Source organism: Taurulus bubalis, assembly GCF_910589615.1.
Source record: "Taurulus bubalis genome assembly, chromosome: 11".
Classification (NCBI taxonomy): domain Eukaryota; kingdom Metazoa; phylum Chordata; class Actinopteri; order Perciformes; family Cottidae; genus Taurulus; species Taurulus bubalis.
Window position 1 is genome coordinate 16,620,031 of NC_136599.1, and position 288,358 is coordinate 16,908,388.

General features: G+C 40.6%; 9 protein-coding genes across 13 annotated transcripts; 7 read left to right on the top strand and 2 right to left on the bottom strand.

The window, feature by feature from the left end:
* The first annotated feature begins 4,863 nt into the window (after positions 1–4,863).
* Positions 4,864–15,161, top strand: ctnnbip1 (catenin, beta interacting protein 1). Its single transcript, XM_079225739.1, has 3 exons — positions 4,864–4,974; positions 6,691–6,781; positions 15,035–15,161. Exons 1-3 carry the CDS (start codon positions 4,879–4,881, stop codon positions 15,091–15,093), a joined length of 246 nt encoding a protein of 81 aa, XP_079081865.1. The 5' UTR covers positions 4,864–4,878; the 3' UTR covers positions 15,094–15,161.
* A 20,700-nt stretch (positions 15,162–35,861) lies between these two features.
* clstn1 (calsyntenin 1) lies at positions 35,862–70,452 on the top strand (the record flags this gene model as incomplete). Of its 2 annotated transcripts, XM_079226796.1 has the most annotated exons (19): positions 35,862–35,946; positions 52,739–52,861; positions 54,953–54,982; positions 56,502–56,697; positions 57,530–57,738; positions 58,429–58,578; positions 58,851–59,036; positions 59,158–59,406; positions 61,367–61,488; positions 61,650–61,812; positions 62,199–62,249; positions 63,229–63,386; positions 64,078–64,226; positions 65,680–65,924; positions 67,140–67,310; positions 67,614–67,759; positions 67,891–68,023; positions 68,732–68,916; positions 70,258–70,452. In XM_079226796.1, the coding sequence occupies 19 exons, from the start codon at positions 35,862–35,864 to the stop codon at positions 70,450–70,452; spliced, it is 2,946 nt and encodes a 981-aa protein (XP_079082922.1). The 2 variants fall into 2 exon arrangements, with proteins under 2 accessions (XP_079082922.1, XP_079082923.1); XM_079226797.1 differs by lacking the exons at positions 54,953–54,982; positions 62,199–62,249.
* A 3,417-nt stretch (positions 70,453–73,869) lies between these two features.
* lzic (leucine zipper and CTNNBIP1 domain containing) lies at positions 73,870–76,929 on the bottom strand. The gene is made up of 7 exons (XM_079226694.1): positions 76,843–76,929; positions 76,469–76,594; positions 76,227–76,362; positions 75,910–76,008; positions 75,690–75,785; positions 75,377–75,458; positions 73,870–74,912 (listed from the first exon to the last, which is right to left on the bottom strand). The coding sequence occupies exons 2-7, from the start codon at positions 76,567–76,569 to the stop codon at positions 74,857–74,859; spliced, it is 570 nt and encodes a 189-aa protein (XP_079082820.1). The 5' UTR covers positions 76,570–76,594; positions 76,843–76,929; the 3' UTR covers positions 73,870–74,856.
* A 636-nt stretch (positions 76,930–77,565) lies between these two features.
* LOC306743706 (nicotinamide/nicotinic acid mononucleotide adenylyltransferase 1-like) lies at positions 77,566–80,556 on the top strand (the record flags this gene model as incomplete). The annotated part of the gene is made up of 4 exons (XM_079226255.1): positions 77,566–77,680; positions 78,156–78,339; positions 79,249–79,376; positions 80,043–80,556. 4 exons carry the CDS (start codon positions 77,566–77,568, stop codon positions 80,441–80,443), a joined length of 828 nt encoding a protein of 275 aa, XP_079082381.1. The 3' UTR covers positions 80,444–80,556.
* Positions 80,557–83,037: 2,481 nt separating this feature from the next.
* Positions 83,038–84,458, top strand: rbp7a (retinol binding protein 7a, cellular). Its single transcript, XM_079226256.1, has 4 exons — positions 83,038–83,125; positions 83,395–83,573; positions 83,718–83,819; positions 83,955–84,458. The coding sequence occupies exons 1-4, from the start codon at positions 83,053–83,055 to the stop codon at positions 84,024–84,026; spliced, it is 426 nt and encodes a 141-aa protein (XP_079082382.1). The 5' UTR covers positions 83,038–83,052; the 3' UTR covers positions 84,027–84,458.
* A 2,223-nt stretch (positions 84,459–86,681) lies between these two features.
* ube4b (ubiquitination factor E4B, UFD2 homolog) lies at positions 86,682–103,959 on the top strand (the record flags this gene model as incomplete). Of its 2 annotated transcripts, none has more annotated exons than XM_079226366.1 (29): positions 86,682–86,705; positions 87,783–88,002; positions 89,305–89,440; positions 90,009–90,096; positions 90,480–90,624; positions 90,749–90,974; positions 91,195–91,674; positions 92,590–92,709; positions 93,742–93,883; positions 94,815–94,915; positions 95,088–95,202; positions 95,559–95,642; positions 96,202–96,258; positions 96,872–96,988; positions 97,169–97,267; positions 97,366–97,479; positions 97,675–97,873; positions 98,443–98,581; positions 98,697–98,796; positions 98,978–99,105; positions 99,292–99,390; positions 99,637–99,872; positions 99,994–100,120; positions 100,250–100,394; positions 100,681–100,815; positions 101,000–101,191; positions 101,886–102,060; positions 103,351–103,497; positions 103,676–103,959. In XM_079226366.1, the coding sequence occupies 29 exons, from the start codon at positions 86,682–86,684 to the stop codon at positions 103,738–103,740; spliced, it is 4,155 nt and encodes a 1,384-aa protein (XP_079082492.1). In that variant the 3' UTR covers positions 103,741–103,959. The 2 variants fall into 2 exon arrangements, with proteins under 2 accessions (XP_079082492.1, XP_079082491.1); XM_079226365.1 differs by having other exon boundaries at positions 92,590–92,694.
* A 2,112-nt stretch (positions 103,960–106,071) lies between these two features.
* kif1b (kinesin family member 1B) lies at positions 106,072–159,425 on the top strand. The gene is made up of 49 exons (XM_079226282.1): positions 106,072–106,153; positions 107,368–107,520; positions 124,206–124,282; positions 124,541–124,720; positions 125,315–125,383; positions 125,680–125,858; positions 126,373–126,484; positions 126,970–127,047; positions 127,140–127,205; positions 127,386–127,403; positions 127,771–127,846; positions 128,326–128,404; positions 128,522–128,664; positions 129,278–129,319; positions 130,917–131,128; positions 132,562–132,641; positions 133,160–133,235; positions 135,063–135,142; positions 135,617–135,723; positions 136,069–136,152; positions 136,473–136,653; positions 136,786–136,858; positions 144,111–144,216; positions 145,159–145,307; positions 145,909–146,081; positions 146,350–146,487; positions 147,533–147,784; positions 149,656–149,774; positions 150,163–150,248; positions 150,568–150,697; positions 150,960–151,113; positions 151,409–151,499; positions 151,584–151,702; positions 151,826–151,881; positions 153,176–153,284; positions 153,516–153,582; positions 153,769–153,853; positions 154,317–154,422; positions 155,713–155,827; positions 155,911–156,044; positions 156,131–156,192; positions 156,291–156,436; positions 156,594–156,854; positions 156,975–157,046; positions 157,281–157,402; positions 157,556–157,708; positions 157,922–158,114; positions 158,363–158,481; positions 159,297–159,425. The coding sequence occupies exons 2-49, from the start codon at positions 107,415–107,417 to the stop codon at positions 159,337–159,339; spliced, it is 5,478 nt and encodes a 1,825-aa protein (XP_079082408.1). The 5' UTR covers positions 106,072–106,153; positions 107,368–107,414; the 3' UTR covers positions 159,340–159,425.
* A 4,640-nt stretch (positions 159,426–164,065) lies between these two features.
* pgd (phosphogluconate dehydrogenase) lies at positions 164,066–170,748 on the top strand. The gene is made up of 13 exons (XM_079226687.1): positions 164,066–164,185; positions 164,475–164,550; positions 164,659–164,838; positions 164,938–165,003; positions 165,093–165,211; positions 165,427–165,496; positions 165,580–165,714; positions 165,821–166,010; positions 167,222–167,352; positions 167,623–167,756; positions 168,321–168,420; positions 169,389–169,511; positions 170,205–170,748. Exons 1-13 carry the CDS (start codon positions 164,178–164,180, stop codon positions 170,322–170,324), a joined length of 1,452 nt encoding a protein of 483 aa, XP_079082813.1. The 5' UTR covers positions 164,066–164,177; the 3' UTR covers positions 170,325–170,748.
* A 2,212-nt stretch (positions 170,749–172,960) lies between these two features.
* Positions 172,961–177,574, bottom strand: tardbpa (TAR DNA binding protein a). Of its 3 annotated transcripts, XR_013771092.1 has the most exons (7): positions 176,980–177,574; positions 176,433–176,596; positions 176,156–176,296; positions 175,548–175,718; positions 175,375–175,459; positions 174,437–174,583; positions 172,961–173,694 (listed from the first exon to the last, which is right to left on the bottom strand). XR_013771092.1 is itself a non-coding variant. In XM_079226580.1 (6 exons), the coding sequence occupies exons 1-6, from the start codon at positions 177,218–177,220 to the stop codon at positions 174,489–174,491; spliced, it is 897 nt and encodes a 298-aa protein (XP_079082706.1). In that variant the 5' UTR covers positions 177,221–177,574; the 3' UTR covers positions 173,723–174,488. The 3 variants fall into 3 exon arrangements, 2 of the variants coding, with proteins under 2 accessions (XP_079082706.1, XP_079082705.1); XM_079226580.1 differs by lacking the exon at positions 172,961–173,694 and having other exon boundaries at positions 173,723–174,583; XM_079226579.1 differs by lacking the exon at positions 172,961–173,694 and having other exon boundaries at positions 173,723–175,459.
* Between the last annotated feature and the right edge of the window lie 110,784 nt (positions 177,575–288,358).

Here is a 288,358-nt window from a genome sequence, read left to right on the forward strand (position 1 = left end):
GCCCTTCATGACCCTCTGCAAATGTGAGGGCCTATCACATTGCATACTGGGATCTCTTGCAGCAGATCCCCACTCCGCTTTGTTGAAGTGGTCTTCTCCATGTTTTTGCTTCTCAGAGACACTGATGGACACTGACACACAAGTGTACATAATAAATCTGGAATGCAGAGGCCATTCAATTGATAGGCATCTCCCTATTTTTTTTTTAAGCTGCATTACTTGGTGTGTAATTGGCAGTCATGTGCAGTAGCTGTATGGACATTTTGCAGTACTTGTAGTTAACACTGAAGTTAATAGTGATTTATAAGTCACAATCAGATTTGAACCATGGCTCTTTTTAAACAGGGCATATTTTGATGGTCACATGTTATTCATCAGTTCCCCAAAAGAGAAATATGTCTCTTTTATTTAAGTTAAACTTGATTTACTGGTAGAATTAGCACAGCAGCAACTCTTCAATGTTTTAAGTTTATTCATGTTATAGTTCTGGAACATCAATTTATAATTGTTTTTCTGATTTTTGCATACATTTATCTTAATATCTTCACGGTATCTTTATAAATTATGAGTACTAATATTGTAATTAATTCCAACCTATGACAGCAATAGCAGATATTTAGTCTCCTGCCGTGTGCTTAGAGGGAATCAGATGGTAACTTGTGATATCATAGTTTGTCAATGGTATTAGAATACCGGTCATTCACACACATCTGATTGCAAGGCAACCATCTATGATGCATAATGTTTTAGAAATCAATCATATGTTTTTTTAAGACTTAAATATATATTTATTTAAATATATCCTTATATATTATCAAAGTATATGTGTTGGTACACTTTTTAAAACGCTACAATGCCACTTATATACTTGGATGCCATTGTTTAAATGTTAAAACACCACGAACAAAGGTTGAACTGTTAGAAAGCATTAACTGTTAACATTGGGACAAAGATGAAGATATTCCTCAGCATCACACAACAATTTAATCATTTCCACACTACCATGTGTTCAGAGTTGCTTTTTTCTGTCAGATTTCTCAGTTCAATATCAGCGATGCTTTGGTAGCTGGGCTGCTCGAGGGCTCAATGTCTCCACCCAACATGACAACACTGACAAGAGCCCAACATGGGCAGAGACGGGGGGGATTAGGCCTAGATCAGCATTAAAGAAAGCCTTTGATTACGTCTGGAATATTAGCCGTATACGTCTGAGGCTGGCTGAGCATCCCTCGAGGGATTAGTGTTGCGCCAGCCCACCTCGAGAACCGAACATCAGACACACACAAAGGACTGAATCCCTATTGTGGTCCTTGAAATAATTTCAGACATGTTACACAGAAGAGTGTGTACATCAGAATAATGCTAGAATGACCTAAGTAGGCTAAACATAGGAAGGTTTATGTGTAGATGTTTCCCGACGGTTTCCACTTTGTCACTGCATCCTGATCAAATCTGTTTGTACGATTTTCTTTTTTTTTCTTTTTCTTTTCTTCTTTCTTCTTCTTCCTTTTTTATAAATATTTCAAAGCAGAAATAATTCAGTGGATGTGTCAGATCATACAGATTTCAAACAAAAAGCAGCTGAGGTCCAGCTGTCTGACAAGGAGGGTCAAGATACGTTACCCGGTTGTTCACACATTCAGACATTGTCTTCTGCAAACAGAAGAGTTTAATCAGAAGACAGCTTGAAAAAACATTGCAAAACAATCATGCCAGTCTCTTACAATCTTATTGGTCAGTCTGTATTTTGTGGCAAGCCATTTGAACCTCACCGTAGGCTCTGGGAAATCTTTGTCATTCTTCACTATTGTTTACTTATTGAAAAATGAAGCGAATAATAATTAACATTAATTATAACAGAAATAGTTATCAAAAAGCCTATTTCAAGATACAGGCCACTTCTAATACACCTGCCCAAGACAGCATACACCAAGTCATTTGTGGCTTTAGAATCATGTTGAACTGGACTTTATCTTGACCTAGTGTGTTTTAAAGAGCTGTAATACAGCAGTGATACCCAGGAAGCCATTATTTAGAGGTCACGTCTGTGGCAGAGTACCATCTGGCACATTGTTGGAATTATAAACATGGTTGGAAAGCTAGTTTGTTCAGCAGGATTGCACGGATGAAACTACCCGTTACGTAATTATGCACAATGTTAATCACTGTTGTATACATGTTGTCGTCCAGTTCACTGAGTATGTAATGATTATAGTTCTGGAGCTACTCTGCTGCCCAAAATAGTCATCTACAAATTAGTGTTTCTGCCCCTTCCAGCCTCAGAGAGAATAGGTTGAATCCACAATAGAATGACTCCTTTCCCTTTCCTCTTTTTTGACTCTCTCTAACACGTCACAACAATGGAAGATCACTGATCAACCTTGTTTCTATTTCCACGATGTTTCTACCTCCTAGAGAGATCCTTCCTATGGGATTTTGAACACTACCTTTGTGCTTCTTATAGCAGATATATTGCTGTGAAAGTGGGTTAAGATAAAATGTGTTTTTTAGACTGGTGAAGATACAAATTGCAACTCTCAAAACAGCAGCCTGGGCAGAGATGGTGCTAAATATGGCCAGTTTTTATACTTCAAACGCAAACATCAGAGGACCAGAAATGCCTGTCATGAAAGCCTTAGGCCTATTTATACAGATGATGAATGTGGAATATATATCAGCCTTTTGTGCGGGAGCGGATGTGAAAATGGTTAAATTGTCATGTCTCAAAATATGCCTGAATATCAATGGATGTTTGGTACATCATTGTTGTTTTTTTAAATATCTCAAGACAAGATGACACCTTTTGACAGATTGCAGAGAACAGTATTTCTCCATCACTTTCCACTCTCTATCCAGTCGTACGCAGTGACCGTTTTATTCCCAGAGAGCTTTTGATGCATGTCGAGTAGTGTTCCTGAGTTTATATCAAGCTGCATTCTGTGTGTCGTCTCGCTGGTAGGTCTCTCTCTGCCTTGAGTCTTAGCTCTTCCATTTGTCTGGTGAAAGGAGCTTTGAAACTTGATCAAACGTGTCACTGCTGCTGATATGAAGACACTGCCACCCTCTTCACCCTCACAACCAATATCCTCACTGACGGTGTCCTGAGCAACTGACACCATCAAGGTCTTTTCATGTTACTTTGAGACTTCAGCGGCTCTCCAATTAAACTCTGCCTGACACTCAGGTGGAAGTGAATAACGAATGTTCTCCTCTTCCCCGCATTCAGTGTCCTGTGGCTGGAAACAGACACGAAGACAAAGTCAAGTGTTATTTGCTCGCACTAAACAGCCACCAAAGGTTGCTAAAATTATAAGGACTATCGCCAGAAGCTTGGTGCTCCAGCAGCTCTGATCTGGATGAATCCACTCGCTCACAGTGGCACCCAAACGCCAGCCAATGGCCAAAGGTGCCCCATTCATCCTTCTCCCCCCTCTGGGTTCTGGGAAGTGGGCACGACGAGCCAGCTCCTCAATTAAATATAACCCCACATCAAACGGCCTGTCAACATGCATTAGTGGTCCTTTGTATAGATAAGAGGCCAAAATAAATTGCCAGAACTATCATAGTCAGTGTGGCTCCCTCTGGCTTTTTATGAAAGATTCTTAGGGGAGAACAAATCCTGACTTGCATACTGATATTCTCTCCATGCAATCGTGTTGTTGTTTTTGGATAAGATTTATCCTTTTAAAATATATTTTTCTTCTCTATAAGACTTTTTTTTTTTTTTTTAGCTATATCAATTAGTAAATTTAGGCCGGATGTCAAGCCGCACTGTATGCCTCATCTTGTTGGTGTGTTGTAACGGAGATCTAATGCGACAACAGCTGACCTTGATGTGTGTGCGCCATCGCAGCGGAACCTATCCCTTTTCTGTCATCCGCATTAGCTTTGGCAGCTCCTTTTATCGCCTTCTTCTCCCTCCCCCTTTTTCTCTTCCCCCTTGCATATATTTTGCATCTCTGCAGACTGACAGAGAAAATAGGTCATTAGTTAGACGGAGAATATGAGATGGAAGGAGCAGGCAGGGGCGAGATCTGTGTGAAAACTGCCATGCAATATTAATGACAGCCATTCCCGCTGTGAAGTGCCAAACCGACACTGTGACTGCACGGAGACGAGGCCTCAGACTTATAATATCACCGCTGTTTTTAGACTGTGTGATAAGCACTTCATTTATATAATATAACAGTCTTGCCCTCAAAGTGAATATTAAAATGCAGTCAGAATCAAAGACTGTATAACATGTGGACGTAGTCACAGTGACATCACCAATTGGTTCGTGGGCAGCCGCGATGAAGCCTCGAGTTTGCCATTTTGTCCGTCGCCATCTTGACGAGAGAGATGTCCTTGGTGGAGCAAAGTACTGAACCTCTGAACAAGACATCTTGGGGCGACTAAAGTGTGACAATTAACTTTCCTGAACTGAAAACACACTTTTAATTAACTCAAAATGAAAATTGTAATGAACATAATGGTGTATTGAAGAAGACTTAAACAAGTTCATGTTTACCGAGACAATAAATCAAGTGTCAGGTCATTTTCCAGAGGAGTTGTCCCCTGCTGGATCACAAAAAAATGCCAGTGGTCACTTCTGCATTAGCTTCACCTTTCAGAACCAGAGATTGCGAGCTGATAAGAACACACGCAGACACAAGCAACAGAAACAGTCACAGTTTAAATATCGCTTTTCAAGCCTGCAGAGGTGATTGTTCTCAATCAGAAAAATCAGTCTGTCGGTTTATGGCCTGTGGGATAGTCTGGCTAAAACAACCACAGTCTTTAAGTATATATGAGTGTTTGCGTAGCTTAGCTTTTTTGTGTGCAGTTTTTGTCTAACATGGATTTGTTTGTGTGTCCAGAGCCACAGGAGCAGGGGGTATGAACCGCGAGGAGGCCCCGGGGAAGTCTCCTGAAGACATGTACGTCCAACAGAAAGTGCGGGTCCTGCTCATGCTGAAGAAAATGGGATCAAATGTGAGTACCGTGTCTCGACGAACACAAACTCTGGCCATGTGACATTTTATATTTGAGTATTCACATTTAACAGATTTATATAGCAGCAAACATTTGGTTTGAGTGCAGATTTTTGTCCAGCTCATGCACCCCATCATTATGTCACAATGTTTGTGTCATTGGTCAGATGGAAGAAGAAGAACCTTTCAGACCTACTTTGAAAGGAAACGCCCAAAGATCGTCTCTTAGAGTAAACTATTTCATGTGAACGAAACAGATTCACAATATATAAGACCTCCATTCAAGTTGTCTCTGCTTTGGTGTAGACACATGTCTATTCTGGTGCAGAGGTGAGTACTGTATCCTTCATTTCATTGGTGGCCATCTCAATCAATCGAAGTCCCCTGTTGTTCACTGTATAGCAGCATGGAAACCAAACAAACTGAGCAAATAGCAGCTCCAAGTATGTGTTATCTGTTCACCTCAGGTAGTGACAGTAATTCAGGTATTGATTGACATTGTGGAGGAATTGAGCAGAGATGAACTCATTTGGAGCCTCTGAAGATCAAAGAAGCAGAGAAATCTAAAGCTTACAGAAACAAGTATGTTATGTAAACCTGTCATCCTTCAAACCTTTCTTTTGAAAAGATACCCAGATTTAAAAAAAAATGTATAGCGTCTTTAAACCTGTGTAGAAAAGAAACCAGAAAAACCAGAGAGACAACTCTTGTCTTTTTGAGCAGCAGAAAGACTCAGTCCGCAATCTGGCTCCAGCACGCCGACAACAGATGGTTTCATTTTGGGATTTGGGCAACTCATAAATAATGTTTAATTGCTTCGGCAGAATAAAGCCCTGAAACGAGGCATCGTTTCCGTACCTGTCTGATCAGCGATTCATGTTTCTTACCTTGATGCGTTAAATGCTCAGTCTGTGCGGACATAAGTTCAAGAGAGTGCAGTTCTTTGGCTACTGTTGCACAAGTGTTATGTGATTATACTCAAAAATCTGTAATTACCCAGTCACTATTGTCTGTCTAGGTCAAATATGAACCCATTTCTTACAGAAGTATTTACGTAGGTTTGTTACTATACAGTATTTTTTTTTTTCTACAAGTAGGCGTTGGTTCCCAAGCAACAAACAAGTGCTTCCGAAAGCTAAAACCACAGAGTTGAAACACTGACTTTGTGATTGTTGGCACTGCAGCAGAACAACATTTTCTGCGATCAATCTTAAAAACACAGCTTTCTCTTTCTAAATGAGGGGGAAATATATCAATTATTTCTATAATAATAATTATAATAATTTCATTTTTAAACGCACTTTTCTTTCAAAAGAAACTCACAGAGTACCACAGAGCCAATATAAAGTAAAACAAATAAAAACATAGTTAAAGCAACCCATAATACAAAATTACAAGCTGACAATGAATCAACACAAGGTAAAAAATGCCTTCCTGAATAAAACGTTTTTTAGGCCAGTCAGAGGTACGGCGCTGCCGAGCAAAAGGCCCGGTAGCCCATGGTGCGAAGCTTGTTGTTGGGCACCCGGAGGAGCGAGCGGGCTATAAACTAATTCTAACTCAAAACCAAATCCAAAAATACCATGCTCCTACCTCTGGGAGAATCATTTTCATTGATATTATTATGAGAAGAGCAAATGTGTGTTCTCCCTCAGATTTAAAAACTTGGTTTGTTCTTGTCTGAAAACTTGAATTGTCGCTTTTTTTCACTCTTCAGCTTACGCCTAGTGAAGAGGCTTTTCTCCGGAATTACGCAGGTGTGGTCCACAGTCAGATGAGCCAGCTACCACAGCACAACATAGACCAGGGTAAGGCTGTGACACGCACACCAACACAGAGACACGCACATTTAACGTGCTATTGAGGGTTCACACATATCCATATACATCAGCTCACAAACACCCCCTTCACATGTCACAGAAGAGCTACTTTGCCCAGACCGAAAACACGGGGAAATCCCTCCACACAGCGCTCCTCTTGAGTCCTTAACCCCAGCCGGCTTAACGGGTTGCCTGGCTGTGCACGGACGCTGACTCAGCGGCCCACCAGCACTGAAAGATTACTCACACAGCAAACAGTGTGGCTGACTGGAACCGAGTGACTCACCCTCTGCATGAGGGCATCGCTGCTTCCACCGCTGCCTCTCACAAATGGCTGCGAAATAATTCAGTTATTAATGTGTTTTATATGATGAAGCAAATCCCTGTTCATTGTGGCTGTTGTAAGATTGACGATGGTTATGCTTTTTCCGGGCGTCAGGGGGCGCTGTTGAGCTTTCTTAAGCGCCACAGTTTTTACATTTCCAAACCACAAGAGGGTGCTAGATGAGTGTGTGGAGAGTGACACTGCAGTTACCTGGAAAAGCTGCAGCAAATTGTTTTTAAAATAATTATATTTTCTCGAAGTCGACTTATCAGCTGCTTTCCAGGCTCGGTCCCAACACATCTGTCAGATAGCGGCCCTGCTGTCCTCCCGTGGTAAACCTGCTGGGGCCCAGGCCTTCGGTGTCCCTTCTGATATTAGTCCCTCAGGGGAGCTTTAAGTCAGGAACATTGCTTGCGACACTTTACCTACAATGAAGAGTTATGTCTCCTTGTCCGTGTCCTTTCTCTGCAACGCAACAATCAGCATGGTTTGAATTGATAAATATGTGGTTTTCTGTGGAGAGGGATTTGATTTTACAGGGCAGCAAAAGACACTGTGACTTTGTCATGTTGTCCTTCTCTATTGTTTATTTTAATATATTTGATTTAACGGACAATACAAATACAATTGTGAAGTTAAATTCAGGCTCATTCTGGACTATGTGTGCATCTTTATAATTTCAATGCGTATAATTGCGTTATGGGCATGCAGTGAGGATTGCATTATTACAGTGCGTTTCTTCATCGAGCAGCAGAACATGAAGCATTGCATCAGATGGGAAGGGTGGTATCAGGTCTTGAAAAGTGCAACACCTAAAGTGAGATCGGCACCGATTTTTAAGTTATACATTTTTGAAGGATGTTTTCTGTTTGTTTAAACTTCACACTAGCTGTCAGTTTGTGCTGCATACCATCTGCCTCTGTCTTCATGCCCTTTAATAGATACAGGACTCCACGTCTATGCTATCAATACTGCTAAGAGGAGCTTCATTAATTATGCACAAATAGGACTGGGGAAAGGTGCTCTCTGTATGCATTATGCATCACAAAAATAGACACATTTAGTGTAATTTGGCAGCCTGCCACCTCCTCAGTGTGCCAATAAATAATTTGTGGTGTGCATCTTATCGAAAGTACTGTGATTAGGCGTGTAGATAGGTGAGAGTTAATCACTTCTAAATATTCAGCGCTGAAGGACAGTAGTTTGTGGGTATCAGCAAATTTGGGATCCTTTGAGGTAGTTTGTAAAGGAAAGTCCACTATTTGATCTCATTTAGAGGAAATAGATGAAAGGACGCATTAAATTGCCGAGCAACTTGCACAGTCATTGTGCCTCTTAAAATTTAATTTTACAGATGCACAGCTTTAGTCTGAAGTGAGTTTTTATTTGATTCCTGTTCAAAATATAGGTAATTGTGCAAATTATATTCATACATTTTGGGGAAAAGACATTAACATTGAATTTCAATGTGTTAATTGTATATGGCATGAGTGTGGAGGTAAAGCAGGTTGTACTCTCTGGGGTTCACTCTGTTCACTCTTCATTCTAATGGCAACAGACCTTTCCCCTCACTTTTCTGTATGCAGTAGTAGTCTGTCTGTCCCAGTTGACCATCACAGTGCAGCCGATACAGCAGACACTGTCTGTGACTTGCCAGCAGATTTCCAGGCAAAGGTTGTTTTTCTTTGTCTGATCTTGCATCGTTGATGTTTCTGCTCGTAGCAGTTCCACCTTCAGACTGCCTACGGGTCTGGTAGAGTAGATTCAATTAATTTAATGTTCTCTTAACAGGTTAATATTTTCCTAATTGGGGAAGATGATTTCAAATAATAACATCATCCACTTCATTCTGAGTTAAGATATATTTGAAAAATGTCTACCAGTAGTTTGAATTGTAGACATAAAATCCACACTGCTTTTGAAGCCATTCGACAAAGCTGTTTTCAAAAGCTAATCACTTCTCATAATTAAAAAAAAAAGCACACTGTTTACTATGATTGCTTCTCAGCTTGCTGTTTGGAAAAATGATAATTTGGAGTGGATGACTCACCCCTTTCAGCTTGTCAAATAATACAGTTTAGTATGCTACTTTTAAAGGTTTATATAGGCTTCTCCTTATACAATACGAGTTGTTTGAATTTTGTCAAATTGGAAAAGCATTTAGGATATTATTATTATTATTATTATTGTTATTATTGGAGCCATCTGACCCATTTTTAGCCCCAAGCCCCCCAGTGCCTCTTTTTCGCAGAAAAAAAGAATCTTGTTTTTAAAAACGGAAACCTAATTATCTCCACAACCAAAAGGTTGTTCAACTTCATTAAAATTGCTACAATACCGTAACCCTTGTGAGAAGAGAGCTATGTTTTTTAAAAAAGTAACCGTTAAGTTTAATTAATTACGTAAACGCCGTAACTTGCTGCGCCGATCGTAACGTTTCACTAACACGTTAATAAGTACCCCTTACGAAGTCGGATTTCAATAAAACACACATCTCCGTAACCCTACGCGCTTGTGTGAGTCTAACAAAGCAATCAAAAATCCTTCCAAACCCGCTATTAGTACCTGAACCATACAGTTTGAAAAACTCGGGGACCGCTCGAGGAGGCATTTTTGGGGAATCTGGCTCATATCATGCTGGATGTTCATAGTTATGATCAAAATATGGTATCAAAGTGATTTTTTTTTTTTTTTTTTAAATATCCTTTTTTTTCTCAAAAAAAAGTATTAAAACTTATTTGTGGTTCTAGACTGTCGAGCTTAAAAGGTCAGAGACCAAAGGGATTTTTCAGCCACAATATCCAGCCGTGTGAGACAGAGGACAGCCTGGACATGCTGATGGAGGATGCTCCGATACCCGTGTCCTCGAGGGATCTCAGCATCCAGCCATCGTGTCACGTGTCAGACACCGCCTCATCGATCGAGTGGCGGCATGCATAGAGGGCACTGAGGGCACTATCCCATTGTTGAAAAGCACTCAAATATGAATCACTCCAAGTCAAGGCCGGGCTGTATTCGGGAAATGTTAGATAGAAGTGTAGGTGTGCGAGCGGACGAAAGCTAATATGACAGATGGATAACATTATTGCTGTTGTCAGCTTTGGCGTATTCTGATAACACATTTGTAGGTTTTGCCGCCTCATCTGTCAGTCACATGTGATCGGACTGATTGAAATGTTGCTCAATCCCTGAATTCCCTCAAACTCTGCGCAGCTGTCGAATGTAATTCTCCTTTTTAAGAAACAAGGGGGGGCTGCCGCTCATATTTCTTTTATGTCTATGGGTCATGGAATTTGCATTTTTGCATGTTTTAATTGGCTGATTACCATACATGCAAATACATAATTTTGTTTTGCAATTTTAAACAGGCCAAAATTGAAAGTCTCAGCCAAAAGGCTCTGGAGCTTCTTTCTCATTCAGCTTTTTTAGCTGAAGCACTTTGATGTGGCTGAGGAGCGGAGGGCGACCAGCGTGCTACGTTTCAACACTGAGATTGTGATTGAATATGAAGTGTGAACTCATTAAGTCAGGCCTGTTTTGTTGGGGCTCTGTTTTAGTGTAACTTGCTCCTTTTGGATTAATAATACTGGCTGTTGTGCAGAGTTTTTAGAGAACAATATGGGGAGAACAGAGGTTCTGTCTTTACAGTCGGGCTGCTCTCTGTGACCGACGACGCGTCACTTTGAACAATAGACTTTGTCAGAGCCGCACACATAGCCAGCAATTTCAGGACTTGTTATCTTGTCTAACTTGACAAGGAAAGTTTACTCCTCCCCAGAAGGACGTCTGAAGTCCTCGACAAAAGAGGATGGATGGGGTTGCCATAGCAACCTCAGTTGTCCCAGGAAAGCTACCATTTCCTGTGGGGTTTTGGTGTCGCTGCAACGTGCTGCATCGGTAGATTGGAGCAGGTGTCATTATGGGACCGGGAGGCAAGCTGGAGTGCTAATTACACAACCGTAGTGTGATATTACACTCTCTTGTTTCAACTGTTACTGCAGCCGTGTCCTGTCGACGCACAATCTTGTTTCTTTTTTACCCTATGTTACAATCCGGTACAGTGCAATATTTAAACTCACTTTTTCAAGCGAAAGCCATGTTACAGTAAGGACCCGCCTTTGTTTGGCGACTCGGGCCGGGCATGAGTGGTATCGGTTCTGACTTTATGTTGTTTGTCACTGCAGCATGAATCAGAGCCAACGACTCAGCTTTATGGAGTGACTCGTCTCCCAAATCACTGAAACACTGAGACGTCTCCTTAACTACGCTCTCGTCTCTTTGCCTTAAACTTCATTTCAAAGCTTGTTAAATCTCTGAAATGTGAAGGGAAGAAAATTATGTTTACCCTTTCTATTAAAATAACTGAATTTAATTATTTTTGGGACACTTCTTTAGGTTGTATTTTATTAAGATAAACATTCTACACGATAATAAAATTATATGAGTGGCAGAAAGTAATGGGAAAGCTTTATACTTCAATGATTAGCAAGTAGTGTGCAGTTATGTGATGCAGATCATCCCATAAATGTGTGTGAAAGTAGCCCCACTGTGTTTGTTGATGATAGCACGTTGAGCTGGACCACACACACGCCTGAAGTGGTTTTCGAGGAGAGGATTGCATGTCTGCGTCCTCTCAGCTGACCCCTTGCAGACCGTGACCTCAAGTGATGTTGCTGCTCAGACTAATAACTCGGTGCGTCCCACTGCAACACTGGAGTCATCATGTGGCGGCTTCTGTTCAGACAGAAGGGACTTGAGTGATGCAGCAAGCTGCTTTTTACTTAAAACACACTCCCTTTAGGTTAATTTCACCACGTTCTTTTCCACAGAGGTATCAGTGGAACTTTGTGTGTTTTTAGTTAAATTTGACCTTTTCTCAGCCACATATTGATTTATAGAAGCGAGAAGAAAGACTTTGTTTGCTTGTGAATTAGTTCTGGTGAATATATGGCATTCTGGCTGCTTTTGGACCAGGCTTCGGGATGCAACTCATGATTATTCATGACTGACTATATATCAAAAGTAGTTTTACTTTATCTTCTATGTTCTTTGCCTGTAAAGTCCGTTTGAGGGGTATTTTCTTCCTCTCAAAGTATTTATTGAGGACAAATCGGATGATATGCCCGTTGTTGCTGTTATTTGTGTAATCCGTCGCCCGGAGCCGCTCTGTTTTCCCCCACCAGGCGGGATGAGAAGGGGATCAGTGCACTGCGGAGGGAGGGGCCGGAGAACGGACCGACACGGAGCCGCATCCTCACCAACGAGCCGTCTGCTCACAGGCAGCATCCTCTGATGCAGGCTGATTTTTATCTGTTGCTAGGCAACAGCTTGTAGGGACCTGACGTCTCCATCTAGTTGGCTAAGGCTTGTTTATTTGTGTGTGTGTGTGTGTGTGTGTGTGTGTGTGTGTGTGTGTGTGTGTGTGTGTGTGTGTGTGTGTTGCAGGGCGAGGTCCGCACATGACTCCCCGTCAAAGTAAAACAGATATAGCCCGCTCCGCTCTGTGGATGTATTTTGAGAGCATTTCTGCTGGTCGTTGGGCTCAAGTTGCTCAGTGTCTGACGTGTCCTTCCTCTGACCCGCCTGTTACACAAAGGTGATCTTATTCACACCGACAGGCTTTACAGTGATAAATGAGTGTTATTGCAAGTCCTTGAGACAAAAACATCATCTTGAACAGAAGTGCTATTCAGCAGCTGTGCCATTGCGTAATTGTCTCTTGTTCAAGCATCATTATCCCGTTGTGCTGTCTCAAAGCAGATGAGATTCATGTTATGAACTGAAGTCGAGCAGCATGTCTGTGTCAATATCTTTTTTGTCACTTTCATATCTCCAGTTTCTTCTCCGGCTTCCTTTTTCCCATAACATTTGGATGGCCAATGAGCTTTCAAGAGGAACTTGAGAGTTCATATAAACAGGCTCCCTTCCCCAAAAGAAACATGGAAATCATCTTCCCCGTAGGGAGAACCAAGCGAAACTCACACTTCTGTGTTTGGAGGGTCTGTGCTGTCTGATGAGAAGGGTCCGCCCTTTGTGCCAAATACATGTGGAGGCTCACAGCCCCTGGCCTACTTTCATATCTCCACAATAATTAAATCCAACAAGCACCTAAGGGGCTGTTGTGTGGCGCGTTTCTTTTTTTTTTATAACAGACGTGCACGAGGTGCTGTTTGAAAACTGTCTGCAAAGGTGTGGAAACCGGTGTTAAAAATATTTATGTGCTCGTCACCTGTCAGGTGTTTTTATTGCGACGCATCATCGCGCTTACGGTACTGTCGGCACCAAGTTGTCCTTTGCCACTTCCGTCTTTAAGCGATGCGTTTTTAATTAAGGGTTTGAGGAGACTCGAGATGTTGCAGTAGGTGCTTTGTGGTCTCGATCAATTTCCTTCCATTACCAAGAAGCAAATGCATCTCACCAGGCTGCCGAGCATGACAGTGCAAGAGAGACTTAATGCTTTACTACTTCATCTGGCAAGAGCGTTTTTTACCTCTCTCTCTTTTTCAGAGTCTACACTCCAATTGAAACTTGCCACGTCCTTGCCAAAAATGCCAATATGAAAAAACAGTTGGATATATGAGGAGATGAAAGAGCATTGTGTAATATTTTTATCTTACGCAAGCATAATTGGAAAATGGTTATAATTTATCAGAGACAAACCTTCTCAGCAGGTGTGGACAGGCCCAAATGACTTAATGAATCACAGTTGGCCACACACTGAGTAATTCCTATTTAAACAAAAGCTTGCTGACAGTCTTATTGTGTAGCTGGGAACCCGTTAGTAGACTCCACCCATAGGAGACTGTAATTATCGGTTTGTCTTCATTAAATTGGTGAAAGTGAAAGATGCACAAAAGGAGAAAGAAGAAATCCAACCCTGTGTGCTGTTGATCATTTTAGTCTCTTTTCTGTGTGCTCATTGATTCTTATTTCCAGAGCCTAGCGAGGTTAACATCATCAGCTGGTATCTAGTATTGTTTACTCAGCCTGAGCTGCAGCTGGCATTGAAGCCTTAGATGTAGGTGTTATCATGACAGAGCAGGATGCTGCCGTCAGCAGGTCACTCTGTGTGTCACAGCATCTCCTGTCGGGGCGCTGCGATGGCGGGCGGTGGCTAAGTTTCCACAACATGTGACCTTGGCAATAGATGAAATAGATGAAATGCTTTTGGGTTTATAGTCACAACTGATACCGTCAGGATCCAATGACCTGTAGAAAACTCTCACTCACTTTGCACTAACAAAAATGTGTTTTTTGAATGATCCGATCACAAGTTAATAGTTCATAACGTGTTGAAGATTTAATGGGATTCAACCAACATTCAGATAGAAAGGCTGTGTAATATGACTGTTTCTAACTAAATAAAATAATAACCTGGTCCATACCAAAGGTTATGCCCTTTACTCAAACCGTACACCATTGTGTTTTCTGTGAAAACAAATGTGAGCAGAAAAGCTAAATCTGATCCCAGTAGATTACTTAATGTAAGCCCCTTATGAATGCAAGTCTCCTGTGTTTCTGTCAATCTAACTGCCTATAACAGGTCACTCCTAGTATGGATATAAAGAGATGGGACATTTCCTGTTAGACATGGAAGTAAATCTATTGTCAAAAGCTCAAACTAATACACTCCTCAGACACAATTAGTGTTAAAAACTCACACAATCAGCATTTTATATTATGAATCAGATTTTGGCCTCTACAATAACATTTCATTCTCTTTAAAGCCCTAATTCCTAACATCTACAACAGTTACAGTAAATTATATTGTCATTTGTTTTCATATTGAGGATGTTTTTGTGGCAATGTTTCCTGTTGCATAAGAACACGTTGGGTTAATATCTTCGTCTGTGTCGTTTAAATACAACCGCGACTTGTGTGGAGGACTAACCTGACAATCTGCTCTTGGTTCTCAGGTGCGGAGGACGTGGTGATGGCGTTCTCGCGGTCAGAGGCGGAGGACCGGCGACAGTGACCCTGGGCCCCCCTTTCCACCCCACTGCACCCCCCAACCCCTTCCCGCACGTGATCCACAGCAACTCCACAAACACGACACTGATGAGCTCAGGAGAGGAGGGGCACCCGGGGGGTGGGGGTGGGGGGGGGGGGCAGGAGAGGAGGGGAAGAGACACCCGGAACTGGCGGCCCCGCCCCAACCCCCCACCAGCTCTTTCATCCCTGACTCCTCCTCATACAAGCTGGCGCACCATTACCTGAGAGGCACTCAAGTACTTCGCTGTGGGTTGAGCCTCAGCAACAAGGCAGTCAGTGAAAACGCTCACAGATTGTGTGGATGAATATCAAATGTAGGTTGTTTTTTTTGTTTTCTTTGGGTGGGTTGGTTTTGTTTTGTATTATTTTGTCTGTGTTGAGACTTTAGGCAGTGTTACATGTTCTATCTGCTGTGGTCACCGGAGGAAGTGACCAGTCAGCAGCTGATTGAAGCAAAGAGAAATATAGTTTTGGTCAAGCAGCGAGTGTGACGATTGATCGTGTTAGGGGAGAGATTTTTAATTATTTCTGCTTACCCTGATGGGGCTGAAATTGTTTTTGATTTAGCTGTCGTGTTATAAAGGCTTTTTTATTCTGTCACACGAGGGGCCTCATTTATAAACATTCCGTGTGTATAAATAGAGGCGTGAAAGATGCTTAGCCATCTCCCACCCAGATGTTGGGATGCTTCTGAAGAGCGTCGACACGTCTACTTCAACCTACATGCTGAAGGCCAAGCAGTTAAATATAAAACTGATGTAATCATAACACTTCGCAGACAATTAACTTCACAGTATATCAATTTCCGGCCTGTTTATTTATCACCTGCTTGCAGCCGAAAAAGTCAGTCATAGCACCCAGATGCGCTTATTGTCTCCTAGTGGCCAAAAAGTCTTAACTGACTAAAGACCTAATTTTAATTTTGTATATTTGCAGTCTGATCTTTTCTACACGTGCAAATACTAGAATGATTTCCTGATTGATGTGTGCGTTAACACTCACAACAGGCCTGTCATTAATCATTCATGTTTAATTAAAAGTGTTAAAACGGAGCAGGATCACGAGCCTCGTGACAAACTGCGTTAAGGGAACGGTATGTTTGAGTGCACGCCGGTTTCTTCTCCACGAATCTCTGCACAGTTTTATAAATGAGGCCCCCATTGTTCTTCTGCTGCTTTATTTTGAACCATAGGCTGTTGCGAGTGCAGCAAGGCTTTTCTCTGAGGAAGGTGCAAAAAAAATGAAAGACACTAGCAGACATAATCACATAAAACACAGGTGTACACATTCTCCCCAAACAAACACTGGTTTTGGGTTATTGTGACATGTAAAACCTTTTTTATTGTACAGATAGTTGGAAAAATTGATTGTGCCAATTGTATTTTTTTTATTATTCTTTTTTTTTTATCTGTAAAATAACATTAACATAATGATTTAAGAAAATTGATAAGAGACGAGACGCTGTAGTTGTAATTTATTGTTTACTGAATTGACTTCCTCGAACACATCATTAAAGATGGAGAACCAGTAGATAGTTTAATGTCATCAGCAGTGGCTCTTTGTTCACACTAAAACACACAAACTCTAAATTTGTTACCGTCTGTGACTAAACACGGGAAGCCAAACATCGAGGCTGTGTGCTATTTCTGACTGTACTGTATCTCTTGCACTATTATCAATGGGATATTTGCAAAAACATGCATTTTGATATTTAGGGCAGAGATGTTTTTTTTGGTTCAATGGATAAAAGAAAACTTTGTAACCCTTCGGTGATTTAAAAAAAAAAAGTATCTTCAATGTGTTAATTGACTCAACTGGAAAAGCTCAAATGAATATGTGTTAACAACCAACAGGTTTTTCTAGTGACGTCATCTATATTTAATGTATTTTAAGTACAGTTTGTCAACTTGTATAACTTAAAATAATTGTAACGTAATGTTTTGAAGCCAAGCATGTCTGCCTCGTGGTTTATAATGTTCATCCAAGTGGCGCCGAGGGTCTGAATCCTCGGCACATTGACCATTGTTTCGTACGTTCTTGACGTTTGTGAAAGCTTCCTGCTCTTTTAAAATGTTTCAGAAAAAAAAATCATTTCTTTGTATGGGTAAAGTGTTATCCATTTTTTGTTGTTGGCAATAACTTCTGTTTGAATGTCTTCAGTAATCATTGCGATGTAATCAGCCAACAGATCTATCACGCTGTCCGCCTACGGCAAAGACATTCGTCTTTTTATGTTTACTCTTGTTTTAAATTGTTCTTTATTTGTCTATGCATTGTTTTTTTCTCTCTCTCTCTAAAAGGTGTCTTACTGTACATTTTACCTGTCGAGGTTGTTCTTCAGCCTTCATTCAAGTTGTGTGTGTGTGTGTGTGTGTGTGTGTGTGTGTGTGTGTGTGTGTGTGTGTGTGTGTGTGTGTGTGTGTGTGTGTGTGTGTGTGTGTGTGTGTGTGTGTGTGCGTGCGTGCGTGCGAGCGAGTGTGTCTGTCTGAGTGTGTTTGTGTGTGTGAGATCATCGTTAAACTTGCAACCGGTTTTGATTTTCAGCATGCTGTTGAGTTTGACTAGGATCGATGTATCTTTTTACTGTGATGACTTCATGTTGCCTAATTGTTCTTTTTCGCGTTGCTTTTGTATTTTATTTTCCTCTCAGTCGACATTGATTAGTTGGTTTTGTTTTGTATGGCTGCTGACCATGTCTTGACTTAATGCTTCCAAATCCTATACCAACTGAACCATTAAAGATATTTTAAACAGTGAAAGGTTACTTTTCCTTCTTTTCGCCGCTATTAAGTTGAACTTTGTCAAACATGCAAGAAATGAGAAACTGATGGAATGGCTGCTTGTCTTCAGATAATGCTGTGAGAAAGTATTCATCATAGTCCTGATGGGGAGGAAATCATGTATTCCTTGTTCCTGTTCATCTGTATGTGCAGAAGAAAATTATCCTTTTGTTCAGTGTGATAAGTGAACAATGCAGTTTGTATGAAAAGACATCTGCATATTTGATAATATCCACTTGTTCTGAGCTTACAAATATATAATTTGTTATAAATTTGTGTTATAGAATGTAATATAATTTCTGTAGATGACCCAAAAAGTGTTCAGGTTTATGGAAAGTGTGAAGACAGTGTGATCTGGTCAAAAGCTCCGGAACAAGCGAGAAAGAGGCCCTTGAGGGCGTTGGCAATGGAATTTGTTTAAAAAAGAGGTTTATGATTTCTTCGTCATGTAATTATCATTTACATGTTAGTTCTCATGCACATTACTTCCTTCAGAGACGAACATTCTCGGCCTTTCAGCGACACAAATCACACTAACAGCCATGCACTGTACGTCGAAGGACTACTAAATCCACTCGTCCCATAAAAACACAGTTTTTTTCTTGTAAACTGACAGTAACCCACAGCCTCCTACATTTTCCAGTCAGGTGTTCGGGCAGATGTTTAAATTGCTGACTGGTCATCAAGTTGGGACACGGTGCTCCATGTTTCTCCTGCGCTAATGATGAACATCTGTTCCCCGTTTCACATGCCTTTTGTCACAGATGCATGAAAACCTTGCAATTTCGGGGGAGGGAGCTCTGGGAATAACACGCCAGCTGTTGGCACATTTTTCAATATTCATGCACCACTTTACACAGTAACTGACGTGAAAACTTTCTCACTAGAACAAGTTGCTGCTTAGTATTCAAACGCTAACCCTCCGTGTCGGATCCTGGTATGATTACATGCACACCTCCTTCCTTCCACATAAGCTCCCTCTCTCACGGTACACGTGAGCTCTGACGTTGTGTTTATCCGATGGCAGACAGATCAGACCCAGAGCTCTGCAGACAGCACGAGCCAGCTGATAACTGCCACCACCACTATCACATCCCGTTATGCAACTGTGTGTGTGTGTGTGTGTGTGTGTGTGTGTGCAGTTTTAGAACAGGGAGACGCATGATCGCTTTTAGCGATAGTGTTTGAGAAGTCAGGTTTTCCATGTTCTAAGTGTGAATGAAATTTAAAGTGTCTCTCCATTCTTTTCTATTAGCATCAAACACTGTATGCTGGAGAGGCCGTGAAAAGCTCCTTTCCAGAGAACAGTGTCTATGGGCTGCTTCAATACTGCTATACCATCAATCATATCATCAAACAGTTGCAAAAATATCACATTTACCCGATGTCTACATATTGGGGGTATAAATATATGTGAGTATTGCACATATGGATGAATTGCAGAGAAGTGATTATTCAGATTGTTCTGAATAGGATATAGAATAGAATGTAATATGTCAGAATATATCAAATATATTCCTGTAACACCAAAATGTACTTCTACAATTTAAAATAAAGTATTTGTAAGGCAAATTTCGAATAAATTGTACATGAAATATCAACAGAAAGAAAAGAAAATTATACAAGCCTAAAGTTTATTCTGTTGAAGGGCTATTTTTCTTGTCTTTCAGGCTCAAATTTAAATGTTTTTTTTATGTGAACAGCCAACTCAGTCCTGCGTCATCCATATTTCCAAAATACTGTTATGTTTTTCCACTTCTATATTCAGCTTTTTCCTTCTGTTTGTAAAAGTGTACACAGGAACCAGGTAGCTGTCTCTGCTTAACATGTAAGGAAGGACATTATCCAATTATTGGAATTTTACTATCAATACCTGATCAGACCTTTTGGACAGCATAACAAAAATCCACTGATCACAATATTTGGCAATTCAGAAGAAAATAGCTCCTTCAGATAAGTTGAAATATAACTGGACTGCTGAGCTGAGTATTTCGAATATCTTGACAGTTTAAAATCAACATAATTGGAAGAAAGGCTTTTATTTTGAGACGAAAGTTCGAACTCTCCTGACCCGGCGCTAAAATAACTCCACCCCATACATTTGAGAGGAAGGATATAACTTTACAGCCCAAATGAATGTGATCAGCTCCACCTTTCATCTTCAAAGCAACAAAAAAAATGAGCGTGCGGCAACTCCAGGAGCGAGGGAGTAGACTCTCCCTCCCACCTTATGACTCAACATAATTAAGCAAAAGCCAGTCCAGAGGAGAGGAGGGAGAGGCAGGCAGAAAGGGCACATGCTGTGGAGTAATGCAGCACCTCACGATCACTCACAGCCGCACAAAGCTACAGATTCACACAGTCCACATGAAACCTGGAGGTTCTCAGTTCCTCCAACTCGCAGCATAAAGCTGTCTCTGTTTCCTTGTGATTCTGATCTGTAATCCCACTGACACAACCATGCTCTGTCTTTTGTTTGTTCCCAGCATGATAGCTACATCCAAAAATGTATATATTTATGAAGACAATACAGGAAAATACAGATAGACTGAAAAACGTCCCAATGGTGTGGGCCAGGGGGGAAGGGAATTACAAAGATCACATTTTCATCCTCTTTGATGTGATACTGCCCTAGACATAGTTTGACTTAGCATCATGGCAGCATAGCTCATTAGCAATGTACCACCCCCTAATTAAAAAAAAAGCGTGACAGTTACACCATGATGGTGTGTCTCAAAGGCAAACACACAGTATAAGAAACTATTTCTCAAGCCCTGGAGGAAATCGGGAGCATAAGTTCTTTGTTTTGTCTCGATGTCACCTTCCAGGCTTTTGTTTTGGGATTTTTGGCCACACCATCCCATCAAATGGAAATATTTGAGATGTCATTTTAAACACATTTCCTCAAACATTGGATGTTTGGTGTCCTTGGAGATGTTGAGACCTCCTCTAGAATTTGAATTAAATGTGTGTGAGTGTGAACAATGTTTGGCGCAGTAGGGGGGAGAGGGGTCATGGTTGACCCTGGCAGCTCAGTGGAGTTCAAGAGGTCAACAAGAAGAAAAAGCTTTCTTCATGTATTTTTAGGAGGGGTGGATGCAGGTGAACACTCAGCAACTGTGACAATAGACGGAGGAATTCTCACCACTAATATTTCTATCTGCCTCAAACACACTTTCCATATTTTGGCAATCCGGTGTGGTTTGAAACTGCTCTTGATACACACTTCTAAAAAGCATTTTATTTATTTATTTGCCACTAAAGTTTTGGTCTTGATTGACATGAAACGATCTTACTCATGAGAAGCACTTTTTCAATACAGCTGCACCTGGTCGCTCTGAATCTAAACCATATGTTGGTTTAGCTGCTGAGGGTCGTGAGTTAGCTCCTGTGGACCACCTGTGTTACGTCTCATCTTGTGATTAAAAAAACACATCCCATTTAAAATCCATCAACTACTGGCCATGAGAGACTTGTTGCAGCAAAGATTTGTGCAGCTTCCAGCCTGTTTCCTTTTTGAACGTTGTGGCCCGCTGCTCCCCTGAAGGCGTACTGACTGCAGCCATCTGCTCAAGCTCTTTCTAGCTGTGATATTGCTTTGACGGATGCTTATTTCCACAATATACTCTCAGGATCAACATACCTGTCCTCCTCCAGGATTCCCACTCCAATGCTTTCACTGAGGAAGATATATTTCCTGTACATGATACAGTGTGTAGGCAAAATGTATGGAGATGTCATCTCTGGATTTTGCATAAAGTGACACATGTGAAGAGCAGAACATTGTTAAAAAGTCAAAAATGTTCTCCTGGTGTTGAAGACATACCTTTTGAGTCCTATTACCTTAACTACAGTCAATCTAAAACGTACAGGGAGATTTGAAGAGATAGCATCATGCATATTAATACAGAAAATGAATGTAACATTATAATGTTAACGTTTTCCATCCTAAAGCTCCCATGTGTACAAATACTGATGGCATAAGGAGCTGAAAAGATAAATCCGGATGCTCTGGACGTAGCAAATCGACTCTGTGTGCAAAGCACACCAAATGTTATAAAATCTAATAACGATCTATGAATATATGCACATGGTTTAGCTCAGGCCTAAAAATAACAAGACATGCCTTCAACTAGCTGTCATAACAAACAGATTCTGGCTGTGCCATCAGGTCTGAAGTATGCATCACGTTGACTGAAATAAGCATGAGTGACTGCTGTTGCTGCAGGAGCAGCATATACTTAAACAGTGTTCAGAGAAGATCCAGCTACAACAATAACACAACTGCTGCAGCCAACTGTAATTGTGTCTGAAACATTAAAGCTCCATAGGAATCCACAAATGCAGTATCTCTGTCTCGTGACATTTTGGTAGAGTGTTTTTCAGTGAGTGAGTTGAGATTAAAGCCACCTGATACAATTCTCCAAACTTCCTTTCTCATTTTAATTCACTCAAAGCAAGTGGAATGTGACCAAATTCCTCCCAGAGGAGGTATGGGTGGAAAAAGAAAGCTGCACAGCCAGCATCTGCCTTGGCATTGATTCATTAAACAGACCACAAGCTCTTAATTTCAAAGCTGTATCTATGTCTCTGTTTTCTATTCAGCAGATGAGATGAGTTTGTTAACCTTTACATAAACTTTTCAACACGTTTTTAGAGGCAGATTAAGTGTATTTGCTTGACTATATTTCCAAAATTTTGGATTCTCTGTTGATTTTAGATCCTCACACACTATGAGTCACCAAACAGACCATTAAAAAGCAGGATAGAGCTGGCGGTTGAGTATTTGTGGACTTTGACCCCAGATAAATAATTGGAGCAGTGAAGCCGGTGCAGCATCCCGCTGAATGCTGGGAATGCGTAGAATGACTCAGCGTTCTCGGGAGGAGTTGGCAGAGAGGACATCCATCACACCACTACACCGGCCCGGTGGTAGCCTATAGGAACGTTACTGCTGCTCTGACTATTGGCTCACTGTGCAGGCAGAGCTGACTGCTGAGGAAAAATTGCTAACCTTGTACAACCCGGGAGTCAAACCCATCTGAAGGTCGGAAAGAGTTATTAGTGGAATTAGCAAAGATTTAAACCACGATAATGTCTGAAATGGCACAAACACTGCACAATATGATGGTGAATGCACCACCGACAAACCTATGAATACCTTAAGATGCCACATGACACTGAGATGTTTTTGTACTTAATCATAGGACCACAAGCACGCTCTTCTCTCCAAATGATGAATTAAACAGGGAGAAAGCCATTAATGAAGAGAAAGAAACAACAATCTCTCCACTCTCGCGTGAACTGAAAATCTAAGAGGGATGCATTTTGTTGTTATATCACCATCACTGCTGCTGTCTGTAGCTATGGCTACTGCATCCTCCCTGTCCTACTACTCATGCAGGGGACGGATAAAATACCAGGAAAACGTTGACAAATTAATGCAATCCAATCATGACAATACCGCAAACTACTTTATATTTTGTCGACCTCTCGGTCAAGGCATCAATAACATTTTCCAGGTGATGTGTCAACCTCCCGTAGGTGTGTTTTACATGATATCGCCCATTTTGAAAAAGCCGCCCACAGTTTCTTGTTGAAAGACGTATGACGCGTGGTTGCTGACGCAGGCACACAAAGACCTGCACACCCGCCTCTGGAGCTGCCCACTGTGACGCCCTGTATGACCTCCACGTTAGAACTTGCAAATGCATATGTCAATACTAATCCCTGAAAGCTTTATTGGCATGAAAGAATGAGATCCAGCACTGCCAAAGCATTTCAGTACATCAATAGGCTGATGGTGATGCACAATAATGAACCGACTGGATCTTATGCAAAATGTAATTGATGACGGACACAGCAGCCGCTCTAACCAGCATCTGATGATGCAGATAGTGACTGTCGACTATGTTCCCAGCTGATTATCTGCAGGATTGGCATATCCATAAACAAGCACACACACAAACGCAAAGTTTCATTTTATTGACATACTGTGTACTTGCTCATTTTCCCACCTCACCCTCACACAAACACACACTTCAATCATACTTCCGTGGCGGCGGTGGCTCTGAGGTGTCACCGAGCAGGCTTTCATCAGTCTGCAGGTGCCGTTGCCGTGGCAACAATGGACAAAATTTTCGCAGTGAATCACGAGTTCACTGTCGGTTCACTCTCTGCCCCGAGACCAGGGCCTGACCTCCTCGGGGGGAACCTTGAGAATAGTGTGTGAGCGAAGCCAGTGGAATGAGATTCTGCCCCACGCATCTTCACCGACTGGCTCTCAGCTTTCTGCGTGACACCCGTATCCTCGGGCCCTACACTTAAAATTAGTGAGCACCTGTCTCTAGATTATTTTATCCTGAGACAGATTCCTGAAATACCCTGGACAGAATTATCCTGAGGGCGATGCAGAAAAGAGGAATGGAGCTGGGAGCCATTTTGGGGAGGTGTTGGATGTAAATGTCTATTTTGAACTGTGTTAGTATCTTGGCTGTGGCCTTGCAGCCATACATGCTTGTTAGTTATGCATCTGCCAAAGTGAGGGCATTGTAGTCAACCTCTTCTCTCAATGCATAATTTTTAGGGTTACGGTTAGAATGCAGGTAGGGTTTAAATCAGGGATTAGAGACGTTGTGTGGTTGTGTGTTTCCTTTTGTGCGTTGATATGTCTAAACAGTATTAACAACTGCAGTTGCTCCCCTAAGAGTCGAAAACCAACTACAGATTTTGAGTTTATATAAACATTTCCATTTTCAGAATGAATTTAAAAATAATAGTCAGAGAGCCAAAATCTAGTTTATTTAATAATTTATTTTTCTTCGACCTTGAAGAGGTTTTTGAGTCACTTGTCACTGAGAGTGCAACTATTTTTCTGCGTGAGTGCTGCTAGGTTTCCTTACAGAGCCCCAATGAGAGCCATGAAAGCCTATTTACAGTCGCATCTCACAGGGCTGGGCTGGTGCTCTATGGAAAACATACCTAAACCTCTGGTGGGTGTAACAACGTCGGGGGCTTTTCATACACCGACAACCCTGAGCATCTCTCATCAACAGGGCTGTTGCTTTATCTCCAGAGTGAAATCTGCGGCCTTGACCAAATAAGATTATTCATTCACACCTATAAATGCGGGGGTTTGTGCTCAAAGGGAGATACACTTTGAGCCTCCCATTCATCTCAATCTGCGCTCCAACTGTACAAATATGGAAGCACGAGGAGTGTGCGGTGTTTAATGAGACTGTCGTTAGTGCAGGGAGAGATGCTGGATTATTGATGCCTCTGAGCTCCTCTTCTGGGCTCCTTTCTGGTTGACTCCTCAGGGAAGAGGTGCGCTCACTCACCTCTAGTCTGGGTGACAGCCGGGCATGAATTACCTTCGCTATCCCCCCTGCTGACGCTGCAGCAAGCGGCCAGCAGCTATGCATTTTAATATAGAGGCAAGTCAGGGAGAAGCAGAGGAGGAATAAGCGAGTGGTAGAAAAAAGACCAGAAGATGTGTGTGTGTGTGTGTGTGTGTGTGTGTGTGTGTGTGTGTGTGTGTGTGTGTGTGTGTGTGTGTGTGTGTGTGTGTGTGTGGCTGTTGTGAGTGATTTTCTGTTAGAAGAAGAAAAAACAGAAAGATAAAAGACAGGGAGTGGCAGTGAGATAGAGGGGAGAAGGAGAGAGATGAGAGGAGAGATGAAGCCTCGCAAGTTGGAAATCAATAATTAAAAGGTCATGTGGAAACAGAGGGAGCGAGAGAGAGAGAGAGAGAGAGAGAGAGATGGTCTTTTAACTAAATAATACCTTAATCTGCCATTAGCATGCAGCAGCTAAAATCTCCTGCTTCTTCATCACATGGTGCACCATGGGATTTATTCATGACATAGTTCTATTCTGCTATATGAGTGCACACATACTTTATACACTGAAATAGTTCTCTGAGTTGTGCCAGTTTTGTACTGTAATTACTGAATAATACATGCTTTAGTTGGCTTCTATCAGTTGAAACACATATTATATTAAACGCATACTTGTCTAGTCAGCTAGACTTAGACCTTATTTAAGGAGTCTTTAAAACAGGATTTGTCTAATTGTACATGTTTCATCCATATATACAAGTTAAATATGGTCATTTCTTCCAATGAATTTACGGACCTACCTAAGGCTGGTGGTATTCTATAGTTGTGTTATGTTCAACAAGTCCCATAAATGTCTTCCTTTGTGAACGCACACACAGCTTCTGAACAATGTGAGTGCAATGTAGATCTTTCTTAATCTTATGGTCACATGAAGGATCAATGAATCAGTATAAGGAAACCAGAAATAACCTCAGACACCACAATGTCAAAGGCAAGATAGACGACAACATTTGGTGAATAAAACATGGTTTACTGGAGAAGAGTTGGATGATGTGTTTTGATTTTAAAAGATCCCTTAATTTGAATAGTTGATATTTAAAAAATAATACTACAGGCTAATCAATTTCCTAAAATAGCGGGGCCTTTGGTAGTGGCATGTGCTTTAGCAAACACAACTCAAACATGAGTAAATAGAGTATTTACTGGGGACTATTTTCAGATGTGTATTGATACACATTTGGTGCACAGGTTTTTGCGGCCGCAGCAAAGTGTGTACTTGGATTTATTGTTGGGTTTAGTATTTTCAAGGGGTTTATTGAAAGTGAGAATAATATAAAACAACATCAGACTCATTCTTTATGGCCACTCATTTTAATTTTACAAGAACATTAATACTAATTACATTTTTTATGATATTAAGTTTTTTCTTGACCTTCAAAGCAGCAGCTTGACGCAGTGTTCATCAGCAGAAATGTAATGCTTTACTTTAAGCCAATATGGATGAGAAGTCCTAAAAGTGATATGGATACGGTTTGAAGCTTTGGAAAAGCTAGTAAGTGAACATTGCGTTAGAATTGTTTTTTGTTGAATGTTATACTGTTTTGTATTAAGAGTCTGATATGTTAAAACACATGTATTTATTCCGCTAAAGACATTTTTATAATCATCCTACAATTCTAGTTGATCCATCAGAGTGAATCTAAAATCTTTAATTGTGCTTTCCAGTAATATTGCTGAGAATATTAGTATTATAAATGGGTCTCAACATGAAAACCTAGCATCTGAATGTGCAGCTCCTAATGTGGTTTTACTCTTTGTGTTATTTGTTGTGCAGAGTAGATACATTATCAAATGATCAAATACGTTAAATTAGTCAATCAAATACCCCATCTAGACACCCGGTGTAATCAGTAAGTGCATCTCTTACTGTCTAACTCGGACAAGAGTCAGACTTTTGTAAGGAAAAGGCAGAGCTTAACAAAATCTATAATGAATTACCACAATTAATCTAATGGATGCATTAGGAGCAGCTTTCCACCGTCCTGAGCATCACACAGTCTTGATGAGTTAATTCTGATAAGCTTAACCAGAGTCAAGAGTAAGCTAAAAGACCTCTGAAAATGGCCACACATGACAAGCCTGAGGATCATGTGGTATGTTGTATCAAAGCTCAAAGTCATTTCCGGTTGCTCTAGCTTTTGTCAAACTCATGAACTGAGTTTGACATGGGGTATTTCAATTTGCTCCACGTCTGCGGTGCTGACCTGTTAATAATCACTAATCTCGGTTAATGGCAAGCCAACAACATAATTATGAGCAGCGAGGGAGCAGGATAGAATCTCCGTAATGGGACCGGAGTCACAATATAATCAAACCGACTGCAAAGACCCTGATACGTCTGTGTGGTTTACTCATTAAATGTCTCAACACCAGATTTAATTGTTTATGAGTGCACCTACAGGCCAGAGGTCATCTCACTAACCTCCAGCTTAATATCACAAAAGAGGATTAGACTCTGGTCTAAGGAGAAAGAGAACACCAGTTCATCATCAGACCCAACTGGACCCACAAAGAGGGGAACACTTCTGTTTTTAAGTCTTTCATTTGGGGAAAGCAGTGCTCGTACATAAAAACTTGAACGAAAATGAGGAAAGCTTGAGTCAATATTTCAAGTCTAATCACACCCTCTAGATGTTGCTTATAGTTAGGATTTGTTATTAGATTTTTGTTGTCAGGATATGTTTCAGCTCAGCATGCTCCCAACTTTGCTGCACACTTGGTCAGAGACATGGAGAACACACTGGCTCCAAGCCAATCTTAACCTCCTCCACTTTAATATCACCCACTCGCCATATGAGCTTCCTTTAAGGGTAATGAGGGAGAAACTGCTCTCTTCCGCTGTCTGGACAGCAGGTTTTCCCAAAGACAAAAACAGAGGGACATGGATTGTAATCACAGACTTGTCTCAACTTGAGGGTTGTTAAAATGGGAGGGCAATGCGTCTTGCTGTTAATATCTTCATCCGGTGTGTGGGTGTTCACATGCAAGCTTAGTGCATGTGAAGTGTCTGTTCCCAATCATTTTGGTCTGACTGGAGCAACTAAAGTTCTCCTTTGTTGACGCCACCCATCATGTACCATGTGTTCATATGCATTTTAAACTTTTAAGTTGGATGGTATATAGACTTATGATTATACTGCAGTGTTTTTCATACAGTTGGACTGTCACTGTTTAGATCGGTTTGATCAGGTCTACTTCCTGGAGTTGTAGAGACTAGTAATATGTTCAACCATCCATGACTTTTTAAAATATTTTAGCTCACACTAACATGTGTAATACTTGAAGCTATTTCAACCATGTTTCCAATACTTTTAGCTATTTAAAGTTTATGCATTCTATGTACTGTGTTTTTTTAGCCAACCAACCACTTATACAAGACTCTAAGCTAACTATTTCAAATATTTATCAGTTACTCTGAACCATTTTTCCACTCCTTCTAGTAGTTTAGACGTCTCTGCTTGCCTGCTCTAGCTAGTTTCCACACACTGTCACAACATTTGTGCTCAGATGTTACAGCTTAGTATGTGGCTATTGTTTTTTTTTGTAAAATTGGTTGAGCCACTCTCTATCTCAGCATCTCCCTAGAATACAAGTACCCCTTGTTGGAAATCCCTGGTCTACAGTACTGTATGAATACACACTTGTCTTGCTACTACTTCATTTACATTTGAACACAACAACTTTACAATGTCCACCATGTCTATATTCATCAGCTGCCATCCTCGGGGCTTTAATTTCCAGTGTTCAAATTGGGAGTCTCTGGGGAGCCAAAGTACCCTGCCTATCACAGATGAATGATTGGACTCGCTGTGACAGCCATGTCAGTACCCCCTCCCTAAACTCTCTGAGGCAATAAAGCCAAGGAGGTGAGAGTTTGACACCAGCGTGACCCACAGTAGGAACCCTCCCCATGGCATGTCAGAGGTGACCTTCTGTGGGGGTCAGGGGTCATTGTCTTTAAACACAAACTTCCAAATCATGGCATCCACCCTTTTGAGAAACCTGATGCCCATCTAGAGGAATCCACCACACATTTCCATTGGTTCATTCTGATTTAAATTGATTGACATCTGGCTTAAGTGATAAAACCTAAACATGTCTCTCGTGAATATGGATGTGGCTGAAAGTGCTGACTGAAAGCTTCAGGCTCCTTGTGCCCTGTAGATGTCTGAAGTATTCTGTGAGGTTATCAAGCCTCCATCTGTCCGATCCCACTCACTCCTCCCATGTTTTGAGTGTCCTGGCCTTATATCAGTAACAATGGCGCCTGAGAGAGACAGCTAAAACTGCTGGCTTCTGACAACCAAGAAGGCCAGAGAATAGTCATTTTTACAGGTTTTTCAGAAAACACATATAGGGGTGCACAAGCTGCCTCTAGACACTGCACAACAGGCATACTGTAATACCGGTCAAATTATGTTATGATTACTAATATTATGTTTGAGTGACATTTTCAGTGACAAAAATACTCGCAAAAATGCTAACTAAATTGCAAACTTAAATGCTAGCTTCAAAATGCCATCTGGAAAAGCTTGTAAAATTGCCTAAGTCCCATTGTCTTTTGACTTAGGCAAAATAAAATGGCCTAAGTCACACTCTTGACATTGTACTATAGGGGTAGAATCGCATGATCTGTTCAACTGAGGATGTAGGCGAATTTACCAGAGGAAGACATTATTTTAGGAAGGTGACGATATTCGAAAGCCAAACATTGCCATAACATATAGGGATATCAATAAAACGGCTTGATAAGGAAGTGCATGAAGTTATGGAATATAGATTACAGCCATCAGACTACAACAGAGAACATTTCTCCCAGCAGCTTCTTTGTTCACAAACCAAAATAGACCAGCAGGATTTTGCAATGCATCAATGTGGGAATGAAAGAACAAACAGGGAAATAAATAGATTTTGTTTGTCTCATGAGGTGAACTGCAAATACTTGTAGCCTGTAGTACTGACAGGAACCGCAACGTGGCTTCTGATGAATGAGGGTAGGATAAGATTTTCTTTTAAATAGACAAGACAACTGACAGGGCGTTTTCAGGACGTTCAAAGTGAAAGTGTGTGCACACTGAGTAAGAGCCGGTGGTTAATAAATGACTGAGCTCTAGCCTTGCTGTAAGATAAATGAGAGCAACTTGAGTGGAAGGGAATCAATCAAAGAGGGTAAGTTTTAAATGCCCCCTGTGGTTAAAGTATGAATTAGAGAGCAGATGCAGCTTAAAGGTGCATGGTTTCAGTTCCCTGTGTGATTTGTTGCCAGACTCCTACACATAAAGACCCACTGGCTTTAAAAAAAATCCTGTGAAGGAACTTGATAACATCCGGAACTTCTAAAGTGAGATTTAATTTCCCCCAGCCAAGGATTTAAAACATTTATTCATGAGCAAAGTCGAGCAGACATCCGTACTGAAGCAGAAAAAAGATTGAAGTCTCGCTGTATATGAAATTAATCTTGAAAATTGAGGCGTATACATTCATGAAGTGACACACATTCAGGTTTTCAAGGGATATATCTTTGATTATCAGATAAAGAAAGTGGGAGTGAATACAAAATTAGGGCAAATTGTCTGCAGAGCTACAATCCTCTAAAATAACTTTCCTGAGCTGTACCCTTTGGCCTGTTAAATACTGGGACACTTTCTCAGAAGTATGCTGCTCCTTTTGTGAAAAAGACACCAATACACATATACACATATAGTTGGCTGTGTAAACATCCACGTAAAATCACATGTAAGAAAGTCATTAGGAAAAGGGCTGGCCTCTCCAAACAATCGCCCTCTGAGCAATTATTTGCAGTAAAGATCTGCGCTTATTATCAGAAAAGTGGAACAGAGAGTGGAATTCCTGCTCTTCTTGTGAACTGGGAGGGGAAAGGAAACCTCTGCAGTAGTTAAAGACGCAAGCTGCAGTCTAGACACGAGACAGGAAGGAGAATATTGAGAAGCTGTGGCGTTTAATGGTCACTGCCACTTTGAGTACCACGATAACAAAGTCTTTTTCATGCTCCGTCTGCTGCCAATCATCCACCATGATTGCAGTGATGTCTGATAATGTAATTCTTACAGCCAGTGACTGAATATGTCCAAACCCCCAGTGGACCCACCCTCTGCCCACACTGGCAGAGTGTATAACTGAGGCAGAGGGATGGAAACTGACATGGAAGGGTTTTGAATAATGGGAGCAGCCATGAGGCAATCGTGACCTTCGACCACCCTAATAATGTGGTGAATCCAATCCCAAATCTGTTCTCGGGGGCTTGAAAAGTGAGCTCAGAGACAGAAGGCAAGTCAGGTTCTCCTTAATGGTGAGCAGCCGTGCAGACGAAGAAAACAGTGCTGCATAACAGTGCTGTTATGGGTAAACCAAAACAAAACTCATATCTATCTAGTAAGATAAATAAACTGAAGCTAAACTAATGTAGTAAGAATAAGCATATGTTTCTACAATATTATCTGCCACTGCAAGCATTTAACAGCCAGTTGTTGATGTTGGGTTTTGGTTGCTTATATAATTTTCTTTTCTGTTTGTGTATCAAATTGTCTTGTTGTATATTTGTTTTGGGAAAGGGAGGCGAGAGAGGGGGGCTGTAATGTGTATCCTCACCATTTGGCTGTCTGATATGTTATCCTTTCACTCCTTATTTGTGAGGTATATTGTACATTAAGTCTTGTTTTGTAATTTCTACAAATAAATCTTATATACAAAAATAAAATAAAAAAAAGCTGAACTAATGAATCCAAAAATAATGGAGAGATTATGAATAGATTAATTCGTTGGAGCACTGCGTCGTATTAAGCAACATATAGATTGGTATCAGGCCTATTTTAATTGATAATATTTAACAATCTTTGGATACAACAGATAGACACGCTTGGCTCCTAAAGCCTCTTCTGCTGCATTTCAGAGGGATCGTGGCCAGCTTAATGTTGATTATTTGTCAGAGGGAGTTAAGAGTTTCCCCTTGAATAATCTGGTTTTATGTGACTGCAGCACTGAAGTCTGCAGGTTGTTACTCAGCGTTTTATGTATCAATCCTTCTTTAACAATTTACTTCCCATTCTTTTGTCATCTTGCCTTATTTGCTTGACATTTACCCCCAAAACAGACTCATTAAATATTTTAAAAAGTGTGAGATTAATTTGTTTGTGAATGTATTTCAGTATGTATTGCTTAAAGGTGTATTTCACCCAAATGATTACAAAAATGACCTTTGTTCTCTTTTACCGGTGAGCACGCACATTCAATTTCACATTGGACTATTTGGTAGAATGTATCTCAGGCAAATATCAAAAACTAAAAGTAACTCTGTGGATAAATACTGCTGGGGTTAAGTGAAACAATATTATACTCATTGTAATTTGGAGCAAATAAACTCTTTAATATGCATCATTCAACGTGTAGTAGCAAAGCGTTGAGGATGATAGCTTCATAGAATGGCGAGAAAACAATCATTAACTTCTTTACAACCAATTTTCCAATTTGTAAGAAAAGTAAATTCTGCAAATACCACCCGCCACTGAGATCCCTGAAGAGAAGCAGTCACTCACAGCAGTAGGCGAGATAGTCGGGAGGAAGTGACACCTTTCTGATCATTCGTAGATGTCTCTCACCTATCCACCAAGCCCTCCTATTGCCTGCCATTGTCCGCCAGAGGAATGATAATGGCCCCTCTATCGCTTCCCCAGAGATCTGGACATCTGTAAGGGAGGAAGGGGGGGCCGCTTCCACTTTCTCTTGGCCACTTTATGTGTTGCCAAAGGGGAAACAAACAGGCATTGTGCTCCAGCTTTGCTGCTGCCCTGATGTCCATAGACTGTCTCTGTTTATAGACCCATCACCTAATTGTGGCCTCACACAACTATGTCCATTCTCTTCTGTTTCTCCATGATAATTGCAACTATTGAGATTGCTCTGCGGCCTAATGGCTGGCCTTTATTCTTGAAACATTTGTATATGTTTAAGTGGTTTGTTTGGCAGTTTTTCAAATTTTCTTTTTGGTATTTGGAATATTTGTTTGGGGGAGGAAAAGTAATTAGAGAATATCCAACTTTGTAGAGGCACACAAAATAAGGCTTGTGCAATATAATCAAGAGAACATGTTTACTTCCTATCAACAAATCCACCACAAAACTTTCCAACTTGGCCTGCTGACCGTTTCACAAGCCGATTTGTACGATTTTGCATGAGTAGCAGACATATGAAGGTTGCTCAATATTATGCACACAAAAAAGATGTAAATGAGCTAATTCTCTGATTGCACCGCATCCTCCTCTCCTCAGGGGTGCTGTCCACATCAGAGGGTGTTGATTAGGTAGCAGCCCCCACCCACAATTGCAATCCAATTCTCATATTATGATGCACTTGTTGTTGCGTGGTTGTACTGCAAGGTGGGGATAGTGGTTAACTCATACATAATCATTATGATGCATAAGCATTTTCATGCATTTGAGTTTGTCATATTCTGGTAGTGTTATGTTGTTATGATGTTGGCCTCAAGGCATCATGCTGTGTGTGGGTCTGCGCTCTGCCAGCAATACCCACCAATCACATCTGCCCAAGTCTTTAGGATAACTGAGGAGACTGATACCTAAAACGTCTCATTTCAGGACTACAAACTATGTAAGATAATGAAATGTGTCTTTGTCTGCAGGCCCCTGAGCTTCACCTGTAAGTGTTGCGTTTAATGTGGTCACGCACTTCACATTGTGATAACCACTGGGTGCCTCTTTCCTCACAGACCCCTTTGTAGCACCAGAAGGCATTTAACCCCCACCTTCGGTCTTAGTTTAGCCGTCTGTGCTAAACTAGCTACATGCGCTCCCACAATAACAGTATTGACGTAACTGGCCATCGTTGGACACTTGATGCTTTCAGGTTCTCATTTTAAGCTTCGATTTCTGAGGACTCATGCGCTGGATCGAAACCGGCCAAACAAAAGTAGATGTTTTGGGTTAGTAATTGTTTTTTAAATCAGTAGGGACATACCTAATACCAACAGAATGAGGGGGGGGAAGCTGAATAAAACAAAACGTATTTCAACACTTATTCAATATAATTGTATATTTCAGGCTCTTCATAAATAGGCTGTTTTTGGTTTAATGACAACATCCTCATATATTTAAATGATACATATCAGTCTTTGTCAGGGATGGAAGGATGTAGTCCTGGATTTATTTGTGTTTTCACTGTGCACCAATAGTACAAAGGGCTTTGATTTAAGAAGGATTTACCAAATGTCAATGTTTTTGTAATGTATGCACACACAAACACCCCCTTGTTGTGTGTGCATACATTACACATACGTCACTGTTCCTAAATATAAATGGAAAATAATGTATTTGAAAATTGTGTATACGGAATAATAAAGGGTGTTAAGTACCAAGAACGTTGGTGAGCATGTGTCATTGCTGCAAACGAATAAGGGACGGATGTTAACACACCTGCAGAAAGATGTCAAACATGCCATGCAACTAAGACACATAGCACCCGGAACATGTTAATGTTTTAAAATCATACAATCTCAAACAGTAATCATCTTACAATATTTTTACCAGCTTAATTTGATATCATACAGGGAATTAGAGTTTGAGAAAACAAAACTGACCTCCGACACACTGTTGGATTAACCTGCCAGGAAACCAAATGACCTCCTGAATAACCCACCACTCCGTGTCTTTGCGCAATAGTTACTCTAGTTTCGCTGTGCTAGAGTGGAACTTGATACATTTATGATACATGTATTATATATTATGAAAACCAAGCTTCACTATAGATTGGTCTTTAACCCTGTATGTTGACACAATTGGGTACCACAGCAGCCTTTATTATGGATATTGATTATTTGTGCTTTGGTTGTGCACCTCTTAAATATTCTAAATGAGATTGGCACCATACGGTCTATGATTGGCACAAACAAGTTGCCACTGTGGTTGGCACAACATAAACTGGGAGCTTTCAGGGTACCCAGACTTGTTGGGTTTTAGGACAGTTGCCTGCTTTTTTCACCTAGTAATTCAGCTTTGCTCCCATGCAGGAACTCTAACTCTTTTTGTTGGTTTAAAATAAGAAATCTCCAGTTCTGACTCTAAATCAAAGACGGGGTAAATATCTTCCTTGAGGGTTTAGCAGGTAAAAATCCTAATTTGACACATTATGTCAACTAGCTAAGTAAACCCACTGTGTGTGTATGCATGTGTATGTCCTGTATGTATTTGTAACATATTGTATGGACTTGGTGGTTAGATATCACACGAATAATTGTAATGGGGGGACGCAAGCACGCATAACAAGAAAGACTGCACGATTCAGTGCGTTGGGATCGTGCCATACAAATGTCCCACAGTCCCTGAACGCAGCAAACTGCAAAACTGCAAGAGGAGCGGTGATTGAAGCGGATAGCAGCAGCACAGCACAGCGGCGGCGGCGTCGACGGCCATCTTAGAGCTACCGCGGTAACCGACACTCATCTTCTGGATTTTATTTTTCTTGTTGGAGACACATTCCGCCCGACTGACGAGGGAAGAAGAAGGTTTTTTTTTTTTTTTTTTACTGAAGTCGAAGTCGGGATGCGGTTCCGAGGGAATACACGATCTGCATCCGCTGCTGTCGGACTGGTCCTCGGACTATTATGTGCGGTGGAGGCAGCGAAAGGTAACTAAGGATGGAACGTGTATCTCCCGTTGTGTCTTGTCTGCCTGTGCCGTTAACGGTTCTCACGAGCTGGCCGGTTGGTCCGGTTGAGGGTTAAACCGCCCGTGAGCCGGTCCGTGCGGGTCCTGAGGGACGTCCAGGGACCTGCTCAGGGATGGTCCGCTCCGGAGCCGCAGCGGAGGGATGGAGTGAAGCGCCCCGGCGGCAGCAAGTGCATCCCGCGATGTTGCGTCCATTTAACAACCGCAAAATCATGCGTGCGCTATTCTAACGAGCGCTATTATGCGTTTGTGTGACGTTTTATCTTGAAGCGTTATCAACCAAGTCGGCTACTTTGGAAATAATATCAAGGCCACGAAACGACCCCCTTCTGTCATCTGCCACAGTCTGGTTTATTCCACTCGCTCAAAACAGATTTTAGATTTGTATTATTGTATTTAACGTTTCACCACTTTGTAAGATGTTTTTCTTTTACTTGCTCGTGTCTAATTCTATATATATATTAAAATATATTTGAGTGCATCTGAATTCAGGCGAGTGACGATCTTTGCTCTTAGTTCTTTTAATGTATTGTATAAACCGCACAGGTTTTTTGTCTTTTTTTCCTCCGTTATTACGCCTCAAGCTCGGTCTGCCTACGTTGTGCACGGAGCTCGGGTTGGCTACGCATTGCAGATCCTCCTCACAAGCCACTGTTTTGTCGTCGGATTTCATAATTGATGTGCTGTGACCCAGGCTTAAGTTAAAATAAGCCCTCGGTAGGCCCAGACTGTGTGGAGACCTGGACGTGCAACTGCGCTCTTCGTCTGCAATGTCACTGATGGACACCGTCACACGCCGAGAGGAGAGGCACGCTTTCATTTGCTGCAGGGCGGTCCACCTCCCTCCTTCCCAGTTCAGACATGAACTGCGTGAATTTATAGACTTGTGTTTTCACGTTAAACCCAATCCGCTGGCTCCCCAGCGAGAGCTTCCTGTTTCAGGGTGTGTGGAGGCAGGTGCATGTTAGTCACTCTCAATATCAGCGTGCCTGGGCAGCCACGATGGCTGCAGGCCAGCGTGTGTTGTCATCTTTCAACGTTACACCCGTTTTTACAGGGATTTTAGGGGATATAGATGCCCGTAAAAGTTCGCACAAGGGGTGTTTCAAATCCTACATGTTTTATTGTTACCATGTCAAGAGGGCACAGCTCTGAGGGGGGGGGGGGGTACTTCCATTTGTAAGGCAGTAACTTCATTTTTCATCAAACAAAAGGAAAAGGCCTTCAGCATTTAGTCCTGGTTGTGTGTGTGTGTGTGTGTGTGTGTGTGTGTGTGTGTGTGTGTGTGTGTGTGTGTGTGTGTGTGTGTGTGTGTGTGTGTGAATTTAGCTTTGTATATCGTAGCCAAGTGTGCTTCTGTGAAGTGCACCTGCTTACTTCCCGTGTTCTTATCAGCACAGGAGACCTGTGAACTCAGCATGTTGGTGAGGCCTTATCTTTTATTAACCAAAGGTCGCTCGCTTAATTTGCGCACCACTTCTTGTCACCTGCAGTCCAGCTTTGCGTTTTCATGGTTTGTTGTTGTTCTTTTTATTATTATTAGCACCCTCCTTCTAGCTGATGAGGACACATAGCCCTCTGGGGTTTATCCCTAAGTCATTATTGTTCTTGAATACTCAAGTTTAGATTTCTAATTGATTTGATTTCATCACTAGAGAAAAGACTGAGTTTCGGCACATTCAGGTGAATTGACCAGCGTGGGCGGGAGATGTTGATGACGTGGCCACAACAAATCTTGAAGGATCTGTTCAAAATTCTTACAGAGACTATATGATTCATTACTCCACCAGCAAGCAAATGTCAGTGTGTGTGAAACTGGTGCAAACACATATTTTCTGTGGCAGGTTCTGCTGAAGCCTCACAGCATTTTAGTTTGAACTTTTTAAGCTTGTCCACCGCCGTTAATGTTTCTTCTTCTGGAGTTTCTCGTCTTGTCCATCATGGATTGGGACACTAGTTTTCTAGGCCTCGCCCATGTAATGATTTATTTTTCTTTGAGAGGGACCGATCAGGGATGAGAGGCTTCCAGAAACCAAAACGTAAGATGACGAGGGAAATAAATATGCTCACATTTTCTATGTTGTTGACCCCAAACCTTTTAGCTCCCAACAATCTGTGTGACGTAAGTCATCGTGCTATGTTATGAGAAACAGAAACTATGTGGATGCACGCTGCTGACAATGACTACATTGTTCGACTTTTCCATGCGGCTCTTGTAACACGGTTGTGGGCCATCATTCAGCGCCGGTTTACAAGCTTGTTTCTCCTCAGAACTAACATCGTTAGATACCAACAGGATGATGATGGCTAATGACAGAACATGTGTTCAGTTTCAGATGTTTAACTTTGACATGTCAGAGCCTTTGTCAACTGCTAAAACGAAAAAGAAAATGTCAGCTGTCATCACCGATGTGCCCCCCTACGTAGGTTTGATTGATAGGATTTAGTGATCTGCTCTACGTATATCACAGTGACTTGTCATTTCAAGATTCATGGCTTAATGGTCATCAGTCATTGGACGCAGGATCTAAAAAAATCCTAAAAGTCTTTCCAGGAATATCAGGGCTTTGTTTCAGGGTGAGTTTACTACCTGACTCGCAAATGCCATCAAAATGTGCAGGAATTCAGAGTGGTTGTTTGATTAACAATTTAACAATGTTATCAAGAGTTATGGCAGTCGGTGTCAAATATGCCACGCCCACAAGATATTAGCTAATTATCGGAAAACAAAATTATACATGAAACATTTTATGAATAAACGTTATAAGGCTCAGAAACATATGCATCAAATATGGGGGAGGTTTGATTACATATAATGACAGAATGGTTAAAAAGATATCAGAGAATGTTTTAAAATGGTGGAATTAGTTTAAGCAAAGAAGTGTCAGACCATCTCTGAGATTTATCACAATCGTAGGGAACAATATGCCTCTACACCTTTTGGTACAGGATCTATGTGCCCAATAGAGCCTTTTAGCAGACCCCATGAGGCACTACCTTCAGTCAAACCGTATCACTCGCTCTGTCGGTCATGGCCTACCTTTACACTAGTTTAATTGAATTCTGTTCCGTTTTTGTTGAGATATCGTGCTGAAAATCAGGACTGAGGTTCTGAAGGATCTTTGCATTGTTATTGAAGTGGGATTTAAAATTGAATTCTGCTTCTGTGGAGTAGTTTAAAAGCTATTGCCAAACATCTCACCCGGTTTTTCCCTAAATAACAGTTTACTTGCCCTACACATAGTCCTTTGCTCTGCAAGTTAACGCTTACTTTTTTCAGTATTTATTCAGAGATTTCTCAGAAGAACAAAGGGCTCTCAGGCCCAGACTTTAGGGGTCGGGATCTTAACTAAGCACGTCACAATGTGGTCACTGTTCGAAGGATCACGGCTACAGCCCCTCAAGAATGCGTATGAGATAATCTCCCGAAAGTGCTAACTTGTTGAAGCATTTCGATTTGGTAATTTGCCACTTCGTGTTGGAAAGATCGGCCATGAGAATACGGGACTCAATTTGGGTCGGTTGTGGCTTTCCTGTCATTGGTTCCTCCACCGGCTGAATGGAGTCAGTGAACTGTCAAGAATGGGTCATTCAGTTGTGAATATTAAGTTGTGCCAGATGACTGGGAAGTTCTGTGAGATGCTAAGAACGGGTTTTAGTCCTTGGTCCCGATGGTATACATTGTAACTTCAAGTGCAAAGCAAGAAGTAAGACTTAGACGAAAAAAACACCATTCTGGGAAAAAATATCCAGGATTTAAATTAATTTACCCACATATTGAGTAATGATATTTTAAAAAGCCTGCTAAAAGGATTTTACAGAAGCAGCATTTTGTGGAGATCATATTCCCATAAACCATCCAAATCAACAAACATTGCAATAGCAAATACATCCAAACCCTACTTGAAATGTTGAAATTGAATACCATAACTCAGTAAAGTAATAGCCACGTCATTGTGCTATTGGTATTGGTGTCAGTGTCACACAAACCAGAGCAAACAGGTTTTAATTCGCCCCACTTCTGCAGTTTATCCGGTTGCGTTACCTCCTCCCTTCAGTCCCGTTGCTTCCAGGAGGAAAACCCGGCGCTGCAGAGCTATTCACATTTGGGCGTGTCCACATTCAGATTCAGGCTCCATGGGAAACGAGTAACCAAAGAGCACATTACCTGCCGCAGGTCGGCTGCACCCAACTGCCTGAGCAGAGTCGGAGCTGCCTCACTCTCACTTCTCCACTCTCACTGGCTCTTTTGTGCCGTCCACACAGAGAGGCGATTGAGTTGCATTCAAGGCCCCGCGACTCCCCACCCCCTCTTCAGAGGAGCACTACGGCCGCCGAGAGTGTGCGTTCGTTCTGTTCGGGCGGTTGAAACGGCGTGGAGGACAAATAAATGTTGTTGGCTGGCAGGCAAACTGAGAGGCTCTCCTGTGTGAGCAGGGTGTTTGTGGAGTGAGGGCCCCTGAGGTCTGGTTTTCCTTTTAGGGTCTCTGGAACAGTCCCCTGTCTGTGATGGAGGTGGCTTGCGTCAACAAGCTGAGAAGCTTTTAAGGCAAGACAAACAGAGAAGTGTGCCCACTGTTTCAAACTGTGAGCAGATTGTCCATTGATTATTCCCGGTCCACGGCGTTCAGAGAGCCACTCAGTAGCATAATTGAAGCCATCGCTGGACTTGGATTTGCATGCACCTCCTACCTTTAAAATGCAATTTCTGTTTGCCTCCCTCTGCTCGATGTTTCTGTCGAACATCAATAAGTGCTGAAGGGGCCCAGTGACCGTTGTTGGACGCTCCTTCTGGCAAGCACAGATTGTGCATAGTTAGAAATCACTACTCACACACTATGAGGCAGTTGATGTAAGTGATGCATTTAGCATTTTTCTTCTGTATTTTTGTTGTCACAGTTTGAACTGTTCAAATGTTTCAACTTTTTTTCTTATGCTGTCTCCCTGGAAACACCTCAAGGTCTAACAGCTGAGCACAGCCGCTGCCTTCTTCTTTACTCTGTGTGTACTGCTGCAGCTAATGGGACAAATATGAAAAACATTCTGGCAACAGAGAGGCTTGATTTAGTCTCAAACTATATTCAGTCTTTCTAATCAAAGTGTAATGCATGCTGCAGCAGCTGCTCAGTATGCGATTTACGTAAACATGCAAACATTTTCACACTGTTTGCGGTCAGTATGGTAGTTTAGTAGTATGTAACGTAATCTGAAGTCTCTGAGGACATGACCATGTGAGTCACAAGATAACACAATGGTTGCAAATAGATACTTGAACTATTATTGCACTTAAGAGCCAAATGTTGCTCAGTCACTGAGGGGCTGCAGTAGAGCTTGAAATTTGCATGTAATCGAAGAGGATGAAGACATCAAAAGTCAAATAGAGCTAAATCAATGAAGCACAGCTCCACAACGCGTCACATGCCTGACACTTGGCTGCACCATCATCATTACACAACGTTCCCTCAGAGGCTCCCGGGCATTATCAGACTTCATCTGATAATTACAGCCTGATCATCTGCTGCAGGGATGCTGCTACAATCTACAGCGCTGTGGTGCTTTGCTCTGGCTCTCCCTGGGTGAGCAGTAGCCAGTAGCAGTGGTGAGGTTAATACAGATGCTTTTTGCATGAATTGGGGTGGCAGAGTGATTTTTGTATTCCCCCTCCATGTAGAAACATTGCAGCAGTGACGTGAACTGAAAGATAGTGTGTGCAGGCGTCCTGTTGAATCTCAGGATTAGCAGGACCTATTGTGGCCCGAGCGTTCCCGCAGGAAGTGTTTCATCACGGTTAATAGGTCAAACTGTAAAGGTTAGGCTTCAATAAAAGAGCTAGGCAGTCATAAAGGGGCTTTGTCTTTGTGTTCATGTCAATGTGTTACCCCGCTCTTTGTGGTCATGAAATAAGTCAGAGATGGCATCACATTGTTAAATATGTGCCTTCACAGAAAAAAATGTCACCTTGAAAGTTTTCTTTGGAGTTTTATATTTTTGATTGTTGGTGTTGTTGACAGATTTAGTTCCAATACAAGGGATAGATCATAATTGCTTGTATGCAAAGAGAGAGGAGTCTTTATAATTGAAGACCATTCGTTGAAAATCAATGGCTGTGTTAGATCACAATGGACACCAAATAATTATATGTAAAAGAAGTTTTCTTGCATTGTCTACAGCCTTAAAGTTCAGTGTCTGTGGTTGGTTGAAATGGGAATAGCTACTGGCTATTAGCACCATTAGCATTGCAATGTTATTTCTGCAGTAATCTGCCTGACAAGCATTTTTTTCATACTTTATTTAAACCTACCCATTAAGATACAATATCCAAATCTAAAGCTAAAAATAATGTTCATTGATCATTACATTTTAGCAACACCTTTCTAGATAATGTAATACATTTCAACAGCACCACAAACTAAATCACGCAGGTGAATAACGGTTTCAACAAAAACATTATGACCTCCATGAACGCAGGATGTATTGCAGGACTGTTGTATTGTTGTGTAGACTGTTAGCTTTAACTAGGTGTACCTAATAAACTTGCAACAAAGTGTGCTTACTTTTATCATATCAGTTCATCCCCTTTATTTTAAAGTAACCAATCTGTTTTATGACAAAGCATTGGTGGTGTAACGGACCATGTTGATCGCCCCGCACGGTGCTGCACGCATGTGAACTATGGATGGATTACATCGTTTAACGTTAACCATCTCAGTGTGAAATAAAGTTTTACTGACGATCGTTCATAAAATATGCAATCGAGACATTTGCATTTATGCTTTTCTGTCGTCCATCTCTGAGAATGTTACATTGTAAACAACCAATCTGTGTGTACATTGACAGGAGAAGACCTAGTAAGGTTATCAGCACCGCTAATGGCCATGATTTGTTTTGATCCATAAAAATACAATCTTACATTTCCTAATCATTTAAATTGTGTTTTTATGAAGAAGAAAAACACTCTAGATGACTAAACAAAGCAAAAGCATAACATTTAGAAGTTTTGATGGTTGACACTGACTTCAGAGCGGTTGAAACAGTTTTTGGGGTTGGATGGAGCCTTATAGACCAGCTACTATAATTAAACAACAAAGGGATCTGTATCTGCCAATATGGATCATCAATGATTGACAATAAGAATCGGCAGCAAAACAAAAAGTGATCTCTAAAGGTTAGATTTGCTCCCTTTTTTCTTTGATCCATTTGTGTTTTCTGATCCGTTGCACCACTACAAAGCATCATTTTAAGGAGCAATTTATTTGAAAGCCTTGATGGTCGGTTTAAATTTGCACTTTGGAGCAAAAGAGTGCACAGTTCAGGTGACGGAGACATAGAGCTGATCAGTAAATGGCTTGGCACGGCAAAGCTTGGCACACACACGCTCACCTCGTACTTTATCCTTGTCCATCTGTGTCATATGTCAGCCGGCTTTCAACCCTGCGCTCTCTCTCTCTCTCAAAAGGTTCTTGTTCCCCTGAGTTCTCCCTCTGTCCATCATTTGGACATCTTAAGAGTCGATTCTCCGGTGTTGGCAGGACACCTTTGCTCATATCATTGTGTCGAGCTCTCATTAGACATGTATTATATAAAATTGGCAGCCTCAGTCTCTATGTTTGCTCGTCGCTCGACCTTGTCTGTGAATGAAGTAGATGCATCCCATTATAGGATTAAGTGCCATTGGCTATATTTGCTGCGTAACAGGATTGCACACTAGGTACTTTGTTGTTGAATGTCGGGCTGTAAGTGTGCTCGTACCGTAGCAGCTTGATATGATATGCAGCTTCTGACAACTCATTCATTTCTCAAAGGCTTCTTCAATTATTTCACTTGAATTTGAATCTGTTTTTGTACTGCATACAGTATAAAGTAGAGTTCATTTTCTGTTGGATTTGTGAGATTAAAAAATGTTTTTGTTGTAGACGTGGTTCACTACAGGGTTAATATTTATAATTTAGCAAGAGGCCAACATCAGCCCATTATATCTGTGTATTTATATCCTAACTCATCTAATATTTATACTCAAGCCAATGGCTTCTCTGTGCTATAAATGCGATGGCGGGTCACTCCTTAACCCCACAAAGTGCATGCGGGTGCAATGATGTAATATCTTTGAGGCCAACCCTCTTTTTCTTTGTGTCTTACTTTTGTGGCTTGTACTGTTCTGCAGGCATTCAATGAACCTCATGATGTACCATCCTTACTGTGTGTTCCTGAAGGCATCTTGTAAAGTATTGTCTTTTTTTATTTTCCGCAGTTATATTCAATATACAGATATTATATATTTCGTGGCAGACTCTCACTGAATCGTTATGCTCTTCTTGTCTTGAGTTTTGAAGCATGCCTTCACCTAAACAGCCCTTTTTCTTGGCGTAACATTGACACGCAGTGTTGTGACCATTGTTGTGAGGATTGAGGAATATGATCTCTTTCTACATTAATATAACTGAAGCAATAAATTAGTTGATCAAAAGAAAATAAATCTGCAACAATTTTGATAATTCATTATTAACACCCATTCTCTGTTTCCAAAGTCTTACATTTTAGGATTTGCTTTGGGCTTTTGAACGAACAATAACAAGTAGTAAGTAGTTTAAAGACGTCACCGTGGGCTCCTGGAGCATATGATGAGTATTTGTACATTTTATACGTTAAGCATTTTATAAGCAAAAAAATTGATAGAATATGTGATACACATCTGTATCAGATAATTATGAAGACAAGGCATTTTGTCAGTTTACAGTGGATAAGACGCACATACACTTAACGTTCCTCAAAGATCCTCTGCAGCATGTCAAGGATCTTGATCAGTTTAAAGAGAGATTCCTCTTGAATTATCGGCTTTCATGTGAGTGAAGAGTGAAGAGTCTGCAAGTTATAATTGGGCCAGTCGTAAGTATACATTGCATGAGATGAATTGATCTAATTAAGAAAATGTCTTCCACGCTAAACATCCTCAGTGCTGCAGCAGCGGCCCCCTACTCAGACTGCCTCAAACATTTCAAAGCCTCTTTCCTAATCTCATTCCATCTTCATAAAGCCTCGGCTCTGGAAAAAAAACATCCCTAACAATACAGTCTCTCTTATATAATCATAGAAATCTTATCTTCTTGATCGTGTGTAATAAATCACCCAGTTTCCAAGAATAAGGATGTCTGTATTTGTGTTAATATCTTTGTTGCTCTGCGTCAAATTTTCACAGCAGAACAAATGTTCTTCCCATTCACTGCAGGTTTGCAGGAGGATGATGAAGCTATCCTGTCAAACGGGCCTTGTTGGCAATTTCACACAATGTATGTGAGAATTTCACGCTTTAAATAAAACCGTGCTTTAGATTTAATTTCGTGCGTGTGTGTGTGTGTGTGTGTGTGTGTGTGTGTGTGTGTGTGTGTGTGTGTGTGTTGAGCGAGTGCGTAAGGGGCTTTGATTTTAACGGTGATTTACGACGCCGGTGTAGTTTCCTTTTGAATTTGTCTCAGGCCTCCTTTGTCCTCACACCTACAGATATCTGTCACGTTTTCTGCCAATATCACAAAGCAAAATTTGCCTCAAATGGCTTTACAATCTGTGCAGCATACAACACTCCAATTAAAGTTGTTTAGCTGTGACAGAGTTGTTTTATTTCTAGGTCTTTGCTCATCAGTCAAGATGGAGATAAATGCTATACAAATGGACGCGGTGCTTTTCAAATGAAGGGAAATTGCATTTAACTACACCAGACGGGAAGGACAGAGGCAGACAGCCTTCTTGGTTAGTTCATTTGTGGTTACTGGTCAGGATTAGGCTGACATGTTTTGCATAAACCGGCTGCAGCTTTGAGAATGCAGCTTGATATTGAAGCATTCAGGGCCGGTCCTGGTTCAGTGCACCTCAGTGCTCAAGGCTGAGAGCTACTTAAATGTGGCAAATGTGAGGCCCACATGTAACCTGGCGAACAGTTACTGTGACTCTGTGGAAGCTGAAGCAGAGTATTGTCGTCGTCTGGCCCGGTAGGTCACAAGACGCTCGGCAATGACGATTTATTGGGCTTGTAACACAAGGCAATTATTTAAGGCTGCAGCACATTTATTGTTAATTAAGCTATACGAACATATTTACTTTTTGCATCGTGAAAAACTTTGAAGGCACGTTTTCTTTGGACAAAAAACGTGTTTGGTTGTGAGAATAATTAATTGTGGTGCACACATCCCAATAGTCCTGTGCAAGTAGCTTGTAATTAATTTCTGTTGATTGTGTAGGCTAATTACTGACTGAGAATTACACTAAATTATATGTAAAGAAACATAATTTGCTTTGCTGAAATTGGATTTGGTAGATTGACAAAACGTCCTCATCATTTATTTATGCTTTTGTAGGTTTTTCTTTTTGTCTGGTTACAGCTGGAAGCTCATCATATAATTGTAGCTCAGATTGTGTTATTGAACATAAGGCGTCTTCCTATTTATTAGTTAGATGATGAATGTTTGATGTTGAGGCTTTCTGAAACATGACACGGCTGCAAATTACATTTTACTATGCAAAACATATTTCAATTAGGATTTAACTCTTAAAACTTCTGCCATTAATTTTGGATGTACTTTGTATTTTCAGGACCTTTGGGTTTAGCTGATGAGTATCAACTTATACGAGTTTATGTTAAATGGGAAGTATATCACTTTCATTTTCAGACATTAAAATGTACTAAATTGCAGGCCATTATGGCAGTCCAAATTGGCCAAAAGTGACTAAAAAACACACGTGTAATTTGAATGACAAATATGTATTTACTGCAGGCCATATGTACAATTCTGGAAGGATTATGAGCACATAGGTGCCAACAACATTTTTGTTTGGCAGCATCAACAAATACTTGAATGGCACAAGCATTTTGCATCAGAGACACAGTAATGAATCCACTGTCTATGTAAGTGATGCTGCTTGTTGAGATGAATGTTGTACTCCGAGTGTATCATTGTGTGCTAGTAATTGGATAAATGTGGGGTGGAGGATGTGCTTCAGTTTGTAATGAGGCCGGTAATATTGAGCGTTTCCATTCACATTTCCTTCGACCAGTTTTTGGAGTTGTCATCAGTGTCAGCAAGAGCTAAAAATGTCAAAATAAGAAATTCATGACTTTGCCACATGTAATACGTACACGATGGTGGTGCAACAGATCATCAAACTCACGGTTTGGATCGTAACACGGATCAGCAGATCACAGATCGGTCAGCACAAAAGAAAAAAGGTAGCAAATATCCATCCATCCATCCATTATCAGCCGCTTATCCGGGGTCGGGTCGCGGTGGCAGCAGGTTCAGCAGGCCGACCCAGGCTTCCCTCTCACCCGCAACACTTTCCAGCTCATTCTGGGGGATCCCGAGGCGTTCCAAGGCCAGCCGGGAGATATAATCCCTCCAGCGTGTCCTCGGTCTTCCCCGGGGTCTCCTACCAGTTGGACGTGCCTGGAAAACCTCTAATGGGAGGCGTCCAGGAGGCATCCTGACTAGATGCCCGAACCACCTCAGCTGACTCCTTTCGACACGAAGGAGCAGCGACTCGACTCCAAGCTCCCTCCTGATGTCCGAGCTCCTTACCCTATCTCTAAGGGTGAGCCCGGCCACCCTGCGGAGGAAGCTCATTTCGGCCGCTTGTATTCGAGATCTCGTTCTTTCGGTCACGACCCAGAGTTCGTGACCATAGGTGAGGGTTGGAACATAGACCGACCAGTAAATAGAGAGCTTCGCCTTCCGGCTCAGCTCCCTCTTCACCAGGACGGACCGGTACAGCGCCTGTTTTATTGCTGCAGCCGCACCGATCCGTCTGTCGATCTCCCGCTCCACCTTACCCTCACTCGTGAACAAGACCCCGAGATACTTGAACTCCTTCGCTTGGGGTAGGCAGTTTGTCCCCACCTGGAGGGAGCAATCCACCGGTTTCCGGCAGAGCACCATGGCCTCAGATTTGGAGGCGCTAACTCTCATCCCTGCCGCTTCACACTCGGCTGCAAAACGCCCCAGTGAATGCTGGAGGTCACAATCCGAGGAGGCAAACAGGACCACATCATCCGCGAACAGCAGAGAGGCGATCCCGAGACTCCCGAACCGGATCCTCTCCGGCCCCTGGCTGCGCCTAGATATCCTGTCCATGAAAGTCACGAACAGGACCGGTGATAAAGGGCAGCCCTGGCGGAGGCCAACACCCACCGGGAACGCGTCTGACTTACTACCGAGGATACGAACACAGCTCCTACTGCAGGCGTACAAAGACCGGATAGCCCGTGCCAACGGGTCCGGCACCCCATACTCCCGCAGCACCCCCCACAAAACCCCCCGAGGGACCCGGTCGAAAGCCTTCTCCAAGTCCACAAAGCACATGTAGACTGGTTGGGCAAACTCCCAGGACCCCTCCAGTAGTCTTGCAAGGGTAAAGAGCTGGTCCACTGTTCCACGACCGGGACGGAATCCGCACTGCTCGTCTTGAATCTGAGGTTCGACAAGCGGTCGGAGCCTCCCTTCCAGCACCCTGGCATAAGCTTTTCCCGGGAGGCTGAGCAGTGTGATGCCACGATAGTTTGAGCACACTCTCCGGTCCCCCTTCTTGTAGATGGGAGCCACCACCCCGGTCTGCCAGTCCATGGGCACTGTTCCCGACCCCCATGCGACACTGAAAAGGCGTGTCAACCAAGACAGCCCAACAATGTCCAGCGCTTTCAGCATCTCAGGGCGGATCTCATCCACCCCTGGCGCCTTGCCACCAAGGAGCTTTTTGACTACCTTAGCGACCTCTGCCAGGGATATGGGAGAAACCACCCCAAAGTCTTCCGGCGCTGCCCCCTCTCCGGGGGACATGTTAGCCGGGTTTAGGAGTTCCTCAAAGTGCTCTTTCCACCGCCCGACGATGTCCCCAGTCCGGGTCAGCAGTTCCCCCCCCCTGCTGAGAACAGCCTGGGGTAGGCCCTGCTTTCCCTTCCTGAGCCGTCGGATGGTTTGCCAGAACTTCCTTGAGGCCAACCGAAAGTCCTTCTCCATGGCCTCCCCGAACTCCTCCCATGCCCGAGTTTTAGCATCCGCGACCATCGCAGCTGCAGCCCTTCTGGCCTGCCGGTACCCGTCAGCTGCTTCAGGAGACCCCTGGGCCAGCCAGGCCCGAAAGGCCTCCTTCTTCAGTTTGACGGCTTCCCTCACCCCCGGTGTCCACCACCGGGTTCTCGGGTTGCCGCCACGACAGGCACCGATGACCTTCTGGCCACAGCTCCGAGCAGCCGCGTCCACAATAGAGGCTTTGAACATGGTCCACTCGGGTTCCATGTCCCCAGCCTCCCTTGGGATTTGTGAGAAATTCTTCCGGAGGTGGGAGTTGAAGACCTCCCGGACAGGGTCCTCCGCCAGACGTTCCCAGTTCACCCTCACTACACGTTTGGGCTTGCCAGGTCTTTCTAGCCGACTCCCCCGCCATCTGATCCAACTCACCACCAGGTGGTGATCAGTTGACAGCTCTGCTCCTCTCTTCACCCGAGTGTCCAAGACATACGGCCGCAGATCAGATGATACGACTACAAAGTCGATCATTGATCTCCGGCCTAAGGTGTTCTGGTACCAGGTACACTTATGAGCCACCTTATGCTCGAACATGGTGTTCGTTATGGACAAACTGTGGCTAGCACAGAAGTCCAACAACAAAACACCATTCGGGTTCAGATCGGGCAAGCCGTTCCTCCCAATCACGCCCCGCCAGGTTTCTCTGTCATTGCCCACGTGAGCGTTGAAGTCTCCCAGGAGAACTATGGAGTCGGCAGGCGGCGCCCTTTCCAGGACCCCTCCCACCGACTCCAAGAAGGCCGGATACTCCGAACTGCTGTTCGGTGCATAAGCACAAACAACAGTCAGAGCTTTACTCCCTGCAACCCGTAGGCGCAGGGAGGCGACCCTCTCGTTCTCCGGGGAAAACTCCAACATAGCGGCGCTCAGCCGGGGGCTCGTAGCAAATATAACTTTTAGAAATCTCTGATCACTTTTTGATACTAATTGCCGATCATTGATGATCCATTTTGGCAGATACAGATCCTTTTGTTGTTTGGTTATAGCAGCTGGTCTACAAGGCTTCAGAGTATTTTTTATTTTTGCCAACGTCTTAAAAGTCTTAAAAGTCAGTAAACCATAAAACATTTGAAATGCTATACTTTTACTTTGCTATAGTAATTTGTAGTGTTTTTGTTCTTTATAAAAACATACAATTCAAATGATAAGGAAATAAAAGATTGTATTTTTATTGATTAAAACAAATCTTGTCATTTGTAGTTTTAATGATGTATTAACGCTGCTAAAAGCTTGTGTAAACAGGTCCTAATTCATCTCTAATATCTATTTATGTTGCTGTGAAAACATCTCCTTCAAACAACTGGATTTATTCAACTTTCTCATCAAAACTACATTTTATGAGATTACATTTGAACACATCATGATAACGTTGTTATTTACCTTAACTCATTACTCATTTTCACTGAACAGAGCCTGAACGCATCGTAATGTAACCGAACCTTCGTCCTCCTCCTGTCAGTTTAAACACTGATTGATTGTTTACAATATAACATTATCAGAGATCGGCAACTAGAAAAGCATAGATGGCGATATCAGGTTTGCATATTTGACTGAATATTGGTGGATAAAGATTGTCAGTAAAACTTTATTTCCCACTGTGATGGTTTACATTAAACTGTGTAATGAATCCGTGGTCCACATGCGGGCCAAACCGCGAGGGGGGATCCGTAGGGATCACGGATCGACAGCTCCGTTACGCCACTAGTACACAGTGATAATTAAAGCAACCACCAACCAAAAATGTTGTATCAATTAATCTATCAACTGTTTTACCAATCAGTCGATTTATCACAGCAATACATTTTTCTCCAATAAATCAAATTGACTATTTTTATTTCATAGGCAATTTTATTTTGACAAACTGTAGACTGTACCATTGTATAATGAAATATGCTACCACCGAATTGTAATGAAGTATCAAATTATGCTTCCCTTATACGGTACAATCAACATACCTGAAGCACGCACGAAGGGCCATAACACACCATAACACATCATAACACAGCAGCTACGTTTCACTGCAGCGTACAGCAGCCTATACCTGTAGATTAATAAATATGAAATAAATATGTCCAGCTAATGCTATACACTCACTGTGTTTACATACATGCAAACACATGCGTAGTAATCAGATAAGGACATTAGTTTGATTGAGCTACACTGAGGTATTTCCATCAGCATAATTGTGCTTTTAATTATTAATTACGAGACGATGTAATTGTGTGTCACAATATTTTGATGTATGATTTCATACTGATATGATTCCATTGAAAGACGATACATTGTCAGAATGAATTATTGCCCAGCTGAGGCATTAATAAATGTAAATGTAATTTGCTAGTGAGTGCTTTGGTTGAATAATAACAAAATGAGGGTTTTTTTTTATTTTAGAAGCAACCTTGCCCTGTGGGGGAATAATTAAGAGGAGAAAATGTTCACCAGGCGTGTAATTGATGTTTAACTGAAATGCTAAAAGTCATACTGTATTTGTCTCAGTCTTATTCACACAGAACATTCATCAGAACCGCAGCTTTTAAGCATATTATCTCAGAAACGTTCTAGAAAAATCCACTTTTAGTGCTTTATTTTCCACTGCTTGAGCTCTCATCATGTGTGCTTTCATACACCTGACAACTTAAATACATTTGGGGAAAAAAAGAAAGCTTGTGTTTAACCACTGGCAAATTATAATGCTTCATAGTTTATTAAATTGATCATTGTTACTCCCAGATTAATTATAATCAAAACCGGACAGTTTCCTATATTACCTTTGGGGTAAATACCCATTGTGTTCTGTGGTTGATGAATCCTTGTTGTTTATTACACTATCACCGCAGTTCATTGTTACGTAGATTAGCTTTAGTGCATGACGTGGCCACACTGAACTAAAAGGATCATTCCTGAATTCAGTCAAAGAGCCCGATCCAGTGTTTCTCTCACCCACAGTGAGCCATCAGCCAGAGTTAGCGTCACATTTGCAGAAGGCCATCCTCTCCCTCCTGGTCTAGAGTGGGGCCATATTGACTGGAAGAGAGCTGCTTCTCCCCTGCGTCAACGCTGTTTTCTAAAACAGCCCAACTATGTCACTCACAGCGACTTCTTTTGCAGCCGCTAGCTACGACAGAGTCCTGTCCGCAGCTGGGATTTTTCCCAGGGCAACTATCACACCCCACTGCTGCTCCACAAAGTGGCCTAAAATTCATGGCCAGGGCCTTTATCATTAATGTGATGCCCCTGTCAACGGTCAATAACTGATATAGATTGTGGTCTTGGAATTTGTGTACAGTTTTGATGAATCCAAAGATATGACATCGGATGGAGAATGATATGCAATGGAGGGTCAAGAACAGCAGATTTTCCCTCCACCAAATATTACACAGCTTGGCTCATGCTGGCCCATTCCTGTTGTGGGCGATGCCTTCATTGTGTGTGACGCTTCTAAAAATAATATTTAAAGCATCCAAAACCTCATTAATAATGTACTCAAGCTGCATTGGGAAGAAAGGTAAAAGTCAAAGTAGCAACTTGAGAAAACGCAGAAGAAATCTGATTATTGAAATAAATAAATGTAAATCACTTACTGAGAGAAAAACAATTTTCCGATCAGTACAGCTCAACTCGGGCCATATCATCTGTTTAGACTTATTTGAATAGACACTGACTTTTCCTCTCTCTGTTTCTCAGTCAATAAGCACAAACCATGGATCGAGACGACATACCACGGGATCGTAACGGAAAACGATGACAAAGTACTTCTGGACCCTCCTCTAATTGCACTGGACAAGGATGCTCCTCTTCGCTACGCAGGTGAGAGAGGAGGTTTAATGATAATGCTGCTGCTGCTATTCCTTTACTCCCTCAGCTTCACTTTGCCTGGAATAACTCATTATAAAATTTATAAAGAGGAAAAATTGCTTTGTACCATTAAAGCTTTGAGATTATGTTACACGTAAAAAAAAACTACGAAAGCTTCACTTTACATTTCTTAATTGTTTTATTTTACCAGCCTAGTTTCATATCATAGAAGTACAACCTCAAATCTAGCATGAGCATAATGCTTTTATTTAATTTTCTTTGATAGTTTATATTTGAGATTAAATGTTTGTACACATCAGATGTTAACTCGAGAGTGAATGAGAGAATAGCTTTGTTTATTGTTAGATCATCATAATACCTGAGTATTTAGAAAAGCGCTATATACAAATTAAAGTTTTATCATTATATGCACACATGGTAGTGTACTATGGCCTGTACTGACATGCAGCTCGTTACCATATCCTCTAGATTGGTCCTTTTGATATTCAGATCAAAAGAATCTTTTTGTTCAGCACAGTTTAGTGTGCTTATGTACCAAGGCAACATTTGCTCTGGGTTTTTAATCACACCAGGATTGATTCTGCCAAACATGATTTTCCACCATTTCACATCACATGAACTGTGTGATCTTTTGTCTGCAAGTCTCTTCACACTCTTGCGCTCTCACTCCACTTGATATGACCAATTAAAACAAAATCTCTGATTACTTCTCTGATTTGGCAAGTAAGTCTTCAACGAGGAGAATGTTCTTCACAAAATTACACACAATTTGATTGTTCTATCAATTTCTGAAGGGCAGAGATTTAAATAGTACGCCCATTCTCTGCATGATGCTGGTCTCCTTTCACAGTAAATTAGCGTTGAATACAGAGCTCGATGCTCCCATTTCTTTCAGCTGGGGCTGTTTTTTTGATAAGCGGGGCTTTGCAAATGGGCTGTGTGTCCCTGTGAACTAGCTCTCTTGAGACAGAGCAAGCAATCTGGCTTCACGTGTCAGCAGGGGTGACCAGCTTTGTCGTGCCAGCCTCCTTCTAGTGGGTCCAGCCGTGCCAACAAACAATTTTCACTTTAAAGCTGAACCACAGGCCAAAGAAGCCCAATCACATGTCCGATATGTCAGATATGTGTGTGAATATGTGAATATTTAGCATTAGTGAGGATCTCCTGTGGGACTACTACCAGGTATCATGAAAATGAGCGTGAGGCAACACAGTTCCTGGAAGTGGATGCCAGAGATACAACATATTAGCATTCTCATATTATAATTCTCTGTATGTATTTAGTGCGAGCGGTTAAATGACCACTGCAGGCCAAGCCTGTAAAGTCAATGCGTAACCATCACTGCAATGGCCGACCCAAGCCGAGCCGAGAGGCCCGTGTGACGGTGAGGAGCTGAGGAATTCCTGAAGCCATGGTGTGATCTGGTCATTAGAGCTGTGCTGAGCACGGAGGCCCACAACTCCCACTGCATGACTGGCCCTGAACAGCAGTCCCTAATGTGAAATCCATTTCTAATTGTTTACGAGGTGAAAACTAAACGACCAGGACCAACTCACTGGAGGCCCTGACGGGGCTTTAAAACAGACAGCCAAGCAAAAAAAAAGGACTTCATACACCTCATCATTTGGAAAATTGTACGATGTAAGCTTCTTATCTTGTAGAATGAATTAAAAAAGATTTCAGAGTGACTTCAGCAAACCATTCACTAGATTTCTAGGACATATGTGTCAGTATTTATGGCAGTGTTTTTAGAACTGAGATGAACTCTTTAGAATCCTCGAAAACATGCTGATATTAAAAACTGAGATTTCTGTTGCTTGTAATTGGATGTTCTGTCACTTCTCACTAGAATTGCTGCGCTAAATATTAATAAAACTGCAAACACTTCAACACAACCGGCTTTTCATAAATGTTTTAATCCTTTCTTTCTTTCAACTGGCAGAAGAAGTTTTACTTGTGAGAAACGTAGTACATATTCTGTTATTGCGTAGAGTATACTTCCTTCTTGTCCTCTGTGTTTTCTCTGAGATTCTAACTTTTCTTCTAACTGATCTGGGTTTATCTTCTCTCCCTTCCTTGTAGAGAGTTTTGAGGTGACCCTCACCGAAGAAGGTGATCTTGGGCTCTTTCTTCTGCCTTGTGCTTAGTTGTTACTATTAACCCACTAACGCAAAAACAGCATCCACACTTTTACACAGAAATTCCCGCCATGCTCTGTAATCTCCTCATTCGGTTTTCTCGATTTTATGTTTTCCTCACCCTCAATTTTTTTGGACTTCCAACAGCTGGATGAAAAGTGTGATGTGGGGCTGACTTTACTTAGAAATATCTGTGCATGAGACATCCATTGCAGTTTGCAGACCCTAACAGTTTTTCAGCTGTCACCAGGAAACAGAAAGCTACTTTAAAACAGGAGCTTTCAGTCACTTTGCTGCCATTTTGTCCAGTCCAATTCTTTCAATCAAACAGCCAATTTTTGACTCATTTAATAATAAAGTATAATCTGAAAGGACACAAATTTATTTCACAACTTATTAACACAGATTGGAGCAGAAATTGACACCATAATTGGTAATTAAAGAGGATAATAGCTCTGAAAATGTCTAAAAAGACATCATCCATGGTTGTGGTGCCTCTCTGTGACCTATCAAATCTATGCAGGTACAGTGACTCCTGTGGACTTTTCTGACATTAAAGTCTTCAACTGAAAGCTGCTGAGATTGTTAACTAATGCAAACTCTCTCTGCCACAAAGTTTCTGTTGTTGCATCTTTGCCTCAGTGGATCTCTTGAGTTAATTCTCCACCACTAATCCACCATTAGCATGGCTGCAGTTGTCATTTAATGTGGATGTCAAGCAAGTTGATATTTCTAACCCCAATTCTCATCCAGTATTTTTTGTTTGAATACTGTTAAAGTAGCCGTTCTTCTATGATTTCATTTTATTTGATTAATTTTGCAGTAGTTTTGGGTAGTTTTGGGTGGGAATACTTTCTTTGGTTAAGAAAACATATTTTCGGTGGTGTTGGCTGAGGTTTTTTATTCTTTCACAGACCTTTTCGGGTTTTGATGACTGAGTTGGTGCTTATTACAGTGCGATTTTTATAAATCTTGATTTTGTATTTTTATTATGTTAATTATTGTTTCTATCATACAATAGGCTGTATTTTGTTATTCGTTACGGAGATAAATAATCGTCACTTCAAATACTGTCTTCTATGTACTACATTTTGGGCTTGGTTTCATGAATTTGATTTCTAATATCCTAAGAACCCCTGTGAAATGCCTGTCCATATCTTTTCAGTTTCTGCCTGCATGACTGAATGCAATGTTTTCAAGAGGCTTGGAAAAGACTTCCAAAGTCTTCTATGATACTAAATGTCCCACACCCTCTTCCAACTCCCCCCCAAGTACTCACCCATATGACAGTGCTTTTGGGCTTCCTCCACAGACACCACCCATCCCAATCTACAACTCCCTGGCACCCAAAATCTGTGGCTGATCTTTTTTCTTTTCTTTTTGCGTGAATTTATGGTTTCTTTGTTAACATTATTTTTCATTTGAGCAATACTATTCTACACCTGACTTCAGTTATTGTGAGCAAAATCTCTTTTGGCTCTTGACGTGTTCAGGTGAGATTTGCGGCTTCAGGATCCACGGGCAGAATGTCCCATTCGAGGCAGTGGTCCTCGACAAGTCCACTGGCGAGGGGGTCATCCGAGCCAAGGACAAGCTGGACTGCGAGCTGCAGAAGGAGCACACCTTCACCATCCAAGCCTACGACTGTGGAGAGGGCCCTGATGGCGCCAACATGAAGAAATCACACAAGTGAGTCAACCTTTTAGCCTCAAGTTGTCCTCTGTTTCCTTGACCAGATTCGGTTTAGTTCGACTGAACAATCAGAGTGCAGTCAGTCTGTACATTTTTTAATTTTTTTTATAAACCTGCTCTCTCATATCTATGGGGATTCATTAAGGGTGCTTTTGCACCTAACCTATTAGGTGTAGTTCATATGAGCTCTGCTTTCACATCGGAAAAAACAAATGAGCGAATGCAGCAGAGACCAACCACTGGACTGTGTGGTCAGTAGGATAGCAACGATGTGATTTTACCATGAATTCAAAAGCTAAACTATAATGAAATCCTTCAGCTGAATGTGGGATTTTTTCAAGAGGGTAATGTCCAAAGTGGTCCATATAATTATCCAAGATCATTTGGTAAATATGCTCTGACATGAATGCACATCAGGACATGAGTGCAGAAATGTACCCTGTTGAGCGTGTGTTCCACTCAGATCTGGTTGTAGTCTGTACTAAGAAAGTTTATAGTCAATTATTTATTTGTGAGAAGTGTATAACCACTGGAGAAGATAAATAAACACACTGCAAAGCAACGCTTAACTTGCTTTCAGTCACCAACATTTAATTTCACCCAGTGTGTCCATGAGGCACCGATGATGCAGGATAACAGTCGCCAACATTGAGTAAATGAATAAGTCCCCTGTCAGTCCATGACAAGTTCATTCCTCTGTTGCTACTGATATTAATAAGTCGGTGTAAACATCAGTGGACCAGAACACATCATCATGAAGTGTCACAATAGAATAGTATGTCTTGAACATTCCCAGCTGACAGTCCTAACTCAAGCATGTCCATTTCAGGGCCACCGTTCACATCCAGGTGAACGACATCAATGAGTATTCACCAGTGTTCAAGGAGAAGTCCTACAAAGCCACCGTGATCGAGGGAAAGAAGTACGACAGCATCCTGAAGGTAGAGGCAGTGGATGCTGACTGCTCGTTCCAGTTCAGCCAAATCTGCAACTACGAGATCGTCACTCCTGATGTGCCCTTCACTGTTGACAAAGATGGTGGGAACCTGCAACTAGCAGCCTTGTGTTAGTGCATGTCGGGAAAAGCCTTAGAGCCACCATTTTATTGACGCACACATATTGTTCTGTGTAAAAGCAAGCCTGTCATTTAACATTCAAGGCAGCTTGTTGCCTCGTGAAGCGATGAGGGTCTCCTTGAAATGTCACCCGAGTTTCATCAGATACCAAGGCTCAGCGGAGGAGACGCCCGGCTTTACTAAGGAAATACAGAATATAGACATCTGATAATAGGAGGAGAACAATCAGTGTGAAGATGCATAACGTTGGTGAAGGTGCTCAACTGTGACAGCTAATTATTGTTTGAGGTGGGGGGGATAACCCGAGATGAGATCTGATCTTAGTTAAACTAATTCCTTCACTTTATTTTAGTCTCTTGCATGCTGATCAGGCTACACATTAGCTTGGTCATGAACTCTCAATATAGCAATTTAAGGTAAAAGATGCAAGTCAAAATAATACAATGTGGCCCGAAAGAGATGTCAATTCATATATTGTGCTTTTAGTTCAGCTTGACAGTGAATACCTTTCGGACCTTTTAGCAAAGATTTCAATTTGGCAGATTTTTTAAATATTTGAAAATAGTTTGATAATTTTCCTAGCACAGCTGCAGCTTTGAAATTAAACAAAAAGCTTACCTGACACTCTCTCCTTTTACCGTGCTTCCCTCAGGCTTCATCAAGAACACAGAGAAACTGAGCTACGGCAAAGAGCGCATGTACAAGCTGACTGTGACGGCCTACGACTGTGGAAAGAACCGTGCATCCGAGGACGTTCTGGTCAAGATAAGCGTCAAGCCCACCTGCAAACCCAGCTGGCAAGGTATCAAAGCTCTCCTCTACTCGCTGTAGCTCGCCTACCATCACGGTTTAGGTGTGTCTCTGTGTTGAACAAAAGCGATCCACCAATGCAGAGTCCACACAGGCTGCCATTGTTAGAAAATGTTATTTAAGCTTCAAGTGCTTTTATTGTGTTTATGAAAGAACTTCCCGAAGAGTAATTACTATTGCCTCAGTATTGACTGCTCACACGTTATCGGTGTTGTGTTTAAGGACATCTTTTCATTCTACCCTACCTCTGGCTTTGTCTTTCAGGCTTCAATAAGAGGATTGAATACGAGCCTGGCACAGGGAGCCTAGCTCTTTTCCCCAGCATGCACTTGGAGACCTGCGATGAGCCAATCACGTCCATCCGTGCCAACATTGACCTGGAAACCAACCACATTGGCAAGGGCTGCGACCGTGATACCTACTCTGAGAAGTCTCTGCACAAGCTATGTGGTAAGTCACTGCTCCACTGGAAATGATTATTGTCGATATTAAATCATTGGAATCACAATCACTTTTTAGGAAATCCAAGTGCTCTAAGTATTTGCCTTCGCACTCTGTGATTGTTTTCTAGGAGCCAGCTCCGGCACCGTGGAGCTTCTGCCTGCACCCAGCAGCTCCACAAACTGGACGGTAGGTCTGCCCACCGATAACGGGCACGACAGCGACCAGGTGTTTGAGTTCAATGGCACCCAGGCTATCAAGGTCCCTGATGGCCTGGTGAGCACCAGCCTGAAGGAGCCCTTCACGCTCTCTGTGTGGATGAGACATGGCCCCGGGGCCCATGAGAAGGAGACCATTCTCTGCAACTCTGACAAGACAGGTAATGTCCCTTCAGAGGCTCCAGTTTAAATATTAGTTTATTTGTTTTATGAGCTGATATTGGTTGGCCGGTTGTCAACTGTAAAATGACAAAATAACATACATAATTAAAAGCATAAGTTGTTATTAAAATATAAATAACCCACCATAATACAGATATGAACGTGACTCTCTCCGGTATTGATTGTCAGGTCCTCTAATGCAAAGACTATCGCTGCACGACAAGCACATTAATTCAAAGCTATTTTAGTTCATTTTCATGTTTCTGGTGTTGCTAAAGGGTTGTTCACCTGAATAATATTTGTGAAATTCTTTCACATTAATGGCAGAACCACATTAAAGCAGCACTAAACAATACATAAAACTAGTACCAAACAAGTATCAACCCTTGTTAGGATCTAAGAAATGCACATTCAAATAGTTGGTGTCTACTGTTAAAACCTGCGTGTCTTACAGAGTCTGCGATGCCCTTTTCATTTCTGTCATTAGCTGTACATTTTGCATGTGGTCTTCCTGATCTTATTGACTGTAAAGTCTGTGTCGTGGTCAGTGAGAGGCGGTTCATCAGCTTCTGTTCGACTGCTTATATAAGAAGGATTACATCAGAACGGCTGGGCCCTGAACAGGAAGCTCCCATACCCGTGATCTCACCACCATTCATGACCTCCATTCAGCGCAGCATCTGTTACACAGAAACATTAATGTCTCACATTCACTTCTTAATACTAAAACTGCATTTTAAACACTAAAACTGTGAAACATGGACATTAGATATTGGACCACCAATGTTCCCAGAAATGCATTAAAACAGTGATGTTAACTATCAAATTAATCTGTTTTTTGGATGAATTGATTGTTCAGTTAAATGCACATCATAAGTCACTTAGTCTGACCAGTCACTTAAATAACCCACAGTAGCAAACAGACACATCTTTATTTGAACTGTTGGGACCATTAAATCGTTGTTGTTTTTTCTACATAAAAGAATGTATTAATTTTTTCAAAGTAGAAATTGAATTGACTTGCTGTAAATTGAGCAATTGATTAAATGTATCATAATGGACACAAAATCTGCTTTAGCAATGTGTTAGGTTTCACCCGAGGCAGGGATGTGAGTAGACTCACGACTGTCCCTTAGTATGGACATTAATACACGGCCAATTTAAAATTACAATCAGGCCTGAGTCCACAATCCTATTCTGAAACATGATATGTGACTGTGTTACGTCTTAAGAGGGGAGCCTGTTGATGATGAGATTATCTTAATCAAATGAGAGGAAGACGCAGTTTTTTAGGACTGTTAATGGATAAGACCTGCAGTGTAACATGATGCTCTCTAATTATACCGTTTGACATCATATGACAGATGTTGATGAAATATTGTAATAGACTAAGCCTAAATATGTTGAGAACAGTATTGTACATTTTTTAATCTGTTCAAAGCTCAACAGCCACACAAATGCAGGTACAAATTTAGTACAAATAGTACAAACAGGTGAATCTTGACTTTTTGACTTGTTTTTGAAAACTTCTTCCAAAATAAAGATCTATGGTTGCACTTCCAGTTGAGAACATAGTACATGTGTCAATAGGAATTAGTTGTGGAACTTTTCTGGCCCTGGGAAAATTTGAAGGGCATGTTTGTATGTTACAAAATTGTCATGGGCTGACAATGACAAATCCAAATTAGGCACATATATAAAGGATTGTGCTTGCCACTTTCATTGTTTAGTAGTAATTTATTTCCCTTTGTAATTGCTTTTTTGCTTACCATGGCTTCTATAAGAGAGTCAGCTGCTGAGTTGAACAAATACTAATATTAGTAAATGTCTTCTTTTCACTCTTAAATTTGGCAGTTGGAGCATCCATTCTCTAAATATTTACATAGTTAAACATTTGCATATAAATTCTAGAGCTACCGTTTCATATCTTGACCTTCCCTCTCATATTTTCCACTGCAGGGATGAACAGACACCACTACTCGCTGTACGTCCACAACTGCAGGCTGATCCTCCTCATGCGCCAGGACCCCTCAGAGGCTGAGAACTACAAACCAGCCGAGTTTCACTGGAAGCTCGACCAGGTCAGCTGCTTCTAATACCAAACTTTGTTTGTGGGGTTTGGAGGATGATGGCCTGTACATCACATGATAATTAACCAAGAATAAAGTTGGGTACAACACATTATGTAAGACTCACATGCACAATTTCAGCTTTTACATTCCCTCTGTTGTGTTCTTCACAGGCGTGTGACAAAGAGTGGCACCACTATGTGCTGAATGTGGAGTTCCCCACTGTGTCTCTGTTTGTGGATGGCACTACATTTGAGCCCTTCCTGGTTACAGAGGACTACCCACTGCACTCCACCAAGATCGAATCCCAGCTCACCATTGGTGCCTGCTGGCAAGGTAAATTCTTAAATACATTTCTAAAGTAATGCTGTGACGGACTACATTAATATACACTTATATTAATATAAATCTGAAGCACAAATGCATTGGAAAGAAAGACGTGAATCTCTTTTACTCTCTTTTAATCTCTTGTTTCTGTAGCATTCAGCTAATTCTGGTGGCTAAAAGATGCTTTAATGCAACCTGATAATCTCATATTATAATTATTATATATTTGTTGATTAGAGCTTCTGTCAAAATGTAGCATGCATGCTATTATATTAACTTTTTGTTAGATTCTTAAATGCTGCACCCTGCGTACCTATTTAGCATCTGAATCTCAACTACAGATCCTCAACCTTCCTCCCTGTCTCTCCTTGCTCTCTTGTTTCTGTCCTTTACAGACAACTCAGGACATGACAATGACACTGAGTCAGTCTCTGAGCCCACCTCAGGTTGCTCAAATCTTTCCCTTACTTCTCAAATATGTTCATGTGTCCACAATGTCCCACCAAGCTAACTGCATCGTCATACCATTCCGACTCAAATGATTCTTACACATTGTAGATGCAGAAAGATTTGGTTTTCATAAGCGTTTGGCACATGATGCAGTCTGGATGTGTGTGATTTGTATTGCTGCCTGCATCATTTTTTGGTTTGGTTTTCTCCATTCTCTATTTATACGCTCTTCTCACTGCATCAGACAGTTTTTCACCACAACCTGATACACCTGAGCAGAAATAGACATATAATGAGCTCAAAAATCTGACCTGGCTGCAGCATTCTGGTCCTGCAGGCTCTTCTTTCTGAACATAACCTTTGGGCCAGAAAAATATACTCCTCCATATCAGATAACAGGGCTTCAGCAGCACACACGTCACTGGATGACAGTGTGACCTTGAGACGTGGAGGTCCAGGTTTGTCTTTGACTCTGCAGTGGCGCGAGACTTATGCTCATTATGGTTTCGGGGGGAAGACACAGCAGTTGTTTTCTCCTCTCATTTGGCAGGATTGATGCACCTCACAGATATACTCAGTAATATACAAATTTCAAGGCATTTATTTTTGTGTAGTCTTTCCATTTGGTAGTCTTTCCATTATTAAGTGAAAATAAAGTGAAAAAAGGACTCATTTCAAATTTTTTTTATTTTCTCTTTCCGATTGATTTTTTTCCACAGTAAGCCAGTGGTTCACCCTCTTAATGCCGATGTTGCATGCATAAGGTGTATATGCTCATCCATCATTCTCCCTCCCCCTCCCTGGGCCGCAGGCCTTGTAAGGGCACACATACTAACTTGCATGAATGCCATTCACGCCAGCTTTGCACATTGAGGCAGCATGCTTGAATGAAGTCTGTGGAACGTACACTTGAGTAAATACTACTGTGTGTCTGCTACTGTTTTCTTCTCCTCTTCACTATCCTGATATACCCAGGTGGAAATGCTAGAATGGCTCAGTTTTTCCGGGGGAACCTAGCGGGGCTGATGATCCGCTCTGGCAAGCTGGAGAACAAGAAGGTGATTGACTGTTTGTACACCTGCAAAGAAGGACTGGACGTGCAGCTGCCTGAGGAGGTTGCTTTAGCTGTCAAGGTGAGGAGAACACTGTTTTAGAGACACAAAACACACTTAACCCCAGTCAGGCTACACAGAGTATATGTGTGCATCAAGAAAATGGTTCAACTCAGTGGTTTCAAACGTTAGGCTTGTGATTCTAGTAGGGGAGGCAAAATGGTGTACTCTGAACTCCCTCCACAGGTTGCATCTATGTGTGGATTGTGATTAGTTAGTAATCAAAGAGTGATCTGAACAGTTTGTCGAGGCCTGCAGAGGTTGGAATATCCAGCATTTTACAATAAAAAAGCAGAGACGAGAGAAAAATCTCAAACAATGAATTATGTTTATGTCTTGTCCGTCATCCTGCAACCCCTCAGATTAATCTTGAAACCCCTACTCCCCTACTACAAGGTTGAAAAGGTTGAAACCACTACTCTGAAAGAAAGAAATGTGCGAATGAAATGTGTATCAGTCAGAAATGTGTATCAGCCAGAAATGTACCATTTCAGCTATACGTTAATATTTACAGGACCCCTGGACTCTGAGGTACCTGGACAGTGCTCTGTGTGTGACGCATGTTAGAAGAATTAAACTTGTTTTCAGGTGTTGTAATTATTTGCTTAGTGTCAGCTTGACTGCACGCACTAGCACAGTTGTGTGTGTAAGCATGGCATTAGACAATCTTGCCTCAAATCATACAGTCTGTCACCTTGACTTCTTCTCTCAGGTTGAGTTCAACCCCAACCAATCCTCTCTAACCGTGGAGGGCGACGACATTGATGCCTTCGACAAGGTCATGCAGCACATCTCCTACTTGAACTCACGCCAGTTCCCGACCCCTGGCATCAGGCACCTCCGCATCTCCACCACCGTCAAGTAAGCAGCAGAAACAAAAAATACTTCACCAGTTATTATCTTGTGTCACCTCGTCTGTCAGCAGCAGCAGCAGCCAGACGTTAAAGGGAACAGATTCTTTCTACTTAGTAGAGACTCAGAGAGGGTTGGTCTGTCTGCTTGGAATGAAAGGATGGATTATTGAGGTCAAATAGAGGTAAAAAGTTGTTCCTAATCTCCATAACAAAGAGAGTAGACAAAAAAATACAGAATCGTACAGCTCCTCAAACATGGTCTTTGATGTAGATTTTTTGATAGCAATTATGTATTCAGAGACTGAAATTTAAATAACAAAACATGTACAGATGATGTATGAAAAGAATGTATTAAGATTTATGGTTTCTGCTGTTTGTACTTCTACTTGTAAGTTAGTGTTGCAGTTTAACATGGCTTCTTATTAGCATATGCACACTTTTGCATCAAAACCAAAGATTTTATTTGGTGGACTGAGTTACATTCACAGTGAAATAAAACATTTATAATTGTTACCTTATAAGATTTTCTCCACACCATTACATATACAAATATAAAAAAGGAATATGATCCTGTTTTTAGTTTTTTTTCCATCCTGGAAAACATCATAGTATTTCTTACTACACATCCGACCAGTTGGAACACATACTACTGCACACATTACTCCTGAATAGAGTTAAAACAATTGCTACTTTGCATCATCTTACAAATGATTGTTTAATTTGATCCTGAATTGTGAAGCAGTTTGTGAAGTCTGTTTTACTTATGAGCACTATGAATAAGTCATTGATCACCCTTCTGACCTTTAATAATGCAGATTATTGAGTTACCGCAATGATAGTTCGCAGAAACGTGATGAAGTCGTGGTATGGACACTACAAATAGCCGCCGCCGTGAATAATGACAGCTGCACTGTTCCTGCTAGAGAAGCTCGACAATGACACAGACAGCGAACTTTCTTTGCCGAAATTCTCATCGACAGCTCCAATTTGTGGTGGTGCTGGCTCAAATATCAATATGCAAACGGGTGTTAAAGGGCGTTTCTACAACCACTGATGGCTAACTGTGGGTGTGTAAATGAGGCTTGTGCACGTGCACCCGGTTCCACAATGATTCAAATGTATAAAGCAGAATCGGGTGTCAGTGTGGAATTATAATGACAAAAATATGTGTATGCATACAGTATTTCTGTCTTTGTGCATATAAGCAGTAGTGAATCAACACAGTTTTATGCATTTGGCCCCGGGTAGCTTTAATTTGTCACGTTTGTTCTGAAACTGTATGAGTCGATTTCAGTATTTTCACTTTCCCCATCACCTCGCCTGAACTGGACATATTTAATTAGACTAGCACATTCAAAATGCCTCTTTTGTCTTTTAGAGCAGAGGGCGAACCAGCAACTTAATCAAACTATGATAACACATCCAGGTTCCCAGGTATTCAAACTCAAATCTTCCCCTAGATGCTTCAACGAGGAGTCCTGCGTAACAGTGCCAGATGCCGAAGGTTATGTGATGGTGCTGCAGCCTGAAGAGCCCAAGATCAGCCTGAGTGGCATCGACCACTTTGCCCGCAGCGCTGCCGAATTCGAGAGCCAGGAAGGTGTGACGCTGTTCCCCGAACTTCGCATTGTGAGCACCATCACCCGCGAAGTGGAGGCCGACACTGAGCCTGAAGCGGCAGAGGGAGCTGATGATGACCCTACGGGTGAGAGAAATGCAAATATGTCCCCTCCGATAACCCCAAATAATGTTATTGGGAATTTGAAGATATAGGGAACCCATTTTCAGGGGATGGATTGCGTTGTTCATTTAACAATCTGTTCATCTTCTGAGTTTTATACACTGAATTTCTACTGTGAAACTGCCACCTATGTAATCTTAGTTTTGTGCCCTCTAATATAATATTAATTTATATATATATATATATATATATATATAATATAAACTTTATAATAAATCCCCTCTGGCCAAATTATTCACTCACGTTACATTTTTGCATTAATGTTTTGTTAGTTCATTTTATATAATTATATTCTATTTTTGTATAGTTTCTGCAGTTATGTTTAATTTTGCTTTACTTGTATGTATAAATGTTGCTGTAGCAAAAACATTTCCCATTGCGAGATTAATAAAGTATCTAACAATCTATCTATCTATCTAAGGCAGTGATAAGGCAGTGATACCATATCCGTTGCCTTGGTTTGAATTACCTTAGACACTGAATGTGGATGCACAGTTGATGGCAGTGTAGATGTACAGTAGCAGGTGATTTGAGATATTATGCCTGTAGGCCAAAGGGATTGGACGGAGACAGAGCGAGAGGGAGGGAGAAAAGAGATAAGTTGTTTACTACTTTCTGGGCGGGGCCGTGGCCAGCCAACCATCTGTTGTGTGAGCTGTCTTATGTATAAGCTAAGACGAGGAGAGACAATAGACCTGACACAGATACCGGGAGCTGCAGTGTCCTGTGGTGAACAGCAGGCCATATGGGACAAAGGGTCTTACAGAGATCTGTAGCATTTACCTGCACTACAACCAACAAGCGAGAAGTCACAGCAGATGATTAAAAAACACCTAATAGCAGCTTCAAGTGTCAAAAAGTGCAAATTGTTTTTGCATGGAATATTAATTGGTTTTACAAGCCGTCTCAGCTGGGCTATTAAAATACAGTTACATTAAAAGTATTGATTAAAGTACTGCTTATGTGGATATAAACATGCTTTACACCTCTTTTCTGGAACAAATAATAATAAAGGTGGCAGTTTTTGCTAAAGAAGAAGAATACATGGAATAAATAAGACGATATCTCTATTTCTGCTGCATTGATTTTGATCCAGGTGTTTTTTAAATGGGTACTCTTTTAACACTAATAACTAACTTGCATTACAATCCTAAAACCCTTTCTTTTCTTCTCTTTCAGTCCAAGAGACAGTGGTGTCAGAAGAGATCATGCACAACCTGGACACATGTGAAGTGAGTGTGGTGGGAGACGAGCTGGACGGGGAGCACGAGGGCCTGGAGGTGGACATGTCCCAGCTGCAGCAGCACGGCCTGGAGATGAGTTCCTCTAACCTGGGCCTCGTCGTCACCGGTACAGACACAGAGCTTTCCAAACATATCTGTGATATGATGATAGCTTTGCAGGAGCTGATGATAGCTTTGCAGGAGCTGACTTCTCACATATTAACAAATAAACATATCTATCTATATTTAAAAAAGGGTAATCGCAGTTACTAAATCTACTGTCTCACGGGGTAGAATCTTGAAGGATACATTTCTAAATCATCCTAAAACCACCATTATTTTTTCCAAACAAACTATTCCACAGCAATACTCTTATTTAACAGCTTTTCTGTTGATTGCTGATCAAATGTATCTTCTCTGTATGTTCCAGGTGTGAACACCATGGCCAACTACGAGCAGGTCCTGCATCTTATCCGCTACAAGAACTGGCACACCGAGGCGCTCTTCGACAGGAAATTCAAACTGGTCTGCTCCGAGCTCAACGGCCGCTACATCAGCAATGATTTCAAAGTCGAGGTATGACTGAGCAATTGTTATGTGACGCGTTCAAAAGCAGAGGAGTGCAAGCAGTGCCCTAAATACTTGAGCGACATCTAAAGTTTTCTGACAGTATACATGTGTGTTTCTGTTTTTTTTCTTCTTTCTAGGTGAATGTCATCCACACAGCCAATCCCGTGGAGCATGCCAATGCCATGGTGCAGCCCAACTTCATCAACCCTGTGCATCACGCCTCTGTGGATTTGTCCGGTCACAACCTGATCAACGCTCACCAGGCCTCAGGTACTGCAGCATGTGAAACCCAGTGTGTAAAAATGATACACAATGTTTCTTTCTTTGTCCTTGGCATCATACAAGACAAGACTGTGTTTGTTTTTACTCCATTTAGAGATTGTTTACATCTTGCCTTAACACAGACTTTAAAGCATCATGATATATATTTTATATTAAACTAGTAATATGCGTAATTGTTGTTGCTGCGGAGAATGTTTAGCCTCTGGTGTGACGAGCATTGCCTGGGATGGATTACAACCTATTAACCAGAAGTAGGGCACGTATGAAACACTGGTGCTTTGCCTGTGTTTTTTTTTTATATGGCACAAGTTTAGGGATTACACTTGAGTGCTGTCTGTGACATCTGTACACATGGCGGTCTGAACTCAACCTTTTATTTCCTGGCTTCAGTAATCCTCTGGGCTGTCAGGCTCACTAAGCCTGCCCCGTAAAAGAGAGGCCCTTTCCTGCTAATATGGGGCAAAGTGGAGCATGTTGGAGGGAGACAGGCACAGCTATTTAAAGAAAGACACACACCTAGAGCATTCATCTGCAGTTTACTGAGGATCCGTTAACATCAGCCCTTGAAATGCCCTCAGACAGACAAGGACGCCGTGTCTCCCCACAAAAAGCTCCAACAGGGTTTCCATTTGCAAATTAATCATTGTTTACCGCTAAGCTCTCATTTTGTGTTTGTTTGCACTTGCTTCATCACAGTTGTCCCCAGTGCTGCCACCATTGTCATTGTGGTGTGCGTCAGCTTCCTGGTGTTCATGATCATTCTGGGCGTGTTCCGCATCCGCGCCGCACACCAGCGTACCGTGGGAGACCAGGAGAACGGCAAGGAGAACGAGATGGACTGGGACGACTCAGCCCTCACCATCACCGTCAACCCCATGGAGGTAACAACACACCGTGTGTCTGCAGGGAGACAACATGAGTGAATATTTTCTCTTGTGATGAGTCGGTGAAACGCTGAACTGAATTTCACTTCTCAACACAATGTGGGCATGTTGCTAGTGTTCTCTGGGCGATGTTGTGACTGTGGCCTACTTTAGTCTGAGCTTGCATGATTGACAGCCCTGTGGGGATAGGGGAAGAGACTTTGGTGGGTGTTACCTCGCTAATTAAAATAAAAGATTTATGTATCAATATTTAAATTATTTTTGTGCACCAATCTTGTGGAGATTTAGAGCTTTTTTGTTTCCCCCAGCCAATAAAGCAGCACCGATATGTTTGTCCTTCAAAAGTCCAAATGTCTAATGAGTCAGTTTGTATGCAGGATATAGATATTTGTACAGTGGACTAACACCTTTTTGAGTCATTTGTGGGCTGGCATTCATTTATATATATGTTCTTTGCTAATTGCTAGTAGCGCTGGGCGATATGGAGCAAATCAGGTGTCACAATATTTTTTTTGCAAATACTTTAGAGAGAGAATGTTGCCAGGTTGACTGTCTCACATAAAGAGAGCTTTGATAAATAATCCTCAGTGGACATAATAACTAATAAGTAGGTAAAGGCAAATAATAAAAAACTGTCTGGTAATGCAGCCTTTACAACCAGGGATAGACGACTCTTAGGCCATACTACCATATCCGAAACCCAAGACGTTTGCTTGTCTCACAATACCCATATATACTGTATTATTGATATATCGCCGAGCCCCAAACATGAGTCACAATGATTCAGCGACTAACATCTTAACTTCATGAGTAACCAGGTTGATAGACAGCGTTTTTCTTCCCTCTCTAGTGAAAGGTCTGACTGGGTCAGAGAGGAAACAGTGGTGTCACAGTGTGAGACAGAAGATTTCACTACTAGAAGTAACTAAAAGAAGATTTTCAGTGGGTGTCATACTCTGAATCAAACTCCAATACAAACATGTTTTTAAGTACCGTTTTTTAAGCAATTAATTGTAGAATAATGAACATAAATCACATCATCGCGATCATGGCTGCACTGAGAGAAATGACATCTAGACCTATAAAATGGTTTTCATCAAACATCAAACATGTCCCAATACAGCTTTAAAAAAGAGATATTCCTTTATTAGTGCTCAACTATTTGGAATTAAAGAAATGTCTTTTTTACCTATCTTAAAAACATTTGAAGCAGGATGTTAAGATGTGTGTTACTTAATACAAAGTTATTTAGAATTGATATAAAAAAAAACATGTGAAGCTATCCGCACGAAGGAGTTTAGATCTCACAAACAACCCCACCCTCTGTCTCTAATGCAGACGTACGAGGACCAGCACAGCAGCGAGGAGGAGGAGGAAGAGGAGGAGGAGAGCGAGGATGGAGAGGAGGAAGATGACATCACAAGCGCTGAGTCAGAGAGCAGCGAAGACGAGGAGGGCGCAGAGCCAGAAGACCAGCAGGCGGCCAGCAGACAGCAGCAGCTGGAGTGGGACGACTCCACCCTCACTTACTAAACATCACACACAAACACACACATAACACTAAACACAAGCTCTCACACACACAGACACACAAACACATCACCAACTCACACTCACTCAGATCCTCATACTCACTGCTCCATACACACTCCTGCCCCCTACAAAACAAAAAATACAAAAAAGCAAAACTAAATTTCCTTCAGCGTATATATATGGTCAAGGCTTTCCTGTTGTTATCTTAGTGGTGGTACTCAGTGTAGTGTAGTCATCACCGGATTGCTGATTTTTACTGTTAATTTTTTTATTTATTATATTTTAATTTCCAGGAAAACTTGGCCTACATTTGTTCTGAACTGAGTGAAGAAGCCAATCCTGCACTTTTTTGTTTTCTCTCAGACGTAAAGCTTTTCAAATGGAGACTTTTTTCCCCTAATTTCTTTGTGTGAAGCTTTTAGAATTGTTTGCCGCTAATCTCACGTCGAGCTTTGACTTGAGTTTTCTCGACTTGTAGTCCACAGTGAAACAAAACGATGCTTTTAACAAATAGATCGCATTTTCTTTTTTTTAATTCTTTTAGTGCATGAGGATATTTGAGAAGTCATATGTGTAGAGAAATAAATTGCTTTTTAAAGATTTTGTAAATATAAAGAAACCATGTAATTAGTCAATGTGTTAGTGAAGGCCTACTCAACGGGGTCCAATATCTAAAATGACGCAGTTCGTAATGTAGAATATTTGTGTCACACAGGCTGAAGCATGTCGCTAAATTTCTGCAAAAGCTTTTCATCATGCTTGTACAAAAAATGTCTGCTTCATGATGAGAAACCCAGGACTGTTGAGCGGAGGTTTTCATGACAAAGTGGTGTCCATTTTGTCTTCTTTTCTCTCTTTTTTTTTGCAAAGAGAAAAATCAATTATTTTGCTTTCTCGTAGGCAGGACTGGTGGATGGTTTCAGCTTCATACTTTGCTTTGCTTTGCTTGCACAATGCTCTACTCCAGGCGTCGGTGTATTTCATTCCCATTAGATCTCACTGTTGTACAGAAGGGATTTTCTTTTTGTTCAGATACTCAGAAATGCTAATGTAAATCTACATTTTGCGTGGAACAGTACAAACACTAGGCCGTCGAGGTGCTGCAGTGCTGTTGATCTTGAAATATGGGTACTAACGTTTCTGCCAGGGAACTTGGACCAGCAGAGAGATTTCCTCAGCAGCTTTAAAAGCCCTCCGTGCGTATCCGTGCTGCTGCGTGGACAGAAGTAGGGAGGAAGAAACCCTACACACTCACTACTGAGAGCAGAGGAGTGACAGGCGGCTTTAGTGGAGCCTGGTGGAATAGTGCAGTTGCTGGCATTGTCTTGAGGGATAGAAATCAAAGTACTTTTCAGGATTGTTTTATTGCAAGTTCCTTTTCCATGGCACGGCTATTTAACCTGAAATAATAATAATAAAGATGTACATTAGATGCATTTTTAAACTGGTTCCAATTGCAGAATATGCAATGTCTTTATCGCAGCACAAGGAATTACAACTGAGGTTATGACTGCATAGGTTACAAAAAGAAAACAGTTTGAAAATGAATCTTCTTATTCTTAAAATGAAATATTTTTTTGCCGTAGACCACTAGATTTTATTGTACATGTAACTGTACTGTAGAGTTGTTCTAAGATATTTGTTTACATTTGGTAAACTTATTTTCCTTCTGGTGTCAGTATAAAGCTTATTATACAATTGATTGGGAAAATGTGTCCGACCTTGATCTCCTCTCAGACACTGTTGTCCATCACTGTTGTATATATCTTTCACAAAGCCAGATACAGATGTACCTCCACGCTAAACTATTTGGTGTTTGTCTCATGTTTTTGGGTACCAAGTTAAAATGTTAACATTTCCCAAACCTGGATTAATTAAAAGCAAATCAGATTTGAGGCATCAAGTGAACAGAATGTGGCATTATATCGGGATTAGAAACGTTGGTGTTTTGAGTCTCATATTTAGCGTTCAAGTCTATTTTTAGAAGCCAAAATTGAATTCAAATACACGTTCAAGGCTTCTTTTGAGGGTTTGAGTTGCACAGTTGTGTTTCTGAGGTTCAATTAATGTATACTTTATAAAAGAGGTCTGTGGTGGAAATGTAGTGAACAGTCTCCCCTCCATGATGACTTGGACTTTTAAAAAAAAGGGGGCCAGGTCTGAGCCGGCTGAGATGGGAGTGCCTTTTTCCGATCATAGCGCAATTAGCAGGTCTAACAAAAACACTCATCTGTGCTCTTTTATTGAGGCAATTTTTTTTGTTTGTTTGTTTTTTATTTGTATTTGTTTAATGGTATATTTCTTACAGAGCTGGGGATTACATCTTGTTTCAGTTTGTTGTAACAGTAGTCCACTGCTAGTTTTATTAAAAGTGAAAAAACGTTTTACATAGATGTCATGTGTCCATGTTGATGTGTAGAGGAAGTAGATCCATATTGTATGTTCAATAGATATTGTACTAAATCATTGACGGATACACCTTTAAGAAGATGTACAGTACATTATGAAATTGCTTTGGCAGCATACTTGGGTATACTGTTAACTGACCTATTTGTGTATAGTGGAAGGTAATTTTGAACAGCGTCCTATTGCCTGAGTTGTTGAGAAATGATTTTGAGGGCAGCATGAAATTCACAAGAACCAGAGTATAAGCCTGTCGAAATTCTCCGTTTCATGACGTCAAACACTTAATGTCCACATTTCATCTGCAATTTTAAAGTACAATACCATGGGTCACTGATACGTGCACACAGAACCATGAGTCAAGTCTCCACTGTGACTCTACAACCTCCAGTTTTCTGGGCTTAATGCTTTCTGATCAGCCCCCAAGCTCAGTGCAAGTTGGTTGAATTAAATGTCACTGCCTAACAAACTGAAATGCAGCCATACTGTAATAACACTAAGATTTAAGGGGAATTTAATTTGCATGAACCACAAGTTTGTGTACGTTCCATGTGGTGTTGTGAGACAGGAGACGTGACACACTACTGATTCTCAGAATGTCTGTTTCACACGTCCACGACACTCCAGATATATATATTTTTTCTTTTCTTTTAAAAATGTGCTCAAAACCGAAGGTGACGATGTTTTCAGAACGGTTGAATGCTTCCTTTGTGCTTGTTGGAGCTGCTCTCACTTTTCTACCAATTCAAAGGCAAATTGTAGTGAAGTTGATGCTTGCTCATAAACAAAATAAAGGATGATGAGATGGGGTATAACTTGTGTCTGCTCTTGTTTTTCTTCAATCGCCACACTAAGTGCATCACTAGAGGAGACTTGCACACCTTGGGCAGTGCTACTGAAAGTATTTCCAATGTGGAGCATTGGCGCCCTCTGGTGATGAAAATGATGAGTTAAAGCCCAAAAATAAAAGGTGAAACAGGTTAAAATGAATACATCTAAAAAACGCCATTGATCTATAAATGTTTTATTCACATTCAAATAAACAAGACTTGAAAGCTGAATATCATAATATCTTCATCATATTCAGACCTCTGGTATTTTCTTTAAAACAGCTCAATCACTCATTCTAGTGGTTGAAGAGGTGTTTTTATCCTTTTGTCTGTGACCCTGAAGCTTTTATCATGTTGCAGAGTGAGTGCACCATAAAATCTAGTCCTGTAAAGTGACCTTCTTATCACATTGCAAGTAAACTGGAGAAAAACACATCGGATCAAATTTCAGTCAAAGATTGTTTCTCATTGTTTCAGTCCTAATACTGTGTTTGCACCAGACAAATTCAGTTTCCATGCAGACTTCCAAAGATTGTATTTTGTTTCAATCTGAATAGGCCATAGTTGCGTTTATTACATTATTTTGCCACAATTCCATCTGTTCCTGGCATAGAGCTGTGACTTGTTACTGCCACGCGATGTCAATATCATATCTGGCATGTGTTGTCAAAGCAAAGACCTTTACATAATAGAGTTGCTGCCTTTGTAGTGTGCCATGGTGACTTCAAAGTTCTCGTAATGTACAAATCCCTGTAAACAGCAGAGTTTAGTTGAAAAAAATAAAAGACATCTGGAATATTTGACATCTTAAAACAACAATGTTGAATTTTCAGGTTTTACACCCGATAGACACAGCAACCCAATCAGAAATACAGCACGAATCACAACAGTATTTCTCTTGGACTATCTTTTACATTCATGTCCATGTCTTCATATTCCAAAAAAAAAAAAAAAAAATCACATGCTCGTACCTATGATACAATGTCACAAGCCACTGGATAAATACATGACATTTGCAAAAGCTGGGAGCTATATAAAAAAAAAAAATACAGGTAAACAGTGTTAGTATCAGCAACATCTAGAAGTGCACTGATTATTTACAAAAGCAATGATCAATTGGCACATTTCTTTCTTGGTAGTATTAAAGACAAAATTAACATTAATAGAATTGCTATGCCTTAGTTTTCACACCAGAGCTAGCTAAAGCCAGAATTTTGTCTTCGGAGCCTGAAAGAGAGGGCAAGACATGGTTAAATATGAAAAACCATCAATAACTTGATTGGCAGGATTAAACACGTTCAAGGATTCAAAGATTAAATACAGGATCGCACAGTGAAATGTGGTTGCAGCTTTCGTCACGCTACACACACAGAACACTTAGAAACAGCTATTACAAATATTTGAATTAGAATTTAATACAAACAATAAATGGGAAATTAAATAAAACACATTGTATAAAAAGTAGCACTTAAAGGGGAAATAAAACAGAAAACGAAATTATATTTACAAAGAATATATACAAATACTGTTCTATATATATACTGTTTTTTTTGTTATATATATATATATATATATATATATATATATACACACACACACACACACACATACATTTCTGTATACTATGAGTGTTTTAAATTATAATGCGAACATAAAACTTTGTATCAGTGAAATCACATGTTTATTCTCACCTAAGTTTGCAGTCACTTTTTCAAACTGGCTCAGAGTAGCTGTGGCATTTTCAGTGAGAAAAGTCTCGTCCTCTGATGGGAGCTGTCCACGAAGAGAAACAAAAACAATGCATTAATTCAAGCTTTGATTAGACAATTATGTTTAAAAGGTAACAGCTTCTTCTGAAGTGGGCTTCAGGCCTGTTGCAGCAACTCGTCCTTCAGCCTCATGCCAGCGGACTAAAATAAGTCATGTGGACTCATGAGCACAAGACTCTGAGTCACCCACGAACCAGTGGAAGAACAGGACATGTCTGCCGTGAGCGTCCCTCACCTTCTCTCCCAGTTTCCTCAGGGCTGTGAGGATTTCCATTTTCTGCTGCGTGTACACGTCCCGCGACAGTTTCCCCACGATAACATCTCTGTCCATCTGCACAGAATATCACACACTAGTTGGATTTCCAGTTTCAGGCAAGCAACACACAGATGAATGCAAAGGAGAACGACTGTGCATGAAACAAATACGATCACGTCTTTGACATTGCGGCGCAAACCTCTGCTAGTCTGGTTCTCAGCTGTCCCGGCTGCTTCTTGGCAAAAAGTCGGATCACCTCCGGCGTTTTGAAAGCTTGACTGATGGCTGCCTGGGTTGCCTGATGAATCAGAGTGAGAATCAGAACTGTTTATTGCCAAGTACGTTACACATACAAGGGATTTGACTTGGTGAAAGGTGCATAACAATGAACAAAAACAAAAAAACTGTGCAATAGCATGAGACATCATTTAAAATTAGAAAAATATGAACATTTCTAGCATCTTTCAGTCACCCTAAATACTCAGAAGCTGCACATCATCTAGTATGTGTCCCTACCAGCTGCATTCCACTGAGCTCATCCACAAGTGTCATGTCTCCCGTCATGATCTTCTTCAGGGAGTCGTTGAATTCACTCAACTGTTCCAGGGTTTCTTTCTTTGTCTCCTCATACTCTTCCTCGTCCAGCTCCTCTCTAGGAAAACCAAAGAGAGGATGATAAATCAACAACAGGACAAATGTGTAAAAGTATTATCACTTAGCAGTCTAATTTGGTAATTCATTAGAGAGCCTGTGTGCACCTGCATTCCTCCAGATCCTGAAGCTGCTGCATCAGTCTGTCAAGTTGCTCTTCCATATTTTGCCTCAATTTCCCAGTTTCTGATTTCCCTCGAGAGGCCATGGTTAGTTCCAATCTAGTGTACAACCTTTGGAGAAAGCAAAAACAGAAAAAAACAGTCAACAAACAGGAATCTCAAGATACATTATCCTGGCATACTTCATCAGAATGGCGCCGTCAAACAACACCGTTGTAAGTTTCATGCGACATCAATGATATTATCTAACTGTGGACGAATCTTCTATCTGTAAGAGTCTGTGAGCTTCTATCCAGCCGACAATAAAGTTATTTAGTGAGCAGGATAGCTAGCTCGCGTGCTAAAAGAAAACGTCTCACCGGGACTCTCTTTGTTTACAGCTGTAAACCAGTTGTTTGATCAGTTAAATATTTGCAACAGCTTGACGAACATAAAGTAAAACTAGCCGTATCATAAAATGCCTTTCAAAAACCACTACTTCTAAGACAGGTTCCACTATGTATGATGTTTGTCGAAGCGTTCGTGGACGTGTGTTTGTGATTGTGAACGTAGAGCAGGCGTGTGGGTGCGGCTCTGGCTCTCTGCTTCCGGGTTGGTTCCGTCCAATCAAATGTCTTCCTGGCTGCTTATGCCAAATCATGTTTTTTCCCGGTTGGCTCGTCCAATCAGATGTCTTGATGTCACGTCCATACAGGAAGTACCCCATTTCAGAGCAGACAGCAGAAGTTTCTCCAGGTAGTGTAATTCATATTTACATTATTTATCTTTCTCTACGATAGAAAACTTCTTCTTTGTTTCCTCACCTCGGGTTTGTTTCGTTTGCTTGAGCATCCTGTACCAACCGCGTTGCCTGTATGAGGCTAACGTTACCTGCGGTTTCTAATTAAGTGGCATATGAAGCTCGCTAACTCACCATAACGTTATAGTTTTTTATTTTCTTAACTCGTGTAACTCCTATCACATAGTCATCCACTCTCTGGAGCGAATACAGAGCTTCCCTTTAAAGGTCAGAGAGCCTGAGGGATATCTGACACCTGACTTCAGTCTTTGTTTTCTTCTGCATATGTTGTGTTGTAGGAGGCATGGACGGTCAGAGTACAACCAAAGTGGTCCTGCTGGCCTGCGGGTCCTTCAACCCCATCACCAACATGCACCTGAGGATGTTTGAACTGGCTCGAGATCATCTGGAGGACACAGGTTGAGTGAAATGAGAAATAAACCTTTGAGAAATATTATAGGCTGATGCGCTCTATCTAATACCACTCTTCCTCCACTCCAGTCTTCCTCCACCACTGCATGAACTTAAAAGTATCTTATCTTACTCATTATACAGCAGAATGTATATTATCAGATTATTATTATTACTGATGCATACATGTGTGGATTTAGAATTGTAACTTCTTCACATACTTGTGGGCAGTTTAATAGAAGTAAAAAGTACCAGAAAATGCATCTCAAAATTACAGCACTCATATTCATATATTTCACAGCTGCCAGATTACATTAGGCAAACATAACAGCAAACATTGCTGTTAAATCATAATTTGAGTGAAGAAACTCTTTTTTTAAAATTCATCATATACATTTTGAATCATGTGTGAATTTAAACAGTTTACCATATCTGCTGTGCCATTAATATAAACCATCTGTTCACACTACTTTGTTGTCTAAGGTCAGTACAGGGTGGTGAAGGGCATCATCTCTCCAGTGGGTGATGGCTATAAGAAGAAGGGTTTGATTGAGGCCTGCCATCGTCTGGAGATGGCCAGATTGTCCACAGAGAACTCAGACTGGATCACAGTCGACTCCTGGGAAAGCTTGCAGCCGGAGTGGGTGGAGACATCCAAAGTCTTTCGGTAAGTTTACAATTATTATGTCTAGTGAGTGGTAGTGCCTAGTATTGCTACAAGTGCCCTTAAAACGGTGTAAGGAAATCTGCTTTGGAATCTAAGACACTACCTGTCAGACATTTACATTTCCTCAATCAGAGTTTCCTTGCTTGCTGTTTTCTGTTTTCCTTTAAATCTTTTTCGTCAGTGACTACACCACATTAATCTTGCTCTAAATCCAGTCTTGCATATCTATGTAAAAGTTAAGTTAAGTTAAATTAATCAAACATTAACTTCATATGCAACATTATTGCTCATAATGGTAATAAGTAAGAATATCATTATGTCTTGAAGAAATGTCTTTTTTAGCTATTTTCCTGTCACTTTAAAAATTGACACATTTTCTAAATTGCTTTAAAGAAAAATTGCCCTTAAAGTGTCTTTATATGTGTGATTTGGGGATTTGGATTGTCTTTACTGTAATTTAATTATGTTGGTCATCCTTTACGCATAACATTTTTGCACGTCTATCCGTCCTGGAAGAGGGATCTCTTCTCAGATGCTCTTCCAGATGTTTCTTCCATCGGGTTTTTTTGGGAGAGTTTTTCCTTATCCGAAGCGTGGGTCTGAGGACAGAGGGCGTAGTATGCTGTATAAATAAAATGGATTGAACTCAACTTAAAAACAAATGCCTGAGCTGAGGAAATGTTGACACTGTTGACTATTTCTTTGAGATGAAAATGTTTGGCCAAACATAAAGTTGAATTTTTATTAAAAATTACTTTAATGTGGTAAATAAGAGACACGTTTATCGCAAAGCATAATCACAAAATAATACACTTTACTTTTGAGATAAAGGACATCTATTTTCTGTTTGATTTCCCAGAGGCCTACAGTGTTTTGGCTGCATACTAAATGTTGAGTGTATTATCCTAGGCATCACTATGACCAACTGCTTGCAGCAGAGAAGAGCAACGATGATGATGTGGACACGGTCAACTATGTAAAAAAGAGACGTGTCGAGGAAAATTATTTGGAGGAATTATCTCATCACACAAAGAGAGGTAGGCCATGTTTGATCATGTATTGCCCTTTTAACTCCTCCCTTTTCCAATCCCTGATTGCAGACAAGTCTGAGCCTGCTTTCACTGTATTCATATTTCATTGTATTCAATTGTATAACAAGAGGCGACGGTGTCAGGGAGCGGTGGTGTGTGGTGGGTGACACCCAATCACACCCCGATAGTAAGACTCGAAGTGTAACTTGATTTTGCAACGTTCTTCACACTACTGACACATTTAAATCGTGTGAATCTCTCGCATGTGGCTGCACTGCACAGGTTTGTACACATGAGCAGGAGAAGTGCATTCTGTTTTAAGCCAAAACTACTATCGATACTTAATTAATTTAGATATGATTTTAAAGGAGTTTGCAGAGCACTGATTGGTTAAAAAACTGTAAATCACATAACTAAACTAAAGTTAACAACGATGTGAGAGAGACTCCATCTGTAATGTCTCTTTGTAAATAATTATTTTGTAAAACAGCCTTTATAAATACTTAATATGTATGTATATATTTCTTGGCTTTAATTTTGAATATCCTGTTTGAATCACTAGTTTTATGATCTCACTCTCGCTTTCGTGCATTTTCCTTTGCTTTCCTTTAAATCACTTAGTACCTTTTGTTAAGATACACAAATACAATAAGATTCTTTCTTCATGCTCAGATGGGCCTCAGCTAATGTTGCTGTGTGGGGCGGATGTCCTTGAGTCTTTTGGAGTACCCAACCTGTGGAAACAGGAGGACATTGCTGAGATTGTGGGCGACTATGGTTTGGTTTGCATCACCCGCAGTGGCAGTGACCCCAACAAGTTCATCCACAAATCCGACATGCTATGGAAGTATCGCAAGAACATTCACGTGGTCCACGAATGGGTGACCAACGAGATCTCAGCCACTCATGTGCGGCAGTCACTGCGTCGAGGTCGGAGCGTCAGGTACCTGCTGCCGGATGGCGTGGTTAATTACACACAAGAGCACGGGCTCTACAGCGCGGAGAGCGAGCAGAAAAATGCAGATGTGGTTCTAGAACCTCTTCTAAGATACTCGGGTGCCTCCTCCAGCTGAGGGCGTTCACTGCTGCAAAAACAGAGATGTCAGTTTTTTTACACCAGTGTGCCCACTGCAGAACGGATGCTTCTAGTAAAGGGTGTGTTTTTTTAAGAAGTGTGTGTGTGTGTGTGTGTGTGTGTGTGTGTGTGTGTGTGTGTGTGTGTGTGTGTGTGTGTGTGTGTGTGTGTGTGTGTGTGTGTGGAATATGCAAAAACTGAATAATTGAGCAACTGGCTGGGTGGTCATCTAAAAGTCATTGCTACTGTTGAAATACATCTGCTGTGTGGTTATTGAATTATAGATTCACAATTTTGTTTGAAATAGTCAGTCTATATATAATGGTCAGTCTGATATTTCATGAAATATGAGGAGGAACAAATCATTTTAATCTTTTGTTTTGTTAATCTTTTTCTCTCAAATCTTCACGTGTTTGTACCAAGAGCATGCTTTGTACATGCACTTCCTCATGTTAAAGCAGACCATGTGCTTTCAACATGTTTATAATTATATTTGTAATTGTTTTACGTTTGCTGAAGCACATTTTTGAATACACGGCTCATTGTGTCAAAATACTACACACAGGCCACACAACCGCACAGACGAGCAGCGGCACGCCTCCAGTTTTTTTGCACAGTTAAAGACTTCATTTAAAAATTTACTACAGTTTTCAGAGATGTTGTTTGAGTAAAGTACATGAACTTATTGATCAAACATAACACAAAAGACGAGAAGTACTTTGCACTGATGAAAATATTTATTTATTTCCACATTGTATAATCAGTCAATACATCAATAACATTTCCAAAGGTAGCATTTTACACTGAGATTCAGAGTCTAAAAAGAATATAGTCAATAAAGGCAGCATTGTGGAGACAAAACAGAAAACATGAATTACAGGGTGTTTTTCAATTGCTAATGCACATTTTTGAAAGCCAGCTTCTCACTGCTCTGTTGGCTTCCATTGTTGTTAGAAACGGGCACTCAGCTGTGGTGTTTTTTATCGTGCTGATTGATGAAACAACATTCAAGCAATCAGTCGATTGGCCAAGCGACACGTATAATGGCTAACTGGTCCGAGGTTTAGGCATTATGAATGACAGTGTTTTGAAATGGGCAAACAAGTGTCTTTATGTCAGATTCCTATGTCTAGAGAACTGGGGAAAAGTGTGTTGCAAAAAGAGCCATGTTGAATTGCATATTGGGTGCTGAGCAGAAAATGTGTTTAAAGTTTTGGAGACAAGTGCTTGTGTCATTAATTGTGCTTTATGTGTCATATCAGTGCGTTAGCAATTTAAAAATAATGGTAGTGCGACAGACTAGAAAATGAAGGTGTGATTTGTATTGCCTGGAAGTGAAATAAACAACTCTTTGTTTCCCACCTCAGGAGCTTTTCATTGCTGTTCCGATGCTTTTGTCCCACAAATGAGAAACTCCTCAGATCCTAAGTTAAGGAAGTGCCAAATCGACCCCTTTTCTGCCTGATTAAAATGCTGCTTATACGTGGGGGGTTAACTTATATTTCAGGTAATCATCACTGACAGAAAATCGCTGAAATAACCAAATCCTGTTCACTAAAGACTGATAGTAGTGTGTCCAATTGAAAATTTAAAGTTGTGGTATTAGATTGCATTACATGAATCTAGTATTCAAACTTAAAAGCAAAGTTACTGTTAACTGGGTGAGGAGGTTGGTTCTGATTAAATCACTGAGTCATGCTTATCTTATCAAACAGTTAATTTCCACATCAGTTACCCATGACATAATTTATGCACGTCTCGGTTTTTGGAAACCACCTTGTTTTTCCACATTGCAGAGCCGTTGTTTTGCTTCTTAGTTGAAGTAACAAAAGGAGGAAAAACGACCTTAACGTTTAGACAAGCGTCATGTGTTTTATTTTCTTTAAATCTGGAGGTGTGTCAATTCCTGTCACTCTGTAGTCATCCTTCTCCATTGCACAGATAGGTGTGTCGTTTTGATTGATCCAGGGAGGTTTTAGTCAGACTGCATCAACTGAAAAATAGGTCCTGTCTTAAACAGATATTGCACAACAAAAAAATATTGAGGAAACCATTTTCATTTGAAAAGGAATATTAATTATTTCAGAGTTATGCTTACCCATAACTGTGAGAGAGAGTTATTAATTTGTTTTATAGATAACGTTTTATCACAGAAAGCTTTTGAGTTTCAATAACAACAACACTTGCAATGTGATGGGATAGAGGATGAAAATACCAAAGAAGGATAAGAATTAAGCAAATAATTAGACCTTCCTCCAAATATGAAGGTCAACATGTTTGTGTGTATGTTAACGTGCACAACAGTTAACGTGCACAACAACTATTGTGCAACGCCAGGCCAATTCTGAAGTGTATTAGGCAGTGGTGAGACCAGTCTGACATGTCTGGCCTTCCTCTTACACCCTGAGACTGACTGGAGCTCCTCCCTCTTTCTCACGAGGTCCTCAGGTAGCAGCAAATGAGATGTAGGGACACGTACCTTTATACACCTGTTCTTTCACAAAACAGCGTCTTTTCAGAACTCCTCATCAGCCCAGCAGTGTGAGGATCACATTTTATTCACACGCACACACAGCTCAGAAGGAGGATCAAAGAAAGGTCATCAAAATGCCAGACAGCCTCTGTGGGAAATGGAGCATCATCAGCAATGTCAACATGGAGGGCTACATGATTGCAATGGGTAAGTCCTTGAAGCATGTTTTAATCCAGCAACGTTCTCAGATGTTAAATCTCTGTTGAGTGACTTGAAGATTCTACAATTAAGCTTATACTGGAAAATACATGCAGATATAACTTTGTACAACATACAATAGAGCACTAGGAGTGTGATACATTGCCACATTGGGGGGGAAAACATGAGGATGTGCTTTTGTTGCAGCCTGTGGGTGAGTTTGTCCACCAGATGTGTACTCTGCACACTAACGGAGAACACGTCCTCTACCGTTGCAGGTATCAGCCCTTGCTTACGAAAGATTGCTCTGAAGCTAAAGCTGAAGAAGGTGATTGAGCAGCGGGGGGACAAGTACATCATCAAAACTAGCAGCACCGTCCGAAACTACACCATTTCCTTTAAAGCAGGTCAGGAGTTTGAGGAGTTCACCCAGGGACTGGACAACAGGCATGTCAAGGTGAAGATAAATGCCTTGGGAATTGTGTGCTCAAAGTGATTATAAGCATAATGACTGCAATTAGTTTGCAGATCATGTGATTTGGGCTGCTAAACCTGTTCTTTGTTGTGATTTTCACTCTTTTTTTTCTTCTCAACTGCGCAGTCACTGGTGAAATGGGAGGGGAATAAACTGGTGTGTGAACAGACTGGGGAGAAGAAGGGCCGGGGCTGGGCTCACTGGATTGAAGAGGACAAGCTGCATCTGGTGAGAATATTAATTTATATTATAGATAATAATTGTTCCACATAATGCACGACTTTTAATTAATTCAATTTCCCTTTTTATTGCATTTATTGTACGTCATATTAAATACATATTTCTGTGATATATTTCCTTTAGGAGCTGTACTGTGAGGGAGAAGTCTGCACCCAGGTTTTTAAGAGGAAGAATGTGAACAGTGAAGAGAATTGAAAGATGTTTTTCCATCAGGGTGTGGATTTACACCACTAGATGGCAGCACTGCATTATTCTTTGTCAGATACTGTCTGGTCTACACTGGTTTGTAGCTCAATGGTAATTGGCCTCTGTTAAGTGGACACTTTTTAATTTCTTCTATGTCTCTATTGTCTGATGGGACACATTTGAAGTACATTTTGTTTACACTGGCTTGTGCTGTCCATCTGCCATTTGGTTGAGCTATTTGTAAAAAATACAATATCTCATTCATGTAGATACATGTATAGCCATGTACAAGAGAACGTGAGGTGTAGGTTATCAGGAATAGTATAGTGTGAATTTTGTATCGCCTAAAAATGGGTTTAGAAAGAAATCTGAAGTCGCATATTTTGTTATTCAATCGTTCTTTTTTTTAATGATGTCCTTTTTCAAATAAATAAATGTATTTTTCTGATTGTATGCTGTCAGTTCTCTCACTCATAAATCTGCCCTGTGTCATCATGCATCCCACAGGGGATGATGGAGGCAGCAATCTGTGATATAATGAATATCTGATATAATGAATCTGTGATAGAATAGGCCTACAATGGAGCGCTATGCTGTCACTAAGCTGCCATCTATAGCTGGTACTTAGTCCCAACAACCACAGAGTTCAGGAGTTTCACTAAGGACTGCTTGTCCCTTGCTGCAAAGCCAAATGTGACACGAGGTGAAGGAGCTCCGTTCTTTTAAAGTCAAGTAGACAGGCAGCAATAATACAATAACAGTTGTTGTGACCAACAGTAAAGGACTTGCATTAGACCCAACTTAAAACCATCTAGATATATATATATTTTGTTAAGATATTTTCTTCTACTCCTGTCTTGTTCTGAACACTTCACCAAAGTACCCTTCAAAATAAAACGTAATAACTTTAAGGCCGATTTGGCACATTGGACTAATATAAAGGCTGATTCTCAGCAATAGTGTCACACAAAACGGTTCGTAGCCTTTATTAAGTCCTTTATTTTATTGACAAAACACCTCAGTCATAATATTGTAACAGGTATATCTAATTTAGCATAATTGCATGCTTGACAGAATATTAATATTTAAAAGGCTTTAACATTTAGCAGTGTGATTAGTCATAGTGTAGTGTGATGTCATAGTATAATGTGATGTGTGACATAAAAATGTTTTGAGTGAATTAACTTTATCTGTTGAAGTAACAGATAAATTACCTTAACTGGCTCAGTCCTACCTGAGTGGGACTCCTGACATGTGACAGCTGCATTAACAGGACAGGTGATGGTTTGTGCACGTAGAGATGGCAGCTGTGTCATGGACTGAACCTGTAGCTCTGTACTTGGATCTGAAGGCGAGCGAGGAGAGCTGCTGCTTCTCTCCGTCTCTGTCTCCAAGCCCTCCTTACAACAGCCGTGACACAGGTTGAAGACAAAGGCTTCTATTTATAAGCTCACTTCTGGAAGGTCAGTCACGTTGAAAACATGTCATCATGGAACATAAACCTTGCTCAACAACTTTTCCTTTAGAGTTGGGACTGGTGACATTGTCTGTGACGTCCCAGTCCTCCAATCAGATAAGCATCAGTAGACTATCTGTCAAATATTGCAGGTGGAGTTAACGGAGGCGTCACAGCAGCTCCTCTCATAAACAGCAGAACAAAGAGTTCAGGAGTTTCACCGAGAACTGAGCTTTTAACAGTGATCTCATGCTTCTGTTACAGTTAGAGCGTAGTGGTTAGAGGTAGTGTAGTGAGCATGTGCAGCATCTCTAATTTAGAAGTGTAGTGAGACGTCATAGTAGAGTGCAATGAGTCATAGTGGTGTGATGTATCATAATGTCTGCGTTAACATTTGGTCCTTTCTCTATTTGCTCTAGTCTCTAGAATTATTTCATATTGGACATCAACATGTTTATGTATATTAACTTGTCTGATCATCTAAGATCCTTCCTGCCGTCCTCCTTACTCTGTGTGGAGGGTGAAACCAAGCACACCAGACTATTCAGAGGAGGCTCATGGTCAAGTATTGGATTTATCAGACGCTCCTATGATTCCAATCACAATGGCTTGTCTCATAATCAGCTGACAGCGTAAACACCACTGGAGAGGCCAATAATATCTCTTTGTAATGACCTTGTGCCCCACTGAGTTGAATGAATAACTACATGGTCTGTTTATATTTTAGGAGGAGAAGGAAAACACAAGGCTGATTTGGATTCATTTTGAACAGCTAGCAGTGAATTCACGAGTGCTGCAAGCCATTTGGCCAAAACAAGAACATACACATACATAACAGGCGAACATATCACATTTATCTTTGCGACACAATGAAGCCTCACACCTCCCCCAGTCGTTAAGTCACGTGACACTTGTGTAGAACCAAAATGGCCGCCCTTGTATTTTGACGTATAATAGCTAGCTATTTTTCTTTTTGTTTCATTCGTGGTAGAAAACTAGCAAACGATAGACTTGTTGGAGGTACTGCATGTCGCCAGGCTTCGTACACCGGCGTCGCCGTTTTTTTCTGGAAGACAATCAAGAGTGACACGTATTTGTTGATCGGGTCGGACGATGCATATTCGGTTCTAATAAAGGCTAGCTAGCTGGCACTGGCTGGCACTCATCAAAGCGGTTCAAAGTGAAAACAGCCAGCTAACAGAGCTGCGATGGAGGAGTTGAGCGCAGACGAGGTGAGACGACGCCGCGAAACGATGCACATGAGTGCTGATACCCGCTGTAGCTTTGTTTTGCTCCGTGTTACAATATGTATTTAAATTAATTCCTTTCCTTCGGACCTCACGTCAAAGGGTTTCCCACTAGCCGGCGTGCTACTACAGCTAGCTCAGCGGCTAGCCTCGTTAAACAAACGTATCCTCGATATAATCCCACATTATAATGCTCGTTCAACATCGGCATGACGTTACATGCGCGCACGTTACCCAAACGCGACCCCTCCGACGTGTATTGGGGTGAGTCACTTGATGTAACGGGATTTACCCGGTGTGTTCGTGTGTCTCGGTCTCCAGCAGCGGACGTTCATTTAAATTAGCCGGAGCCAAGCGCTAACTAGCTACCGTCACGCTAGAGAACCCACGGATTACATACTAAACCACTGGATTAAAATCAATACACTGACTGGTTCTCACCTGCTATGTGTTTTTATTTCTACACCTTTTTTATATTATGACTGATGGTGGATTTGGCATATTTTCCTGCTAGCTGTCAGTGGCTACCGTTGTTTTGCTAACGGACAAAAATTAGCCTGCGAGACGACTCAGCATAAAAAACACACCGGGCCACCATTGTGCAATCAACTGTGTGGTCACTGAACCACTTGGGCAACGCACATCATTTTAGAAAGGGGTCCTTCTTTGTACCCTTACTGTACCCTTAGTGTACACGTAGCTACTCTGTCAACAGTGTGCAGTTGATTTTCTATAGTAACGTTCATGCTCTTCTGCCGAGTGGCACGATTAGTAGCCTTCTCACATCTGACTTTGTTCTCAAGGTTCGTAATATTGTGTGTTTTGAAAAGCTGCTAAATGAAAAATAACTGTTTAAATTATGTGTCTTTCGTCTGTGAGTAATTATCAAAGATGGCTCATGAAAAGACTGTACGTTCAGCCAAAGATGTATAAAAAATATGTGCCTAATTATATTCATTTCAACAGTTCTGGTCCAACATAAGTTCATATTATGCAGGTCTGTGGAGTGAGCATGCATAGTACTTTTAGTGAATATTTAAATGTGCTCTTTTTTTATTCAAGATCCGCAGAAGACGACTGGTACGATTGGCAGTGGGACAGACGTCACAGCCCGGCACCCCTCTCAGCACACCCTTGACATCTCCACAGAGAGAGACGCCCCCTGGACCCCTCCCTGGACCCTCAGGTGTCGCACCCCAGCCTCTGCCACCCGCTTCCTCTCAATCATTGGGGCTCAATGTCCACAGTGGTACCCCTGCCACGTCCCCTATGGGCACCTCCGGTAAGAAAATCAGAGTACAGAGTAATTCTTCTGATTTTGGAACAATATTAACAACAGGTCAAGATCCAGTTGGCTTTCTCCTCTCCTCTTGTCAACCTCTTTTGTAATCCTTAGTCTAACTATCATCCTACTCATCCAGGGTTGATCATTTTCTCCTGGGAGATAAATCAACCTTGGTGGTTGAGTCTGAGCTCAACATTGAAAGGGACCTTTGTATTTGTGACCTTGATATTTGAACAGCAAGAACCAGTCATGCTCCCACAAACGGCAGCAGTTTGCTGTGGTCCCCAGTGTCCCTGTGCGACACAAAGTGTAGGCTTGCTGTGTGGAGTGAGAAATTATGCTTTCATGCATTGCTCTAGAAAAAACACCAGTGACTCATGCATGGATAGACTGACAATCTCCTGGCATTGTTTGTAGGAATGCATATATGTGGTGCTGTTGCTATACAGGGCTGCCTTTTATAGCTTGTATGGCACGTTGTACTTTTCATAATTGGTGAAATTTGGGATTTTCTTAATGGCAGTTATGCAAGCCTTCATTGCATGTTAATGTATTTGTTATTAATATTGTACTTGACACAACCATTGTACACAGTATTTATTTATTTGACTCAACTGTTGGTAATTATGATTGTGCAACCAGGAGTGAGTTGCTAATTCCGGCCCTTCACCCACAGTAAAATCCTGGGTGTTAATCAGCTTTCTCTCTACCTGTTTGCTTTAATCATGGTTTATAAAGGTATGGCACACCATGTTGATCTTAAAAACGACAATCTTAGCCTTTGCCAACCTAGTGGGGCCAAACAATTTTGACACACATTTGGCCAAACAAAAAGACATGATAGTGTAACCTGTGGCTATTTTTCAAATCAAGTGGACTAGCACAATTTACTGCTAGGTTCGGCTGCGGAGCCCAATTCGAGTGCGGAACATCAGTCGTTAGTCAGTGTAGATCAACCAGTTTCTTTTTACTGTGATATCTTCCAATAATAATAATAATAACAACAACAACAATCAAAATGTCCACACAAATACACATGCAACAAATATTCACTGATAACCAATATCACACGCTGTGGATGTTGGTGTAAAAAGTTCATCACATAATCCTACGTGTAGCAAGGATGGGGGGGACTCGGTTCTCCTGATTAATAGCTCGCCATCCAATATCTGGTCTGTGCTGGGGTTCTAGGCGCTATACAAAAACTTGCAGAGATTCAATCAGTCTTTACAGAAAACAGAAACGCAAACAAATGTAAAACCTTCAAAGGTGCTCAGTTGTGGTGTTTTGCTTTTGCAGGGGTGGCATATGGTAGTCAGAGCAGCGAGGGTGTGAGCTCCCTCTCCAGCTCCCCCTCTAACAGCCTTGAGACTCAGTCCCAGAGTCTGTCCCGATCGCAGAGCATGGACATTGACACGGCCTCCTGTGAAAAGAGGTAAGGGGTTTTCTAATGGGATATTGTACTATCCATGACAAATAGATTTAGAACAATACTCCATCAGAAATCTATTTTTTTTATGATTAAATACTCCTCTCCTTTAGACTTAAGAGGTGTCTGTACAAATATTTAGTTTTCTCTGTCACGGAGAATAGAGTTTGTGTTCATCTTAAATTATTGCAGATACAATAGATTCCAGTTTTCATGATTCACAGCCCAACACAAATATCGCAACACTTATTCTCAAAATGACCACATGTATTCGATGAATATCACAGATTGTTTCTCTATAAAGATGTAATGATATTAAAGATTGACTTGATCCTTCATCTAATTCAGAAAGTTATATTGTTCTTTTAATTATTTATAGTAGTATAAACAATAAAATAATATTGTTTTATTGCATGGCCACGTTTGCTCTTACAAGAATTGGTTATGAAGTTTGTTATAAGAGATGAAAGACACCATTGAGATAAATGTGCTGCTTAGCCACTTGACCACTGAGGTTTGAGTGTTGACATTGTCTGTTTTGGGATAAAGAGACTTAATAATCCTCTTTTTCCAGCATGTCCCAGGTGGATGTGGACTCAGGGATAGAGAACATGGAGGTGGAGGACAGCGATCGCAGGGAGAAGAGGAACTTGCCTGAAAAGGTAAATGGCAGCACTGAACATTACTGTAAAGAGAGGCTCTTTTATCCTTAATTACTTGGCCTACTTGACTTTGATCATGCCTATCTTGAGATCAAGTGAGTCTTTAAATGAGTTAACATAAAAGGAGTGTTTGGGTATTAACAGAATGTAACTAGGGACTTTCCATATACACTAGTCTTGGTTTCATTTTCAGCTATTGCACTTTACCCTGTTTGCTGCTGTAATCCTGACATTTCTCCACTGCGGGACTAATAAAGGAATATCTAACTGTCCAGTAACCAGTCTCTTGATAGACCAGAGTGATATTGAGAATCGGTGTAACGCTAGTCCATTTGGCATTTATTCTCTAAATGGCACAGTTGTCTCTGATTTCTGCACCTCAGGAACCCTCTGCAAACTCAGATGTCACAGAAGAACAGGCTCTGCAGCTCATTTGTAAGGTCCTCCGCGTATCGTGGAAGGAGCAGGACAGAGATGTCATCTTTCTCCCGTCAATGGCTGCAGAGTTCCACCAGAACCCTAAAGATGGTATGTCATTGAATAACGTCTTTATCTCACTATAATAAACTGACTGAGAAAAGGCAAAGTTCAGTCTACAACTGACTTCTTTTAAATTTGATAACTTGACTATTATCCCCCCCACTCTCTGTAGTATACTCCGACTTCAAAGACCTGATCGGCCAGATCCTGATGGAAGTCTTAATGATGTCCACCCAGTCACGTGTCCACAACCCCTTCGCCAGCTTGACCGCCACCTCTCAGCCAATTGCAGCAGCCAAATCCCCGGACCACCGTCTGACGCTGGTGCAGCCCTCCAGCCAAGGTGGCAGCCCCATGGGCCCCAGTGCAGGGTCCTTTGGAGCCAGCTCTCTATCCAGGCAAGTACCTTGATTCTGTTTAATGAGCTTTGAGTGTAACTCCCAGAGACCTATCAAGGCTCCTCAAAGGTGTGCTTTATTGATATTTAATCAGTATCATTTGATTGGAAACTGTTGTTTGTTCTTCTCGATGTTCTGAGTTTGCTTTGATCATTTCTATATTTCTCAGACATCGTTGTTAGATGAGTTTTGCCAATCACCATTTCAATGTTGTCCACAGTCTGTATGGGTGTGGTAGTCCTCACTCGACGGCTTTGGATGCAGCCAAGAGGACCTCCCCATCTCTCCCCACCCCTACTACACCCACTGTACCCTCCACACCCTCTACCCCACAATTCATTGTGCCCCCGAGCCCACCCGCTACTGCTACTCCACGACACACTCTCAACCCTCCATCTGCCCCCATGCCCATCTCGCAACGCTATCGGCCTTATTCTGTCACCTCTCCTTGGGGGGCTCCTTCCCCATCTAGTCCTGGTCAAAGAGGATTTAGTTTCTTAGGACCCTCTCCTAGCCCTGCAGGGCCCTCTGTTCCTCCTAACACCCCAGTTCCTGTGCCACCTCCCAGCCCCCAATCCCTCGCCTTGAGCTCACCCAGGGTTCGCAACCAACCCTCCTCCACACCCCTTTCCGTGGTGCCCCCTTCTCCCAGATCGAATACCCGACAGGCCGCCTTTGCTTCCAGGATCCCACCATCTAGGTATCTCATCTTCCATTTGCATGTCAGTGTGTAGAGCGAACAAACATACTAAAACCATAACTTTCTTGTGAACCACCAGATTTGAGGTTGCGTGTGAGATGGCTTTTGTTGTATAATTTGCTTCTTAGGCTACGTTTCATGCAGTCAGTTCTCATCTACACAAACAAACTAATCTCAACTGGCTAATATTTAGACTTTCTAGTCTAAAAGTCACTAAACAACCTGATCTTTTAGCATTTCCTACGTTTATAAAAAGGAGAGTTCCAACAGCAATAATATAAGAAATATACGATATATTCTGTAACAAATGGCAAATAAGATTGAGGGTATTAATACAATTAATAATTAAACATTTCAATCTACATATAATTTCAATGCATTACTTCAGCTTGAACATAACATTTTAATACACAGGGTGTTCAGACAATTAACAGACGTTTTGTTAGTTTTAAGTTAGTATTGCTTGTTGCTAACGTGTATTAATTTATACAGTCTGACTCGTTTGCAAATGACTAATATTGGATATAGTGTAACAAACATGTTTTATAGGTCCTACCTTGCTATGAAATTCTGGAGCAAATGAGATGTGGCTTCTGCCTCATTGCATTGGCTTGAGTTGTGCGAGTGATCGTGACAGTCAGTTCAGTTATCGGTGGAAAAAATGTTCTGACAGTGTCTAAAAGCCTCAGACAAAATGGCATTAATGAATATTTAAAAAGCAGCACAAGAAATAGTCTGCAACCCTCCAGCAGCCTTTTCGTAGTCCTCCCCTCGTCCTTGTCCACTTTTCTTGGGTCTTGTTACCATTCTACATTTGTCTTCATGTTTTTTCACTTCCCCTCTGTCTCTTCATGCTTGCACAACATCCTCTGTTCTTCCAACCTTTCTCCTTGTGTCTTTTCCTCGTCACGTTAGCCCCTTGTCGGTCCTGTTCTTTGCCCTCTCTGACTTGTCTCAGGACAACAGTGATGAAGATTCTGATGAGGAGGAGGATTTTGCACGGGTTCAGTTTGGGTCCAGGTACACCGCTGCACGGTGTGTGGGTGTTTATCTGTGTGCGCTTGCTCGGTTATGAGTCCACTGCATGTTCCAGTGGGCCCACGAAGCTTTCCACTAACGACGCACAAACACACCAGGGTAGAGTGTGAAAAACAAATGGATGTAGGCGTAGCCGTCTTTTTAAATACTTTTTTAACTGTTTTGGTCATACTATCTATCTTTTTTTTTTTTTTTTTTAAATAATAATAATTTATAAAGTAGTGGTATGTATTACACTCTGTTTCTACAGAGTTGCAGAAACTCCATATAATATACACGTTCATTGGGGTTTAGGTCTGCCAGAGTAACTGAACCCTGTTTTTGTAACCCTGAGCCTTCAAAATCCTGTTTCTTAAGACATTTCCTGGAAAAGTGATCTTTTTTGGGGTGGTTAAGTTGGTTGACTTCCATTTTTATGTTAAGGAATATGATTACATTACAGTGTACTTTTATTTGCACAATAGTTGTTCAGTATAGGTTTTCGTTCATCTTGGTAACTTCTTTATTCAGGAGAAACTGTCATGAACAAATGTTACTTTGCTATTTGACAATATAATGTGTTATATTTTACTTTTAGCTTTGAGAACAACTTGTGGCAGAGGTGATACCCCTGCTTTGCCTTTGTCCAATAGACAAATAAAGTTAATTTGTATTTACTCCTCAGGTTTGTTGTGCTTTGAAGCAGCTTGTGTACAGGATTTGCAGTTACAGTTGACCACTAACAGCAATTTGAACTCTGTTCATTACTTGTGTCGGTTAAATGCAGCAGGCTGAATGCTAATACCAGCTTCAAAGACTTTCTGCAAACAGCATTTTATGGTTCAATATCATCACTTTCTCTTTCAAGAGCCCATTACTGAGATTCTGCAATGCTGTCACTAATGCTTTATTGTTTTTTTCAGGACCCCTTGAACGGGCTTGAGTTTGTTAACCATACATACATGATGATGTTTGATGCTAATGCTGTAGCGCTCTGTGCTGTGATGTTTCCTGTTATTTAATGTTCTTTTTTTTTTTTTTTTTTTTTAGTCTTGGTGCATCTGGAGGGGCAGTGTCCTGCAATTCAGCCAGCGACCGCTTCACCATTGAGACATGCAAAGAGACAGAGATGCTGAACTACCTCATTGAGCGTTTTGACAGTGTTGGCATGGAGGAGAGAAAAGCTCCCAAGGTAAAAACTAAATAAATGTTCAGATTTACTCTAAAAGTACTGTGTTCTTTTCTATTCCTTTTATTGTATCGTGTTTAAGTTCATCATTTAAGTTATAGAAAGGGTTAAGATCATATGGGTGTTTACTTCTGCCTACTCCTTTTCAGACCTGTTTATATTTATTTATTTTATTAACACATTTCATTTTTGCTGTTTATTTGAATGATTATTCTTGTTTTGTATTATTTGTATTTAATTCTTAAGAGAAATCCTATTCGGAGATTAATACAAGGCTTTGTGATTGTATTGCTCCATTTTAGCGTAACAACATTCTTTTCAGTTTATTCACAGGACCAAAATATTCTATCTTTATTTAGGTAATTTCATGTCTCGCTAACGATTTAAATCACAAAATAGCATGTTTTCTGGTAATTCAATGAATATATTGTCTTTATGAAATAAGAACATGATAAAGCCTATTTTTGAAAAAGTAAGTAAATTAATTTAAAATTTTACTTTTTTCTCTCATTTTTATTAAGAACTTTGCAACATGAAAAGGGAGATCTTTTAGAAAAAGAATACATATTTTCAGCTTTACACTGACTACGTTTAATTACATGCACAGAAATATTGAGTAATCCGATGAAAACAGTACTTTGATTTAACTACACTAGGGTTTTCTTAAAAGCAGAATTCCGATTTTAAGATGGATTCTGTTAAATTTTTTGCTAGTCTGTGCATCACCATATCTCGACACGTCTAAATTGGTGACAAAATGTCCCGAGGACAGAAGAACAGTCTGTACCTCAGACTAGCTGCAGGCCAGATGGTCTGGAAAAAAACGTCCGTTTTGCTCGTGAGAGAAAACTGATTCAACTCTCTCCAGAGCGCCTGTGAAATCGGCAGCATATATTGTTATCACACCTCTAACCGTTTTCTGTTTCTCCCTCAGGTGTGTAGCCAACCAAATGTCAGCCAGCTTCTCAGCAACATTCGCTCTCAGTGTATTTCTCATATTGCCCTGGTCCTGCAAGGCACCCTGACCCAGCCACGGTAAGCAATCCAAGCCACACACTGTGAAAATCTTTGGCTTATTACATATATGTGTATCTTCTGTTCCTCTGCGTTTTAGCCCGAGTCTCCATAGCAACTACTCTTTCACCTTCACACAAGAAATGTTATTTATTTAATTTCAGCACAATGTTTCTCTGTTTTCTACATGCAGGAGCCCTCTGCATCAGTCTTTGCTAGTACCTTATCTGCTGTGTCGAAACCTTCCGTATGGCTTTATTCAGGAGCTGGTGCGCATCACCCACCAGGAGGAAGGGGCGTTCAGTCAGGTGGGAAGCACATCCGGCCATCTTTTTATACATGTTAATACTTATGTAGCGTCTGTCAGAGCATACAGTGGTGCAGGAAGACTAACGCATACACTTCTATGGGCAGATGAAACTACATTGTACTGTTTTTATTTAAAAAAAAAAAAAAAAAAAAAAAACTGTCCTCGTAGGTAGGAATGAACCTTTGAGGAGTTCACAGAGACATAATGGTAACATGTTTCGGTTAATGCTACAGCGCCTTCTCAGTAATGAAGAAATTGCAATTATTCAGGCAACTTGATATCGTGAAATGGAACCGCAGTTCTAAATGTTGACATGACACCGATGCATGACATGTTTGCTCTCTTGTTCTTCAGATTTTCACTCCCATCCTTCATGGGCTGGCGCTTGCAGTGAAAGAATGTTCTTTTGACAGTGACAACTTTAAATTCCCTCTTATGGTAAGGAGACGTTGTCCTGGCCTGACCGATACTGTAGCAGGAGTTGAGACTCAATGCAGTTCAAGTTGCAGGGAATTTGCTGTATAAAAGGGATTAATGAGGTCATAGGAGCCTGTTGGGACAACCTGTCTGCTCAGTAGATGGACAGCTCTCGATGTACAGCATATGTATCAGTGTGCAGACATGCTTGGATGTTCAGTATGCGTTGTGCTGCTTCTCCTCTTGGATGATGATTTTCGTCATACTTTGACAATCTAATTTACTTTAATCTCTTCAACCATACACAAAGCAATATAGTCTGTTTTGGGCCCTCTGTGCATTTGTTGTTTTCAAGTAGTTCATTTTCAACAACTTTGTCACTGGAGTGTGTCAACTTTTGTTTGCAGGATGCGTGATGTTGGTTCTAATGCGCTTCTTAAAAGTAGATTATATATTGAATAATCAACTAATCTCACACTTGCTAATTTGACTGAAATCTGGTAGTTACACCATGTCACCCAGTTTACCTGTAAACCAAATGTGAGTCGAGTGTTTTTTTTTGTTTTTTTTTTTAATACAGGCATTAGCTGAGCTTTGTGAAATCAAGTTTGGAAAAACTCACCCAGTGTGCAATTTGGTAAGTATACCTTAAGCTACATTATGGCACTGAAGTGTTCATCATTAATGTCCTCATGGCTCAGATTATTTAGGCTGTTTATTTTAGGCTGTGTATAAATCACATCGCCAAACAATGTAGTTGTATTAAGTACGTGCCGGTCTGGCTATTGTCTCCATTGTCTGTCTGTTTATACCTTCATCAAACCAGCATGGCCAGTTGACATCAGCACAAAAGAATGTGCTCTGCTTATTTTATTCATGACACCAAGTCTTCTTTATGCTTCACAGAAAAAAGGAAAAACAAAATTCCCCTGTGCTTAGAAAACACCCTCTCAAAGCGGCATCCTTTGAGTTTACATTAAGCTCACTTGTTTGCTTATTAACTGTTAAGTTTTAAAAAATATCATAACTACTGCGTGTCATTTTAAGTGACATTAAGAAATGAATTATTTCTTTGTGACTTGAACTGAATAAGCAGGTAGGATTACATTTATTTCAGTTCATTGTCTTCCACGGACACAGTCTGGCTTTCCCTGGAATTAAACCTTGAGAGATGGGATGGTTGCTAGCACCAAAAGATAATTAATTATGTTGATACTTCTATGTAATGTCTGTCATGGCGGTCTGTGCAGGTAACGTCGCTGCCTTTGTGGTGTCCCAAACCGCTGAGCCCTGGTTGTGGCAGAGAAATCCAGAGACTTTCCTACGTGGGAGCCTTCTTCAGCCTCTCTGTGTTTGCTGAGGATGATGTGAGTCGTCTAATCAGTCAAATAGTCGATGAGTAGCATTAGATTGTAGCCAATGCTGAAAAGTGTCTGTGAATGCAAAGTTGACCTCATGCAATAATACTGCATAAACGAAGCACGGCAAGCCGTTTAATGGACAGCAAATCTTTTATGAGTAAACGTAATGATTTTCTTTCTCTGAAGACAAAAGTGGGAGACAAGTATTTCTCTGGCCCGGCCATCACCATAGAGAACACGCGAGTCGTCAGCCAATCATTGCAGCATTACCTGGAGTCAGCTAGGGTGAGTCTCTGCGTCATAACATATTTACTAAACAGCTGTCCTTTGTATTTTGAATAATGTATTGAAGTTATTTATCTTTTTTTTTTTTTTTTTTTAAGGGTGACCTGTTCAAAGTTCTCCATAACATCCTATTAAATGGAGAAACACGTGAGCCAGCTCTTAGTTACATGGCAGCTCTGGTAAACTACAATGTGAAGAAAGCTCAGATGCAGGTATGTTACAAAAAAATTCATTCATTCATCAGAATTATTTAAATTAACGTAATTTTGAAGTACCAAACTGGCACACCCACTGGAAAGATCTGAATTCAGTTATTAATGTTTACATACTCCCCCACAAAATGCATTTTTCATACTCTGGTTGTAGCTTTTGAACATTCTTAATCCACCCTCTTTTCTCTCTGCTAGACTGATGACAAGCTAGTGTCGACAGACGGCTTCATGCTCAACTTCTTATGGGTGCTGCAACAGCTGAGCATGAAGATCAAGCTGGAGACGGTGGACCCTTACTACATTTTCCACCCACGATGTCGCCTTTTCGTCAGCCTAGAGGAGACTCGTCTGAAAGCCACCATGGAGGAGCTCAAGAGCTGGCTGACTGACCTGCGTAAGTTGACATGAATAAAATAATAGAGATTTATGTTAGTGAGGACTGTTATTTTGGGTGGGGAGGGGGGGTTTACAAAAATGTTTTGTAAATGAAGTTTGAAATGGATTATTTATATTTAATGTTGCTTTGAACAACTGCAAGAGGACTCCATCGTTCATATACTGCTGCCATTTTGAGAAATCCGTCAATTGCATGTAGCGGAGCCATTTTGCATGCTATCCGTTTTCGGAGTGATCATCAACATGCCAGATCTTTGATTACTTCAATCAAATTAATTTCAGATGAGTCATTCTTGTCTCGATATTCCTTCTACCTTCTTTATTTGGAGTAATTTACAAAATAATAGTGGCTACCCTTGCTGTACTGAATACAATTTTTGTCATATATTACAGTTTACATAATGCATAAAAAATCTTGGACAATGTGGCAAGATAGAGGTTAACCTCTGTTTTTTTTGGGCAGTAAAGCTGCAGTAAAGTATTTAATAGTAATGATACTGGCAGACTGGTTCTGGCCGATGGTGGTATGTGTTTCTTTATTTGAATTTCCTTTGTTCACATGGACAGATGAAGACCACACCAAGTTCTCAGAACCCAAGTTCCCGACTGAATGTTTCTTCTTGACGCTGCACGCCCACCATTTATCCATTCTGCCTGGCTGCAGACGTTACATCCGCAGATTGCGAGCAATCCGCGAACTGAACAGGTATTTATTTATTTTCAGGGATAATGCATGTATTGATCAACGTCCCTGTAAAAACACACATGCACGCATGTATTCATAGCATGTGTGTTTTAAGGGTGTTGCTTCCCCTTGTTAGGACTGTAGAGGAGCTGAAGAACAGTGAAAGCCAATGGAAAGATTCTCCCCTGGCTAGTCGGCACAGAGAGATGCTCAAGCGTTGCAAAACCCAGCTCAAGGTTAGTTTAAATTCACTGATTTTTTTTATTTTTATTTTTTTTATAAAGGTACAGACTTACAAATGCACTCTGTTTACTATATTCAAAAAGACTTTCCTTAAATGCTGAAACAAGCAAGATTTTACGACCGTGCATATTTAGGGTGACGTGAACCTTATTGTGTGTGACTTTGCCGTGTCAGAAACTGGTGCGAGCCAAAGCTTGTGCTGACGTGGGCCTTCTGGATGAGAACCTGCTCCGCAGATGTCTGCAATTTTACAGCACCGTCATCCAGCTCATTCTTCGCATGGTGGACCCCGCCTACCCCAAGTGAGTCTCCCTGCCACTGACAGACTGCTACTGTTGGTTGTGATATTGATGTAAAAGGAACCGATGCTGCATCAAACAAAGCATTTCGTCTTTCTTTTTTTGTGGTATCTGTCATGCCGTTTACTTTGTGGATTGACTTTAAATCCAGATGTAAGTACCATGTTTGTTTCTTCATTCCCTACACAGCATTAACCTGCCACTGCACCCTGAGATTCCCAAAAGCTTTGCTGCTCTGCCGGAGTTCTACATTGAAGATGTAGCAGAGTTTCTGCTTTTTGTCGTGCAGTAAGTTTATAGTTTAGTCTTTCGCACTTGTCTAATTGGTCAACCCTGTTTTAAAAAAAACATCTTGTGGATTGGAGTATTCAAATGTTCACACTGTACCGTGTCATTTTGAATGAAAAGACAATATGAGAAAGATATAGATTCTAAACATCAAAGAAAAGACACAAAGTAATAAATGTATCAATACAACACATGAAGCTAAAGCCAACAGTTGAGTAAAAGCTGTTTTTGTTTCATCCCTTCAAGGTATTCTCCCCAGGTTTTATATGAGCCGTGTGTCCAGGACATTGTCACCTTCTTGGTGGTGTTCATCTGCAGCCAGAACTACATCAGGAACCCTTACCTTATCGCCAAGTTGGTGGAGGTGCTGTTTGTCACCAACCCCGCTGTCCAGCCTCGTACTCAGCGATTCTCTGAAATGATGGAGAACCACCCGTTGTCTGTGAAGCAACTGGTCCCCGCCCTCATGAAGTTCTACACTGGTGAGTTACGTGTATACTGTATTTCAAAGCTGCTGTTGTAGAGAATGAGATGTGGAGATTCTCAGCTGCAAAGTATAGATCCTTTCCTTTTTAACAAAAGAAAACTGTCTCCTCTGACCAGATGTGGAGCATACCGGCGCCACCAGCGAGTTCTATGATAAATTCACTATACGGTACCATATCAGCACTATCTTCAAGAGTCTCTGGCAGAACCTTGCCCACCATGGTACCTTCATGGAGGAGTTCAAGTGAGATAATTTGACACTGTGTGTCTATAAACAATGACACAATTAAGGTTTGAATCAGTGGCTGTCTGACTTGGATCAATTCTAATCTGACCTACTTTTCTATCTTCTTTCATGCTTACTCCCCTCTAGCTCTGGCAAACAGTTTGTGCGCTACATCAACATGCTGATTAATGACACCACCTTCTTGTTAGATGAGAGCCTTGAGTCTCTGAAGCGTATCCACGAAGTTCAAGAAGAGATGAAGAATAAGGAGCAGTGGGAACAGCTGCCTCGGGTCAGTGCTCAGCTTGATAGGGTCTTTTGTTTATGTACCGTGTATTACGTGCATTCGGACAGCAGTTATCATTGAGCTTAATTTCTTTCAGCAATGAAACACAATTTAAGTAGTAAAAAGTTAATAATAGCAAAGTTGTTGGTGTGAGCTGTGACATACAGGGGGGTCCCACTCACTCTGAGCGGCCCAGAAGCATCCCCTCACTCATATTTCTGCAGAGCTTTGAAAGTAACTGTTGCAGAATAGTTTAGATTAATATTGTTTGTGTTTACTTGCAAACTTTCAGGAGCAGCAGCAGAGTCGCCAGTCCCAGCTGACTCAGGATGAGCGGGTGTCTCGCTCCTATCTGGCCCTGGCCACAGAGACTGTTGAAATGTTCCACATCCTCACCAAGCAGGTCCAGAAGCCTTTCCTCAGGCCTGTGAGTGTCGCTGCCCCCTCTGGACATTTTGGTCTCACTTGAACCAGATATGTTCTCGTCTCTAATGAATGGAAATGTATTCTCAATAATACAATAAAAATGTATATACGGGCAACATTATCAGCCTAAACTGGGCACTTTGAACAAACAAGCTATTCTAAATGGTGCCTCCTTTTTTATACAGGAGCTGGGGCCTCGTTTAGCTGCCATGCTAAACTTTAACCTCCAGCAGCTTTGTGGACCTAAGTGTCGGGACTTGAAGGTGGAGAACCCCGAGAAGTATGGCTTTGAGCCCAAGAAGCTCTTAGACCAGCTGACTGACATCTACTTGCAGCTCGACTGTGCCCGCTTTGCTAAAGCAATTGCAGATGACCAGGTTGGTACTGTATTTTATTTAAGATTACACTATACAGTGTAAGAAATATTTACCAAACAATTGGCAGTTTGTTATGATGAATAATGGCCATCCAATAAGGCGACAAGGATTTATGGTAGATCTTCACAAGCATTTTTCGTATTGACTCGACGACATCAGCATGAATTACTCTATTGTACTTGTTGGATGTAATACCGTGTTTCACCCAGTTTTCATGAATACCCACTTCTTCCTGGATAATGGAAGCAATTTTGGACCAAATGCTGTAGATTAGTTCATTTTAATGTGTAACGTTTGAAGCCGCCACTGTTACATGCGTATGTGTTGCTGTGCGTGCTTTATAGTGCAGCATTGTCGGACAATGCTTAATTGAATGACTTTTTAGCGCTACTTCAAATCGGCTTTTCCATTTTGACTGCCGGCAATTGATGATGTATGATTTTGTTTACGGAGAATAAGAAAGTTCCAGTTATGTGCCAGTTTATCTTCTAATTTGCCAGTAAGTGTAACGGAAGGAATATGTCAGGGAACCCGGCTGCCGCTTGTTGCATGCAGTGTCACAACCTATGAAAAAGTATTGTGTATATAAAAAGAGACGACACGCAGTGAAGGTACTAAATGTTCGCATCGCCTCATAGATGCTCTTCCCTTGCAGCTCCCTAATGCATGTTCCCTCATTTTGGTCTTTGTGCAGCGATCGTACAGTCACGAGCTCTTTGAAGAGGTGATCTCAAAGATGAGGAAGGCTGGCATTAAGTCCTCTATTGCCATTGAAAAATTCAAGCTCCTATCGGACAAGGTGGAGGAAATAGTCGCCAAGAACTCCCAATCTGAAATGGACTACAGTGACGCACCTGACGAGTTCAAAGGTGTGTGTATTTGTGTGTTGGTTTGTCCAAAGTGTTGAAGCAGCATACGTGTAACTTTTAGCTTTGCATCCTCAGTAGAGGTAACTTGTCTCGGGAAGCACGTTATCTTCCCCCCTAGAATATGGACTTGCATGCTACTTTTCTATGTGTTTTGCTATCTATTCCATGTCATTAAAAGATGCATTTCACATTTTCTGAGTATTCGCCAATATTACAGAGAACCAAGCCAACATCTATTTAGATAGTTAGTTAAAATCTCCAAACCCTAAAATGTGCTCATTGCTTTGAGCAGCATGTTACTGAACATCAATCAAGGTAATTCTTACATTTTGTATGTAAATGTAGTTTTTTATGGTTAACTCAACGACATGTAGTAAGTCTCTGACTCTTTGGCCCAAAGAAGAAAAAGTCACTGGTGTAGAAATCTGTGACCTCGGGCCAGTCAGTGCAGACATACAGGATCTTCAACGGCCTCTATTGCTGTTGAATTCTACACATTTTGCTGGGGCTTTTGCAGCTCATATAGGTCATATTGACAGCTTAGAGCAAGGCTATCCTATAACCACAGACTTAATATAATCTAGAAGGAGAACGTGGCCCACATGCCTCCTTTGATTCCCAGATATGCCAGCCAACCCACCACGGTTGACTGGAGTGTGCCGTACAGGAGGCTTGAGTATCGTGTTTCTCTGTGGTTAAAATCTCCCACGCCAGGTTTTATTTTTGAAACGCATGAGTCCTTCTGTAACAACCTTGTGACATTTCAGTATAGGGCACACTTTATCAAAAGCTCTCGCTGAGTATTTATTGGATATTTTCTTTAGTGGTTGACTATTTTGATGTCATAAAAAACACTAACTTTTTCAGCAGCTGGGTTTTGACATGTAGCATAAGTTTGAAGTCATGCCTTATTATTATTATTATTATTATTATTATTATTATTATAATAATAATAATAATAATGGATAATCTAGACTTTATTTTTGTTTTGCTTATTCATTCTTAATTTAAAGACCACTGGAAAAGTATTAGTAACATGCCTGTATTCAGACGTAAGTGCAACAATTGAATAATAACCCTTGTCCAAACACAAGGAGCAGCCTAAGATATTTGTTTCAGCTCTAATGGAAGAAAAAATAAAACCAGGATATGCTGACACTGGCTTTCACTGTAATGAAAGAAAGGCGTCAGTACTGATGCTGGTAAAACTCACTTTCTTAGGGTTGTCATTTGAAGCTTTTTGTTTCTCCTACTGTCTCCTAAAATGTACATATGGCTTTATTATAACAGACCCTCTGATGGACACACTGATGACGGACCCTGTGATTCTGCCTTCGGGCAACATCATGGATCGATCCATCATCCTGCGCCACCTGCTTAACTCCCCCACTGATCCCTTCAACAGACAGCCACTCACAGAGAGCATGCTGGAGTCAGGTAACCCAACCACGATGCCATTTCACTCGTAATTACATTACATTTCCTAATACGAACGGCAAAGCAACTCTCTAGATTTAGATTGAAAGCATGTGATTACAGCAATTCAATTACTGCCTGTTGGATTTCAAATGTCAGTTTGTTTGACGCTCCTCCCAATCTGTTGTTACTTCTACAGTCCCTGAGCTGAAGGAGAGGATCCACACCTGGATGAGGGAGAAACAGGGCGGACGGCCTGTCTGAGGTCCACATGTCACCAACGTCTGGCCTGCTAACCATTATTAAGAGAGAGCTGTCCAAATCGCCTGAATTCAGTGTCCCTACTACCAATGACAAGAAAAAGCATTTGAATTGGGGAGGGGGGCGAAGACCTGATTTGATTTTTATTTGCATTTACCCTTTTTGTCTCAAACCATTATGGTTCTAAAAACAAATATAATAAAGTTAAGACTTTTTAAGGTTTTTTTTTCTCATGAGTTTGTGTATATATCTAACAAAATATATATACATATATTTAACAAAAGTTCATGCAATATAGTGCTGCAAAAATACGTTTCCACCACCAACGGGTTTACCAGCGAGGTGCATAGTCACTTCATCAATCATTTTCCTTTACGGTTCTCATTATGTTTTGTAATACTCTGTATGTTGGCTTCATTAAAAATGTATGATTTTTAGGGAGAGGGGAGGGCAATACATTTGGGAGAGTGTGGGAGGGTTCGGATAAATTTGTTAGCCCCGAGTTTTCATTATCAAGACTGTGACAATGATGAACTTGAGTCCACATAATGTATGCTGAGTTCCCAGAGCTAACAGACACAGTTTGTGCTTGTAGACAAAGTTCAGAACGGAATATCCATTAAGGATGTAGCGTAACGTTAACTAATCCTAAATGTCAGCTTACTTTTGAGTACAGTAGGAAGATAAGCAGTGGATTACCAAAATACAGTATATTCAGTTGGTCCTTTCTAGTCTCATTTTCCCTGCTGACTTCAATAGATGGCATTTACTTCTTGCGTGTGCATGGCCTCAAGTCCAGAACCTCCTAAGCGCCTGATGGACAAATAACCCTCTTTTAGGCGAATTGGAAGGAACATGAGAGAATGTAGCATGACCACCAGAAACACCATTTTAGGAGCGCACCATTAAAAGTCTGCTCTTCAGAAACACTGACATCTCACGACAAGGCGGTCTCTTTCAAATGGCACTGTACTTAACGTTACCTTGCTGACCTTAACTGTACAGGAAATGATTTCCTTAAACCACATACCTGTTTTGAAAGCTAGGATTTTGAACTGAAATAAATGATGATGCACATTATTTCATAACTCGTCACTGTTTTTTTCCAAAGATTGATGCCATAGTGGTTTTGTTTGGTATTTTTTTGGCCAACGTTTTGTTGTTTATTGACCTTATGAAAAGATGGACGTTACACCATGCGTAACTACAACATTTATTATACAAAGGATACAATGATTATCTCTAATACTTCATGTAAAAAGAGTAAACATGCAGCAATCATGACATTAACGAATACAATTAATATAATTATCAATAAAATCAAATGGCAATTTTTTTATTTATATACATATTTGAATTGCATGCAAGTTCTAACTTTGATGGTATGCTTACACCTCTGTCGTTGATTAAGTGCAAAGAATATTTATTCCAATTCTTTTTTTGTAATGTGGTTTCCCAAATGCATAAGCTTAGTCAGTCTTTAACTGTAATTGTTATAAACTAATTGATTAAACTTGGCAACTGTCCCAATTCTATCGGCAAGATGTTAACATTGTGTATAATTTAGGGTTAACTGCAGTTTATTCGGGAAAACGATTAACCCTTCGTCAGTCTGGAAGCTCTTCAGATTTGTTGCACACCGTGGAAAAAAAACTAATTGCAAAAGACTATATTACTTTTAATTAACTGCCTAAATTAAAGTGAATTGCGCCCAAGCAGAAAATATATTTGGGGATGTGATTTTCTTATTTTTCCGTACTGTCAAATAGGCCTACATTTATGGTGGGTAGATGCATTTTAAAATGTAGAATAGGATTGTATACATTGCGAAGTTCAGAAGATGTTTTTTGAGGCACTGAGCTGTGACTTGCTCCATTCCTCGCTAGAAGGCGCTCTTTGCGGTGACCCTGGGTGCTGCGGTGACCGCGCTGTGGGGAGCGGTGGGCAGAAATCCTGCAGTGTGGCGTCACGGCAGAAAGAAAATAGACCACGCCCACTCCCTCTCCCCTTCCGATTCCGAGCCTCGCCATTGGCGCTACGGCACATTAGTCATCGCTGTCTCTTCTGTATTGGACCAGCCGGCTGTCAGTCAGCGCTGCCGAGAGGGAGTTGACGTAATCTGTTCGGTAAATCAAGGCGATCCATCAATTCTTTTCGCTTGTGTGCAGATAGGCGTCCGCCTCGTACCTCGACTGGAAAATAAACTCGTCAAGGAGCCGCTGGTTGCAATTACAGGTCCATCCGGTGGAGGATACCGCTATAATGGGTGTTTTTCACCAAACTGGACTTTATAACAGTTTTCGTGCTCGCGGATTTTAAAATAAAAAAAATAAAAAAACATCTTGCTTGACGCTCGCTAGCTCACGATAGTTCTCGCCACTGCCCTGTGGTGTTGTCTCGTTGACAGTCTTCAAACGTGAGTAAAAACATTATGAATTCATTTATATTGTCAATGTTTGTGGTGCACGAGGCTGTAATACCATATGCATTGTGGCTCGTGAGCAGTTTCAGCTCACGTTAATCACAGACTGTCCGTTTCTTTGGACCGCGAACGGAACATATCCAGGGTTATACTCTAACATTACACCATTTATATTGCTCATTATGTGATAATCTAGCGTTATATATCTACATATATCGTTTATATCTAGTACGTCTGGACACTTGTATAGTCCAGACAGACACCGGCGGTTGGTTTAGTTCCGTGACCGTCTCGTGCCGGAGAGGGAAGTTAAACCCGTTGACGTTTCAGGGCGCGAGCGTGCAATACAATATAACACTTCTGCGACCGTTTGAAACCGTCAACCCGTTTGGATGAAATGTTTAAATCCTGACCCCCCCACCTCCAGGGTAAACCGGGGACATCGGGTGTCGAGTCAGTGCTGCTGAAATAATGAGGCAGCTCCTCCCTGCGCTGCTCCACAACACAGCGAAGGCAGCGAGGGGATTAGCCGACTTCCTCACATCGGACAATCTCGTTTTTTTAATAATTGAAAATGAAGCCCTCGGCCTGCACATAATGCCCCGTGTTGGTGAGCAGGCCCGGCCCGCTGCCCCACTGTGACCCGCACACATCGGGAAGATATGATTTCATGGGCGTGTATTCGTTAGCAAGTATGGCTGACTGCAAGGACGTGGAAAAACACGAGTTATTTGGCCGATGTATAGTCGCGGCGCGCGGGATGTATAGCTTCACTTACATAAGACACATTGCAAAGTTGTGTTTTTATGATTAAAACACTACAATGTGTATGCAGCCTAGTTGTTGCGGGCAATATTCATATTTTGCATCCGTCAAAAGCGTATTTTTTTGTATATATTTACAAAACAAATGCATTGCCCTGCATCCTTTTTATTTGAGTGTTATATGTCTCGTTGGCTGCTGTTTACAAAATATGAAAGGGCTTTAATAGTTTTGGTCGGCCATATTTGTTGTAAGCTGTTATGACTGGAAATTGGGAGGGGGTGGACTTTCATTGTGGCTGAACGTTATGTGATAATGGGTTCTGTATTATTGCATTCTGGCAGTATTAAAAAAAACAGGGAAACAAACTCAGCTCTGCTTAATTTATTGCATTCCAGATATTCTTTTTACCAATGCAAACATCACCTTTTCTGTATTTCATCTAGGAGGGATAACGAGGAATTTCACTGGGAGGCCTTCCTAAACCACAAACATGTCTGGGGCGTCTGTAAAAGTCGCTGTTCGAGTCCGGCCCTTCAACTCCAGGGAGACGGGCAAGGACTCAAAATGTATCATTCAGATGCAAGGCAAAACTACAAGTAAGTAACCCACTGGCATGCACTCAAGGATACACACACACACACACACACACACACACACACACACACACACACACACACACACACAGAACCAAACACAGTGTCTTGGGTCTGCAGGCCTGTCTGCTTTAGGGGAAGTTTGGTACACCACACATGCACTCCCGTGGTCTTCCTTCAGGGCTCTGAGCAGAGAACAGGAGAATGAGCAAACTGAATAGTGGACGGTTGGGGACAAACGGCCTGAAAGAGAATAAAAGGCTTACAGAGGGAAATTCCTCCTCCTCCTCTGAAGGGGCCTGCATGCCTTCAGAGTCTCTGTGTGAGAAAAGCTGAGTTGGTTCATACTGGGAGACCCAGGGGTCGCCACGCAGCCCGGCCCGCTAATGCCTTCAATTCATCAAGGCTCTATCACACAGTGTTTTAGAAAGGATGTGTCTTTAACTTTGTAGTTTATGATTACGTTATCTCTTGGTGTACACAAATGGTTGTAAAGCACTTTTAGGGTATGTATAAAGAAGTTTATCATTTCTAATATGTAACTACTTTTTATTGATGAATGCTGTATCGATGCATTGAATATGCTTTCATTTTTATATTGAGGATCAGTCATTCTTGGCTTTTAGACGAGCTGTATGTACGAAAATGGGGCTGCAAAGTAAAAAAAAATGTATTGCCAATGGAAACGATTGAAATATACACTAAAATCAAATACATTATTCTGAATATGTGTACTTGCAAAAAGTGTTACACGTAATAATTCAATTATTATGCACATTGATTTAATAATTGCATAGCTTTCCATGAATCTATCGGACATCTAAGTGAACTTGTTATGATGCCTTGCATCACTGCTATTGATTCTCTGATGATATATTGAAGGTTCGACAACAGCAGAGCATGAGACTTGAATGTGGTTTGTAGATAGATAGATAGATGTATATTTTATTCATCCCCAAGGGGAAATTTGTTTGTCACAGTAGCACGCATGGTTACATAGAACAAATATCGGAATGAAAATACTCAATATATACAACAAAAGTCAATTTATACAACAAATTAGCAGAGCAAGTCTTGTGATTCAACTTGCCTACTTGTGACTGAGTCATCAGATGCTGTGTAGTGCTAGCTGCGTCCTTACTCATGTTTGTGCTGCATGTCCCCTTTTAGCGGACAGATGAACACAATCCCTTTGTCACTAGTATGGAAACATTTAATGAACTAATAACAACACAGCATGTGATGCCAGAAACCTGTTTTTCCAGTAGGCTCTCTCTTATTTGCCTCGAGCTTTGTCTGTCAGTCTTACCGGGCCCATTAGTCTAAGCCTTTATGAATCTTCCATAAGATCAAGTGTCCCTGCTACTTGCCCGTTATCTCTCACACTCTACCAAAGAGAAGCTTTGTGTCAAATCCCCACTACTTTTACTACATATCCTTGGGTTTTCATTATGCCAATGTCACTCGGAGGTGCTGGAGGGTGACTCGTGGTTTGTAGCAGAACTGCGGTGGAAAATGCAGAGTTTCGGGGTTAGTGAGTGTGTGTGTGAGCGAGGGAGAGGAGAGGAGGAGGCTGCAGTACTGCCTACTCTACCTTTTATCACATGGGCAGGTTGCAGAGCAGAAAGGGAGGCTGGCAGGCGGCCATACTCTCCCTTCATCATTGCAGATGGTATGCTGAGAATGCTGTCTTATTAGGGCTGTGTGAGGTTGAATGCTACCTGGTGGCTCAAAAGCACGCACAGTCATCCAACTTTCTTTAGATCTAAACTACACTATTCAACTGTTTGTTTTGGAGGTGGTCATGGTTTTCACAATGTTTTAATGGGAGGTCAACTACCGTATTATGATTACGGAATGTAATTATGTTTATTTGATTTTTTTTGAGAAGTGAGTCATTAGTTTACTGATTTGGGGGTTTTATGACCAGGTGAGTGTAATGTTCTAATTCATTATCTTTAAAAGTCCATTGTCCAAAAATAAATGCACTTGATTATTTTGCCCCCATCAATAGCAGTGCATCTATGAGTCATCACAACTTCATGTTGTACTCCACAAAACATCCGTCTATCAAATACTCCCCAATAGGCTTAAAAGGTGGCTATACAATATTGCTAGATTGGTTCCTTTTTACTCGGCTCCAAGTCATATTTGTAATAACAATGGGTTTCTGCTTTGACAACTTTTCCCAGATGAATTTTTTTTACAGTATCCATGGAAACCTCTCAAACCACCTCTGCACATTAATCCTCTTCAATTTTTTTTCTCTTCAGATTTGAGTGTTTAGTATTTCACACAATTTTTGTCAGAATCAAGTGTGATAGTGCGCGCCGACCACAGTGTAGGTGATGCCTTTGCATGTCTATTATTTGATGGTGTCTTTGGGGATGGCAGACATTTTCATGAGACTGAAGCGCTGCCTCACAGAAATGGGATTTTTATGAAGTTGTTTGTTTGGTCAGCTTGTAGGTGTTCGGCAGATGTGTGGACGAGGCTGTGACACTCCCCTTATTGTTGTGAGTCGCTCAAGGGCGTTTGTGTCGGTGCGTGTGTGTCAACAACACAGAGAAAGAGAGCGCCTGGGGCCAAGGGCAGGATTCTCTCTCTCTCTCTCTCTCTCTCTCTCTCTCTCTCTCTCTCTCTCTCTCTCTCTCTCTCTCTCTCTCGTTCACCATGCATGGACGGTTGTCAAGGATAGGATGCCGGCAGAGAGGCAGCAAATTGATTATCCAGTGTGCAGAAAATGTGTCCAAGGCCTCTGCAGGCAGGCTGGAAACAAGTAAAGGCCTCTTTCAGTCGAAGCTTTTAAACATACCAGAGCTAATGTAATTATAAAGGGGTGACGCGATTGGGTGTTGCATTAGTTTGTGTTGGTGCTCCAAATGTTGAATAACGTCGGGTCACCCATAGCCTGCCTTCAATGGGGCTCTGATGTGTTCTCCACATCAGTCTCTGTCTTGTTACGTAACCCATGTGTTATGTTCCCCCCTCAGCCAGTGTCCAGCCACTTATGAATCCACTGCCAAAGATGGTTGATAGATCTTGCACGGTGCACAAGAGAAAGGGATCAGATATGTTAGACCATTACATTGCCTTTAGTGGAACAAACCTGCGATCAGATCAGATTATTTCCCACACTATAATTTGTTTTATGTTATGGCAGATGATGGCCTTTTCAAAGGATACCAGTCTGGCCTCTCCACGTTTTCAAGAACTGGGTGGATGTTGCACAATGACTACATCATCCCCCAAGTAAACTAATTGACAAATTGAAAGAACAAACAGAAGGTCAACATGTCAATTAAACCTTCACCTTTCAGGTACAATTTTGCTGAGTGTCCTCTCAGTATGAGCTAAGTGGGTGGCGACCTTACAAAAACCCTACAGGGAGGAATCCGCTCATCTCTAGTGTCAGTTACACATAAGAGGATAGGAGACCATCACCACAGCAGAAATGGCAATGAGCCCGTATCATATGAATGAATTGTGGTCATTGAGGAGAGAGCTGGCAGAACAAGAGAAGAGTGATTGGGAGTATGGGTTTGGTTGAAAGCTGGTCATCCTGCTGCTGAACCCTTTGCAGACAGGGCCGATTGACCTGATTAGGACACGTATAATCCACAGGCTTGCCTCAGGTCGCCACGCCCTGCTGCCGTAATCCCGGTGACCCTTGTAGGTGTACACACGCCCACTCAGGGTGTTACATTCCTCATCGCCTCATGCTGAGATTGTTTTGGAGCGACACGCATTTGGCAACATGCGCTACTTACACCCTCCAGACTGACCTCCTAATGAGGAGGGAGGACAGGAAGATGTCTGCGTCTGTGATCCGCTCATTCTGTGTCTCAGGATGTTCGGGCCAGAGGTGCAAATGCATGTTGTGCAACTCATCCAGTTTTCAGTGCACCTCTCTGTAACAGCTGCGTGTATACATACATACATATATATGTATGTATGTATGCGTACGTATACATACATATATGCGTGCGCACGCACGCACGCACCTACCAGCAACGGAAAAGTGACTTGAGGCCCAGACCACACTGCCTGTGTGAGCAGGACGTGACGGCGGCCTCGCTAGACTGCTGCGTCTCACCCGCGAGTAATGTCCACGCAGACAGTGGTGATGTTGCTACTGCTACTGGCAGCACTTTCCTTCATTGATATTGCATGTGGAAGTTCTGTGACACTTTTTCACAATAATAATCAGAAAGAGTATATAATCTTACAAGTCAGAGCGCGAGGAACTGTATCTCATGCACGTATTGCTGTCATTTCCTCTGTGGTCATCTTCTATGCCCACAGACAGTCAAAGCAGCAGCACTTTTTTTTAATCTTCTGCTGCAAAAACATCTTTAATGAAAATGAATTGAGACAGTTTGGTTTGGTTGAAGGTTCACGTTGACCGACTTGATTGTGTCTGGATGGAATATCAGGTTTTCTATGATGAACCAGATCCTGTTATGAAAGTTGTTTTCTAAAAATGAGAAGGGCTTTAAGATTTTTTTTTTTTTTTTTTTTTTAGTGAAATTTGGTTCATGGCATCAACCGTCAGCCTCAGTATTATATTTATGGAGCTGGAAAATCAAATTGCATAATTTGTGGCATGGAGCCATATCGGCTTTTTCCATCAATACTGAATCGTTGTTCATTAATAAGTGTTTTGAAACATGAAAAAGAAACCACAATTGCATATGAAGGGATGGGCTGAATGTTGGAATGTCTTTGGGTCAAAAGGGGAAAGTGATAAATACCTTCTCTCTCTAATTTGTGGTTTCAGCTTTGTAGCTGACCAAGCCAGTTGTGGTTTTCATTCCACAACATGTGTTGACTATCCACAACCTGCTCAATGTTTTTGTTCTAATCTTGTGCCCATATTCAAACATAAGTCTTGATGTCGCTTTGAAATGTGTATAGTTCAACTTCAATCAGTTATGATGTTGATCATAGCCTCAGGCTATATATCTGGTGAATTTGTTGGAAAGTCTCCCCTGTTAACATCATAGGGCCTGAGGATCAGCTAGATATCTTTCAAAGAAAGATATTTATAGTTACGAGAAGCTGGAAAAGCCCTGAATCTTGTGATCTCACGAGTTTTGGTTTGTCACATTATTTGCTTATGCACAATGAAGTGCTTTTCTGTCAGATCTGTGGCCCAATGGACCCCTCCTAAATCCTACCTCTTTTCTTTCTAATAACAGTGGAGCAAGCTTGGAACCTGACAGAACCTTCGTCAACATTCCTGCTTCTTGTGATTTAGTAATGCGACCTCTGTTCACACATTGCATTGTGTATAGTCTCACCTTAAAGTAACCATCAATATAACAGCGGTTGTGTTTTAGAGCACCAGAGTCCTTTTTAGAAAACCTCTCATTTTACTGCAGCAGGGTCTGACCGTCTGACTTGTGCAGTCCTGGTTTTGGTTCTCCTGTTCCTCCCGTCCCTCGCTTACCTCCAGCAGGCCCAGCCATACGACCTGGGCTTCCAGCAGCGTGGTGTCAATGTTGGCTCTTAGCGGCGACCGGCAGAGCAGCGAGGCGACACTCTGTCTCTGGCAGGAGGATATGGAGGGCTGTTGCCAGGCATGCAGCTTTACACTTCCTGGGTCTGTCTGTGATGGGCTGGTCGCTGTCTGAGGCCCAGCTGGAGTCTGAGCTGATGGACCTACATGATTTTGTCAGATTTTTGCCAGAATCTGACCCTTTTGGTGTTATTTATTTCGGTATACACAATGTCTAGCATCCCAACGGGAAAACATGTGATATTCTTTCTTTTTGTTCAGCTTGTCCGATCTTGCAACAGTGACTAATGGGGGCAAGACTTCGGTTCGGTCAGTTGGTTTGGCACTGTTCGGCTCCAAATGGTTTATTTCTTATTACAGCAGCAGTGTGTATAATTTAGTAGCATCTAGTGGTGAGGTTGCAGATTGCATCCAACTGAACACTCCTCCGCTCACTCCCAGCTAGGTAACAATAAAATCAAAAAAAAAGCCCTTCTAGAGCTAGTGTTTGGTTTGTCCATTCTAGGCTACTGTACATGGTGGTGCAACTCTGTAAAGAGGACAGACTCTGTATGTAAATATAACGGGATTATTCTAAGATAGCAAAAACACATTGATTCTTTCAGGTGATTATACACGAATGAAAACAGAGTAATGTATTAAATTCAATTTCTGTGAATATAATACAATACTCTGTTTTCATTCGTGCAGATCATCTTCTGTGCAGATCATCTTCCTCAGGCCAAGGGAAGATTTTAACTGATTGAAACATTGCCTTAAAAGAGAACGAAACCATTTGGAGCCGAACTGTGCAGACCTCCTTTCACCTCGTCCTTTTTAGCCCACTTTCCATTCCTGCCTGTGATGAGGTTGAGTGGAAACTGTGGCAGCCTTTTGCAGAAAATGTGAAATCGGAGGGGAGGATGGGGATTGGAGCTACTCGAGGGGGGGATGGGTGATGTAAACGCAGCCACAGCAGCAAAGTTGTGCACGAGCACTATTCACGTGTAGGACAGCGTGAGCCAGCATCACAGAGTCGCCTAGATGGAGGTGATGATGATGCTGATTTCAGTCAATATGACTGGAGGTTAAGAAATTGTATTAATGCACTTGAGCTAAAACTAAAGAATAGGCCCAAGCTATTATATTTGTGTTGTCGATGTGTTGTTGTAATTATTATAGTTGTACATAGCTGTTACACTTGTTTTAGGAATTTCTAATAGTTAACTGCCACCAGAAATGATGTCTGAATAGCAGAGCACCAGATATGCACATAATAACTTGTGATTTCTTGTTTTTAGTAAAAGAGATCTGTTGATGGGTGAATTTTGTATTTATTTAAAAAACTGACTTCAATATTGATGCTCATAGGGTGCAAGGGGGCTTTGATTGACTGTTGGCATCCAGACCACACAAATGCTTTAATGTTAGTAATATTACTAAATAATAATAATAAGATTAAAGGCTAACCACTCGCCTTCCCTCACAGGACAAAGTGGAACAGCACAATGCTGAATTAGTCTGGTGAAATGCAGTTCAGCCAAATCCTGAAATGTGTCCCAGTTTTACAGCAGCACCCAATCATTTGAAGGGTTTCATAGACTGTCTGTATAACAAAAGGGTCACCAGCTGTTTTTTGTGCATGGAGGAGGGGGATTTAGGGGTGTGCGTGCATGGGTGTGCCTTTGCATCCGCATGTACTAGGCACATGGTAGGTATGGTCACTGCCTGATTTTGTTTTCGAAGAGGATCCTATCCAACCACTTTAATCTGACTTCCTGATTGAGGTCTCACTTATTAAGCTATGAAGATCAGTGCTCAGAGCGCCCCACATCCATCATCATTTGACAAATGTTCTGGTGATTCAATCAGGGGGTGGTGTCTTTATTTTAAAGTTATGGTTCTCCTGGCTTGCTTCTCTTGCCTACTCTGCTTTCAAGAGAGTGAATGTGTGTTTAGTGTTCGTGCCCTGATCGACACAGCTCTTTTCCCAGACTATATTGTTTGCTTTCCTCCCACAGTCTGAGGGCTGAATTCAGAGACAAACTGAAGAGCTTTGCAATCCAGGCACGGGTAGCTTGGTGGTGTGCATGATGTTAACTTTGTATTATTCATGAGTAAGAAGTCGGGGGGTTGGCAGTATATTCATTTTGAAACCTTAATTAATAGGACAGGAGTCTATCAATCTGGTTAGCTACTGGAATCCTCTGCTGCTCCAAAATGGAGCCATTTCATGTCACTGTTTGAATACAATGAAGCGTATTGAGATCAATACGCGCAGATACAATTTTGCGATCTTTCTGTCCTCCACAGTGAAAATGCCGGATAAAAGGGGTTAGTCATCTGACATTATTTGAGGCATCACTCAGTGCTCATCCATCATGTGTTCTAGCTTTACAGAACATGTTAAACAAGATGCAGCTTCTTTCTTTCTTTTTTTATTATATATTTTTAATTTAAAGATGGACTTTGAACAAAAAGATGTGAGGTCCATGTGCCAGAGTTGTTTTCATGATGTCATGGTGCTTACATAAAGCCAGAGAGCATTTAAAGCAAGACTTCGGTCTCTGAGTTGAGTTGAGTTGAAGAAATCCAGGTCACTGCTCTGTAAAATGGTTCCTGTTGTGAGCAGTGAATGTAAGGCGCTCTGTATTCCTCTTGTCTGCACACTGCCTGGATCATATGATTGATCTGTACGCTGTTTTGAGACACTGTTTAATCATGAGTTAAAATTGTAAACAAATATTCAACTGTTTTGAATGAATAGATTAACTATAATGCAAAGCCAGTGTTCTACTGTATAGTGCATTTCTTGTCATGGCTTTCGCCTCTCTATGAATTTAATAATTCTAGTTTAACCATGGTCTAATATTTATTAATTTAAAGTCATAGATTGTTGGTATCAGCCCCTCTCTTGTGGCATAGAAATGTCACTACTGCTCTATTGTAGGCTTTATTGTGTGGCATCGTTATAGTGTGAGTGCTATTAATTAGTTATTACTTGTAATGTTGATGAGCTGAGCAGAGAAATTAGTTCTGCATTCATACAATAGATATCAAAGCTGTGGAAGTAATGCTTCATCTTAAATTTGTTTCAGTTGGTCTCTTAAAGGGATTGTTCCGGTGTTTTGAAGTGGGGTTGTATTAGGGCTGTGCGGTATACAGGTTCAAACCGTATACCGGTTTCAGATTTCCATACGGTATGAATTTTTTTTTTTTTTATGAATACCGTCATACCAGTAGTTACACGTAACAACTGTTGTTGCACTACGGCGGTCAACTAGACAGCGGTGCCATCAGCGACCAGCGCCGTCAACAAGCCGTCCATATCCACAAGAACAGCAGGCGGCAACATTTATTTTTTACAGTTTAATACCGGGAGCGCAGTCGAGCTACATAGCTGTCAGGGTAACTTGGTTCACTTATGGTTCAAAATTACACGGCCAAATTGAATGCTGGGAAGTTGGGCGGCAAACAGCTGTTTGTGTCTTCCGGTTTGTCTCTTCCTGTATTTTTTGTGCGCGAACTCTACCCAGCATGCAATTCGGCGTTGTAATTTTATAAAAGTGTGAACCATGACTGAGCCCAGTTACACTGACAGGTAAGTAGCTCCACTGCGCTCCCAGTATTAAACTGTAAAAAGTCAATGTTGCTGCCTGCTGTTGTTGTGGCTATGGACGGCTCGCTGACAACACTGCTGTCTAGTTGACTGGTGCTGTTAATGGAATCAATTAATGGAGAAAAAAAAACGTGATATACTGTGAAACCGCCAGGATCTTACAAAATACCGTGATATGAATTTTTGCCCATATCGCAGAGCCCTAGGTTGTATGAGGTATTTATCCATAGTTGGTTGAGTGGCGACCGTCATACTGTAGTAATACACTGACTATGGATAAGCAGGCAACCTTATACAACCCCACTTAAAAACACCCCATTAACTTACTATCCCTGTTATCCAGCACATCCACACACTTCCCGAACGTTCATTATCAAAAGATTGACACGGGCAAGTTTGAGCTGTCAATATATTAAGTGCTATTTTTAAACTGGGAAATAGCAGACACTTCTAAAGCTGTGGAGGTATTACTATATAGCTTTCCATGACACAGGATGTGTTTGGAAAGCCCCTGATCTTTTGTCAGCACCTGCAGAAAGGAGAATATCCTTCTTGGCCCTGATCCATGAGAACCCTCTCTTTGAGCTGTGAAAACAGCTGAAACGCCTGACTAAGGATCCTGTATAATTTTGTTAATGTTAACATTGAGGTGACAACAGTAAATATCTTCATGACACACGTTGGTGGATGTGTCCTCCCAGACTTTGCTTAGACACATTAGGCATTACTTGAAAGCCATTGGCATAATAAGTCATTTGAATATTTACTGTTATTTCAGCTCTGAGTTCAAACCAGTTCTGGGTGTGTTGTGGGTTTAACCCCCCATGTCATCACCTGAGAGGTTGCCTGATATCTCTCTCTATCTCTCTCTGTCTCTCTGTCTCTCTCTCTGTCTCTCTCTCTCTCTGTTGTAGTCCTGTGTTTGTTCAGCTTCTGAATGGAGTCCTGCTGGCTTGGCATGTTTTCTCTGTCTGGTGGCTTCTAGAAGCGTCTCTTTAGTCTCTGTCATCCTGAACTCCGAGTCTGTGTGAGCTGCTAATATCAAAAGGCACTAGCAGCCCCAGCTAGCTATCTGAGTCGCTGGGCTTGGAGCAATGTATGATTTGGCGACGAGTTCGATGGAAAGGTTGGGCGGCTGAAATCTGTCCATTCCTTCCTGTCACTGACAGTCTGTCGGCATGCAAAGCACTAGCAGCCATCTGCTGCTGTATAAATAGACAGTAGTCAGATCTGGAACAGCTGGCACATAGGCCAGGACAGCGCCCTTTCCCTCTGCTTTCTAGCTAGAAAGGCAACCCCACCTAAAGCCATCTAATGTATTTCCTTTTACTTTCTGGCAGAGAGTCGTTAAAAGCAAACACCACTTCAAAAGAACCACCATATTCTTAATTTGGGAAAGAGATGAGGAGAAATCCCCAAACTACCCATATGTGCATAATTGTATGCTCTTCCACAAAATATTGTTGTCTCTTCACTGCACTGTCACTCTGGGTATGTTCTGGGGGGAAAAAGGAAAGTTGCTGACCAGCTGCATGTTTCCTGCCCACGTCGGATATAATTAAATGACCAATATTTTTGGTTGCATAGAAACAGTTACTGTATAATTTTCAAGTAACATTTTTTAAAATTGTAAATTGAAATTCTTTTTTTCACAATTGCTTTTAATTTACAGCTTACATTTAACTGACTTCAGTTACTTTCCAACGACAATATTGAGTTTCTTTTTACTAAATGTGGGGGTCACATGGAGAGGAGGGGGTAAGGCGTGTGAAAAGGGTCATTGTGAAAGAGGGGACTGGGAACATAAAGCCTTGTCATAATAGATTACCTAACGTGTTTTGCGGGCTCTGTCGACAATCGCAGTACCCTGCATTCAGTGCATTGTTCTCGTGTCTTCCTGTGCTCCCTCCCTCCCCCGTCTCTCCCCCAGTAGAAAGAGAAAAAGGACGTGATCAGCCTTTGAGTAGGAACAAGATTTGTTAGTAGGAACTCGGTGCCTTTCTTTTGCTGTTACACTCAGATTTAGTGGCTCATCTAATGGAATGACGATGCAAGAGCCTATCATTTAAAGAAAGGGAAAGAAAAGCTTGTTTGTCTGAGTTGAAGACGGTAATATGGATTTTGGTGTGACGGGTCACGTCTTCTGGCTCAATAAACTCACCTGCCTCCAGGTTTCTTTTGGCAGGAGTACTTTGCAGAGGAGTATTTCATTGCTATATATACATACACACACACACACACACACACACACACACACACACACACACACACACACACACACACACACACACACACACACACACACACACACACACACACACATACTTTTTAATGAAAGATCACAAGGCCTGTGCCCGACCAGACGTGAAAGTGCAGTAAATCCAGAGTGGTGATCAAGATACCGCATGTTTATCTCTGTTTTGGAGATGTTGTATGTCCTGTGTTGTGGCTGCGACAAGCTCAGCTGTTTGTCAAATGAGCAGAGCAGTGCTCAGACGCTACTTTTAGCCCTCGGCTTTGAGCTGCATCCAGTGACAACTCTGTCACCTGTGCTGCAGCCCTGGCAACCGAGCCATCACACACTCTCTTCCAAGGACACTGGATACAACACGCAGAGCATTGCTGTGGCCACGTCAGAATGCGCCCCATCTAGTCTTAATGCTCTTTATTTAAGACTGAACGACCATGTTAGCGTTACTGTGGCTCTGATCATGTCAACAGCTGCTTTGCTTTCACCACTCATGCAGACTGGGACCCAGGTGTGCATTTGTAATGTATGGAGATGCAGAACATTAGAGCAGTGATGGTACTGATTTATCTTGACGTGGGGATGGGACAGGGCACACCAAAGGTGGAGCTTTATTTTGGTTTTCCTTTAGTGTCACCCCAAATGTAATGAACGCAAAACAACACCCTGACTTCCCGTACACTGATTTAAGTGCTCATGGTTAGGGCTGCTTTGGTGCTGCAAACTACACTTTTGGTGGAATATGGCAGTCTGCAATCCTGTGAGTGAATACAAATGTATTAAATAATGTTCTTCAGAAGTGAACCACATTGCTGACCATATGCACACAGACCCCGGGGACGCTATTACAATTTCTCATCTTGCTAAAAGAAGCACACATTGCAATTACAATTCTGCTTAGATATTATTTCTCCGAATGCCTGTGTCCTCTTAGAAACTCCACCATTGGTTTTCCTTTTATATGTAAGTGTTTATTGAATGCCCTCATCTCCTTCCTGTGATCGCAGAGAGACATCGACCAGCTCAAACTTAGAGCTAGCAGGTCCTTAGAGGGTTACTGGAAGGGAGAGGCAGTTAGTTCAGCCATTTTAGACCCTGTTTGTCTTCTAGTCTCAGGTGGATGGGTCGAGCTTTTAGTCCCCATCTGGTGTGCAGAGACCTCCTAACAACCTAATTACTGCGGGGTATCTTTGCTTTCCTGGCCAGATTATAGGCCCCATGTTGAACACTGGAACACACAATGTCTGCTGGCTGCAACCAGCGGAGGGATGTTCTTCAGATGGCAGGATGTGGTTAGTTAACTCCACCCTGCCTTGAGGGGGAAAGCTCCTGTGGAGTGCCAGCATCACATCGGCCTTCTATTTTGTGGAAGAGGAACTGAAATGCAGAACATTGTCATTTTGGACAAATAAACATCTGAACTGCCCTCATGTGACGCCTGCATTTGGGCATCTCGAGAGAACCGTGTCTCCTAAATAGTCTCTCACAGAGATTTGCATGACACCCCTTTCTGCAATTGAAGTTTGGTGTTGTTTAAAGGTGTGTTGTTTGGTCTTGTTTGAAGGCCTGAAGGTGACACCGTAACAGTGACAGTCATTTATGTGTCTCGCTCTAATAATGTTGACTTTCTGCCTGAGGACCTTCAGTTTAGGGTTACATGGTATATTGGCTGCAGCCAATCGATGCGCTCCCTTTGTTCCGCCAATAGTAGTGCCGTGGGATTTGTAAATGATAAAATGTTTGCCTTTTGTACTTCACTATGATATTCATGTTATTAAATGCTCCATTTACAAAGTATTTAAAAGTTTAGTGTGTAGTAAAAGTTGATTCTGTAATTGCTTATAGAGTCTGACATAAGTAGCTTAATGTCTTAGTTACAAATCCTAAAGCTTTTCACACTTTGCCTTTTGCAGGATCTGATAAATAAGTATATTTAACCATAAACCTGCATTTTACTAGTCCTGTATAGTTTCTCCAGAGCAGTAATAGGGACGGCTGAAGGCGAGAGAAAACAGAACGTAATGTGCCGCATCCTCCCCTTCTGTGCCAAGTTGAGGTTGTTATGGCAACCATAATTTGGTCCTGTACCTGTTGCCATGGTTGAGAAAGACGGAGTAGTGATGACGTTAACTCGGCAGCAGAAGGCGTCTGCCTTTTTAAGTCGAGGAAGTGACTCTGATGGGAATATTTACTATAAATGGAACACGGACGGTATTAGAAAAAGTAACATGTCAATGAGAAATTCCTCCATGTGTCAGTGCTGCTTATAGATTATGCTTGCAAGTGAGATAGAGATATATATATATATATATACATACATACATACATACATACATACATACATACATACATACATACATACATACATACATACATACAGAACAGCAGAGCGTATTAAATTTAAGAAAATGAAACGATAAAGAAAGTGCAAAAATACAAAGTATATGAAGTGTGTGTGTATATACAGTGACTAACTCAACAACAAAAGCGGTACAAGGTCTATTGATGTTGATTAATTTATGGAGGATCTGGCCAGAAGTGACTTATTATAAAGTCTTAGCAAACACACCATAGCAGTGGGCACTGCAGGAATGTTTTCTTGTAAGTGTGATGAACAGAGTGACTGATATTCAGTCGAGTCAAAGTAAGGGCGCCATGCTAGAAGATATGAGGTACACCTTTCTGATTTACTCAATCCCGGGAAGCAGGGATACAATTCACTTCATTCTGTTTGTCTTCAAAATTTAGTTTGACAGAACTGATGACGCAATAGTTGCATCGACCTTGAGAGGCAATGTGTCATCATTTAATACAAGTAATTAGGAATTAGCATGCACACACATGCCCCGTCCCTGACTGCATTCTTGCCTTCAATACCCTCGTATAGACTCTTACATGAGACCCACTTGTGTGACGCACTGGCAGGTCCACATGGGTGAAGCAGCTATCTGTTCTGAAAGCAATGGAGTGGGCAATCGAATGAGACATTCACATGCCACGTCGTGAGCATGATTCACCTTTTAGGATTTGAGCAGTCTCCGCCTAGCTGCTCCCATGCAGCTTTGCTGTGCTTGGGTACACGTTTACACCACGACATCCACCGGGTTCACCGATGAGAGCCAATGAACAAACGGGGAAAGGGATAGAATTGGGGATTAGAAAGCTCACATCATTTCTTTTCTTGCTAGAACCCAGCTGTAATTCCCAGTAAGGCCAGTTTGTGTCACTCAGTTTTGTCACTGGGCATCCCACTGCCTAAATCCCCCACATGTGGCACTGTCGTCATCTTTCCATTTTTGCTGCTTAGTTATTAAACTTACTCGTTAGCACTGAATTTGGCTGCCCCTGAATGACTCTAAATTGGACTGTCTCTCCCTATAGATTGTTCCAGGAAAGGCCAATAGGGATACTGGTAACTTAAATCCCTCTTCATTTCTTCTTCCCTAGCTCCCATTTCCCATTGGCGACAGGTCAAAGGTGAAATTGGGCTTTATTTAGCCACCTGTTTTGCTGTATCCTCTTGCAGTGCCCAATATGGAAGCTATTCCGCCGTGCAGCGTAACCTTTTTGAAGGCTGTTGGGGTTTCGAACAATGCCTTGTTTGTACCTGTGCTAGATTGTTTCAGTGCAATGGAAGCTACTTTAATCATCACATATTTAGCATTAAGCAGTTAGTGTTCTGGTTTCTGAGGACACGCTGTGCTTTTCTGTCAGCATGTGACCTGTGGAGGGTGAAATACAATCCCTGTCTCTCCACATCTCCTGCATTATTGATAAGTGTGCTAAAATCCTCTGAACACATGAGGCACTTTGCCTGGGACATCTTGATGCTGAAGCCTCTCGAGCACCCTCGTGTTGAGGAGCCAGACCTGGCTCTAATTTGCCCATTAGCAAAGCACAGAATTTACATTAAACAGAGCTAATTGCTACTTTGTGGTCCACACTTGAGATTTGCTTGGAAATAGCGGGGAAAAAACAACTTAATTTTTTTTCTTAAAAAGAAGCAGATTCACAGGTTTTCCTTTCACCCTACCTTTTGGTTTCTATGGATGCTCTGTTTGGATTGTTACTCGGCCCTTGAGCACACCCATTAGTCCCTCAAACTCCTGTTTTCGCTCCTCTTTGCTCCCTCCTCTTCACCTTCCCCCTCTTTATTGACGTTGGAGGTATGCGTTGGTCTGAGTGAACGCTCTGCACTGGCCCCTGATGCTAGGCGGCTTTCGTCAATAAAAGTGCACTTTGTTTAAGACGGGGGTGTGAGGCACCCCCGATATAGAGATCTACAAATATCCTGCTGTAATTTCTTAATCTCCTTTTCTCTCTGTCACATAGCCAGTGCAGAGTGTGGAAAGCTTGAACACAAGTCCCCGGGGGTACTAGCGAGCATGGTTGAGAGGGATGACATGCCAGGCATGGCTGCAGATTCTTCCTCATTAAGAAATGTCTGTGTGGCCATAGGGAATGGTGGGGTAGAGCAGAAATACTGTGTCAGGTGCAGGTGGTATAATGAGAATAGGCTGCATGTGTTATTTAAAGTCTGTATTGTTTGTCTTAGTTTATCATATGCATTGATAACACAAAGATTCTGATTACAGATGGTGTGTTTGGAAAAAGATGATATTTTATAATCCGTCACTAGTTCATGTGCATTTCAGTTTCCAATATATCACGGTTGAGGCTCTGATTGAAGAACGTAATCGTGTAAAGATTTACCCATTATTTGATACAATAAATATGTAAACGGAGTCCATTTTGAAAACTAAGATGGAACATTTTGTGTTTTGTTGATAAAGGCTCAGAAGAATTATATAAATAATCTCTTTAAATGAAGGATAGTAGTTTGGTAAGATGTTGATGTTAAAGCAGCATTTTCTTAAAACAACCACCCTATCTAGTCAAAGAGTGAGATAAAGTGAATGTTCCAGAACAACAACACAAAAAAAACTAAACTGAAACGTATATCTGATTTGATGCTCTCAACTAGAACTAGAAAAAACAAAACATGAATTAGACGCAAAGGCAACAGGCTTGCAAATATACATATATAAGGCCAGGATACAAACTTGTATTTCATTGACTAGTTGGTTAAAGATTCCCTGTCTTAATTCAAATTACTGCAAAGAAACAACTTTTGAAACTAAATTGTGGTTTAAAGGATTGAATCAAAATCTCAGTCCAGTGATTCAACAGAAAATGCATCATAAATGAGTTAACTTCAGGTAGACCTTCAGATGAAACTGCAAGACCTTGGGAGTAGTACTTGTCTCGTATTCAAACCAGATGTTATCAACCACATTACTAATTTTGTTCTTTCCCTGCAGCTATTGTTAACCCCAAATTCCCAAAGGAACCGGCAAAGACCTTCAGTTTTGATTACTCCTACTGGTCACACACTACGGTGAGTTAGAGCATTTTCTCTGCTCCATAGTTCAGTCTAAGGACCTACACACAAAATATATATATATATATATATATATATATATATATATATATATATATATATATATATATATATATATATATATATATATATATATATATATATATATATATATATATATATATATATATATATAAAAATCATTATGTCATGTTGAAATACCATAAGTGTATTGAAATTCTACACATTTAAATCCTCGCTCTGTCTTTCCCACAGCCGGAAGACTCCAGCTTTGCATCACAGAACCTTGTGTACAATGACATTGGCAAGGAAATGCTGGCACATGCGTTCGAGGGCTACAATGTCTGCATCTTTGCTTATGGCCAGACGGGATCTGGCAAATCCTACACCATGATGGGGAGGCAGGAGGAGGGGCAGGAAGGCATCATTCCCATGGTTTGTTCTATAATGCGTCTTTCTGATTTTACTGAATTGCATCGCAGAGATTCATAGTTTTGAGTAATGTCTAATATGCAACATGACTTTAGATCGCTCAATGTTTAACATAACCGTTAGTCACAGTCTTGGTCACTTTCTGTAATACAAAAACAGTTTTGACCAGTTCTTCTTCAGTCATACTCTCCTGTCATAGTTTCAAACTAAATCGATCCACCACAGAAATGTTCACAGTGCAACTTTACGCTACCATGTATTATTTTTTTGTTTCGGAATATTTTTGCCTGCTTAATGTCCTTATCCTCCTGTATCTCACTTCACCTTAATTACATCAGATATTTCTTAAATTGTCTTTTCCAACTTTTGATTAATTCTGGCATTAATAATATATATTTACTGAATAATAATAATTCAGTCTCATATGCTGATGCTCTCTACATCTTATTGTCTGATGTTTTGTTGCTATTCGTTTCCTGTACAATAAGTTGTTAGTATCGTGCCTGTTGGTCCACAGATCTCCCTTTCTCTTCATCCTCCCTTTCACCTCCCCACATGATGTGAATTTGCACTAAACATCTTCTTTCTCTGCCTCAGCTCTGTGAAGATCTATTTGAGAAATTCAATGAGGACAACAACAAAGGGGAGGTTTCCTATTCAGTAGAGGTGAGTCTCTGAATGCTTGAGCAACTGTGATCCCTGTTCTCAGCCCCGGCCTCCGACTCTTGTGTTGGCTTGACTCTAATGAACCGTTCCTAGCCTTCTCCTAACAGTATATCTGGTAATGCTCAGAAATCTATCACACACTGGCTGAACTTTTAAATATCCTGGGAGGATGCAAAATATACTATAATCTACCTACGTTATTTAGATTTTCAGTTTAAAAGTGTACATTCTGCTTCATTTTACTGCTTTATGATGTTGCACTGCAGCACTTGAGCTGATAAAACTTTTTTTTCTAGGTCAGTTACATGGAGATCTACTGTGAGCGGGTGCGAGATTTGCTGAACCCGAAAAACAAAGGGAATTTACGAGTGCGAGAGCATCCGCTCCTGGGTCCCTATGTGGAAGACCTGTCCAAGCTGGCTGTCACCTCCTACACAGACATTGCTGACCTGATGGATGCTGGCAACAAAGCCAGGTGAGCCAAACCCCAGGATCCTGCTGAGATCATGGAAAAGAGGGGGAGATACGTTGGTGGTAATAGCTCTGATGATGTGTTAACCCACGCCTTCGGAAGAATGATTTAATTAAGGCTGCAAATTGTTGGCAAGATAACAATAATTTATAATCAGGAAATGTTCTTCTGAGCGTGTGCGCACGCCTTAATCTTCCTGTGCTGACTCAGAGGGCTTATTTCTGAAACATGGCGTGAAAAGCTTGTATCTCCCCTGTGACTGCCCCTCTGTCTGCGTAGTTGTGTTTGGTGTCCTCATAGTATTATCCCCGTCCGCCTTACCTCTGTAATCCTTGAGACTCAATTCACTGTAATAGGGGTAAAACCCAGTGATGATAGCTCCTGTAATAGCCAAAACCATGAATTTAGCATTAATAATCCTAAAGTGATTCAATTGCTCAGGAAAATGTGTTGCGTCCATATTGTTTTTTATTTCCCAACAACAACAACAACAACAACCATATGTGTTTCCCGACAGAACTGTGGCCGCCACCAACATGAATGAGACCAGCAGTAGGTCCCATGCTGTCTTCACCATCGTCTTCACACAGAAGAAACATGACAGCGTAACTGATCAATCCACAGAAAAGGTCAGACAATACGAGAAAGACAGCATCAACTATTCACACCTAACATGTTTATAACGAACTCTGAGTCCTGGGATCTGTTGGGAGTTTATTTATTCGTACTGTTTTTTATATACAACCCATTTATTTAGTTTTATCATTTGATTTCAGTGAAGAGGTCTCTTACGGTCCTCTTCGTCGGTGGTGACCGCCATTTTAGAATGTGACTTATCATTTCCTCTGACCAAGACAACGGCCATTGTGTTATTCTAAACACAATACCCATTGTGTTTAGCCACTCTTATCAGATTTTACTGCCTCGCTGCATCCACATGTTTAGAATGATTTACACTTAAAAATATGTTTTTAGAATATTTGAAAACACAATGAACTGTGTTCGGTAGTCAGTGCTGTCATTTTTTTCAGCAATATTTTCATCCTCTCTGTTTGTTATAATGTCAATTATTCATAAGCTTGATGCATCTCAAATGTATTTACTCCCTCTTCAGGTCAGTAAAATTAGTCTGGTGGACTTGGCAGGGAGTGAACGGGCAGATTCCACTGGAGCTACAGGTACAAGGCTAAAGGTGAGCCTCCCACTGTCACAGACTGCATTAGCAAACCTAAAAGACCAGCATTACATTGATGGCTCTTTAATAATAAACATCTATGATTGCAGGAGGGAGCAAACATCAACAAATCGCTCACCACGTTGGGAAAGGTTATCTCTGCCTTGGCTGAAGTGGTGAGTGCTTTAAGTCTCTGTCTTTTTGCTGCTTCTCCTCTTTTCCAGCCTTTTCTCTTACCCTCAAAAAACCTGACCCTGTCCTCTCAAGGAATTCATGTTAGTAGTCTGGCATGCTGTAATGTCTGCCCTTCTCTTTTCTCTTCTCTTCTCTTGTCCTTGTAATGCTTGCAGACACAGGATAACTGTACCAGCAAGGTAAACCTTTTGACAGCTCAACCACTAACCTCTTGATTCTCCCCATGAGGCAGATTTAACAGCCTTTTCCCATGTGCCATGCTGGAGCTGTTGCATAGGCTTCTGTCACCACCATTTTATTATGCGTTTCATCATGTGCTGTGCTTTTAGGCATCACTCGCAGTAAAATCCACAATCCTTGCAGCAGAGCAAAAGCTGATCAAATCAGACCGCTACTCATTTGACCCAATCTCTTGTCCGTAATATGAGGTGTTTATCACGGTGCAACATAATACTGTCTTAATGGCCATCCCTATTTTTAGTTTTATAACAGAAATCTTGCATCTGTTTTATTTCTCCCTGCCCACCTAATGTTTGTTTCCTGCAGAGCAAGAAGAAGAAGAAGACTGACTTCATCCCGTACAGAGACTCGGTTCTGACATGGCTGCTGAGGGAGAACCTCGGTATGAACATTAATATCACCTGCTCGATATCTTTTACTGGTGGAATTTAGGTCTGTAAACTGTGTGGCACAATTATTATTCTTGGACAGCAAACAAACTGAACCATCTGTATCCTGTGAGATGAGGTGGGGGTAAAAAAAAAGACGAGCACTAGTGTACATTACTCTCTGCCAATTTAAGAAGAACACTGTCAGCAGACTGTAAATTAACCTAGCTAGACAAGCACTTCCATCTCCTTAGTTCAGTGTATCTTCAATCATAGCACACATGACACACATAGTACTTTGCAGTTTAGTCTAATGAGACTGATGTTGTGTAATTGTGGAATTTGTATTCGGCACTAATTTGTCCTATAGTAGTGTTTTCTTCCGTGCTGCACATTAGTGCTGCTCACTGCAGTGGAAATCATTTTGGATTTCAAAAAATGCCTTTTACCCAAATTGTTGTATATTTAGCCTTTTTACTGCTTTTGATATCAGGTGGAAACTCGAGAACAGCCATGGTAGCTGCGCTCAGTCCTGCGGATATCAACTATGATGAAACTCTCAGCACGCTCCGGTAAGGTTTTTATCCAGGACCTCCATAATAATAACTTCCAAAATAAACGTTACATTTTTTTGTGTGTGCATTTAATCCTTAATTATAAATAAAATGTATCACTATTACAATTTTTAGCTATGCTGACCGAGCAAAGAACATCAAATGCAATGCTGTCATCAATGAGGATCCCAACAATAAGCTGGTGCGTGACCTGAAGGATGAAGTGACTCGACTGAAGGAACTTCTCCGTGCTCAGGGTCTGGGAGACATCCTGGACAGTGAGTTTAATGCCATCACAACAGGCACACAGCTTCTACCGTCTCTCTCAGGGTCGACCACACACTGGCAACATGCTCTTTCTACTTCACCCTCTCATTTCTTTCAATCATCCAACTTTGTTTTCATCACTGTGCCTGTATTCATGCCTAGTACATAACTAAAAGGACTTTACCCTGCTTGAATTAATTTTTTTACCATCTATACTGGTTTATTATGCCTCCTTGCTAAATGTAGATATTATATTAATGTATATAATGCACTATAGAACACTACATTACACTACAAAGTGATTTAATGAAAATATGAATATTCATATTTAGCTGATTGTGATTGGCAACACAAATGACAGTTAAACGCTATCACACAAGTGTAATAGCTCATAGCGAAGTGAATTAGAGAGACAATGCACCCGTCAATAACTTCTAATATCTGAACTTGCCTGCTTGGATCATTCCTAATGACATGGCACTTAACGAGTAATTCCATGGCATTTCTTCTCATCCTCGTTATTGTTCTTCTCATCCAGCTCAATAAGAAATGTCTGTAACCTTTTCCTCCCATTCTACTGGTGCTGACCTCTGACCCTTCTCATCTTTTCCTGCTCCCTCTCAGTTGATCCTATGGGAGATGATTGCCCAGGAAGTGGAATCAAATGTGTGTATATGTGTGGTAGTCATGACTTGTCCATCACATTTTTCCCTATTAATAAGAGCTAACATTGCTTGTACCCCCAATTAATTGCATATTTAATCTGCTTCCAGCTTTGCATGTAAATGCTAAAAAAAAGCAAAAGCTTGATAAAAGCAGACTCAGAAATGCCAGGCTTCTGTAGATGTGCTGATCTGGCGAGGGCTAGCATGCCCCTAGCTTAGCATGCTTTGTGCTTCAATGATGGGGGTGAGGCAGCTATTCACAGGCTCCAATCCAACTGTATCACAAGTTACTTTTGGAATATCCCTTTTAGAAGCATTACTTTTAGAATAGCTCGTCTCCCCCACCCCCAAGGCACCCACATCATTGTATTACCAGATCTGTCTTTGATTCACTTCCTCGTGCTTATTTTCTTGACGGTGGTCTTTCTGCTTTCTTGCTTTCTGCTCACTAACCATCCGCTGCAGGTGACAGTGCTCAAATCTTTAGAATGGCACTTCTCAGTTCTCAGACTGAGGTTCAGAGCTACAGATGGAAAGGTGCACTATTTTAAAAATGTCTATGTAGCCGCACCAGAGTGGTACTGTATGTGTACTAGCTTGATGTGCTATGATAGTTTGTATTTAATAGTTAGTGTGCCGTATTCTTCGAAATCCCTATTAACTCCTACTTTCCCTTTTGCACTGATAATCTGCCCAAAATCATGTGTTCACTTATCTTGCAGGATAAAAACATACATTTTGTTAGTTATCCCACTACATGTTAGTTGAGTAGCTCAGTACTCCTTCCCTATTTTTCGTAAATATGAAAAGCCCATATTGCCACAAATGTCAACACCTCCCAAATAGTTTAACCTCTACTTTTAGTGGCCATCCTTTTTTTATTTAGTTCGTAGAAGGTCCTTGAGGCCAGCATATTGACATGCGCTGCGTGACCTTTAGTGGGGCTGCTGTGACTCCGCTATGGTGGGTGTGTGTGCGTGCACGCTGAAGCTACTCGACTGCAGGCTGAACTTCGTGGCATGTGTCAATGACTCTCATCTGTCCTTTCTCTAGATCCTCTTACAGTCTCCCATCCGGTAGTTAATACGCTGATAGCAGTTTTCATTAAGTGTGTTCTCATTTGAAACAAAGGCAACGAAGTGACATCCTATTTTTCAAAATTGCACACACTAGAAATTAAGTGCTCAGAGTTAATTGCCGTGCACTGTAATTCTGGCCCACATAAAAACAGCCTTCTGGAAACTCGAATAGAAAACAAGCTGAATTTATACATATTTGCTCTGGGAGTTGAAGAGTTGGTGCAAGCAGACTGTTGCAAACTACCTGGATGAAAACTGCTTCTCTCTGTAGCTGACTGTCATGCCTGGTGTTTGTCTTAACCCTTTGACGTAAAACGTGTCTTACATTGGTCTTCCCTCCCCCTTGTCTTCTCTTTCCCCATCTTTTTCTCTCCTCAATCTCTTATTTGCTTCCTCCATTTTTTTTGTTTTTATTTTCCCTATCCCATTATTCCCCTGTCCCGGGCATATCCTACCTCTCTTGTGTCGTTCTCTTCTTTCTCTCTCTTACTCCCTCTTTCTCTCCTGCTGATGGCTCAGACCTCAAAGACATTCAGAACAATAAGAATAGATACTTGATAGCCTCAGAGAACCAACGACCTGGCCATTTCTCCACAGCCCCTATTGGTTCCCTGACAGCCTCACCATCCTCTGGCTCACTGTGTAACGAGGGGCTTCTTCAGTCGGTCACCAGCATCCAGGAGCGCATCATGTCCACCCCTGGAGGCGAGGAGGCTATCGAAAGACTGAAGGTAAAGCAGGCCTGTGCAGACCGCAGCCGTCGAATCACACTTATGTTCGGTGTTAAGAAAGAAGAGGAGTCCACAGCTTTCTCCCACCCGGCTACGGCAACTTAGAACTCTTAGTTTTTTCTTTTTGCCAGTTTAACATCAGTTAGAGCTAAAAGCTGCCCCATGTTGTGCTGTGTGGGGCAACAGGCTGGCTTGTAAGTGTTTTTGCAAGGCAATGGGCTCAAATGATAATTTACATAATACCCACATATATCAATATCTTAATTATTGAAACAGAAAAGCTTCACAACACTATTGAAACACGGTTAAAACACATTCTTAATTATTAATGATTATAAAACAATGTTTATTGTTAAAAAAAAAAAAACTTTTGTATCTGTCAACAACATTTTCTGCCAAGTCTGTGGCACAGGAGAGGCTTCCCTTCTTGTCAGATTATTGTCATTATTGCAATAATACATTACATTGATGACCAATTTTTATACCAATTATTGCCACTTATCACACTTTTAGTAAATGTTTCAAAAGATGCCTAGAGTGATAGTTGTAGTATTTAGAGTTATACTATAGCAAATATCTGTGAATAGATTGGTGAATTCACACCAACACACAATGAAGACTTCACTCTGTAATATTTGTTCAGTAAATTAAAAGATTGTTGTGGTTTAATTTGATCCCACACAGCCTTTACTCAAAACATGTTCTGCCTACAGGCCTCATGAGGCCGCTGAGCTTGACTTCTCTCACGCTCGCAGTCGACTTCTCGCTCTGTTGATACGGGAGCACAAGCCTTGCAACAACCAACCGTGAGGAACTGCAGTTTCCATGGCAACCACGGTGCCCAATCTGGTCTGTCATCCAATGACGTCAAGCGCCAACGCAGACATGGATGAAATTCGACCAAAATAGATCCAGCCTTATTAGCTTTTAGCTTTAGTGAGGAACATACTATTCCCATTCTTTGATCCTTACAGGTGTTGCAGAAACAAAGACGACAGTAAAGGTTTCCCTAAATCCCAATAAACGTTATCATCATTGCCAGTATTGCCCAACATAACAATTAATTATGAACTTAAACTAAGATATACTGCATTATTAAACATTTACAATAACACATCATAAAGATGATCAATACCCAGAACAGTACCCCGCAGTTTTTACAAGACGAAATACAAAGGGGAGCAGCTGGATAGGATTTTTACTTGAGCCTGAAGCAACACTATCAGAGGGAAACTCATAAAGTCATGGTATAATTGCCATAATTTCACAGCAGCCTCTCATTTACCTCTCATTTTTATGCCTGACTCAAAACTTTCTTTCATGAAAGAAAGGATATGAACTTGATCAGGATTGCACATTTGTCACTTGTATAACAGATGAAATCAGACTCTGTGTTTTATTCTCATACTTGTTTTTTTGCCTCTTGTGTTCAGGAATCAGAAAAGATAATTGCCGAGCTCAATGAAACCTGGGAAGAGAAGCTGCGAAAGACGGAGGCAATCCGCATGGAGAGGTCGGTACTGGCTTTCCCCCCTTTATCTCTGAAGGAGCAGATGTCCTGTCTCCTGTCAGGACTAGACCCCCCCCCCCCCCCCCCCCCCCCCCCCCCCCGCCCCCACAGCCCTGGGTCTGTCTTTTCACGCCACTGTGCTGTCTGTCTCACTTCTTTCACCTATCTGTTTAATTTTCTCTGCACCCATTCCCCACCCCTCCCCTTCTCTGTTGTCACACTCTGCTGCACAAACACCCCTCTCATACCCGTTTCCACTCATCTGTGGCTGCAGACATCAACCATGTCTCACTGGTGCCATTCTCTGCCTGTTGCCATTCCACAGATCACTTACTGTAATGTTGCACACCATCACTTCCCGTCCTTTCTCTCTTATTATTGTGCTAAGACTCTTTGCTGAAAATAAATGTCAAGAGTATGTGCTTCTCTGTTGCAGAAAGTTTTTGTGAGAGATTACTATGCATCATGTGGTATTTTTGAGTATCATTCCTGAGCCTCCAAATGTTTTTCCTTCACTACAGGGAGGCCTTGCTTGCAGAGATGGGTGTGGCAATCCGTGAAGATGGAGGCACTTTGGGGGTCTTCTCTCCTAAAAAGGTAGAAAAGACATGAGAGGCCAGCACAGACGTTGATGGAGAAGGGCTGTGTCAGTACTGATGCCTTCCACATCACGTCTTCTGTTTCCTATGTTGTGTTTTTCTTTGAGCAACCTCCCCGTCTGAGTCACTGGTTTCTCTCATCTACTCCTTTCATCAATCTGTCTGTCTTTCCACTCTGTTATTTGCTTCTTTCACACACTCAGCTTAGCAACGCAAGCCTATTTGATGACCAGCTTGATTCTTTTCCAACCAAGAAGGTTTGTTAAATTTAATTAGAAAACAAAGCGCCTTTCCTGCACTAGATTGCTTAGTGATTTTTAACATCATAAATGTTAGTGCTTATTTCATATCCTAGTCAGAGTTGCCCCCATGATTACCGCACCAGTTGCACAGATCTGAATGTAGTTTAACGACTGTGCGGAGCCACTACAGTTCCTTTTCCCCCTGCCATGTTTAACTAGAATCCGAGAGAATCCGAGAAATTGAGCATTATTTTCCGATTACGATCCAAAGCACAGATAAACACACCCATACCTCTGCACAACCCTGCGGGAAAATGACGCATTGCCAAATTTGGATTAAATGCCACGGAAGGGCATGCTTCCTCGTGTGTGTGTGTGTGTGTGTGTGTGTGTGTGTGTGTGTGTGTGTGTGTGTGTGTGTGTGTGTGTGTGTGTGTGTGTGTGTGTGTGTGATTTGTTAAAAGGTCTGAGAACAGGCTGATCAGCTGTGTGTGTATATTAACTCGTTAAAAAGGTCTGAGAACAGGCTGATCAGCCTAATGTGAGCGTTAGTGTGTGTGTATTTAACGACTTGAACGGGCTACACACCGTGTACGCTGTTATCGGCAGGGGGCCACAGCCCCACATGGGGCCCTCAGGGTCTTTGTTTATGCCCAGAAATGTCCCGAACACAGCAAAACAATAAGAAAAGAGAAAATACAGGCAGAGGTCAAGTTCTCTGTATATGCAGACACCACCACACATATCTTGTGGTCATAAGTGATGATTTAGAGGGAATATTTTGTGTACGAGTCTCGCATATTATGGGCACCTTTATTTTAAAAAGGTAGAATATGCGAACTAAAGGGTTCATATTTAGATTCTTTCAATTTTACACAGACTACTTAAATCAAGGCTCATCTTTGAATATTACACTAGGCACTGAGTAGATTCCTTCACCAGTCGGTACATTCCCCTCACTCTCTTTGTGTGGCAGCAACATAGAGGCCAGTAGATGTGTTGGTACAGGCTTCTGAGAAGAAATAAGAAATCTCTGTCACAGACTGTTCAGAACTAGCTGTCACTAGGATCAGCTGTGGTTTCAAAACATTCCCCTCTTTGAAATGAATCTCTTTTTAGGCACGTTTAGATCTCCCTCCTCTGCTGCTACTTGATGTGTTGTAGGGTTTTCTCCTTCATATCCATTTGTCCTCCATTCATTGTTTATTTTTTTTTCTCTTTTCACTCACTGCCGCTCAATGGGTTAGCATTTCGCTGAGAAGCCTTGTGATCTATTTGCTGACTTTAATGGGGTGTTTTCCCCCAAAAAGGTTGGTGGTTTGAGTAGCTGCTAGCATTAGTTGTAGTGATGCTGTGATGTATCAGACTCTAGAGACGTCAGCACTGTGTCAATGAAACCATTTCTGTCCACGTTCGTGAACTGTGTATAATGCATCACTGACCGGTCCTCAGCAGTGTTTGATATGAAACTATGCCCACTGATTAACATTTCTAGTATTGGTATGTACTTTTGGCACTGCTGAATATTGATGAAAGTAGAACCCTGGAAATGTTTTTGCATTAAACTTATGTTTCATCTGTAGACTCCCCACCTGGTGAACCTGAATGAGGATCCTCTCATGTCAGAGTGTCTGCTCTACTACATCAAAGACGGCATTACAAGGTAAACGAAACCTGAACGATGACACTGAAATGCTGCGGAGGACATGGAAAGGTTTTGAATTTCTTCCAGACAGTATCTTAGTAGCATCTAAACTACTCTGAAAGCTCTTCTTGCTTTACATCAAAAGAGGGAAAATTAAATTCAGTCGGGGGGGGAAACTCGCTTAAAATCACCAAAGGTTTTGCCATCTAAAGTTACTTTCTCTCTCCCCCCCCCCCCCCCGTTTCCTTTTGGCCCTTCTGTAGAATATTCGTGTTAAGTATTTTGTTACCATTGCGCCCCCGGGGAGCAATGATGGATGACAGAATCACAGGCGAAGGAACGTACAGTGTTTTTAGAAGTGGTGTCTTCTGAAAGTATGGTTTAAACTAAGTTCCATTGAACTTCTGCCTCCTGACTTCTTGACAAAATGTCTGCCAATAAAATGAGAGGGCAGTGTTCACTCTCTCAAAATGGCCTCTGTGATTATTTCAGGGTGGGTCAGGCCGATACTGAGAGACGACAGGACATCGTTTTAAGTGGTGCTCATATCAAGGAAGAGCACTGCATCTTCCGCAGCGAGAGGAATGCCAACGGACATGGTGAGGCACCATATTATGAGTTTTCTTAGCTTATGTGTATCAAGTATTTTAAATTGTTTTGAATGAGGCAAAGTTGATAGCATCATGTAGAACTTGTCCTGCTCTGACTTAAAGAAAGATGCAAGTAACTCCTAATTACTTGCAAAGAAAAAAATATAAGCAACCCTGGCTCTGTGACTGTCAATAGATGACATTGGTGCAGAAATATAGCCTCAAGATTCATCTTCTGTTTCTAATTGTAATCACTTCAAACTCTGCATTAGATATTTATCCTTTACCGTTTGAAAATGAATGTTGATGAGCTTTATGAGTCTCTGATGATTGGTTGATGTGTTTTCGGTGAAGTTATCGTCATGCTGGTGCCGTGCGAGGGATCAGAAACCTACGTCAACGGCAAGCGTGTTGTGGATTCAATCCAGCTTCGTTCAGGTATGTATCTCACGTTTGCAAATGAAGTTGTTGATAATCTGTAAAAGGAATACTTGTATTATCTCTGTCGGCCTAACTGTGTCTGTAATTACAGATAATTGAAGATGTGTAATGGTATTTTTCTGGGGCTTCATAAATCATAGAAAGAAACAATGTGGCTCAGAACGCAGCTTGTGGTGCTCTAGTTTAAATACCAAAAAACATTATGAAAAAAACAAACAGTTGGATCTCTTACATTTACACTGTTCTATCAGCACTGAAGAGAACACGCCTTTGGTCATTTCATGCTCCTCCCGCTTATTTCTGCCATGTTCCTTCAGGTAACCGCATCATTATGGGAAAGAACCATGTGTTCCGGTTCAACCATCCAGAACAGGCCCGAGCTGAAAGAGAGAAAACTCCAACTGCTGAAACCCCCGTAGAGCCGGTGGACTGGACCTTTGCTCAGAGGGAGCTCCTGGAGAAGCAGGGCATCGACATGAAGCAGGAGATGGAGAAAAGGTACGCGACCCATCTCATTTGCTATCTCTAAACGAACTTCTAATACTGGCAGTAGTCTGATTTGTAATGGATTGCACAGTAAATCATGAATTGTGTCACGTATTTCACAATATACTTTGCTCATTTATGTAGGCTCACTGAGATGGAGATCTTGTACAAAAAGGAAAAGGAGGAAGCAGACCAACTTCTGGAGCAACAGCGACTGGTGAGTCCAAATAAGCTCGATATTAATCAAACCCACTTTATGAATTTTATGGATTTCAGTTTGTTTTGTGTAATTATTTTGTTAGAAGTTGTAGACAAGTTTGTAGTAGACTGCAGAGTGGGTTTAATAGATATTAAGCCGTACTTCATTTCAGGGCTTTTTGCAAGTTAAGTTATAATTAGAGAGATTCAGCTAATATGTGATATTCTGTGTTTGACTTTGATTGAAATATCATAAGTTGAATTTAAAGTTAAAGCATGGTTTTTCTCTGGTCGAGTACAATTGAAAAGCTCGTTTTTGTTTTGGATGATCGTTTCAATCGGTCCATTTGAGTCTGACTTGTACTAATTCTCACTCTGAGCTCTCACACTTTTGAGGTGTGTGTGTGTGTGTGTGTGTGTGTGTGTGTGTGTGTGTGTGTGTGTGAGAGAATCACACTTTCCCTCGCGCATGTCTGTTCTTCTTGCATGGAAGGTTTTCTGGTTTGAGACAGATGAGCTTTTACTTGCCTTCCTCTTGAGTTTAACTGATTTTTCTGTAGCAATTTGATCAAGTGAGAATTATTCCCCTTTCCAAATCCCTGTTTTCTTGTGTCTTCTATAGTGTATCTGAATCTTGCAAAACAGCAATTTACAGCTAAAGTTGATTTGATATTAAGATCGAAATTAATTTAAAATGTATTGAATTTTGGTCAGTAACACATAGAAACACATGGCTTTATTTTGTATAAAGTCATGCTGCTTTTGCATGGTTCATGTTAATAGCATGTTTTCTTAACTCCTTCAGTACTGGTTGTGGACTAAGTTGCAGTGTTTGCTGTTGGGCTGGTCAGCTTTGAAGTGGCTGTTGATTTGCTTGGATTAGATTTCTACTCTAGTTTTCTTGCTCTGTTTTATCCTGAGTTTCATCTTTTCAATGCAGTTGCTGACATGTACAATGCATTGTGATAACAACAATTCCTGCTGTAGTTCTTTGACGGATAGTGACAATGTGGTTTCTCATTGACTTCTTTGGCTACCTATTTTGCTAGGCTTACCTGGTACCTGTGTAGAGCACTGAGAGCACAACTCAACAACAGAGGTATCACTGCTTAAAGTCGAATCATTGAATCTCAGACCTTTTCCATACTCTGGTGGCTTTACGTGCAGAGCCACAGGCCAAGGGGTTCAGACTCCCAGCAACATAATACGTCCAATTCTAGACATAGATACAGTATATTACACAAGACCTGATTATCTGTACCACATGGTTGTGATCTGTAATGTACTTTGTCTACAAAAATGAGAAACTGCATTCTTTTTCCAACTAACATCTTTCTTATGTGGATTAACACTTACCTCACTCCTGCCTCTCCTCTCTACTGGCTTTCTGATCAACTGCAAGAACAATCTGTCTTCTAACTCACTGCTAATACTAAAGCCACTGAAACCTTCTGGACTCGAGGGAGAAAGCGCCAAATTGCATCTACATGCATGCCACTGTAGCATGTTTGGGATCCAGCTTTCAAATTAAGAATCAATTGAGAAGAAGAATAGGACAAAACAATACAGACATTCTCCAATCAGCAACTATCCTCTATTCATATTTCTTTTCTAATCATGATATACATGCTTTACCTTTTACTTATCTATATCAATGTGCAACATTGGGAACAATATTGTTAAAATTGACACATCTATTTCTGAGATTTAGAAAGTCTACTTTTTACAACAATGAATGTTTTAATGTATTTATTCATATCCATATCACAATTTCATGAGAGAAAACATGACGATGACAAACTGACAAGCAAGAAAGTCAATGGAAGCCACTAATTGTTGGATTTGTATTTATTTTTTGTAATCTTTATTTTGAGTATAATTCTGGCTGGATGGACTCTGCATGTTGACATACATCTTGTACACGTAGGATGTATGCACATTATTTAGATAACATTATTACAGTGCGATAGTCCTTTTTAGTAAATATCCTAAAATCTCTAAATTCTCAACTGCAAGATTCTGTCCAAACTGATGTATTATGTTCTGATATAACTTCAACTTTACTCATAGTTGAAGTTCCCATGTTGCATATTCATACCTTTTTTTTCATTCTTTTAAAACGAAGAAAAAAAACATTCTTTCATCCTCTCTTTGATTTCCCATTTTAATTTCTCCTTTTTTTGGGAACCCTTTGGTTTGTTTCCTGTTTTGTTTTCTCAAGGATGGAGACTCTGATAGTGGGGATGACTCAGATAAGAGGTCTTGTGAAGAGAGCTGGAGACTGATCACTTCCTTGAGAGAAAAGCTGCCCCCCAGCAAGCTGCAGTCCATAGTGAGAAAGTGTGGATTACCCAGCAGTGGGAAGATAAGAGAGCCAGTTAAAATGTACCAGATCCCTCAGCGGCGTCGCATCACCAAGGACTCCAAATGGGTGACCATCTCTGACCTGAAAATCCAGGCAGTCAAAGAAATATGTTATGAAGTAGCGCTCAATGACTTCCGCCAAACTCGGCAGGAAATTGAGGCCTTGGCCATCGTGAAGATGAAGGAGCTTTGCGCCAGCTATAGCAAGAAGGACCCCAACGAGCGGGACTCGTGGAGGGCAGTGGCTCGGGATGTTTGGGACACTGTGGGCGTTGGTGACGAGCGCATCGAGGATGTCATTACCAATGGGGCTCGACCAGGAGTGGTTGTTATGGATGACCTAAAGGTGCACATTGATAAACTTGAGGACATCTTGCACGAGGTGAAGAAACAAAACAATATGAAAGATGAGGAGATCCGTGCTCTCAGGCACAAGATGGTCAAAATGGAAAAGGTCCTTCCGCTCATCACCTCAGAGAGCCAAGAAAAGCCTCAAGTAGACACTCCCACTGGCACTGCCACCTCTCCAAGCCCTCGAGAAGGAAAACCTCCTTTGCCTGAAAAGCTCGATGGAGATGATGTCGATTCACAAATCGGCCAAAGTACAGGAGATGACTCGACCCTAAAGCGAGGCCACATGCGCTGGATGCGCCAAGAGCAGCTACGCCTCAAGAACCTTCAGCAACAAGAGATCTCCAAACAGCTCCGCCGGCAATCTGGACCACACCGCTTTATACCCCCAGAAGACCGCAAACTACGCTTCCCCTTCAAAAGCAACCCTACGCACCGCAATTCATGGAGCCCTGGTACTCATATCATTATAACTGATCAGCAGGTCATTGAGCTAAAGGTGCCCAAAGAAGCTGTAGAGGAAGAAGATGGAGAAAGCCAAGCTGGAGATGGAATGCTGTCGAGAGAAACGATGGCTGCTTCACTGATCCAAGTCACTCCCCCGTTGCCAAGCCCATCAGTCCAGCGCAGGAGCAAAGACTTGGAGCAAGGTTTAAGCCAGGGTCACAGGCACAACTATAAGAACAACCAGAACCAGCAGCCCCATGAGCGAGGCCGCAGCAACTCTTTCAATCACCGCCAGCGGCCCTCTGGCTCCATGGAGTCGTTGCAGCAGTCCGAAAGCAACAGGAGGCACACGCAAGCTTTCTACCAGCCCCGCTACCATCAGAGCCAGCCTGCACATCCCCAGCATCACCATCCCCATCAGCCTCCTTGCCATCCTGACAGCATGGTGTATACAGATGGCAGATTCAATGGCTACCAGCAGTACCATCACACTGACCACGCTAACTATCCAATCAGCTTTCAGGCACCTCCACGAATGCGCAGGCAAATGTCTGCTCCCAATTTAAAAGCCAGCAGAGAGACGGCAGTCTGAGTGGAACTTTTGGAATCAGGAACTAGTTTGATAAACTTTTAGTAGGCAAACGCATTACAGATCACAACAGCTCAGAATCATGTGACTCAAACAGCTCAACCCGATTGTGACGAGTGGGTTATTGGTTGATCCAAACGTATTGTATGTATTATAAGAAGACATTTTATCATCATTATAATATATGCCATTTTATCAGTTTTTTTTTTTTTTTTTGCTTCATTGTGTGCGCTGTCATCATTAGCATTGGGAGAGCTGTCATAAGGAATTGAAGCCAACAGATAATGAAGGGACTTTTTGGGAGGGGGATGGGGGGGGTTGGGGAAGACGCGTGAAGAGACACGTCATGCCTACTCTGCTCATCTTTCAGCATGTGACAATTCATCAATCATGCTTTTATTTGCCAAAATTATCTTCATGGTTACATTTCTGAGTTTACATCTTTGCCATTTTAGTATTGATTTATCATGAATGTTTTTCACCACTACAGCACAAACACACTAAAGTGTCTCATTTTCATCAAGTTTTTGTTGATATTGTAGCCCAAATTAGGAACCTAGTCCCTATTTCTTTCTTTTTAATATGTAACTGAAACTTAGCATGAAAAAATCTTTTTTTTTTTTTTTTTGCAGTTATACATTTTGTGTAGTACCTCCCATAAAACATTTCCTTTCATAAACCACTATTGGCCTAGATCTGGAATCAAAACACCACTATGTTTTACATTTTCAAATTGATTATGGAATAACTTGATGCACTAGAATTGCGTGACTGCCTTTTCAATGGACTGAAATAGTGGTCAAAGAAAGTGGTATTGCCTTGTTATGCACTAACTACATTAATCCTGCTGTGCATTTAAAATTCAAAAGTTCCTTTCCTCTCTTTCTAATTCAACACTTATTCAAAACTGGCAACCTTCATAACTTACCTAACCAAACTAACTTTTTTTGTCATAACATTTATTCAAATTGTTAGACAACTTTTTATTTTTTTTATTTCAAATATTTAACTGTCACATTGTTTTTCAGTACTTTGCACTTCTTCAAGTCATGGATAATTAGTTAGTGAAGACACTAATTTTAATGTTAAAAGTTTTTATGTTCATTAATGATGCTATGTTCTACTAAAGACCCTCTCAAATGTAAGAACCACTATGCGGAAATGGTGGGAGAACGACCTAACTGTAAAAGACGAGACCCACAAAGTTTGAACTATTTTAAAGTTTCACTGTACCCAGTCCACAAAGTTCAATATTATTTTCGGTCTCTTCCTGTATAAGTCACACATCACTAACTGAGCTCTGATTTCCATGTCATGCGGTCTGAGAATATCATTCTTGGTTTGTGGCTCACTGAGTAAGCACAGAGATCTCCGTGTTACGATTGGATGTCCGACAGAGTGTTGTCATGGCATCAGATTCGCCTTAAAAAATGTTGGAGGGAGGACAGACTTGAAGCGTTTGCAGAATGTTGTTCAAGAGAACTATCCAAGTTAGATTTTTAAGACTGCCTTGTTTTAGCTGCATCAAATGCCACATACTCATGAAACCCAGATAGAGCTGTCAGAATGATGGTCTCTGGAATCAGTTGTTTGCCTCTGTGCTCTAGTGGATGCTTATTTGAATCAGCAGCAAGTCTGCCTGTCAATCTATCTTTTCCTTTATGCATTTCATAGCTTTAAAAGAACCCATTAATTATAGCATTTATGTTCCAGATGGCCTTTAAATCCTTTTAGAGGAACAGTGACATTCAGCAGCATGGTAGAGGCCATTGAGCACTATAAAAAATGTTCAACTTTTTCTGTGTTTCCGTGTTTTATACTAATAGTTTTGCCAGTATATATTCTGCCGTACTATGCTGTAACAAAAACCAAATGATATAATGACATATGCAAGTCCAGTCTCTCCACCGTACGCCTCATGTCTATGACTATCTTTGCATGCGATAGCCTCCATGTCTTCATCCCTCATAAATGCTCTATTAAAGAATGTTATTTAACGTATGCACTGGTGCTGATGGCGACCAGGTAAGCTGGAAAGTATATATCATTAAATGGATATTTCTCATGAAATATACATATACTGTATGTCTGTGTTAGGGCTCAACCTCAAAATGTCTGTTAAGTGTTGTACATCTGCTTTTTGAATCTGCAATATCAAGTGCCTCATTGTGGCTGTGTACCAAGTTGTTACTCCTTAATCGAGCAATTTGTGCAACCATACAGTGCACATGTGAACAAGACGAGGATATACTGAATCCCTATGTTGCTGGAGGATTTTCAAAATATGACTGAAATAAAATGACATGCTCCAAGTACACTTATTTGTTCCATATGCTTAGTATTTGTTTTTCACTGCCAAATAACCAGTTTAGGGACAGAATCAGAGCTCTGTATGTGAGCACTACACAGGAATGTCATTATGAGACACTTTAGGAAACCGGTGAGGTTAAAGACTTTGTAAATGATTAAAATTAATTTCTAAAACGTTTAAATTTAACCTAGTACCTCTTATCTACAGACTTGTACCCCTATACGATGCATAAAAAAGAGTCTTATTAGCCATTTCTTATTACTGTTATAGTTTACTGCATCATGACAATGTCACATGTATACTTGCAACATGGGATTGTGATGAAAGTTGGTTTAGTTGGCATTTACCTCATTATCATGATTTTAGGCATTGCATTCCACCTTTACCAACCTCCAACTTGTGAATTTGAATATTTATGTTTTGAAACGGCTTCAAATGCTTCATTCACATGGTACATTATGGCACACATTGGATTATTATAGCAGCTTCATGCAGATGACTACATTCAGTAAAACCTGCTTTTGGGATTTCCAATTGTTTTTGCATGGAGGGAATTCAGCTTTTAGCTTGTAGGCAGGATTTCAGGCAGGGAGGAGGTTAATGACCGATGAAAAGGCTGCATTGTCATCCCAGAAGACACTGAACAAACAGGATGAGGTCACCGGGCCCACGGCCTGCCCTGCTCTGATGATGATGGCGCCCCTCATTGGATCACAGTTGACTCGGCTTCTACCAGCAGCACCTATCCGCTTCCATCCATTCCATCCATTTATCTCTGAATATAACATATTTCATTGTTTCATCAAGTTATATTTCCAGAACATTGTATACTAATTTAAGAAGAAAGTGTTTTCAAAAGGTGAATGTTTTCCATTCATTGCATTGGCTCAAGAATTGAGCTAGAAATTACAATAATTTCTGAAAATGTTTTGATGTTGTGGATTATGTCTTATGTATATTATTACACATTTTAGGACTTTTTAAACCCACGTTCATGTCTTATTGCTTGGTTTATACATCCAGCTGCATGTGTATCCATGCGTCATTTGGACCAGTAACCAAAGCTTTCAGTACTTCTCTTTAACGTATAAATAAAACTGGTTCAAGGGAAGACTATTCAGTATTTTGGCGAGCTAAATTCACCAGTTGTTGCGGCTGATGGAGAATTATCCATGTTCTCTCTCCTCGTCCCTGTGTGTTGGTGTCCAGGTGTACGAGAGCAAATTGCAGGAACTTCAGAAACAGGTGGAGACTATTTCTCTGGTCGCTGAAACACCTGATGAAGAAGAGTTGGAGGAGGAGGAGGAAGAGGAAGGTGTGTACTTCCTGTGTTTATGCCCAAATTATATAGTTTATACATATCTATATATAATATTCTAATATACTGTATGTTTTCTTCCACACTTCTGTCCAGAGCCTAAACTTCTGGGATGTGCGTATAGTATTTCCTGTTTTATAGATTAACGTAACATCAACTTCATTCAAATTAAAATGTGTTAATGTTGCCATACTAATTACTAATTTAAGGTATTAAGTGAAACTAGTCCATATGAATCCTTTGAAATAAAACGTACTACTAATGATAAATCATTTTACATTCACTCAAAAGGACCATACTTATAGTTTTTCATGTTTTTGACAAGTTTTTTCTGACTTGGTTGATGATGAAGTCATAATTTTCTCTTTCTCTTTAAACATTATTGATTTCACGCAACCTTTTAAAATTATCAAAATGATTAACTTAGAGTCATCTCATCTATCAAGGTGATATGATGTTTAGTCAAAATAAAACTGTTCACTGGACTATAGTTGTTAATCCAGTTGAGAGCAATAGCAGGTTCTAATCCTGTGTTTTGACCTTTTGATTATGAGGTCACTTTTTCTTTGCATTTGTTTGACGGACTGTGGTTTATGCAAGAAACATCACAATGTCCCCTCCCTGTTGGTCTGCTCGGTTAGATTTTCCTCAAACAGTTCTTGTGAATTTAATGCTTTCGTGCAGCAGACTCTAAATTCTGATCGTGTAGGTGCCTGAACGCATCATAAAAGAGAGGTTTTTAGCACAGGCACTGCTTGCAGGAAATATTGACTCAAAATACTCCACATTCCACATGATGGTTTACCTATAATTGCAGGCAGTAATGTAAAGTACTCTGTGTTTGTAGTTGGACTAAAATAAGTAAAACCACTGGTATGGTCCCTTTTTGGTTGTGTGTGCGCGTGCATGTTAACGTCATCCGTGTCTCTTTCCCTGCAGTGCCGTGGACTCAGCATGAGTTTGAGTTGGCTCAGTGGTCTTTCAGGAAGTGGAGGTACCATCAGTTCACCTCCCTTCGTGACCAGCTGTGGGGGAACGCCGTCTACCTGAAGGAGGCCAATGCCATTAGTGTAGAGCTAAAGAAGAAAGTAAGCACACATTATATTTCAGAATAAAGAAAAAAGTATACATTTTTTAAGCACAAAAGTTTACTGAAAGGCCTTAAAACAAAATATAAAAATGTGAAAAAAAATATCCATGGAAAGGGGAAATGTTAAAAGCTGAATAAAACTTGTGTGTACAGGATGATGTAAATTAGTGATCCTAAATTGAGTTGCCCTCACATCCTGTACTCTCTCGCCTGGGAGCCACATTCACAGACGTGAATCACCCTCAAGGTTCTGGGATGTTCAACTGTGAAGCTACATGACGGCAAGATGATGTCATGCTAGTGATTTATTTATCTGGACACTCAATTTACAACACAATGTGTGTGCAGAAGGCAATCCTTCATCTCTCCCAAAGTGGGGTGTTGACCCATTGTCACAGAGAGAGATTGGATTTGTTCTGAATCAAATCCATGCCAGAAAAGACAGTGAGCCCTGTATGATTACTGAGTCTTGTAAGTGACAAACAATCTTGAATAAAGGTTCAGAGCTTTAGATCAGAATGGCCATTTTTGATATTTGTTATACTCTCCGTTTATTATTCCGTATATTATTTTTTTTATCCACCTCTCCCGTTCTTAAGGTCCAGTTCCAGTTTGTCTTGCTGACGGACACTCTGTACTCTCCACTGCCCTTTGAGCTCTCAGAGCCAGAGAAAGATCGCGACTCCAGGCCTTTCCCCCGCACCGTGGTGGCCGTAGAAGTTCAGGACCTGAAGAATGGAGCCACGCACTACTGGTCCCTTGATAAACTCAAGTAATGCCAACTTCATACCAAAATCTAGTCCTGGTTTTAGTTGGATGCATTTTAATATTCAAATACTCAGCCAGTGCAAGTGCAACATGTCTGTATTGTGCACACTTTGTTTAGGAAATCCTCAGTCACTACAGTCTGCCGTTTTCTCAATCATAAAAAAAGTACAAATGAATTGAGTGAAGGAGACTGACATCCATTAGGTGTGCCGTATATTCTCTTTCTGCTTCTCATTAATGTTAAGTGCACTGTACTCTGTCGTCATTTGCAGGCAGAGGCTGGAACAGATGAGAGAGATGTATGACCGTGCTGGAGAAATGGCCTCCGCTAACCAGGAGGACGGCGATGGCACTATGACGGGAAATGACCCCTTCTATGATCGCTTTCATTGGTTTAAACTCGTGGGGAGGTACGTAATGCGACTACAGAAACGATACAGGCAATGCTGCAGATGTTCCAGTAGTTTACCACCAAACATCCTGTTTTTTGTGCTCATTTCCTGTGTGATTTCTAGAAAGTTTTGTTTTTGTTGCTTTATTTGAAATGGGTTCATGTGTCTTCTTCCATTCCGTTTTTCATTTTCATGGTCAGATTATTTTTGACTGATTATTTTTTTTCTGTCATTAGTCATGTGTATCACATGTTTAGTTAGACATTAGTCATGTGTATCACATCATTTCTGTTTGGTTTTATTTTGTTGCTCATCATAAATCTTTCATTGTATATTTTGTTATGTTTATAATTTAATGTTACAGTTGTGACTGTATTTGGTGTTCTTAATTTCATGTCATGTATACTCAGTATTTCTTTGTGTATTTGTTCATTTTATTTGACATCACATTTGGAATTGTTTTTATGTTGTTTTTTTATCATAAATTGTGTCATTTTCATGTATCCGTTGTAACATTTTGCTGTGTCTGTTACCGTTTTCATGTTAATATTCCTTCCAGTCCAAAAGCCTGTTAATAGCATTTTGTGTTTTATCTTCTTGTGCCAGCATACATTAGAAGATTTATGTTAATCCTTTTTAAAGTGACATTTCATTTTAGTTTCTATAAATTGCTGCGACACCTTGCAGCTTATTGTAATACCAGCTATTTATTAAATTAATCCTTCTGTTGCATTTGCAATAGCTTTAATAGTATTAGAAATAAAATTCTAAATTTAATTTGGTTTAGCTGGACATCAAATAACCACTAGGTAGAAGAAAGTAACTGAGTGCCATCTTTACTAATGTATGGCTACTGTTACATTTTTTTTTTTAATACTGTTATATTAGTACATCATACGTTATATTTTGTGTGTTTATGTGTACCAAACCACATACCATTTGTGAGAAAACAATGTCAAAGTTCACATCTTCTACTTGATGTAGTCTCTTTTAACTCTTCTATTACTCCATTGTTACCTTTCCTTGGTTCTTGCCACTGTTCCCAAACTACCAACCCGCTCAGCTCGCCCATCTTCCACGGTTGTGTTAACGAGCACCTGGCTGACCGCACGCCCTCGCCCACCTTCTCCACCACTGACTCGGAGATCACAGAGCTGGCGGACGAGCGACAGAGCGAGATGTCCGACTTGATTGACGATGAGGCTTTTGTGGATGACACCAGCTCGGATGCCGGCACCGAAGAGGGCTCCGACATCTTCAGCGACGGCCAGGATCCCTTCTATGACCGCTCCCCCTGGTTTATCCTGGTGGGAAGGTTGGTGACTGTGCAGTGGCATTACCACGTCCTCCACACACAGACTGGAAGGAGTTTGGGCGGATGATGGCTCGGCTTAGGGCTTATTTTTAAATACACACATGTAGAGTGAAATTAAGCGTGGGGGAGGAGACAAATATTAGTTTGTTAGAAAACCTTTGAATGAAAATGGATGAATTCATTCAGTGCAGTGAATGTCTTTGGATATGTTGAGATAGATGACGGGCAGACTGACAGTTTTCAGTAGATGTTTAAGTATGGAGGATATACAATATCATTTTACATATCATCTTGGTAGCTGGTCAATCCGTCTTAAAAAATGTGAGAAAATACTAGAAGCACATCCCTTATTAATTATCAGTAAAGCCCTCCTTAGTAAAAGAATATTTTCAGAATCAGATATTCTATTCATAGCAGCTTTGCAGAGATAAATTGGACCATTTTTGAATTTTAATATGATTAGTCATACTTCTGTGCCCACAGACTTGCTTTGTGCGAGTTGCTTTTAATTTAGACTTGGTTCCCAAAAATTGAAAAGCCGCCATCCTTTTTTTCCTCCACCTCCTTCCTCACAGCTTGATGCCTCATCCCCCGCCACCATCACAGTGCTGACTGTATTAACTCCCATCTGTGTGTGAACTCCATGTATTTGCTGTGTCTAAGTTGATTAGCTGTCATTTTATTGTATTGTTAAATCTTTTAAACCTTTTTTTTTGGTGTTTCTTTTTTTATTTCTTACATTACATAAACCTTTGTTTGTATAACCTTGTTTATTAATATTAACTCACTGGTAGTTGACAGTCACATAATAATGCTTATTAGTGTTTGTTTTAATGCATTGTCGGGTCAAAATAGTGTGCTGCAGCTCCATTTGAAATCACAGCACACGTTGTACCAATGCTGTTGCATCAGCGCCGTAAATGTCATAGCTGAGTAATAGACGGCGTGTGCCGATCTTAGATGAATGCAAGCCGCAAGCCCACCGCACAACAGCCGTAGCTCAGCCACTCCGTCACTGTACCTTCAGAAATTTTACAGATTGATATCTTTCCTCCGCCCCAGCCTTGAGGGGCAGGGAGGGGCGACAGAGAAAGAGCAGGTCACCTGGGGTGCAGCAAAACAAATCAAGCTCTTCAGAACAAAATGTCAGTGAGTGTGTGAGTTAGAGACCAACATGGCCAAAATACGACACAATAAACCACTCTTTTATGGCCTTTAACCACAGCCTCCCAGGTGATCTGTCATCACGCCGTCGGGCAGTTTATAAATAAAGTGGATGGTTGAAACTGCCTCTGATTTCAGTGCTCTGGAGCAATTATGATTTATGTTCTTTTTTTCTTTGTTTTGGCTCGCCCTTAACATAATTGTCACTAATATTTTACTGCATGGTAGTCATTAATATATGCCAAACACTGGAAATGTTGTGCTCATTATGATGTTTTAAATCCATTTGAAGGCATATTTGTCGATCTATGGATAATGTAGAGCTATCAGACAATAGTGTTTTTTAACAAGTAGATATCTAATTTGCTTTTAATAGGCTCAACTAAATGCAAAAAACTAAATGTGTGTGTGTGTGTGTATATATATATATATATGTGTGTGTGTATGTATATGTGTACAATATATATATAATATATGTATATGTGTACAATATATATGTATACTATATATATATATATATAGATATAGATATATATATATATATCTATATATATATATATATATATATATATATAGATATATATATATATAATTTTTTTATTTTTTTTTTTCTCTGGATCCAAAGACATCTGTTTTTTCACACTGCACCAGAATCAGGTTTTCAAGTCTCTCCTCTCTTTTTTTCTTTTTTTTTTTTTTACTCTCAGAGCTTTCGTGTACCTGAGCAACCTGCTGTACCCTGTGCCACTGGTGCACCGTGTTGCCATAGTAACAGAGAAGGGCGAGGTGCGTGGTTTCCTGCGCGTGGGGGTCCAGGCGATAGCTGGTGAGTAATTAATGAGATTAATGAGCACGGCTGTTAGGATCTTCATGCACAGGCTACATTCTGCTAATCAGTCATTGGTGTGATTATTGTCTTGAGACGCAGGCCGTTTCTTTTATTCATTTGACAAGCCTAGGATAGCCGTTAATAAAAACATACTTATTGGTACTTGCTTTGCATCCATTCAATATATTTAATGCAAATCAAATGGCTACATAAATAGTTCCAACTTTTATTTTGATTTCAGTGTAAGAACATTTTGAAAAGACAGTTCTGGTGGCAGAGAGAAGACTCCCTTAGATTCTACGTGTCTTCATTCTGATGTGCTTTGACAGCTTAAGTTAACTGTCTACGACAGATCCTGATAAAAGTATGGCTTGTCTCTTTGTAGCTGATGAGGAGGCCCCAGACTATGGGTCAGGAGTTAGACAGTCGGGAACCGCCAAGATTTCCTTTGATGATGAGTATTTCAAAAAGGTAAGTCCAGAGTCACATCGAAGTAGTTTTAAACTTTAAAACAAATTTGCTCTGTGTGAGAGAGCTGGTGTATAATATTGGATTAAAACGTGAAGTCGGAAGGGGAAGTTCATTTTTCGTTGGAGTTTTATACTGTTTATTCTATTTCTTAAAAACAAATATACATAAATATACATTAATCCTTAATTCCTCCAATGTGGCACAATAATATATCGATGCATTTACAGGTGTAGATTAGTTTATCCCTTTTTCTAGCTACGAGCTCTATACGTACTAATGTCTTCCTACTCTTGCATCTATCTCCTTTTAAACCAATCAGAATGACTTTCCTTCCACGGTTATGACCCACTCCGGATTGTCCATGGAAGAGCTGCGCATTGTGGAGGGTCAGGGCCAGAGTTCAGAGGCCATCACACCCCCAGAGGAGCTCAACAGAATCAATGACATGGGTATGGCTGCCAGACCTTCACCTCTCCGCTCGTAAATTTCAAAGGGACACACTCGGCAGATGGTCCTGTTGAACGCAAAGGAGGGCTTCAATTGTATAGTCATGGAAATAAGACTGGTGCTGTTTTTTATTACTTTGTAAAGGAATGTTCCTACACATCACAAGCTTAATAAGATGCAGAAACCAGTCTGATTGTAAACCGCAGGTGCAGCTCAATTAATCTCAGCTCAAGTCCTCCTAACCTTCCCCTGTGTTTTCTTCAGACCTCAAGCTTGATAACATCGGAGACAACAAGCTGAGTTGTGGTAATGGTCTGGCAGGCCAGCTGGAGGTGGGCAGCATCTTTACCTTCCGTGTTACGGTGCTCCAGGCCAATGGCGTCCCGCCAGAGTACGCAGATATCTTCTGCCAATTCAAGTAAGTCCATAATCCTCAAAAATAGTTGGTGGAAACTAAATCTTAATATCAAAGCTATGCAGTTAAAAACAGCTTTACTGGGGGACGATTTGTTAAATAGCAATAGTATTACTAAAGTACTGAAGTAAAATTAATTTACAAGTAATTATTTGACTCCAAGTTAGAAAGTAACTCCAAGTTCTAGCTCAAGCTTAAAGGTTGATATTTAAATATATTTTGGACCATAAGCAAACGCCCTATTTAATTTTACTAATAAAAATGATACACTGACACTCATTCATGTTTCTTTCCATAGTTTCATGCATCGTCATGATGAGGCTTTTTCCACTGAGCCTCTGAAGAACACTGGCAAAGGAGCTCCTCTGGGCTTTTACCACGTCCAGAACGTGAGGACACACATACACACAAATGATAGTTTAAAACTCTATTTTAATTCATTTTGACACCCCCTTTTTTGACTGTTGGAGCAGATTTCCGTTGAGGTCACGGAGTCCTTCATTGAGTACATCAAGAGCAAGCCCATTGTGTTTGAAGTGTTCGGCCACTACCAGCAGCACCCGCTGCATTTTCATGGCCAGGACCTGATGAGGTTGGTGTGGTTACTAAAGACATGTTTCTGTAAAAATGTTTTTCTTACTGTAATTATTTACCAGATAGATTTAGTAATAATTGATTTCTGTATTGGAAGTTAATTGTACATTTATTTTAACAGTCCTCCAACACCGTCGAGGAAATACTACCCTATTCCCATGCCATTGTCTAGACCAGGTACGGATTTTAATATCATCACACCACATACTGTAACTGCAATATGTTCTGCACCTGTCACCTTCATTTCAGCCTATTTCTTCTGTGTGTTATGGTTATATCAGCATGCCTCATATTTCCTTCCACTTTTTCATTTCTCTCTTCCTTTGGATTTTTTGTCTCTTATTTAATCACTCTCCCACCATCCATAATCCTCTTACCCAACTCCATCCTCCCTCTTCCACATCTCCCTTTTCACACGTCCCCTCCAATCTTTCTCACCATTCGTACAATATTATACATTGAAACCCTAGACCATACCCGTAAAATAGAGTTGGTCCGCTACCTGATGAGTGGCTATGTGAACGGCAAAGTGCTGGACACGCTGTCTGAGCACGCCAACGCCCTGGCGTCCTCTGCCGTGGCCAGTCTGGAGGATGAGGCTGACCAACTCTCTCACTACATCTTCCTCCCAGTGCCCAATGACCCTGTGCTAATTGTGCCCAGGCACCATGGTTGGTACAGCGGACTGTAGTAGCTCAGGCATTAGATGCACTTGTGTTGTAGTGATTAGACTAGTGCTGTGCTCATGTGGTACTCCGTGACTGCAGGCAGTAGTATCACAAAGCTCTGCAGTGGTTATGTGTGCTGCAACTCGCTGCAGGTCTATTTAGGTCCAGTCAGCTCAGTCCAACCCTCCCTTGTCGCTTACTAACTGGCCTCAGCTGTCACCTTCAGGTAAATCTGCTGCATATGCTGAATCTTAAGCCAAATAATAAAAAATGTATTCATCATAATCATAGAGGATTACTGACATACAGTACCATTCACAGCATAAATTAGAATGCAGAGGCTTAAGCCTTTACAGGTTCAGCTGCAGTCCAATTACGATAGTTCTCATGTTCATTTAAACTATATTGAACACAAATGAATGTAGCGGTGTGCCTCAGAGATTAGCCGGTTTCAACGGTAACATAATCCTGACGTGTCAGGCAGCAGGGTGTGGTGTAATCTGTGATTTAGCTCTTTATAGTATCTCAGTGTGTGCAACTGTTGGGTTTGAATGTAATATGTTTTATTGCCTGTTTTCTGTGTCCCGCTTATTTCAGTAATAATGGTCTTTAAGATGAACACGTCTTTTAAGTATTGGTGTTACAGAATATGTGTGGGCTGATTGCTCAGTCGTCCAGGTTCAGCAGTGTGATAACATCCATCTTCCATTCAGCAATACAATTAATATAGTTAATATCTATCACTTATTTCATTCATCCCCTCTGAAAATCATATAGAGCCTATGTGTGTGTGTGTATTTCAGTTCCAGCTACCAAGTTGAACACCATCACCAAATCCAATCTGGGTCAATGCGTCAGCAAGTACGACCTGCTGGTCTGGTTTGAGATCAGCGAACTGGAGCCCACCGGAGAGTGAGTGGCGACACTTTTTCATCTTATATTCACACACATATTTACACATTAATAACAACATTTCTGTTAATTGTGCCAGAGTTTACCAAGAGGCTATTTTCTATCTGTAGTCTCATGATGTGATATCTTGTAGTTTCAATTTAAAACGGTTGTATCTGCTTCAGAAAAAGTAAACAAGACATTATAATTGGTAAGTATGGCATCAGAACTATGACCTCCCTCCTTCCACAGGTACATCCCAGCTGTAGTGGATCACAGTGGAGGGCTGGCCTGCAATGGCACCTACCTACTGCACCAGGTACTGGACATCTACTCACTTCCTACTAATCGCAGACACTGATCACATATTTTAGTCAATTGCAATGCTCACACGCACAAAAGCAAATCCAGTAAATTATATTTCTTCCTCAAAAAACATTTAGAAGCTTAATTTAGTTCTAGCTCTGTCTCCTCTAATCCTAAACTCCTGTCATGTGTGCTGCAGGGCATCCAGCGGAGGATCACTGTGACTCTCATCCATGAGAAGGGAAGCGAGCTCCACTGGAAGGACGTTCGCGAGCTTGTAGTGGGTGAGCATCGGGTATCGCTCGCTCAGCAAACATGCACCAGAGACGCAGAACACTGCGGTTTCACAGTAGAGGAGAAGAGCTGTTGATGCACGATCGTTTCCTCATTCACACAGCAGAATCAGTTGATACCCTGACCATATGGTCCAACATCTTCTATTGTCTCTCAGGAAGTTTAGTTTGTGAGGCAGCAGTGGGAATATTTCCTCAGTCATAATTCCAGTCTGGGTAGTTGTGTCTGTGTCGCCTCAGGCTGCCGCTCCCTTTAAGTAGTTTATACTGTAGCTGATGGACGAAATAATTACATTTTACACTTTGTGCAGCTGACATTTCTATCCAGAGAGGCTTGTGAGTAAACAGGCATGTGTGTCTTGACACTGTGATAACATGGCTATTAAACTACTCTGTGGCTGAGTTCATATACAAGGTGTTTTGATGTTGACGTTGTGCTGCTGTGTCCCACCAGGTCGGATCAGGAGCAAGACTGAAGTGGACGAAAGCGCCGCTGATGCTGTCCTGTCCCTCAACATCATTTCTGCCAAGAACATCAAGTCGTCCCACAACTCCAACAGGTAGCGACTGTACCTAATAAACCGCATATATTCATTGGACACAACGTCAAGGTTCATATTGATTTATTGGTGCTAAGAGAAGGTTTGGTGTTGACATTCTGCTTGTTAGTCCAAGGCTAACTTCAAACACTTTTTTTTGGAACACAGCAAATATCAACTTTGTTATTTTGTCAATTTTTACGTTATTGCCACATGTTGTGGTCAGTTACAGTTACAGGCAACATTGATGTATGTGTCAGTTGAATCATTGCATGACCATTTCCATTTTCACTGCTGTTGATTTTCCTGTTAATTTGCTCCCTTGTCTCTGTTGCCTGACTCTCTGTGCTTCTCTCTTTTTGTCTGTGCACTCTCTCTCCTCTTGCTGCGGCTGGACTCTTGATTGTGCTCAGGCTTTCTATTGATAAGGATATTGATAGGTATCTGTAACCAGAGAACATAAGGCTCCTTCTATGAAAGATCGTTATGCTTCTCTTTAGCCCTATAGATTCATAGAAATAAGTTCTCCACTGTTTGTGTTGGCATGTTGCATTAGGGCTGCCTTTTTTATTTCCGTCAATATTTAGCATCTGAAAGAATGAATCTCATTCCAACTTATTTATGGACAAGTAAAGGCAATCTTACATGCAAATGCAAAACCCTTTTTTGTAATAGTTTGTGTCACAGTATGTTGCTGTTGTGTGGCACCCAGATTCCAAATGAATGCTTTCTTCTCAGCTGTTATTCACTGAGTGAGTCATAGCTCAATTACAACCAAGGCCATTGAGGCACGAACAGCTCTGTCTGTAGGCAGGAGCGCCCCCTGCTGCCAAAGACAGGAACAGTGCAACCCTCTGAAAGAGCCTCACAAACAGCCATTTCTGTTCAACAATGTGCTGTTAAATAGCAGTAAAAAAATAAGGTTTACACGCACAGGTCGCTGCACTCTCCACTTTCCTGACACTGTTAGCTGCTGTGATTTCTGATCAAGTTGTGTCTATTGTCGAGCTCTCACCTCAATGTGCTTCCTCACATCGTGTCGTGACTAAGGATAAGTGTGAGGGCCACTTCAGCCACTGCACAATGTACACTGTCATAGTCGTTTTCATCACATCAACGACAATGATATCTGACACACTAAGTGGTTATTCACAAAATGTGTCTAGTTTGTTGCTTTGTAGTTAACGACTAGATCCTATACACACTGTAGTTAAAGCACTGTCTTGCACTGTACAGAAGATAACACTAAGCACGTTAATTTCTCTGTAATTTTGTTTATAACTGAAGATGCTTTTGTTTTTACCCCTTCAGGACTTTTTACCGCTTCGAGGCAGTGTGGGACAGCTCCCTGCACAACTCCCTCCTGCTCAACAGAGTCACTCCTTATGGAGAGAAGATCTACATGACCCTGTCTGCATATTTGGAGGTCAGTCATTGCTCTTCGGAGTTTTACCGTTACCTCTCTGTAGTCAACATATCTCACATCTTCACTTTGTCTCCTCTTCACAGTTGGACCATTGCATCCAGCCTGCTATTATTACCAAAGACATCTGCATGGTCTTCTACTCCCGAGATGCGAAGATCTCCCCTCCACGTTCCCTCAGGAACCTCTTTGGGAGTGGATACTCTAAAACCCCTGACTGGTAAGACTTAAGACTGCCATACTGTGACAAATGGATCATGTAATATCCAATACTCTTAAAATGGAATTTCCTCTGTTTCATTACAGCAATCGAGTCACTGGCATCTACGAGCTGAGCTTGTGCAAGATGTCTGACTCTGGAAGCCCAGGTGAGCAGAGTAAATCAAGAGATGTTTTAAGACCGACTGTCAGTTTATCAAGATTCCTCTGAGAGCTTTGGCCTGATGTGTAATTTTGTCCTGAACAGGGATGCAGCGGAGGAGGAGAAAGATTCTGGACACATCGGTGGCTTATGTGCGTGGAGAAGAAAATCTGGCCGGCTGGAGGCCCAGAGGAGACAGTCTCATCCTGGAGCACCAATGGGAGCTGGAGAAAATGGAGCAGCTGCATGAGGTGGGTCACTCACCTCCAATCTCCAATCCTGCCAAAGCTTTCCCTTAATCTCCCTTCTGTGTCCCTGTCTAATACTTTCTTACCTTTTTAATACGAAGTGTCATCTTAACATGGAAACTTAACTTGTACCTAACCCCGAACCCTGTCGTTCATCCAGGTGGAAAAGACCCGTCACCTGCTACTGTTGAAGGAGAAGCTGGGAGACGATGCTCCCCTGGGATCAGCTCCCACCACCAAGTCCCTGAGCGAGTTGCTTTCCCCCAGCATGAGCACCGGCAGCCTGTCCACCTCCACCTCCATCTCCTCGCAGATCTCCAGCACCACCTTCGAAAGCGCCATCACGCCCAGCGAGAGCAGCGGTTATGACTCGGCCGACATCGAGAGCCTGGTGGATCGTGAGAAGGAGCTGGCCACTAAGGTGAGAGTAACTTCAGTATTATGGGATACTTTATTCTCTGCTGGATAGTTATGAACAGTTATTAAGATGCCTCTTCTCCTCTGCTATGAACAGATCAGTCTAATCTTTGTTTTCTTGTAGTGCCTGCGCCTTCTGACCCATACCTTCAACAGTGAATATAACCAACTTGTCAACAGTATTAGTGACTGCAAGGTGAGTAGTGATGGAAAGAAACTCTAAACTTTAGTAAGTAGTTCATTCGTGTACACTGTCTGGTATCGATTGATCTCAGTGCTCGTCATCTGTAGAGATGTAGAAATATATATACTTTTTGTCCTTTTAATAGTTACTTTAGTATCAGCAGTGCACTCTCCAATAATCTATGTTCCTGGCAGTGTTTTCTGTGAAAAATAAACCAGTGTGTTTTTCATGTACTTTTCCCCGCAGCTGTCTGACATCTCACCAATGGGTCGTGACCCATCAGTAACCAGCTTCAGCAGTGCCACGCTCACCCCCTCCTCCACCTGCCCTTCTCTATCTGACTCCCGCTGTGGTTCCATAGACCAGAAGTACAACTTTTATTTAATATGTCTAAATATCTATCAGTGTCTATATAGAATATTGCGAGCTTACTTCCATATTTAAAACACTATTCATTATTGTAGATTGAGTGAATTGCAGGCAGTCACCATGATGTAACCTGGTCTACTTTCTTTCCTCAGGACCCCAGAGAACAGCTCCCGTGCCTCCAGTCCCTCCTGCTCAGACTATGAAAACTTCCCCATGGTTCCGACTCTGGAGACCTCCTACCTTGCACGGGCTGGAAAGAACGAGTTCCTCAACTTGGTGCCTGATATTGAAGAAATGAGGCCAGGGTGAGTGCTGACATGTTGGCTATTGTGCTCTTGCAGCAATGCAAGTTTAAGAAGTCAATATGAGATGCAGCCCAAACAAAAGTAGATAATCTTGTTTTCCAGTCCAAACAGAAATTATGTGGATTGATTGATTTCTGAATCTGGGTGTTTTCAACTGGAATCTGTCCTGAAAAACAAGCACTCCCTCAAAACAAATGTTTTGCTCTTTTTTAGATCGGTAGTTTCTAAGAAAGGTGTCCTGAGCTTCATGGAGCCGCGCTCCAACTCATGGGTGAAGCACTTTGTGGTTGTGCGCCGGCCCTACGTCTTCATCTACAACAGCGACAAGGACCCGGTGGAGCGGGGTGTCCTCAATCTCTCCACAGCACAGGTGGAATACAGTGAAGACCAGCAGGCCATGCTCAAGGTAGAGTTTCAATTCATCAAGTGTATTCCCGCTAATTCATCCTCAAATTGTTACTTTCAACAGATGACTGACTGAACACTCAGAGTAAATTCCTGTGTATCCCTGGATAGGAGAAAACACTAGACTTTCACAAAAATGTGAAAAAATAAGATGAACAACTTTCAAAAACTGTAACCTAAATGCGATATAGATAGAAAATCCCAAAGATATATATGCAGCATGACAAATATATATTTTTTTCTTTTCAGACTCCCAACACATTTGCTGTGTGCACAAAACATCGAGGAATCCTGCTGCAGGCCAACAACGAGAAAGACATGAACGACTGGCTGTATGCTTTTAACCCTCTGCTAGCAGGAACGATAAGGTACGCACACACACTTCTCTAGGCGCTTTCACAAGCCAACATTTAGTCATTTTTAATAGACCTCTGGTGTGGAACATTTCAATTGGGCAGATGTGAATGGGATCCCACTCTGGACAACTGGTCCGAGACCACTGGAAAGAGGTGGTCAAGGACCTTTTTTCCCAGTGCGGTTCGATTACAGTGAGAACATTATCTTACTCAATTGTAAGAAGTGAACCAAAACGCGGAGGATTGTAGGCTACCTGCGCAGACATTTGTTGAGATGCACACAGGTAAACGGCAGGTTAACATGTGGGAGGGGACCCAAATAAAACTCCAGAACCCTCACCTAATAGATGTCTCCACAATGTTGAAACGAAAGCTTTGCCTTCGTGTCCCCCTTAGATATCTGTTGTAGCTCTGACACTGGCAGAGAACTGACTGGGACTTATGCAGAAGTGCGATATTGATTTATTATATTCTATAAATTCTCTTTGGCCAAAATTTCAATCAAGTCCACAGTAATGGTGACATTTCTTAAGTAATTTCAAGTGAACTGGAGGAGAAAGAATAGTCAAACTAAGAATACCATGGCCCTGCTTCTTGTGTACAAGCCCTTCAGCAAATTGTGTTTTTATTTGCTCCGCTTTTTAATTGTGCATGGGGAAACAGAACCAGGCTCGATAGAAAACCAGACAAAAGAGTCAATTTGACTCTGATTCGGAATAGTGGAATGGACTATGGCTTGTGAAAATACCCTCACACTACACTTAACAGAAGGCAAGTCTTCAGACGGCATTGTCGTATGGTCACAACATAAACTCCTGTTCCCACAGATCTAAGCTGGCGAGGAGGCGCGGTGGCCTAATGAAGAACTGAGTGGCTTGACTGGCACACAGGAAACCACGGCTTCCATTCTCTCTGGCAAGCCTTTTGAACATACCAAGTGTTAACACTTATTAATCATTGTGATTCTTGACAGTTTTCTCTTGTAAGTAGACTTGTGGCTTGAGTCTCCTTTCATGCGACTAAAAGTTTCAGTTCCAGAGAGATTTGCCTCCCCCTCGCCCTCCAACAATCCTCTGTCAACTTAGCTTTCCTCCTCTCTATTTCTCTTCCCCTCCTCTTCCTCCTCCTCGGCTTTTTGTTTTTATGACACTGTTTCGATCTATTTTTGTTCTGCTTCGTCGTCATTCCCCAACTCCCTAACTAGTAGCATGTTGTAATAGTCTACTTGTGTGTGCACGATTCTTCAGAAACTGCTCTTTCTGGCCACTGATTTTCAGTTTGCCAATCATCTGTAAAGAAATTGTCTCTATCAGTGTTATTTGTTCCCTGAGACGTGTTTGATTTCAATATTTGGTCTTTGTTTTGTTTTTTAATTAAGATGTCTGCATGCTAGCTGCAGCAGTCCTCAGGAGATGACCAGGTTTGCTTCCTCAAAAAAACTAAAACAAATCAGATAACTTACAGTTGAAACGATAAAGGGAAAATATACTAAAGCAAGGCTACTTTAAGATATTTTGCTGCTAATGAATTTATAGTTTTCTCTTTTCTTCACAAGATCAGGCCGCGCCTCTCGCTCCCCTCTTCCGTCTCCTTAACGGCGTTAAGAAACAAAATGTTAAGTCTGAAAAACGTGTCCCAACTCCGCAAGGCCTGAGGGCCGGGCTGGATTCCCACTGTCATCGATGTGATATTTAGATCCCGCTGCTCAGTCCGTGCACATTCACCAACGCCAACCCCGATAGTGCCGTCAGTCAAGCGATTACTTACAATCATGCATTTATGTCAACGTCCAAAATACATCAGATCTCATCAGTGAAAATGTGACGCAGGATTGTTGCTGCAGGAGTAGATATTTATCCCTGTCCTTTTACTATTTCATCTAGAGAACAAACAAGGTTTCGAGGGGGAGGAGGAAGAAGGACAGAATATGCTTTGTACATAGAGTCTGTTCTGAGATCAGTGTGGTAGTTGACTCTCATTTAAGACATTCCTCTCAGCTTTAGCAGTTTTTCTTACACTAACATGTTGAGCCTGATATTTAGTTCAGCCATCACATGTGTGTGATACCGAAGACAAAAACACAACTTTGTGAAATGGAAGGAAGCGGTGAGAAAGAGTTTAATGTTGCAACGCTCCAGCCTTGACGCCAGTAGATAATTGATGAAGCTGCTAGCACACAGCCTGCAGGGCAGTTGATGAATAGTCGACCACATGAGTCCCTTCACTGTCATGACAGAGCTGGGTGAAATCTCTAAAAAGAAGTACTTACTGTTCAGCAGCACCACCAGTTACCATTTGTTATTTTCTATTTGTGTTCTTGAATTGAAACTCATCTAAGTCTCAATAGGTTGACGTTTCTTTTTTAATTATTAACATTTTTTTTTTTCTATTATGCTTTTAATCACTCCGCATTGAAGTTTTGTAAGAAATGCAACAAGGCATTTATTTCTTAAGTTGTAAACAGCTGTGTTGGTGTTTAACCTTATTTTGCACATTAACACATATCTATAGCAAGACGAGGGCAGATCACACATGTTTGGGTCATGATTATTTATGATTATCAGGAACACTGATAAGAGCACATATCAAGGCGACACTGGATAGCTGTTTATTAGAAAGAAAGAAGTCATATAAAAGGGACGACATACACGCAAAGGTTTTATTTCTGATATTGTTTATGAAAATATTTGCGCTGTGCATCGTGCTACAGATGTTACATTGGGCTTCTACTAAATTATACCTCTGTTTCTTAAAATGGTAGACATGTGACGAGCACAGAACACAGGCATTCAGAAAACGCTGGCCAACCAACCAGTCGTATGCCCACTCTATCATATGAAAGGAACTTTAGGGCTGAAGGTTTTGAAACAGAGGTAGCCAAAGCCTGTTACAGATATTAGTGCAATTATTGAGCACATGTAAAGACAAGAAAAATATGCCTCAGAAGTCCGAATGAGTGAATATTGTGGTGCGTCACTGCCCTTGGGTCAGCCAACCTGCTGGTCAGAGAAACTGAAACCTGCTGAAATGTTTCTGAGAAAATATTTTGTCTGTCACGGGAAAAATAATAATAATAATAATAATAATGAAAAGCTATCTATGCACTGATCAAGGCTCTCAGTGCAACGTACCTCACATCCACCTCAGCGTATCGTGTGAGACGCGTATCGATATGAAGACCTGTCGGAGCAAACATTTTCACGTCACTGACTAATTTGCAGAGGTATATTATTTGGGATTGTGTATTTATTGTTTGCAATGTAAATATTAGTTTGCAGCTCTTTGCACATATTAATAAAAGGTTCAACTAACTGATCAAATAAAGTCTGTGCGGTTTAGTTGTTCTACTCAGAGTGAACCAAATGATGGTGTGGCAGCCTCTCCCAGTCTGAACTGGGAGAGCGTTGAATGTACTATGAAGATGTGTGTTTTTCCATCGTTTAATAAAAAAAGGAAAAAGGAGAACTGAAATGTAACCCACTGCAACTTTTTCAGGGGAGGTGAGTTACATTAGTTCCTCTTTATTAGAAAGTGGTTTGAGTGAAAGTCTGCTTTTGATTTGAAGAATATTTACTCACTACTCATGCTAGCCAGCCACTAACAAAATTAGGGTGGTTTTTAACTCATTTATTTTTTTCTAATATCAGGGAATATAATATGAAGTAGCTAGTGACATCTGAAATGACAGTATACTATTGTTGTAATGGTGTCTTTCTTCACCTCAACACTTTGATTTTCTTTCCGTTGATGCCTTTAAAAACAAAACTAGCCATGATATTTTCCATCTTCCCCTCTGACAATTAATATCAGTTAACTGCTTTCCCTTTGGATTTGTCCCCAAAAAGAAAAAAAGACAAACCACAACATTAACACTGTACATTATTTGTCAGACTGGTTTCATTTTCATACTTATTTTGTAAATATCTGTGTTGTATGGAGCTTGAATTAAAATGTAAATATGTTTACTGTATTTGTAATAATTATAATCCATTCGCTGTATAGCATAGATGTGTCATGCAGATATCCTAATTCTGTGTATGGTAATCTTGCACCATTGAACTGTTTAGTGAATGAGGCAAAAATAAAAGTGCAAACTGTGCATTAGCAAAACAAGGTCAGCCTGTCTGTCGACTCCTTTGTGCAGTTTGACTCCCATCATCTTGTGTGTTTTACGTGTTACAACTTCCTGATGCCTGTGTGCTGCCCAAGCACGTCTCTACCATGAAAACAAGAAACCGATTAGATGTTAGGAATGAGGGAAAAAATACTCCTGGTTAGTCAAATGTAAATATAACACAGAAAGTGAAAATTATGAAATGTCAAGTAATCATTTTGACTAGTATCTCATGTATTTAGTGTTTGTCAGCCCCAACTATTATTTTCCTCGTCCCTGCCTCTCATGCATGTAAAGATGTTCTGACATTAATGTGCTTTAGTACAGTAATTTTCCTGTGATCTGCCACAGATTTCCAGAAGTAGAGGAAGAAATGAGGCATGGTGGATGGTTTAGCTGTGTGAAATCACATTCAGCATGGAAAGCAGACTAGCACTCCCGTATAAATTAAAGATTATAACTGGGAAAGACAAATGACAAGCCATTGTGCCTTTTTACATTTCATAATGCATATTAAGGCCGATCTCATAATCCATCCAACATAGTGCACTTATTTTTGTGTTATATACCGTGTGACTTAATATTCCTCTTTATATGGAGATGGAAGCAGTTTAAAAATAAACTCATACATTTGTAATATTTCATTTACAAAATTCTGTTAAATATTTACTTTAGTACTGCAAATTTCAGTGATGGAAGAATCCTTAACTTGGCTGAAAGTACCAATACAACATTCATATTACACAAGTTAAGTATTAAAAGCAAAATATATTTAAATTGTTAGTTCTGCTGAAATCTGTCTGTAAGTGATTACGTTTACCATTATTAGATTGTGATTAATCTGTGTATAAGTAGCATTCTACCATGAGGGGTTGTGAAACAATTCATGGGAGAGGAAAGAAGTACAAACAGAGTTCTTCTGCACATTTTCTGATAATTTTCTTTTTATGAAATATTAGTAAAATGTACCTCTTATGCCACGGACATATGGGCCTTTTTTAATTAAGTCACACCTTTGTGGTATTGCTAACAACCAACTAATAGACATCTTAAATGTGACAAGGTGCCCCAAGTTAACACTGGTTTAAACTTGAGCAATATGGTATTTTACGCACTATTGTTCATGTAAAATGTAAAATATAAACAGTGAGTAGGCTTTTTTTTCACTTAAATAAAGTACAACTACTTAAAATTGTTACTTTAGTAGACGTCCAGTAATTCAGAGAATACTGTCGACTCTTCTGTTATATTTACTGAGTACGTAACATTTGTCATGAAATTAAACGGGGGGGGAAGGGTACTATGACGTATTGTAATAGACGGCTGAAAGGGCCAATAGGAGAACGGATGCAACTGCTCACGCTTCTGGACCAATGAGAACGAGGGAACGACATCGCTTCAGTTTACCGGCCGTCGTCTGATTGGTCGCTCCATGGGCCACTCTGTGGGCGTACGTGAGCCTCTCCTCGCTCTGGTCACGTTGAGGAAAGAACAAGGAAGTAAAAAACGAGCGAGGAGGAAATCTCCAGTGAAGTGAAGCCCGTCAGTCATTTGAACACTGTCACTTTTCCAAATACCTTATCCGCTGCGCACCATGGCTGAGTAAGTTCTCCAGTTAGTTTACACTTATTCAGAGAGTCATATACGTGTAATTAAATCATTGTTGTAACGTCAGACTTTGTAACCTTTAGTCGTTTAATTTGTGCAGAGCAATGTTTTAGTTAGTGTACATTAAACTCGTTTGCTAACCAGCTTTAGTGTTTAGTAGAAGCATGTGTAAAATGTCAAATAAGATGTAAAAAAAAATGTGTTGTGTGATTGTGGACAGTTTGAATATGACCTTGTTGATACTAAGTCCCAGTAACTGTGAAGTGTCCTCTTCTCCTCACAGGGCAGACATTGCACTGATTGGTTTGGCTGTCATGGGCCAAAACCTCATCATGAACATGAATGACCACGGCTTCGTGGTAAGATGATCACTTCATTTCCAAAACTTCTAGCAGTAAAACTTGTTCCACTCTTTGTATTGTCCCCTTGTTTTATTTCACCCAGTAATCACCAAACCTCTCCAACAGGTCTGTGCTTACAACCGAACCGTGTCCAAGGTGCACGACTTCCTGAAGAATGAGGCGAAGGGCTCCAAGGTGATTGGAGCCGAGTCCCTGGAGGACATGGTGTCCAAGCTGAAGAAGCCCAGGAGGATCGTCCTGCTGGTCAAGGCAGGACAGGCGGTGGATGACTTCGTCGACAAACTGGTTGGTAGTTCTTTCTGAACCGTGCTCCAATCACTTGTGGGAAATTGAGTCCTTCCTAGTTACATTAGTTGGCTTTGTGTTGCATTTGTTCTTCTTCAGGTCCCTCTACTTGATGCCGGGGATATCATCATCGACGGGGGCAACTCTGAATACAGAGACACAACAGTAAGTCGTGGAGAGAATAAATGTTTTGCCAGTAAATCTTTATTTCTGTTTGTCGAAATTCTCACGGTAGTTGTGTTTCTGACGTACAGCGGCGGTGCAAGAGTCTGAAAGAGAAGGGCTTGCTGTTTGTCGGCAGTGGAGTCAGTGGTGGAGAGGAAGGGGCTCGTTATGGACCCTCACTCATGCCGGGAGGACATAAAGAGGCCTGGTGAGTCATCACACACTGATCACTCTTTCAGATGCATGCTAGATGTTGGATGTAGGACACATGGATGTTAAAATACACATAGTGACACCTGAGAAAGTTGGAGACATGTGGGACTTGGGGCGTGTTGTTGAAACAGTGAATATCTCTGAAAAGATTTATTCATCCATTTTGGTAAATTAATCAATTAAAATGCTTACTGTTGCTTTATTTTGAAGGCCACACATCAAAGAAATCTTCCAGAGCATCGCTGCCAAGGTCGGAACAGGAGAACCGTGTTGTGACTGGGTGAGTGCTGTTCAATGTGAACGTTTACTACCTACTGTCGTGTCAAGTCGTCTCGCACTATTCTGATTGGCTTGCTTGTGTAGGTCGGAGATGAGGGTGCAGGTCATTTTGTGAAAATGGTCCATAATGGCATTGAGTATGGCGACATGCAGCTGATTTGTGAGGCCTACCACCTCATGAAGGATGTTCTGGGTATGGACCATGATGAGATGGCAAAGGTGAGCTTTAAGATGTTCTCTTCATTCAGTTCTGTATCACAAAATGAAGAAACAAAAAAAAAGTGTGGCTGACTATATTTTATCACACTGTGGTTGAATCACTCAGGCTTTCGAAAGCTGGAACAAGACAGAGTTGGACTCCTTCCTGATCGAGATCACGGCGAACATCTTTAAATACAAGGACTCTGATGGTAAACATCTGTTGCCCAAGATTCGCGACAGTGCTGGACAGAAAGGCACAGGGAAGTGGACGGCCATCTCAGCCCTGGAATACGGCACACCCGTAACTCTGATCGGTAAGAGAAAGAAAGGAGGTCGTAGACGAGGAAGTATCTGGTTTCCTTCTTTCAATGCTGGCTGCTTTCCCTAAACTCTGTTTGCCACGATGACTTGGCAAACTACATTACGTCCCACGTGTTAGGATTTCAACACCAATTCAACAAATTGAAGGGCAGTGGGCCAAATGATCAGAGTTGTTTTAGCTCACGTTTAGCATTACTGACACACCCCGTGGCCAGTGAGCTTCTTCCAGAGAACTTGATCGATATGTATATAGCTGCCACTAAGAAGATTGACGGCTTTTCTAGTGGCCTGCTCATCTCTGGTGACATAAGGAGGATTTGTGATACTCTCTGCAGCTTTGGTCTTTGCTCTGACTGCATGGCAGTCGTAAACAGCCGTGGACAAAATAAAGGTCAGGGAGTTTAATAATCCGGTACAAAAGATGTCTTCATATCAGCTCATGCCCTTCCAAACAGACACCGTTTGTGAATGAGACATACATCAGAAGCCTTTAGTAAAAGTTCAATCATGCAGATATTATTAACCCTCACCAAACCCCTGCAACCATAGGAGAGATTAGATTTTATAAAACACATTTGTTTCCTCAATGCCGGTCAGTACCGTAGATCCTGTTGTGATGGAGAGAGATAGACGGGCTCAGCTCTCGCACAATGAAACCTTTTGTAAAGCCTCTGTGTGGAGCGGTCTGACAGGCCGCTCCACACAGTGTGGATGGCTCTCTGACCCCGACAGGGAAAACATTCCTCACCCGGATAGTTTCCTCACTCAACACATTTTCTCTCCATCTGTCTCTGCCTGTCGTTTGCATCATTGCTGTTTTTTGGCAAGTCATGCTTACTCAACAGTTGTTTGCTGCCATCTTGAAACAGTGGTAATCTAATATTGACATTCTACTATGGCAACTGGCTCTACTTTTTTTCTTTTTTTTCATGAATCTTTTGTAACTACTACTGAGTCATGCTGGTCCTTGGGCATTGTTTGTATGTTAGCATGGTGTTCCTGCAGCACAGCTGTGGCGATGGCATCGGCTGGCACAACCTACGTAATCATGTGTTGTAAAGGGTTTCAGAAAATCTAAATGACTGTTTACAGACCTCTGTTTTCGAGTGAGACTCCAATAACATTACGTGTGCAGAGAGCTTACCTTGTTGTTCCTTTCTATGCCTCTGTCGCCTTCACTCTCCCTCCCCCCCGTCTCTTTCAGGAGAGGCTGTCTTTGCCAGATGCCTGTCCTCTCTAAAGGATGAGAGAGTGGAGGCCAGCCGCAGCCTTTCAGGGCCACAGGGGGTCAAATTCAGCGGTGACAAGGCTGCCTTCCTGGAGGACATCAGAAAGGTAGAGCACACAGTAGTGTATTTGCCAGTTTTTTAGGTACACCTTGCTAAAACTGATGAAGGCTAATACAACAGCTCTGCAATATATCCTGCCTGCCCGTCATGCAGGTTATGACATTGAGTTTTTGTTGATACTGTTTTCGAGAGAATTTAAGTTTTTTATTTATGAACGTAAAATCTACTTATTACATTTACACATGTTTTACGGTGCCCAATATTCACTGCAAAGTGTCACAATGTCAGATTGATATTCTCTCTCTCTTTTCTCAAGGCTCTCTACGCCTCCAAGATCATTTCCTATGCGCAGGGCTTCATGCTGCTGCGGCAGGCAGCCAAAGAGTTCGGCTGGTCCCTCAACTACGGCGCCATCGCTCTGATGTGGAGAGGAGGCTGCATCATCCGAAGGTACATTTAGGCTCATTTGTGTCCCCATACCACAAGTTTTGCCTCACTGCAGCCTTGTGCAACTTGTATGTCAACAGGTGTCTTTCACACTGATGGTGAAAACTGTGGTTTGGTCGTGTAAGAGAGAAAAACTAAAATGGAGAAGTTTAATTTTTTCTCGATTTAATTCCCTTTGTAAGATTTTAAAGTACTTTTGATTATATACTTATTCTAAGGTAAGAGGGATAAGTCTTCCCGAAGTCTTAATGTCGGAAGTAGTGGAATGCTGGACTGAGAAATCTAAATTAAAGGAATATATGACCCTTTCTGTAAAATCAAAAAGTGAACGAATGAGGAAATGATGGTTGTGACATTGGTTTGTTTTGTGTAATCTGGCCAAGAAGTTGTGTAAACCCAAATCAAATATAACAGTCAGTGTGACTTGCAGTTTTAGCCACCATTTAACCTGGCGATTTAAATGCATTGTATAGTTATTATAATGGCATGTTCCTTTACTGTGGGCAAAGTCTTTTCCGCTTTTTGTTACTATTGTTGGCTAACGCTGCTCCTCACATTCCTCACCAGTGTCTTCTTGGGTGAAATCAAAGAGGCCTTCGACAGAGACGCTGAGCTGCAGAACTTGTTGCTGGACACGTTCTTCAGTAATGCTGTGCAGGACTGTCAGGTATGAGGAGGAAGGAGGAAGTGGCCAAAGATCGATCTGTCAATACCCACATTGACAAAGACACAAAACAAAGTTATTTCCTCTTTTACAAAGAAAAGAGTGAACAGCACCACTTGTTAGCTTAATTGTCAGCTGTCTGAAATGCCGTTTTATTTTTGGAAGGTAGTTTTCAAACTAGGGAGTCTGGGGATTTCATTTATACATTGTATTGTTATGGAGATGACACAGTGGATGTATTCATGGTTTATACATCATTCAAACTGTCTAGACAACAACAGTTTGCATCCGACCTGAGGGAACACAAACGGACCCAAATGGAGAAACGCACAGGAAGCAGCATGATTATTAACAAGCAGCAATATGTTTTTTTTTTCTACACTTCATAAATCACACTTTCCATCTTCTCCTCCAAAAGTAAAAGCTCATAGCGAGTCTGCACGAATCCACCTGCACATATTGTCACACAGACCTAAGACCTACGGCAATAGACTGATTGGACTGAAGATAATTTACACCGAGCTCAAATCGGGTCTCTGTTACAAGGAACTGAGTGTCCTCGTAAAGGCCTCGTTCATGGCCTCGTATGAACATAACTGTATTAAAGGGCCACTGTGAGGCTGCAGATTGCAGCCAACTGAAATGTCTCCTGGGGGCCGAGTGAGTAGAAGAACTAAGAACTACGGTTGCCAGCACAAAAATGCGGCTGGCCCAATCTTGAGTCATTGGTTTGTCTGTTCTTGGCTATTTTAGGAACTTGGCAGATATATAAGCGGCTCATTCTACAGTAATTAAAACACAATAGTTTTTATTTCCAGGTGATCATCCTAAAAACATGCATATTAATATTATTTTCCATTTCTGCCAATAGATCCCCCCCCCCCCCCCCCCAAAACATGGCCCTTGAACACTAAATTGCATTACCTTCATGAAAAACAACTGTTGTTAACCTGGTTAATTTCTCTGTTTAGGAGTCATGGCGCAGAACAGTCAGCACTGGAGTCCAGCACGGCATCCCGATGCCCTGTTTCACCACAGCGCTGTCCTTCTATGACGGTTACAGACATGAAAAGCTGCCAGCCAACCTCCTCCAGGTAAGACACCGGCTGATGCTGCAGAGCCCACTGAGCAGATGGCGAGGAGGCACATCCGATTAAAGAGATCACGTGAAGCTGTTGGGATCTTAGAGCTTTAAGACCCCGGCGGTTGTTTAGAGAGACTTTTACTCTTCTGTCTTTGGACTCGATTCTTTTAATCTTTTGAAACTTCATCACCATATAAATATAGTCAGTTTGTCAATTTGAATCTTATATTACACAAAAAGGTAAAATATTACTGGCTATAAATGTGAGATTTGATGTCTGTCCACGGCTAATATTGTTTACTACAGGGACCAACTGTCTAATATGTTTTGTGCTCATTTATGACCTTATGCCCAATTAAACAAAATATATATATTTTATTGACTGTTTTATACCGTCTTTGGCACTAGGAGGTGCGGGTGATCAACAACTATCTCGGTAGCGAAAGGCGTTGCTGCAAATCAGCAAGGCTAAAAACAATATGGATATGTTATGATCCATTAAAGTCACGAGATGAATACGTTTTCTTATCTCCGCCTACATCTTGGCTGTAAGAAAGCTTGGAGGTGGAGTGAGATTCAACTCTTCTAGTTGTAGATTTGATCTGTTGGTTCAACGAAACAAGCAATTTGAAGGCCGACAGATTTAGCAATTGTCAAATGAATCATTGTGGGTGTAAAACATTGTTTATGTTCTTTCTTTTAGGCCCAGAGGGACTACTTTGGAGCCCACACATATGAACTGCTGTCAAACCCTGGTCAGTTCATCCACACCAACTGGACCGGCCATGGTGGAAATGTCTCCTCTTCATCCTACAATGCCTGAGGATCAGCTTCACGTCACTCAAAAACACAAACGGGATGGAAGGACGAGAGGGAGTTATTATCTGTGAGAGAAGAAGACATGTTGCACATTCCATCTTTACAACCATGATAACCACAGCTGAATAGTCAAGAACCCTCCCCAGCAATTACCGTAATACGACTTTTTACTCCTCTCAAAAATGTGTTGTTGCAGTTTTAATTAGCAAGAAGTCTAATCCTAAGTGATTTGTCATAAACTCTACACTGGGGGTGTTTTTGTGTAGCAACTTTTCAGGGTTGACTCCAATGGATCCTTTGGCTAATGTGCTGGCTATCATGCTAACGTTCACCAGTCATGTCGGGCTCAGGGTTCACGGTATTAACACTGGATTAAGGTGAACCATTGCACTGTGCTGTATTGGGCTAAATAAAGATCTCAATCCCTTTATAAATAGCTTGTATCGTCCTTACTCTGGGTGCCGTAACCAGGATTGAGATTTGTTTGTGTGCAGCACTAAATCAGGCAACAAGTGACATAAGTTGCCTGATTTATAAACGGGATATTAAATTTTAAACGGCTGTCTGACTGTGTGTGTGTGTGTGTGTGTGTGTGTGTGCGTGTGTGTGCGTGTGTGTTTACTTACTTACTTACTGAATGTGTGTTGTCCTTTCAGTGATTGTCCAGTAGATGGCCCTAAGAACAAGACCCATGTTTCTTTATACACAGTGACAGTAATTCAAAAGTAATTCACTGAAAACTAAAGTTGATTCGAAAAATCAAACTGTTCACAGTTTTGGTCATGAAGGGATAAGAGTGAGGGGGCATAATAACTTGATACAATGGTTCTTCCATTAATACTACTTAAGTGAATTTCTTAACTTGGTGGCAGAGGCCTTCTGATTCAACTAGATAGTAAGTTTTGAGGCTGTAGTATTAGATTGCAGAAAAAAAACTCAACAGCACTACAGTCTTAACAAAAACTGAATGTTATAAACATCCCAAAGGTAATTATTATTGCAGGACTCTTGGCTAAGATTAATTGTACAGGTTGATGTGTACTCTCGCTTGTATAAAACAGTCCAACTATACAGAACATGTATGGTCAATGGTAAAGATGAACTGTCTGCTGCATAGACGGACCAATATCTGAGTCAGTCTAGATCAGTGCTTTACAACCCTTAGAAAGGGTTGTAAGATGATTCATGCAACACGGGAAAAATGAAAATATGGTTCTGTGTCATTTCTCTGAGCTCTTTTTAAGTTAAAATAGCCGAAAGTTTTACCTCCTCAGGCCTCGAATATATATTCAGGTTTTGAGCATCAAATCAGTTTGGTTAAAATGTCCGTTGACACGTTCAACCTGCTTCTAAGCAAGTACTGCTTCACATGTGGCCGGGGACCCTTGTTACACGTCATCTTTCTGTCCCCTTATTTTATTTCATCTCTTTACATTTGCCCGTCTAATAGAGGCATAATCTGCCCCCCAAAAAACTTAAACAAACTATGTTACCAGAAGACAAAACAAATAAATAAGCATACTACTGTAAGCGCTCTGCTCCCTGCTGTGCTCTCTGAAGAGGATCCTTCTCAGCTGTCGGTTGCTGAAACAAAACGCTTTCACATCACAGCAGTGAGGAACATTGTGCCTAACAAGAATGTGTCACAGCTGCTGTTAAACCAGCTGTTAAACAGATAATAAAGCCCCACCTCAGTGCACCTGAGCTGCAATAGCTTCTATTTCCTATAAAACCGCTTAAAAGACCTTCTTGTTTGACTCTTCTTGTCAGAGCTTTGATCCTGAAGGGGAACACAGCAGAACAAACAAAACAAACACAGTACACGTTACTACATACAGTACATACACTTCAAATACCAGAAACAGGCAGTGGGAGGCTGCCGACCAAATTATTGCTCCTCTGTTATTTGGATTATTCTCACTGGTTAAAGAAAACTAAATGTCTGTGAACCTTTTCCGCTTCTCTAATGTTTAATTAAACCAAAGAACAGAGCATTCTCCAATTATTCTGCAACTATTCTTCAAGAGGCCTGATGTCAAACAGAAGCCACGAGAGCTCAGTGAAGGCCGTGCAGGTGCAGGATGAAGCTGCTGAGTCATCTGCAGACAAAGCAGCAGCAAGGCGACACCAGACGGTGTCACGATGCATGATGACGCAGGAGGAGGACTGGACAGCAGATGGAGATCAAACATTCTCTACTAATGGTGTTCGAATACAAAGTCAACCACATAAACAGATAGGGAATATCAACAATATTTCTATTGCTGCTTAAACTATTGTGTTGGTAGAATGGAAATAAAGATCTTGAAAACTGGTTTCAATATTTAGTTTTTCCTCTATAACATGAATTATGATATATAGAATATTAAATAAGCAAACATTTTACTACATACTTTCTATTCTACACATTTTTTTTAAATAACTGAAACTTTTCTGACTTATGCAAAAATGTAATGATTCACACACCTGCTCTGTACATATTTATTTCATCACTTATTTTGCCATATAATACAATTATTGTTTTTAATGTCAGACTATACTATGACATTGTATTAAAATTGTATGACTTAATTTAATGACTTTTTTTCAACATACTAAAGTACAAATTTCAGTATTTGTTATGCCAAAGCAAAACTTCCACATAACGCATGAAGCCATGGACAACTGTAAAAATAAGAGTTTGAGGTGGAGCCCTGTAAAAAAATACTTATATATCAATCTACATTGAGAGACGACAGGTGATTAAAAACTCAAAAACCTGTTTATTTTACACCGCAATACTAAAATATCTCAATACAGAAAGTGAAAATTCCTGCTGGCATGTTCAGTTGTTTAAGTCCCTTTTTTAAATCGTAGTGATACATTCCATCCACTTTACAATCAGGATAAACAAAACAAAAACATCTTGCCATGTTGAAATGTTTTGATCACATCGAAAAGAAACCTACCATTTAATACTTCCATAAGTTAACAGTGAGTGTTACGAGGACAAAGAATAAAAGCATTCACTGACAGAAATGCATGTTTCAGATTGAAAAAAGGCAGACTTTGTGTTTCACAAGTTTGAAGAAAAAAAAAATAAGTATGACTGCTGCAAAACTGTAGGTGACTTTGGTCCTATTTGTGACATTTGTAGGTACGAACAAATACCTCAGCCCAATTGAGAATGGTCCGCTCTAAATTTGATTACGGGAAAGTCCGAGGTTTCTTGCTAGTGAAGTGAAGAAGATCTTTTTCAGGATTAAGGCAGACGTGCAGCAATTCCATTGTTGGTTTTGGTTTGTGCCGGCCCACCCAACAATGTCTTCAGCTTCTCCATAACTGACTCCAACCTGGATTCTGACGAAAACCTGGGCTGTCCATGTCCGAGGTCCCTATACATGTGAATTAAAGTGTTGGCATTTCAATTAATGTGAAGTCAAAAATAAGTCACTGTCAAGAGTGTATTATACCTAGTCAAATTCAGTTTTATTTCAGACTTCCCTTTGATTCACAAAACATAGAAAAAGCATTCGTGACCACTTCAAACACAAACTTTCAAATGGGAACTTGTCAAACATTCACCACACCAACCTCAAACTTAAACACACTTTCAGTGTTTTCCCACACAGACTTCACCAGCACAAAGTCTCATTTTCACACAGAGGGTGGTAACAAGGAGAAAATAAAGCAAACAACCAGACACAGCATTCACATTAAATCAGACAGCAAGAGAAAGCTACGAAAAGGTACAAATACTTATTACGCACTTGACAGTTCACTGTTTTTTTTTAAGAATTAAGGTTGATAGAAAATGATGACAAAAGCAGAGACCCTAGGGATCTCAAGAGGCAATTAATGTCCTTGTGATGGCCATTTGGGACACACTCGTACTTGCTTCTTCCTCTCACACTCGCACAAAGCCACAGGTTCTTCTCAACTCTCGCAGGCATTTGTCTTTTTAAAAAAAAAACATTTTGCACAAACAGTCCTTCTCACACTTCTTTCAATTTGCTCTCCCGTTCGCTCACTCACTCGGTCCAACATCAATCCCACTCATTGATCTTGAAAAGCGACAAGAGCAGACAAGAATTCTATATCCTTAAAAAGGTGAGAGGAAAAAAAGACAACACCCACCGTCTAACACAGTATATGCAGAGTGAAGCTGTGTTCTTTGATGGCAAAGCATTTACACATGGGAAGAGGGGAATTGATACTGAGATCTGTCGAACATTGCAGCCAATGAGGCGCTTCCTCCCGGGAAATTGGGAAAGAGTTGGTGAACTGCAGAAGAGATTTTCATGAAGGCGTTTCCAAATGATGTCAAAACAAAAAAAATGCAATGAACTGCATACAGATATACAATTATATCAAGCTCATTTTACAAGGGGACAAAGGGGCTCTCAAGATACTCGTGCATGTTTATAAATATTTATCTTGCATGCAGTCATCTGTTTTAACATTTAAAAACAAAACGGTGTGGCAGTTTCCACTAACAAACTAAACTTTTCACCCATTCAATGCATGACATAATCAGTCACACACAAGTATAAAGTTTCTCTTTAACAAAATAAAAAGGCAGTATATTTTTAATAATAGGGAACATAAGATATAAGCAGTTCCCAAGTGTATGTATACTTACCAGATTAGCCTAATAGCAACAGAAAAGCGCAACTCTAAAGCTATCTACACTCCCCAACTAGAAGACTTGGACTCCATAGAGGTGCCAAAGCCAGAGCTGAAGCCACCGCTGGAGGCGGTGTTAGCGCCTGCAGCCCAGCCAAGACTAGCTGAGCTGGGGCTGCTGTAACTGGTGCTGGAAGAGCTATAGGTCTGATCTCGGGTTGTAGGGGCTGTGCCTGCCGTTGTGGTCAGACCCTGCTGGTTAGCCAGCATGCCCATCATTCCCCAACTGCTCTGCAGCGCTGCTTGGGCAGCCGCCACCATTGCTGGGTTTAGACCGAGAGCCCCAAAGTTCACCCCACCACTACCGCTGCTCATCCCCCCACGATTACTGCCATAGCCCTGACTGAACCCACCAGCCCCAAACCGCCCTCGATCCATCATTTGCCTACTATTATTGTGTTTGGGCTCAGCATTGGAGATGTGCACGCTGATGCCCTTGATGATCAAGTCCTCTCCACACAGGGCTTGGGCAACCTGAGAAAGAGGTGAGGAGAAACTAATCAGTAGTCATTATTATACCAGCAATTTATAATCCAACGCTGCCATTTATGGCGAATCTCACCTGGTCATCGGCAAACGTGACGAATGCAAATGCCCGGAAAGGTTTGGGGATGAAGACATCAGTGACTTCGCCATACTGCATGAAGTACTGCCTTAGTTCATCGGTGGTCATGTCCTCTGTGCAGCGGCCAACAAAGATTTTACGGCTCCGCATGGGCTCATCAGGACCCGCCTGAGAGGACAAACAGGCACAGCAATAAATTAAGAAATATATCGTTGTAGTCTTTTTAAAGTCATACTTCTGACCAATTAAGAATTATTTTCCAAACATTAAATTTGTGACAAATTTAAATTGCAGGGTCATGATCCAAGATTGGGAGGATATCGATCAACATGTCGACGGCTCACAGCCAACGGTGCTGACAGAGTTTACCTGAGGTGGAACTGGCGGGTGGGTTCCTACACTTCTGGGACATTATCAGATGTAACCGCCGTATGCGAGCAGGTCACATGCTCATTAATGCTCTGAATGTTAAATACAGCTCTTTTAACAGTTTAATAAAATGTATCTAACAGCAGAAATCCAGATGATGATCGCCAATAACGTATCAACTGACCCAAAGACAATTTAAATGTATTTATACCACGACTATACTCTCACTAAAATACCTTTGAGTTGGGAAGTTTGCAGTCACACCATCGGCCATCAATCATGTGTCTCTGGGCAATCACTTTGGTTTGTGTTTCATACTCAGTGAACCGGACAAACCCAAACCCTTTGGAGTTGCCAGTCTTCAAATCCCTCTTGACCTGGAGTGAACAGTGGACATGCAAGCTTCATTACAAATTGTAAATCAATCAGAATAGTAAGATATTCCTATTACAATCTAAGCCTAACAAATATATGTTGACAAAAGTACTGCAGAACAAGATGAGATGTCGCTACCTGCACCATGATGACCTCTCCAAAAGTAGTGAAATAATCTTTCAGGTCTTGTTCGGATGTTTTCCACGGCAGCCCGAGGACAATGAGATCTGATGTCTTCTGAAAGCCCCTTTTCACTTTCACTGCAGAGGCAGCATCTATTTCATCCATCTTTCTTTTGTTATCTGTGGCGAACAAATAGATACAAGTCATGTCATGGAAATTAGTTGCGTTTTGTTTCAAGGCCACAATTCGCAGACAAATTGATGTAATAATCAGATGAAACTACAAACCCCCTGAGCTCTTTGCCATCTGGTTGTGACAGCAACACACAACAAGATACAACACATGGCCAAAAGTGAGAACATCTGGCTGTAGAGCATCTTACTCCATGCACATCAACAGGCTGCTTTATCAGACCAGGCTCCTCTGTAGAACCTGGCTGCAGGGATTTACGCCCATTCATTCACAAGAGCACTAAAGAAGAGATGTTGGGTCATCGCTCCTTCCAGTGTGAAGTATATGTGTGAAGGGTTGAGGTGCAGTCCTATACAACAAACAATCTCACCTTTAGGGTAATTGACGACATAGACCAAGTTCCCCCAGTCGTTCTCAGGAGCATGCAGGACCCCCTCCACGAGCCGGACTCCCCTCATACACTGGGACTCTGGGTTCCTGTACCGCAGCCCGCAAGCCCCTGGAAACTGAGCCGCTACCGACGATAGCAAAATAGTACCATCATCCTCCGACGGGATCTCCATGGGCTCCTCGTTTTCATCTTCAGCCACACGAATGTACAGCTCAGACATGGTCTCTAAATGGTCGGCCGCTGGCCCGAGTGGAAGCAGCTGCTGGAGCTAAAGTCAAAGACCGCGTTGATGCACACGAGTTTGTAGCGTCGATCGCTGCTAAAGTTTAAAGTCACTTCAGTTAACTGGGTGACGCGACTAAAATGCAAGGCTGGTCAAAAAGACAGACAAGTCTGTGTGGAAAAGCAAACACTCAATCAACTCACTGTAGCATTCGCTAGCTTTCTTCTCGGCTCGCAGCACGCGTAAACACGTTAGTCAGCTAGCTAACAAGCTAGCGTTAGCAAACTCGAGACGGCTAGGAAAATGAATGACCATTCAGTTTCACGCACTGTTCGTCGTCAACAAACACACGAGTCCTGCTCTTGCCTGGGAGTTGTGTGGCTGGAAGTCGTACGCTTACATTAACATCGACTAATGTATCTTGTTCGTTCAGATGTACGTGCAAAATCGAAAAGACCACATATAATGCAGCAGAACGCGGCTAACCTCTATAACCTCAAGCTAGCTAACAAAATGGCTGCGCACTTTGTAGAGATGACATCACCCAGTTGGGAGGGCACATTGTTACGTTTTTGTGGGGGTGCCACAAATTAAGTTTTGAAACATTAAGTAAATGATTTGGCTCCAGGTCACCAGTCGCCCCTTAACTTTTTTCAGACCACATTTAGATGTTTTGTGGTTAACATTAATAATCTTTTCGTGTTCCATAACTTCCAATGGAAAAGATTTAAAGATCATGGTTTACCTTTTGAAGTTGTATATATAGATTAGCCAAGAGTCTAAACAAAAGGTACGCACCATGCGCACTGAGACATTTTATTGAAGAAAAAAAGCATTTAATACCATACCAGGCACCATGAGAATTGGGAAATTGTATTTCAACCGAAGTATATGACTTTAATCCATATTTGGGGATTTTCGGTTTACATAATTTACATTTACATTATTCTGTGCAGCCAAACATCGTTCAAACCCCCAGAATCCCAGATTTTGTAAAATACCAAACATGTCAGGATGAAGTGTACTGAGATGTGTCTAAAATGGTATAAGACATTATAGAATATTTGTATTTGATGGAATGGTACATTTATAAAAAAACAACAACATTGGAAATAGTTTGGTTTTAAACATCATATAATTTCAATAAAAAGCTGGAAGGTATAAAAGACATTAGATTAAATGAAACGGCAAAACCGGATTTTACAGGCTTTATTCAGAATAGATCATGACAAAAAAAGATCTTCAATGATCAAAGCCTTGATAAAAAAAGACAGGTTTCAACTGCCATAAACCCCCATTTTTCACACATGCTGCAGACAATGATCATTCTTTGGGACTTTTTTGTCCTTTTCCTTTAAAGTGTCAAAGCAAACACACCTGTGTTTATTCCCACTTCCCTGTATGGAGTCGCATACCCCAGTGATGTCAGTCCACTTACCTACAAATAGGCTAGGTTCAGACTTCCCACATACGTTTTCTTCAGTGGAAGTGACATGGATCAGATTAGATTGGGCATCCTTAGAACTATGTGAGTAACATATTGTTGGACAAAAATGTACGCGAACTATTCACAATTTTCTAAATCTAAGTTGAATTTTACCTTCTTTTTTCTAGTGTTTTACAATGTTTTATTATGAGGAGCGTGCTTTCCATTCAGACAACAGAATGGATTCATACCCCAGCAACAAGATTAACAGGTAAATATGTTTGGCTGTGATGAAGGGTGCTTTTTAATGGGTTTTCCACATCTCTGAAAATGTTTTCATCTTCAGAAGGAGATATGGAATGTTTTTCTGAATACATGGAGATGTGGATACACAGTGTGAGGATTGAAGGGTTGAGACTCTGGCTGTCTGGGGCCTTACAGATCCAAGGTAATTATTTCAGACACAATCAATGAAAACAATATTGACATATACATGAGATATAATGCCTTTGACTCAAGTTTTTCTTTCTGTAAGTCAACATTGCTTCTCTGGATCAGCAAAAACCCCAGCTGTCTGCCTGTGGATTCTCACTGCACAAAGACCCTGACAATAACTTTATTTTTAGAGTCAGTTACAGTGGATGTTTTGTCCAGCAACGGGTATGTCCGACGCATTCAGAAATATCTAATGCATGTACACAAACTCAGACATTTGACCTTTGCCGATGATAATCTCTGGATGCATATTGCTTTTTCAGAATGGCTATCATGTCCTTACACTAAATTTGGTAAAGAGGATAAACCGATTTGGGGGAAGACCTCATAGTGTCATGATGAAGTGTCCCGTGGTTTCTGTGCCAAGCAGAGAACAAATCCAGTGTGACCCAGAGTCTATTCAGGTACCTGATGATTGGAGTTCTTCATATGGTACTTTTCACTGTTAATCTTGTAACCAATTTTGCTTTGTTATTCTGATAAGCTTTGTATGTCTCTATAGGTGACCAGACAAGTTCCCTATGACAACTGGAACAATGAGGTCATTAAACCCAATCTGAGTGATATCAGCCCTTAACAATAGGATTGCATTACATATGTGAACACATATTTGTAAATGTGGCAGAGGGGATCTGTCTGATGTATTTTTGTGTTTGCATTTCTGGTTATGCATTACAGTTGCATTGGTTGCTGTCTCTGAGCGATCAGCTCATTGTAGCTCTGGAGGATGCTAGCCTGATCCAGATGAACATTGACATGAGCGGACCAGACATTACAGTTCAAGGCAGGAGAAGGGAGGTTTTGAGCCCTGTCAAAGTAAGAGTATGGACACAGCATACTGCCACCCAGTGGCCAATGGCAGCATTACAACCACAATTCACTCCATTACTGTAATTTCTTAAAAACACAGGTACTGCAAAATGAAGGGGAATTCCTGGCCTTGAAGCTGGTCAGCGGTCAGTATGCCTACAGTATGGAAGCTACTTGTCCAAAAGGTGGGTAGCAAGCAGTGAATCAGACCTGGAAGTTAGTCTTCTTTGCCACACCACACATTTTAACATGTTTATAGTATTCAGATCATTTACTTAGGTAAATATTGCACTACAATGTAATTTATTTTTCTCCATACCTGCAAACTCCCAATAGTTCAAAGTACAGAGGTATTCACAGGAAAATATACTTAAAGTATACAAAGTAAAGTCTTTCTGTAGAAGATGGCCCCCATCAGTGATTGTGATGTGTTTATATCATTATACATTATATACATTTCCAAGAAGCATTGTGTTACTTCTAACTATAAAGTTGCAGTGTTTCCCAAAAAGATGAGTGATGGAAAGAAGAAAAAACAAAGTTCTGTCCACAAATTTGTATTCACTTTTTGGGCTTTTAAAAAGGTGCGGCCTGACCAAGTACTTAAATGTATTTTCAATGTAGCCATCTGAGAAGTTCTGAGTGGCCCCAACACACTGCTCTTTAATAAGGGGTCACAAGCCAGAAAGGCTACTTGTGCTTATCATATAAACTGTATATAAACAGGAACACACAGTCAAAAATATTTACATCTGCCATGTATTGAAGTATAAAGCAGCATATCATGGAAATTATCATGTATAAAAACCTAAAAACTGTACTTGAGTAAATTCACTTTGACCACTAATCGCACATTTTATCACCGATGTACATTTCAGTGACTGCGTCCACACCAGAGGAGACCGTGCTGCACATTTTCAAACGACATATGGGTTTGACGAAGCGAGGCAGCCGTGACAATGAAGCACTAACAGTCCGTGATGTGTCGGTGAACCAGACAGATCATTTCACTGTGCATGAGACAAGGGAATTTGTGACACTGATCATTACTACAGCCCACATACTCCAGACCAAGGTTAGTGCTGAAACAACAGTGAGAATGGTTATAACCAGAGTTAATCATTGTGGTTTCATTACAGTGTAAAACATCTAAACCAGATTTTCTTTTAAAGACCTGCGCAGACAGGAAGCAATTCCTGCAGCCATTTTACAGGGTGGATGTTGTGCTCACCTTCAAAGAGACAAATCACAAAATGCACTGGACCATGGAGAACACACTGCCATGCACAGGTGAGTGTGCGGCTGATGATCACAGTAAAACTAAAGTGGTGATTAATTATCCGATGATATTTTGACCACTAGCCATTGAAATGCTTTTACTGTGGGCTCACCAGGCATTTACTTGTGTTTGTTGCTCAGTCAATTAGTCATTTAACTCCAAGTCACACGTTTCATACACTTTAAAGCGAGATAGAAGTTAAAGCAGAAGTGATTGATGGAAAACAAATCCAGAGTTAAAGATCACCCCAAAAACATGTTTTAAGACATCTAAAAAATACTCTGATTTGAGTAATAATTTGTGTCAGGGTTTGCCCACATAGAAAAATTCTCCTAACTTGCTACAAATTTACATCTACCCCCTTACCTCATTAAATCAAAAATCAATGCACATGGAAATATTGTCCGTTTCAAAAATTTAACTGCAGGACACAATATGTCTCCTACTTAACTAAAATGTAAATGTTCAGTATGTGCACTGAAGGCTTCAGAACTTCCATATCACGCTTGTGTAAGTTAATAATTGGATCTTGATTGGCTTCCAAACCAGTGGGGATGGCTCGTAAATCCACATGTTAAATAAGATGAGAGGTGAACACGTAAACTTTCCCCCTGAACAAATTAATGTGAAAACAGCCCTCTTGTGTCAAACTCTGAACATACATCATTATGCAGCTCACACATCCAGGAAAAAGTGACAGTAAGCGAAGCAATTATTTGAGTGGCGGGAGGGATAGCAACAAGTCAAGTTAGAGGAATAATAACAATAATACAGGGATGTCTTAGTTTATGGAGTTACTGCAGAGAGATATAATCTAAACGTGTTGTTGTCGAGAACGTTTGTAAAATTGTGCAAATAATCCTTAATCTTCAGATTCAAATCCTCATTTTATTATTGTTGAATAATTTTTTAAAAAGGTTAGATAATAAATATTGCTTCTGGATATAATTTCACCGTTACTAAAATGACGCAATCCTTCCTCCACAGCCGGGCCGGCTGGTTCACACATCACATCCTCTCCCGTTCCAAACACCCCGTCAACGTTCAACTTTAAACACGAGAGATTAACGACAGAACAGCCGCTGGACCACCTGAATGAGAAAGCTCCATCCGAAGAGATGCCTGCAGAGTTTGCCTCAACTAATTCACCTCATACACGGATGGACTTTAATTTCCACACTGATGAGAGTCAAAGTGGAAATGTGTCCTCTGGATTAGACAGAAACAACGTTGCTTCCATTATTAATGCCACTGAAATTAGCATTTTTGATTCTCTAAATGCCACCATACATGCTTCAGCCACAGCTGAAGCATCAGAAACATCTGTTCTCACAACGGTTCAACTGGAGCACAAGTACCAACAACTCAACACAACCAGTGGGAATAGAAACCTGACAGACACCTGACTAGAAACCTGACAGAAACAGCATTATCCAGGGTACCGGTTCTGGAAGCAAACAACTTTTTCCAGCATGTATCTTTTTAGGCGTCAGCTTAGCAAACTTCTGCATAATTCATGTCACAACAGAGATAGACTCACATTGTCAAATTCAAATACCATGTTACCCATCACTAAAAACTTTATATGGTTTATTAAGTTATATTTCCTTAATTTTGCGTTTTCTAATTCACTCTAGATTTCAAATACAGTTCCACTGTAGTGACAACACATGCCTGAAGGCCTTTTGATTCACTTGTTTTTTTAAATTATCATCGGTGCCACGTGCTGCACGTCTGTTTGCAGTCTTGAAAGGTGATGCTGTGGTCAGTCAGCGCGGGGAAGGTTGATTATACAAGCAAAAAAAAGGCCCGACCTCTGCCAGCCGCTGCCTGAGGGTGGACATTATCCAGACGCAGACAAGGCAGGCGTTAAATAAACACGTCTCTATCCGAGCAGCACAACAAGCTGACGAAGAGAAGACGCTGCCATTGTAACGGCTGATGCCACCTTTTAGAGTAGCTCGTGTTAGAGAAGCTCATAAAAAAGATTTTCAACAGAATATCTAGTTGTCAGTGATGACTCAAATACTTTCAGATGGATTGTTTTTCTTCGGGCGAAATTGACTCTTTTTCAAAATAAATAGATGAATAACACTCTAAACAATCAGCATCCGTGGTGTTGATTTATCTGTTTTCTGCTGCAGTATACTTAACCAACAGAAGATGGCACTATTGCATATGTTTTTAGAAAAGTCTTTGAATGGGCCAGCAGCCTGCTCATTTTTAAATCAACCAGTTTTCCATATATACTTAAAATGTTCCTTTTGGAGTTGCTTTGTGTCCGCATTGACAGTTGAGCTGTATGTGAGACATAAATTACCACCAAGCCATTCAAAATGTAGTAGAACGGGAAGTTTACTTTCATTTGAGCCTCATCTTTTGCTAATTATGTTTATTATTTGCTTTAAATATGACAACCTTAAATGCATTCCAGACACAATCACAGGAATAAACCAGATTATTTTGATTTAAAGGATGTGAAGATGTTTCTCTTTTGCATCCACCCTTTTGTTTTTATCTTTATTACTGTGACCTCCTGGTATGCACCAAAGCGTCTGTAAATGATAACAGTGCAGTGTTACGCAGTTACATGCATCATATACAATGGTCTGTGGGGCAGAAAATCTAAACTTCCTTGTGCCTTTGGTCCCCATCTGCTCAGTGAACTTATGAGCAGGAAATGGAATGAGTGGTGCAAAAAGCCCGCCAACATCCCCGGTTCTTTCATGTGGCCTCTCTCGGTCATTACCCTATCTGTACCGACTGTTAACTGTCTTTACAAAGTTAAAAATCCCTTTCATGTTTCACTGTTTCTTTTTTGTTTTAATTTCAGTCAGAGCATATGGTTTGCACATCTGGGAGATGCTAAGCATGGTGGCACCCAACCTCCACACACACTGCTTCTGTGAAGTGATCCATATATGGTCTTCATTGTTATTGCTCATAATAACTCATCATTATTATAAACAAGCCTGGCCTTGATTGGCTGCTTTGAGTTCGCTGTCTAAATAATGTGAGCTTCCAGCATTTCAAACAAACACCAGACATTTGGGGAAAGTGAACACTTTTGGTGATTTTATTTAGAGCTCTGAAACATCATGAAGGCATCTTTCTTCACTCTATCCTGCAACTGAATTTGCTGTCTCTGATTAATCCCAGTCTCCTAACATGACCATTTGTGGGTGTCATCTGTTTTTGAAACTAAACCAGGAACACCGTGGAGACATTTATAGTACATTCTCATGTGACCTACGTGTTTCTCCTGATTAGATCTTTTTGAACGTTCTGCAGAAACCCTCCATGAGGGTGCAAAAACAAAATATTTCTAGTAAAACCTCAGTGTTGTCAGACCAAAGTCGTCCAACAACAAGACTGGGTGACAAACTGTGCAGCTTGTACCATGTGACCACAAACAAGCAATCAGATCAGATCAGGAAATCTGATAAGTGCATCTCATCCCAGCTCATTTGAGAATAACCACATTTGATCCTACATAATAGAAAGAGAGTGTCATTAACTGACTGGTAATTTAATGACACCAAAATGAAGTTAAAATTACTATTGTTGACAACTTTGGGTCATTAAATGCCACTTCAGCATCCTCTGCTCTCAAACTACCAGCTCTCAGTGCCACGTTTTGGCAAGGCAGACGGGGTTTCATGCCACTGGAGAGATGCGGGGAGGATGAGGGGGAGGAAGGCTATGTGTGGCTGTGAGTGGTTTGCTGGGCCTCTTCATCTCGATCGGTGGGTAATTACAGAATCATGGGTGAACCACGCATGTAACCACGGTTACGTTGCACAGTAGCAGATGTGCTCATGACATTATCCAGTGCCAGAGCAAAAGGTAAATAAAAACAGATGCAGCTGGTTGCTACGGACCTTCGCCAAACTTGCGTATACCCCTAATTGTTCCCATGTGGGCCTGCTGCGCTGGAGTAATAAAAGGGGCGGGTATGCCCTGTTTAAGATATGCCCGTGTTTCTCAACGGGAGAAATTTATGAATGGGACAACGGGCCTCTGATGGTGGTTGTGGCGGTATGTGTTTATATGTGTGTTTATGTGTGTGACTGGCATTAAATGGAGGGGCAATATCATCAGTAGCAGTTTCCTTCATTCTCTCCTTCATCGTTTTATTTTTTCTTCTGAGGACAAAACAGGCCTCCTGTTATCGAGGCCTTCTACAAGCACCCCCACGTGCTTAAAGACTGACTGGTCTTGATGCTGTATTTGTCAAACCATGCCTGGAAGTGTGTGCGTGACAAGGCACAATGTCTGCTGCAGGCCAGATGAAATATTGAGGAAGAGGCTCGATTTCAGTGATATCCTGTCTTTGCTCGACATCTGATTAGTGTATGCAGCCTACAGTGCCCTGCACAGGGGCTAAGAACTGCTGCGGTGTGTGTGTGTGTGTGTGTGTGTTTAGGTTTACATGTTTATTGTTGCAGTGTGCAGTAATGACACACAGGTTACATGAAGAGGAGGACTCAGGTTGGACCTGAAATTCCCTATTTGCCTGTTTTGAGAGTTCAATAAACAATTTCTTGCATCTTTTGTGTTGCTTCCGTTTAGGTTGTCCTCTTTTTGACGACATGCACACACAAACACACACACACACAACACACCCATTTTACACTATGAAGCTCGCTGGCAGCAGTGCGTGCCTCCTCTCTCTCTCTCTCTTTCTCTCTCTCTCTCTCTCATTAACCGCAACTGTCAGATCCTCCAGATGAGGAGCAATTAAACCAGATAATAAACACTCGCCATCAATTCCTGTTTGTTGATGTTGTTGTTGTTGTTGATGTCGACGAGCTGGGGGCTCCTCTCCTGCCACCTTAGTGCTAACTAGTACTTGAGTAACGCACGAGAGCAGCGAGGGTTGAGTCCTTCATAACACTGAAAAGGCCTCTCTACCTGCTGCATGTACGGCAGCGCCAGGCTGATAATAAAAAAGTCACTGTGAATGTTAACAATTGGATCCTAATCAGACACAGCTCACAGAGGCTGCTCTTTTATCCCCGGGCTTCACAGAAAAGGCAAACAAAGCGCTGCAAACTGTCAAGATAAAACACTACTTGGGATTGGTCGTGTGTTAGGGCTTCTTAAAGGGCAGTAATCTCGGCGCGCGCTGCTTCCTGAGACGACGTGCCGTAAAGACCCCTGTGTTTGCTCTTCTGTTGGAGTGATAAGGCCGCCCCTCATCACGCCTCGCTTCTGACGAGGCTCGTCTCCCCTGACGATGAGGCGAAGGGGCCGTGTTGGGGCGACGGAGCGGGCAGCCATTGAGGGTTCGTTCGAACCAGAGATATCTTCTTTTTTGGTCTTGTCTAGATGGTAACCCTTGTTTTGTGAAACTGTTACAAGATGGTTGAGGTTAGGCATTGACCTCAAATGGTTCAGGTTAAGAAAGGTCGTCAGGCAGCCAGTCTCTCTCGTTTTCTCCAATATGGGTGACCGTCTTCTTTAAATTCAATGCATTCTTCTTCCTTGTCAAAACCTGGCACCGACAATACCCAGAATTCAACACGATTACCAGCAGAGATAAAGGTGCGTTATGCAAATCGCGTCTAAAGTAGCTTCTAGCTGCTCACCTAAAGCAAAGAGCCGGCTTCAGAGGCCTAGCCTGGAAAGTATAACTTTGGTTTTACTCCACACCTCCAGATCTTTTTCATTTAAAAACTCTTAATCTTCAGCTCCGACTGACACTGACTCCACCGACACAACTTCAGGACATTTATTACATGTTATTCAGCTCCCTCTGGACCCACAAACAGCTTTATTCAACTTTTTCACATATGCAGTAGTACCTTCCAAAACTTGTAAACAGTGTTTTGTGTAAAATTCCCTATAACCTGGATTTGTTCAAATGAGATGAACTGTATTTGACCTCAAGAGTAAGGCAATTGTGCATGTTTACTCTTGATTGTTCAACTTGTAAAAAAAAAAGGCCCAGGATGGTTTTCCACTTAAATTTGAAGGCCGGACAAAGCATTCTTAGGAATTTAAAGACAATACCCTTTCTTTCAAAGGCTATAAAAACATGTATACAGCTGTACAAGGAGTTTCCTGATCCAAAGGCAAAATATGGTGTCAGATATTCCTTTTTCCAATCAGGATGGCGTGGCCTGGAAAGTAATGTACAAGATGAATCTGTTGCCTGTTAAAAAAAACTGAAAAAAATGATCCGATTTCCCTTTCTCCATGGAAAAGTTGATGTGGCCTCTTGTTTTGAAACTATATTTCCCTCAAAAACACTCTGAAAACTAAACAAAATTGACAGTGTTGGATTTATTGTCTTCTGCTCTTTTGTCTTCGGCGGCCACTGTTTGTGCCTTTGCCATGGAAACGGTAAGGTTATTTATCTTTACATCCCTTTTACAATAACGTCCCTTTCCTGACCAAACAACAGAGGAAATATCAGGTCAAGCCTCTTCCCCCTTCTAATGATCAGGTCCATTCAGCCTCAGTATTTCAGACGGCTCGTGCACGCTCACACGTGCGCCCATACAGCCACGCTATTGATGACAAACGTACAGTTTGTGATTAAGATTTCCGTCTTGTTAGTGTGTTTTTTTTTAGACCGCTTGTTGTTAAATGGTAAAGGAAAAGGGAGGAGAGGGTTTTCTATTTATACGCTGCCTGTTGGGAAGCTCACAAAGACCTTAAGGCAGAAACACTAGATGGAGACAGAGAAAACTGACTCCCAGGTTACATTTCAGACATCAGGTCGGTGAATACAGTTCACAGTGTTTGAAACGTTGGAGAAGCACACGGACAAAGAAAGCATATTGTCTTTATTTATTTGCAAATCCTCTTTTGGGTACATGAACAACAATATTATTCAGAAGAAGCTTCTTTTATGCAGAAATCTGGAAAATGTACTAAATTTGACTTGCTCTGAGAGATGTGCTCTCCCTCTTCACAGGATGAATCTAATAATATACTTTTCTCAGATAAAATATGCTCTGTGCAGTCATCTGCAAACATCTTGCAAATCCTTGTGACTTGTGTATACTCCAGTATACTCTAGCTGTCCGGAGCTGTCCCCTGTCTTAGCATGGGGGGAGACGAGCAATTACTCCTTTTAAGGAGCTGTTCTCATGAAAGTTGCCGGGAGTATATGCAGACTACTTTCCTCAATCCACATAAACAGTGCTGATAATAGAGGAAACTGACAATCTAGATGAGGAGGAATAGGCATAAAAGCATGAGGTGCGTAGAAAGTGCATGTCACAATTAAATTACTTAATGGGTGGAAGTCCCACGACAGATCACATGAAATTTACATCAAGAGTCACTGTAATAAAGACTTTTTAAAACTTACATTGAAATTCAATTAGAGTGTTGAATGCATAACCAAAGCCGTGAAAAATGAACTCATTGGGGGTCCCTTTTCATTACTGCCCTGAGGCAAAAGAGACCATTAATTTAATACATTCCATGTTTTTTCACATGAGCATTTTTAAGTTAGTGCACATTTCCGTCCTAATGTATCTAATACAAAGAGAGAGCCTGCCAGAGACTGCATTATACAAGCAGCAAAGCACCACACCCACCCCCACCCCTATCCCCCCTCTTCAGTTGTTACCTTGAGTAGTCAGACCACTTTCAATCAGTCAAGCTTGAAAAACGACCTGGCCCTAAAAAAACAAAACAACAAAAGAAGAAATTATGGTATTGTTTTATTGATTCATAGTGCGGTGAATATTCCTGTACTGCAGGTGCCACCCCTGGCACAGAGGTACACACAATGGCGCTGACTTTGACTGTTAACTGTTAAACGGCACGTCTTAATTAAGATATTACTGTTTTATCTCAGAACAGTGGATCTGCACCCTTCAGTCAACCACAAAGCCAAAACAAAACAGGGACGTCTTCAGATGTCCCACCCTTAAGGGGAGTGCTAATTAAAAGACTATTTCATTAACTGTTCCGGCTTGGTAAATATAAGTTTACAAGGGGTCAATAGACTTTACAACGCATAATGATTTGGAATATAATTACTGCGTAAAGGGAGCTGTGATAATACCGTCAAAATAAAGCAAAGTTGTTTGTCGGGCCAACAATGACCCACCATGTCAGTCTTGGTTAACAGAGCTCAGAGGGCAGGTCATGTTAGCTGCTATCAACTTGATGCACCAACAGTTTATCAACCTCCTTTGCACCTTTATACGGCACACATGGCTGCCGTTTGGTGAGCGGCTGGGGAGCCACAATAAACCACAGGCTCTAATACTTTAGTTCAGTCTTGTTGCAGACAGGTGAGGTAATTACAAGCTAGTTGATATTATCTATAACATTGCTCTTCTGCAAAAAATAATTAGCTGAAAATGCTCAAACACCCTTTAAATATCATTTAATTATCACATTGCGGGGTGAAAAAAGCTTAACTTTCCAGCACTCGTAATTGCTTGTTTTCATGCTGAGAGAGAAAACCTATACACAGATTTTCACATGTAGAAATTAGTTGGAATTGTACATGCTATAGTCTTGCTCAATTCATGTCTCTTTTTATTTTTTACTCCTGTTGTTTTTCCAGTTCTGCACACACAGGCTGATAATTAAATAAGCCCAGAGAACAATGCCTTATATAGTTAAGAATTCCTTTCATTAGTGGATGCAAACAGCAATGCTACATGTGAAAAGTCATAAACACATTTTTTATTTTAAGATAAAGATGAGAGTGACACTGAAGCCAGTCTGGCCGTGTGCAAGTGAACAGGGGGGGAAAAACATGTATTATTCATTGAAAAACTGTGAATGTTAGTGCTTCTTTTCCTTGTTTCAGCACGCATTTTTCCACTTGTCTTGTGATGCTAAATTTTTAACGTTTTCCCCACATCACATTGATGTTGCATATAATTAGTGACTTTGCTGCAAAATCACTTCTGACACCACTGTGTTCGTAAATTAGAATACTTCGGATAGGAGAAATTCAGCTGGGAGAATGGGGCCGGGAAAAGTATGAGAGTAGTCTAAATATTATATGCACTGTCCCGGAAAAGTGACAAAATCATTTGAATTAACAGAAAAGATGAGAAAGCTAATTGAAAACTCTTGGTTTATTTATATACGTTTAGAAAGCTCATCATGTTTGCAAGAGCAGGATGTGCCCTCCGCAAACACGACACTGTATACTGCGCAGAAAAAGAGCAGGAAACGCTGAAGTGCATATTTGATTTATTTATTTTCACCCAGACGGATACTCAGAGCTTTATACAGATTTTGCCATTTGGAGGTTGAAATAATGGATGGGGCGCTCATCCATTTTTAATTCCTCCATGTTGTGTGAGGGGTAAACATGCTGTTTGAGATGTCTTTTCTCTGCTGAACTGTGTTTTCTCATTATGAGACTGTGGACAAGGAGCAAAAACTAGTCACGAAAGTGCTTAAAGTGTATCCCAACAAGTCATTGAGGGTGCCTTTCCAATGTTGCATGTTTTCCAAAAGCCACTAATTTCTGAGGAGCAAAAAAAAAAAAGTTTCCATTAGGTTCTCTTTGTCTGATTATGCTGTATATGTATGCGTACAGATTCAATGATGGTTGTGATTTTCCTTTAATTAATTTGTAGTGATCTAAGGACAGGGATCGCTGTTGACACACCAGCCACCCATGGGAAGTTATTCTGCGAGTAATACAGTACAACAGCTCTCAGTTTGGACCCAGACACCAGCCCACAGATCCGCTGATAATTTGGAATCATTTTTAATAAGTCGTAATTACACAGAGGGTCTGATTGTGCTCTGCAGCCCTTGAAAATGAAATATGTTACATTGGGGCTTGATGGTAAAGGATATTGCTTGCCGTTCATACATAATTGAGCGATCTTGAATGTCAAACCAGTGGGAGAAAATGCAACAGAAGCAACAGTACACCTCACCACAAAACTACACAGCATCTTCTCCACTCTGAGCCAGCCAGCAGAGGGGAACATGTGTTATGTGGTGTACCAAAGTGCCCGGAGGAGGTGTACATTGACAGGTTTTATATTCAAGAGTGCTTTCCCAAACTGCTGCTCTTTAAGTAACTACTGCTTTTTTTTCACCATGGAGCTTCCTTTTCGGGACCAAATCACGTGTTTCGCCGTTAATCGACGATTAAATTAACAGAAAAAGAGCATTTTTTCCCATTTAAATGAAAAGGGAAACTTAGATGATAAGAGATGTAAATGTCTGTGGCCTTTTTCTCCTGGTGTCTTTCTCTCTGATGGAGGGCGGAGGTCTGGCAGGAGGAAGAGAGTAACTTGTCTGCAAGCAGATAACCTGACTTTGTTCGTAAATGAAATACCCAAGAGCTTTAGGATGGAAGCTTTTTATTTCCTCCTCCTCTTTATAGATAAATGACTTGCTGTCTCCTGAGCAAAGAGCCATCTTTATATTTTTGACGTTTTCGTGTCTAATGTGTTGTATATTGCATACATGCCCGTCTTTATGCTCTGCCTTTTTGCATTTTCTTTTAAAGCTCAAATGCGGTTATTGATGCCCTGTCTCTTGTACATTATGCATTATTTGTTAGTAAGTACCATTTTTGCATATTGACGGTAATAAGAAAATGCATGTATGGAAATTCTAATATAAATTGACTTATATGTATAGGCTTAGACTGTGCTCAGTAAGCTATTCTGAAAATAATATATAGTTCTCTGTGTTACTAATCCTGAGGAGCAGTCTTAAAGACTGCCAGCTCCAAGGAGACAAAAAACAACCGGGGTCTTTAGCTTTTAAAGACTTTTATCTTATATTACAGGAATGACAAACTGTGCCTCTTTCTAAGGCTTTTATGCTTTGTTTCAAGCGGGGGAAGAGAGATGCATGAGGAGACGAGGGGTGATATTGATAAGGATGGAAGGTGCAGAGGAGTGTACTCCAGTGTAATGCAGCTTTATGATGCCCTTTTTCATTTAGCATGAATGGTTTTTATGATTCCATTTCTTGGGCGAACAGGGATGAAAGAGGACTGAGGGGTTGAAACAGACAGAGGACACATCGAAGCCATTGAAAAACACTTTGCCGTCTTCATCGCCAACACAATGAAACCCTTTCACTCAAAATGCCTCAACTAACCTCAACCATTGAATGTCTGAAATAGATATTCAGGCAAAAGTGTGAATGAACTTGGTTGTGAACTGAATGTGTTTCCCTTTAAACAGCTATATAAAGTATTCTCGCCTCATTAACAATTTTCACATTTTGGTTACATAGTTATTAACTTATTATCAGATTTAATTTGTCTCGAACCTCTGGAATGTAACAAAATCTATGTTTGTCTCAGCATCGGATTTAACACACTGAGCTCTTATTATTCACACTCGTTAACACCATTTTTCCCTCTGAAGAGTAATTCTTCCTTTCAGCTGATTCAGTACATTGTAATGGCTCCTAGCATTTGAAGGTATAATGTGGACTTGCGATATACGTTTACAATCCCATCTAATGTAAAATAATCATTATCTGACAACTCAGTAAATGCCAAAAAACTACAGTTGCAATCTCTGGAAGTCAACTTTTTGTCAAGGAAGTCTTGTGGATCGGAAGAGTGCAGGCTTTGAAGGGTTGTCTGATGGCAAGGTACAGTGGTGAGAATACTCTAAATATACCGTACACTTAAGTGTTATTAAGTTATTTAGGTGAGCCTTTCTTTGAAGTGTCTAAAATACATTTAGCTCATACAACTCCACTTCAAAAAATCCAAACTAATCATTTAAGTACAGCAGTTGAGTAAATGTACTGAGCTACTTTCCACCATAGTTTATTCCTGAGAAAAAGTCTTCGAAATATGTATTTGTCATATACGTCCAGAAGCATGGGTACATTTCCTCCATCTGTCTGTCTCATGCTCACTCAGATCACTTGCAGTCCAAAGTTTTTGGTTCCTCAGATCTGCAGTCTGTTGGAGTTTCCTTTTCCTCTACACATGTTTGCTTTGTAGTTAAAATACGCTAAAAAAACAGGACATGCAGTTTTTACGGTCCGCCCTATTGGAGCAGGTCATGTTTCTGATGCTTTAGTTTTTTTTCATGTATTTCAATAGGGGATTGTCTCTTATATTCAACACTGATGCATATATGTTGTTTCTCTCAGTAAAGGTTGGTGAAACTTGAAACAAGCTTGTAATCTTTTATCACAGGGATACATGAGCTGTGACTGTACGTGGATACTTACATCCTTATCCACCTCATCCGCTGACATTGAGGTTAAACATGAAACAGCCGACATGTTTCTAAATAGGGAAATGGGAATATTGTAGATGTACTTAGCATCTGATAAACTCAGACAAATCTTTTAACTCTGGATGTGAGCGGACCTGGACGTTGAAACAGAGACCTGAAAAGGTTTGTAAAACATATTAGAGGAATGCTTTGGATGGACGACTTCCTTGATCCTTACTTACTCATCTCCGCTCTGCGATCCCGATACCGATACTAACGTTTAAAGCATCCACTTCCCAGGAACAGGGCATCATTTTTCCGTCTCTCAATAAGTTTTGTGGTTTTATCCTCTGTGTCTACGGCACATAAAGGCTTTATAAGGGTGCTTACAGACAGACTCGAGCAGAATCAGGCTTTTTGAATCTGTTTAAATGATTTTAAAGGCGGGGCAGAAGGCTATGATTCTCTGATTTATTGCTTCCCCCCTCTTAGTTCAGATTGATGTTTTGCTTTTCCATGCCTTCCTGCTTTTATGGCATCATCTTGTGTCCAGAGATGTGGCTCCTCCAATAAATAGCCTTTTAACTTTGCTCACATTTCTATAAAAAGCAAAAGAATGAGAATCTGTTTTAAAAAACATATGGAAATTAATTATAGTTTAACAGTATTTCCACACGTGTGCACAAGGCATTTGTGATACAAATGAAAAACTTTGCAGTTCGTGCTCTCAGTGACACAATACAATATAAAAACAAAAGATATTGATAATTTATTACTGGCGGTATATTTATAATTCTCCTTGAGGCTTTCAGCAAGGGACAACCAATCACATGTTATTTTATGCCGCTGTATTAAGACTCATGCAACAAGAAAATCCTCTGAACCACACTGTCCTCATGTCATAAGTGTCACATTGGGCTGTTGTCTAAACAAAGACATGGCCTGGAAACCAGAGGGAGTTAGGGGGACAGGTTAGGCACAACGAGAGACATCCATTTTAATTAAATGTTACACAGTCCAACTCCCAGCCCTTAATACAAGTAGGCTTACAGCAAAGATCTCATTTAGGACAAACAAGATGACTGCATCTTTCTCTAACTATCACCCACAGCGGAGGAGCGCCCTGTGATACGGGGCTGTAAAATGACTGATGTTTGTAAAAAGCGACATTTCTGCCTAGTAAGCACTTCTACAGGGATGCTCCTGAGTTTTTATGTGCGGGTTCATAAACTCCCAGACTAATGCACCCTGACACACTGTTTTGATATCATTACAGCATTATACTCATCCTTTTTTGAGTGAAAAAACGCAAGTACTTAGAATGTCGAAATTCATAAATAAATTTATGTCAAACTGCACTTAATATTGATTTTGTTAGTGTACAGATTCAATAATAAGGTACCGAGTGCATGAATATTTAAATATAATCTTCATTTCTGCATCTCCTAATGGCCTTTTCTCCTCTACACTCAATTTAAACACAATTTGGAAACTATAATGTATTGAAAATGACTGGAATTCAGCAATAAATCATAGCCGAGATACTGTGGGCTTTTTATAAGATAGTCCAATATTGGTCTCCAGGGGGATCCGCCCAATTAGATTTCAGTTTTTTAAACTTAGCGATTATCATTCCAACTATCGTTTCACCAGAAAGTGTTGTCTCCGCTTTTCCCATTTCAATGCAGAAGCGGAGGAAAGCCTAAATGGACTGCAGGCTAACCAAAGACGTCAAAGGTCAAATTACAGGCAGTGGAGTACATCCTCAGCACACCACAGAGCATGCAAATGTGTTCCCACAATGTTACTTTGTTTTCACCGTTTGCTGGAAACTCAGCAACCTGCATAAAGTCAGTTATTGTTAACAGCTAATGGATAAAAGTAAAGGAAGAAGAGTGATGCGTCGTTCAAGGCAGCAGTCCAAGCTAGCGTAAATGAATGAACAAAACCCTCTAATAGGCATGTGGAGCCACAGCGTGCGATCCATATGATGGCTATCAATAATTCATTCTTGGCTTTGGCCTTTTGGGAGACATTAAGGTAATATGAAGAGCAGTCAGGCCAAATGGTTTGCAAATCCTTTTTAAGCAGCATACATGGTATCATTTACCTGATTTCTGCACAAGTAGCAACATTAGAGTGAGTCTGTTTTAGATAAGCGCAATCAAAGACACTTATGTTTCATTTTTATTTGACAGCTTAGCAGCAGGACAGCAATATCAAAACAATTCCATTCTGCTCATATTGTTTACTTCTTTTTTTCCTGGTATAATGCGATGAAACTTAAGTGTCATTGAAAATAAGAGAAAAAAAAGAAAAACATAAAAAGTATTTGCAGCAGCACACAGAATAAAAAAAAAAAAAAAAAAATCACATGGAGGATTTTTGTGGAAAATTAATTTATAACCCGACTAGCCTGGGACAAAACGTCGCTCATATGGACTTCACACTCTGCCATATTGATAGCTGTTAATAGTTTGTTGTTGGAACTTCTTCACTGAGCATCATCCCCCCTCATGTCGGTTCCTAAATCACACTGTGTTGTCTTTGCTTGCCCCCCAAAAAAGCAGCGCTTCAGCATTAATGATCAGCTTTTCAGAGACATTTTTATTTGTCCCACCTTATTTGTATTTGGGAGGCCATATGGATGTGATTTGTTTTGGAGAAACAGGCTGCCATTCACACACAAACACAAACAAACGGTCAATTGAACTCAAAGCTAACTGAGGATTAACAGACTTTAAACATCAGTTGGGAGGAAGGATTTTCCTGAATATGGGTTTCAACACAGAACGTCTCTGCGACACAGGAGGAGGACTCCACCTTGTTTTTCCTGCATGCGGACAGACACATTCTCGACTTACAGCAGTCCGACTGCTCAGATCAGTGATTAGTCCACACACACCATATTATGTAAAGGTGGCCCGGCAGTGGCGGCTAATGGCCTCCCTGTCTCTATAAGTTATGGATGTAGCCTTTTGTGCTGCAGGGTCGCCCATAAAGGCCCCTCTTTTTAATTCACAGTCACCCATGGTCAGGCTAAATGGCTGACAGTGGAATTGGAGGCCCACTTTTATTCCAGTACACACACACACTTTGTTTAAAAAATGGCTATTGACATTGACAAAAGAGCTGGAGCTGCTTCTTCTGCAGTGTTTCTACAAGGTGAAATATCTGACTCTTTGTAGCTTTTGCTTGTGTATGAAAAATGTCTCCCTCTGAGAGAATAAAAGAGAGCATTTCTTAAAAAATTATTTCTGAATACCTAACACATAGCATATTTAAAGTTACAACTGATGATGCACTACACGCTCGTAATAAAACTGTCAATTAAAATACTTTTCTCAACAGTCACTACCAGTATTTGAGTTTGTTTTGGTTTGTGTTAACCCGTTGAAATTAAAGACTATGTTACACTTTATGAGTGCTTGTGTAAATTAAAGGCAGACTGAAAAGATATTTTCAGGAAATACTTGAAGAGTTTGTGGTGGTTTTAGAGAACTGAGACATTTTTATAGTTTTCCACACAAAAACATGCTAATAAAGTAACAGAATCTAGGCAACATAAATGTGCCAGGCAGTGTGGTACTACATGTACACCTGGCAACCGTGGCTAGTAATATCTCTAATTCAGGTTTCACAACATAAAAGCCATAAAAGCTTGGCTTGGCAGCCTTTCATGTTAATTGTGTCGGTGCCTGAAACAAAGCTTGTTTTTTTGCAGCCATACACTGATTACCAAATGTTGCAGAATCCTGATCTGTGCATTTCTGAGCAGCACTTAATTTTTTTTCCTTGAGTAGATTATTAAAAATTGATCATTCTTTGTAATGGCTTCGTTTCTGTCGGTTTTCATATTTTAATCCTGTTTTAAGGAAAACACAATGCATTAATCAAATATGACAGAACATACTCTTAATGTAATCATGCAGGGGAATATGAATTGCAAATGCTCCACCACCAACCCTCCTTCTCCACCCCAAATGTACTTCCATTAATGTTACAAAATAAAATAATCATGACCATTTTAAATAGAAATCAACTACACGGAAGGCGACGGAATATTTTTTCAAATTGGGCTTGTGTGAAATGGTGAAATGCAGCGGCTTTACATCAAAAGCCAGCAGCGTAATGCTGTGAACAAGCACTGGTGCCTTGGGACGGCGACTCAAGACAAATGCGAGACGACGCACGCTTCGCCAGGCCCCATTTCCTCACTGATCGAGATGGAACACAAGTTTTCTGTGTCGAGAACAAAGATTCTTCTCAGCTGATATGATTTGTGATTAATGGTTCATCATCACTTCCTTCTTCGTCCTCGTGGACTAGATTGCCAGGTTGAGCCCTGGAGTGCACTGCAGAGATTACATGACTCTCCACTCATTGTGGAAGTTTTAGAAATGTAAGATTAAGACATAAAAAAAAGAAAGAATGAAAAGCCTTCAGCAACTGCAAAAACAACTGGTGCCTTTGAGACCCTGAGAGCTGGAAATTAGTTCACTGATGACATCCTGCAATTAATGTACTACATTATGAACGAGCAGGCGCCACTATAGATCGCATTTATGGACAAAAATATCTCATCAGCGTTTAGAAGTTTTCCTTAAAGAGAGTGGGACAGAGCATTCCAGAGACATTCGCTTGAAATGGAGAGGCACCTTTCAAAACAAGTCAATATTCAGCACAGAAGAAAGAGGTCCTAATTAGATTCATTTGCCTCTTGGATCAATGTTTTCCTAGGGATGTGAGTTATAAAGTCAGAGTGGAGCATAAATAATCAAAAACAAATAAAGATGTGTGTTTGGAGAAATATGGCCGATAGTGCTCATAAAATCTAACCCTGCATGCAAAAGCAAAATGAATATTTAAAGATGGGAAGGAAAGAAAATAGCTCAGGAGGAGAAAAAAAAAAGTCAGTTTCTAAAAAGGTCTGCCCTTGGCCAGCAGAGTGGAGGAATCCTTTAGAGGGTACCTTGGCCATACTTAGTGAAAAGTAGATAATTTGTTAATGTCACGCACTTGTTGGAAATGGCAGATAAATGGATTTCAGCCATTATTTTCCAGCCTAAGTGAAGTGAAGGAGGAAACGTTGCGGAGAGGACAAACCCAGTTATGACTGATAAGTGTCTAAAAGCTAATGAAGGCTGGCTAGGCCAAGGTCAATGGCTGCTAGTGAGATGCCATGTGCTGCTCCGTTGTCCTGCCGCTTAAATATAGAGGAAATATACATTGAGCTTTTAACACCTTGAAACATAGGAGAGACTGGTATATGAAATATGGGCATGTAATGGCTTTTTAATGACGGCCTCCCAGCCCACTATTCTGGCCTGAGATTGGAAATCGGAGGTGAACCTTGATATCACTACGCTAAGTGCTTGTAATGCACCGCAACTTCTGGCCATCCTGTTGAGTGAGACAGTTCAGGCCAGGAGATGAATGCCCCTGTACTGGACAGGGCCTCTGCTGGCAGGAGGACACTGCACTCCCCGTGATCCCAGCCAGAGTTACTCTGTAGTTCATAATGACGGCCCAGTAAGCACTGATGTGTTGATTTTCAGGTCAAAGGATGTCCGGACTTCCTGATAAAACTGGGCTGAATTTGATTAAAATGTTATCTTTTTATGCGTCTTGGGTTTCAAACGCGTTGTCAGGTGCTGCTTCACATTGGAAATATATTGAATGTCGTTCACACAATGGTGATATGGAACCTAGAAAAAAAGTTTGTGCACTATTAAATATAATTAGACTAGATTTTACCCTTGATGTCTTGATGACTTTTGAGCAGCAAATCATCAAATCCATTCTTACTGGGTCAAGTAACACATTAGGGGGAAAACTGACATTTGACAATGTTTGGCTCTGATTTAGAGATCCACTCCAACATCTGGTCAAATAATTTATTCCTTCTCCGTCATTACAAAAACATTGATGATCCATAAATCTGAAAATATGTTCTGTTACAAAGGTTTATGTACTGGCGTTCTATTGCACTTGTAATTTATTTCCTCAGTTAGTTAGTGAGGGACTTTAATTAGCAGAAAGTGCAAAATTGTCTTTGGATTCACCACACTGTATTAAAAACAACACAATAAACGAAGACAGATGTTGAAAGGTATTATCAATAAATAACAGGATTTAAAAGACATAAATGCTGTTTAAAAACAACTGAATGATAAATCAATAATGATCCACAATTTGGATCACGTTTGCCGCCTACACTACTTGTGATGTTACAAAATTATACATGCATGTCTCATAACTTCAGCACAGGATCGTGAATGCAGAGATACATCCATCTGTATAGTGAACGGCCATGCAACAGTAAAACGGTAAAACGGTAAAACGGTTGAGCAGTACTTTCACAGAAACGCCAGGAGACGGAGCAAGAGTGGAGGTTGCTTTAAATGCTACAGTTTGGGTATAAGCTGACCCTTGGCTGGACTCTCAGTTTTGACTCCCATAATCCAATCAGCTGGGTGAATAATTACAAAATAATAACACCGGTGCAACATCCTCTTGGCTCCATCCAGTAGAGTGGCTTCCCTTCCGCCACTTGTGTGCTTAATGTCCTCTAAAGACCCATATTACACCCCAATTAGATGGCACTCTTGTTTCCTTACATCAAGGGCTTGACTCTACTGGCTTGTCACCCTCCCTTGGCCTAATCAATTTCATTACTCCAGTTACAGCCCCAGCCCCGGGAAAGCGGTGCCCTTAAACTTCAGCTCCTGCTTCAATCGATCAATAGCCCGCGTCCCTGCCAAGGTTCCATTTAAAGTTCATTTATTTCAAGCCATCATATAAAACAAGACAGAGCATCGATGCGGCTCCACTTTGTTTTATTCGACTGAGGATTTCCACCATGACACTCAAATCTACTCCGGTTCACTCCCAAAGCGGTTCTGGGAACAGGAACCAGGTAGGATCACAATACGACCAAGCTTATGTACTTCCTGTTCTCCAACCATGTGCTAGGTTTTTCACACCTTCACTTCTGGTCCACGTACTAGTAAACAGACAAAAGATTATTTACTTCCCTTATTATCATATTCCAAGTCTGCAGCCTAAATACGCATTAATGGTTTTCTTCTGTTTATGCTAAAACACGCCATGTCATGCATGCTCAAAAGCATGTTTCTCTCCTGTTGGAACAATTTAATTTAAAGCGACTTTTTGCCTCAGGATACAAACGCTGAGCAACATGAACAAACTCTTAAAGTGTAAGTGCGTTTCTGTGAATAATCACACGTGTACAATTTCACCTTCCGCACAGTTCCTTCTTCACAGTTTTCCGTGGATCCCGCAAGTGTAACATCCTATACTATCACCAGTTAATTAATTTCAATGATTAATGAAATATAGCCAGGTCTGTCTCCTCCATTACATATTTTATTTGTGAAGTCTATAGAGATGCCAAGCTTTGGTGCGCAATTATATACAGAATTAAGAACCTTAAATATTCATAGGGGTTATATAGAAGATGATCATGATTGTGAAAGCCTGCATCTTCAGCCCTTCATTAACCACACAACTTCATTATCATTCACAGCTTGACAAATCAGTGGCATGGTTTTGGAAATCTAATGAAGATAATTTGCTTTGGATATTGTGAATGAGGTCCCAATTTACATGAAAGTGGCCCCCAACATTGATTGAAGTGGTGTGTTTTACTTATTTTGCTGCTTGGATTGTGTGCAACTGTATTTCACAGTTTACTTAGAACACAAAGATTAGTATTACTGAACGAGTATTTGTTTGGTCCAGAAATGTACTTCGAACTTCAAATGAACCATTTCAAACAAACAAATTAGGATCTGGAGTTGCATGACAGGTGTCAGGATAAAACTGGAGTGACTCCTCAGAGTTTGTTGATTTGTGCTGCTGGTGAGTCAAAGCTGACGGGTCAAAACGGCAACAGAGCCAGACTCCTCAGACGTCCAGTCACCGCTGCATGAGAGTGACTTCACAACCTGTCAGAGGACATTATCAGCCAGCGTTTTTTTCTTCTTAACCTTATAGTCACAGCTGCCAGAAACATCTATTCTCATGACATTTATGAATTCATAATTGCACATTATATGTTGATATAAGTGGACAAAGCATGGCCACAAGTGGAGAATCAAAACTTTTAAGGACAATTCAATCACAACTATTATTTCTCTTTTTTTAAATAAAAATCACATCTGCTTTACTGTGTCATATTTTGTTTTATACATATTTTGATAATTGCTTTACAAAAAATGTAAATGGATAAAAACGGCCGAAACTCAATGAATGAAAACTATAAATACTCTCACCAGGCATAGATAGGAGACAAAACCGTAAAAAATACTTCAATTGTCAAATATGTATAGACACAGCCCTAATATAAACTTGTGCTCCCTTGGATCTCTGAATTGAATGCTTAAACCTTTACTTTCTTTGCAATATTAGGGAGGGGGGGGGAAGAAACATATAACCTTCTTAAAACATTTAATCATTCATGTCTAAGCAGCATCTGCAACATCAAGGGCTTTCTTTTGGTTTCTTGAAGATCAAACTCAGTTTTTCCCTTTGCTTGAAAGTGCTTATTTCATGCACATTTTACCTCCATCTTCATATAAAAAGTTATTAAATAAGTATCAAATTAAAGGGCACTCTGTGAAAAATTGCAGAGATGACCTCAGACTCCATGGGATTTTAATAACAACTCACTCAGTTTTAAGAGCGATGTTTCATGTTGACCTGCGTAGCACTGACTGAGTTACATTGTGGTCTTCCAGAGCGCCACTTTGATGGAGCAGGCTTGATTCAGTAGCACATTTGGGTTAACACCCCCCCCAAAAAAAGCCTCTTTTGGTACAATGAGCATGTCAGCTTTGCCACACATAGCCAGCCCCTCTGCAGTAGGGCTTGGCAGGGAGAGGCCCGTCCCTGGGAGTGATTTCTTCCAAAGCTGGCCCAAATGAAAGCATCTTGTTTTAATCAGGGATTCTGGCTGCGATAGCTGCAGTGGGAGCTGTGAGGACTTGGCAGTCGGTTGCAATGCAGACTGTGGCACTCGTACAAAATACACAAATATTTCCACAGTAATTATGTGTCAAGTTAAACAAGCAATTGAGGGCACGGGCTGAATGTGTTGGGAGGGAGTACTAAGCAAAAGAGCTCGGTGTGTTACTTGGATGCAGGGGATTGAGTGAGACCCCCAACAAAACAAATTAGGCCATCAGACTTTGATAGGCTTAAGGATTTTTTTTTTTGCTCAACAGACCGCATTGTAATTTTGAATACTCAGTGGATTGAGCAATATCATGTGGTTTTGCCATATCTCGTTCCAGTGGAAGAAGGCGCTCTCAGTTCACAAGATAGAGTTCAAAGACTGGGTTGATGGCCAAAGGGACTAAGTAATTGTGAGATCAGTGACTTGTAGCTTTTTTGTGGTTCCTGGTTTATATAGGCACATTTGTAAATCCACATTGGCACCAGTACTTGGAAATGAAACATGATCCCTGTCTGACTTTATGGTTCAACTAAAGCTGCTGAAAAGGGTGGAATGATTTTACAACTGATGTGTTTTTTTCTCAGTAGAACACAAGTAGAAAGCCAACATGTGCAAACTGATATTTCAAGTAAAGAGTTTCACATTTTGGATGTTTAACCAAAAGTCTACGGGCTTATACTTCTGCTGAGAAGAAAATTAAATACATGAATAAATACATACACAAGGTTTTTAACAAATTCCTTGGTCTGCATAAAACAACTGCTCATTATTTCCTCTAACCAGGGTCATGTTTACCAAATTAAAGACATCTTTGAGAAGCCCTGCAAACCAACAAACTAACAGGACCGTTGGGGGATGCATCTATCAGTACAGTCATCTAGTCTACACTGTAGATGCAGTTGTCTTTGTCGACTTTCAACAGACCAGATTTGAGCCCATGAAGGGGAAAATAAATCTGAAAGTCAGCTAAAAAGTCGTCTCACCTGACTGAGAAAGTCTTTCGCAGTCACTCTGTCGCACTAATGTCCCTGTGACCTTCCGACATGAAGAAACTCTCCACACATTGAGTATCACAGCACCTGATTTAAAGCTGGCTGATCTCAACAGGAAACCAAACACTTGCCATTCAGCAAAAATAAAATCCCCCTCTTTACTGACTCGTCCCAGTGCCATTCAAAAGAGGCTTGCCAGGTATCAGGAGGTTGGAAATGTTGTCTTACGAGAGGTCATGGATGATGCATTCACATTAGGGCAGCAACTAATCAGTATTATGCATCCTATCATTGTTGTCCGTATTAATTAATCTGTAAAAATAATAGTGATCAAATCTCTCAGAGGCTGAAATGATGATTTGAAAGTCTTCAAATTGCGAAAAGTATAATAATAACAAAAATATCTTCACTTTAACAGAAAAAAACTGCAAATTCTCACGTTTAGGAAGCTAGATGTATATTTGGAATTCATATTAATACATTATTGATTGATTGATTATAAACAATAACTGTTAAATAACACATTTTATATTTAAGAAAAATAGTCACATCCCAAACAGAGAAAATACTTTTGGGATGTCATCATCCATTAACTTAACTACTACTTACCTCAAAGATGCCTTTCATAAGATAATAGAGTAAGTCAAAAAATAGAGTTTTTGTTGACGTACTTGTAAGTAAGTCAACAAAAGTAAACATACTTATTGTGATGAAGGGTCCCAAGTGTTAAATTATAGTCATACCACATGCACTAAATTGAGGTATGTGTTACTGTAGCTAATCAATGAGGGGAATCTGAATCAGAGATAATGAAAACTGGAGATTGTATCTCTAAGTTAGGGAAAATACTCAAGTGGAGTGCCAGCGACTCAAAAACGTACTTCATTACAGCACCCACCTCTGCTCAAGTAGCCGGTATGCAGTTCTTTTTGTTGAACACAAATCAACCAGATATTCCCTATAATAAGTATTTGTAAAGATCGTCTGCAAACAACAAAAACTCAGCATCTCAAGCCTCGCTGCACTGCAGGTCTCCACTGAGCTTCTCACAGCAGTATAGCTATGACACTCTCATTACACCCAATCCAATATAAGCCCCCTCATTTCTCTCCTTACTGTATGGAACCAGCATGCAGAAGTGACACCACCTCTCTGAAAGAATATGCTCATTAGCAAAACCAGCTAACAGTAGATCTCCCCATGTCTATTAGTGTTACATTTACCTCTGGTGTGACAGTGATTCATCACAAATATTAGCTTTGACTGGAATCCTGTCTCTGCACACTTCTGCTGCTGCTGTGACAACCATTAAATCACCTGCCACGGTGCAGCCACTTTACTGATGCCTGGCTGACCCGTCTAGCCCCGACAGTACATACATGTTTGCTTTATTTCACATGCGGTTGAGGGCCAGGCGAGCCTTCTTTGTGAGTGTTGTGAAATTAAACTCTTTACCATTTCCCCTGAAATTCCACGCAAGCAAACGGAAAGTGAAAATGACAAGTGAGCACGGAGATGGATAGGGAGACGGGGGAGAGCCCACTAGAGAATGCTTACAATCATCACATATCATACAGCGACGTGTGCCACTGTTCTCTGGTTTGAAACTTGCCAATTCCTTGGGTGTTTTATTTTCTTTACACCTAAAAAAAAATGTGACTGTTTCAGTTTTAGTCTCTTTTTTGTGTTGCTTTCATGACCCGGAGTGGGAATTGAGGAATAAAGTAAACAGTCGGGCTCAGATTCCATTTCTTATTTAAATGCTCACATTGTCTGCGCCAAAAACCATGATTTCCCTCCTCTCTTGTCTCCACACAAAGCCCACCTTCCCAGGTGCCTGCTACAGATGGCGATAAAAGGTATTTGCTTTTTGAAGGCGTTGTCCTGGGTTTTTGTGTAAATCCATTATTTAGGATATCCTCGGTCAGATGTGTATTGTTATGAATTTTGAGAAAACTTCCTGGTTCCTGGAGGTGTGAACATGAGGGAAAGGCTCCTGGATATTTCACCTGAGCAACTGTGCAAATTCAAAAGTTTTAATGAAAAGTGAGACAAGAATGACAACACTTTATTTGCAGTAGACTTGTCGTTCTCATCCGTGCATCACCGAGGCTCGTATCACCCGCACCAAACGCTGCAGCGTCTTATTGAGCTGATTAATCACTTTCAACCAAAAAAGAGGAAATATCTGGTAAAAGCATCTGGGGTTTAGTTGGGGAATTTACAGATTTGATTGGACATAGTGACACGTTGCTGACACACATCAATTTGTCCTAGTGGCTTATTTGGCAAAGGTAATAACCATGCAGTTTGAATTCAGAGTAGGACCTTTGTCACATCATCTGTCTTCCATATTTCCTCTTTATCTTCCCTGTAAAGTTGCCAATAAAACAGGAATGCACCCTAAATGTCTTTAAAAACGATTTTTTGTTAAGAGACAGACACAGACAGAGTAGCCAAGTGGGGCCAATAAGAGCTTATTTAGTGGGTGAGGCCCCAAACCAAAGTCTGAATTTAACACCCATTAAGCAGTCACTGTTAGAAAAATGCTTCGTTTAACCAGAGTACACTGGCTGATACCTTTTTGAGAGATGACACCTGGTTTTTCACATGCAATGTAATTAAGTATTTCCAGAATACTTCATGTAAAATCTGGCAAATTCTAGTTTACCAAACCAGAATGATTTGAGTGTCTCAGAGTTAACTTCTGTGACAATTCAAAGGATTTGCACAAACATGACTGGTAGCCTCCTCATTCTGTCCGCACCTTATTCATCCCATTGCACCGCTTTGTGCCCCGCCTTGCTTTCAAACTAGCATTATTAATGCTTTTGCCTCACACTATTCTTTTCGTTTTTAAATGAGACCGATAACAAGGGAAGAAGTTGGTGAGGTGTCGGGTGAACATGCAGAGGGCTCTGGTACTGAGATGCGCCAGTGGGAGGCGCTTTAGCCGTGTTGTATTCAAAGTGCCGGTGTGCAGGATGGCGAGACTTTCTCCTCAAAGTGGGGAAAAACTTTTGTGACATGCACTTCTTTTATTTTGCAGCTTACATCTTAACAAAAATACAACACATTAAAAGCTACGATGAAAAAGTAGCCTCTTCGTCTAGGACGTATCATACATAGAGGGAAATCAAAAGGACAAGGCATTTTCATCCAACACTTTGCGATACATGTATTATTGTTTGCGTGGCGAAGAAGGACATACTATGAATACACAAACTATAAATACGTTTGTTTCCCTTCTTTTTAATAGAGCAATTGCCTCCATGTGCATGCACGTTTTTACTCTTCAACGTGACAGAGAAAAGCCGCTGCGGGTCTATTGTTCAAAAGGTAAATAGTTTGAACAAAAACACATGGTCGAGACAAAACGATTTAAGATCCACACGCCCAAATATTGTTGACCCAATTAATAAAGTCCGTTAGGCTGCTGACGGATGGGCTGAGGGTCAAGGTGCTGTTTCTCAGATTTCACTTAATTTGCACAAAGACAATCAGGCGCCGAGACCCACCGAGTCAATATCGTTAATAACAAAGGACAGGATCCTCGTGTGACAACGCCTTGGAGTTAAGATATTTCTCCGGATGGACTCTGGAGCAGCAAAGAGCACACAGGCAGAAACGCAAAGTGCAGCCCGGTACTGGAAAGAAAAGGGAGAATTAGCACCAAAAAGAGGCTCTTGACAGGACTCTTGTCATTTAGCTGTTTAGCTTTTATCACAGGGGACCTGCTGCAAATAGCAGGAAGGAGAGAAAATAGCTGAATGCAAACGATCTGCTATCCTCTTGTTGGATATTTAAACACTTTATATAAAATTAAACCTTTCAGAGGTAGCAGTAAAAGACTTGGGTGCATCTGTCTTTTATCGGATATAATAAGGCATTGGTATCCAAACAATGCAAGGATAATGCATTTAAATACAAGTCCTATTATTTTTTATTGTTATTTTGCATTTTCTCATTCCGTGCTTCGCATCTTTGGCTACCAGATGTGTCTCCACATTGAAGAATTATTTCTCCTCCCCAGAGTCAAATAAATGCAATCAATATGAGTATTGCTCTCAGGCCTTGAAATATTACATTAATGTTCCATGTGGTGACATTTTAGCCGGAATTTTCAAATACATCATGAAGGCTCAAATTAATATTTATCAGCAAGAGGCTTTTATGCTTTGCAAAACAGTATTAGCGTGAACTCCAATAATCTTGTCCTCTAAGCAGGGAAATGGTGCCTGTATATGGAACAGATTTGATGAGCTTACCAGATATCTTATTTTAGATCACTTCACAAAAATGAAAACTATAGAATAGCAAATATCTACATTTGTGTTTGTTTAACAGCAGCACATATTCTGAGTCTCATTATTAAATATTTACATTTCACAGAAATGTATGGTTTTTCTTTTATTCCCTGGAGGTGGTCAAAGTCAAACTCATTTGGCTTAAGTAAGAAGGGTGGGGGTTCAGCATTGACATTATTATTTATTCAGGTATGTTAAACAATTTGTCCTTCCTATCTTTGCTGATCAGAGCAGAATAGCCCAAGAAATTCAGAAAAGATCAATATCTCAATATGTTCTTGAACTCACCAGATAAAGGCGCACCAAACAGGTATGTTTATGCACACACACACACACACACACACACACACACACACACACACACACACACACACACACACACACACACACACACACACACACACACACACACACACATGTGTATTCTGTCTCTTTTTTTTAACACTCACATGTGTCCGAATCCTTGGCAACGCTTTAGGAGCTTCATCCTGTCAATCTAGAAAATTGTTATGCATCTGTGACCACAGGGAATAGCATTCTATCGTTTATAGATCTGTTTTAAATTATTCTTGTCATTGAGCCCTAAATTTATGCTACCATTGATCCAGCAAGGAAAATATGAAACGAATTGGGGTTGCTATTTGATGACCTGCAGGTCAAGGAGATTTTAACATTGGTATTATTGAGCGTGGCATCTGTCGTTTTTCACCTGGGCCGCTACCCTCTTCACTTTCCCTGCTCTCCCACTGCCATAATGAAAACAAACGGCTTTTTCTTCAGCGTGAAAGCTCCCAATCGGACGCCTGCGAGTTGGCAGTTGGAGTTGAAAATCTGCAAAATACACTCAAGAAATAATCTCAGTTTATTCAGAACATATTTGAGGTGTAGTATACAATGCTTTTACACTCTAGGACAGAGACAGGATACGTTGCATTCTCCTGATTTTGTGCTTTAAAGCGTTCACATTATACATTTATTTAGCCATTAAGTCGTTCATTCATGGTATGCAGGGTATTAACTTTAGATATTCATTCAAGACATATATTGCATTCATCATAAATCAGTGAGGAAAAGGTGGATGGTTGATTTTGCTTTATTAAGAACGTAATGGAAAAACTAGAATAGTTATAAATGCAGACATAGAAGAGGCTTTGTATGACTTTGGACCTGTTTATGTGCATTATGCATTGTGCATCCAATATTCAGGATTAATACAACATGATTGTTGTTCAAGTTTCCGGAGGAGTTTACATGACACAGTCCATGTGAACAGTGGATCCCGTACTACCCTTGAGCCGTCTATTTTCAGTCAGATAGCCACACTGTGGCAGAGCATCACCGCTCTGCCTTCGAGCTCAGAGCAGAATGAGCCAGGTGTTGTGGTAACAGACTTCCCCTGTGGCCCACTGATGAAGAACATCTGGAGTGCTTCTGTTCCGCCACTTCTTTCCTGTCCCCAATATGACCAGGCGATGTAGCTAACAGTGCGATGCATGTCGACACATGGCTCCAAGGTCCCTAGATAGGGTATGAGATGCTCCCATATTCATACCTGACAGGGCTGCCCCATTGACACGCTGTGCACTCTTTCCATATGTGTGGGTGCCGCTGGGTGAAAGGGTGCTGAGCCCAGTCATATAGTTTACTACTTTACAGGTAACTGCTCCTGTAACTCTTTCAGGCCGGAAGGGCAGCAACGCTCAGACATGTCTGACAACGTAAACGGTGGCATTTTGTCACTAAAGTGAATGAAGTAACGGTGGAAACTCAATCCACTTTTAAAATGATCAACTTAAAATGTGTGAAGATATAGATTATTGTGTGTTTTGTGCAGTAGGATTTGGTGTATTTAAAAAACAAGTTGCCAATTTTGTTCAATCCAGTCTTTTTCGCAATGTTTTAAATACTGAATACACAAGTTGTCTTGAAAGGTCGTCTGCTTACATTCTTCGAGTATAATTAGATTACACTAAACAAACACTGTGGTAGCTAAACTTACTGTGCTTTTAAAGGATTGTAACTTTATCCATTTTGACAACCTGCATTTACAACATGATTAATAGCTGGGAATAAAAGTCTAAAGCAAAGTAATGCAATAATACAACTTTTCTTTTACAATGCTGCAGTCCGGTCTGAGTACATGGATCTTAAATCATCATGAGGGTTCACTGGAGCTCACTGCCAGGTGAGTTTGTCCATTTGAAATGCAGAAATCACAAATCAGCTTAACACCTGCAGGACAAGAGAAAATCTCACTTTTGATTTTTGACACTTTTAAGTAATTTTGAATTAGAAAATCTAAATAATGATTTTGAAATACAGATAAAAAGCATATTTAAGTCACAAGCATGGCCGGAGGTTATTTATATCTGTGGCAGCTATTAGTCACTGACGTTTATATATGCATATGTTAGAGACACACTTTTATTTATGGGCAATGCAATTGTTTTTGTCCTTGTCCCCTCTTGACAGCTGTAGCTATAAAAGAGTTAAATCTGCTGGAACCTTGCCCTGCTGGCCAATTCAATGGCAAGCACAGTGATCCAAAACACCCTCCGCAGAAATAATACAATATATAGAAATGTGCAATACTCGGATTTAATTTTCCCACCACCATCCATTTATATAATACATGAAATGAACCTCAAATTAATTTGCACCGAGGCTCTAAAGTAACAATGTAATCTCAGTGTTATAGCACAGTTGCAAATGGATTTCTGTCTCTTGTAATTTTATAAGAAGCACTCCAGGGGTCACCTTAAAGATGTCGCTATTTTTTAAAAGCCAAAACTATCCCGTGGCCTGTCAGCAAAGGGAATCTCTGCAATGCAATCTGTTTTGTGCCATCGATTTGTCTGGTATTGCGCCTTGTCACATGTTTTGCCTGTTAGGTTTGCTGGTATTGGCAGAGATGACTAATATTATACCCAGATGTCTAAAATAAAGTGTGCAGTATCTGCTTACTTGTGCGCAATCGGGTCCTTAAAATCTCCTGACCAGTGCAAAATGACTTGAACCCTGCTAAATGTTAAAGGAACAACATTACATTACACGGCACAGCAAGAGTGACGGAGAGAGGGGCTCAGCAGAATATGATGATCCTTCTAATAGTGCCCTCCCGCTGAAGAACATGAAGCAGATTTCTGCAAATTATACTGCATTGAGACCCCCTCAGATACTGCATTCATTTCCTATCTGTCTGTTTCGCTAGATGTAAACATTTCACTAAAGACATGAGGGAAAATGTCCATTTAGATTTTAAAGGCCAGATTTCTGGTTATAAACTTCTCATCCACACTCTGACTGATATTCTGTGCTACACCGTGGGCCGCCAGTCATTAGTGATAAACACAAAAATGGTTCCCAAGCATTAAAAAATCATGAAAATTTCACATTTCAAAAAGGCACATCTGACACTTGTCAAGCAGCACCTGTCTTGCAATCGGTTGCTCCGGGGCTCTGCCCCACAGCCATAATGTATTCCCTCTTCGACTTCAAATCCACTCAGCATTTTCAGAACTTTTCATCCGTCACATGAGCCCACCCAGAGATCTTCTGGACCGTAAATCAGTACCTAAATTTAGGCAATATATTAAGACGCCCGCCCCCTGGACCCGATCCTGACTTTTGCCTTTTTTTGGGAGCAAAGCACAGCGTTTAACAGAGGCTGTCCTCGTGTCGTGTTTAGTTTTCAAATGACCACAAAGACTCAGTGAAGGTCGCTCAGAATACACAATGTGACGTGATTTAAAGAGTGTTTTCACGATGGTAGCAGTTGAGAGCGCAACGCTGCCAGAAAACACAGACGAGCCACACAGTCCTGAACCTTCAAAAAGACAAAACACAGAGCTTTGACAAACAGATCTTTTAAGTTCATTGATAGCAGTATATTTTCTCAATAATGTAGTGAAAATGACACTTTAAATCACACATCTAGATTTGTTTCTGTTCGGAGAGAATTTTGATTTACTCCGAAAGCTCTTGTCCTTCGACCTAAACTCTGCAAGTCTCCAGATCAGATGGCTTATTAATTTCCTCATTTCAGAGTTGTATGGACTGCAGTTGTTGCTGTGTTCATAAACAAGCATTTCAGCTGACCCCCCCCACCACCCCCCCTCGCCCTTTATGTGGAAGCGTTTTCTCTGAAGGAGGAATTTAGAGCTCAGAAAGTTTATAAATAAGCCTTCTATCAAGTTCCACAACAGGTGTGACCCCTGTGTCCTAAAACTGAACACTTTCAGTGGGCGGCTTGGTAAGTGAGGAGGGGAGGACAACCCGCCTGCCTCATCATAAAGAAAACCATGCATTTGCACGTGATAAATTATTCAAAAATAATATGTTTATTCTTTTTACACCCTTTCTAAATTCACAATTGAAGCGCTTTACAAATGGCAAAGTGTTAAACGACGACACAATAGCAGCTGTAGTGAGGACAGACATGTCAAGTTCTTTCCCCGCTAAGGGAGTTTGAGGCATTCAATGAAGCTTTCAAGGATAAACGCCATATCAGGTGATATAGTGTCCCCAGCAGCACCCGGCGCGACACACTGAAAACATGGTGTCTCAACAAATACAGTAGGAGGGGGGATTGTGGAGCCTGCCAGGAAAAGTTTTCAACACCCATCCTCAAACTTAAGCAAGCTCCTATTTACTGTTGAAACTGATCCTGCTATTGCTCAAGGTGTAAACAGGCTCGGAAAAACTAAAGCAGAGTTTAAAAACATAATTTAAACGTAGAGTAGAGCCACATTTGGGGAAGAGTAACCAACATTTACATGTGATGTAACAATATAGCTGGTAATACAGGGCCAACATGCACACAGAGACCATAGGGCAAAATGGACCTTTGACAAAATGATAAACAACAACCACAGTTGTGCAATTTGTAGCCTACAGTAGGAACAAACAGACTTGCACACTTGCCAGGCATTAAGTATAGCTCAGGTGTGTCTGCATGCTTCTGTTAATGACACCTGGTGTAACTCCAATAACCTGGAGAGGTTATTAAGAAACAACAACAAAAAAACACCCCACAAAACTGTGGAGTATGTTTCATACATTTCTTATGCTTTCATTTCAACACAAGCAGAGAAAGTTGAAGATTGAATTTTTAAGGGAGCCCTGTTATGGCCCCCGGGGGAATAATTATGGTCAATCATAAAACTTTATCACAGTGTGAGACAAACAGAGTGACAGAGTCTAAGCTGATTGCTCAAATACAGTCTAAACAAAGACGCTCAGTCATGCGTAACTGATGTGCTTTACTCTTCAGACTCCTAAAGGTTATCAGTTATGGTCTTTCCTATCATACGTTTATATATCTCATGTAGTCTTAGCGTATATATTGCGCCATACTTAAATTAAATAAAAAAGATTTACGTTCAGGCTTGGTGTACAATAAGAATGGAGAAAACCTCCCCAAAACTATTTTTCCGACATTTTTACCACTTCCTGTAACAAGTGAACATACTGGAAATGATTTTGACATTAATTTACTGTACACGTCAGATGAAGCGGCAGCAGAGTGCTGGATGTTTCCTGACAGCTTCTTTTTTGGACTATATTTGTGACTGCGTGCCTCATGATGAGTGCCGACAGGGGATCCAACACACCTATTTTATTTACCACAACATCGTTGGTATGAGCGGTGGAGAAATAAGAGACGATGGGTAATGGTGGATAAAATGTGATCCTCCATGTCACTCCCATGTCCTTAAATGTCCCCCCCTGTCCGCTGTCAAATGAGAGCAGTCTTAGAATTAGGAGCAGGTGAGCCAAGAATGAAAGCTGGCGGGATTACTTTACATTATTTCAATCAATTATTAAAATGTCCCCATTGCCTTCATGATGGCTTGACGAGGCATGCCAAATAATGATCCCTCCCCGCACGCACCTGCTCGCAAGTAAGAACGCACACTCCCCTAAATGCTCACGCTCACTTACAAACACTCAGCTGAGAGTGAAAAATTCACATGCACAAGTTCACAGCAACGATACCATTGACTCCGGGCCCGTTGATTGGGCCCAACTGTGGAAAGCTGTCTGTGTCAGTGCGACCTGTGTGAGGTCGGCACCAGTGCTACTAGAGCTCGCTGCATTGCATGTTAGTGTCACGGTCGTCACAGATAAGCAGCTGAAGCAGCACAGTGACGAGGGGAGAGGAATAAGCATAGCCAACCAAGTGCAAGAGGAATAGGGTACCCTTTGTCCCAGACGGTGACTTTAAAGAGTGTCAAAAGCTAATAAATATTTTAGAATTAGGTGTGTGTCAGGAGCAGGCCCACTCCATCAGGCGTCTGCTCTGTTTACTCTCCCAGGGAAACAGGTGCAGCCACATGAAGGAGAATTTCATTTCAAAAATAGCATTTAGCATTTTACTCCTCCTGGAGGCCTTCTCTGAGACAAATTCTCATGTAATCATACACCATGGTTACTGAAAACTTCTGATGTTGATCTACTGAGACATATGGTGCTTTAGGGAGGGGAGGAGACGCAGGGGCTTGAGGGACGTAAATAGGCCTTAAATGTTTGGTTTGTGATTGTTTGCAAGGGGCACCTTTCTGTAACAACTACATGAAATGACTTGCTTTGCTGTTTCATCACCCAGGTCTTAAAATTAATAGTAAAGTAAAAACATTACACACATATATATAATACCTGTGGTCTTGAAATGTTCCATTAAATCAACAAATACTGAGACAAACAATCAAAGCTTCACAATGTCCTTAATCCAGAATCTTCAGTAACAGTATTCCAACGTCTGACAGTTTCTTGAGATGGCTTTGCGGAGGGAGCCTGTTTGTTTTCATCATTAGGGAAGTGCGCTGTCTCCTGAACATCCGGGTCGAGCTCACACTCCCTCTGAGCCTTTGCATCTTATTTTTTTGTTTTTCCATTCGCGTCATCAAATGCAGCCTGCAACATAATGAGAGATGTGGCAATTAATTTTCTTTTAATCAAGGTCGAAATGAAGTAAATTGGTGCAGCTTGGCGAGCCCTCATTTTCTATTTTTGCAGTGATGCAAAACAAATACGATAAAATTATGGCCCTCCTCACCTTCTGTAATTAGAAAGCATGAATGATCAGGGGGAGATGATGTGTACTATATAGTACCTCCGACTACGCCTCTCCCCCCAGAGATCAGATTTCAGCTCTTTTGAAACAGATGACCATGTTTTCCTCCCCTCGCCTCCCTTATTTGTCTGTTCTTTTCTCCCTCTGTTGGAGTTACAGACAGAGGGAGCGGCTCAACATGACATTGACTGCAATGTTGTTGTATGCCTCTCAAATCTTATTAAAGACCACAGCTGTGAAAGACCTTGCTGACTCTACACATTTCTATTAACTATCTTGTTTCAGTGTCCCTCCAAGCTGATTAGGAATTTATTAAAATTAGATTTTACCTGAGCATCTTATCATCGCCATATGGTGCGGTGACCAGCATGATGCAGATGGCATTTGTTTTCAGCGAAGAACACGGCTTCTGTAATTTCTTTTCTTTTTTTTAAGCGATTGCTCACAGATCATTTCACACGGACCTTTGAGCACATTAAGTACATTTCAATTTACTATTCAGAATTAACTAATCTCTAACCTCCAAATGTATAGTTTGTTTTACAGAAAGTTAAGATTGGTGCGATACTGCAGTTTTCACGAAGGACCCACACCTTCATTTCCTGTTGGACGTGATTGAGGAAGTAGCCACCTACCTCTCATTGTCCGCTGCCTAAACACACAAATAGCTTAGATGGAGAAAACATATTGCATTGGGATTAAAAGACAAACAACCAGATTCATATAGACTTTATATAACATGTATTTATGTGTATTGAATTCAATTAAAAGAAAAGGACATATTTATAGAGAATATCTTCTTTACAACATCATATTTTCACAACGCCTTTGAGGATATGAGAAATTCATCCTGGAAGTTTAACAGAAAGAGTAATTCAATGGCCGAGGCATTTCGTCTCTTGCCCTCTGCTGCTCATGTGCTGCCTACATCTGTCGCACCAAATGTGTCTCTGTGAGGCCTCAAACACTAGGTGCTCACAGTGTTGAAATGTACTGGAAAAATATATACAAAGGCTTGATGGAGCAATAGCTCTAAGTCAGCACAGTGAGAGGTGGGTATGGCGACAGCTGTCCAATCTCCCCCTCACCCCCCCCTCCCTCACCAGCCACCATCACTTTTCAAAAATGCTCCCTGTTTACCATACATAGGCAGCTGCCACCACCGTTAACTTCTATAAGACAGCCACCTGCTAAAGGACATTTGTACATGCCTTTATTTAATTAAGGTGAATGCCAGTTCATCTGCCCCCTCATGCAATGTGACTGAAAATAAGTCGACCTTGATAAGGCTCCTGCAGGTGAACGGCTTGGAGGCTTCGTGGCGGGCATGTGTCTTCTTCATGGATCAAAATGTCCGTTTTGGCCAGAAACAATTTCCATGTTCACAATGTTTTTACAACACAATATGTGTGTAACTACACTCAACAGCCAGATTTGACTACTGTTTTTACAACTTGTTATGCCAAAAAGAAAAAAAATCCACACGCAAAGCTGTTCAACTAAAACAGTTCAAAATATCACGCTATAAATACAGAATAACTGTCTTTCCCTGTGAAACCTGAGCTTGTTTTGATGAACATAGGACAGGTATTTGGGCTAGTGTGACACACACAGAGTTTCAAGCCAACTATGTCAGTCTTTTTCAGTTTTTTTTTATTATGTAATCTAGTCTTGAAAAACGGGTATGTTTGTATTTCAAACCACTGTATTACAGCAACTGCTACTCAAAGCTATTTCAGAAATCTGTGTAGAAATGCAAGTGTAGAACAGGTGACAAGGAGACTTTGAGAGGATATATTATCGCATGAGAGCATGTGCAAGTGAGAGCAGCTGCAATGACAGTTCTTTTTGGGCTACTAAAAATGATCTACTTGCATAAATGTACTTTGTTCGTGTGTGTGTTCGTGTGTGTGTTTGTGTGTGTGTGTGTGTGTGTGTGTGTGTGTGTGTGTTGTCACAGCACACCTGTGCAACTCTACGGGCACACTGGCTGAAAACCACAGCACTGGATGGTTAGTAAGACTTTTAAAGGAACAGTCTGACAGTTTGGAAAATATGCTATCCTCAATCAGATTAGTTCGATATCAATTTCCTTTTATGGTGTCCAGCACTGCGATAGGTCAAGCCAGGACGTGTTTAAACCAGGAACAGGGGGTAACAGCTGCCTTCGGGAAAAAAAAAGTTCCTTCCAAAAACTCCAAAGCAATATGTTGACTTTTGTGTGTGTGTAGAAATAGACAATTGAGATATTGTGGTTAAGAACAGTTGTGTGTATTCTATTTCTTGACCAACAGCTGCTTGAAGTTATGATGCACACATCATCTCATATGCACTTTCATCATAGTTTGGTTGTCTTGATTGTTTTGGTGACCAGCTTACAAGATAAATCACATAAACAACAAAGCTTTGAAGTAAATTCCCCTTCCAGTCGGTACTGAAATTGATATTGATCTTTTAATTTGAGTATTGGTATTTCCCAATAGATATCATAGACATATATTCCATAAAAAAGTGTGTTTTTTTTAGCAACAGAGCTAAATATCATGTTAATAACATTATCATTCATCATCAGTTTCTTGTGTTTTAAGAAGAGTATTTCTACTATATCCTTTTGATACCTCATGTTATTATAAATGTCTGTATACATTTGACTTTACCAGTGAATCAAAGCTATCTATATCCTCTCAGGATGAAATGAACCCTCTAGTTTAACCAAACTGCATGTCTTTTCTAACCTTGGACTGCCATGTGATTAGCTTTTAATGTTTTATAATTAGTAGTACCAATGGCAAAGGAGTCAGCAGGGCAGAGGTGGGGTGGGTACGCCCTTGAGAGCCGGCCTTATGAATCAACGGCTGGCGATAAATGGACTGGATCATTACTGAATCAAGTGATCTGCAGAATAATCTATTGATTTTCTGGTCTTTCTTACTTCTTTATTATTCTGTATCACAGTATTGCAACATCAGGAGGAACCCACTGATGGATGGGATGCTGGGACCTCTGCAGTGACCGTGGGGGTTTGCTTAAGAATGTAGTATATATAACACATTCCAGGGGGCTGGGCATAAAATATATACAATGACACCAGACAAGATTTATGAATCATATGGTGTCCTTTTTTTTTAGTTACCACTGACATTTTCAACTATAATAAAGAGAGGCTGAACATATTTGAGTGACTCACCATGTTCATGTTTGAAGTGGGAGGAAAATTGGGGAAAAACATGGGCTGTATTAAATATAGGTATATGTACTTTATAACAACATACTGCCACAGATATAAGAGATGGGTCTGAATTGTGATATATATTACATAGACTTGTTAAACTAAATGTATTCAAATATAATAATAGAAGCAGTTAAAGCCTATCCATTCATAGAGAACATTAGAAATGCGTGGGATATGTTTCTGGAATTAGGATGAGATGTGATTATAATATGATAAATCAAATATCCCAAATGTATGGATGCCAAGTGGGTCACAATCCTGGAATCCTAAACCATACAGGGAGATCAGATTAAAGATTAAAGCACTATCTACCTTGTTAGTTGACTTTGCTATCGATCCTCTCGATTCTTTATTATGTACAACAGGACACATCACAAAACTGCTAATTGGCAATAATCTGTTTGTCAATAGTTCGCAAGACTGCAGAATTTAGATAAGGAAAGTTCAAGTTTAAAATACATTATCACAGCCTCACTATCCCTCTGGGGTTTGCTCCTGAGATACCTTCAAGGAGTCTCATGCTCAGAATATTTTACAGTGAATTATTGATGTATGGTAGTTGGTATGGAAAGGTAAGAGAGAAGGAAAATAAAGAGAGGAAGTGACATTAGTGCTCTGTCAATAGGAAGGTAAACTTTAAATGGACTCGGGAAAACACTTTAAATAATGGTTGATTGTGAAACTTAACCCACACATATACAGTGCAATCCTTGTGAAACTAGATAGGAAACATGTTTAAGATTTTAAGTTTCAAACAATGCATCAATTATGGCACTAAAATAATCATGTTAAAGATGTTCAACTTCAGAGCATCTCTATCGCCTCTCAACATGCATGGCGCCGGCTGAGCAATGTAAACAAATGAACAGAGACGCTTGTATGACGACACGCAGAGGCAGAGTGACTACTTCACTATATCTTATAAATAGTTGTATGCTGCTTTATTAATTATCTGAATATATAATAGAAAACCTATAACTGCAAATTAATAATGGCTGATTACTCTCACCGTGACTTGACCTGACTGTAACTTTAAAGCTGAACTAATTCATATTTTTATTCTGACAATAGATCAAATGACTGTGTTCACAAAGGGGTTGCTCGGAGTAAAGAACCCACAGAACCACAGTTCGGAGGGTTCTAGCTGCTGATATTTGCCTCAGGACTTGGTGGAGACCAAAACAGAGCTAAAAGGAGAAATTGCATTCATACATGTTCAGAAAAAACAACTCTCAAAGAATGCTTTATTGTTGAGTGAATAGATAGGCAACTAGTTGCTAACATCACTGTGGTGTTCACAGATCTTTTTGAGACCCAAAGAGGTGGAAAAAAACATGTTTGTATGCTTTACAAAATGTATTTAACATTAACTTAACCCCAAAATATATAACATTAATATATTGTTCTTGTTAAAGCAATATTTAAGTTATTTTACATTTGGTTAGTTTGAGTTAAACACATATTTGTGTTTTTTGCTGTATGTCTCCAAAATCATAACTATTGGATTATGTGCAACTATCATACATTGTAGGGTCCAGTTTTTTCTGGACAGGACGCTGCCTGTATCTACTATTAAAGTCCACTACTTTTTCTAACAGATAATGCATTACATATATATTGCATACACTGTATCAAAATGAAATAAAATGACTCCTAGTGTGGGAGCAGGGGGGTTACTTTTCCTAATACACAGGAAATATTTGTATTTTGTTATTTTATTACATTTTATTCAAATCTATTTTGACTTTGGCCTATGTTCAATATCATATTATATATTTTGGATATCTGTGATGTGTATCATTTTGTAAGACCTATGTTATTGTCTTGTTAAGAAATGTAATAATACAGTTACAGGCCTCAAAAGAAGAAGGCATTTTAACATATTGTCTAACTCTGGTGTATTTGCATTTTTTCAGATCAGAGGCGCAGCATTGAAAATAAACTTTTCTCTATAATGATCTTGAACAGGACTAAACTTTCCGTGGACTTGGTCTGGACTGCTTTTGGACTTGGTCTTGACTCAGACTCTGGAACTGGTCTAGAACTTGACCTCAATTAACTTGGTCTTGACATCTGTCCAGAGCAATAACTACTTATTTCGCTTGTGACAATTTACTAAAATATCTAAATATGCTGAGCTTTATTAATTAAAACACACGTTCATATAAAGTATAGCGAAAGAGTAAATAGTTGTGTCAAGCTGTCAGCTGAGACAGAGACCACAACTGAACTCCATTCCAGGTTTTCTCAGTAACACCTGACGACCGAGAAATTCAATTAACGACTCCTCTTCCCACTTGGAGCCGGTCTCCAGGGCAGATCTTCCGGGCGACTCGCCCAGTAAGAAATTAGAATATGCTACAATAAAACCCGAAAAACTGAAAAAAATAAACGTGGCAACTTTATGAATGAAAGCGCCCACCACATCCACCGTAAACACATACGTCCATTTTAGTTGGAAGTCACCGAAAGACAACGAAGTATACCTCAGGTAAGAGTTTTCCTTTTCCTCTCAACTACACGCTCTCTTCAAAACACACCGTTCTCTGCTCGAGGCGACAGCAAAAGTGTTGCTCGCTGGAGCAGTGGCACCAAAAACGAGTGTTTTGAAGCAGTTTTGAACAGTTAAAATAATACATAAATGACAGTGAAGGACAGAGACTTGACGTGTGGACTTGTCGGTAAACACGGTGCGACTCCCAGCCCCGGTGCGGCGGCGGCGGCAGCGCCGACAGCAGCAGCAGGTCTCATGCAGTCTGCTAGTGAGCATGCACCGAGCCTTTGAACACGCCGACGAAAGGCACCAGCCTTTCCCCTCAAACTTTATTAATAATTCCCACCATGGTCAAATTCGAAGTCGGGATAATCACGATGCGCGACCAAACGTGCCCCTGCAAAGTTGACACTGCAACTTCTCTCCACTCCGCGAGTTTAAATCATCTACTCCCATTGCCCAGAATATGTGTCGTATCAAGGACAGGGCTGGTGGGAGCTACTGTATTATGTGTCCAGAAGCTCAGACCTACAGTAGAGCTCATTACTGTCCGCTGACACACACACACACACACACACACACACACACACACACACACACACACACACACACACACACACACACACACACACACACACACACACACACATGAAAAGCGACAAGAATGAGCGACTTTTGGGTGCGACTTCTTTTGCCGAAACTGCTGGGGTTTTTTTTCGTGAAAAACTTAGTGAAACTCCTTTGGTCGCTTCTAAACAGGTAGTAGCACTCATACAGTATCGTTTACAGTAAATAGAGGAACTACTATAAATGCAATCAATATTCAAAGCCCGAAATGCGGAAGTTCTGCTGTTGAAAATTGTCTGTAAATGACTTTTGAAAACATATTTTTCTTTATCTTGCGTGTGTGCCGTTGGGGCTGTATAGTGTCAGATAGTGTAACCTGCTAAAAGCACGACTTCCTCAAAATGTGTGTGCATAAATACCATGAATAGATTTCACAGTATTAATGCGTTTGGGAATAAACCTGCTTATTTGCCCAACATGTCATGCTAACTATTGCCCTCTCTCGGACATCACACACTTTCTGACACACACACAAACTGATAATAACATTGTCCTGCTCTCAGTAGCTGAATGGCAGGTTTTTCTGACTTCCACCATCTGTAGAACAAACAATGTGTTAAAAAACACTGTATGTATCCTGCGCGTTTGATCTCTTCAAAACAACACTTTGATGTGAGATTTAATTTAACATGCTTTTGTAAAGGGTCACTGTTGGTTCTCCTGTGAATTTATAAATGTCTGTGTTGTGTGCTTGCCAATGTGTTTGTTATTATTCTCTGAGATGAAGATGAGGACAGGAATAGATCACTGGCACTTTAAACCCGGAGTTCTCATATTCTCACCGGATCTTTCTCCTTTGCTAATTATTGTGTTGTTTTCAGAGCAAATATGTCATATCCATGGCGACCAGGCAGGTTTATTGTCTCTCCCGTGCAATAGCTCACAAAAGTAATTAATTATCCTTTTTTTTCTCTCTCTCTCCCTCCTGTCTTTGGTTAAACAGATCATTCATGGAAAGCCATCTTCTATATTAAAAATGCCACTGCTACTACAACACAAGGTAAACATTACATTTTTTCTTTTCAATTTCACAGTTTTTGTGCTTTGTTTTCTTTTGTCTCACAAATCAGTTGTAGATTAAATAAGCGTATAATGTAAAACAATGCATTGTGTTCACAGTGTGTTCTTTTGAGGTATTTTCCATATTACCCTCATAATGCAGCAGCTGTGCAGCCTAACTGTTGCAGATGTATTCATGCATGCAAAGCAAGCACACACTTGACACTTAAACAGGCAAGCTTAAAAACACATGTTTAGACATGAAATTATCTTGCATTTTGTGTGATTTGAATAGCAAGCATTAGCCAGACTAAAGATAAGTTAACTTTAGTGGTGTCTCTTATTTTACGAGGTCACCAAAAATAATAACCAACAGCAGGTGACACTACAGGGTACAATAGTTCACCTCGGTGCATTGCAGAAGCATTGTACATGCTCTTTCGTACAGTCTGTCCAAAGAGAGCTGTAAAGTGATCAGATGAAGCAGTTTCCAGCTCCTCATCCTGTGCGCTCCCTCAGTGTAACTCTGGAATGTGACGGCATGTGTCCGCTGTCCGAAGGTCCATCTCTATCTGGACACCAGCCAGCCTTCACTGTCAGCCTGATGGCCCAGGTTCTCATCTCTCGGCATTGATGAGACAGTGCAATATCCATCTGTCTAACATACTGCCCTTCTTTCTCTACCTCTCTTTTGCTCGCTACCTGCCTTCCTACTTTCGTATTTTTTTATCGTCACCGTAGGTAAAAGTAGTGCTGGGTAAATTTCCTGGGTTGAGAAAGCAGAGATGCTTTTTCGTCCATTTTTTGCTCTTTTTTTATTGCAATTTGGTTTGTGGGTTTCGTTCAGTGTTTGCGGGTGTGGTTCTCTAGGCCTTTTGATTGGGTGTCTCTCTCTCCTTCTCTCTCTAAAATGGTACTTGAATTGTTGCTTGTAGCGCTGTGCTCCTGGTTCATTCGACTATTTGAGAATCTCAGTGGTTAATCAGTGTGCGATGCCTCCAACATTCTTATTTCCTGCAGCCCTATCAGTCAGTGAAATGCCTCATGTCTCATAAGTACCCATCTGCATCTGTCAAGGGGTGTGTAGAATTAAACCCATGTGTATTCCTATTCTGTTTGACCTTGGCTGTGGACCTCAGGTCTTTGATGTCAAATAAGCGGCAGTAATCCCAGGCGGCATTTGACAGGCTTCAGGAGCCATTACTTTTGTTTCCCAGCTCATAAGCTTTATCAATTGCCTTCAGTGTAATGATTTTGTATACAAATTCACACTACCACAACCACAGTGTTTTGGCTTGTAAAAATATACTGCCTTCAACACCTACTGTTATACCCGCACAAATAGCACACATGTTTTTTTAATCATCATTATTGTTTTTATTTTACTGCTAAGGAAATGTCCTTTTTGCATGCTTGATCAGCCAGTAGAGAAATCCAATATAATGGAGGTTCAAGGTGAATTGCATCCCGTGCATTTCCCCCCTTCGACTGAGGGAATATTCCAGAGCAAAATAAACAAATCACACAGACAACAGTAATATAGGGTTGATTTTGAAGGCATGAAATAAGTATCGATTAAATCCTGCAGTTCATAGATGAAAATGGCCTTTTTGGTAATTTGTCCTGGGTCCTTTCAATACGATGGAGACAGAGAGAGAGGCATAGACTGGGGGGAGGAGGGGGTGCGTGGATGAGAGAGACTGGGGGGAAACAGAGAGAGAGAGACTGAGGGGAGAGAGAGGCATAGACTGGGGGGAGAGAGAGGCATAGACTGGGAGGAGAGAGAAAGAGACCGCAGAAAAGGTGGAGAGGAAGAATAGAGGGAGGAATAAGACAACTGAACAGAATAAGACAGAGAAGAGCTTTCACAGACTTGAGAAAGGGACATGCTGCCCCTTTCCGAGCTCATTATCATTCTTAATAAGTCTTAAGGAAAGAAGGAGCATTGAGTGTAAATGCACGGTAATCCTTACACTGGCCAAGGTTAGTAGGGACGTCAGCACATGCGCACCGTTCCCAGCTGGCCACTTTGGGACAGGGAGGGGACCAGAGGAGCACAGTTAAGGATAGATGTTCAAGGAGAAAGTGAGGACGTTTAGACGCTGTGTAAAGGTTAGGCCCTTTCCCCCAGCCTGTAGTCCCTACAGCACCTGGCATTTAGTGAGTAAACAGTTCTGCATCAGACTAAAAACAGACGTATTTCGCCATAATAAAACCTAATGACGGCTGTAATAATAATTCAGAAGCAGAATTTAACAATAATTTACGGATTAGGAATACAAGCTTTGATTAAAAGAGAAATAGGACGGTTTTGACTTTGGCATCAATCGCCACGAGGGATTCAGTCTTGTACTCAAAGTAACTGTTGGCTGCAGTGCATGCCTAATTCACTGTTCTTTGGGTGTGGTCCAAGAGCGAGCATTAAGATGAATTGGATGAACTGGTGACCAATTAACTCATTTGACAAATTGCCAGCCACTTGTAGTGGTTGTTAAACCATGTTGCTTAAATGTAAATCCAATGCAGTATGTGTTTATATACTATACCAAGCTTGCAGTCCAGTGTTGTGCAGTATTTCTGCTCATTAATCAAATCAGATGTGAGACATGTCTGGCACATTAATCTTAGTCCACAGTGAAACCGCAGCAGACGGTGATTTTTATACTTCCAGTAATTAGTATGGTGAATGTTTTTTGCTGTCACGTTGTCTCATTAGGGGTCAATTTTAAGATTTGTTTTGAAATGTACACATTGCAGGTAAAGCATGATGCCTGCACGTCTTTTTAAAACTAGAGTCCTGTCAACTGCCACCAATGTGATTGATATAAGTTCGGCCTTGTCCACCATGAGTATATAAAACTGTCAAAAAGAATGGATTTTTCTCAGGGAAATTAACCCCTCAATATAAATTCTCAGGAATGTTTTGCTCTTTTATTAGTAGTATTAACTAAGGGTGGGAATCTCTGGTGAGTCTCATAATTTGATTAAAATTCAGCATCTTGGTCTGATTCTGAGAATTGATTCTTAATTTTAAAATTGATTCTCAATTCAATAAATGAAAAAAAGAAAAGCCATTTTTCTGGCTCTTCCTCCAGTGCATTGTATGCCAAACTTGACAGGAAACAAACTGAGAAAAGTGTGTGAGAGTATGCACTCCTGTGTTGTATGCCAGAGTTTCCTAATGACAAATTTGTGCCACTGGTTACCCTTAATGCCAGCTTTATAGACTCACTAACCAGCTTTAGTGTCACATGATCAAAATATTTTTTTTTGTGCAGATTTCCTTGAACAAAAATAATGTAACGTTGATTTATCCTGTAGACGTTTGTTTTCACACACGGTACAGGCTGTTTGTATCTCTCAACAGTATCTTCTACAGGGTTGACAAATTATCAATCACATATTTTGACCGTAGCCACTTTGGCACATTACCAGAACATCTTCATTTTCCCATTGACATTTTGGTTGTTAACATTTTTGGATCCACTTTGAGAAGAAAATGTGTTTTCCGGCCTCATCTCCAGCTTTATATTACTGATGTATTTGACTTTTGATGAAAACTGTGGATCCTCTTGGGAATATGTTTGCTTGATTGTCTAAGAGGGGGACAACAGTCAAATAAGCAAATGAAATTGGAGCTGGCGGTGTAACGTAGGGGTGCCCTTTTGTCTAGCTCGGTGTAATGCCATCTCTGTGCCTTTCTGTCATGTAAGGATGATTTACCCAGAGACAGATGTTCTCAGACCTTTGCTCATGAACCTGAACTATTTAGTTCTGTATTTTTGCCCTTTTAAAGGTTAAGGAGTGAAACGCGTCAGCCTCTTTGGATTGCTGTGGTGTCAGTTGTTCTGTTGTACTGCGTGTTGAGTTCAGAGGCTGCTGCCCTCGTAGTGGACTTAACTCTGATTGGGCGGAAAGTTATTGTGTTACACATGGACGATGTTTTTAGGAACATCTCTTCTTCGCCATTCTCCTCATCCGACTGCATTTTCGTTGGCAACTTGCCCACCCCCCCTCCACACACACACATACACACACTCCAACCCCCTCCAGGGAGCCTTGGGAGGCAGAGAGCCATCACCATGGTGACCTGAACACAGATCCCCCACACACCGGTCCATTGTGACTGGCATGCGTTGAGGTGAGAGAGAACAAAATGTCACAGCAACAGGTTTTTTTTGGTGTTTTTGTTTTTGCTTCAATTCTCAATGGGATTGTTCTTCGATCCAAGCGCTCAGTTACACTGGAGAGACGAGGGGAGTGAGGGAAACAAGTTTATTGGAGAAATGAATACACTGACATGGAAATGGACCGTAAATACTAATAAGTCTCTGTTTTGTTTTCCTTTTTTTCTTCTTCCTGTGGTCGTATTTAGCATCAGGGCAAAAACACAAAGGGGAGTGTCGTTGTTATTACCTGATTATAGGTGTTTGCAAATTCTCCAAAATAGGCATAGCCCAAAGTAAAAGAAAACGTTTTTGATGATTTAATGTCTTCCTTGTTTTGAATCACTCAATTCCGTTCAATCAATAGCGGAGTATTGCAAATGGGAAGATCATTTATAAAAAATAAGGTAGTTTAATTTGGCAGTAAGTTTTTAACAACATTGATAAACTCTATATAAAAAAAACAAACAATGCAACCCCACTCTGTCGTCTCATTAGCTCCTGTCTCAGTAAAGATATTCTCTCTAACTGGAATTGGAATCCTTTGGTTACGAACAGATTGTAGTTTGTCCACAGAGGGCAGTAAGGATAAATCCAAGAAGATGACACTCTTTGCCCTCCCAAATCTTGTCGAGACCCAATGCATGGAACTAGTTAGATTTTGGTGTTTAAACAGAGGAGAAAATAGCAATTTGCTGGACTGCTCTCAGTCACCATAGAGCACAATTATTAAATGTGAACACAATATGTTCAATTATATCCCATGTTACACATGGTCACATAACCTGAGAGTACACAGCGTTCTTGCCAGATATGTGGTGGATGATATTCACGACACTAGAAGACCGCAGGGTCTAACTTGCCCCATACTTCACTGTATTTCTGTCATTGTGGCTCGTGCTTAGCTTATAGCCATGCCCTTCTGGCTCTCAGTTTATGCTGACCTTTGACCTGTCTTGATCCAGGCAACATGCTATTGGCTACAGGCCTTGGAGAGGGTAGTGGGCATATAGAGAATGTGTCATTGAAGACGTGGAGCAGATTTAGCCCCCAACCCTGAAGAAGATGTGGGTTGTGTCACATGACAGGTCCAGGGTTGCCCTCAGTCCCAGAGGTTGGGGGGTTGGTCAGCATGTGCCAGAGGGCACAAGGGTGGCTTCAAACACACAAACCTATCGTCTGGCATAATGTCTGGGCCTCTTGGCCTCTGCTCCATGTAGGATATCACCCCATTGCTCATAGAAGTGATCTCTTATTACCTCAGTATTTCTATACTGTACATATTGTTTTGTTTCAGTTAGATATGCAGTGTGGATACTGCACAGATATGCATTAACTCCCACAATAACCTATTTTATTATGCAAGAGACTAGAAGTCTCATTAATATTTGTTGATGTGTGGTTATAGCAGTCAGGTCTTTTCGTGCCAAGTCTGTAAGAGTCTGCCATCTCCCTTCCCTGAACAGATGCAAAGGTGCAGGTCCTGCGAGATCCTTTTATGTTTCGAGACCTCTCTTTGATCCTTTTACTGCGACCTAAACCACAATACAGCTCTGTCTCAATCAGCTCTTTGCTATAATCCCACTTCAGAATTCCTCTTGGATAAGGGAGTAAATAAATTTTTCAGCGTTTATTAGAATACAGCTTGCCAGAAGGGACTCCTCTCTCCTCCCCTATAGCTGCTCCAGTAATTAGCAAATTGATTAGGAGAACTTCAACACACCTCCTTGGCTCTTATCTCCTTATTCTAGGACAATATTGCTGTGCCATGGGACAGCGTAAATATTTTAAGGGAAACCCTCGGTGAATCTCATTAAATGGCTACGGGGCAGAGCAGCTGTCTCCTGCTGAAGGTCCCAGCCAATTTTCTAAACTATGATTAAAGAAAAGTTTTGGATTATTTAAACATGCCGTGTCCTGTGGGTTTTTTTCAGTCCCACTGAAGACCTCTGTGATTCCCTCACCCCTCCGTGCCAGGACTGCTCCTGTCCCTTTGGATCTATTAGTTTGAAATCGTTTGGGTGATGACTCTTTGAAAGTGGTGGTCATTCTGGGATGCCATGTTCAAAATGCAACAAAGACCTCCCTTTTATGCACAAATGCTAATTAAAATGTGTACCCCCATCCCCAAGCTGCAGAGGGAGAGACTTGGTAGCAATTTGGCAGATAATCAAATTGCATTTTAAATGGAGCCGTTTAAAGATGACTGGAGTCTGCTCAGAAAGACACAGTGGCACGAATTAAGCTTAAATAAACTGCTATGTGCAAAGAGGAACAATACAACAAAATGCACATCACAATAGGTAGCTGCATTTATGTAAATGATCAACATGCAATGTTTGATTTATGTTTTTTTTTAATCAGTTAAAAGGAAAACAAGTTTTGTTTTCTACAAATGCATGCATGCAGGAGTTCTGTTTTTCTTTTAATTATTATTTCACTCTAGCTAAGTGGCATTTTCTTCATTATCTGTCCTTACAATTTGACCAATTGAGGCTGAATGCTAATAAGACATGATCTGTGAACAGTTGCGGTACCTTGGAAACGTTTTGTTCTTAATTTTAGATTTTCAGCTTGACAGAAAGGGCAAACTGTGTGGAAATGTTGTCAACAGCTATGTTTGTCTACAAAAATCTGCGCTTAGAAGCTGTCCCCCCACATTTGGTATACATCATTAAGTTCTTCGTGGCCCATCAAATTGTTTATTCACATGGCATTCCAGTACATATTAGTGACATCTCGTTAGCGGAAAACAGAAAACTGACACAAAAAATTTGGGAAACAGGCCTGAATTGTTTATCCCCCCGAATAAGTAGAAAGTGTGATTCTCATGAAATGATAGAACTGGATCAAACTTGCAGCTCTCTCTCTCTCTCTCTCTCTCTCTCTCTCTCTCTCTCTCTGTCTCTGTCTCTGTCTCTCTCTCTCTCTCTCTCTCTTTCTCTCTCTCTCTCTCTCTCTCTCTCTCTCTCCCCAAGCACTAAGTGATCTGTTTAGTTTTCAACACCATTCTTACTCGGGTAACATTTCGTGTAAAGTTTAACATTCATCACAAGACCAGTACAGCCATCAGAACATCTTCATATCCATAAAACCCCATTATGGACAGCACAACAAGTGATGCTTGACTTGTAAGTTTAAAGGGTTCTTAATTGGCTGTGATTTGCTGGCTGTACAGCAGTTACTGTGGAAGTGGCATAATGATCCTCCTTGGATGATACATTACTTTTCTGGCAACTTAATGCACCTTAACGCTGCATGTATCTGTCCTCTGTTCCAGCTTTGCTCTCATTTCAGAGCCATAGCAGACTGACAGAACAATGGCTTTGACCTGCCCAGTACAGGTTGCACTTGAGTGGATGTAATGTTGACCTCCTCCACCTTCTTTACAGATACCCACATCCAGAGATAGTCCCTTGAGATCTTTTACAATGATCCCCCAAGGCAGTTTCTCTGTTTTCACTTTAGATTTGTGGTTAAAGCAGCTGAATGCATTTAGAGGACTGTGAAGCACCAAAGCAGTTATGCTTTACAGTGTTAGAAGCTCATTATCAAAGCATTTATCAGCACAGTAGGCCAAGAAAAAAAACTTCAAGTCGCCCATATACTCTTAGATCTTTCTTTTCTGATTACATTTGATTACCTTTAAAGAACACACAAAGAACAGATTCACTGAACATTTTGTTTTGTTAATAATGGAACAATACATTTCATCAAACTGCCTTTTTAATGTGCAATAGTTTATATTAGATCAACACTAAGACAAACGGCAGTGTATTTAAAATATCTGAGCTTTGTAGTATGCTGCATTGGGTTTGTGTAACAAGTAATTTTTCGGCCTTACGGTAAAGTCAAATCTCAAAGTCAGCATTTTTATGAACAAGCATATTTTTCAATAATAAGCATGACACCGATTTTTGTTGTTGTTGATAAAAGCAGCATTAAGGAGAAAGCATCCTAATTGAAGCAACACAATCCCTGTCTTATGGTGTTGATTGACAAATATTGTTGCAAAGTTAATGACACAAGAGGGGATTTGATTGATCAAGTGGGTGACTGATCATAAAACTGCAGTCAATATTTGGCTGTAGCTTTATTTCCCGTCTGAACAACAGTGTGGCAGGATGTATGTATGGCTAGACACACAGCACTGGCAAAACACATATTTACACTTCAGTCTCTCCTGAGCCTGATGCTGCTGCCTCTGTTTGCTATACAGTAAATAATATCCTATGATGCTAAAATGAACAGTCTTAGTTTATTTATTCAGTTGGTGCAAAGGGTATTGGTTAAACCTGACCAATTTTGGTGTAATTGGAATGAAAATCTCTCTCTAATTACTGTACTGTGTGGATCCTTTGGTCCCTGTCCCCCTGCTGCAAATTATGGTATAAAAAGTCTCTTTTATTTATAGAAATAAAATGTTAGCTTTCGAGACAATAGGCTAGTTCTGTTTTACGGTAGAGTAGACTTTATCTTTTTAATAAAAATTCCTTACTTGCTGAAAGTTTAATTAATAAGGGACTTAAAGCAAAGGGAATGAGCAAGGGAGTTGGGTCTTTAAGGGGGTACTTATTTTTCCATCTGGGCTATCCTCCAAAAAAACTGTCAATTAGTGTGTTAAGCTGAAGAGACAAAAAACGTCATTAGTTCTTGCAAAAAGAATAATGGGTTTTAAAGGTTTTGCTTTTGAGGCAGGCCAAAAGCACAAGAGTGAGACTTATGTATTTTCATTTATTTCTTGCAATTATAAAAGTTTGAAAGAAGGGTTTATTGTTCTTAGGTGGATGATTGAGGAAGCACGCACAGTGGGTTGTTTTTCTAAGTAACTGTGTACCTTAATTGTCTGAGATAAGACAAATAAAATGAGTTGTATTTGGTGGAGTGAATCATAGTGTGTAGAATATATAATTTTTTCCATTTTGATAGTTTCCTTGTGAGCAAACAATGCTGTTGTTGTTGATGATTTGGCTTTTGCATCACGATTACCGGTAGATGTCTCTGTGTATTGTATATGTTATATATTGTATGTGTGCATCAGTGGCTTTCCTGGCATTACTGCATATGACATACAGTATATCACCTGCCATACAATTCGCTTCCAAAAAATATCAGTTAAGCTTCAGAAAACTTTTAATTGTGAATTAATTGGTTTGGTGGTCTTGCCGTCAGTCTGTAAAGATGTCATGAAGCAACTGTTGAGAGCTTCCTTCTGGTTTCTTTACTTTATAATAGTCATATTTGTTTTCTGGTTCAAATTTTCAAAGAGATTTTTCAAAGTAAAAGTGTTTGCTTCAACTTTTTCCTATGGTCGGATGTTAACAAAGTAAACATAAATCCCAATACATCATAATATTCAACCGCAGTACTTGTCGAATAACACTACTTAAAAGTCCCAAAACATATAGAATCTGCACCCAAGTGTCGTGATTGATACGATACGTATCAGGATGTAAGCATTTTGTCCCAGCTCTAATAATTAGTATCATCACAGAGTACATAATACTGCTCTTTGCTAGTTGTCGTTATGGAGAAGTGACAGATGGATTATTCTATCATCCAGTTACCTTGTTGAGTGAATATGGACTCGCCAACCTCTACGTAGCATCAAGCCATGCATATAATTGCAGTAGACGCCTGTTATTTGGCAGCATTTTTACTTAAAAAGAATTCCAAGCAACTTATTCAAGCTGTCAACAAAAATCATATTTGCATATGTCATGCTTTTCAGCCAGAGAACAATACAAAAACAAGTTGGCTTGCAACAGTCTGATTGTTGCTTTTTATGGATCTCAGCAACAGTTTTTTTTTTTCAGTTTTATAAATGATTTGTGAATTGGCAATGATTGCACATGGACTTTCCTAAGTAACTAGATAATCACAAACATTAAATATGTCTTTGGTCATTTTCATCATTTTATTATTTAATTTTACATTTTTGATTTAATTTAAATGTGTCCTCACTATCCCAATGGTGATTTCTTAAAAAACAACAACATAATTTTAGATGCTTGGCTCAAAATGAAGATAAATACAAAGTATTATTCAACTCTCTAATGAGGGAGCCATCAATTTTGGATCCTGTTTTTTTAAATATATTTATTATTATTCTTTTTACATAAATTCATGTCAAGTTATAGCATTGACACCCAAACCCTAATTAATCCGTACAGCGCTTTCCTTTAAAACTTGGATATCATCAATGTGTTAGATCGTTAAGATCATTGAGAGTGAAATGTATTTCACCTTGAAGAAATACTTAGTAAATGTGATGAGGTAACCTGTAAATGAGCAGGGTCCTTTTTGTAATGAACTTCCTACCTTGCAGATGACCATTTGAAGTTTTTTTTTTTTTTTTTTTTATGCAGGCAGAAAGTGTGACAGTGGTGCTTAGACGAGGCTTACATAACCGGTCATAGTGCAAGAGTTTTCAGGCGCAGAGCCCAAAATATGTCATTGACTTGTGCCATACACAACAGGAGATGGTTTTTGCATCCCAGTGTGTGTGCTAGTAAATGATTGGTTACAGGAGATTCTCCAATAAATTAATTGTTTCCACTTCATGGTTAAGTATGTGCTACTCTTCCAAATCGAGTGCTGGTACTTGGTTATTACACTTTAATAGCTCGCTTGCCAAACTAACGATATATTACTCCATGTGCTGGCTCAGATCAGAGAAGATGAATTGGCTATTAATTAGAGTTGCACTGAGAGGGCACAGGGGAGAGACTACTCATAGCCTTGCAATCAGTGTCTACGGGGGCCCTTTTCTTACTGGGACAACCAGGGCAGGCCCAGGTCACCGGGTGTTATCATGAGAACCATTGAATCCGGCGGAAGAAGCAACTTCAAACATGGCCACCATCTTGTTGAGTCAAACAAAGGACAAGAGACTTTAATATCGCACAGCTGCAATTTCATCTGATGGTTTTAGTCAGGAGTGTGAACAGAATGGTAGAGATGCGTGGGAGGGCGTTTGGCTCCGCGAAGTCCCTTAACAAAAGACTCACGTCCGAAGGACTTTGAATTAGAAAGTTATGGAGGAAATATTTGACGGGCAGAGATGATTTGTAGGGAATATTATTGTTTGGCTCACTTTTCTTGTGCAGCCTCTGAATTAGCCCTTTTATCACAATTAATTAAGCTTGCCTATAGGAGATGTTCCATCTTGAGCTCATCCACACAGGATAAATAAGTCAAAGCGGCAGGATATATGTCCCTTTATTGGCTGACTTGATCTCGGAAGCATCTGTAGTGGGGGGAGGCTGTCTCTGTGGTGCAACTTTGTGGAAGAGTCTTTGCCATCACTCACTTTGAATGCTTCTTTTATGACTCGTTTTGTTAAAAACCTCTTTTTTTAATGCAAGGTATCAGGAGTTATGGCCTGTCTATGCAAATTAGGAAATTTTGACAGTTTGTTATTCATGTCATCGCCTTTTTAAACACTTAAGGGCGATAAATTTCACCGTGACAGGCTGCTCCGAAATTGCCACTAAATATTATTAAATATTTTAACAAGTTCCTTGTAAATATGCCTTAAATGTTTGAACGATGGGCAGGAAGAAAAATGGCTTTGCATCAACTTATTAGAGGCTATAAAAGTGGCAGTGATTTATGGTGTATGTGGAGCAACTCAGGCCATCTTTTTTTTTGTTTAGCTTATTCTCTGAGCTTGCTTTGTCCTGATGTGCACATTAAAGGGAGGTGCATCATGTTAAAAGCCACAGTTTCACAAGTCATGAAAATGTTCGCAGCAGACATTGTTGTACCTGTGGTCCTTGAAAGACAGAGCAATATATGTCAACAGCATTTAAAAGTTTTAAAGCATCTCGTACCAATTTACAGTTTTGTTGTGATATCACTATAACAGAGTGTGTTTATCAAGACATCCAGTTGAATTGGTTTGGAGGTGAAACAACTCAAGCAGCCTTTATTTCACTCTTTAATTTTATATTTTTTTCCATATATTTAAACCACCTGTTATTTAAAGTAATGACTGAAAAAACATGAAACCTGAGAGAACATTTTAGACTGACAGATATTGGGGAATAATTAGCTTTTCACTGATCACAGGCAGTAAACATGTGTCTTTAATCATGGCTGGACAAGGAAGTAATTCCAGTATGGTTTGGCAGTTTGTCACTTAAACTGCTTTAAAACTACAGTTGGTGCCTTTAATAAAAAAAAAACGTTTCGTAATATTTGCTCAAACTGTCACTATTGCCTGACAGAAGTGCATGAGACATATAATCTGTGAATAAATTAGGTTCCTCTGGCTCTTCTTAGTCCTCCTAATGAGTCTCGAACCCAGCCTTTATTTCACTCTTTAATTTAATATTTTTTTCCATATATTTAAACCACCAGTTATTTAAGGTTCAAAGTCAAATCTAACTATTCTTATGCCCATTTTAAAGGACGCACAATTTGTGCAAAAATAAACGCTGTCTGTCTCTGCATGACAAGTTATCTGTAGCATTGTAATGCCTCAGTCTTGTGACACTGATCACCAGATAGCTTCTCATTCTTCAGTGTCCTCCAGCTTCTGCACGGCTGTATTACTGTCTGCCCATGACAATGATGGTGTTGGTTTGATATGAATCGGAACAATCTGTCTGCTGTGTTACTTCTAGATGTATAATAATCAATAATTTTCTCTGGTAATGCTAGTCTCAAATCTCTTTAATTACAAAGTCAAGCTACAAAGAGAAGCTGAACAGTCTAAAAATAGCTTGAGATGTGACACAGTCTTGTTGCTTGTGGTGCACCTTTCCAATTGTCAGGGCTGAGAGTTGAGCATCACATCAGGGTCACCGAGAGTAGCACCAGAGGATTTATGTGTAACACTGGCACTATGCAGATTCCTTCAGCCACCTTCCAGCTTTCAAATTCAGAAGTCAACTTTTTTTCTGACTAGACTATCATTTTGCGAATTAAAGTGGTTTGTTAATTTATTGCACTTCAATTACGAAGTTCAACTTCTTGGTCTTTATTAACTCTTAAGAGGGGAAATGATGTCGGCCAGCACCCGCATAGACAAAAAAAAAGGAAGGAAAAAAGAAAAAGAAAAACACAACAACCTTAACATACACTCTTCATCATGAGTGCTCCTCAGATTCACAGCAAGCAAAAGGAAGAAAGAAATCTCTGCCTAACTGGGCCTTGTCACAAATCAACGGATTCATATTTTGTAAATTTTTTAAGGAGCACAACATATTACCTACTCAATATACTTTTTTATGCTTTATTTAAACTGCAACATTTTAGTTCTGTAATCTGATGAACAAGACATCTTGATCTAATCAGTTGTTTTGTTTGTTTGATGCTCATTATCATATTGTGACTCGCTGCCTTGGCTCCTTGATGCTCTTTTTAAATACTTGGGGTATAGAGAAGGCAGGCATGGGTCGTGTCATCCACAAACCCCTCACTGTTTTGGTTAGACGCCTACTACAGTATTCTACAAATCTCAGTGCTGTCTGTGCGCATCACTCTTACTGCTTAGTGTGACGTGACGGCTGCCATGTCAGCAACATGGCACATCTCTGTTCTCCCTCTCTGGAGCCCTCTGTGAGTTTTCCCTGGGGTTGGCAGAATACGAGTGCCCCCTTGTCTGACTGGCTATAACCTTGCCACCAGCTTGTGCGTGCGTGCATGTGTTTTTTCCAACTCTAAAGACTTGAACAATGATGACTCAAGCCACGCAGAGTACACCTCAGGGAAAATACAGTGGAAATAAAAATAACAAGTGGATTTTTGACTGCAGTCAGATGTGAGAGGAGGCACGCTGGCACTCGGCTAAAAGCCGGAGCAGATTCAGCCCCCCCAGTTCATTAGATTAGGCTGTCTCGTGTTCAGGAAGTGCTGAAAGGCACTGCAGATTGTATCTGCACAAAATGCTGTCCTTACATCCAGAGACAGTTGCCAGTCCCAGTCTTTGAAATTCCAAAGTAGTTCTCAATCCAGTTATGGACTGATATTGTGGTTGTCTCTTTGTTGCCCTCCTGCTGAGGGTTCTTATTAGAAGGGTTAAGTATGAGGATGCCTGTGTTGGTATTTCTGTGGTTGCTCATCTTCGCACCGCACATGAATTTCTCTAAATTATTTATTTTCCTGACACCACCATATGGTGCTGTAACTTGTTTGTCTTGGAGCGTACTGGAGAAATGCAAGACCTAGACGGGATTACTTCTTGTGTGTATACATGGGAGACCCTCTTCAAACAATGCCGTTTTTTTGTTATTTCTTTTGCTGGGTGGGCTTTGTTGATGCAATTCTGTGCAACCCTCGACAAGAGTTCTCTTCTCATCAATTTGAGAGCAAAGAGATAATAAACATAATTGGGCCAAAATGAGGAGATGTTTAAGAGAGAGGCCCCTGCCATTGCTCTGCAGTTGATGAGCCAACTGAACGAGAAGCAGGAAGGGCCATGGAAAAATTGGGTCCTGATCTTCTTCGAAATGCCACAATTAATTGCTGTGCGTTGTCCCCAATGCATGGATGATTAAATGCGCTCCTAAACTACCCTGATTTGTGGGGGCACCTTGCCGATTTTATTTGCCACTGTTAACATTTTCATCCCTGCATTATGCATGGTGCTGTGGGGCAAGGAAGTGCTGCAAACAAATGGCCTGAGGGATCGCCGTAAACACAGCGTGCCATAAGGGGGAGAAGACTAACAGTTCAGCGCCGCCTCCCTCAGCTGGTCTTCTTCTGACAAACTAGACAGCCCCTCTGCAGCTCGGCTGCAGCTTAGCAGAGCAGTACAGTGCAGTGGTTATCAATGTCAGTTACCTCAGCTATTCAACAACGTTGTCTGCAAATCACCAGATATCTATATATATATTGAGAATGTAAGGACAGGGTTGGGGTTTGATCAAATGGAATATGCTCATCTGTATCTTTATTAATCAACAACGAATGCACGTCTCATAGAATATTTCTATCCGACTAATTGAATACGATCGCTCCTCCTTCAGCATGTATAGGCTGAGGTCACTTGCACTAGTTAATTCTGACAGCGAAAGCAATGTGGTGCTGGTTCCTTTGTGTTTAGGGATTTTAATTCCTCATTGCAATAATCAGTGACTGATGGGAGCCCTAGTGCTTTATGAAGGCATGCCAAATGACATGTGCTCCCTTTTGAACATGAAACACTCAGAGTAGAAATATGAATTTTCACATTAGAGGCATACTAACTCTGTGATTAAGATTTACTTGATCTGGGATCTTGGCTGTTAGAAGTGCAACGCTGCACACATGGCCTGCCCGAGATGTCAGCTGTCATGGCATTGAGCCTTACACTTGGCAGGTCTCCACCCTCTCACCTCCGGCTGACAATGCAAATATACAGGCAAACGATGTGTAGCCACTGGACAGCTCTGTATCACTTGTGTAGTTCCCTAAAAACATGGGCCTTTTGTAAATTGATCGTCATAATGATGCTCCTTTTCACAACGAGAGGCTGCTGTTTTGACAGTTCTTCATTTTAAGTCATAAACCAATCCATCCTCTCCAGTTCTAGGCACTATGTGCATTTTTTTCTAACACAGCCCCTAGTCATCAAACCGCTCTGCATGGCATTAACAGTAACTAATGCACCAGGCAATGGAAAGAGGGCAGATATTGTTTTTTATGGCCTGACCTTTGAAACATTATTATTTTTTTGATGAATAACTGTTTACTCCAAATGCGGGCATTAAACAAGTTTCCTCAAGGTTTGCAGTCATCGTCCCTGACACACAAACGGCAAAACAAAAACATCTCATCCTGTGCACATGCAAAGTGAAGAGAGCTGTCAGTGGATATGGAAAGTCTCTTTTAGTGGACTGGAGAGCAGCGTTAAGTAGCTGGCAACCAGTTCATTAGGATGCCTTTCAGAGCATGAAAAATGACCTTTTCCCTTGTAATTGTAGTCTGAGTTCATAGATAGTTGACTGGAACCAGAGCATACTGTACGTTGACAAGGATCACTGGGAACAATTAGCATTGCATCTCACCAGACAGTCTGCAAGCAGCTCCCAGTTACCACTTTTTACACCTTCTGGTTGAAATGCCAGTCTGATTGATTACATGTGACAGATAAGTTTAGCATACACACATACATCAATTCATTTACCAAGTGCAGTGAGCTGAATCTAATACTTTATTAGTCTCATGGCATGTCTTAAAAAAAGATTTTCAAAAACAGTACAAAGTGTATTGTATTGTGACATAATAATAACTTGACATAGATGATAATGATATATTATGTAAAGCTAGCCTTATGTTGACTTTTAAATGTATTTGTTGTGCAATGATTAGACTTCAAATTACGTGGTGGGAGCCAGCACATAACATTGGTCTGACACCAAATGTCAATATTATTTATCAGATAAATGTAAAAGCACAATTTATGTTCTAAATATTATGGAAAAGGTAGACCCACCAGCAGAAGTCAAGACGCCACATCGGAACCTGCTTTCACCGCTATATAGAGGGAAAGAGATTTTAATATAAAGCGTAACACTGGTCCACAAAACGAGATTGGAACAAACAATTTTTTTTTAATGTAATGGCAAATTTAGTATTTTTTTTTTTAACACTTTATTATTACTAGTTTAATTGTGACTTCTATGTACCACAATTACAATGTTCAGATTAGTTTTACATAACATGTGGGTTCAAATACTCCATTATATTTGCATCTGGCATCACTCATGAGGCCTCTAATGTACTGGTTTAAGGTTATCAATTCTATAGAAAGACATACATCGTTCAATGTATGCCTTTTCAACAAACCCTTCTCAATCTAGAGTCTCAGGGGAGTGCAGTGTATTCATATTTCACACACTTGCGGAAAGCATCAAAAATGTGTTAGTCGATATTCATGTATAGCTTTACTTTTGCAATATTTGTGGTTGCCACATTAAGATGAGGTTATAGCTAGAATAAAGCATACATATATGACACCATTTTGGATCACATCTCTTCTTTTGAATCTTTATTGCTGACATCATCAGAAATTGCCCTCCTCCTCTGTGGTGTTTTGATAAGGCAAATATGATGTGGTTGAAGAGAGCAAATATTTAAGGTATCTGCAAATGTGATGCACATCTGTCAAACAGCCTAAGGGTGAAAACCGGCACATAACAAGGCAACAAATGCTGATCCGGGACTTCTCTGCGGCAAAATAAAATATAGCTCAAGTTTTCATTAAGGTGCTATTGATTAGCTTTTCCTGGCAATGAATTATGGACAACATTAAATAAAAGGGAAAATATTTTTATGACTTTACTTAGGCCATGCCAGATTCCCCATTGCCTCTTGTATGCTCGCCCTGACAGTTTTCTAATTTTTGTGGCTTTTGTGAGATCTAGACGAAGTAAGAAAAAAACCCAACATGTTTCACTTTCATGAAATTCTTTGGAGTACATTTTAAGAATACAATTTCTTTGTTGTTAAAGGAATAATTAAGATTTTCAGCCCCCCCCCCCCTTGTTATAACTACCTTTAAAATGTCTAAATATCCATTGAAAGCAGAGAACAATTATGCAACAGAATCCGGGTCGCTGCTCCCCCCTTATATATTCAGTTTATTCCAAAAGGTTATATTTTCATGGAAATGATGTGGTTTATGAAGGTTGTTGCCTGTACCCAGGGATATAAATTGTATATTCTTGGCACCATATCTTGAAATATTAGGACAGAGATCTTTCGTGCTGATGAAGCCAGGTGGATGAATGAGGAAACCTCTTCAAGTAAAAAAACAGGAAGTTATTTCGCAGTTGATTTACTTTGACTTCTCGATATCCTTGATGACTTTTCTACAGATTATCTCTGTCTTTACCTGAGTCTTTGTCTTACTGTACACCTTCATAAATGTTGCTGCACCCCTACACTGTGGCATCAGCTATCTCATATGACAGCCTCTTATAATTGCACAAGCATTCCTCATAACCGTTATCCTCATACGTCCTCCACTGCTATGGCACTGCCTCTGGTGGCCAGGAAGAAGGGAATAAAACACCAAAGTGATACAATTATGAATTCTGATCCATGGGGTCAAATACAATGTACATGAAAGCAAACATAAAATATATATTTTCTCACAACTTTCTACATGTATTGTTTTTCTGGGGGGAAAACAAACAAGCAAGAAGACCTATAACAGACACAACAACATTTTTTCTCTTTCTTTGTCATGTACACCCACATAAGACTGGCTTCCTTCATATTCCCTCAGAGTACACAATCTTGGCATTGGCTTTGACTTTACCACCACTGGAATGTACTGGCTGTTGAGGTTATACATTAGACTGATTACGTCTCTCTACAGTAAATAATAGTTCAACCTGTCGGTCCTGTTTTGTGTTCTGTCACTCATTTTGTTTTCCAGCATATAAATGTCGGTTTTCTGAGCTGTGACACGTTGCCTGGCCAGTTTTCTCAACTGGAACATTTTTTTGTCTTCATTTTGTCATGTTCCATCCCGAGTTGTGACTCGTTGAGCACAATGTAGTGAATGCTTAGATACAGAGTTGTGTCCTGAGTTTCAGTAAATTCATAGCAATAATGCTACTCAACTACTTAGCCCACTTGAATTTGGCCAACATGCATGTTTTGTAGTTTGAGTTTGAGTTTTTTTTTTTAGCATTTATCCTACATGGCACATAAAGTCCTTTCAGCTGCATGTCTCAGAATGAACATTCCATGCATTCTGTGTGCTTGGTTCCAGAACACACAGAACACGTACAAGTGCTCATGACATTTGCGTCATCAAAACAATAAAAAAATGTTTTTTATAGAATTGCAACCACACCTACAAGTAATTAAACTCTGTGCTGTATGAACTCCTATGTTCAGTATGTTCTTTTAACTGTGGTGTTGTTGCATTTAGACAGAGTTATGGATTTTACAAATACCAGACATCAACTGCATCACGTTGTGTTGGTTTTTTGAAGTGCTGAAACTAATTCCTCAGACTGAATGACCGAAAAAACATGAAACCTGAGAGAACATTTTAGACTGACAGATATAGGGGAATAATTAGCTTTTCACTGATCACAGGCAGTAAACATGTGTCTTTAATCATAATTCATTTCAATTCTGATGGCTAGACAGGGAAGTAATTCCAGTATGGTTTGGCAGTTTGTCACTTAAACTGCTTTAAAACTACAGTTGGTGCCTTTAATAAAAAAAAAAAACGTTTTGTAATATTAGCTCAAACTGTCACTATAGCCTGACAGAAGTGCATGAGACAGATACTCTGTGAATACATCAGGTTCCTCTGGCTCTTCTTAGTCCTCCTAATGACATTTGAAAGAATTCACCGCACCCGAAGGAAAACAACCAATCAGAACTGAGGAGTCGCGAACCCAGTGTCATTCACTGCTCCTAAAGCTTGTGAACTTTGATCAAACTGTCAAACTAGGCAGCGCTAATCAATATGATCAAGACTCTGATTTCTTGCTTTAAATATTTTCAGAAACACATTTTGTGCTTCTGTTTAGCTGTAGTGTAATCCAGCCGCCAAAACCAAGCATCGCCCACCGACTGAATTGGTATATTATATGCAAAAAATATATATGCACTCAAAAAACCTTTTCCAGCTGTATGCAAGACACCTGGAGCTTAGTCTTCTGTCACTTTTCATGTTACTGTGGTGGAATAAGAGCTCACAGATTTGAATGATATGTTTTTAAACAGACAGCTATTTTATTGTTTTTGATAATTTACAATGGCTTTGAAATCTGACTTTGGTAGTTCATTAAGTTGCCACATATTGACGATCAAGAAATGACAAATCCGGTATAAAGCTGCGGTGCATAGTTAATATAAAATGTTTGAGATGTGACAGTGCTTTATAAAAGAACGCCATGACTGCTAGCTTCTCTTCAGTGTTCAGACTGCAGCCACTTAGTGCACCAGGTGTTTTGCGCAAGATTTTTCCACAAGACAAATGGAAAAGTGCCATATCCTTTAAACATCCCATTAATATGTCTTATAAGACTCAGTACAACTGAGCACCAAAAGCTCGATTTTATTACAGTTTCTTGTCTTTGTCAGGCATAGCTTTCAGTTTACGTTTTCAGGTAATTATAGAGCTATGCACACTAGAGTGGCACAAATTAGCACTTTGGGCAAAGAATCAGTTGGCTGGATGCCCATCATTGCCTGAATGGCCCAGCCATGATAAACACACAAACACAAATGCCTGTAAAAGGCCCCCAAAGTGTGCGTCAACATTTTAATGGAGGATGTGTCTTGGCCCCGCATTACTATGATTGAAGACTGAATCAACAGCATAACTGTTACAGGACAGTTTTTCGTGAAAACTAAGACAGTTATTATGTCCCACTATCTCCTCTGATTTCATGCCATACATTCTGGTAATATTGTGCTTTAGTAACAGAAGAACCCTGAAGAGTTATTTGAAAAAACAGGAATGAGCTGAGAAGTTATCATGGATGAGCTCAAAACACAGCTAATGTCAAAGGATGTTTTGACCTAAATCCTTTGGGTCCAGTATCTTTTCAAGTAGTGTGCCTGTTTTGTTATGGCTACATTTATCCTTTCTAGATGGATGCACTGTAAATCATTGTTGCAGTAAATGATGAATTGAGAGGACATCTTGAAAAGGCTGAGTCTTAAGACTATGCAAGTGCTTGATGTGTGAGAAATGATGTGAGGGTTTGATGTGGTCTGAAGAGTGTTTATATCCTAGATGCCATGAAAGAGAACTCATGGCTGTACTGTATGTAGCAGCTGAAGCTCATGGTAGGAACAGCAAGACAGAGAGCAGCGATTCCTCCTTATTGCATTTGGAATTTCCTCCCAGCTGATTGAAGTATCAGCATATTGCTGCCATATTCCCTTCCACAAGAACCCACAGTTTTAATAATTTGCAGAATGAAGGGGGCTGATTAGAGGTTATCTAAGTCACTTGCATTCGTTTAATCTCTGAAGCAAAGAAAGCAGTGTTGAAAGGCGACAACTGAAGCCGTCTGTGCTAATGCACGCTGTGTAACCGGTATGTGTACTGTATGCATTCAGTCATCAATACATGCCAAGAAATACTATATGTACTACGTTTACAGTATGATCATGTGGAGGAAAAATAACAATAAGTAATCTCATGTCATTTAGCTGTTCTATGCAAAGTTAATGTAATCCTCTAATGTTTAGTGTAACACATCAATCATGCAAAAATCTATTGTTGCATTAGCCTTGAAAGAACAATAATAATAAAAATGCTATAATGGTTTTAGCTTCCTTTCCATAAATCATACTCGGGGGTGGGGGTGGGGAAGGGGCATCTTAACTTGCCACTTCAGCTCATCTGAGCAGTTGAAAGGATGCTAAATACTGATATGATATTGAACAATAACCGGAGGCGCAGTTGGTCACTTTCAACCTGAAGTGGTTTGAAATACTGCGTGACACAGTCAGCCGCTGCTTCTAACAGAAGTTGACCCAACACCTTCTACAACGACATAAAGCAGTTTTCTGTTCAATAGCCACTCAACAATGGACTGTAAATCAACAGTAAATGCATAAAAACAGTGCAAAGCGAAAGATTTATTGTAACACCGCAAATCCTTTTAAACAAATATTAAAATAACACCCAAATCAGCCGGAACGTCATTTAACAGGTCATGCTCACTTCAGTTTTGAGCTGAGCCGCGGTAGCTGACAGGCTGTCAGAATTTACATCGATATTAACGTTTGATTAATAACACAGCTCTCACTCTCAAGATGGGTGATGTTCTAAGTGTATATGTCTGTGATGATGAACAAAATGCAAATAGAATCAGCACATGATTGGAGCACAATGTTTTTTCTAACGGATAAACAGCACATTAGAATACATATATGAATGTAAAAGTACAACGGTTAAGCAAATCTTCTGTTCAATAATGTGTCACCATACAAACAGCCATGTGGCCAAACAAATACATTTAGAGGGGATTGCTGTAGAGCACAGCTTTCAGATTTGATAAGCGGAAGTGCAGTTCTACCATGTGGTTTCAACCTGGGACCTTTACAAGTGCTTGTCAGAGTAGTGCTCAGAGTACTGCCTAAAGAGGCTTTTGATTTCACAGAGAATACACTCTTCCCAGGAAGTGGGCGGAGAAGATAATTCTCCAAAAGGGGAAAGGAAAAAAATAGAAAACTAGAGAATTAATAAACCTTTTTAGTCTGCGTAATCATTCATTTTGAACTTCAACTAAACAGAGCAACAAAACAAATCATTTTTGGGGAAAGAATACATGTATTTTAATGCCCTCAAGCAAAACTAATTAAAGACGACACCTCATTTACATAAATAAGCATTATAATTTGCATGCATGCACAAGGGAATAGAGTCAGAAAAGAAAGCAATATTTTGCAGTCTGCTAATTTCATTTTATTCAGGATTTAGGCTTAATAAAGATTCATTTTGAAGGGGAAAGGAAAATAATCAAAAGGGGAAATTTGAACTATCTCCAAAGATGCAGAAGCCCTCTATTGAAAGGGCTCTTTCCGAGTCACCAGATGACTCCTAATCTGGAGTGGCACTTCCTGGCCCAGCTCCAACACCAACTCCTTGAAAGGTAAAAAAAAAAATGTAGAGCCCAATTTATTAGTATGCAGTTCTGGCATCGGGTAGAGAATTAATGGCGGTGACTGATAATGACTGTAATCGTGGCACAAATGGGGTGTTGAAATAGCAAACAACGGGCACAAGGCATGTAATGGGGATTTTATTAATTACCCGAGGTCCCTAGCATGAGCAGTCTGCAGGATTTACTGTGGCCATGCCAGCCGGTCGAGGAGGGGTCGGCGAGTCTAATCTGACAATAAATGGGTCACGATACAGAGACTGCAGTGTTGGCAAAACGACGTAACGTGGCATGCTACTGTACTGGTTTACAATATTATGAATGTTTTTGATATTGAAAAGATGAGAGGTGTTGTATTCATTTGGCTCATGTTTTGGGGTTTTGATAAGATCGAACACCAGAGTCGGTGAGCAGAGCACTTTTCAGTGAATGGTTACAAAGAGCTGGACTAAAGCAAAAAGAAGAAGAAGCACATTTGCACATTCAGCAAGTGTTTAGTCACAAAAGAAAACAGATCAAAAGACCAGAAATAATTCAGATAAATTACCCGCTATCTTTTTTGATTAAGTTTTATCGTAAATGTATTCACCTACAATGAAATACGCTCTCTCTATCTCTTCGCTGGCTATTAGAAAAAGAAATCAACATATGGTAGCACTGTCAGGTAGGATAGCCCATTCACACATCAACTCATCAACAAGAGAGGATTGATTAAAAGTCCTTTTTATTACTCACTGCATCCTTAATGGACGCTAGACTTTCAAAATGGAAGAAACAATTAGAGTTTTACTGCTTTGTGGGCACTACTGATTTATATAAATCACTGCACGGGTGTAAATTTTCCAATAAAAGACTGAACCACTCCTAGCATACATAATCAACGTGTCCACACTTGGTACATACTCTAGACTCGCACAATCTCTTTAAATTGGTAGGACTCAACAGTCACACCAATTCAAGCAACCAATCAACAGATTGGGTGTGCTTGATGGAATTTATAAACTGTTTTTATATGCTCTACCACTACTAATCATACCCCGAGCTTTCTGCCCAAAAAATAAATCTCCCCAAGGCAAACAAACATGGCTATGGCTTCTTGTATTTCAGTGCTGTAGGAAGATGAAATTGGAGTTTGCTCTGGTTTATTTAGAGTAGGTATCAAGAGCTTTGGTTTGTGCTGGCATGTGGGAAGAACATTGTCTTTGTATTCAGATGTTGAAAGATAGTGAGATGTATTTGACAAGGAGGTTCATCTAGAGTCATTTTGACAACAAATGTAACAACTGCTATCATATGATTTTGATTATAAAGATGCTTTGAATTTAGCCTTACAAAGGCACACATCCGGATCTAAGCCTGGTGAGGTGAATGCAGTCGTTCTGGGTGAAGTGATCACTGGGTGCCATTGAAACACGAGGTAGGTGGAGCCATGCTATGTGCAATATAAAAGGCCACTCCCTGTTATACAATCCATAACGTGAGGCTTAAAATAGCATTTTAAATTGGCTGGGTACCGAGGTGCAGTTAAAGTGATACACTTCATATGTTCTTCTGACTGAAAAAGCGGTGGTGGTCAGCGTGATTCTTACAAGTTATAATTGATCTTTAATCGGGAACAGTTTACGCAGAAGAAAAACAGGTAATAAAGCATCCATAAAACTGAAAGCCAATGCTTCAGCATAGTTTGCTTGTCTGCTTGTGCATATTACTAGGGTTGGGTACTGAAAACCGGTGCCAATATGCAGCTGATCGGCAAGAACATCAGCTTGGAGCTTTGCAGGAGAAACGCTCGAAGACACGACACTAAGTGAGATTAATATCAGACGTGTTTGTTCCTCGGTTCATTTGGTGTTTGCCGAATTCAAGAGCAGCTCGGTCCGGAATCAGAAAAGCTCTCCCCGTTGATATTAATGATGACATGCAGTCCAGCAAAGCAGCAGAGTTTGTAGAATACAACAGTTTCTGAGTGGAGTTCTGTCGCACACGGTCCCCATCAGGCCACCTGATGCTTGTGCTGCAAAATAATTGCTGTAGTTTGAAGTGTGTTTTGTATTTATTTATATTTATTTCAGTATACTGTAAACTGTTGTTAACAGTTAATATATTGTTCATAGTTTGAAGTTAAAAAGTTTGAAGCTATAGTTTGAAGTCAAGTTTTTTGTATTTATTTATTTTAAACAGTTAATATATTGTTCAATTGTAAGATTTTTTTTGCCTTTGCAATAAAAAAGTAACGTTTTAGCACCAGTATCAAAAAAAACAAAAAACGATACCCATCCCTACATATGACAAGTATGCAATGAACCTTTTCGACAACGCCCAAATAAGCCCAGGACTAGTTCACCTGAAAAAAGGTATTCTATTTCTGTCATCACAAAGACATTTTATTGCCTGTGTCAAAAGGGCCGTAACAGACAGATCCACCTGCACTTTAATTCACAAACATTCCATCTGGGGTGTGGAGTGAGCTTACCAGACCTCAACTGCTTCTCATCTTTGCTTAAGGCGACCGGCTCAGGGCTACGTTAGTTGCTAGCACACCACTCATGAATCTCAGTGTGAAGGGTCGGCAGTTGAGCTGTATTGTGGGTAATGCAGGCATTAGTTGTTACAAGAAAGGAGAATGTGTGGATTAAAAAGGGTGACATCTCTGGTGGTTGTGCATCAATTAAGATCCTTTTTTTAATCTACATTAGTCCATGTGTTAGTCAGCTGGATTTTTATTTCAGTGTACAACCAGGAGTTGGAAGTCGGTTGGAAGGCTTGGATCTGGTGTGATGATATGAGCAGTGTGGTGAAGGCCCACAATGTTTCTATATCCACAATGTAAAAACCCTAACAGCACATGCAAAATGTCATTTAGATCAAGTGCTCTTCAAAGAAACCTATACATTTAACATTCATATTACTGATATGCATAGTATTTCACGTCAGTATTCAGTTAGTAAGAATCTTTAAAGCTGGTTATTGTTCTGTCAGCAAGGACTCTAAGGTAAAAAAAAAAACATTCATAAAAAAGTAAGGTGGGCCAGCTGCACATATTTATAAGAAGGGTAATAATGAACCTGAATGCCTTTTTGTTCAAGTCACATTGCGTGACAAAGGTGTTGTATAATGTACAGTATATTTATCTCATACCTTGGCCCAAGGGCAACTGTTGGTAACATGACCTCAGTCAGATTCACACTTTTTCTTTTTGTCATGCACATGCTTTACGGTATGAGCAGTTTTGCACATTAGCGCAAGTCTTTTATTTATTTTTGACTTTCTTTAAAATAATAAATTCCAATCTGCAGACATAAAACTTATTATCATCGCTTTTAGCTTATAACATTTGATTTGCAACCAAATAAGCACCAATTAACGAAGATAGAAAAAATGTTTCACACCTTGTAAATGCCTTGTATTTAAATCAGGGAACTGATTTTTATGAAACATTAGTTTTTGTTGTCATAGCTTAACAAATGTTAATGAAACATCACCTGATCAAACGGCTTTGCAGTGGAACACACATCGACAGTCAGTGAACAGTTAATACATTCCAGCTCCTGTGATTGCTGTTTTATCACCAAAATCAAAATATGTACTTTTTCAGTACCTTCCCTCATTCACATGTTCTGACAAGGCTTTCACAAGTGGCTTGGCTCGAAGTTGCGTTTATAGGATTACTGTGTACTTTAGTGTACCTTGTTGTATTTAAACATTGTTTTATAAGGGGAAAAGTTTCACCTTGTAAAAACCACACTTGAAACTGATTTGTTAGTCAAGTAAATGTAATTGTACGATACAAAAAGTATACAAATGTAATTTCAGTATGAGGTCTACATATGTTTAGAACTGCACTTGTGTCTGTATGAAATATTGGCATAGCCTTTGAATGTCAAATATATCCTGTTAAATGGCTTTCCTGTCCCAGAAAGAGTCATCACTGCAATGGAAAATACCAGAAAGTACATACCCCATTAACTTGTGAAATGCCCCTCTACCTGAAGCTTTTGGTTAGTTTTCTTTTTCTTTTTTTTATCTCAAGTACCTGTTCCATGGGTGTGTATATTTTTTTTAAGTTGTGAGGTCATGTGTAAAAAATGTACTGAAAAACAGTCATGCCATAACATATCAAAACCTGTTTTTGCGTAACGTTCTAGATATTTAAAAACAAAAAAAATCTGCCTCATCGTAAAACAGGCATTGAATGTTCCTTCAAGATTTCGCTTGTTTTTTTGTTCCTCTTCTTGTCCCGTCTCTGAGGTGAGACGAGGGACTTTGAAACTAAAGTTGCCTACATTCTTTGGCAGTGACACAGAGAGAAGTATCACCTTATTGCTCACTTCTACAACACATGAAAAACACAAAGAGCTGAAACCAGATGTTCAGGTTCTAATCTAAAAAAACAAACACGAGGCGTGCAAAGCAAGAAAAGTATATGTTGAAGAAAGAAATGACAAGTCTCTGTCAAAATGTCTTTTTTCTCTCTCAAATATGTGCAAATTATTACAAGAACAACTGTGATAAAGTTCCATGCTAGTCGGACGCAGCAATCCCATGTCTAGCAAGAGATCCCTCTGTGTGACAGAGGTGTCTAAGGCAGGCGTGTTGCCTCACCTGGTCCTCTGTTTACCTCAGATGGTGGGATTAGGAAGCTGCCATGTGGAAGATATGACTCTAATCCATTGTGCATTTACTTGGCACTCAGACATGGTCCTCTGCAACACTTCCGCTCTCCTAAAGGTAGAGCAACGCCCTTAAGGAATGCGAGAAATATCAACAGCATTTTGGGAGCCTCAGCGTGTGATACAGGAGTATTTTGAAATACCACGTAGGGTGCAGTTTGCTCTATGGAGGACGGTCGCAGGTGGGCTGTTTGGGGATCAGTGAGATGGAGTGTTATGATTGTGTCTTATAGCGTTATAGTCATCAACTACTTGACAGATGCACAAGATAGATTAATGCATCATATTTTGCACCCAGCAGGCAAAAACTAAACTCTAGAGTTGTGCCTGGCTTCTGGCAAACATATTCATTGGAAAACTTATTGAATATTAAACTCTCTTCCCACTGACTGTAGCACATAAACTGTGCTTTCAGTGCATATTGTAATATGTTGTTTGTTGTAACAGCCCAGATTATATTTTTGCTAGCTGAAACGTGTTACTTCTTTAAAGGTACAGTGAGTAGCATTTAGGGGAATCTATTGGCAGAAATGGAATATAATATCATTTCTTTAGTGTATAATTCGCTGAAAATGAAGACTAATTCGCTGAAAATAAAGAGCAGTTTATGCCTACATGTGGAGCATTTTCTTCCCAGAGCCGGAGCTATGTTTCTACAGTAGCCCCGATGGGACAAAACAAACATTGGCTTCAGATAGAGACATTCAATTGTTCGTGTTATCACATCGGTCACCATAGTTCTCCTACACGCTTGGCATTTAGGAGTAGTTTCAGTTGGTTGCAATCTGTAACCTCACCACTAGGTCCCATAAGATCCTACACACTATACAAGCCATTGAATGGAGACCCATAACTGGCACAAGGAAGACTGGCCTTGATCATTTATAAGTAATTCCAAAATGGTTGGTACCTTTGTGTACCTCAGTACTTTATGAAGTAAACAAGTTGAACAAGCTTCTACATTTACAGTATTTACAGTGTTTTTCTTCCTGTCTGTCTGATGGTGTCTATTTCATTTCATCTAAGGCAACTCAAACTTTTGTTCAAGAAATAGTAAAGTAAAAAAGGAATAAGAAAAGTAAAGTTGATATTCTTTAATGTTGAAAGGGAAACTGTGAGGTATTTCATAAAGCTGCTCATTTGTTGAGATCACAACTACTTAACTGTATACTGAATACTGTATATAATAAAGTTAATTCTTAAGAGGTAATATGATAACTATGATAACTTTGGTAGTGAAGCCAGAAAATGGCGTAATCACGACTGGCGCATGGTGCGCTCGTACACCTCTAAATTTATGTAACTTGGTCATGTGATCATGTCACAAATGGTCCACTCATAAAAATGTTTTTTTACTTTATACATGTCATGGTATTATCCAAATAAGGCCAGTTCGTTTGTAGATGCTTTAGAAACAGGAGGTCTTACAAATCTTAATTTGAGTATATGTTTTACCAGCCAAATCAAATTGTTACATGTGATACTTGGCTTCTTTCTTTACAGGCCTTGTACAGAGGCAATAAAGTAGACCATGAATATGTGATATGAGTTTACAGATAATTACAATCCCCCCTCGCCATCGTGGAGGTTGGTTTATAGTTACACCTTCAGTCTGTGGGTTACAGTCGTTGTCTTTTTGATTCTTCACAGTTCATTTTGTTTGTACGCCCTCTCGTGTTTCGGAGAATAATGCAACGAACAGCGCATTGAATAAAAGCGCCTACGTCTGCAGCGGCTCGCATTATAGTGACAAGCGCAAGTATAAACAAAGCGTCAGACAGGACGAAAAACATCTCTAAATGAATGCGCAAATCATTAATTTATTGATATTTCATGACCATTTAGGACATTCTACTAATGTGAGAGTTTAAAGCTTTATCGTGTGTTTTCTTTGGCCAGAGAACTTGCCCTTGATGTTGTAACCACATCACCACCTCCATCACAAATGGTAGAAAGCAAAAGTCTTATTTATCCAATGTGCTGATAATTAAGCCGTTCTCATTAGTGACATAATTGGAAATGTAATTAGCAATGGTAATAATTACAACATTTAATACCTTTTCTCTTTAGTTATCAGGCTCATTCAAACTGGTAATTAGCAGTCACACGAATTTCATACTTTTTGTCCTAATTCATTTTAATCACCAATTATTTCTGTTTTATTTTACATCAATGAATCATTACCACATTCATTTCGATTTTTCAATAAACATACAAACATTGCCCACTCTTTAGAGTAGATTTTTTAATTTCTAATACCAAAGCTGCATTGTTTAAACTTTTCCTAAACTTCACTTCACCAGCAACATTTGCTCGACCTTCCTATAACAAGCCCCTCATTCTTCTTTTACTTCAACCAGCTGTGGCCAAACATGTGAGGTGCTCCCTTGGTCACACCTGGATGAAAGACAGTCAGGACTCTTGGTTTCCCCCTGCCAGACTTTCACAGTTTATATCAATCAGTTTGCACCTGAGAGGTTGCTTTTCCACATTGAGAAATGCTTTAAATCGCTCAGTTCAAAGAAACTACATGTGATGGTAAACAGCTGTTTTATGTTTATCTACAGAAATCAGATGGCAGTAGAGTGAGAATCGGGCAGAGGCGATAACTCCGCAGCGGGTTCAGCTTCGGCACAGATTGTTCAACAGGATGGTGAGTCTTAAAGTGATAGTCATGCTGTATCACCAGTAATATGCTGTGCATTTTATAACATGTATTCAATTGGTAAGACATTGATGGGTACTTTTTTTTTTCAAGTATACATTGGGGTGGGTAAAACTAAGGCATTCGTAAAGCATTTGACAGTTTGTAGGAACAGCTCTTGAAACAGTTTACAGGAAGTGGGAAACAAATTATTAGATCGTTGACTTTACTTCCACAAAACACAAAATGTGTCTTGTAATGTGCAGCGTTGGTGTCTCTGCTCAGTGTTAAAGTTGCACCTCTGTTTCGAGGAACAACTTAATTGTGTCAAACATGCACACAAGCAGCACGCACGAGTCATGATACCCCAAGGTCTAGATTAATTAAGCTATGAAAACCCACGAGCAGAGAGCATTCAGCAGGTGCCTGTTTGCCTTGGTATGGGACTTGTTTTTGGCAGTGGTGCAGTGGCTCATTATAAATCTATAATTAAGTTACAATTTTATTTGCTTTTTTTTAAACATACAGTCATTAGGGATCAAGATGGCTTTAAGTCTGATTCTGTTAAGTGCACTCTTGGCTATATTCTATTGTATCTTCTATTCTTCCACAGGAATTATACTAAATATGTGATTGAGAGGGTGAGAGTGATACCGAGTGTGTCACTCACTGGTCGTTATCCCGTGCCTCCTACAGGTGTTCTTGTTTTCCATTTGCTGTTGAGGCGCTTCTTCTAATTCCTAAAATCTCTTGATTTGTTCTTAATCCACAACAAGCTGATTTGCACCCCCCCCCCCTCCTTCCTCTTCCCACTCTCTGTATCTCAGCAGAAAAACAAACATTGCCCTCCCGCTGGCTGAAGGCACGGTCCTCAGAACCCCCACAGTGGGGCTCATCCCGTGTTGGGGTGTATTGGCAGCGCTAAGTGAATGCAATGAAGCGGCTCTCTCAGGGCAACGTCTGTTATTTTGAGTCACCTGCCAGCAAAGAGGGAGGGTGAAATGCACAGCAGGGGCCTGAAGGAGGGATGAGCTGGGCTGTGGGAGAGAATCCCCCCGCCTGCAGGGTGGTCAGACTGAATGAGAGTCACCGCCACGGCGGTAACGTGTGCCAAGAGCTCGCTCGAGCTAACAATGTGGCCTGTGGAGGGGCAGACTGGGAAGGAAATTGAGGTTAACAACGTTGTTACATATTAAACAGGGCTCGTCTGTGCGTACAGGATGTGGAATGGTTAATCCTTGAAGAGTCAAGGATGTTATTTAGTAATGAAATCTGTAAGAAATTGTATTAAATCCAAATATTTGTGGTTCTTTCTGGATATGCTGTTCTTAGGAACTAGGGATCAGAAAGACATTAAAGTTGTAGTGAGGTAATCTTTGCAAAGCAAAGCTGCAGTTAAAAACAATGTTGAGTTTTCAATTATAATTACTTCACATTAATGACTGTTTCTACAAACCAATCTTAAAACTTACCAATTTCAGAGTGGTTCCATACAAAGGCTCATATGTCACGTCCGAGTCTCTGAGAGGTCCCAGGACACCGTAAAGGTGTATTATTCAAACAAATCAAAATCAAAACAGCGTAGTTGAATCTGAATTAAACAGCTTTTTACAGCTCAAGCCTGACAATTGAATCTCACTCCTTTCCTTTACTCTTTCCCCCACTGTGCTTTGCCCAGGGGAGAGACGCCTTCTACGTGTTGTAATAAGGGTAGCTGATATAATGAAGGTCATTGTAATCAGAGCTAATGTGCCAAGGAGTCAAGACACTGTAGCTTTATTTGCCAGCAAGGCCCGGCATTTGGTCCCCATGGGGATCAGACTGATAGCGTTATCTTTGCTAACCTGACTCTAATACAGGCCTTGCTCTGCTGTTTGTGTCGGTGTCGGAGCTGAACTTTTCCCAGTGATCCCTTCCATGTGTGGATGGGCATGGTTTGGGCTCCACTTCTCTCCATCCTGGTTAAATCCCATCCCAAGGTGTTTGGCTTCCCTCAGTTCACATTCTGCATTTAAAGAGCCGCGCTCCCTCTCTTTGACTGTCTGACTGGAAAAACAGACCGGGCTCACATATGCTTCGATTGAATGTACTTGACATAGAAACATTACATTGGCGTCTGCTGAGGTCTGGCTCGTAAGAGATGACCTCTAAATCTAATCCTGTCCCTCAGGATATGCAAATGTCCTCAGCTCAAATTTGATTTGTTTTTGTCAGTTCAGGACACAGCAGTTTGTTTACAACTGTTATCTGACACAGTGTGAAAAACGGATGGTGCACATACATAGCTCTACTTTATACGACATTTTACAACCTTGCTCGCCAGACTGTTTTGATATTAAGGTCTTGTATAAATTTGCCTTAAACTTTGGCATTGGAATTCCTTTTTTATTAGCTAATCATTTTTGTTTGACGAGATATGTTATAAAGCGAGTTCCAGCGATCAAACTGTCTTAGTCTAAAGAAATGAAATGATCAAACGACAACAGTGACTAATTAACTGTAATTACTGTGAAGGGTAAACGTAAAACTGGTTGATAGAATGAACTCAACGCAAAGATATTTGGGAAACTGTAGAACTGCAGATCAGGCATCTGAGAATTGTATGTCAGAGGTCTGATAATCAAAATATGTGAGTGGATATTTATCAGGAACCCCTAGAAGTCTAGTCATCCTCAGCAAGGTGGATTTCCATTTCTCTTAATTTTTTTAAAACTTGCTTTTCTAATGTGCCGCTTTCTGTAAGAAACATCAAAGGCCTTTTTTTTCCTATTCAACTAAGCACCTCCAGGAAAAAGAAAAGGCTACCCATATCTAACCCCATGCAAGTCCCCTGGTCCCATCATTCAAACTTCCAAGCCTCTCTTTGTGGCTTCCTAGAGGACCACGGTGAAATGATCTCTTTTGTTTCGCATCATTAGTTCCATCTGTTGTGCGAGCAGGCCTGTCTGTTCCGGAGCATGGCAACGTGATGGTCGCCAGGGGCGATTGGAGACGCTACCGTCCCGGTGGCTTGTGGCTCGACCTCCGCCACCACCGCTGCCGCGTCCGTGATCCCCGTGACACTCTCACGCTCGCTTGACTGTTTTTACTTATTTATTCATACATCAGGGGAAAATGGAAGCGCACGTGTGCTCCATATGCATGAAATACAGTTAATTCTGTTGCTTTTGAAGGAAGGAATTTAGCGGTGCGATGTCTTTTTTTTTTTTTTTTTTTACCTTTTTACAACATCATTGATACTTTATTGTTGATGACCAGTTTAAATGTTGAAAAAGTTGTGTTACTGAAACAATATATACTGTGTAAACTATTTTGTATCTCTCTGAAGTGATTGTATGCAGTACAAATCACACGACTACAAATTCACATTGCATGTCCACTCTGTGTCGAAAACCGGCTTTAATAGGTCAGATTTGTGTGCTTATTTTCTTGCAGTCGGGACTAAAAGATGCACCAACAGATGTAGCATTTTCTCTCAACAAGGAAATATTTTATTCATGATTTACATGAATGATAAATCTTCAGAAAGTCTTAGCGCTGATGGGCATACACAATTTAACATCTGTCGTCCTCAGAATAATTAATCGCATACCAGAACACTTGGGACCGAGTGTTGGATTTTTCTTCTCACTTTACTTGATCTAATTACTTCTTTAAAAGCATAACATTCTTTAAAGAAGACTGGAATAATAAACATACCAGACATACGCGCCGCTAAAGACAAAAATCCAGGAAAGATGCCTGATCTTGTTCCTGTAAAGACTGCTTTTTAGCTGTGGACTGTGAAATCATGCAAACGCCACCAAGACGGAGAAATGTGGCCTTACGTTCTAATTATAATTCGTAATTCCCAAATGAATATTTCCATAATGTCTTATGGATTGCTCTGGCCTTATCACCATAGTGTGAATGTACAGCACAAGGGCATCTGTGTGCGTGTCAATGCGGAGATCACCAGATCATTTTCATTGAAGACGGAGCCATCAAAGGTCATATCCATCCAAATGACCTAACCTTGCAATGTAACACCTGGGTGTAAAAGTGGACTCATCCCATCTACTGGGATGGGTGTAATGTACCTCTAATGTATAAAGTGCGGAAATAAAATAAGAGTTATAGGTTGGTGGTGTAGGTTCAGTGTGGGCTGGAGAATACTGTAACTCTATAGGGGAAAAAGCTGTGTTGGTATCACCCGAGGTGACAGACTATTGCCAAAGTGCTGTATTTGTTGGAACCATTATGAAATAAAGTCTATGAAAAAGGCCAATATTCAGTTTGAATTGATTCCTGGAAAACTCCAGAAGTGAATATGCTTTCATTTTGATAGTATTACTATGGACAAAATGTGTTGTGTCCGTTTCACCTCGCCATTACTTTGCTCTCCATTAAGGCAAAACCGACTGATTTTATTTTTGCCCAGTCTATTTTCTGTGATAAAATGAAAATGGGAGAGCTTTATTAAGTCTGAGTGACACCTAAAGCTGAGAGCCAACAGGAAAATAAGTCATGTGGGATCTAGTTTCAGTTCATTTTTGCTCAATTCCCATCTACTGATCAAATACTGCACTTTCCAGTAGGGGCCTAATGGGAGTGTCAAGTTCACAAAGGCCCTCTCTCTTCCTCTGACTCTATTACCTGATAACATCGCTGGTTTTGGCACTTATTTGCACAGCGCAGTGAAGCTATGCTTGCGCTGTGCACATTTTGTAGGAGGTTGTAATCAAAGCTATATTGAGGCCATTTTATTAATTTCTACAAATCTTCCCGGCACACATGTCCAAGTTGCTATGGGCACGAACCCATCTCATTTTCTTCCTGAACTGTTCTTTTTAGTGAAGCTTTTGAATGCTGGTCCTCTTTAAGCCAAACAAACATGACCACTGATGTCTTGGGTTCAGGGCCTTTCAAACAACCTTTCAATAAAACAAGCTCAGCTGTGAGACATACAGGATCTCTCATGCTGGGCAGCCCCGCTGAAAATACCCTCCCTCCTGTTTCAAAGCCATCAGCTTTTGGTTCCCCAAGGGGAGCCAGCATTATCCTGCAGGTTTTTTTTTAAACTTGTTGGGAAGGTCTTGCCTTTTTTTTCATGCAGTGTGTTATGTGACATTTAGGAGAAACTCATATCAAACAGATTTTATTTTATTTGGCTCATCGATTTAGGTTTTAAGACTTTCAGTGCCAATGTCCCGTGGCAGGAAAATGGTGGCAGGTTTTTGACCTGGCCTGCATGGAGCTGAGCAGGGCACACCTGCAGCTCATCTGCCTGTGGCATGAGAATAGGATGATGGATACTGAGATGCCTGGAAGTAGGCCTGCTGTGATTGCCAGACTTTTAGCACTTTGTGAGTGACGGTAACCTGAAAGGTGAGAGAAGGAACAAAGGAGAAAGACAAATGAGTAGAGATGACAGAGGCATCCTTTACAGCTTGATACTGAGCTCCTTGACTTGTTTTTATTGACCTTTTCTCTTTTCTTCCCCTAATCTATCTACAGTATAAGATACGCCACTTAAATAAATGTCATTTGGCCATCTCTGGTTTCAGTGTCATACATTGACGTGGTATTTTGATAGAATTCCTTTGTTCGTGTGTATCTATTCTCACCGTGTATATGGCTGTATTTCACTGAATATAGGTATTTGCAGTGCATCTTCTTTTTAATCACTTCTCCTTAACGACTTCTTAAATCGTCAAACTGGTCATTCTCAGTGTGTTACTTTTTTGTACCATCGTAGGAGGGCAACTATGCTTTGGCTGAGACATTACTGGACCATTAAACCACAACCCAGCCCCCACTCTCAAGCACTTTCCGTTCTGTATAAATGCATCGGAATTACGTTTGAAGGGGGGTGCAAAAAGACCACAGGAAAGGCTACTTATTCTCTTAATGATGACTTGTCCTTTTAAAAGCCGTCATCTTCATCCACAAATGGATGAGTACGGCAGAGGAGCACCCCAGGGACTGAGGTCATCCCAACCTTCTTGTCCCAGCACAGGAAGTTACTTTCTAAGAAATGAGGCAGGACAGTTCGCATTAAAAGTTGAATTTGTTGACAGGGAGTGGGGGAGTGCAATGCCACATACCACATAGTAATTATTGTGGGGGTGGATAAGTTGGCAGATATTTGTGATTAGTTTGCTGCCCACTAATAGCTGTAGCAAGATGAAAACTGTAAACACTATATTTATGTTTTTGAATAAGTGTGTTACATGTTAAAATAAAATCATTAACAGACAGAGGCCAGAGTTCTTCTTCATGAGTGGCTCTGTTGATTTATTTTTTAAATATCAAAATTTGGCACTGTCTGCTTCATCAACATACTATAAATATAGTGTCTTTGAATTGAATTGTGAAAGAAGTTGGACATTTTTCTCATGGGAGTGCACAGAAAGATAATCCATGTCCTGGCAAGCCAAGGCATTAAGCTATCAACACCCATCTATTATGGTTTGTGTCATTGTTGCACAAATATATTGTTGCTGAACAAAGATTTTGAACAAACAGCGTCATTTTTTAAGTCTATAGTTGTATTGCTAAACTTGAGAGAGTGAGTCACTGTTTTGAGTCGAGTTGCTGGCACAGCAGTATCAACACAGATTACAGATATACAGATTACAATATAACGCTAATTTCTTTTTCAATCCCACCACCTTTGGGCTGCCTACAAGCACACATCATGCGGCTGAGGTGTAGTTAGTGATATACATGACATGTGTCTCTAAGGACCCTCTGATTTGTATAATATCCTTCAGACAAGGTCATAGCAGTGCCTACGTCTTTGAAGATAGAGGAAAGAGAACATGTTCCCCCTTCTTTGTGCCTGTGGAATAGAACAAACGTGAGATCACGGTGTCGAGGGGCTTCCACTCTTCAAAGTTGATATGAATCAGACATGAAAAGATTTAGATAAAGTGATAGTTATCTTGATTCCTGGCGCCGTCCGTTGAATAGACGCGCAGGGAAGCTGAATAGCGGCGTTTTAGTGCGAAATCCTTGGGAAACGTATCCATCTGGTGTATGAATAATTTAGATGGCTCAAGTTGGTTCCTGTTGCTGTTGTGTTTGCGCTCAGCTTTCTCTCTCAGCACAGCACCCCCACCACCTTCCCTCCCTCCTTGACATCACTCCTGAGGCTTGTTTGTGATGCTTAAAGGGAAGTTGGGCCACATGAGGAATCGAGGGGAGGAGAAACTCACTTTCCCTCTCTGCTGTGCGTTCTGTCTCCCTTCTTCTTTCTTTCCTAGACTTTAACGAACCTCAGATAAACAGTTTAACACCCACAGACTCCTTCACACACACGCACGCACGCACGCACACACACACACACACACACACACACACACACACACCAGTGGTGACACTGTAGATGTCGAGAAGTTAAACTTGCAGTACACCTTGCACACCTTTGAAGTCTGACAATCTTGGATTTCAATAATTAAAATCTGATCATTAGCGTGCGCTAAGCATTGTGTTAATAAGACTGGGTGCGACCGATAATAGATTTTTACATTGCACTTATAAATGCACTATGCAGCACTTAACAGAGGTGCATCAGAGTTGGTTCAAGTTCTTTTCTTATGGAATGTGAATGCAGGGAGTTTAAAACAAATGTGCACGTATTCTCACACTAAAGCGCCAAATAACGCAGCTTGGTCGTACTCCTCAGCACTAGTGTCAGTTTTGTCATTATACTCTCATTACATGCAGTTACTTTTCAAAATAAACTTCCGTCTTCACAGGAAGTTAGGTTTAGACAACAAATCACTTAGTTATGTTTAGAAAATAAGCAAGGTTGATGTTAGTTTCACTAACTAATGACTCGAGTGACTAACGAATGACAAACAAAGTGAGTTACTTGACTAGTGACTAAGACAACTGAGATAACAAAATGGCAACTTAACTTTTTGTAAATGTGATGCAAACAGTGGTCTCCTGGACAAAAGTCCAGCACCAGGTTTAGTGGCATCTAGTGGTTTGTAAACCAAAACTAAATACCCCTCAGCTCAGCCCTTTCCAAGTGTGTCGGAGAACTACGGTGGCCTACAGGTAGGAATGAATATCTTCAGGATTTTAGTACAACTAGGCTATTCTTATCAATTCTCAGTTCTTCTACATGACTAAATAATTGTTTAAAAAAAAGATTGATAACATTTAAAAACAGATTTAGAAGTTATTTATAATTTAGATATCGCTAAATATATTTTCTAGAGCAGCACCAGCAAAGTCACTATAAAGTCATTAATATCTCACTGGAAACAAATGTAACATTTATAAAAAGAATGAAAAACACTTTCCATCAGTACCAGTAATTCCTCCTGTCTTCTGTCCACCTGACTGCTTTTGGCCGATCATTCAAGCTGTGGTGTAAACATGGCGGCGGTGGCAGCCTGAATTAGGTTTCACGTTCGTTTACATGTTCACAGACGTATTAATAAAGTATTGGCTTCTTACTCGGACATATTTTATTGCACGTACGGTAAAAAACGTAGTTGCCGTCAACACGAGTCTCCTTCACTTCACCATAGCAGCTTATCTGCTCGAGCTTTATGCGTGCGTGCATGCGTGTGTCTGTGTATGTGTTTGTGTATGTGGAGGGGCTCAGCTCAACAAAGACTAAAAAGAGACTAAAAAAAGAATAAAAAGCACTAGTAACGTCGGGCCCGATCAATACTATGATCATTAATTATTTAGCACTGTGAAAGGCTCTCGCGAGAGCCAGTGTCCGTTCTAAGCCGCTGTAGAAACATGGCGGTGCAAAATGGCGGACTGCGAGACAACCCGCTCCCTAGGGAGATATAAATGGCATTTTGGCCAAGAATGCAATTTTGCATTGGCTTCACTCTTCAGACCCAGAGGTTGCCGCCTGCTACTTAAAATACAGTATAGTACCTTTTAACTGCAGGGTATTACAAAACTTTTCTAGTATCGGTGTACTGCACAACACTAGTAGGAAGAGCATTTGATTGATTGCTGTCGGGATGCAAAGAGAATTTCAACCAATATAACAAAAAAGGGTTTCTAAAATACACTAACCACCCTATAGCTTTAATTTATTGAAAAATGCAAACATGCTCCAGTTGAGTTGTGTCCTCTGGTGTAATCCAGTCCCTGTCTTTAAAGGAGCCAGTGAGGATGAGGGGGGTGGCATTGAGGAATAGGAGGAGGGAAAGACGGAGAGAGAAAGAAAGAGAGAGGGCGGGAAGAGGAGGGGGATGTGACAGGCCCTTGGAATCTCAACCTCTCTCTCCTGGCGCCCGCACTAATCAACCCCTGTAATTTATGCAGAAAATATGATTTATATTTAATTTCACTACACTTGCATTGTTAATTTGAGATGTAATTAACGCGTCGCCACGGCAACTAATTTCTCAATGCCGTAAATTATCACTGCCTTTTCATCAAAATTCAGTTACTTTGGCTCCTGTGCGCAGTGTTGTGATGCAATTAGGTTACCCGGGCAACCCCAAACTGTTCATTTTCTTTTGTTATATTGCAGCGAGGCAGAAGTTTTTATTCCACAAGTCAAATTCACTTTTTCCGTGAACAAAGAACTTGGATTTAGTTTTCTTGAAAAAGCTGGAACGGGGGTGTTAAACGGTGGCTGTGGAACATGCTGCTCATGAACACAAGCATACAACACTGCATGCTGCTTTTCCCAACACTTGTTATATCGCCGCGAACTGATTGATGGCCGAGACTTCTCTGCTATTGCAAGTAGAGGTGTTTGAAAGTTGTCCTTTGGGAAAGGGCATATTTGTCAAAAGGAATCTATATAAATGAGAAATGTGTTCATTGTTCAAATATAAGAGAGCTTGGTCTTTCTTCCTCTGACAGCCCCTTTTTCCTATCTCTCACTTTCTGTCTCATACATACAAACATGCTCACACACACACCACCGCACATTTTTAGTACTCACACTCTTTTTATTCCCTCAACAGTGACTGTGAAATGACTCAATATTTTAATCAACTGTATCTAATTTGCACTCCAGCAGAAGATAGGGCCACATGTGTGCTGTTGTTGCCCCGGCTAGCACCGAGTATGCCCACCGGAGGCCTCTGAGCCGCTCTGGATTGCCACGCTTGCCAGTCTCTGTGGTCCACTCGGTGCGACCGTCTCCAATCCATCCCCCCCTTAGCTAGTCTTCAGTGGAAATACTGGGTCATTGGCTGCTAAGCTCTGGTTAACTGCAAAGGTAATTAAATTTGTAAGCAGGCTTTTTGAATCTTTTTAGCCTCTTCGGTAATACCAGCAGGGATTACAGCTTTTTTGAAGCACAGCTCTATTTTGACGCCATGGCAGAAAGGGGCCAAGTCCCAGTGACCAGACCGAGTTCACAACTGACAAAGTAAACTGGCTGACAGATCCAGAGCTGTGGCGTCGTCTTTACTGTGGCTATAGACGGGGAAGAATGTCAGGACAATGTGCAGCCAGATGGTGTCTGTATTTGTTTTATGAATTAGTCAAAACATTCATTTATCATTTGATGGCCACGGGCACTCTCAAAAACAGTAGCCGTACATGTGGTCAATACATGCATTTTCCTTGTGTCTTTTGGGGTTTCAGTTGTACTACCACGGCACTGATTTGCCTCATTTGTGGTACAGAGGAGTAGGAGACCGCTCTGAGGTGGGGGATTACGTTTTCATTTCACGATATTGCTGCTGACTTTGAAAAGTGAGATATTGTTTGCAAAGAAAGCATAATATAGAAGGATTCAACGTATGCTCTCTGTAAAGAGGGGCAAAGCAGAGACCCTGTTCAAAAAGTCTGTTTCTCACAAGGTTACAAGGGCATCTGCCATTAAAACACATATTTCTGATAAATAGAGTGATTTTGGTTCCTGTGTGGATTACATGACAGATATTTAACTTTACTGCAACCTCCAGTACTTTGATCCCTCCAGAGTTCAAAACAAGCCTGCACTTGCCTTATTTGTAACACCTATGGTAGAAACTTCTACACTTGGAAATGTATTTCATCATATCTGACATACACATTCTGCTTCATGTAGAGATAGTGTTTCTAATATTAGAAGCAGAACTTCTGAAACAAAGTTAGCAGCTTAGGCAGCAAACAACTAACACATGCATTTATCTGCTGATGCCAAACTTTGTCCTCATAATAATAAGTCACAATGAGGATAAACTGCCTCATCAAAAGCACCGTAAAAGGGCATCTAACCTGTCTGGTATGTCTGTCAAGTCTGCTTGATTACAAAACAACATTGTCAAGATATTCTTTCTCTGGATGCAAAGTGTGAGCAAAGGTCACCAAGGAAGTTTTTATGTAGCTCGCTCTGTAAAAACACTAAGTTGATTAGACTTGTTTATTTATTCAGGTCCAAAAGAGTATTTGCTTTTGTCGCATTTATTCCCATTTTGCCAGCACAAGGGGCCCTGGAAGACGAGTTACCAAGGAACACAAAATTTTAATTAGTGTATTTTAATCATTCAGGCTTTTCAAGCTAATCCACAGACTCCTGAGAATTCCCAAGATGCAGCTCTGTGCTGCTTTACCATTTATTGTTGAGTCTATTATAATTACTGTTAGCAGGTGGGGGCAGGGAGACGTTTATTATGTTTTTCCATCTTTATTATAATTACTAGAAAAAATGAAAGGATGCTGTTTCATTAAGTTTAGAGATGATGCCATTTTCCCCCTGTTTTTCCTCTCAATCTCCTTCCTGCCTTTGTTCTTTAATGCTATTGTACTGGCTTTCATTCCAGAGCTTTCATACATTGCACAGCTTTATGAGGAAAAAACAACAAATAGAGACAGATCTCTTATTAAGAACAGAAGAGGGGAAAGATGGTCTTAAAGAACTTAATTTCTGAGAGTTTTTTTCTATCTTTTAAGAAAAGAAAATCCAAGCAGTGCTCTGAGAATGAAGTTGACGCATCCTCTGAAACAGACATGTTTAATGGAGTTGGACTGGGATCAGAACAGAAATGCAGAAAGTAGAATGCGCTCTCTGTCACACGCGTCAGTAATGAAAGATAAGAGCACTGCAGTAAATCTTTAAGCCTCATGCTTTTGGTGCTCTGCAGGGATTTTAGCATCTTCCAGAAATATTTTATGTTTGTCTGTTTGTTTAAATACTATTTTGCCACTCCCTCTTCCTCTTGAGTCCCAAATGTGTGGCACTTCTAAAACAATCAGGCGGAAGTTTTGAACCAAATAAATGGGTGTTTTCTCCTTTAGATTTCTTTTTGTATCCATAACTGTGATACTTCCTAGAAGTTAGAGTTTACGGACAACCAACTTTTAGCACAATTTTCAATTTAATTCAAGTCAATTCAGTTTATTTTGTATTGCCCAAAATCACAGATTACAAATTTGCCTCGGAGGGCTTTACAATCTGTACACATACGACATCCCTGTCCCGGGACCTCACATCGGCTCAGGAAAAACTCCCCCAAAAAATTGAAAAAAGGAAGACACCTTATTTCTTTCAGCATTTAAACTGAATGTATCTTTGTGTATGGGAGAGAAAAAGATGCTAGCAGTTTATGTAGATACCATATGGGTTGACTGAGTGATCAGGGTATTTGTATACCTGTCGTATGTTGGAGTCAACTACATCACATAAAATGTAACGCTTGCCATCATTACAATGTCTGTCAAGGGCACCATTTTGGCAATGGATCTCATCAATTTTCTTAAGTGAGCAGATCTGTGGCTGTCACTTGCATAGAAAGCAATATGCTAAAGAACTTTATTTCAGAATGATGTCAATAGACTTTCAGTTATGTGAATGGGTGCTAAGTCCTCGCCCATAAACACCTGAAGGCTAACATCTATTCGATAAGAGAATTCGTATTTTGCGGTCGTCGAGTGCAACCACACACAATAAAGATTTTGTCACGAAGATCACTCAACACACACCTTTGAAAACCCTGAGTTCAAGTTAAAACAACAATATTTCACTTATTTATCTATTACCCAGCAGCAGTGATCTGACATTTATGTATTACTGCCACAGGAGCTAAAATTGTCAAGTCATGACAAGAGAGCCTTTACTCTGAAGAGGCGAACAGACAGATTCACTCAAGAGATAAACACTGGAGCGTACTTTGTACACGACTGGGAGACTATTTGCATGCGCAGTGTTATATTTTATGGTTGGGTGGTTGTATTTGAAAAAAAAAAAGAGAAATGTTTTCGACATCTCAACCGTTTTATGAGATACTTCGCCAGGTTAGGCAGCGAGCCATAGAAAACATTTGATACATAATATCTTTTGAATTTTTTTTGAAAGAAAAGTCTTGCCACTAACTGTATAGACATCCACAGTTAGCTTTATTGTCAATTTCTCGACATGTATCAAACATACAGACGAATTGAAAAAACGTTTCTTTCAACGGTGAAGCACATAACGTGTCAATAGATTAAAAAAAACACATTTCTAAAAGACTAAAATACAGACAACATTTTTGAGACAAGATATATATTAATTATGTATATCCAGTTCTATAGTTGACTAGCATACTTATTAAAGCTATGAACACTCCGTTCCTATTCATATTGAAAGAGAAATTAGTGCTCTTCTTCACAGAGAAGCTGTTCAGCAGGTCCTACTGTGCAGTACATAAACCACAATGCTCTGATGCTCTCAATGACGAACTGTCTTGCCAGTTTTCCTGACCAATGGACTCACACATACTCCAGACACTGCATGCCCCGTTACAAAATAGAAGCTGGATATGACAATTGTATACACGTTGGAGAATCAGGCAAATGATTAAACTTCCCTATAAAGTGGCTGGTGAGCCTTAGCAACTATGCTAGCAACTATTTTCCGTTTGGCTTTTTTTCCCTTTTGGCTAAATTTGTTTTTTAAACCGCCCCTTGGTCGTGTCTAAATGGTAACCCTTGATTTTCAAAACTTTGCGTAATTCTTGCGAGACTCGCTACCTGATGACCTATACTAACCTTAACCAATCGAGGTCAATGCCCGACCTTAACTATCACATGGGAGTTTTTCAAATCAAGGGTTACCATCTAGGTAGCATCATTTTGCCCGAGATCTGCCCCCCGATGACAAGCATTAAGAATAACTATTAGGAAATAGCCAATCTTCTCTTGTATGGTCTCATTTATTTATGTAGTTAATTTAGAGGCATCAATATTACGTTGAGTATGTTTCATAGTTAAAAGGTCCATGCAGTACCTTTAGCCTTAAAAGCGCCAAAAGCTGGTGATAAGCAAATCAGTTTTCACTCGCTTATGAGGTTTATGCTGCAATTAAGTTATTGTTTTGTATTGTCCGTGCTTTTAAATCTGCCTCTTTGACTTGAAACTGTCCTCTCTAAATCCATTTCTGAAATTCTTGAAGCTTCACTGTGTATTTAGCACCACATCATTGTTCTATTCTGGGATGTTTTTGAGGGCAGAAAGGAGAGGAGAGTAAGCGGTCATCTCAAGTGGATATTTTTCATGTTTTCATGAAAAATTCCACATCTTCTCATGAGGTGGCTTTCAGGAAAAAAAGAGATATATTTCAGGACAGGTCCTAGGAAAAAATATGAATAGACCTTTGAAGTGTGAAAGGCCATCCTAATGCAATTATAGAGTCTTTGTGAAGTGTCAGGATTTTGGAATTATAAAATCACTCTGGATTGGCAGCAGTAATTATGGTCGGTGAAAGACACATTTTCTCATACCTTTGCTGATACAGTCTATCAACTGCCCTGTGTGTACACTTTGTTTGAGGGCTTCTTAGTTTAACATGCATGCGTTCACTCAGGCTTAGTTTTAAATGATTCAAAGTTTTTTTATGTGTGTCTTTTCACACAAATAGACAGTATGATGGAGCATATAAAGGAGTACTTAATTCTTAATTATGTAATGAACAACAGCTTCTGTCACAGGTGAACTCATAATAAGCCAATTGTCTTTTATGTTTGATTTTCCAGGTAAATTCAGGACTTTTTCTCTTGTGAAAGTTAAACTAGGCCATCTGTTGTTTGACCAACGTACTCTGTTGACTAATCTATTAGTCACTGATATGACAACTAGGGCTGTACAATTGATTTTGATTCTTACTACATGCAATCTCCTTTTTCCAACAACGTTCCTGTGTTATTTGCACATTAGCAATGTGATCCACACCAAGCACTCTTAAAGGGAAACAACCACCTATTTTACAGTATACGTCACAGTCTGGTTACAGGTCTTTGCGAGTACAAACAGTATGTAAAACATATTTTTGTGGCTCAGAATGAGCTGCACAAAGTCTGATAAATTGCCTCAGGTGATGTTACATTAGCATTGGTTGGGGCTAAAATGACATAAATCTACAGTATGTGTGGAGTCATAACGAGAAGAGGATCTCTTGATCTCTGCTGGAGGCTAGCGGCTTGAGTCTACATGAACTGCTACTAACATAACACCCCCAAATCTCCAACTGAACTGCCGGTGGTCAAGTGGCACTGTGGGGGATGTAAGTGCCAGTCTTTTACAAGGAAGAACAATTTGTGGGATAAAAAAGAGCATATCTGTGGTTTTGCAGCATCAATTTGGATACTTTTTAAAGACTGTCCATTATGAGACCGACAACGATATAGAAGTGGCATGCAAAATTAGAAAAGTACTCTTTTAAGTTGCATCAATTAATGACCAGACTACCTTACACCATGTGACGGAGGGACTGAAGGGTAACAAGATAAAGCACAAAAAATATTTTCTTGAAAGATGATGATGATGACGACGATGACAACTCAAATATCATAAATTGTAAACAATGTTTAGCCAAACTGCAGAGTAACACCACAAATTGGAAACATCATATAAATATATTGTTCGAAGAAGCATTTAAGGCCACAAAAACTACCATGAAATCCCTGCCACTGAACGACACAAATATCCATAGTGGTTTCTTTATACAGTGTATTTATTGCAATACCCGATAAGCTCACACTTAATTCAAGCAAGAAATTGAAAGATGCCTTCCAGTAGTTTTATTTAAAGACGTTTTCCCCAAGAGGAGTGTTGGAAAATATAAAATGATGTTTCTTATTTTATCCAGAATCGAGCAGGAAAAGGAAAAATAAATAAGTTCTAAAAGGCCACTATAAAAATGTGGACTCTAACGGTATCAGAGGTCACGATACAGATGCACAGTTCTTATCCAGGTTCAAAAAGACATTCTAGGTTGAAACTTCACAGCAGTGGTACAGTAACAGGAGAGTCTTTAATGGACCGCTTAGTAGCATGGCCTTGATCGGCTTTGTGGAATAATAATGAGTGCATCTGTTCTTCACAAACAGACAGCCAGGTGATGTTTAGGTTTTTGTATAATAGTAGGGCAAGTGTTTCCCATTAGCATCCATGATGGGTCTCCTGGGGTTATTGAGGACAGAAAACCTGTATACTGCTTCTGCCCCCCGCCCCCCTTCTCCTTTTTTATTTATTTTTAAACCAGCTTGATGTCTGTTTCCCCATGATGCAATAGAGGCTCTTTTCTCAGTTTGATCTAAAGGTCCATGTGCTTAGTTTGAGTGTGGCAGTCTAACCAGGCCTGATAAAAGTGGCATTAAACCATCAGACTTTTCCCCTCACACAGATCCCACGTCCACATCGTGCAAATTACTGCTCAATTTGGCTGCAATCATGCTCTTAACATGGAGCTGGTTTGGAGAGGAGATTTTCTAATTATGGGCAATCTGTAAAAGATTGTTGTTGTGATTACAGCACAGACATATGCCCGAGTGCAGAGTACATACAAACTAGACACCAGCAGGCAAACAGCCCCAAAGAGACCCTGGTTAATGACTTATAGTTTATAAATATCATATAAATATACTATATATAGTGTCACATGATTCTTATGGAATAATATTTGAAGGAAATGGGAACTCAGCGGTATGATATTTCAGATACATATCTCCAGTTTGGGGATTTCTGACAATAAATGATTAAAGATAAATTATATTTATCATTGTTTCCTAAAATAAATGTGTAGTATTAGAACTTCTCCACATCATGATGCTTTCTGGAGTTGCGATGATTGAACTTAGACACATTTCTTTTCAGCAAACATATCAAGAACAGCATGTAGAGACAAGATCAAAATATCCTAATTATAATTACAAAATTACACAGGGTACAACAAGGGCATTCAGTCTGATAGTGATAATTACAGACATAAATGGTAATAAGAAATATGGAGTTGTTAGAAACTCACTTTTGTCACCACTGCTTCCCTATGGATGACTGTGTGTGTGTGTGTGTGTGTGGGTGTGTGTGTGTGTGTGTGTGTGTGTGTGTGTGTGTGTGTGTCTACCTACTGTATATTGGAGCGTTCTGTTGCTAGGTCTTCAGTGCTCTGATCAAGAAATGTTTAGTGAGCCAACACCACGGCTTTCAAAAAAAGACTTTGGATCTATTTTGCCGTCGAAGAATCCCTCATTCTCCCTAACCGCCACACGTGCCCCTCTGTTTATTACCCAGTCATGATCCTCTTACGAAGGCTTCCTTTCCAGTGGTAATACCATATGTTTTTAGTTAAGCTCTGTTTCTTTTTCTCATCATTCAAGACAAGCATCTGCCAAGCCGAAAGCACTTCTGCCATTTATTTTATTCCCCCTGACATGTCTCCGAATATTTCAAATCGCTGAGGTTTTAAATGAATTTACAGCCACAACAAAAGAGCTCAGCATTTTAATAGCATTGTAAGTAATTTTAAGTTAATTCAGTAACCTTTGAAATGGAGTTCATACAGCCACTAAATTGTCGTTGCTGTTGACGAACACAGAGGTCATACAGCGGGTTCCAGCTTATTCATCAAAGGATTAGAGGGATATCATTTTGGAATTGCTGTTTTTATCCAGTTGCACACAAAATGTGTCACTGACTTAAACAGCTATTACTAATTTGGTTAAGATCATTTTTTATAGCTAACTCGCCCTTACCATTCCTGAGCAGCATATGTGGTGCTCAGAATTAAGCAGAAGTATTTTTAAATAATCAATCGTGTCTTTTTTAGAAGCATTCAGAGGCATATTATGCAGGTAATTGCAGTGCACCGTAGGAGTTGTAAATTGAATTGTGAGTCACAAACGGCATCGACACAAAATCATACAGTCATTCTTTTGCAGGAGAGATATATCGTTTTGTTTTTACAGGGAGAACTCTGCTTAACAGTTTTAAACAGGGATGCAGCTTGTCATTAGTAACTGGGAACCATCTTACTCTCCTTTTCTAACTCCCACAACACCAGCCAGTTCATTTCCTACACAGTCATTTTTTTTTATCCTTTTCCACACATTACTGCTTCACAACCAACAACAAGAAATAAGTGGTTTCCTTCATAATGTATTCAACAATATGATAGTATAGCGTTGGTGTCACCTCCTTTTTAGTGTGAATTTCCCCCCATATTAAATGTAAGCTGTTATAGGACCCAAAGGAGCTCAGTAGTCTATTTTCCAATGATGTTGTCAGCCATGTGGCTTACACCCCTGAGAGGTGAAGGTAATCAGCCTTTTCATCTCCAGAGGAGGGGCAACGTCGAGGTCCTGGCTGACTCCATATTTTCCTCAGCCATCCGCCATGTCTGAGCAAAGCTTCACTCTGTCTGTAGTGAATCTTTTCTACTTATGTAGACCAAAGCACAATCATGCTTTAGTATATCAAGATGTTTTTCATGATTTCCCTTCAAATGCTTTTTGAACCAAGTGTGTGTGACTGTGTGAGTGTGTGTGTGTGTGTGTGTGTGTGTGTGTGTGTGTGTGTGTGTGTGTGTGTGTGTGTGTGTGTGTGTGTGAGGACTCTTACCCCTCAGAGAACATATAGAAGAGAAATGTTGGACTGTCATCTTTAGTTTTCCCAAGATTAATGACATAGCTGCAGCTAAATAAAAAAGCCTTTCGATGGGTCTTTGAAGTTTGTCATTCAATGAATGTTTGTTTTCTTTTTTGGATTATGAGCTTGAACTAAATTGAAGGATGAAGTAAATGTAGTTTGGTTCACTGGGACATTGGAGCACTTGCATTTTTGACATTTGCACTAATATATCTTGGTGTTTGTGTATATACACAGTGTATAGATACAAATATATATATATATATATATATATATATATATATATATATATATATATATATATATATAATTGTGTTTGTGTTGTTCTAGCAACGTGAATGAACCACATTTTAAGAGAGGATCAAAACCCTAAATTCCCTCATTAAAGAACAAATTTCATACAAGGTTTTGAAATCACTTTTCTTCTGAGAGCACATCCCTGCATGCATTTCTTTTGTGTAGGTGTTGAAACAATTGCTCTGTTCTGTGCGCCTCCCTAAAATAGAAGACGTACAGAGCTTGTAAGAAAATTAGTCAATTTAATTTCCTTGAGTAATGAAAATGTCATGCACCATTTAATAAAACTGCAAGAAAAAAGTCTGTGTTTCACACGTTGGAGATAGCTGGGGCCCCATGGATTTGGAAGTTTGACAGTTGCCCCTTTTGATGTTTTCTCTGAGTTTTGTTTCTTTTTTTTCTTGATGTGATTTCAAATTAATCTCAACAGCTAGGATGTAAATATGAAAATGAGACTTGTTTGGTCTCCCCCTGACAACCCGGAGCACCGCTGGCTGAGGTAACCGATATCTCTTTCCCCTTTAAACTGCAAATTATTTTACGTTTATGAGTTTGTCTCATCTTCAAGGTCAAAAATGTAATTTTTGCTCTTTCAAAGGGTTATAACCTTAAAAGAGAACCTCCATCCTTGCTGATTAATGAGAGACTCCTGCATTTGATGTTTCAACGGTGACATTTTAAACTTTAAATATTTTATATGCATACCTATGAAAAAAAATGAAGATATCCATTCATGTGGAATAAACTGTATTGCAGAGAAGAAAGGCTGGGCTGGGTATCATTTTAATAGAACAGTTAGAGTGCAATGGTTTTTCTTGGTGATTTTTATTTGAGGTTTTTATGTGTGCGCAAGCTGATTTAAAGGCACACTAAATCATTGGGGATGGGGAGTAGTGGATTATGCATTTAATCAAGGAGTAGGCCTTGGGAGAGTGGCTGGCCGAGTCACCGGGGCATCAATGAGGGGTTGGCTCTAACATGGGGCTCTATCCTCTTTGTTCCTTGCCATAATGGCCCATTTTCACTTAATTTGTAAGGAAAAAAATGATAGAGCATGTGCTTCTGTACCAGCTATGTTTTCACTGATCACTACCATTGTGTGAACACTTTATGTATTTAATATATAATACCTTTATACTCATTAGTTGGCAATCCTTAAAGTAACTTGGAGACGATCTGCATGATCAAGCTCTTAAAGTAACATTTTAGCTTTTTGCACACCATATTGTTTTTGTATTTGTTTATTGTGCAGATGATCCACCTTGTGCAGTTACTTTGCTGAAAGTCTGTATTCACAGTAAGCATACAGCTCTGTTTACACGACATTGGGTGTCTGTATGGGTGGACATACTCACACATTCTCACACCCAACTCATCAAATACAGCAGTGTGGTCAGTGGCCCTGCACTTCTATGATGCTCTACGTACCCCTCCGATTCCACTCGTTACATGCATACACTGTCTTTTCAAAATAACACAGGAAACAACTTGGCAACTACACTAGATTTAGGAAAAGATTGTGGTTTGGGTGAAAATAAGTCGGTCTGCTACGTAGTTGCTTAGGCTACGTTATGTACAAGATGTAAGTTAAGTACATAATGTAACATCAGTAAAATACGTGACGTTTCCTAATGTAGCCTAAAATAAGTCATCACTGACTTTTGGTTTCACACGAGACACAAACACTGGTGTCCTGAGTGAAAGTTAAGTGTGTTTTTAACCCATTCTTACACCCCCAATCCTGACCTCATGCAGACTCCACCCATAACTACAGCCATGTAGAGCATCACAGTTTGAAACGTAGGGCCCCTGACTAAGCTGACATATTTGACTTTTCAGTTTCATTGAGTAAAGTATTGGCTTAATTGAATAATTGGCAGAATTGAATACATTTGTTTGTTAATTGTCAGTCAAAGCACTACTTTTCAGCTTCATACTGCAACTCTCCTAATGCATTATGGTCCACAACACTGACATAACCACTTTTGTTAGCTAAGATAACTATAAATACCACTTTGGCCTGTGAAAATATACTCTTTTTAATTGCTGAAATACAATTATGAAATTGGAAACAATCCAAGTAGCCTCAAATAGTTTAGTATCAAAGGGGCAAAATGTCGGTGTGTAATTCTAATTTTCTATATTGAAATTTTCTTTTTGTACTTTTCTCTTGTCTAACTGACACTGAAACTGAATGCTTTGTGAATTGTAGCGTACAGTTTCCACAAATCTGCAGGGTTTGTCTTGGTTGTGTCATCAGCCTTATCACAGCCAGCACACTGTCCCCCATGAAATTGAAACACTCTCTGTCAGAGGTTTTGTCTTTAGACATGGATTGGCACGTCAAATGTTTTCATTCAACCATACTGTACACTTTATATAAAGGGTGGATGCATGTTTAAAATGTGTGGAGAAAACATGATTTTTGGCTCACCGGGCTGAGTGTTGTATTTAATTTAGGTGTCCAGCCAGCTTGAGGTAAGTTAGTGTCACTGTCTCTAAGATGTTCCCATTAACGTCTTTGAAAATTAATATGTGTGCTTAATGGTTGATGACTTGCTTTCCTACTGGCCAGCTTAATGTTTAATTTAAAAGTCACAGTGTGTTTAGTATGTCAGAGCCGTGCAACTGTCTCAGGTCTTAATCAAGATAGCAGCACACAAATCAAGGATGAATTTAGAAAGCAAATGGAAAAACTAGAAGGGGCCAGCCTTTATGTTTATATGAGGTAAGAACTACATATATGTGTAGATATCCTTCTCATTATCAGTTTGTCTGTGAACGCTCTGCATGGGGTTACATGTAATATAGTATGATAGAAGTCATTGGGTTGTCATTGTTTTTTTTAAACACTAATTTGGTCAATTATGCAGCCTAATTTTAAATAACCTCGACTGTTCTTGGCTGTGTAGTTAGATAGGTGAAATATTTACCCAAAGCAGGATTTAAACAGGGACATGTTTTCTATAAGGGCATGGTTTGTTTTCCCCTCCTATTTGCTCCTGTGGGGGATTAATACTGTCAATCACTTTGACTGGCACCTCTCAAATCACACCCTTGCAGCAAAGTGGCTGATTTTGTCTGGGAGAGAATGGCGTTATCGGTAGAACCTTGTTTGGAGACTCACAAAACCGCTAAACCCGCAATTCATGGGAGATCTGTTTACAATCTGCACTGGCCATTGACTGCTAAACAGCCCGCACAGATCCATCCTGGGCCACTCCAAGGAGGAGAGGAGCAGAGCAATTACATCCTCAAACAGCAATCTGAGGCTATGTCGGCATGCAAACAGACATCAAGTACACACACAAACACTGACAGATTCAGACACAAGCAATACGTTTGCTCAGGACTTTGCGGGGTCCTGTAAAGCCTTTGGTATGAATATGTTTGGCCTGTCTATTGTTGCATGTGTACAGTGCAGAACAGTGATTTTGCTGATGTGTAGATCTGAGTATATCATTTTACTTTCTCTTAATCAGAGGCAGTGTGAGAAAACTGAATCCTGATACTCAACACTTATAGCGGAAATGCAACAAAACGTGCCCAACATATATTTTTCATCTTAAAACGTTTTTTTTATATGTGGATGACAAAATAAAAATAAAAAATCCAACTCTATAGGAAGGCTTTGTCATTTAATAGGGCTACTTAAACACGGGTGACATGACACACTTCCTTATTCATTTTGTGAATCCCAAACATTAAAAATTACACACACTGACATTATCTACATTCAGTTGTCTTTCTTTATGGATTAATTAGATGATTTTCAAACTATAGCTTAATTATGTTTCTACAATTGTAATAGTATGCTAACTAAAGAAGTGAGATGTCTCTATATGTTTTGTCCCATGTGTATTTTAAATTATTAATTGTCATTTAGATCTTTGTAGTAAGTTAAAACTTTTCAATTAAATTGGTCAACATTTTCTCCTAGACCACAATGCAGCAAATATTTGCGGACAACAATGTGAATACTCAAACGTTCTCAAGACGTTTTGAATAACTTACTATTGTGAGTCATTACAAGGCACATCATCTGTGTACTACTGTCAGGATATAGTGACAGTTTGGGCTAAGATGATGAAAAGTCATTTTTATAAAAGTTACAAACTGCTGCTTTAAGCGTGCCAGTAAACCCTGAATAACTGTAAAATCCACAGAAAAACTAAGATGCATTTGCTTGCAGTTTTATCAGGGCTAAAACTGGCATAGATTAGATAGAATGTAAACATATTACAATTGTACTGTGTGTTATCAGAACCTTGAAAGTTTCATATCCGTGGTGAAATAACTCATAACTCATATACCAAATGCTTTTCTTTGAACTAACATTGAGCATAGCATTGTCTGCATCACAAAGCAAGGTTAAAAGCTATAAAGATATCACAAGAAGATTAAAAGCATTAGATGCAATGTCAGTAGATCATTTTATTTTGCCCACCCTACTGCTAGTCAGCACCTTTTTTTTGTAGTTGTTGTTAAAGGACATATGGCCTTTTAATCCAAAGAGGCTGATTGTTGTTTTTACAGCCCCGGAAGTGTTTCTCGATTGGGGTGCACTAAATCATGGCTTCGCTCAATGCTATATAAATGGCTAAAGGTTGTCCAGTGGGGAACATGCCCTACATGTGCGCAGACAAAGCAACTACTCAAGTGTATTACTGACTATTCTGCACATTAAAGGGTTAAAGAAAAACCTACCTTCAAGATAGCAATATTGCTCTGAATATCTGTTGTTTTTTGGCAAAGCAAAATTTTTGAGGAATTTATTTTCTCGTTTTACACATCATGAAGTGCTGGATTAGTGATCATTACTTTTAAATCCAGCCTAAGACAAATAAGTCAATTTAATATATTGTACGTTGAAGCAATATGTCACAATGGGGTGTCAGTCACGCTTTACGGTTCTTGAAATGTAAGCCCTATTCTGTATAGTGCCTCGGGCATTAAAGCTTGAGGATGATGCAAACAGCTAAGTATATTGCTTCATCCATTAAAGGATTTTAATAGTTGAGTTACATTATTGATTTTATTTTTCAGTGATAAATACATCGCTGATTGAAGGTTTTTTACGTCAAAGATGAATTGCATTAGTCTTCCATTTTGAGGAGTCGAAATAGAGATGAGACGAGTGAAAGCCATAAAATCTGTATATGTGACACTTTATGTGGGCATTACAACTGTGCGAGTGGAGCCTTTTCACTGTATTGTTTTAAAATGTGTTAATGGGTAATCCAAAGAAGGAACTATACGTAGCCTGCGTTTTAACACGTTTTAATATGTTATTTATTGTGCGGTAAAGTAAAGTGGACCCAACCTATCTGATTGACCACTCAGGTATTTTATATATGCAATTATTTCATTGGTTTTATGTTAAATTGAACTCCAGCCCAATATCCGTTTTCTTTGGAATATATTTATCCAGCCGTTTTAATACAAGGTGGTGAATGGTGCTCACGTCATGTCCAAAACAAGACAGGATTCACTGTGCAGCAAGAAAACAACAACTAACAAGCATAAATAAACACAGCTAACCGTGTGAATGTGATCGTTTTTATCAGAATTTTGGTATTTAGAAGATTCAGAGTGAATGATGATATGTGACAATCAGTCACAGCAATTAGTGTTACTGTTAAGAAGCCTTTTTGTTTTCGCTCACCCATACAGAATGTCACAAATAAATCCTCGCCTGCATTTGCATATTAATTGGATCTGAGACGTCAAGCATCTTTCATTAAGCAAAATGATCTGCATATTTGGAGACATAAAATAGTTTATTTCAATGTGGGAAAAGAAGTCATTGAAAATTGACCGCATATGGGATGTAAACTTTGGCTGATCCATTAACCCTTTACCCCCTGGTAGCAGATTGAACACAAAGCAACAACAGGCTGATTAACAATGGGACGATGTTTCTCAGGCTCAAACAATGCTGCAGTCGGATGCAGAAAATAAAGCAGCAGCGAGATGAAATGTTTTATAGTGACATTTTGTTCGTTTTGAGAAATGTAAAAAAGAAGATTGCAATGTGTTGCATTATCTAACTGAATTAAGCTTTATTCATAGAATAAAATAGACAACCCTTGAAAAATGGACATTATATGAATGTACCACAAATTGTACATATTACGGGGGAAAAAAAACCCATATTTTCAATTGCATGAATCATACTGGTATTTGAATCAGCAGTTTTGTTTATCTTCTTTTCGGATTAGGTCCTGAGAGACCCCAACCCCATGATTATCCAAATCCCTGGTGTCATCGGCAGTTGTCTTTCAAAGTTTTTCTCAATAGCTCCAACTCTGCTCTGCTAATTTACTACAAACAACCAACTTCCCTTCAAAGCACCATTTGAACATAATGTCCTATTGTCTTAAGATTGTGTACTTCCAGTGATAAAATTATCTTTCTCTGCGTGCACTCTCTTCTTCAAAAGTAAATAAAACCCCGGGACAATAAGAAATGCCAAACAAAGTGGACGAGGGGGGAAATATGTTGTTTGTCAGAAATCTTTTTGTGTCAGATGCGAGCATGCTTTGTTTGCCATGTCTGTCGGCCATTCTAAAGGGAAAAGTGACATTGGTTGGTTCGATACGATTAAGGCTCACAGGCTGGTAATGGAAAGGCTTTGTATCGCAGGGTCTAAATAGTTAGGGGCTCGACTTGAATAATTTGATTAGGTTGCAGGGGAATATATCTGGAGGATTATGTAAATGGCGATGCCCCCATGCAGAATTCTTTTGAACTCTTCAGAACTCACATCTGCCGGGGTCGACAGCTAGACAGGACGGCTGGCTTCTTGTAGCCCGATTCCTCTGTGTTGGAGGAAGGTGTTTAAAGGTCATTTTCAGTACAAACAGACTTGTCCTGAAAGACCTCTCTATTCTAAAGAACTTCAATTTATTTTTTGTTGATGCCCATGCAATTATCATTTTCTTTGAGTCAACAATAGCTGAGCTTAGGACAATTATTGTTGTATACTAATTAGCCAGACTGTGTGCGCGTGTGTCACCAGTAACCTCTCTCAAGTGCTGTATATGTACACACTGGAATAGCTTTGACCTGTTTACAATATATTTAAGGTTATATCTGCCTCTCCCTCTGTGCTGTCTGATTATGAGATTTTTCCCCCAAGCCTTATTTGGTGTATTTCTGGGTGGGGAAATGTTTGTGTTGAGCACTATGGCAACCAAAGTCAAGGTGACCAAGAGCATGTTGCACACATTAGATTACCAGAATAGAGGCAGGAGACAATACAGTCAGCACAAAATACCATTTATCTGCAGCCTGATTGTAGGGATTTCAGAGACTATCCCTGGCCTGGCTGTGGATTTATTGTCTCGGTGAGTCTGACCACTGCGCTCATGGCTGTATGAAAGCACAGCTGCTTGTGCGATGGCTTCTGTATACTGTGTGCCTGCCTTGTCACAGACACCTTAACAAACGTGGACAAGTGGACATTTTGGCTTTTTGTAGACATAGGGTGTTGTAGAAGCTAACAGTTTTAATGTTCAATGAATGGTAAATGTTTCTCCGAAGTTTCCCCCCCTCTTTTTAAACACATAATTAGCATTTGAGAAGTGTTTTTGAAATTGCCTTTAGGACATGTTATCCATATTTGTTTTGTTCAAAGACCGATACAGTGTAACAATGTTATCACTTCAATTGTATCATAGTTCATATCTTTTTTTGAAAGGCGTTTGAATTCCACAGTAACAGTAACACTGTGGTAAGAGTGTCCTGAGCTTATTTGATCAATCTCCAAAAAAACTAAAATGCTCCAATATTAGCAGCTGGTTGAAAATCTGGCAGGCTCATAGCAGCACATGTTAAGTAACTCTGGCAACTTATGCTCGCTCGTGGACTGTGTCTGCAAGTGTATGTTTCGAGCCTTTGGAGATGAAGTGTTTGCGACTGCTCTGCAGAAACTGAGCCAGTGGTGCCAACACAGTAAAAAACGTAATCACTTTGGCAGGCCATCTAGTTGTGGGATTTAGTCTCACTCAACAAAACATGAAAAAGAAGAAAACAAGCATATTGTGACAGTGCTTAACCTCCTAGTTTATTGAACCTTCCGCCCACATGTGAACCCCCATACTGTGAAGGAAATGTGAAATATGGAGAATGTCTGACTTGGTGCTTATGGGTGCTCTCAGTCAGTTTCCTCTCTCATAGAAGTACTGAAATATTGACTGACAAAACCTCCCACTTCCCCTCTTTGAGAATGTTTTTATTTTCTTTTATTCCCAGGAATGTATGCAGGGCAGTAAGCGGTTACTTCTCCAACAGGAAGGATGATACAAGGACATACTGTAATTATGTTCAAAGATACAGATTCAGCCCAGTTTTTACTTGTAAAACTTGAGTAATCAGTTTGGAATCAAAAAGAATTCTCTTTTGTGGTTGTCATGTGCTATTGAAATAGTCTGCTTCGCCCCGGCTTGTGACCACTTGTTGAAGGGGTTAAGAGTGATTTAGGGAGGGCAGCTGGATAACAGAGATTTTATTTATCTATTCTGAGAGCCTTTTATTTTTGCAAGCAGTTCTTAGCTTGCAGTTGCTGCTTTCATGACTTTGTGGCAGATTGTATGAATTGTGTGAAATGACTATGACTAAAGGGGGGAACAGCTGAGAGGGTGAATGTGTGGAAAATGGTGAAGAAAATGGAAAATGCCGGATATGTTTACCTAAGAACAATCTGGATCTTTGGAAGTGCTGCTTAAAGTGCTCAATGCTGGGCAAAACATTTGACATGTGTCAGGGGCTGGGACATGGTAAATGTGTAAGTGTTTTCTAACTTCACGCAGCTTGAAGTCAACATATTCATATTTTCATGTCATAAATGAAATGTTTTGATAAACTGTTCAACATGCTGGATCACTTTTCAAAGGGTTCTTGACATAAGAGTCACTAGAAATAGAAACTTTCCAATCAAGGCTTGGTTATTCTACAGTGTTTCTCACTGCTTTGTGAAACCTCTCCAGGCATCTGAATATGTGATTGTTTTGTGCCGCTACGTGTGTGAGGATAGATATGGAGGCATTATTACCCAGGAGAGGTCAAGGGTCAAGCATTAAGCAAGCTGCCTGCTTGGAGCCCTGCATCAGAGATTTCCCTCTGTTGGCCCAGGAAATGCTCCTGTGCCTTGTCTAAATAATAAAGGAGTCCTTCAGCGTACAAATGTGAAAACTGATAAATAAACACAAGAGGCTGAGATTAAGAGGAAGTTTTACTCCAAGGAGCCCACAGTGCCAAAGTGAAGATTTTTCCTCTTAATTATAGATCAACAAAGTGGTGTTTATGGGGCCTTGCTCAGGAACAGGAATACCCTGTTGGTCTCATGCTGTCACCTTTAGTCTCATTTTCTTAGATTCATAACAATGTTGTTTGACCTTCTACATAGGAACAGTTTGTTTTAACCTCATTCCTCTAAAAATGCAGGACAACAATGGAACAGGCTGGGGCAGGAAGTCACATATCACCATATCAGAAACAGATTAGAACCTGAAGAAAAGGCCAAAATACATGAAAACAAAAACACCCAAGATTTTCTCCCCATATATGTTTGAAAGAAACCGTTTTAGTACTGGGTGTGCTTGTTATTATATTTGCTAATGTTCTTATACCAGACATGTACATTTACTGAATATGTTTGGTAGATATGTCTTACATGGACCACACAATATTTTTTGTTCTGCATTTGTAAATAACACAGCGATTATACATCCCATACAATGAACAATATTATGAGGAGCAGTAGTTGTAGTAGTGATAGTATTGGTAGCAGTGAGTCCTTGAGCTATCCCTATTATCTGATCAAACTTCCATTCTCTAAAAGTTCCCTGCCTGCCTCTTCTTAGAATCTCTAAAGAGGCACAAAGTTAGAGTGAGCATTATCACACAAACTCAAAATAACCCCAGAATTCTGCTAGTGCCTTATTAGGACATAGATCCACGATGGGAAGGAAGTGAACAAACAATATATTGACATGCCAATGTTCATTTGAGTCTCGGCACAGGACCGCATAGCCTAAGATAGAGTTGTTGGTTGTGGGCTTTACTTTGACAACAATTAAAAATAGTTTGCATACTTTAAAATGGGTTTAGTTATATTAGTTTAAGTACAATTATGTTGGACAATGTACTCGGCACACACAACAACATCTTCTGTCAATGCGTCAGGCGTATAGAGGCACATCACCTGTATGAGTAATTTAACTTCCCACATACAGTAACTGGCAGTTAAGCATATTGAAGCTTTTCAGGCCCCTCTTATATTAGGATAGGAAGGTTTGAAATGTCTTTCTACTCATATGAGAGTCTAACTACGGAACTGTTATTCAGTGAAGTATTAGTTGAAAATGTGTCAAATTAGTTCAATAAATTGTGAATGGAAAGAAAATACAGATTTATGGATTATTGGTAAAAAAGCGGCCAGTCTTTTCCATAACATGCCTCACTTGTGTTTTGCTCTATTATTGACCTGATTCTGTCCTTGTAAAGGACAAGGAAAGTGAAAGTCTGTGGGTGTGTGCATACGTGCATGTGTGTGTTTGTGTGGCTGTCGGACAGGGTGGGGTGTATTGCGTCAGAAGTGCTTCAGTTTAGGAAAAGTGACACTTTGCCTTGAAAGACTCTTCGGGCCAGTTAGATAAGGAATTTAGTGGCTTTATCACAAATACCACTATTTAATTTAAAAGGGTGAGGCACTTAGGATCTGGCACCGGTCTTTCAGTCTCATGATAAATTTGCAAGAAAGTGGAAAAGATTGGAGCCTGAGAGCAGATTAGCAGGATACAAATATAGAAGTGACATTATAGTGGGTATTAGTCAGGTGCTCCTCTGAACAAGTGTCTGGTTCCTGATAGGCCTAAGAATGGGGCTGTAGGGCCAGACTTGACTAGACACACTGTGGAAAGACTGATAGAATTAGTAAGTTGTATCTCTTTTTAAAGAAACATCTTAAAGCTCATTCATCTAGGGTACATCAGTAAATCAATAGCATTTTAAAATTAGCTTTGATAACATTTGCTTTCTGTGTCTTTATTGTATTCGTTCCCGGGCACGAGTTAGCAGAAATATGTACCGATGCAGTCACCTATAATTTTCCCTCCCTTCATGAGGGGGCGGATCCTGAGCCAAACCTCAGCGCTAATACAATGGTTGACGTTATCATTGTCGTCGGATAACCGGAGGATAATCATATATTTACTAATGTGCTTTTATTTACAATTAATCTGCTGATTACTTTCACAATTAATCATATGGTGTTCAATTTTTATTTTAAAAATCTTTTTTTTTCGACGCTCAGTGCAAAAGACGGAAAATAAAAAGCTTTAAATGCTTACATTTGATCTGCCTTAACCAGAAAATACGTAGCATCAAAATAAAAAATGCACCAATAATGAAAGCGATATCCGCCGATTGACTAATCAATCAATCATTCCAATCAATCAAAAGCAAACAGATACCGTATCTCTATGTTAGGCAACAACACAGACATGACAAATTACATATTTTTATTTCAAGATAACTGCTGGGCTAGGCTCAGTGTAGTCTGGAGACAAACAAACATGCAGCTTTACAAATGTAAAGATGAAAGTACTTTACAGATATTGATAAATATCTAAGTGGATGTAGCCACACTTGGGAGGACCAGTGGCCCATGATTTGAATGAAGTGTTCTGGGATCCCATTAGAGGAGGCCGAGGTAGCGGCCCTGATCCTGACGGAGTGTCCGAAGAAAAAGAGAGGAAAGATGCCAGACAAGAAAAGAACGAGGCTGAAGTGCTGATGAAACCAGAATCGAGTAGCTTCTTGTCCTGACTCTGAGATGAATAGTAGATTAGTTGAGGTTAAGCTCTGGGATTTCTGGAACTTCAAGTAGTTGGCAAGGGTCTCAAAATGAATCAGCGGTAACTGTATTTAGAAGTAAAAAACAACTGTACGTTAGCCGGATTGACTGTAGTTTGTTTTAAAATGAACACCATCTTTTGAGAAGTGTCAAATTCAAAGTGAACCAAGAAAGGCAAGAGAGAACATGGCTTCTAAAGTTTGAACAACATGAGGATTGCTGTATCCGAAGCGTGTGGAGTGAATGCATACTGACAGCAAGTTGATAGTAAGAGGAAGGCGACGAGGATTTTAAGTAGGCTCTTTACGTGAAGATCTTTAATAACTGAAGCTAACTCAGGAGGCCATGCCTGGGCTGCTGGTCAAGAGTTTGTTCTAGAAGCAACTTGGCATTCGCTTGCAATTTAGAACCGCCATTCTGCTGCAAACCATCTTCCATCGTAAAAAAAACTAAAACTGACAAAAGGAGCGTCATTGGTGTAGAGATGTACGTTTTGCCAGTGTATCAGTTTATCATCATAGAAGGTCATCCCTGTACAGATGGCAAGAAGATTGAGCCAGAAACGAATTTCTAAACAATTTGGACTGTCCAGTGAGATGGAGTCCAAGAGAGATGGGATGGATGTGATTGATAGCAGGTGAGATATACTGTAAAGGTCTGCTCTTGGTGAATAATGTGTAGGACGAAGTTAAGGTGGCCGAGGAAGGAGAATAGTTTTTTGGTGCAGCATGTAGTGAGGAGGAGATTGGAAATCAGAAGCGTTTTAATTGGCAGTGAAGCCTGAAACAAATTTGTGTTGAGAGTGATTCTGAAAAACTCAAGGGATGTGGAGGGGTTCTCTGTTTTCTCTATGGAGAGTGTGACTGAGTTTGTAGAAACCTATAGTCAGGGTGACCAGACCGGGGCAAGTGGTAGTGAGGGAGGGGAGATGATAAGGAATAGACTATTATGGTGCAGAATCCAGCAGAGGGCTTCTGAAAGGGTGTCGAAGAGTTTAAAGCTGCATTGCAATAGACAGGGAGAACTTTGACGCACTTTTGAGAGCAATGACTCTTTTCCGGCAAGTTGAATGAGGGCATTAGGATGGTTAGTGTAGGAGTAGTGAAGGGAAAAGTCTTTGCGCAGAATCAAGCTGCTACTGCTGGGTATGGTACTGATGTGGGGTGCTGAGACTTCAATGATGATGTGTTTATTTTCCAGGTATTTCCTGGTTGTAATACCAAGAAGACTGTTGCGCAAATTAGGAAATGGAGGATGAAAGAATGGGCAGATCATGATCGTGAGGCCTTCTTTCTTCATGAACAAGTGTTCTACAAACTCTGGTTTGTTTACAGCTGACTAAGGATTTTGGCATTCGAAAGGACTGGATGGTTGTGTGAAAATTCCAGCGAGGAAACCATCTTTAAACCCCTTGATGAGGAACTGAATGAATATTGTATCAAGATGGTTTTATTTATGCTGTTTGTTGTGGGAACTATAACGGATGGGTCTAGCTGTAGCCAGAGTGAAGCCCGCTGAGCTAGAAGGGTTGGGACTTGTCAAGGGACCTGGATGCAGTATGTTGATGCTGCGACCGACTGCCTATAGCGAGGCCAGAATAGTCAGGGCAATGGGGAAGGGTTAGTTTCTTTCTTGGAATCAATGTCATTTGGGAACTCCGACAGTCTGAGCTGTCTTTGAATAGGCTCATCCTCTCTTCTCTGATGAGGGAGGTGGACTGGGAGACCTGAAGGATTGGTTGGGTGAACTGTAGTATTTTTTGTGAGAGATTACCCGGCAGGATAGGAACCATGGAAGATACTGTGTAAGGGCTTGCTGGACTCACTCACTTCCTGGATGAGTTTTGGATTGGGGAAAGCGTGTCTCAAGCACGGGGGCAGCAAAGGACTTTTCAGATTCTGTAGGGTCTGCTGGCGTGTGCTGGAAACTTTGGATGTGGTCGTTCTGATTCTGTCCGAAAAGATTGTCAACAGAAAGGGATAGTGAGATAGTGTGTGATGCTGGAAACAAGGTGAGCAGATGTCGTCATGAACGAAGCAGGTCCTCTTCACGGAGCTGGCCGCCAAGAACGAACAAACCAAACATTGGCTCTAGATCGGGCCATTAGTGTTTTTTTGTGTTTTCGTGTTGGCCACCGTAGTTCTTTCAGAAGTTTCGGTTGTTTGCAAACTGCAATCTGCTACCTCACTGCTGGATATCGCCAGATCTTACACACTAGACCTTTATTAAGCCACCACAGTTACCATCTCAGGTTGTAATAGATAATAAACATAATAAATAGCTTTTATTAGCATTAGACAAAAGACTCCATCTGAGCAGACCAACCAACCAACAGGAATTGCCAGCACCATGACATGGACTGATCCCCTGCAGGCCTCTCCCTCGAAAACACTGCGAGTTGCAACTGGGTGTCTGTGTACATCGAGGGGTGCGTCTTTATTTCTGTGCCACCTCAGGGCCTAGTTGTCCTCTGCTACTGCTGGTTTGCCCTCACTGTAAGCCCCAGTTAGTTGTTTATAATGCCTTTTATATCAACATCCATTTAAGCTGTCTGTGTTTATACATTCATCCCACACTTTTGACTTAAAACAGCACATTTACACCTGTTCTCAAAGGGTTGTTAAAAAGCACTCTAGCAAAACGGTGGATAATGACATAGGTTAGGACAATTGAGAGAAAGTTCACTCACGAAGGAACCACAGCAAATAATAATAACGGTAATGTATCTAATAATATAATTGATGAATGGATTTATTCCTGTAAGCACACAGCAAAACGCTCTTGTCTTGCTTCTCAGTATCTATCATTCAGCTCAAATGCCGCAGAATTTATTTTCCTCATACAACATATATGTGTGTATACATATTTGTTACCCCCACCTTCCCTCTCTTCCGCTCTCCCCCTCCTTTTTTGCAACAGTTGTTGTGTGTTCGTTTTGGCAGCGCTCCATAGTCTGTTTGATGTGGTTTCCAGAAGTCCTGAACTGCAGTCCCTGGCCACTCTTTCTGTCATCAGTAGACCTGCTGTCTCTTTAGCCTCTATTGACTCCTTTTAACCTCCTCCTACCTTCCTCACATTGAAGCAGATGCTTTCCTTCCCGCGGCACATTTATGCATGGAAATGATCTGATTCCCATTATTTGGTCGTAAACTGGATTTTGCTATGGGCTGCATACACAAACAAACTCCTGCAAATACAGTTTGCTCTTTTGTCGATAGACTGCATTGCCGAACATCTTCCGGGCTCTTTTCAAGGCACTGAATAAAAGTTAAAGAAGGCCACAATTTCCTTGTTGTAAATATAAATTAGGCTGTCCTAAATTCGTGGTCTGCTTTTTCAGTCTGAGCTAACAAAAGACTTGAGCTCTTGTCATCCCAATAATATGTAAAACTATTATCAAAATTAATCAGCTCTGTGGAACCGATTTCTACCAGTGACCTCTACACACTGTAATTTGAGTGATAGGAGGAGGGGGTAGAGCCAGCAAGATAGTAGCTTCAAAGAGGGCCTTGTAGAGGACAGTCAGTGACCCTATATGGGCGCCTTTCCTGCACATACCAGCACGTTTAAAGGGAAACTGATAGGCAGGTGAAATATCTGCCACTTACAGAAAAGAGGCAGAGACTAGGGAGGGCAGACAGGACAGAATGGATATGGATTGGGTCACAAGGCTGACGAGGCCTTCCTAAGGAAATGAATATTCCTTGCAAAGTACACTTGGTGACACTTAGGTCTAAGGACAAAACACAAGAGCAAAGGAAATCCATTCCTCACTTTTAGAGCACTGGATCATAGTTTTATTTTTCATCACAAAATACCTTACACGGTGTATTAGACTTTTTATGGTGACATTACTATAAAATAAGCTGTGTTGTTCTGACACCATTTATTGTATTATGATTTGTGATACCAAGTAACAATGGAGAATAATTATTCTTCCAGCTCTTTAATCTTAAGTGTATGTTTAAAACCGGAAAGTATCGGAATTAATCAATCAACGTTTTCCATGCTGTGTCGTGTTTGTGTATCCACTTTCACCCCACCAGCAGAGATACATATTATCATCGTGTGGACTTCCACTTTGTATCAGATGGAGGCGATGCGGTGAAGGCAGAGCTAAACATGCCCAGGGGGCTAGAGTGAAACCGGTGTCTCATTTTCAGGGGCAAACAAACACATACAGGGAGCAGACATGGCTGTCACATCTCCCTTAGCTTCCCTGTCACCCCCGAGGGCAGTGGGCAGGGGCAACCTCTGTGCTGTGGTAGTGCCACGAAGATCTACATGTACTCATGTAGGGACAGAAATGCATGACCAGACATACACATTTAAAGTGCGTACAAACAAATGCACATGCATTTGCTGCGTCTGTTGTGGCTTCTGTACAAACTTTCTCAAATACAGCAAAACCACTCGTGTGGTGTTGAACCTCAACAGCCCTCTTGAGATCATCAGTTTGACCTTCCAAGCTGAAAAGCAGGAGATTTAGTCCACAAACCTGGCTCCATTTTTAACTTTCCCAGATTGATCAGTAATTGTGCTGGCGCCGAGCAGCTGTATAGCTTTACATCAGCGAGGAGGAGGTTTAGTGGTTTTCAATAGTATTTCAGGATATCCTTGCTGCTGCAGTTTTTGGCAGACTAACAGCTGCCACCAGCATTAGTGTACAAGCAGACACTTCTTAATGTTCCCCAGCCCTGGCCTCATGTGTCACATGGACTTCATCCAGCCTAACCAGTTGCCATCCGCAATGGCTGGATTGGTTGAAAGCGGTGTGAGACCAGCAATTTACAATATGCTGAAGACTATCTTTTCATTTTGGTTGAGGGTTAGTAACGATAATGTGACCAGTTCTGACGATTTGGTTGGCCTCTGTTTGCCCACAGAAGGCAAACAAAGTCGAGACACCTTTCTAATTATATGCGATTTATTATCACAGATGAAAAGTGATTTATTACTTTTTTTCAACAGTCTCTGGACCAAGGGAAATTAGTTATGTAGCCCTGTTGCTTATAATTTGACAACACTGCCTTGAATTCACTGAGATGTAAAATTAATTCTTGCAGTTGTTTTCAATGGGAGTTTCATGTTTGCCTAGCTCACTGTTAAAAATCTGAGAAAAATACAAATGATTGGGCTTGGCTCAGTAACTTCATTGTGTAGGGAAAAGAAAGCCAAACTGGACGTGGTTCAGTGGTTTTAGGCCTTTTGAGGGTTTGTGTGTCAGGATTTATGTATTTAA

Excerpts from the sequence above, each read along its gene's own strand:
- ctnnbip1 (XM_079225739.1), top strand. The coding sequence starts at position 4,879 with ATGAACCGCGAGGAGGCCCCGGGGAAGTCTCCTGAAGACATGTACGTC. Across the intron at positions 4,975-6,690 it reads TGAAGAAAATGGGATCAAAT|CTTACGCCTAGTGAAGAGGC; the intron begins GTGAGTACCGTG and ends TTCACTCTTCAG. Across the intron at positions 6,782-15,034 it reads ACAGCACAACATAGACCAGG|GTGCGGAGGACGTGGTGATG; the intron begins GTAAGGCTGTGA and ends CTTGGTTCTCAG.
- lzic (XM_079226694.1), bottom strand. The coding sequence starts at position 76,569 with ATGGCCTCTCGAGGGAAATCAGAAACTGGGAAATTGAGGCAAAATATG. Across the intron at positions 75,459-75,689 it reads TGAGGAAACTGGGAGAGAAG|CTCCCATCAGAGGACGAGAC; the intron begins GTGAGGGACGCT and ends CTTCGTGGACAG. Across the intron at positions 74,913-75,376 it reads AAAAGTGACTGCAAACTTAG|GCTCCGAAGACAAAATTCTG; the intron begins GTGAGAATAAAC and ends CCTCTCTTTCAG.
- rbp7a (XM_079226256.1), top strand. The coding sequence starts at position 83,053 with ATGCCAGACAGCCTCTGTGGGAAATGGAGCATCATCAGCAATGTCAAC. Across the intron at positions 83,574-83,717 it reads TGGACAACAGGCATGTCAAG|TCACTGGTGAAATGGGAGGG; the intron begins GTGAAGATAAAT and ends TCAACTGCGCAG. Across the intron at positions 83,820-83,954 it reads AAGAGGACAAGCTGCATCTG|GAGCTGTACTGTGAGGGAGA; the intron begins GTGAGAATATTA and ends TATTTCCTTTAG.
- kif1b (XM_079226282.1), top strand. The coding sequence starts at position 107,415 with ATGTCTGGGGCGTCTGTAAAAGTCGCTGTTCGAGTCCGGCCCTTCAAC. Across the intron at positions 128,405-128,521 it reads GAAACTCTCAGCACGCTCCG|CTATGCTGACCGAGCAAAGA; the intron begins GTAAGGTTTTTA and ends TACAATTTTTAG. Across the intron at positions 151,114-151,408 it reads GATATCTTCTGCCAATTCAA|TTTCATGCATCGTCATGATG; the intron begins GTAAGTCCATAA and ends TTCTTTCCATAG.
- pgd (XM_079226687.1), top strand. Across the intron at positions 164,551-164,658 it reads TGAATGACCACGGCTTCGTG|GTCTGTGCTTACAACCGAAC; the intron begins GTAAGATGATCA and ends CCTCTCCAACAG. Across the intron at positions 167,353-167,622 it reads TCCTGGAGGACATCAGAAAG|GCTCTCTACGCCTCCAAGAT; the intron begins GTAGAGCACACA and ends TCTTTTCTCAAG.
- tardbpa (XM_079226579.1), bottom strand. The coding sequence starts at position 177,220 with ATGTCTGAGCTGTACATTCGTGTGGCTGAAGATGAAAACGAGGAGCCC. Across the intron at positions 176,597-176,979 it reads TGTCGTCAATTACCCTAAAG|ATAACAAAAGAAAGATGGAT; the intron begins GTGAGATTGTTT and ends TGTTCGCCACAG. Across the intron at positions 175,719-176,155 it reads GCAAACTTCCCAACTCAAAG|GCGGGTCCTGATGAGCCCAT; the intron begins GTATTTTAGTGA and ends TTGTCCTCTCAG.